The sequence below is a fragment of the Pleurodeles waltl genome, chromosome 11 (genome assembly GCF_031143425.1).
Source record: "Pleurodeles waltl isolate 20211129_DDA chromosome 11, aPleWal1.hap1.20221129, whole genome shotgun sequence".
In the NCBI taxonomy this organism is placed as follows: domain Eukaryota; kingdom Metazoa; phylum Chordata; class Amphibia; order Caudata; family Salamandridae; genus Pleurodeles; species Pleurodeles waltl.
This window is the reverse complement of record NC_090450.1, coordinates 7,049,325-7,337,682: the sequence shown is the minus strand read 5'-3', so window position 1 is coordinate 7,337,682 and position 288,358 is coordinate 7,049,325. Positions and strand designations below refer to the sequence as shown.

At 47.0% G+C, this 288,358-nt stretch overlaps 1 protein-coding gene across 1 annotated transcript; it reads left to right on the top strand.

Moving 5' to 3' along the window:
• Positions 1-65,429: 65,429 nt before the first annotated feature.
• On the top strand, positions 65,430-284,180 carry OSTN (osteocrin). Its single transcript, XM_069212778.1, has 5 exons — positions 65,430-65,470; positions 205,628-205,726; positions 208,616-208,833; positions 254,461-254,562; positions 278,308-284,180. The coding sequence occupies exons 2-4, from the start codon at positions 205,628-205,630 to the stop codon at positions 254,543-254,545; spliced, it is 402 nt and encodes a 133-aa protein (XP_069068879.1). The 5' UTR covers positions 65,430-65,470; the 3' UTR covers positions 254,546-254,562; positions 278,308-284,180.
• Positions 284,181-288,358: the final 4,178 nt, after the last annotated feature.

Sequence of the window (288,358 nt, the reverse complement as noted above, 5' to 3'; positions counted from 1 at the left end):
TCAATTGATGAGTTTGTTAGTGCACTTCGGAAATTGTGTGCACAATTCCAGTTTGGAACATTCCGGAATCAACTTATCAGGGATCAATTCATCGGACATTGTGTTGACAGACACATTCAAGCTACTTACGATGGGTGACCCGTCACTGGAAGAAGTAATCAAACTGGCTAAGAGTATTGAACTTGCTCAAGTGTCTCTTAAAGAATTAGCTGTCCAGCGTAAAGAAGAGGAGAAAGTCAGCGTCAGCGTTGTTTCCACACGTAAAGAACACAAGAATATGAACAATCAATTTTTTAAACAAAACAATATTTGTTTTAGATGTGGAAATCTTCCGCATGGAAAGGACTGTAAGGGTTGCCCGGCAAACAGTGTTGTATGTCACAAATGTGGTCTTACGGGCCACTTTGCAAAAGTATGTCAAAGTAGTGTGAACAAGAATGTCAAGATTAACAGCATTTCTGAAGCCAGAGAGGTTTCAGATCAGTATTTGGAGAGTGAGTTCTGTGATATGATTGTTGTGGTCACAGATAAACAAGCTATTTCAGGAAATCCTGAGGAATGTGTAGACCCCTATGTGGATATCGTTGTAGGGGGTAAGACACTACATTTGCTAGTGGATTCTGAGGCACGAATCACCATGGTTACTTCAGAGTTATTTAAGAAAACATGGGGTCTAGGAGCTTGTTTACACCTGATAGAGCTCCAGTTTCCTATGAAGGCAGGAGGATAGAACTTGAGGGTTTAATCGAAGACATTTTGGAATTCAAAGGGCGTAAGATCCAGGGAAAAGTGTATGTAGCGGTCATGGGGGCTGAATATTCTGGGTTGGTTCCATCAGGGCCTTTTTGGTATGGTACTGAAGCCTGGTACGAGCGAGCAGGTGATGGTAGTTAAAGACCAAGGTGGTTTGGATCTCCAGGGCCTACATAAAGATTTCCCCAAAGTTTTTGAGAAGAAACTGGGATGTATTAAGGGTTTTAAACATAGAATTAAAATCAAACAAGGTGCTTTTCCTGTTAAACAGAAACTAAGAGCAATTCCCTTCAGTTTGAGGGATGACCTTAAATTAGAGTTGGAAAAACTACAAGGATCAGGGGTTATCGAACCAGTGGAGTCCAGCCTGTGGTTGTCTCCCATTGTGGTGGCACGCAAACACAATGGCGAAATGCGTTTATGCGTTGACCTGAGGAGCTTGAACAAGGAGATCTGGATTGACTCATTTCCCCTGCCCAGAATTAATGATTTGTTGGAGAAACTCAATGGTGCTCAATGGTTTTCTAAGATTGACTTAGCTTCGGAATACCACCAGGTGGTGCTTGAAAATGGGTCTAGACATTACACTGCTTTCAACATGCCTTTTGGTAGCTTTCAATTTCGCAGGATGCCTTTCGGTCTTGCCTCAGCGGCTTCAGTTTTCCAGCGTATTATGTCACTGCTGTTGAGGGCTATTCTAGGGGTTCTGGTTTTCCAGGACTATGTCCTCATTTTTGCTAAACAGTTAGCAGAACATGACACTGTGCTCAAATTCGTTTTACAGATTTTTGAGGATAATGGCTTGGTTGTGAAAAGCAAAAAATGTGAATTTTGGAAGAGAGAGATTGAGTTTTTTGGACATGTCATTTCTTCGGAGGGCATCAAACCTAGACCTGGTTTAGTCAATGCAGTTCGGGATTGTCCTCCTCCAAAGAATAAAGATGAGTTGTGCTCTTTTGTTGGATTGTGCAAATTTTATTCCAGGTTTATTACTGATTACGCTTCCAAGATGAAGTGTTTGTCCAATATGTTGAAAAATAGTGTTGCATTTGTGTGGGACAAGGATTGTCAGGACACCTTTGAATTAGTACAATCTGAAATGACCAATGCCAAAGCATTACGTTCATATGATCCCCTTTTAATGTGTACGATCATGGTGGATGCCAGCAAGTATGGTTTGGGTGCTGTGTTAATCCAAGAAACTGCACAAGGAGAACCCACTATTAGTTATGCCTCTAGAGTATTGAGGGAAGCCGAGTTGAATTACTCCATAATAGAAAAGGAGCTCTTAGCATGTGTCTGGGCAAGTGAAAAGTTTAGAAGTTATGTTTGGGGTGGAAGATTTGTAATTGTGACGGATCACAAACCGCTAGTATATATTTTGAGGGGGGACAAAATCAATTACACTACCCCACGTATTGCTCGTCTTACCACAAAACTTTTGCAATACAACATAGAGGTTAAGCATTTACCTGGTATGCTTAACGTAAGGGCTGATTGCCCTTCAAGATTACCCATTGTTGAGTTGGATGAGTTTGATGCAGAAGAAGATAGGGAAGACTGTTTTGTTGCCAGTGTAGATCTTCCCGTGTGCAAAGCTTTCAGCATAACTGACTGGAAGGAAGCGGACTGCGATGATGCAATTTTAGCCAAGGTTAAGGAGTTCGTGTTTAGTGGTTGGCCGAAAGAAAGAAATGTTTCCTTGTCTTTATAACCATTTTGTAAAATTGAGGAAGAGATTTCCATTGAAGATCAGATACTCTTGAGAGGTGTATTCCGCCGTATGGTATTCGTTCTGGTTTGATAAATTCAGCACATGAGGGTCATTTTGGGGCAACAATGACCAAACGGAGACTAATAGAGAATACATTTTTTTCTAGCTATCGCGTCAAGAATTTTCCATTCTATTAAGGACACGGAGGCGCGGATTATGCTTTCTCTTTCTTTACTGAATCAAACAGCAGCCAATCAAATATAAGTAACAGAAAAAACTACACATCCCTGGATGCCTAACATCCTATCACATGATCCAATCCCTATCCATGTCCTCTGCTATAAGTCCTTTGACCTTTGATGTCACTTCCTCTTTCTTTTGTTAAACAGATAAGATCAAGTTGAAAACGAAACTTCTTACTCCATCTCGAACTCCGACGACCTTAACATCTTCTCTTCCAGGATAAATCTTCTCCTGGACAACTCGATACCGGGCATTAGCCGAGGCAGAACATGAAAACCAAACTATTCCTGCTGATAAGAGCTTTTGGAATTTTTCTGATCAGAACCTGTAAAAATAAAACAGGCAGGTAATATCCCAATAAAATGAAATGTCTCAATAAACTGATGTTTCTATAATAGACAATCAAATGGGAGGGGAAAATGACAATAATCATAAATATTCACAATAATTGGCATTCAATATTCATTATATTTTAAAGGGAGGGATAATCCTCGCCTCCGTGTCCTTAATAGAATTGAAAATTCTTGACGCGATAGCTAGAATTTTTTTTATTCAATGTCAGGACCGGAGGCTCCGATTATGCTAATTTAAAGCTGTTCCATTACTAACGTAGCTACATCCAATACTGGTTTGTGATAAAACTTACGAAAAGTGTTTTCTGAAGACCAGTCTGCTGCCTTCATAATGTCTTCTAACCGGGAACCCAAGGCAAAAGATTTGGAAGCCATAGCTCCTCTAACAGAATGAGCCCCGAATATAGAAGTATCAATACCTGCTTCACTCATCAACCATCTCAACCATCTGGCCAGAGTGGCTGAGGTCACTGGTTTAAATGATTTTTGCAAAGAAATTAATAATTTACCTTTAGTATCTTGTCGAAATTCTTCTGTGACTACTTCATAATCCTTTAAACATTGGACTACGCACAATTTTGAATTTTCCATGTAAATAGGGTAGGATACTGACCTGTAATTTGTGTTAGTCCTCCTTGTCACTGAAAAGGTGACCCCTTCTAGGGAAAAAACTCTACCAGCTAAATCCAGAGCTCTGACGTCTGAAACTCTCTTGCAAGAGGTAAGGCATAAAAGCATGGTCAGTTTAGCCGAGAGCTGTTTGCGAGATAAATACCTGTTGGTAGGCCACGAATCCAAAAATTTCAACATAATGTTAACATTCCATAATACAGAATATTTAGCTTGAGGAGGTTTGGAAAGATGTATACCTCTCAAAAGCTTGCAAATTAATGGATGTTCTCCAGTGGGTTTACCCTCAAGATGAGAATGTCCTGCTGATATGGCTGATCTAAAGTTATTAATTGTCCGATACGCCAGACCAGAACTTGCCAGTTCTGCTAAAAAGTTAATAATCATACCAAGGTGTGCTTCCACTGGATTGGCACCCCTTCCATCACACCAACTAGACCATCTGTGCCAAGCTGAGTCATATCTTTTATGGGTACTATAGGCCCAGGCCTGCTTAATGTATTCCGCAGCTTGTTTCGAAACGTCTGGGGTACTCCATCTCGACCTGAAATTAACCAGGCTAGTAGAGTCAACTTCCCTGACAAGACCAGTGGATGTTGAAGGTCCTCCGGACTCAACAGAAGATTCAGACGAGGCGGAATCAGAAGAGGAGAGGCACAAGCTGAATGAAGAGCTATAGGGAAACAAGGCTGTGCTCTCCAAAATGGGGTCACTAGAACAATTTCTGTCTTCTGTCTCCTCACCTGAGACAAGACCCTGGCAATCATCAGGAATGGAGGAAAGGCATAACCTCGAAACTGGGACCAATCCTGAAGAAAAGCATCTGTCTTTAGCGCACAAGCGTCTGGACGCCAACTGTAGAATTTTGGAATTTGGCAATTGATCCGCGAGGCAAAGAGATCTACTTCGCAACTACCCCACTCCCTGATTATCTGTGAAAAAATCAGAGAGTCCAATTTTCAATCGCTGGAATCCGACAGGTATCTGGAATTCCAGTCTGCTATGATATTCTGATGCCCGGGAAGGTATTTCGCTATGACCACTAGACGTTGAGTTAGGCAATAATGCAAGAAATCTTTGGCAATCTCCGCCAGAATTCTGGATTTCGTACCTCCTAACTTGTTGACATACCTTACTGCTGAGACATTGTCCATCCGTAAGAGTATGCAACAATCTGTTTTCTGAGAGGAGAGGCTCTTTATGGCAAAAGATCCCGCTAGAAGTTCCAGGCAATTGATATGTAGAGTTTTCTCCCATACTGACCATCTGCCCCCCGTCACTAGGGAGTTGCAGCGTGCTCCCCAACCCCATCTGCTGGTATCGGATTCTATCACCACTTCTGGATGGGACCCGAAAATTGCCCTGCCATTCCAAGCCTCCATATGATGGAGCCACCACTGAATCTCTGATCGTACTTCGGCAGTCAAGGGGATTTGTTCCGAGTAACTCAGACCCTGTTGCAGATGTCTGATCTTGAGTCTTTGAAGTGCCCGGTAATGTAAGGGTGCAGGGAGGATCACCTGAATAGACGAAGCTAGTAAGCCCACTATTCTGGCAATATTCATCAATGAGACGGTCTGGCTGGAAAGAACCAATCTAAATTCCCTCTTGATGTTGCGGATCTTCTGAGAGGGAAGAATGAGTTGACAAGATATGGAGTTTATCTGGAACCCCAGGAACTCCATCACCTGAGAGGGTATCAATAATGACTTCTGCACATTGATAAGGAAACCTAAATCCTGCAGAAGATTGATGGTCCAATCCAAGTGAGTTAGGAGGACTTGAGGGGATTGAGCCATCAGCAGAATGTCATCCAGATATATAATCAATCTGACTCCTTTGGCTCTGAGCCATTCCATCACAGGTCTCAGAAGCTTCGTGAAGCACCACGGGGCTGACGACAGACCGAATGGGAGGGCCAGAAACTCCAAGTACTGTCCCTTCCATTGGAGCTGCAGAAATCTCCTGTGAGGAGGAAAAATTGGGATCAACAGGTATGCATCCTTTAGATCTAGACGAACCATCCAATCCCCTTCTAGAAGGATATCTCTTAACATGTGGATGCCTTCCTTCTTGAAGTGTCTGTATAGGATCCAATGGTTGAAATCCTTCAGATTCAAGACTAACCGGTGACCTTCTCCTTTCTTGTCTACTATGAAAATAGACTCATGAAACCGTAAGGGTGAGGGGAGACAAACTGGACGGCTCCTTTGTCTGAAAGGGCTTGTACTTCTTTTTCTATAAAATGTTGATTTGCTAGGGAAAAACACATTTGTACAGGAGGGTAGAGCTGTTGGGGAGTACTGATAAACTCCAGGCGAAATCCCTCTACTGTTTGGAGAATCCAAGGATCCCCAAATATCAGTTTCCAATTTGTCAAACATAATGTTACTCTGCCCCCAAGTTTGACCTGAGAAAAGTGAATAATGCTCACCCGTGAAACTTGAGTCCTGTATGGCTCCTTGCTGCCCTCTGCGTTGACCTCTATGGAAACGGGGGTGTCCTCCCCCAGGGCGCGTTGGGTAGGAGGTGGGGTCTTGATCTCCGTACCAGCCACTTCTGCCTCTCTGGTAGTAGTTCTGGGGACTATTGTATGTTCCTCGGCCGGGCATACGTCCCCCGTAACGACCGGCCCTGAGAAAAAGGCCTTGTTTAAAGACCTTCTTGAGGGACATTTGAGCCTTGTCAAGCGTAGAAAAAGTGGAGCAAAACTTGGACAAGTCTTTGATAAAAGAAGATCCAAAGAGCAGTCCTTCAGACGAAGGTCCTGCTTCCGAAGACGCAAGGTCAGACAACTTAGGGTCAATGCGCATTAACACGGATTTTCTGCGCTCTGCAGAAATTGCACAATTAGAGTTTCCAAGTAGGCAAATGTATCTTTGTGCCCATTCTATAAGGACATCAGTGTCCACCGGGGATCCAGATTCCTTGGCAACATACGCCATCTTAAGAATCTTGGTCAAGGGTCCTGAAAGGTCCAACAACTTGTCTTGGCAATTACGCCAGGAGCGATCCAAACCTTTTTTGGGGTCCTTAGAAAATTTTCACATAAAAGTGACCATTGTGGGATCTATTTCTGGGGTCTCAGAAACCTTGCCCTCTAGGTCAGGTCTAGGGCATCCCGCTTATAAGCGTGATCTGACTTCCTTATCAAAGCTTTTTCGTAAATTAGATTGGACATATTGAGCCACTTCGGGTGGAGGAACCCAATTAGATTCTCTGTGGTGAATGATTTCTGTGGGGTCAAAGTCTAGAACCTGACAGGGAGGAGGCGCTTTCCTAGCTTTTTTACTAGGTCTAAGAGCGTCGGAATCATCTGAATCATCAGAGGAGGAATTTTTATCAGAAGAAGAGGAAGGGAGGAGGACTTCCTTTTTTGAGCTGTAATTATGCTCCCCACTACGTTTCTTACGTAGTTTTTCAAAGGCGTCTGCGTGCAGACTACTAACCTCTGCCCAAGGGTCCAAGTTTTTTGCTTTGTCCTTCACTTTTTTGGACTCGAGGAAATGTTGTTCTTGCATCCAGCCCTGTGAACGAGCATAGTCAAATAATTGTCCTGAAAAGGGACCCAAAGCTCTCACCAGGGCACCATTTACCGATTGTTGAACCCTGGAATCAAGGGCTTCCACTATATCAACTTCTAGTTGATTGCTCAAATCATCTGTATAATATTCTGCTCCTTGATCATCCCACTGAGCCATGGTCAGATTGATAATGTAAAATATTTTTAAATGTAACAGATTTGGGATTAAGGAATGGGGGAGTGCAAACCCCCAGTTCAGGCAAAAGACAAATATTATCCCTTAATAGAAAGTGGAGGGAGCTGCCTGAAAGGCACTCTCGGCTGCAGCCTAATTTTGATTTTACAACCCAAGCAGTCACTCTGCTGGGCGTCAGGGAGCAAAGAAATTGACACAAAAGGGCACTTGAACGCCCTCACCGCACCTCTCATGAGCCGATCAATTCAGAATCAGAAAGGAATCGGCTCATCGAGACGTGCGCATGCACGCGAGTAAAAATTAAAAGGAGACTGCAAAAGCAGCTCCGCTCCCGCTCCACTCGTTACAGGCCAGAGATAATTTGGCAAAAGGCCAATAATACAGAGCGTACGAGCGCTCAAAGCAATATAAATGAAGCGTGCTGAATCGCAACGCTAAGCAACAATAATATAACAGTCTAAATCAATAAATAATCATGCAAATGCACAAGAGAATCAAATCATGTACTTATCTGCTGCGAAGCAGCAAAGAAAGAGGAAGTGACATCAAAGGTCAAAGGACTTATAGCAGAGGACATGGATAGGGATTGGATCATGTGATAGGATGTTAGGCATCCTGGGATGTGTAGTTTTTTCTGTTACTTGTATTTGATTGGCTGCTGTTTGATTCAGTAAAGAAAGAGAAAGCATAATCGGAGCCTCCGGTCCTGACATAGAATTACTGGTGGCCATCTATGGCTAAAGATGTGGATGTTGTGGTCAAGGGGTGTGTGATCTGCAATACTGCTGAGAAGGGGCTGAAGGTGTGTACGCCACCCTTACATCCTATTAGTATTCCAGAAAGACCTTGGTCGAAGCTAGGCATATAAATGGTCGGGCCATTTAATTTTCTTCCTCATGATTTGCGGTATGCTTTCGTTCTCATGGTCTATCACAGTAGGTGGCCAGAGGTTCGTTTTTTTGCCACATCATCTGCGACCAATGCAGTCAATTTCCTTAAAGATATTTTCATGCGAGAAGGTTTTCCTGAAGCCATTATTTCAGACAATGGAGTGCAATTTGTTAATTCTGAAATGGAGAGTTTTGTACAACAGTCTGGCATTAAGCACTTGAAAAGTTCACTTTATCATCCTCAAACCAATGGTTTGGTTGAGAGAATGAATGGAGTGGTTGGGGATTGCATAAAATGGGCTAGACATAATAACACCCAAGAGGCAGTTAAGACCATTGTATGGTTTTATCGTTCTACACCTCATTCTTTGACTAAGGTGTCTCCTTTTGAAGCCTTAAGAGGTCGCAAACCAACTTCCATTTTGTTTCCATCTTGGTTAGCAAGTTCAATGAAAGGTAAGGGGATGAGTGAGAGGAATGGTGTATACAAGTTGGAAAATGTGGATTTGGGACAGGAACGTATGAAGAAGAGATACGACTTCATCAAGGCCACAAACTGCGTATGATTTGCCTGGGGGATTTAGTGCGTATTAAAAAAAGTATGTTTGTTAAAAAAGGTGATGCTTGTTTCAGTGAACCTGTTAGGTTAAAAAAAAAATGTGTGGCAATGCAGTAATGGTTGATGGAAGCTGGTGGTGGAATCTGTCCAAGGTTGTAAAGATATCCGAAGACTCTTCCCAAGGTTTTGAATGTGAGAGTGGTTGTAGTAACGAATGTGAGAGTGGTTGTAGTAACGGTCCTATTGTACAGATCAAAGATTTGTTTAGTTCAAGTACCCAAAGCGGACCCTGGATTCTGGGGAGGTGTGTGTACGCATGTCTACCGTGAACATTTTTTACCTTGGAAGCTTAGATCAGATGTGTAAGATGTCATTATTAGGGACTTTTTTTTATTAGTTTGTTTATTTTTTTTCAGTTTTCAAACAATTTGCTATGTTCCTTATAGATTATCAAGTAGGGTCAGGTTATGTTAAAAAAAAAAAAATGTATTGTGTACTTTATTAATTAGCAAAAATGTATTTGTTATGTAAAAAAAAAAAGGGGGGAAGAGATGGTATGATATGTTGACGTTCTAATTGGAATGCAGGCATGTAATGGGCTCGTGCTGGGGTTGTCTTGGAGACCAGGGACCTGCATTTGGGGGAAGGTGACAGGACATGTTTACGGTGGCTCCAGTATCTTGACACTGAATAAACGCGCATAGCCACTTACCGAGTGTGTCTTGATCTCATTGATCGCAACATAGTGGCTGCACATTCCGCTTTTGATGAAGTATTCACTGTGTTAATATATAATGTCGACACAAGTTTGTGTTTATTGTTGTGTGGTTGTTGCCTGGTCCGTGTATAGGTAGATGAGGTTGAGTTTTAGCTGTTTAATGGTTGAATAATGACTCATAGCAGTATAGCCAGGCAATAATCTACTTAAAACTGTACTTCATGGAAGGTGAGTTTACCTGTGATGGCATCAATGATGCCATTTAAGATGTAATCAGTAATGTCATTAATGATGTCATTTGGCATGGCATTGGTGAACACGAGCAATGCATGGTGGGAGCAAGTTATGGTTAATGTAATTAGATGTGACCGGTGAGTTTCAATACTTTTTAAACTTTGTTTGGAAACCATTAAACCTCTTTAACTGTCCCTTTTCCATAAATTGTTAGGATCGCAGCAGGGGTGCACACCTCGACCCATCACCCTTCACCTGTTTCCTGCTGAGTTTACTTACAGACAATTAATACTGTGGTTTTTGCTGTAGTTGTTCTTTTTTTACAAATGCATCAGCGTAACTCATGATAGATTAAAAATAGGCCCCATCCATGTGCAATCAAAACATTACTAGGGTGGAACACTCCAGAGTGCATCTTTGGATTAAAACGCACCTACATAGCATCCATATAGTCATAGGGAGAGACATTATCCGTTCCATCAGGGCTAATAAACCACGCTAAATCCATCCTCAGCCAATGAGTAGATGTTTATTTTGTTGTTAACAAATGATTACAAACAGCACTCAGCCCAGCCAATCAAACTCATTCCCAAACGGAACGTCATCAGGGCTCTGAAAGAAGTGCGCATGACTTACAATGGCGTAAACTGTAACAGTCACATGGTACAGAAAGAATGTTCAGCACTTTGACTACAACAAAACCTGTACACATGGGAAATAACCTATACATGTATCTCCCTCCACACTGTATTTTGTTAATTTATTTTGTAAAATATAATTAGGACATATGGATTGTACAATGCTACATAAATGAAATAGTTTTTCAATAATACATGCAAATATAATTTATTACATTTGAAAACCACATTTCAGACATTTTCTTTAGTTTTAATCACCTCAGATACGTTGTAGAGCTGCTAAGGACATCGTTTTGCAAGTGAGCTCATAGGTTTTATTGAATCGTTTTAGTCCTGGATCTGCAGCCGCACTGTGTATTAGAAGATCTCAAGAGAAATGCATTACTTCCAGTTTTTTCAGCGTTTGCAAAAATCTCATTTAAAAAAAATACAATTTAGAACCTATCTGCAAATTCACGTATCTGCTGACCTGGTCATGAATTATTAAATCTCAAGAGAATACCTTCTTTTATTTTTCTTTCGGGGGGACAGCATCCCCCCTCTGTACCTACTCACATCCTCCCTTGGCCCAGGAATGCTCCCACAATTGCCACTGTTTTTGCAATACTGGGTTTAGTGCAAGGTAGATTTTAACGGATGATGCTGTGAAAAATCACTTGCTGCCAGCCAATCAGATTAACCCGATCCTCGAACCCTCAAAGGGTCCATGATTTGGGTGAAAATTAAATAAAATGCTTAAAGTTACAATGGGATTTATATATTTTTCAAACATTTTATTCTCTGAGGTCAAGGGACCAAATCTGTGAACAAGCCAAAGAAAAAAAAAAAAAAAAGTCCATGTGACTAACACTTCAGACCTGCTCCACACCCTATGCAAGAAAATTAGCTTTGTAACCCCCTTACTGGACTTTTCTTTCCACATAAACTGAAAAGTAAGACAGTTTCACATAAGCGAGCCAACACCCACCATGAGCAAAAAGCAAACACACAAAAGGAAACAGAAGTTTGCTTGCAGTGAAACGTATCGGCAAAAGTGCAATTATCCATGTAATCAGCAAAAGTGCAATTATGCATGTTACCGGCAAAAGTGCAATTATCCATGCAACAGGGTAGATGTCATGCAAAGCACTCGACTCCTGCCCAGCGAGGTTGCACTGCCTATGAAATAAAGAGAAAAAATAGTGCAGAAACCATATGGAACACATGGAGCCTCGTATGTTTTCAGTAATTGGCCGGTCCACTCGAGGAGTGCTAAACACTGAAAAAGGCATGACGTATGCATGCCTTTCAATAATAAAAGCAAGCAGCTTTTAAAAGCAAGCCCACGAACCAATGAAAGTGATGGGCGTGACATGGGCGTGGTTAAAAGCCCACAGAGAGATTACACCAGGAACAGAGAGCTTTGTTCTCGACCCTAAAAAGGAAATAGTCTGAGTTAATATCTAGTTTCATGCCAAATTTGGTGTAATTGCTATCTGTGTGTTTTGTACAAACATACATAAATACATTTAAACACACACATACTATCTCTCTGTAGGTACTAAGAAGATACTAGGACATACAACATTTTCCTATAATGGGTGATTTACAAAGAATTAAGCGCAATAAACTGTAAATAAAAAAATAAAAAAGTTTCTTCACGTAATTTTGGAGGTAGGTGTGAAGGGAAGAAGTAAGATTCAATAACATAGATATCAGGGGTGGTCTGAGCAGCATCTTTCCGTTGGCCTGGGTGTGGAGTTTGAAACGGTTGGTAGCAGGAGACCACTTCCAGGTGGGCAGGTGTCCCCATCATTTAAGCTGGCATCACAGCTGGCAGTAACTGAGCTTGTTAGGCTCCGCAGAGACCTCCTGGGGGAGCTGGCATGGAACCCCGTCTTGTCTCCAGGGGATCGGAGCAGTGTTGGCGCAGTGAGTGGGTGGTAGTTTGAGGAGGACGCCCCTGTTACAATCTACTTCTTCCAAGTACTTCACTGTAGAAATATCTCTTCTTTCGTGCTGTCTAGAGTGCCACCTTGCGTCTACTGTGGGTGTCCGTATGTCCCTTCCTGTATCCGTAGCTCAGCATCCCTACACTTCATTTCACCCCCTCCACTACTTGTGGTCCCTCCTGTTCCCCCTCCTTCCATGCCAACATACCTACATCCGGGAACCACTCTCCTACCGATCTACAGCTCAATTCACACAGTACTTTCTACGAATAATTGTGTTTTAATCCCAGCTCGCGGGTCACTTCTGGATTTCAGGATTAAGGCACACGGGTGCTGTGGAGATGGGTCAATGAGTTAATTGCTTACAGCTGCAGTTTTTACCCATGGGGAAGAATGGGGTTGGGGGACATTTTTGATTTTTCCTTCAGGTGTTTGGTGGCACACCTTCCTGCCACCCGTGCCCCTGGCAGAAGATCCTCAATGAGAGTCTTCCCTTCACTGGGGCCAGTGGAGGCTTTCCAGTGGGGCACTACTGGTTGGCATTTTTATAGCCTAAACACGAGATGGCCAGCCCAGTCTGTGTTTTTTGCAGTCTTCTTTTGTGAAGAAGGTAATGCATCAACTAATACCACAGTGAAGAAGGTACTCCATCAAGTACTGCCACTGTGGGCGGGGCTGGATCAGATCCCCAACGATGGCTGCAATGCTCCCCGCAGCCAATCCAGATGTTGTGCGAGGTCTGTGCTTGTGAAGGGTCCTGGTTTCTGTATTTCACTGTCTGGTCACCTTGCCGTAAGGGCAGCTGCAGATGGCCCATGAGCCGGTCCTTTCCTCCGTGAAAGGGCTGCAGGAGAAAGGCGGCTCCTTATTCTGCCCCATGCTGGTGCTGTAAAGTTTCTGAAAAATGCTTCTTATCCTGCAGTTTTCACTGTATGACGGTGCTTAGCAGACAGTGTAAAGACTAAGGCCCTCATTCCGACATTGGCCGGCGGCGGTCGCCGGCGGCCTGTCGGGGGCCGCCAGAATACCGTTCTGCGGTCGAAAGACCGCGGCGGTGATTCTGACTTTCCCGCTGGGCTGGCGCCGCCCGCCAGCCCAGCGGGAAAGAGGCTTCCACGATGAAGCCGGCTCGGAATCGAGCCGGCGGAGTGGAAGCTGTGCGACGGGTGCAGTTGCACCCGTCGCGTATTTCACTGTCTGCGAAGAAGACAGTGAAATACATTTAGGGGCCCTCTTACGGGGGCCCCTGCAGTGCCCATGCCAGTGGCATGGGCACTGCAGGGGCCCCCAGGGGCCCCGCGACCCCCCCTACCGCCATCCGGTTCCCGGCGGGAGAACCGCCGGGAACTGGATGGCGTTAGGGGGGGTCGGAATCCCCTCGGCGGCGCAGCTAGCTGCGCCGCCTTGGAGGATTCCTATGGGCGGCGGTACACTGGCGGGAGACCGCCAGTGTTGCCGGTCCGACCTCGGCTTTACCGCCGCGGTCGGAATGCCCATTGGAGCACCGCCGGCCTGTCGGCGGTGCTCCCGCGGTCCTCCCGCCAGGGTCGGAATGAGGGCCTAAGGGTCTGATCTCGATTTCCGCAGACGGGTAACTCCATCCCAATGGTGATGGAACCTCCGTCCCCGAACTCTAAATCACATAGGATATAATGGAATTTAAATTTCGGTGCACAGGCTCTCCGTCACTGTTGCAAAAGAGTGACCCATCCGCTGAAATCTAAACCAGGCCCACAGTTTGTCAAACAAAAACGAAAATCTTGTGCAGGCATTTGCAGGAAATGCATTTTTAGTCTGCTGCTATTAGTAAATCGAACACTCATTGGTGATATCCGAGTTTGACCTGCGGCTTGCAAAATCCAAACCAAATCAGGGTTCCCTCGGCCATGCTTCCCTCTGTGGTTTTTAGTTGTTGCCTACCAGACAGTGCAAGCTGTTTTGTGGTGAATGTGTTTTTGTGGGCATACTAAAAACTTATAGTGGATTTACAGCCTCACCCATTGTTACCATTGGTTGGATTTATATTTACTCTAATTTGGTTGCTTCTTATTTCATGGCTTGACTTCCTCGTTTTGTGTTTTTCCCTCTGGAGCTAATCCTGTTTACCATACTTTTGATTCGCTGACTTGAATTTTCCCACTGATGCCTCTTAGGGAACTACTTGTTTCCTTTTTAGTTACACATTCCATGAAAGTGCATGTATTTTCCAGCTTCTCTTCCCCGTTTCAGATACGCACCCCCATTCTCTGTATTGATCTCTCTGACTTATGCTGCTTACTCTCTCTCTCTTGAGTGGTTCTCCCGTGTCAAATTCCACTACCCTCATTCTGCGTTGCTCTCTCCCCGTGTGCTTTCCCCTGCTCTGCTCTCTCCCTGGTGAGCTGCTCTCTCTCTTGTGTGCTTCTCCCCTGCTTGGCTCTCTCCCTGGTGAGCTGCTCTCTCTCGTGTGTACTTCTCCCCTGCTCTGATCTCTCCCTGGTGAGCTGCTCTCTCTCTTGTGTGCTTCTCCCCTGCTCAGCTCTCTCCCTCGTGAGATGCTCTCTCTCTTGTGTCCTTCTCCCCTGCTTTGCTCTCTCCTTGGTGAGCTGCTCTCTCTCGTGTGTACTTCTCCCCTGCTCTGCTCTCTCCCTGGTTAGATGCTCTATCTCTCGTGTGTTCTTCTCCCCTGCTCTGCTCTCTCCCTGGTGAGCTGCTCTCTCTCGTGCGTACTTCGCCCCTGCTCTGCTCTCTCCCTGGTGAGCTGCTCTCTCTGTTGTGTACTTCTCCCCTGCCAAGCTCCCACCCCACTTGGCTCTGTGTTAAAATCTTCCTCATGTGTTTCTCACTCTGCCACCCCAGCCCCAACTCCACACCGCATCTTGCTTTCTCCCTCATTTGCTGCTCTTCCCCTCCTTTCCCCACACCCCCATGGCTCCCTGCTGTCCCCTCCACCTTTTAAATAGTGTTTTTGCCCTTCTAAAATGTCATTTATTAAATTTACAGATCGAGGTTTTTTTCTTTTGGTCGATGCTATTGCGTTTCAACAGTGGTGTTTTTTGCCGATGGCGAACATTATTGACCCACAGCGCTGGAAAAGCCAAAAGGACAAAAGGGTGAGACTTATTGGCTTTGCCAGTGTTCGTTATAATGGTTGTAGTTATATTTAGTGGTAAAGTTATGTTTTAATTTAGTTAAGAATTGGCAATAGCAGGGAAAACGTGCAAAACCCACCCATTTTTGATTAAAACAATTTTGCAACAATGTTTTAGAAGAAAACATCTCCCACAAAAACATTTTCGAAGAACATATCATCCTCATATCACGATAGAGTTCACGACTTTGTATACTTGCAAAGTTTTACGCCGTGGAAAATCGAACTGTTAGTAGGGTGTCATAAGTGGTAGAAAGTATTTTCTATTGATACCAAGATTAGCAACACGAAGCCTTTTCTTGGTAATTCTATCATTCGTCTTCTAATCTCTTTCTTGGCTTCTTGTAAACCCGGGTCCGATCCGTGGACTCTACGTGGCCTCTGCTGAAACGCTGACAGCAGCGCGCCTAGAAGCCAGCTCTGCTGTAACTATGAGCACCGGGCGGCGGAACAAACACGCGGAGGGAAGATGGGGCGCGCGCTACGAAAACTGCCCTGTCCTAGCAGAAGCATCAGCGTAACTCATGATAGCTTAAAAATAGGCATCGATATTTGAGGGGACGTCTCTGCAGACGGAGGCCAAGAGCTCCCTCCGTGTTGAATCTTATTCCTGGAAATCGTTTTATGCGATTCTGGGTGGTTTGGGAATAGGCCGCGCCAGCTCACACATCATCAACTGCTGCGCGCACAATAATTGTAGCCAGCGTTTAAAAATAAGCCCGGACAGCTCCAAGAAGCGGCCAAGTGACAAACTGCAGAGGTGCGAGGTTACCAGCTCGCCCGGCCTCCAGATTGTGTTTTTATTACATACTGACTATCCCCTGGCCTGACAGACGCTCCTGTCCACCCACGTGGGTGTGTAACACAAAGGCACAGGCCACCACACTGCAGCCCACGAGGACAGTGGACACACGGAGGAGCAGGCGTTGTGCGCTTCTGTCCACCACGTAGGCTAACACCAAGGCACAGACCTCCACACTGCATCCCACGAGCACAGTGGACACACAGAGAAGGAAGCATTGAGCGCTACTGTCCACCATGTAGAAGCAAGCATTGAGCGCTTCTGTCCACTATGTATGGTAAGACCAAGGCACAGGCCACCACACTGCATCCCACACTGCATCCCACGAGCACCGTGGACACACGGAGGAGCAGGCGTTGTGTGCTTCTGTCCACCGTTAGGGTGACAACAAGGCACAGGCCACCACACTGCATCCCACGAGCACAGTGGACACACAGAGGAGCAGGCATTGAGCGCTACTGTCCACCATGTACGGTTACACCAAAAACACAGACCTGTACACTGCATCCCACGAGCACAGTGGACACACGGAGGAGCAAACATTGAGCTCTTCTGTCCACCATGTATGGTAACACCAAGGCACAGACCTCCACACTGCATCCCACGAGCGCAGTGGACACACGGAGGTGCAAACATTGAGCTCTTCTGTCCACCATGTACGGTAACACCAAGGCACAGACCTCCACACTGCATCCCACGAGCACAGTGGACACACGGAGGAGCAAACATTGAGCTCTTCTGTCCACCATGTACGGTAACACCAAGGCACAGACCTCCACACTGCATCCCACGAGCGCAGTAGACACACAGAGGAGCAAGCATTGTGCGCTTCTGTCCACCATGTACGGTAACACCAAGGCACAGACTTTCACACTGCATCCCACGAGCACAGTGGGCACACAGAGGAGCAAGCATTGGGCGCTTCTGTCCACCACGTAGGGTAAGACCACGGCACAGACCTCCACACTGCATCCCACGAGCACCATGGACACACGGAGGAGCTGGCGTTGTGCGCTTCTGTCCACCGTTAGGGTGACAACAAGGCACAGGCCACCACACTGCATCCCACGAGCACAGTGGACACACGGAGGAGCAAGCATTGTGTGCTTCTGTCCACCATGTACGGTAACACCAAGGCACACACCTCCACATTGCATCCCACGAGCACAGTGGACACACAGAGGAGCAAGCATTGTGTGCTTCTGTCCATGTATGGTAACACCAAGGCACAGACTTTCACACTGCATCCCATGAGCACAGTGGGCACACAGAGGAGCAAGAATTGTGCGCTTCTGTCCACCATGTACGGTAAGAACAAGGCACAGACCTCCACACTGCACCCCACACTGCATCTCACGTGCACAGTGGTCACACAGAGGAGCAAGCATTGAGCTCTTCTGTCCAGCATGTACAGTAACACCAAGGCACAGACCTCCACACTGCATCCCACGAGCGCAGTAGACACACAGAGGAGCAAGCATTGTGTGCTTCTGTCCACCATGTACGGTAACACCAAGGCACAGACTTTCACACTGCATCCCACGAGCACAGTGGGCACACAGAGGAGCAAGCATTGAGCGCTTCTGTCCACCATGTACGGTAAGACCAAGGCACAGACCTCCATACTGCACCCCACGAGGACAGTGGACAGACAGAGGAGCAAGCATTGAGCTCTTCTGTCCACCATGTACGGTAACACCAAGGCACAGACCTCCACACTGCATCCCACGAGCACAGTGGACACACAGAGGAGCAAACATTGAGAGCTACTGTCCACCATGTACGGTAACACCAAAGCACAGACCTCCACACTGCATCTCACAAGCACTGTGGACACACGGAGGAGCAAGCATTGAGCGCTTCTGTCCACCATGTACAGTAAGACCAAGGCACAGGCCTCCACACTGCATCTCATGCGCACAGTGGACACACAGAGGAGCAAGCATTATGCGCTTCTGTCCACCATGTAGGGTAACACCAAGGTACAGACCTTCAGAATAGCAAGCGATGCAGGCTGCTGTCCACCCTGTAGAGTAACACCAAGAAAGACCACACACTGCATTCCACGAGCACAACGAACAGAAATACTAGCATGCATTGTGGGCTTCTGTCCATCCTTTTGGGTAACATCAAGACAGAGACCTCTATGGTGCGTCACACGAGCACAGTACACATACAGAGTAGCAAGCATTGTACGCTTCTGTCCACCCTGTAGGGTACCACCAAGGGACAGACCACTGCACTGTGTCCCACAAACATAGTGCATAAATGGAGTAGCAAAGGTTGTGTGCTTCTGTTCACCATGTAGGGTAACACCAAGGCATAGACCTTCAGAGTAGCAAGTGCTTCAGGCTTCTGTCCACCCTGAAGGGTAACACCAAGACAAAAACCACCACACTGCAACTCACAAGCAAGCATTCTGCATTTCTGTTCACCATGTAGAGCAACACCAAGGCACAGACCACCATGGTGCATCCCATGAGCACAGTGGACACACACGTAGCAAATGCTGGCTGTTGTCCTCCCTGTATGGTAACACCAAGTCACAGACCTCCACACTGTGTCACATAAGCAAAGTGGACACATGGAGGAGCAGGCGTTGTGCGCTTCTGTCCACCGTTAGGGTGACAACAAGTCACAGGCCACCACACTGCATCCCACGAGCACCATGGACACACGGAGGAGCAGGCGTTGTGCGCTTCTGTCCACCGTTAGGGTGACAACAAGTCACAGGCCACCACACTGCATCCCACGAGCACAGTGGACACACGGAGGAGCAAGCATTGTGTGCTTCTATCCACCATGTACGGTAACACCAAGGCACACACCTCCACATTGCATCCCACGAGCACAGTGGACACACAGAGGAGCAAGCATTGTGCGCTTCTGTCCACCGTTAGGGTGACAACAAGTCACAGACCTCCACACTGTGTCACATAAGCAAAGTGGACACATGGAGGAGCAGGCGTTGTGTGCTTCTCTCCTCCCTGTAGGGTAACTCCAAGGCACAGGCCACCACACTGCATCCCACGAGCACAGTGGACACACGGAGGAGCAAGCATTGTGTGCTTCTGTCCACCATGTACGGTAACACCAAGGCACACACCTCCACATTGCATCCCACGAGCACAGTGGACACACAGAGGAGCAAGCATTGTGCGCTTCTGTCCACCGTTAGGGTGACAACAAGGCACAGGCCACCACACTGCATCCCACGAGCACAGTGGACACACGGAGGAGCAAGCATTGTGTGCTTCTATCCACCATGTACGGTAACACCAAGGCACACACCTCCACATTGCATCCCACGAGCACAGTGGACACACAGAGGAGCAAGCATTGTGCGCTTCTGTCCACCGTTAGGGTGACAACAAGGCACAGGCCACCACACTGTGTCACATAAGCAAAGTGGACACATGGAGGAGCAGGCGTTGTGTGCTTCTCTCCTCCCTGTAGGGTAACTCCAAGGCACAGACCTCCACACTATGTCATAACAAGTGCCCTGGGTAAGACTGTGGCACAGACCATCATGCCTGCTTCCCAGTGCCCACAGAGACTAGCGAGTGCCGTGAGCTTCTGTCCACCATGTACAGTAAGACCAAGGCACAGGCCTCCACACTGCATCTCATGCGCACAGTGGACACACAGAGGAGCAGGCGTTGTGCGCTTCTGTCCACCGTTAGGGTGACAACAAGTCACAGGCCACCACACTGCATCCCACGAGCACCATGGACACACGGAGGAGCAGGCGTTGTGCGCTTCTGTCCACCGTTAGGGTGACACCAAGTCACAGACCTCCACACTGTGTCACATAAGCAAAGTGGACACATGGAGGAGCAGGCGTTGTGTGCTTCTCTCCTCCCTGTAGGGTAACTCCAAGGCACAGACCTCCACACTATGTCATAACAAGTGCCCTGCGTAACACTGTGGCACAGACCATCATGCCTGCTTCCCAGTGCCCACAGAGACTAGCGAGTGCCGTGGGCTTCTGTCCACGCTGTTGGGAACACACATCTTTGTAGACCTCTGAGCTTCTTTAACAACAGGAAAGTGTAGAAAGAATGCAACAACTGCTCTAGGAGGGTTGTTTCTTCTAGGAATGGGCCATGTAAGGTTGTAGAGTTCTACTTTTAAAACTTTTGCATATTTTCTGCAAACCTCAACAACTGTGTGAAGGTCGTGCAGTTCCAAGCAATTGGACTTTTTCCAGAAAAAACAGTATTTATGTGAGGATTTTAATATCAATACTGCTAATTTTCAACTAAAATCTTTCTCATAGTTCAGGGGCTATATTTTTTTTTTACACAATTGCAATTTGGTGTATCATTTTGTTGGGTGTGTAAGAGAGTGCGTCCAGCTTCACAGTAAGCTCACACGAGAATTACACTCACATTTAAAGCTCCGACCAGCACTTTACAGGAACATAACAGTAGGTGTGGGAAACAACTTAAGCAGGAAATTCTACAACCTGCAGGAAGGCCAAATAACTGGAAACTGCACAAACGTTGCTGAATTAATTAAATGCCTCAGGTAGTTCTTGTCTCTTCCATCTGCAGGACCTTCCTATGTTTGAATAACACTCTATGTATCCAGTTGGTGCTGTTTCTTGGGCTGTCTCTGGTGATGCTGGCACCTTACTTGGTGCGTACTGCTCAAGGCGTGAACAAAACACGGTGAATGAGCAAGTGTAGACGGAGCATCTTTGATGTACCACTGCTCAAACCATTTGTCATTTCTGTTCATGGCTGGCTTGGAGATGACACTGCAGCAGTAGTCCATGAGATAATCCCACCAGGATATCCAAACCGTACATAAACCTGACAAAGAAAGGTGGAATCAGCGTAGCCCTGATATCCAAAGGATTGATTGTAGACCCATGACTGTTAGACTGAGAAGCTCAATCTGAACCCAGAGCAAAAGCATCACTTAAAAGAAAAATTGTTTCACACGTTTGACAATGCTATGCCTAGGTGAAGGACTGTGGACCAGCTGGCTCGCCATCAGTCCATACCCACCACAGATCTTCAGGGTTCTCCTTCAATCAGCACCAACTGCACTTTCTTATTGACCACTGGCATGCTTCCAGATGAACTCAAGATATGTTACATGCAACCATTTATTAAGAAAAGCAGCCTTCACTGAGGAGACCGACACAACTGCAGACCAATCTCAGATGGATCGTTCCTTGGAAAACTGATAGAAAGAGCAGCCTTCACCCACATCCGCAGCTTCCCTGAAGAGAATGTGATACCATCTTACCAAAAAACAGGGTTTGGACAAGCCAAGGAAGAGTAATCGAATATGTGGTGATTTCCATCAGGGGCGTTTAAAGTAGTGAATAGAAGCGGGGTTGAAGCATTACTCCTACTGCACCTATCCAGAGTGTTAGACAGAGCGCATCACCGTTTCTTTATAATCTGACTAGAGGAATCTGGCATCAAGGGAATCATCCTTCATGGGACCACTTCCTACTTTAAGGGCAGATTAGACATTATCCCAGTGTCTCTGTTGAATTCCACACCGTACGTCACCAAAGCAGGTGTACCACAAGGCTCTATCGTGTCCCCACTCCTCTTCAGCATGTTCCTCAGCCCACTCTTACAAACATACCATTATTTAACTTCATGTTGTATAAATCTACAGATGAGAAACAGATGGTCCCTCATTTGGAAGATCTGAGCAATGTTGATAGGTTCTGTATAGGTGGCCAGCTCTGAGCCTGAGAACATTGAATGTTAGCAAACCACCTGGAAATGAGTGCGACAAAGCAAGCTTTGCTCACATGGGCACTGGAAAAACTATGATCCTTTGAAAGCCTGGATACTAGAACTTGTGGAAACGTCAACAACATCAACAGAAGTGAAAACTATGGGCGTTATCTTGGACTCCACACAGCTGATGTATCTTTAGGTGATCCAGATGCACATCTCTTACAATGCAAACCTTTGACAGATTGTCCCCTTTTTGGGTTTGCCGCGGAGTATCCATGATACTGCTCACCTTCTTATACGATGTTAGGATTATTCAAATGGACCATACCATAGGATCTGACTCTCAATTACCCAAAACCCACAAAGAATTCACAATGTAGCGCTGAGACAACGTCAACGCGTAAACCTACTGGACCATAACTTCCTACCTTTAAGCCTTTTACTATCTGTCCTTTAAATATAATTAAATGGCATTCCGAATGAGCATTGCAAACTAGAAAGGCACCACAGTTAATCATTCAGTCTTAAATAAGGAAGGCCATAGGAAGTAACTATTTCTTGTGAAAGCTGCAATACCATGGAACTCTCTTCCAGCAAGGATAAGAGCCATTGTTGACCACCTGGATTTCAGGAGGATTGTGAACACCTGGCATTATCCAGTTGGAGGTCCCTAGAAATGAAAAATTCAGACCTAGTCAATTACCAGTCAGTAACAATGGGCACAATACAGCCCTACTAATGTCATTGACCTCAACTGGGGACAGAAGAGGAGGCAAAGAATTATCAAACTCAATTGCCCATAAAGAGTCACTCAGATTCTCATGGGGATTTTTTGGAACTGCAGAATTCTGCACGGTCAATTTCTGCAAGTTCAAAATAACAACAATTTTACTGCACATCTTTAAAATAAGTGTATCCAGCTAGTCGAAAAAGAGCTACAAAGGTCGAGAGAGCCATATGTGATTTAAAAAAAATCCTTTACTTTAATTCACAATATGATGATAAACAGTGCTGACACGTTTCGTCCCGGAAGACAATAGGACTTCTTCAGGGCTACGTTAACTTCCTCAAACTTAATTATTTTCCATCATTCCAAAGACAGAGAAATCATGCCACAGCTGAAGCAGTCACCTGTTTCAATTTTGGGCAGCAAATATCATTGTTTCCGCAGAATGCAGCGTATAAGCACCATTTTATAACCATCAAATTTCTGTAAGTGCCTGTAACAAGAACTAAAACCATGTGTCACCGCAACAACGTGGCGTGTTGATTCAAAGAACGTTTGAGATGCAAAATAGCTCCTCGGTCATTGCAATGCAAGCAATCAATAGGTGGTGGAATGATACAGCACTAGATCAATAAGACGTAGTGAATAAAAACATATTATTCTGGCGTAGAAGGACAGACCGTGGGGCAGGACAGGCAAACGACCCCAGGCCCCCCCCCCCCCCCCCCCCGCCTGCCTGTGGCCACGCGAATGGGGTCTGGCAACACAATATAAAAACATACCATACGTTTTTAGTCCTGCGCATAGTGCACGTCCGCAACCCTAGTCCTTCCCTTCGACTGAGCCCAGCAACCCAGTGCTGGATATGCGCACTCTAATGATCGATTGATTGATTGATTCCCTGGAGTGCGCATTGTTGCTGTATACAAGTTCTTCCAGTCTTGCAGTTTCACTCCATATCCTCAGTGAGTTATACATGGGGGCTAGTTATGCACCCCTTTTGTCACGAGTTGTAAGGAGCTGTGGCTTTAGAGTGTCCCTTCGCAGCTGCTTGTGCTGTCTGGCGCAGAGAAGCGCCACATTCCCTTCTGGGAGCTTTACTGCGTGTCTGCTCTTCAAGGCCATGATTTCATTAACCACGGCTCACATCTCTGCTCTCCCGCTGAACGGGACCGTCCTCCTCGGTTTCTAGCCGCTCCATGTGTTGAACCACCGCTCATGAAAGTAATGTGCTTCACGGTCTGGCGGCTGAACTTGTGGCTTAGAGGATATTTTTATCCTTGAACCCACAGCGAGGTCATGCCAGGTGACCAGAGCCTCAACAAAACACGACATTACAGAAAGGCAGACCGTGTTCAGCCGTGCGCGGCTGTGAAGCTGAGAGAGATGACGTGTGATGGCCGGTCCCTGGCTTTATCCAGTATCGGAAGTGAAACTCTCGGGCTTTACTCAGGTGTTGTAACCAAGGTGTGGTCAATGTGCCACGGTCATGTGCACCAGTACACCCAGTACTATCTGGCGTGGTAGATCAGAGGACAACTGCATCCTTTGCAGCTTTCTCAGCACATAAGCTGAAAGACACAGGCCCATCTTTTGTCCTAATCAGGACCTTGAAACCGATTAACAAATGTGGGTGTGCCACATTACATGAAGTGCACCATGTGTGGCTAGGCCATGTCCGCCATTGCTAAGTCAGGCTAGTTGCTGCCAGGAGGCAGTATAATGCAGATGTCTCCTGCAAGACATTTTCCCCTTTAAACAGTATCTCATTGACAAAAATTAAGAGACGAATGTGTATTTTGCAACAGTTGGAAAATACATGTTGTCATTTAATATCACTAAAAATCTTGGCCCCAATTCACAAAGGTATTTACACAGATTGATGCCACTCAGTGTGTGAATATCACTATTCACAGAGCAAGGTGTGTCATTGATTAACACAATGTCAACTTGTGCTTCAACATTGCAGACTCATAGTGAAAACTCTGGTGCACATTTCCTCCAAAGTAATTCTGCGCACACGGGTTGGCTGTCGACAACAAAGGATGGGTGAACTTGTCAAAATAAGTGAACAACGACCAAACTGTGAGTTTTGGCAGCCAAATGTCCATTGCTTGGAAGGTTCAAGGCATGTACCAACAAGTGCCAGGATCCGTGGGGATGAGGATGGAACACCCCGAAAAAATTGATGTTGGTAGATTGGAAGGGGGTTCTTTATGGAGAAAAATTGTTTTCCCTCTGGGCAACAGATAAAAATAATCACAGCACGGTGGCACTTTTGTGTTACGTTTCTCTATTCTACAATGTCAGCTTTATGCATCATTGGTAGAAAGGTGGATATTCCAGGAAATCGGTTAGAAGAGGCTTAGGATTGCTTAATTTGTAAACAAAACCCCCAAAAATCCCAAAACATCCATAACCCCAAAGTGTTTCTAAAGCATCAAGGAACTTAGCAGCATATTTCCAAAATAGCGTTGCTTCGGTCCCGATGCACCACTTTTCTTGCATCGTCCCACTCCCCCCCCTAACGACACCATGGGTGCACTGTATTTACTATTGTTTGGGCAAAAATTGCTCGAGCACACAGGGACCTGTATATTTTGCAGCTCCCTGCGTGCAGGAGTAATGCCGGCTCTCGCAGGAGGCGAGGAGCTGTCTGGGGGGACGGGGCCTTTGAGTCTCCCCTCGCGGTCCCTATTGGTGTAAGTGCATTCCCCGTAGATTTTGGAGAGGTGTTCATGATGTACAGGAATATGACCACATCTCCACCAAACAAAGGAACATTTACTTCTGTAAAGTAAAAATCATCCTACATCTTGCACATGTCCAAGTCAAAGCAAGTGTGTCTTTTTCTGCAGTTCCACCTTGAAAATGTATCTGTAATCCTCGATGCAGGTGTTTGCATCCTTGTTGTTTCAAGCTCAATATCATATTTTGTGTTAGTACAAACATCAAAAATGGCCTAGAAGCCCCACCCATTTGGACCCGCTCCATATACATTAGAGGTATGCAACATCGTCCTGCCCTTTTCCTAGGGTGATGGACAGCTTACTAAAATGCCCCTGAGTGAGTTTCCCGCCGATTATGCAAGACAGGTTGTTGAGGCACAGAAATATGATCACCTCTCCACCAAAGACGCATTTACTTCTGTAAATTCCAAATCATCCTGATGTCTGGAAAAGGCAAAGCTAATGTGTGTTCTCTGCAGTTCCACTTTGAAAAGTTATCTGTACTTCACGATAGAGGTGTTTGCATCCTTGCTGTTTCGAGCACAATATCTTGTGTAGTGATACTGCGGGCGTGTAAAATGGCCTGGAAGCCCCGCCCGTTTGGCCCGCCCCATATACATTAGTGATATGCAACATCGTCCTGCCCTTTTCTCAGGGTGATGGATAGCTTACTCAAAGGCCCCTTCCCCTCCCCATTATGCGTTCTTAATGCAGAGAATGTGATCACATCCCCACCAATCCCCTAAGGCTGGGTGCAGCTGAGGTTAGATTAACAGAAAATAATTAAAATTACTTAACGTTAAAAAAAATATATATATATAGAAATTCACTGGAAAAAACAAAGGTTACAGGGAGGATAAAGTTAGGAAATAGATTTTAATAAAATGCAAGTAACAGGTATTTGAGAAGCTCTTCCCCAGCAACCAAGGCTGAAAATAGTAAAAGGAAATCCCTTTGGGGCCCGCACCTGAGGGATTTCTTGCCTTGTGTGTCAGATGGCTTAGAGCCGTCCTCTGCACTGAGCACCAGTGCGGAGGACGACTTTGAGCCGACATCTGCACTGAAGGAGTTAAGCGCATGGGAACCTGGGTATAAATATCAGGCAACAGTGGTTCACGTTGGTATCATATACAGAACAAGCATTTGCAATGCAACCGGTCTCGTGTTTGCTTGAGCTAGAGCAATTAGCATTGTAAACTCCTAGCCAGACTTTTTTTGCCACATAAATTGAAAATGAAAATAAAACAGTTTCACATAACTATCTGGACTTTTCTTGCAATATAAACTGAAAAGTAAAAGTTTCACATAAGCGAGCTGACGGCCGCCATCAGAGCAAAGCAGACACACAAAGGGAAATAAAACTTAAATCGTAGTGAAACCTAGCAGCAAAAGTGCAATTATCCATGAAACCCGCAAAAGTGCAATTATCTATGTAACTGGCAAAAGTGCAATAAACTACGTAACAGGGTCGATGTCATGCAACTCGATCGACTTCTGCTCAGTGAGATCGGGCGGCGAAAAAAAAAAAAAAAGTAGTCCAGAAAGCGGGCGGAAAACGTAGAGCCTCGTATGTTTTCAGAACTTGGTCGTGCGCTCGAGGAGGGCTAAACTCCAGAAAAGGCATGACTTATGCATGCCTGTCACTAATGAAAGCAAGCAGATTTTAAAAGGCATGCCCAAAAAATCAATGAAATAAACTGACGTGACATAGGCATGGTTTGAAGCCCAAAGAGATATTACAACACGGGAAGGCGCGCTTTGCGCTCGCCCATAAAAAATAAGTGAGATAATTAAAGGACCGAATAGTAATGTGTATGGAGAGCAGCAGAAATAATGATTTAAAAACACGGACACAACAAAACCCACTTGTAGGAGAAAATAGATTGTTTTGCCTACATTTGTTAAAAAATAAAACGAACATCGAAGAACAAACAAAAAACAAAAGAGCAAAACAATCACAATAATTAACAAAGTGCAATGTGTCTTCAGTGTCAAAGCCACAATACTTTGTGTCACTACAAACAGGAGATGCGCAAAGCTTTTGTCATAGTAACAGACAACTGCAAAGGTTATTACAAATACATTTCTTAAATAGGTGAGAGCAGACCTATACCGTGTTTGTCTGTTAAACTAACATGTTGACAATGTTTCGACCCCTAGTTAGGATTAGGGGTCTCACCGGGGCTCTCAGGATGCAGTCAGGGCCGGCTTTAGCGCTGGTGACGCCCTGTGCAACAGTCTTTTTCTGGCATCCCTCAACCCCATGACCAACTCCTCGGAATCCCTTACTAACACTTGGCAAATGAGCCCCTCATCTCTCCGTAGCCCCCCTTTCACATGCATTCATTTGTTTTAAAGCGCTTGTAAAATCTGGCTTTACTAATGCACTCGGTTATCCATATAAAATTCAGTTTTGTTCTTTGCAGCAGGCACGTTAACCCTCTACGCTACCCTATGGCGAGTCATAGCTGCCTATGTACACAGCTCCCATCTCTTTCCCTAGCAGGACCTTTCATCACAAGAGATCTCTTGCCATTTTAATTGTTTCCGGAAGGCTGGACGCACGAGGAACTTTTCAGCAGGTGCTTTTAATTCCGGAGCTTTGTAAGTTATTGCTAAACACAGAGCCCCCCTGGCGCCGGCGCCCCCAAATCCAGGTCACCGCCCGGTGCGGCCGCACCGCTCGCACTATCCTAAAGCCGGTCATGGATGCAGCCCATCGGTTATCTAAATTATTTTTTCTGTATACGACACCAATGTGCGCCACTGTTGCCTCATACTTAGAAGAAAAAACAGCCCAGAACTAATGGAATTATTTACTGTGCAAAATCAGAGCAGCTCTCAGCAATTGGGGGAACCTACAGACTGGAGACACCCCGTGTGTGGTGACTGCACACCCCGAGAATGACGCAGGGTCATTTTGTCCTGCAGTCCTCCCATCCCTGCAATTGAAACACAAATACACCGTTTACCTGGCAGCACTTGTACAAACCAGCAGTAAACTAATCTCTGGAGGCATTGTCTTACCTTCTAAATGAATGGAACTGTGTACACTGCCTTTAGTCACCCTGGAAATATTTACCCCCAGTGGAAATTCCATACCACTGAAAGCAATACATAACTGCAAAACTGCTGAGCGGTAATTCCATACCACTGAGAGCGATACATAACTGCAAAACTGCTGAGCAGTAATTCCATACCACTGAGAGCGATACATAACTGCAAAACTGCTGAGCGGTAATTCCATACCACTGAGAGCGATACATAACTGCAAAACTGCTGAGCGGTAATTCCATACCACTGAGAGCGATACATAACTGCAAAACTGCTGAGCGGTAATTCCATACCACTGAGAGCGATACATAACTGCAAAACTGCTGAGCGGTAATTCCATACCACTGAGAGCAATACATAACTGCAAAACTGCTGAGCGGTAATTCCATACCACTGAGAGCGATACATAACTGCAAAACTGCTGAGCGGTAATTCCATACCACTGAGAGCGATACATAACTGCAAAACTGCTGAGCGGTAATTCCATACCACTGAGAGCGATACATAACTGCAAAACTGCTGAGCGGTAATTCCATACCACTGAGAGCGATACATAACTGCAAAACTGCTGAGCGGTATTTCCATACCACTGAGAGCGATACATAACTGCAAAACTGCTGAGCGGTAATTCCATATCACTGACAGTAATACATAAACGCAACAAGTGCAATACTGTTGGGGAGTAATTCACCATTGAGGGTAATGAATTACTGTAATACTGCTGGGTGGTAATTCCATATCACTGACAGTAATACACAACTCCAATACTGCCGAGCGGTAATTCCATAGAACTGATAGTCGCATATTACGGGAATACTACTAAGCAGTAATTCCATCCACTGACAGAAATACGAAGCTGCAGTACTGCTGGGTGGTAATTCCATGCTAGTGACGGTAATATATAATTGCAGTACTGTTGGGTGGTAATATAAAAAAAATATTGCTGGGTGGTACTTTCAGTGGCATGGTAATTTTGCCACAAGTGTAATTTACCTACGGAGTTATTTTTATATAACGACGACCTTTTGTTTTTTAAGTGTCAAATTCAGTTAAAGTGTTATTCGCCAGAACTTTCCCGAATTCAATTCACATCCATTTTAAAAATCACATCCCCCATTTCTGCAGTGAAATGACCCGTGGTGATTTATACTGAAAACACACGAGAGTGGCCCTTATTGTGACATCTCTTTCTATATTTAGTCCTTAAGGGAGATGAAATGCTTTCTGGCAACCTCCTGGAAACTGTCCATCTCTCTGTTACTGACAGTAAAACCCCAGCCACAGATGTGTAACTTTACAGCTGGGCCCTGAGGAGGGCCGGGGGGGCACTAGAAGGGGGCTGATGGTGTGGATACATGGGACTTCCGGGATGGGTCTCTGTTTCCCCATTCCCCATACAATTCACGTAAATTCCAGAGTTTTACCAACACTTGACCACCTGGCAGCCGTCCTGGTGCGCAGTACCGGAGCCAGGTGGGTCCCTCTAACCACCTGGGAGCTATGAAGCGCTTCTCTGTGCCCAGCTCACAGCCCCACATTTCCAGCACTGAACTTGTGTTTATTTATTTACCTCTGTATACCGTGCTGTGACAATTAGTGTCATAGCGCTACTCATAAGAAAAAACAAATTAGAACAAAATAAAACCATTCTCGTCGTCACATCGGAAAGACAGAAAGGTTGCAATGTACTCGGGGAAATTCTTAATTTTTTGGGAGCACAAGATGCCCCACATGCGTTGCGTGAGAGGGAGAGGGCAGAACTGCACATTGTGTTCAGAGAACCGTCTCAGTTTTGGCCATTCCTTCCTCTGACGTCCTGTGTGCTGCCATGAACCAACACAGGCACACATTCACTGACACAGGCACCCCTATGTTATCCAACACAGGCACCCCCGAACTACCCGACACAGGCGTCCCCGCGCTATCCGACACAGGCACCCACGCGCTATCCGACACAGGCACCCCTGCGCTGTCCGACACAGGCATTCCACGCTAGCCGAGACACGGCACCCCCGCGCTACTCGACACAGGCACCCCTGCACTATCTGGCACAGGCATCCCACACTATCCCACACAGGCACCCCCGCGCTACCCGACACAGGCATCCCGCGCTACCCGACACAGGCATCCCGCGCCACCCGACACAGGCATCCCGCGCCACCCGACACAGGCATCCCTGCGCTACCCGACACAGGCACCCCTGCGCTACCCGACACAGGCACCCCTGCGCTACCTGACACAGGCACCCACGCGCTACCCGACACAGGCACCTCCGAGCTACCGGACACAGGCGTCCCTGCGCTATCCGACACAGGCACCCCCGGACTATCCGACACAGGCATCCCGAGCTATCCGACAAAGGCACCCCTGCGCTACCCGACACAGGCACCCCTACACTACCCGACACAGGCACCCATGCGCTATCCGACATAGGCACCCCTGCGCTATCCGACACAGGCACCCATGCGCTAGCCGGCACAGGCACCCCCGAACTACCCGACACAGGCATCCCGAGCTATCCGACACAGGCACCCACGCGCTATCCGACACAGGCACCCACGTGCTATCCGACACAGGCATTCCACGCTAGCCGAGACACGGCACCCCCGCGCTACTCGACACAGGCACCCCTGCACTATCTGACACAGGCATCCCACACTATCCCACACAGGCACCCCCGCGCTACCCGACACAGGCATCCACGCGCTACCTGACACAGGCGTCCCTGCGCTATCCGACACAGGCACCCCCGGACTATCCGACACAGGCATCCTGAGCTATCCGACACAGGCACCCCTGCGCTACCCGACACAGGCACCCCTGCACTACCCGACACAGGCACCCCTGCGCTATCCGACACAGGCACCCCTGCGCTATCCGACACAGGCACCCCTGTGCTATCTGACACAGGCACCCATGCGCTAGCCGGCACAGGCACCCCCGAACTACCCGACACAGGCGTCCCCGTGGTATCCGACACAGGCACCCACGCGCTATCCAACACAGGCACCCCTGCGCTATCCGACACAGGCATTCCACGCTAGCCGAGACACAGCACCCCCGCGCTACTCGACACAGGCACCCCTGCACTATCTGACACAGGCATCCCACACTATCCCACACAGGCACCCCCGCGCTACCCGACACAGGCATCCCGCGCTACCCGACACAGGCACCCCTGCGCTACCTGACACAGGCACCCCTGCGCTACCAGACACAGGCACCCCTGCGCTACCTGACACTGGCACCCACGCGCTACCCGACACAGGCACCCACGCGCTACCCGACACAGGCACCTCCGAGCTACCCGACACAGGCGTCCCTGCGCTATCCGACACAGGCACCCCCGGACTATCCGACACAGGCATCCCGAGCTATCCGACACAGGCACCCCTGCGCTACCCGACACAGCCACCCCTGCACTACCCGACACTGGCGTCCCTGCGCTATCCGACATAGGCACCCCTGCGCTATCCGACACAGGCACCCCTGCGCTATCCGACACAGGCACCCATGCGCTAGCCGGCACAGGCACCCCCGACCTACCCGACACAGGTATCCCGAGCTATCCGACACAGGCACCCCTGCGCTATCCGACACAGGCACCCCTGCGCTACCTGACATAGGCACCCACGCGCTACCCGACACAGGCATGCCACGCTAGCCGACACAGGCACCCCTGCGCTATCCGACACAGGCATCCCTGCGCTATCTGACACAGGCATCCCTGCGCTATCTGACAAAGGCTCCCATGCGCTATCTGACACAGGCAACCATGCGCTATCCAACACAGGCACCCCTACGTTATCCGACACATGCACCCCTGTGCTATCCGACACAGGCAGCCTTGTGCTATGGTACAAGGCTGCCTGCATTCTAATCAGGACAGTTTTTGTCAGGCAAGGTTACCTCCCCTCACAGAAACTACCCTCTGAGGCTTGTCCCTGTTTGTGTGTGTGCTGTGAAATGCAACACACATGCACAGAGGAGCCGACAGAAGAAATAGAGATATTTTCCTAGTTACGACAACCTCTGCCAGGTGCCCCATTTTGGAGCGAACCCTGTCTGCAAATCTTTGTAAATATAGGTTAGCGTGGGTGAATGCAAATGAACCAGGATAAGGGTACCTTGCCCCTCTAGCCTCCTGGTGAAGGACGGGGTGGGCTCTCAGGACCAAAAAAAACTGTTTTTAAATTTTACCACAAATTTGCCTGTCCTTTTAAACAAAATCCCCCGGAGTGTTCCAAGACCCGGAGTGGATAGTGTCAAATTTTTTCAATGGCCCCCGGCCCTCAGGAGCCACTTTCATTTTTTACGGGAGAAGAGCGCGCGCGTAGCTCACCTCTCTGAGCCTGTCTGGGCCCTGGGGACCCCATGCCTCTGGGCAATATTGATTTTTGATGAAAGAGAGACACATGGTCCTCCCTCCCCGAGAACTTTACAGAACTCATTTCTGCATTGACTTTTGAGAGGATGGGGGCACATGCAAGACCGGCTCTAGGGCAGAGTGACAGATATCACCGCACTGGGTGCTGACTTTGGGTGGGGGCGCTGTGTTTGCAAGTCTAATTCTAAAAGCACATGCAGAGCCTTCCTAGCCTACAGCAATGTAGCAGGTGGTAGTGAGGCAATCCATGATAGCGGTGGTCATTGGGGGGTGCCAACAAACATTGTCGCAGAGGGTCACAGCAGCGCTAAGTCCAGCCCTGGGCGCATATGCCCCCGATCTGAGCCTTTTAATGGTCCCAGGGATCCCATGACCTGGTGCTGCATTGGTTTCAGTAGGGAGGTGGGGGCGGGGGGTGTTGTGCAGCCCTGGAGAGCTCTCAAGCCCAAGTGCCTACATTGTTTTTTTTGGGCGGAACGGGCATGCAAATCCCATCTCCTGGGGCAATTGCATATTAAAAACATTGTTGTGGATCCAACAGTGCCCACCCGGGACATTCACAGAAATTCTTGACCATGGGCAGCAGAGAAAGCCTCAGTTTTTCTCTGCTCCCACAGGATGAAAGTCAACTTGTATTCCCTGCCTCCAACATCGCTGGTAAATAATTTAAGTTCTCTCTGCCCATGTGCTGGCCTGCTGGCGTTTGGGTCCCCAGGACACTGCTGTCATTGGTCCTGGAGTATGGGTTGCTGGGGCTAGTGAATGGAAGGAGAGTGAGGCCTCACAACCCCTTCCTCCAAAAACTGGTTCACCCCAGGGTGTGGATTCTCTGGAAACCCAAATGAGGCTGGGGATGTGGGCTGCGCACTCCCTCCTCAAAATAAAATGCAGCCCTCAGGGAAGGGGTCTCTTGGGCCCTTGATAGGCTTGAGTAGGGGGTACATGACCCCTCCCCTAAAAAGGAAATTCTGTCCCAGGGGATGAGGTCCCTGGGGCCTTTAAGTGTCACACCCTCCTCCCTCCAAAAATAAACCCAGGCCAGGAGGATGGGGTCACTGCGGCCCATAGAACGCGAGGGGAAGGGGGCTGCACAGTGATCACCATCTTTCTTTATCTTTAAAAACACATAGCAAGTCACGGGAAAAAACAAAGGTCAAAACGGCTTTATAGTTAGGAATTGTAATAAAATGTCACTTTGCATTTTTTTTTTAAACTGAGAAATTCACTGAAATAAAAGGTTAAAGTGACATTATGGTTAGGTGAAAATGTCAATTTAAATACACCATTTTGAATTAACAAAACAACTGAAATTTAACATTTATAGATATCTCATAAAACTCTAACTCATACCCTAAAGTAACTATAACTCGTGCCTTTGCCATGCACTGCTAATTACCTCACATATGACATCACCTATGACATGTTCTATGACATAAATGATAACATCACTGCAAAATCTGACATTACATCATCGATGACAAGAGGATGCAGGCCGACCCGGCCCTGTGCCCCACCAACATGGACACACATACCACTGCTGCACATGGGTTTGGGTGCAGGGCTTGTGCCCAAATGTCGCAGACCCCAACCTGCCCCCCCCAGCCGTCGCTGCATATGGCCTACTGTCATGGAACACTATTTTAAGTAAAGCAGACCTATTGACTTGGTCAAAGGGTCAGAACACCAAGAGCTAAAAAGCGGGCGTATTGGCTTTATCAAGGGGACAGCACACCAAGCTATATAATGAAGATCTATTGTCTTTCTCAAAAGGTCACGATAACTATAACCAAATGTATATTTTATAAATTCACACATTGCAATGTTTAATAATATTGATTGACACAAAATATTTTCAATGATACATTTAAAAAAAAAAAAAACATGACTTTGAGCACTTTTTACCATGTTCATGCTACAAAATTCAGCCATAGAAGTAAGCACAAGGGGTCCCGCTCTCCAGCTGAAGAGCATACAGCTCCAGCTCGGAGTGCTTTGAAAATAATGGTGAGCTCTCTTGGGTTCATTGATTCAAAGACATAGGAGACTTACTATAATTTTTTAAGCATTGATGTACAGACTCTTGTGCTTCCCAGAGTCCCACACAAAATTCTAGGGGCACCACGAGCATCGAAAATATTTAAAAAATCCCTTACATGATACTCTTTTTAAATTTGGGGAGGGGCACATACAGCCCTATCCCAAAACATTTTGTGGCCTCAGGGACCCCATCTGCGGGGCCTGATAACTTTTTAAAGGGGAGGGTGGCCAGCGGATCCTCTCCCCTTTCAAGGCCCCAGCGTCCCCATCATCTGGGGCAGATCACATTTCGGATAGGAAGTGGGCAAGTGCACCTCCTCCATGTGCCTTTTCAAGGCAGAGATGACCTTATTCCCTGGGGTTGATATCATTTTAATGAGGTGAGGGCATGCAGCCCCCCTCCCAGAGCCAGAGGACTACATCGCTGGGGCCAAAGATTATTTTTTGCGCAGCGGGGTGCAGTCTGATTCCTGGGGCACGAAAGGGCCCAGGGGACCACATCTTTTGGGACAGAATGTTATTTTTTAGGGAGGTGGCATAGGGTCCCACTCCTTGAGGCTTGGAAGGGCCCCGGAGACCCCATCATCCAGCCCCAAACTACATCATGAAATGTCAACAGGTGCCAAAACCTGGTTGCCATGCCTGGCAGAAGTGATCGAAACCCAGCAATACCACAACCCGGAAACTAGCCAAAGTCAATAGGGAGCTTAACAGTCCGTTGAGAAACCTGCACTCTAGTAAGAATGTTATATAACATCTACTACCACCACCAGTTGCCAATCACTATGCCCGTGTGGAATTTCAATTACTCCAAAGTAATGTGAGTAATTTCTGTAATTCTGCATTACTCTTTGATACAAAATTACTAATTACTCCTACCCGCATAATTAAGAGTAATTTTGGAGGGGGCTGGGTTTTTGGCCTGGAACTAATTTTGATCATGCTGGAATAATCAGACTAATTTTGATAATTCTGTGATACTCTGATGCAGGATTACTCACAATTACACCATTACTCCTTGTGTAATTGAGAGTAATTTGAGGAGAAAAAATCTTATTACAAGAGCACAATTAGTGAGCACGAGGGTTCACTCTTGCTTGCTATTCCTGATCTGCTGCATTTAGCCCTGTTAGTGCAAAATTCACCCTCTCACACATTTGGGACACAGGGGTTATTTTGTGCTAAGAGCATTGAGCACAATGGCACGAATAGTTTGGGGTAACATCTTATTCCTGGGGCACATTTAGTGAGTGTAGGAGACTGCTTTTGCTCGTTGTTCATGTTCTTTTGCATTTAGAGCTATTCTTAGTGCAAAATGTATCCTCACATCCACTTTGTTGAGAGGGGGCATTCAGCAGTCACAAGTAGAATTACTCTTCTCATGCAATGTAAGTGGAATCTCACGGAATAATTAGATAAGACCGCGTGATTATGCCCACCCCTAAAAAAATCCTACCACAAGAGCACATTTAGTGAGCATGTTTTGTTGCATTTAGTGCTGTTTTCTTAGTTCAAAATTCCTCTTCTCATCCATTTTAGATGTGAGGGTGCACTACACACTAACCCACTGTTGTTATAGGTCAAGAGTAAGTTCTGTGAACATCCTAACCTCAAGTACAACTTTAGCGAGCGTGAGCGTGTGCAATTAGCTCTATTTCTTAGTGCAAAATGGATCTACGCATCTGTAATGCAGAATTACTCTTCTCGTGTAATCCTGTGTATATTACATCATTTTTTTGGTAATTCTGCCTGATTGCCCTAGACAGAGTTACACTCACCCCCTACCTGACACTCAATTCTGAAACTAGTGCGTGAAGATACGAATGAAGAGTTCTTATGGCTGACACACCCAGTACAGAGAGGTGTTAGAAAGAGGGAACACATTGCAACCTTTTGCATAGTATTTTAAAAAAGCTTTTAATGTATTAATTATTCAGAGTTACAATAATAATATTCCCTATGACAGGGGCGGTTCACGGGGTGCAAAAGGGGTGGGGCAGTGTGTGGAGGGGGAATAAACATTACATTTATTAAATAAAAAATAAAAAAACACTTTACTTCTCCGCCGCCGGACAGCTCCTCTGCTGCAGACAGGCACAGGTTCCCAGCCTGCCCTGCTGCCAATCCTGATGCTGCTGCTAATCCTGACGCTGCTCAGAGCAGCATCAGGATTGGCTGGGAGCGCCCAGCCAGTGCGCTCCCAGGCAGACTTGGAGCTTGTACAGGCTCCCGCCAGCGCGGTAACTGTGTTGCTGGGCTGGAGAGAGCCTACTGCGCCTGTGTGTTTGGCCAGCCCGAGATGGCCGGGCAAGCACACATGCACTCTGAGGGGAATGCTGTGCTCATCACCCCCAAGTTTTGACAAAATGTCTAGAAATTTGGGGGAAATTATGCACAGTTATGCAAATCATGTCAAAACGACTGTGATGGATACCTCACATGCTTTTATAAGCAATATCATAGCTACCTTAGGAAATTTACTTAAGGTCTGAGCAAAAAATATCTCTCAGCTTAATATTTTTCCCCAAACCAGTCTCCCGTGGGCAAAGGTCATGCACAATTTAGTGTGATGTGGACGGTGAAAATCGTGCAGATTTTGAGTTACACTACATCAGCCACACCTGATAAAAAATTACTCTTCAACCTTACCTCTGGCCATCAGGATCTCTCCCATGTTTGGTGTAACTTGCTCTCTGAGGGTATATTTACTGATAGGGAAAGTTGATTTCTTAACACAGCTTGACCTCAGATCCACTAGTGAAAAAACTACTGCATTTTAGCTTGTGGCCAATTAAAGAACCTAAACAGATGCAAAGGAATCAGAAATGCAACTCTTTCACCGTGGATTCAAACTCTGACATGAAGCCACATGGAACGCACATGTTACTGGCGCAAAGGTGCGTATAGGGGGCTCCACGTGCATACGTGACTATGACTGTGTCTAATGTCAGCATCTGTCACTGTGCTATGTGCTGAGCTCCGCTGCCAAGATTTCAAGCAGGCCCCCGCATTGCTCAAAAACACCGAACCTCTGGGGTGCAGCGGTGTCCTTGGGGTCACATACCAAGGTCCTCTTAAATTCCGCAGCCATGAGTCTTCGATGCGGCCTTCAGGAGTGTTTCACATGTTGCTAACATGCCCTGGCTCTCCTGGAAGATTCTTGTCTCATGAACATCTCCGTGTAGTTTAAAGGGACCCAATCCACTGGTGGAAGGCGCCCTGCGACCCCGCGATCACTGGAGCAGAAGCCGGGAGTTGTGCTCCTAGCAGAGGCTGCTGGAGGAGCAAAACATCTATTTCACCCCCACCAGCGAGTATGTAAAATATGTGACAAATCGTAAATATTTGCAGTTCTTCAAGACATCAAAGAGTATTGGTACATGGTAGCAATTCCCGAGTCACTGACACACGCAGTTGATGCTTCATCTGTTGAAGGCCGTGTATCGGAGGGTCATCTCCAGGACAGGACATGCTCGTTCTGTGTGTGTCAGCAGCATCGATGGAAAGCCACGTGCGCTGCAGGACCCTGCTTTGTGCTGGCTCCGGGACTCCAGCCCGAGAAGCGCCTCTCTTTCTAGTGATGCAACCTGTGACACTGCTTAGACGTGAGGCACAGAAGGATCTGGGACAGCTTTGTTCGAATACACAGCCTCGTGCACCTGGTGCCATCCCTTAAATCCTGAAGCCAGCTTGAGTCACCTGCATGTAGCGGTGGGTTTCAGTGCATGACTAGCCCAGGTTCAATGAAGGACATGGGGAGACTTGGGCATTAAAGGGCCACTAGGAAACTGAATGCTTGGCTGGTAAAAAAAAGTTTTGACTTTCTTTTGACGAAGCACATTGTATGAGAGCTGTGTCAGCAGTTGCAGACATCTGGGCTGCAGACCTGAAGTGCGTGGCTTTATCAGCACACTAATGGGCAGTAAACAGGGCAATCATGAGCTACAGAGGAGATGGCACTCTCACAAACAGAGAAGTACCCCCCACCAGCAAGCAGCATGCCCGGGACTCCTGCATCAGGCAGAGAAACCACATCCCACAAGGAGGTTGGCTCAGAGCCCTTGTTACTGCCCCTTGCTGTGGCTCTAACCATGCAGCCAAAGGTCAGGGGCATTTTAGGAGCTATATTTCCATAAAACAAATTCAGCTTATTTATTTCAGCTCTTCAGTTATGAAAAGTTAAAAGCTGCTCTTTTATGGAGATGCTTAGGAAAATGTTGACCCCTGTCAGCTGTAGAACCTGGGGGCATGTTCATGAGAGGCATGCACCATCATTGCGTCACGTTTAGTGACACACTGGTGGAGCAAACCACACAACCATATTTTACGAGCCTCTTGCTCTGCCCTTGCATTGCTTTTTGTGACGCGATAGTGGTGCAAACCATCAAATCTTATCTATGAGGGCCGTGGAGATATGGAGTAAAGCAGCGCAAATCACTGTGTTGACTTACTCTGCGTTAGGGAGGCATTCGATGGGCGTTGCGGTGGGAGTTCCCATGCAACACTTTTGGATTTTGATGCATCCCATATTTACAGTGCTACCTGGGGATACATCAAAACCTTATCCCGCCCCAGAGGAGGTGCAACAAGGAAAAATAACGTAATTTCTCCTTGTTTTATTAGGTCGAGCGCATAAGCGCTCTGACGTGTTGTAATCTATCTGTGGGCTTTTAACACGCCCACCACTATCACTCATTCACGGGCTTGCCTTTCAAAAATCCTTTGTTATCATTGGTAATTGTTTCACGTTTGTCTCTCCTTGAGGCAGTTTTGTTACCACCTGGCCATTGACCCTGTTACATGGATAATTGCATGTTTCCCAATACGTTTGACTGCAAGCAAACTTCTTTTTCCTATTGCTTCTCTCCTTTGCGCTCACACTCATGGCAGCTGTGGTGCTTTGAATTGACTTGCTTATGTCAACTGTTTTACTTTTTGTTTTCAATTTATGTGGCAAGAAAAGTCCACTCAGGAATTTACAACGCTAACAGCTCTACCTTGAGCGAACGCGAGGCCTGCATTGCAAATTCTTGTTTCTCTTCCCATGTGTTCTGCAGAATGCAGCACACATAGAAAGAGGGAAAAGCCTTCATGGATTGTTTTTGTGCAGAAAGGTGTCCCTTCCTGCACAAAGACATGCAACACGGCACCATGGCGCAAGGGTGCATGCGTTTCACGCTAGGCCGTCAACATGGCAGCAACGCTGTTGGAAAGGACAGGAATGAGCATTGAACCATAGATACGGCACAGTTTTGCCTTCCACTTTGACGTAAGATCACTTGCTGCTCTGCCTTGCATCAAATCCCCATAATTCTGGGCCTTCGTTTTGTGGATGTGCCAGGCTTCCCAATGTACCTCCAGCAGTTTGCCCTCTTTGTTCTGCTGCTTACGCTGAAGATGTCTCTTGGCTGCTCGCTTGCATCTCTCATGAGTGTGCTGAGTTCTACCATCGCCTGCATCCCATGCAGTGCTGAACAAAGATACCTGTTGCATTAAGATGTCAAGGGCTAATGTGGAGCCATCTGCTTTCTTTTCAGCCCCTCAAATGTGATATTGGCCTCGCTTCACCGTAAGTGCCAAGAGGTGTCTGCAGAGTGGGTCACTGTGGGAATAATTTCCAAATATAAGCTGCTTAGGATAATCATACCTTTACCTGTGTGTTGAGATACAAGTATAATTGGAGTATTTTCACATAAGTTCGCTCCTTTGGTTCTGGGGTGGTCCTCAGATGATAGATTTAATGTAAACTCTGAAGTTGGATTCTGTTATCAATAACTGCTCAATGCTGTGTTCTTTGTGAGAAGATTAAAACTACCATGGTGTGTTATTGACTAGATCTTTAAAAACATATTATATAAACTAATGGCTTACATAAGCGCGGTGAGGGTACACCACTCCAACATGTCTGCCATGTGTGTGCTCAGTGCTGCATCCATGTCCACTCAGAGAAGTTCTCTTCAGCAAAACAAGCCCCACTAACATTCTCTCTCACTGAAAATATTGAAATAACTTTTATGGTTTCCCTCTGCCCCTCAAGTGTAAATCCCTCTGTCGGACTAGCACTGCGCATGTACGCTTCCAGGGTCCTAGAGTCTCTCCACTCAAATGTAAGGTACCCAGCTCATAGGTGCCAAGTTTCCCAGGTCCAGGTTATGTGCTGCTCCAGGCCAGGTTTTTTTCCTTTGAATTCTGGGACTTGTAGTCCTGTTTTATAATGGAATATGCAGTACTAAAAGTCCCATAATTCAAAGAAAGAAATCTGGAATGGAGCAGTACATCACGCATCCACTTGGTAAATTTGGCAGGGCTGGCCACTCGGCTATGCTGGCTCTCCTGGATGCATATTCATGTTCTGCTGGGGCATCGTAGACTCAAGGGTCTGCTGCACCCACCATTATAAGATGGCACGATGGAGACCCTGGATCAGGTAATGCTAGAAAGTCAGTATTCACATGCAAAAATATTTTCCTAAACGGAACCTATTTTTCCAACACTGAGAACCTATTCTAGATATTAGACAGTTATTTTCAAGTACATATGTATCTTTTGATTAGCATTTATTCAGTTAGTGAGAAATGTTAGTCCTTGAGATATAAGCAGGTTAGCACCTATATTTCGTTCAAGAGATTAGTAGATAGGGATACATTTCAGTTCTTGCTGTACCGCCGGTACGTGTTTCGCTGTGTGCCTAAGTCTTTCTCAAGGCTCTTCAGATTGATGCCGCTTATGTCACAGGTGTGAATGGAAATAGGAGAAATTGGGGACAAACGTCCTGAAAATAAGATTTAAGATTTGTTTGTCAATCGATTTTCAAATATTCACCTTAAATCACTGTACATACAAGGTACAGCAGTCTTAGTCTAACAAGTTGGTGTAAACTGCGTAGTAAAAAGGTCAGGATGGTTCCCAAATGAAAAGCCTGCTTCTGAGATTGATAATTCAAAGTGGGGAGGCTTTACAGATGGGTAGGCATGGTGAAGGACTCCAGTGGTCTCTTCAGAAAGACATACTGCATTCTCAACTACGGGAACTCATTCATTGTAGGAACACACGCCCCTGAAGAAAGTACAAATAATTCAAAATGTAGCTGAGAGAATTAATTTAGTGAAGATAAGAGAGTGAAGCAGAAAATCAGCTGGAGAAGAAGTGGCAGATTAACAGGAAAGAGAGAATGGATTTCAGAGTGACGAGCAGTGCTTAATTTGTAAATAAAAAGGGGCCAGTGCCCAAAGCTCTCCTCTTAAACTTGCGGCTGCTGCAATTAAATGTGCGAGCACAGAATACTGAGGCAGCGTAAACCTGAAGCCATCTCGGGCCCCTTTAGTTCATTTACAGCCACTCCCTGCCACTCCAGCTCACTCTTGCATCATTCTGCTTTCTCCCTTTGTGACACATTTTCGTGTTTCCCTTCCTCTGTCTTTCCCATATGGGTCTTTTGCTTGTAGCAAATGCTTGAGGATGAAGAATAAGCCCCAGCCCTCAAAAATAAGTGCCGGTGCTCAGCATCAGAAACAACAAGCACAAATTAAGCACTGGTGACAAGAGAGAGAGAGAGAGAGGGAACAATAGATCAAAGAAAAAGAAAAAATGAGAGAAAGACAGAGATAGTGTGAGAGAGATAGACAGAAAGTCGTAAAGAGAAATGCAAACTTGATTTTGTTTTGAAAAGGCTTTTGACTTTTATCAAACAAGACACTTCTTGCAGCTCATCGAAGGAATTTTAATAGGGGGGAATATGATGTAATCAAATGAAGATGCTCCCAAATGAAAAGCAGCTTTCAAATAAACAGAACTAAGTCAAACACATTTAGTCAGAAACAAAATGTGAGACAGGGGTCCTGTCCCAGTTATGCCTCTTTCATCTGTACATGAATAACCTGGTAGTCCCTGGAATGGTGCCACCATGAGTCCTCGCAGCAGCCATACAGTGACTGCCCCATACTCAATCTGCTTATGGAGATCACAGAAAGCATATGATTCAGATGAGGTTCTTATGGCCCTCAAAGCTAAAATGAAGAGCTTCATGTCAGATCAGACTCTGCGATGAATGTAACAACACCTCAGAAATCCTTTCTACCCTCGTCTTCCTAAATATACATGCAAAACATACATGCAAAGACCACAGATACTGATTCCTGATGACCCAACTGTGAGCCATCATCAGTGGCATATCTTGTGGTCATAGACTGGACTCCACTAAAACTGATCCCTTGTCCTGAATGTCCCACTGCATGTGGAACTGTTGACTTTTTTTGTTCATCAATCAATCGCTCGAACATTTATAAAGTGCTGCAAATCACCAATGAGGGTCTCAAGGCGCTGGAGTTGCTAACAGCTAGGTGTTGATCTGTTCATTTGAACAGCCAGGTGTTGAGTCCTTTCCTAAATTCTCGGAGCGACAGGGCAGTCCTGGGGTGCATGAGGAGGTTGTTCCCAGCTTTGGCCGCCAGGTGTGAGAAGGAACATCCTCCTCTATTGCCTCAACAGATCCGAGGGATGTCTTCAAAGAATAGGGAGGCGGAACGTAGGTGTCTGGTTGGTTGACAGATGGTCATGCATTTGTTGATGTATGCTGGTCCTTTGTTCTCCAGGACTTTGTAAGTGTGGGTCAGCATCTTGAAATGGCATCTCTTCTGGTTCGGGAGCCAGTGGAGCTTCTTGGGGTGCAGTGTGATGTGGGTTCGCCTGGGGAGGTCGAGCATGAGTCTTGTAGCTACACTGTTTGTTTATAAACGTTCCACCTGAGCAATGCCGGGGGTTCAGGAGCAGCAGTTGGAGACATCAGGACGAGCTGTGAGGTGGCCCTTTATTTGTGTTGAATAAATGTTTTTCATGATCCTACCTGGTGAAGATTTCCTAATTTTTCACCACATAAATTTGGCAATGAGGGACCTGAGACACCTGAGAGGCCCATGCGACATCATACCAGCGGGTGATGGTGGCTTATGCTGGATCGCAATTAGCAAGGTGGCAGTGCTGATGCTGTTTGCTGCTATGGAGGATGCCTCTACAACTGAGCTAATCCTTGCTCAATAACTGGTTGAAAATGTCTCCGGAAGTGCAGGGAGTACTTTATTTTAATCATCAACTCGTGCACCTTCTCACGCTCGGCTCAAGCCGATCATCGGGCTTACAACAGACGCATGACGCACGGGAGGGTATCAGACGTAACCACATATTCAACAGCTGTCGGTAAGCAATGGGCGACGCCAGCATATATACGGCCCGGTATCAGGAATGGTTCCATAAATGTGGAAATTACTCATATTTTTTCTAACCTGACACGCACGGGCTGCTTACGGTTTCAGCATGTCAGTGCTATGCAGTCTGGAAAAGTAATTATCGTATTCTATACGCTGACATGAACAGTAGATAGCTTATTGTTTCAACGTGTCAGTGCTACACAGTCAGGAAAAATAATTATAGTATTCTATACACTGACACTCGCAGCAGTTAGTTAATTCCGCATGCGGAGAGTGCACATCACAGAGATGATTTAAAATAAAAGAAGAAAACACAATTATGACACACATTGTGTTTTACAACGGGTCACAAGCATAACACTGACACGTACAGCTTTGAACGATGAAAGTGAGCTACGGAGTGTCCCACATGTATTTTCCCTATTAAGAGGTGCTTGTTCATGCTGATGAGCACAGATATTTTATTTATTTATTGTTTAAAGTTTGTAACAGGTGCTGCTATTTTGTAGGTCCATTTAGTTAGTATCCTCTATCATAGCAGATTTAGAGGCGGTGTCAGTATTTAATATGCAGCCAGTGAGTGCTTCACCACCTTTTTTAGAATCTTCTGGAACCTTCCAGTATCCTGGAAACAATGGTTGAATGCATTTGATAGTTACTCGGTGCAAGGTGATTCATGTTTCAGGCCTGAGAGAAAAAATAAATCTTATTGTTACACTCTCTAGGTGTCAAAGGCAGAGAGATCTTTAAGCTTCTACTGGGTGTTGTGCTGGGAGCTGATAAATATGTGAATGAATATCAGGAAGTGGTAAAGAAGCTGACTATAACGTTTGACCTATCCTAGCTGTGTTACGTCACAAGTTCTTCAAAAGAGCACAATTACACTATGAAAATGTGGATCCCATATAAGTGCCGTTTCATGATCAGTTGGTCAGAGATCATTGGTCATTGTATAGACAAACACATTCAACAGAAACTACTGACTATGGGAGATCCTTCTCTTGAATAAGTGATTAGAGTTGCGAAGAGTATTGAACTAGCACAAGTGTCACTCAATGAGCTGGCCATACAGCCTATAGTGGATGATAAGATTAATGCTATTCCAATGTTTCTAGACAAAAGGATGACAAAAGTATGGCTAAACTATTTTTTAACTGTACTAATAGATGCTTTAGATATGGCAATGCTCCCCATGTGTTGGGATTCCAAGGGGTGTCCAGCAAGGGCAATTGTGTGTCACAGATGTGGAAAAATGGGTCATTTTGAGAAGGTGTGTCAAAGCAGGTCTAGCAAAATCTTGAAAGTCAATAAGTCATTGAAGTTGACAATGTTACAGATCAACAATTAGTGATGGAATTTCAAGACATGATTGTTTTGGTGTCGGAGTAGGGTGTTGTCACAGGTGATCTGAGTGAGTGTGTTGATCCGTATCTGGATGTTGTGGTTGGTGGGAAGATATCACATTTACTGGTGGACTTGGTGGCATGCATTACTATGGTGACTTTAGAAGTATTTAAGAGGACATGGGATAGCAGGAAGATGTTCCCACCTGATAGAGCCCCTGTTTCACATGAGGGCAGGAAAAATCAGCTTGAGGGATATATTGAGGATGTCCTGGGATGTAAGGGGTGCAAGATAAAATTCAAGGTCTATGTGGTCTTCAATGGGCTTGATATATTAGGGTGGTTCCATCAGTGAATCTTTGGCATGGTGCTCAAACCTGGTACTAGTGAACAGGTGATAGTGGTAAAAGAATCATTAGTATCTGATGTTGACATTCTACACAAAGAAGTTCCTAAAGTTTTCAGAAGTAAGTTAGGATGTATTGTTGGATACCAACACAGAATCAAGGTTAAACAGGGGTCAGTTCCTATTAATCATAAACTCAGAACAATGTCAATCAGTTTGAGAGATGAACTTTAGCAAGAGTTATAAAAATTTGAAACAAGTGATGTGAATGAACCCATGAGTCCAGCTTATGGCTTTCACCTATCATTGTAGTGAGTAAGTGCAATGGTGATGAGTATGTGCATTGACCTAAGAAGCCTGACTAAGGAGATTTGGTTGGTCTAAGCAGTCAGAGAGTGTCATACCCCGAAGAATAAAGATGAGTTACGATTCTTTGTTGGTTTGTGTGAATTTCATGTTAGGATTATTCCTGAGTATGCTACCAAAATGAGAAATTTAACCAATCTGCTGAAAAGTAGAGCTGCTTTTGAGTAGGGCAAGGATTGCCAAGAAACTTTTTATTTGGTTAAATCAGAAATTACAAATGATAAGGCTTTGTGTTCTTTTGATCCCAGTTTGCTTGTAGTATTATGGTATATGTCAGCAAATATGGTCTGGGGCAGTTTTAACCCAGGAATCTTCACAGGGAGAAGTCTGAATTAGTTACACATCAAGGGTTCTGAACGAAGCTGAGCTGAACTACACAATGATTGAAAATGATCTTCCAGTATGCTGTTGGGCGTGTGAAAAATTTAGAAGGTATATATGGGGCATAAGATTTGTAATACAAACCAAACGTAAACCACTTGCATATATGTTGAATGGGGACAAAGTGAAATATACTACTCCACGTATAGCTCGATTAACCACACAATTGCTGCAGTGTGACCTAGAAATTAGGTATATCCCAGGCAGAGATAACGTAAGGACTGATTTCCTATCAAGACTACCTATTTGTGAACTGGACAAGATGGCAGTACTAGCTAAAGTGACGGAACATGTGGTAAATAGCTGGCCAAAAGAATCTTTGGAGATGGCATTACAACCATTTTGCAAAATTGCTTAGGAAATTTCTATTGAAGATGGGGTGCTAATGAGGTGTGAGACGTGTATTCCACTGTATGGTGTTCATGCAGGATTGATAAGCCCAGCCCATGAAGGTCATCTTGGGGCAATGATGACAAAACGGTGACTATGAGAGCGCAATTGGTGGCCTTCAATGGATAAAGATGTTAATGCAGTGGTAAAAGGGCGTGTGGTTTGCAGCAGTGCTGAGGAAGGTTTTAGAGTCAGCACACCGGCACTACAACCTATAGATTTTACAAAGAAACCTTGGATGAAACTCGGTATTGACATAGTTGGAAAATTTAATTTTCTTCCTTATAATTTATGCTATGCATTTGTATTGATGAATTATCACAGTAGATTGCCGGAAATACATTTTTTTGCCACACCTTCTGGGTCCAATACTGTGAGTTTCCTTAAAGACATTTTCATGAGGGAGGGTTTTCCAGAAGTAGTCGTTGTGTGTATAGTAGAGTGTAATTTGTTAGTTTTTAAATGGAATGTTTCTTGAAACAATCAGGGATTAGACACCTAAAGCGTTCTCGTTATCATCCTCAAACCAATGGTTTTGTTGAAAGGATGAATAGAGTAGTAGGAGAATGCATAAAATGGGCAAGGAGCTACACTTTTGATAGTGAAGAGGCGGTTAAAACCATGTTATGGTTTTACCATACAACACCGCATTCATTGATAAAGGTATCTCCGTTTTAAGCTCTAAGGGGTCGCAAACCTACTTCCATTCTCTTCCTTGCATGGTTAGCCAAATCTAATCTGAAAGGGAAGAGTACCCAAGAGAATTGGTGAGTGCAGACAGGTTGGAGAGAGTTGCGTTGGGTCAAAATAGAAAGAAGAAGATATGATATCATGGAAGCTACCAGACAACAAAATATACGCCTGGGGAACAGAGTACATATAAAAAAAGTACATTTGTAAGAAAAGGGGAAGCATGTTATTGTGATCCTGTGAGAGTGAAGGAAACAAGTGGCAATGCAGGAAGGGTGGATGGGGGTTGATGGTGGAACATGGCTAAGATTGTAAAGATACAGGAGAGGTTTCCCAAAAGTGTTAAGAGTAATGGGGGTCCTGAATGTCATGCAGCAGAGGGTCACCCAACAGAAGAGTTAGGGACCCCCAATGCACAAAGGGAAGTGAGTTGTTCACTAGAAGGTCCCAGGATAGATTCTAATGTAACAGAGATAATGGGCTTGTGCAGATCTACCCAGGAAAAATGTATACCTTGGAAGCTTAGTCAAGACATGTAAGTTCAGAGATTTGTATTTTTTGGGGTTATTGTTACTTTAACATATTTTTGTGTTGTTTGTTATCATTTTTCTTATTGTATTACATGTCCTTTTATGTTATTCTACTTATGGTATAGCAGCATTGTGTTCACATTATATTATTTTTTTATGTTTGGTTCTCACATCAACAATGTAGGCTTTAGTTTTCAATTGGTATGTCAATTGGAGTACTAAGAGTATAGGATTGTTTTATATTTAGTTTTCTTTTATTATTTCTTTGTTGAAATCATATATATATATTGAGGATAAAAAAGAGATAGGTGGTCAATCTAACCCTGGCGGTAAAAACCGCCAGGGCGAATGACCGCGGTAGCACCGCCAACAGGCTGGCGGTGCACCGCTGGGCATTCTGACCGCGGCGGTTCAGCCGCGGCCAGAAACGGAAAGTCGGCGGTGTACCGCCGACTTCCCGCTGCCCTTGAGAATCCTCCATGGCGGCGGAGATTCTGACACCCCCTACCGCCATCCTGTTCCTGGCGGGTCTCCCGCCAGGAACAGGATGGCGGTAGGGGGTGCCGCGGGGCCCCTGGGGGCCCCTGCAGTGCCCATGCCAATGGCATGGGCACTGCAGGGGCCCCCGTAAGAGGGCCCCAAAAAGAATTTCAGTGTCTGCCTAGCAGACACTGAAATTCGCGACTGGTGCTACTGCACCCGTCGCACTCCAGCAACTCCGCCGGCTCCATTCGGAGCCGGCTTCATCGTTGCTGGGTCTTTCCCGCTGTGCTGGCGGGCGGCCTTTTGGCGGTCGCCCGCCAGCACAGCGGGAAAGCCAGAATGGCCGCCGCGGTCTTGTGACCGCGGTGCGGTCATTTGGCAGTAACCGCATGGCAGGCGGCGACCGCCGCCCGCCGCGGTTAGAATCACCGCCATAATGTTGTAGTTCGGATGGGAAGAATTTAGAACACTGTTTGTTTATAAATGTTTCACCTGAACGCCGCTGGTGGTCCTGAAGCGGCATTTGGAGACATCAGGACAAGCTGTGAGGTGGCTCTTTATTCGTAGTAAATAAATGTTCTTCATGATCCTACCTCATAATTTTTCACCACACACAGCCAATATTCTTAAGATCTTTTTCAATTTTACCTCCTTGCAGGACTGTTAACACTTACATCCTGGTTTCAACTAAATACCCTTAAAAAAACACCATAGTTTAAGAAAATATGTGGATGAGTTGGTATGAGTATGCAAGTTATGGTCTGCATGGCTGTTGTGCAAGGCATGGAATGTATTCCTAGTCATAGTTTTGAATTTCAGTGACTTTTCGGTACTAAGCTTAGCTTCATTTTAACTTATATTATTAGTTCCCTCTGCCTCAATCCTTCACAGGTGGGCACCCCCTTGTACAGCCTTGAGCCGTGTTCAGCTGCAGTTTCGCTGCAGGGTCTGGCCTTCGTCAAGGATCCGCACAAATCCCTCCCTGGGGGCTTTCAAACATACGCATCCGTTGTTGCCCACAGGGCATGGTCAGGCTTCCTTCCAGGCCCAGCATCTAATCCACAGACAGTCAACCCCCACTGCACATGGGTGAAGAAGTTGTCAGCAGGGCTTGACTGTGGCCAAGCCTGACTCACACCATGCTATGTTATGTCAACCTGCAAGTATGATCATTTGCCAAGCTCTGCAGTACATACTTTCTTATATAGAAAATATTTTATGAGATTCTTAGATCCTATGCTAGATTCACACATTCAGAGGCCCAGTAGAGTCTCTAAAACTACTGAGGGCCCAAAATTGGCAAATGCAGCATATGATTCACACATTCCAAAATAAAGTTATGCATTTGCAGTCCCTTTAAGGCCCTGCAAATGGGCCCAGGCATCAAGGTAGGTTCAGAGAGCCCTATGTGCCTTTTCTTTTTATTTTTACCAAATCGGTACTCAATGCATCATGTTGGATAATGGTGGTCAACAGATAAATTGTTCTGTGACAGCTAGCCAATCAAAGCAAGTTAGTTTCACAAAAATGGGGCCAGATTCAAGACCCTGAATTCGCAAATCCAGCATAAGATATGCAAATCCCAAAAGAAAAATCATATTTCTAATAGTTATTTTATTCATTCGGCGGACCCTTTCGGACCCTGAAGATGCGCTTGGGCATCTGGGTAAGTTCACCCTGCCACTTAAGTGCTTTTTCTTTTTCTTCTTTCCAACGCATTATGCAATGCACCATGATGGGTAATGGCAGCCACAACACAAATTATTCTGTGACAGCCAGCCAATCAGAGCCTGGGGGGTTGATAAGTCGGCAGCCAGATTCAAGGATCCACAAGAGATGAAAGAAGAGGCTCCCTTGTTCAATTATCTGCCTTTAGGATATAGAATTGAATTTATGAATCTTCTCTGGATTCTTCTATTCAGGGAGAATCCTTGAATTAACGGTTGAGATATTTCTTTTTACATTGGCCTCTTTCCTCTATTTACATTGCAAGATTGCTGTAATTTCATTCACCGATTCATCTGTATTGAGGAGGAATCACGACTTGTGGTGAGCAAAAGGGTTGGGGCGGCGCGAGCAGAGGGGAAAATATTGAATTTTTTTTTTTTTTAAATACCGCCATCACCGCTGCAGCACCGCTCCATTCGCTCCTCTGCTGCAGGCACAGGCTTCCGCCTGCCCTGCGGATAGACTGGGAGCCTTTGCATGCTTTCTCCAGCCCAGCAACTGTGTGGCCGACCTGGAGAGAGCCTACTGTGCATTTGTGTTTGTCCGACCCGAGACGACCAGCCAAACATACATGCACACTGAAGTGCTCATCACAGCCTGTCGACCCATCCCTTTTACCAAAAAACTATAATAAACACAGTTTATTATCATTTTTTGGTAAAAGGTTTGCAGCTGCCGCTGCAATACAATTGTATTTTGTAAGTTTGCGCCACTTTTGCGTCAAAAAATGACGCAAATGCAGCACTAAAAAAGTATAAATATGGGCCTTAGAACAATGTGTGCGGTTATTGGAAAAGTGCAAAGTGCAGGCCAAATAAATTAAAAAATTTACCACAGGGAAAAAAATCATAATAAAAAATTCATTGCAAGGAAGAAATTCATGAGAGCAGATTCAGATTACACAGGAGCTGACCTTCTATAGACACAAGGACTCATAGGAGTATGCAGAGGTGGAAGCATGAAGCCGCCTTTAGTCACCGCAAGCAGTAGTAGCAGCCAGTTTTTGCCCATCAGCCTTACGGAGTTGACAGCAATTTAAGGTTGGATCAGTGCCATTAGATTTGCCATTAGTGCCTTCCTACAGGTCTGAATACTTCCATGGTTACAAAGGAATTTCCACAGTGGTCTCCTTTTGTGGCGTAAGCCTGGGCAGATACAGGTAATATGACTTATGGTTTCTCGCCCAGTGGACCATAACCTACATCAAACCTCAGAGTCAGAGTTTTTCCATGATGATCCACCAAGACTTGTAGCCATTTATAATCGTTCAAGGTTAGGATTGTTTTTGCGGGATCGTTTTTTCACCACGCCGTTCATAATTTTTTTAAAACCCTCATGTGATGGGCAGGTTCCCACGTATCACGACGCCTAGGGCCTTTATTGCTGAATCCAGGTAAAGGCGGGCTGCAGCTGTTTCCGTGGTTTGAATTTCCGTCCAAAGAGCTCAAGTGCACTTTTTGCAGCGTCCCGGACTCTCCTCCATGTTTTCTCATTGGCTGCCTTCCTTGCAACTGATTGGTTGGATGAACCAAATTCACGCCTAATCTGTTCCTGAGAGGCATTTGGAGGAGATAAAAAAGTGATCCAATTGTTTTACTCAAGATTAATTTTAAAACGAGACCGTCTCGCCCTCGAAGAGGATCACTCCCATACGAGATGGTGGGCATGAGTTTAGCCCCTATCACTTTTAGGAGGGGTAAAAAGCTTGGACCTTCCAGGGCACGTGGTAGGGTGCGAAAAGCGAGTCTTTGAGTATTGCCTCTTCTGATCAGTTCATTGCTATGCTGTTGGAACACCTTGCATCAAACAGTACCACAAAATAGCGATAGCTTTTCACCTGTTCCGGATGGACGCCATGTAGAAACCATTTGTATTTTTTCCCATTCCTGCTACTAACTTAATTACCTTTGTTTTTTCAGGTTTATAGTCATCCCAGCGGCTGAGGAAAGTGAGACCAGTTTATCAATCAGGCGTTGGTGGCTGATTTTAGTTTGGCTGAGAAGGATCAAGTCATCTGCATAAAGTACATTTGAAATGGTCATAGACCCAGTTTTGGAGAGTGAGTTTACTGCATGAAGGGCAGACAATAAATTATTCAGCTATAGACCCTCAGGTGTGTATATTTTCCCTGACAGAGTAGACCCATCCCCGCCTTTCACCCTTGTCCAAATGTCCTCAAACAGTAGCTGTATTGCTTTTAGGAGGTATGCTGGAATACCCAGAGATGCCAGCTTCTTCGTGTGTTTACCCTGCAACACATCTCCTAGTTTGCTGAATTGAATATGTTCCCATTGCCTGAAGCCTGAGAATTGTGCACAATATTTACACCAGGTTCCATGCCATAGGGGCATCTCCAAAGCCGGCTTCCCATACCGCCAAATCCAATAGAGCACACTATTCCAGCATTGTGAGGCCACTCTGGTTACCCTCCGGCACAGGACTTTAATATAGTACATTCAAGAGTTTAGCACCACACAGGAGTCCCGGCTGTGTAGTAAGTGCAGGGTTGTCATATCTCCCCAAGAGCCAATAGTTGATAACAAAGACGTTTGACACCCAGTAGTAGAGTCACATGTCGGTTACAATTATCCACGCATCATAGGTAGATTGGGCACACTTATTAAAGTCAATGCATGGAAGTTGGACACCCCAGAGCACGCGCAGCACCCTTGACAGGATGTCCATCAACCAGGCCTAGGGGATCTCCAGCAGAGATTTTGTAGACTGATTTTGGAAACACTATTCTTTGAAAGAGGGCAACTCTCTATAGAACTTTTAAGAGGAGTTTCACCCAGCCATCTATATGTTTTGTTCTTTAGCTTTCAATGGATTTAAATTTAAACTGCGAGTGATGAAGCCAGGATTCCAGGTGATGGAAAGAGCAAGACATCATCTGCATAAAGGATGATCTAATCGCCAGCACCTTCCTCCACCAGGGCTCCCACGCCTGCTCAACACGCGTGACCCAGGTAGCCAGTGGTTTGATTGCAAGGTCAAAAGAAGGGGACAATGGCACCCTGCCTGGTGCCACATTCAGTTGGGAATGATTGTGACAATGTTCTATTGTTCATAACCTGCACTTGCGAGCTGATGTATAGTCAGGCCCACTAGAATTATGCAGTAGGTTTGACTAAATTATGTGACACGAAAAGGCAGATTATGCAGTGTAATGCAGCATATTTTGATATAGGATTACTTAATTTTTTCTGATTTTTACACTTGTTAAAACTGCCTGGGAATAGATTTCACCTCATTAGTACTGGTTTAGCACCCAACTATTGCAGCTGGCAAGAGAAAACTGACCAGTCCCTTTTGAAAAGGGAGTTCCGCTGCAACATATGTCGCTGTGTTTTTAGTAACTTTTGAACTGTTTGAGCAACAAAGAACATTGTTTTTTGTTTAAAATCTGAAGATTATGCAGGAGATGATGGATTGTGAGGCAAATATGCCAAATCCATAATTATTTCAAAATTCGACACAGAATTGCATAATTCCGGTGCCGCTGCATATAGTATGTGTTGGCAGACATGCAACTAAAATCCCTTGTGTGTCAGCACCCAAAACAGGAAAGACCACTCCAAAATGTTGAAAACATTTTCAGAATCGAACAGCATACAAACACTGGGATATTTGACGATGTGTAACTGTGCCAGGCCACGTGGACCCTGAAAATGCTAAAGTAATGGATAAACCCACAGTGGTTCTGATGGACTATGGAAGACACTGTCCTCCCAAGTCTCCTGGTGAAGACTTTGGCAGTAATTGTACTTTTGGTGTTAGCAGATGTATCAGACAGAATAAAGAACAGTGCTCCTGCTCCCCATCTGTTTTAAGCATGACTAACATTGCCTCAAGGTCCAGCCCAAGAGGAAGGACGGCCGTGTTCACCACCTCCTCAAAAGCGCAGGGAGAGAAGCAATTCAAATTTCATATAGTATTCAAGAGGGAAGCCATCAGGACCCAGAGTCTTACCAGCTTGCATTTCTGCAGTGTGGTCTGCAGTCTCCTCTTCTGAAATGGGCAGCCAAATGAGGCTTAAGTGGCAGGTCACTGATGGAAGGCAAGGCATATTCACACTCTGAAAGCTCGTGTTTTGCACACACTACTCAGTGGTAGGAGGCAAAGGTGGCTGCTGTGTCTATGGCAGAGTTGAGCTCCCATCCCTCAGGAAGGAGAACACTTGGATCCAATCTAGACCCAGTGTCTCTCCAGTATAGCAGTGTTCCACACTTATATCCGGCTTATAGATGCGCATATCCTATGCCATCCATGCCTGTTGGACCCACCACAGAATATTGCTGCAAGGACTCTTTAGCTGTGTCAGGCTGGTGATGTTGTTTTTCATCCTTTGAGTAACGCACCAGCACGCCAGAAGGATCACCTGGGCCTAAAGATATGTAATGACCTGGTCATTCTCTCTCCCTTGGAATACAGTTGTGGCACAAAATACAAGAGCACAGCATACCACCACATTACACCAACAGAGTTCCACAATAATAAAACAGTGGAATAAGAGCAGACCAGAACAACATCCCAAAACACAGTAACACAGGAATGTCACACATTGTTGCAGCACATCACTAGCAACATCAACACAGCAAGACAACTACATAGCACCAAAAATAAGCAATGCAGTACATGAAGGCAACACAATGACACCAAAAACATCATAGTATACTAAAACACAATGGCAAAAGAAATCTCAACACAATGCAGCAATAAGTAATGCAATGGGTCTCGCTTTTGCTCGAGTTAGATCTATTAGCATTGTAAACTCCTAACCAGACTTTTCTTGCCACATAAATTGAAAATGAAAAGTAAAAGGTTTCACATAACTAACCAGACTTTTCTTGCCATGTAAACTGAAAAGTAAAAGTTTCACATAAGCGAGCCGACGGCTGACACCAGCGCAAAGGAGACACACAAAGGGAAATAAAAGTTTGATTGCAGTGAAATCTATTGTCAAAAGTACAATTATCCATGTAACCGGCAAAAGTGCATTTATCTATGTAACCTACAAAAGTGCAATTACCTATGTTACAGGATCGATGTCATGCAAAACGCTCGACTACTGCCCAGTGAGATCGCGCTGCGCAATGAAGGAGAAAAAGTAGTCCAAAAACCAAACGGAAAACATGGAGCCTCGTATGTTTTCAGTAGTTAATCGGTGCGCACGAGCAGGGCATAAGACCGGAAAAGGCATGACATATGCATGCCTTTCACTAATGAACCCAAGCAGATTTTAAAAGGCAAGTCCACGAACCAATGAAAGTGACTGACGTGGCATAGGCATGGGTAGAAGCCCAAAGAGATTACAACACGGGACCGAGAACTTTGCGCTCAACCCTAAAAAGCAAACTACAACAAAACAACACATATAATAAAAAACACAACATAAAACATCAATATCCAAGCATAACATACCAACACAACTCTACAATAAAACAACAAAACAAAGCATGCCAACATAGACTAACCCAACACAATAGAGGAAAACACAGCACAGCTCAGGAACACAACATGCGATAACACAACAACACAACACTTCAACAAACAACACAGTGCAACATTCTATCACAACACATCAAAACAACAAAATAACAACACAACAAAACCAGAAAAACTGCATATGAACTAGTCAAAACAATGACACAAAAATGAAGCACACAACACAAAAATAAAACACAAAATTAACACAAGAACCCTGCACAATAACTCAAAATCACAATACACCAGCACTTAGCACATTAAATTCACATAATAATCCCAATAAAATTCAAGAAAACAATGACGCAATAAAAGAGCTTAGGTTGTGTTGGTGCTCTATGTTACTTTGGTGGGTTGATTTAAACGGTAAGTTGTGTTAATATGCTGTTCTTGGTGCATTATATTATTGAACTGATGTGTTTTGGGGATTGTCTTGCTACAATGCAGCTTTGTGTTTAGTGTTATTGTGATGTGCAGTGGTTCTGTTTTGTAGTTTGTGAACATAAAGGATTGCACCACAGCACAGCCCTGTTAAAAGTATTGCCAACTGCAAAAGTGAGAGAATGAAGGTAGGTGCTGTGGTGAGAGAGGAAATGGGAAGAGATGGTGTGGTGGAGGGATGGGGGAGTGTGTAGGAGGCTGGCCTGGCTTATATTGGGTACCTGATGGTACTTACACCTTGTGCCAGGTCCAGTTATCCATTATTAGTAAATTAGTAGTGTCCTAGCAGCTTACGCTGATAGAGGTAGCTATAGCAGAGCAGCTTAGGCTGAACTAGGAGACATGCAAAGCTCCTACTATACCACTTGTATCATATAGCACAATATCATAAGAAAACACAATACTCAGAGTTACTAAATATAGGTATTTTATTTTAGTGACAATATGCCAAAAGTATCTCAGAGGATATACTCCTTTAGGAGGTAAGTAAAATACAGAAAATATATACACAAACCTAAATCAGGTAAGTAAAACACTTAGAAAAGTAGTGCAAAACACTGTAGAACACAATAGTATGCAATAGGAGACATTAGGCCTGGGGCAACACAAACCATATACTCCAAAAGTGGAATACGAACCACAAATGGACCCCGGGCCTAGTGTAGTGTGTAGAGGGTCGCTGGGAGTGTAAGAAAACACTAAGGGTGTCTAAGATACCCCACCCCAAGACCCTGAAAAGTAGGAGTAAAGTTACCCTTCTGCCCGAGAAAGAAGTAAAGTCGAGATAGGGGATTTTGCAAAGACAACAACTGATTGCAAAGCATTGAAGACAGATTCCTGGACCTGAGGACCTGCAAAGGAAGGGGACCAAGTCCAAGAGTCACGCAAGTGTCCAGAGCGGCAGGAGCCCACTAAACCCCGGATGAAGGTGCAAAAGTGCCGCCTCTGGGTGGAAGAAGCCAAAGATTCTGCGTCAACAGAAGGTGCCAGGAACTTCCCTTTTGGTCAGAAGATGTATTACGGCGTGGTGGAGGATGCAGAGTTGTTTCCACACAGAAATACCACAAACAACCCTTGCTAGCTGCTAGAGTCGCAGTTGAGGATATTGGGTGCTGCCTGGGCCCAGGAAGGACCAGGATGTCGCCCCTTGGAGGAGGAGACAGAGGGGGCACTCAGCAACAGAGAGAGCCCATGCAAATGAAGTCAGCACACACAGAAGCACCTGAACAGGCATTCAGAAACTCTGAGCATGGCGGTTGTCTTAGCACAACAAAACAGAGTCCCACTAAGTCGGAGTCCAACTCAGGACGGAGTGCTGGGGACCTGGGTTGTGCTGTGCATGAAGGAAGTCTTGCAAAAGTGCACAGAAGCCCTAGCAGCTGCAGTTCATGCAGTACACAGGATTACTGTCTGGCGTGGGAAGGCTAAGACTTACCTCCACCAAATGTGGACAGAAGGACCACTGGACTGTCGGGGTCACTTGCATCCAGCTCCTGTGTTCCAGGGACCACGCTCATCAAGATGAGAGGGGACCCAGAGGACCAGTGATGCAGAAGTTTGTTGCCTGCATTTGCAGGTGGAAGATTCCGTTGACTCACGGGAGATTTCTTCTTGGCTTCCAGTGCAGGGTGAAGGCAGACAGCCCTCAGAGCATGCACCACCAGGAAACAGTCGAGAAAGCCGACAAGCTTAGGCACTACAATGTTGCTGGTAGTCTTCTTGCTACTTTGTTGCGGTTTTGCAGACTTCCTGGAGCAGTCAGCGGTCGATCCTTGACAGAAGTCGAAGAGAGAAGAACACTGGTGAGCTCTTGTATTCGTTATCTGAAGAGGAACCCAGGAGACATCCTAAATAGCCCTCAGAGGAGGATTGGCTACCTAACCAGGTAAGAACCTATCAGGAGGGGTCTCTGATGTCACCTGCTGGCACTGGCCACTCAGAGGTCTCCATTGTGTCCTCAAACCTCTGTATTCAAGATGGCAGAGGTCTGGGACACACTGGAGGAGCTCTGGGCACCACCACTGGGATAATGATGGACAGGGGAGTGGTCACTCCCCTTTCCTTTGTCCATTTTCTCACCAGAGCAGGGGTGAGGGCTCCTGAACCTGTATAGACTGGCTTATGCAAGGAGGGCACCATCTGTGCCCTTCAAAGCATTTCCAGAGGCTGGGGGAGGCTACTCCTCCCAGCCCTTAACATCTATTTCCAAAAGGAGAGGGTGTAACACTCTCTCTCAGAGGAAATCCTTTGTTCTGTATTCCTGGGACTGGGCTGCCCAGGCCCCAGGGGGGCAGGAACCTGTCTGAGGGTTGGGACCAGAGGTAGCTGCAGAGAAAACCCCAGAGAACTAGTTTGGCAGCACCTGGGGTCCATGCTGGAGCCACGGGGATGCATGGGATTGGCATTCTGGTGTTGGGGGGCCAATCCCATGATCTTAGACATGTTACATGGCCATGTTCAGAGTTACCATTGTGAAGCTACACATAGGTATTGACCTATATGTAGTTCACACGTGTAATGGTGTCCCCGCACTCACAAAGTCTGGGGAAATTGCCCTGAACAATGTGGGGGCACCTTGGCTAGTGCCAGGGTCCCCTCACACTTAGTAACTTTGCACCTAACCTTCACTATGTGAGGGTTAGACATATAGGTGACCTACAAGTTAATTAAGTGCAGTGTAAAATGTCTGTGAAATAAAGTGAACTTTATTTCACTCAGGCTGCAGTGGCCGTCCTGTGTAAGAATTGTCTGAGCTCCCTGTGGGTGGCAAAAGAAATGCTGAAGCCCATAGCGATCTCCTGGAGCCCCAATACCCTGGGTACCTAGGTACCATATAATAGGGAAATATAAGGGTGTTCCAGTGTGCCAATCAGAATTGGTGAAATTAGTCACTAGCCCGCAGTGACAATTTTAAAAGCAGAGAGAGCATACACACTGAGGTTATGGTTAGCAGAGCCTTAGTGATACAGTTAGGCACCACACAGGGAACGAATATAGGCCACAAACTTGTGAGCACTGGGGTCCTGGCTAGAAGGATACCAGTGACACATATCAAACACACTGACAACATAGGGTTTCCACTATGAGCACTGGGGCCCTGGCTAGCAGGATCCCAGTGAGACAGTAAAAACAACCTGACACATACTCACAAACAGGCCAAAAGTGGGGGTAACAAGGCTAGAAAGAGGCTACCTTTCTACAGAGTGAGTGGCTGAGGAGAGAGAAGTGAAGAGAATGTGTGGTGGGGAATGGAGGAGTGAGAGGATGAGAGAGAGAAGTGAAGAAATGGTGTGGTGGAGGATGGAGGAGTGAGAGGCTGAGGAGAGAGAGGTGAAGAGATGGTGTGGTGGAGGATGGAGGAGTGAGAGGATGAGGAGAGAGAAAAGTAAAGAGATGGTGTGGTGGGGGACAGAGGAGTGAGAGGCTGAGGAGAGAGAGAAGTAAAGAGATGGTGTGGGGGATGATGGAGGAGTGAGAGGTTGAGGTGAGAGAGGTGAAGAGATGGTGTGTGGGGGATGGAGGAGTGAGAGGATGAGAGAGAGAGATGTGAAGAGATGGTGTGGTGGAGGATGGAGGAGTGAGAGGCTGAGGGGAGAAAGGTGAAGAGATGGTGTGGTGGAAGATGGAGGAGTGAGAGACTGAGGAGAGAGAGAAGTAAAGAGATGGTGTGGTGGAAGATGGAGAGAAGTAAAGAGATGGTGTGGTGGAGAATGGAGGAGTGAGAGGCTGAGGAGAGAGAGGTGAAGAGATGGTGTGGTGGAGGATGGAGGAGTGAGAGGCTGAGGAGAAAGACAAGTGAAGAGATGCATCGTGGGAGGATGGGAGAGTGAGAGGCTGAGGAGAGAGAAGTGAAGAGTTGGGGTGGTGGGAGATGGAAGAGTGAGAGGATGACGAGAGATAGGTGAAGGGATTGTGTGTGAGGCATGGAGGAGTGAGAGGCTGAGGAGAGAGAGAAGCAAAGAGATGGTGTGGTGGGGGATGGAGGAGTGAGAGGCTGAGAAGAGAGAGAAGTAAAGAGATGGTGTGGGAGAGGATGGAGGAGTGAGAGGCTGAGGTGAAGAGATGGTGTGTGGGGGATGGAGGAGTGAGAGGATGAGAGAGAGAGAAGTGAAGAGATGGTGTGGTAGAGGATGGAGGAGTGAGAGGCTGAGGAGAGAGAGGTGAAGAGATGGTGTTGTGGAAGATGGAGGAATGAGAGGCTGAGGAGAGAGAGGTGAAGAGATGGTGTGGTGGAAGATGGAGGAGTGAGAGACTGAGAAGAGAGAGAAGTAAAGAAAAGATTGTGTGGTGGAAAGGTGCAGCCTTGAGAGGCTGAGGAGAGAGAGAAGTGAAGAGAAGGCATGGTAGAAGGGTGGCGGAGTGAGAGACGTAGACAGATAGAAATGAAGGCTAAATGAGGAGGGAGTGAAAAAGTGAAGGGATGGTGTGATGGAGGGATGAGGTAGCAAGAGTCTGAGGAGAGAAAGAAGTAAAGGGGTGGTATGATAGAGGGATAGGGAATTGGAAGATTGAGCAAAGAGTGAAGAAGTGAAAGGATGGTGCGATGGGGGAATGAGAGGCTGAGGAGAGAGTGAAGAAGTGAAGGGATAGTCTAATGTAGTGATGGAGTAGAAAGAGTTTGAGGAGAAAGAGAAGTGAAGGGATGGGGTGGTGTGGTGGAGGGATGGGGAAGTGGATGGCTGAGGAGAGAGAAGTGAAGGGATGTGTGGTGGAAGATGGAGGAGTGAGAGGCTGAGGTGAGACAGGTGAAGCGATGGTGTGGTGGAGGGATGGAGGAGTGAGAGGCTGAGGAGACATTAAAGTTAAGAGATGGTGTGGTGGAGGAGTGAGGGGCTGAGGAAAGAGTGAAGAAGAAATGGTTTGTGTGGTAGAGGGACGGAGGTCTGAGAGGCTGAGGAGAGACAGGTGAAGAGATGGTGTGATGGGAGATGGAGGAGTGAGAGGCTGAGGAGAGACAGGTGAAAAGATGGTGTGGTGGATGATGGAGGAGTGTGAGACTGAGGAGAGGGACAAGGGAAGAGATGGTGTGTGAGTGATGGAGGAGTGAGAGGCTGAAGAGAGAGAAGTGAAGCGGTGGTGTGGTGGAGGATGGAGGAGTGAGAGATGGAGGAGAGATAGGTGAAGAGATGGGGCGTGAGGGATGGAGGAGTGAGAGGCTGAGGAGAGAGAGAAGTGAAGAGATGGTGTGGTGGAGGATGGAGGAGTGAGAGGCTGACGAGAGATAGGTGAAGAGATTGTGTGTGAGGGATGGAGGAGTGAGGGGTGAATAGATGGTGTGTGAGGGATGGAGGAGTGAGAGGCTGAGGTGAGAGAAGTGAATTGATGCTGTGATGGAGGAAAGGAGGACTGAGAGGCTGAGGAGACATTAAAGTTAAGATATGGTGTTGTGGAGGAGTGAGGGGCTGAGGAAAGAGTGAAGAAGAAAGAAATTGTGTGGTTGAGGGACAGAGGTCTGAGAGGCTGAGGAGAGATAGGTGAAGAGATGGTGTGGTGGAGGGTGGAGGAGTGAGAGACTGAGGAGAGACAGGTGAAGAGATGGTGTGGTAGAGTGATGGAGGAGTGAGAGGCTGGGGAGACAGGAAAGTTAAGAGATGGTGTGGTGGAGGAGTGAAGGGCTGAGGGAAGAGTGAAGAATAAATGGATTGCGTGGTGGAGGGATAGAGGTCTGAGAGGCTGAGGAGAGACAGGTGAAAAGATGGTGTGGTGGAGGATGGAGGAGTGAGGCTGAGGAGAGACAGGTGAAGAGGTGGTGTGTGAGGGATGGAGGAGTGAGAGGCTGAGGAGAGATAGGTGAGGAGATGGTGTGTGAAGGATGGAATAGTGAGAGGCTGAGGAGAAAGAGGTGAAGATATGGTGTGGTGGAGGATGGAGTGTGAGAGGCTGAGGAGAGATAGGTGAAGAGATGGTGTTGTGGAGGACGGAGGTCTTAGAGGCTAAGGAGAGACAGGTGAAGAGATGGTGTGGTGGTGGATGGAGGATGAGAGGCTGAGGAGAGAGAGGTGAAGATATGGTGTGGTGGAGGATGGAGGAGTGAGAGGCTGAGGAGAGAGAGGTGAAGAGATGGTGTGTGAGGGATGGAGGAGTGAGAGGCTGAGGAGAGATAAGTGAGGAGATGGTGTGGTGGAGGATGGAGGAGTGAGAGGCTGAGGAGACAGAGGTGAAGAGCTGGTGTGTGAGGGATGGAGGAGTGAGAGGCTGGGGAGAGACAGGTGAAGAGATGGTGTGGTGGAGGATATAGGAGTGAGAGGCTGAGGAGAGACAGGTGAAGAGATGGTGTGCTGGAGGATGGAGGAGTGAGAGGCTGAGGACACAGTAAAGTTAATAGATTGTGTGGTGGTGGGGTGAGAGGCTGAGGAAAGATTGAAGAAGAAAGGGATTGTGTGGTGGAGGGACGGAGGTCTGACAGGCTGAGGAGAGAGAAGTGAAGTGATGCTGTGGTGGAGGGATGCAGGTCTGAGAGGCTGAGGAGAGAGAGAGGTGAAGAGATGGTGTAGTGGGGGCGGAGGTCTGAGAGGCTGAGGATAGACAGGTGAAGAGATGGTGTGATGGAGGATGGAGGAGTGAAAGGCTGAGGAGAGAGTGGTGAAGAGATGGTGTAGTGGAGGATAGAGGAGTGAGAGGCTGAGGAGAGATCGGTGAAGAGATGCTGTGATGGAGGATGGAGGAGTGAAAGGCTGAGGAGAGAGAGAGGTGAAGAGATGGTGTAGGGGAGGATAGAGGTCTGAGAGGCTGAGGAGAGATAGTTGAAGAGGTGGTATGGTGGAGGATGGAGGAGTGAGAGGCTGAGGAGAGAGAGGCGAAGAGATGGTGTGATGGAGGAAGGAGGAGTGAGAGGCTGAGAGGAAAGAGGTGAAGAGATGGTCTGTGGAGGATAGAGGAGTGAGGGGCTGAGGTGAGACAGGTGAGGAGATGGTGTGGTGGAGGATGGAGGAGTGAGAGGCCCAGGAGAGACAGGTGAAGAGATGGTCTGAGGAGGATAGAGGTCTGAGCGGCTGAGGAGAGAGAAGTGAAGTGATGCTGTGGTGGAGGATAGAGGAGTGAGAGGCTGAGAAAAGAGTTAAGAAGAAATGGATTATGTGGTGGAGGGACGGAGGATTGAGTGACTGAGGAGAGACAGGTGAAGTGATGATGTGGTGGAGGATGGAGGAAAGAGAAAAGTGAAGAGGTGGTGTGTGAGAGATGGAGGAGTGAGAGACTGAGGAGAGAGAGAAGTGAAGTGATGCTGCAATGGAGGGACGGAGGTCTGAGAGGCTGATGAAAGAGAAGTGAAGAGATGCAATGATGGAGGGACGGAGGAGTGAGAGGCCGAGGAGAGAGAAGTGAAGTGATGCTGTGGTGGAGGGACGGAGGTCTGAGGAAGTGAAGAGATGCTGCGATGGAGAGACGGAGGTCTGAGAGGCTGAGGAGAGAGAAGTTAAGAGATGCTGCGATGGAGGGACGGAGGTCTGAGAGGCTGAGGAGAGAGAAGTGAAGAGATGCTGTGGTGGAGGGACGGAGGTCTGAGAAAGTGAAGAGATGCTGTAATGGAGGGACGGAGGAGTGAGAGGCCCAGGAGAGACAGGTGAAGAGATGGAGGAGTGAGAGGCTGAGGAGAGAGAGGTGAAGTGATGCTGTGGTGGAGGATGGAGGAGTGAACGGAGGGACGGAGGTCAGAGAGGCTGGGGAGAGAGAGAAGTGATGCTGCGATGGAGGGACGGAGGTCTGAGAGGCTGAGGAGAGAGAAGTGAAGAGATGCTGTGGTGCAGGGACGGAGGTCTGAGGAAGTGAAGAGATGCTGTGATGGAGGGACGGAGGAGTGAGAGGCGGAGGAGAGAGAAGTGAAGTGATGCTGTGGTGGAGGGACGGAGGAGTGAGAGGCCCAAGAGAGGCAGGTGAAGTGATGCTGTGATGGAGAGACGGAGCAGTGAGAGGCTGGGGAGAGAGAGAAGTGATGCTGTGGTGGAGGGACGGAGGTCTGAGAGGCCCAGGAGAGACAGGTGAAGAGATGGTGTGGTGGCGGATGGAGGAGTGAGAGGCTGAGGAGAGAGAGGTGAAGTGATGCTTTGGTGGAGGATGGAGGAGTGAAAGGCTGAGGAGAGAGAAGTGAAGTGATGCTGTGGTGGAGGGACGGAGGTCAGAGAGGCTGGGGAGAGAGAAGTGAAGAGATGCTGTGGTGGAGGGACGGAGCTCTGAGGAAGAGAAGAGATGCTGTGATGGAGGGACGGAGGAGTGAGAGGCGGAGGAGAGAGAAGTGAAGTGATGCTGTGGTGGAGGGACGGAGGAGTGAGAGGCCCAGGAGAGAGAGGTGAAGTGATGCTGTGGTGGAGGATGGAGGAGTGAAAGGCTGAGGAGAGAGAAGTGAAGTGATGCTGTGGTGGAGGGACGGAGGTCAGAGAGGCTGGGGAGAGAGAAGTGAAGTGATGCTGTGGTGGAGGGACGGAGGAGTGAGAGGCCCAGGAGAGACAGGTGAAGTGATGCTGTGATGGAGAGACGGAGCAGTGAGAGGCTGGGGAGAGAGAGAAGTGATGCTGCGATGGAGGGACGGAGGTCTGAGAGGCTGAGGAGAGAGAAGTGAAGAGATGCAGTGATGGAGGGACGGAGGTCTGAGGAAGTGAAGTGATGCTGTGATGGAGGGACGGAGCAGTGAGAGGCTGGGGAGAGAGAGAAGTGATGCTGTGGTGGAGGGACGGAGGTCTGAGAGGCCCAGGAGAGACAGGTGAAGAGATGGTGTGGTGGCGGATGGAGGAGTGAGAGGCTGAGGAGAGAGAGGTGAAGTGATGCTGTGGTGGAGGATGGAGGAGTGAAAGGCTGAGGAGAGAGAAGTGAAGTGATGCTGTGGTGGAGGATGGAGGAGTGAAAGGCTGAGGAGAGAGAAGTGAAGTGATGCTGTGGTGGAGGGGCGGAGGTCAGAGAGGCTGGGGAGAGAGAGAAGTGATGCTGCGATGGAGGAGCGCGGATGCCGCGAGGAGGGACGGGCCAGGCTGAGAGCACGAGCAGTGGAAAGTCTTCCGAAGTGATGTAAGGGGGCGGGGCTTGCAGCGCGGAGCCCCGGCTGGAGCCTATAAAAGGCCGGGAGGCGCTGGGGACCAGGGCTGAACTCTGAGCACAGCATCCCGGGACAGGTCGGACCAGCGGCTCATCAAGGTAAGGAGGGCTGGGGCATGCACTGGAAGACGCACCACTGCATTGTAAAGGTGCGGGGTGTGAGGCAGCACCTCTAGATGGAAAGGAAACAGGCACTGCAGACAGCACCTCTAGATGATAAGGAAACACGCACTGCAGGCAGCACCTCTCCAGTGTAAGGAGTCATGCACTGCAGGCAGCACCTCTAGATGATAAGGAAACACGCACTGCAGGCAGCACCTCTCCAGTGTAAGGAGACATGCACTGCAGGCAGCACCTCTAGATGGTAAGGAAACATGCACTGCAGGCAGCACCTCTAGATGGTAAGGAAACACGCACTGCAGGCAGCACCTCTAGATGGTAAGGAAACACGCACTGCAGGCAGCACCTCTAGATGGTAAGGAAACATGCACTGCAGGCAGCACCTCTCTAGTGTAAGGAGGCATGCACTGCAGGCAGCACCTCTAGATGGTAAGGAAACACGCACTGCAGGCAGCACCTCTAGATGGTAAGGAAACACGCACTGCAGGCAGCACCTCTCTAGTGTAAGGAGGCATGCACTGCAGGCAGCACCTCTAGATGGTAAGGAAACATGCACTGCAGGCAGCACCTCCAGATGGTAAGGAAACATGCATTGCAGGCAGCACCTCTAGATGGTAAGGAAACATGCACTGCAGGCAGCACCTCTCTAGTGTAAGGAGGCATACACTGCAGGCAGCACCTCTAGATGGTAAGGAAACATGCACTGCAGGCAGCACCTCTAGATGGTAAGGAAACACGCACTGCAGGCAGCACCTCTAGATGGTAAGGAAACACGCACTGCAGGCAGCACCTCTAGATGGTAAGGAAACATGCACTGCAGGCAGCACCTCTCTAGTGTAAGGAGAGATGCACTGCAGGCAGCACCTCTAGATGGTAAGGAAACATGCACTGCAGGCAGCACCTCTAGATGGTAAGGAAACACGCACTGAAGGCAGCACCTCTAGATGGTAAGGAAACACGCACTGCAGGCAGCACCTCTAGATGGTAAGGAAACATGCACTGCAGGCAGCACCTCTCTAGTGTAAGGAGAGATGCACTGCAGGCAGCACCTCTAGATGGTAAGGAAACAGGCACTGCAGGCAGCACCTCTAGATGGTAAGGAAACACGCACTGCAGGCAGCACCTCTAGATGGTAAGGAAACATGCACTGCAGGCAGCACCTCTCTAGTGTAAGGAGAGATGCACTGCAGGCAGCACCTCTAGATGGTAAGGAAACAGGCACTGCAGGCGGTACCTCTAGATGGTAAGGAAACACGCACTGCAGGCAGCACCTCTAGATGGTAAGGAAACATGCACTGCAGGCAGCACCTCTCTAGTGTAAGGAGAGATGCACTGCAGGCAGCACCTCTAGATGGTAAGGAAACAGGCACTGCAGGCGGTACCTCTAGATGATAAGGAGACATGCACTGCAGGCAGCACCTCTCCAGTGTAAGGAGAGATGCACTGCAGGCAGCACCTCTAGATAGTAAGGAGACGTGCACTGCAGGCAGCACCTCTCCAGTGTAAGGAAACATGCACTGCAGGCATCACCTCTCCAGTGTAAGGAAACATGCACTGCAGGCAGCACCTCTCCGGTGTAAGGAGAGATGCACTGCAGGCAGCACCTCTCCAGTGTGAGGAAACATGCACTGCAGGCAGCACCTCTCCGGTGTAAGGAGAGATGCACTGCAGGCAGCACCTCTAGATGGTAAGGAAACAGGCACTGCAGACAGCACCTCTAGATGGTCAGGAAACACGCACTGCAGGCAGCACCTCTCCAGTGTAAGGAGGGATACACTGCAGGCAGCACCTCTAGATGGTAAGGAAACATGCACTGCAGGCAGCACCTCTCCAGTGTAAGGAGACATACAATGCAGACAGCACCTCTCCAGGGTAAGGAGACATGCACTGCAGGCAGCACCTCTAGATGGTAAGGAAACAGGCACTGCAGGCGGTACATCTCCAAGGTAAGGAGACATGCACTGCAGGCAGCACCTCTCCAGGGTAAGGAGACATGCACTGCAGGCAGCACCTCTAGATGGTAAGGAAACAGGCACTGCAGGCGGTACATCTCCAAGGTAAGGAGACATGCACTGCAGGCAGCACCTCTAGATGGTAAGGAAACATGCACTGCAGGCAGCACCTCTCCAGTGTAAGGAGAGATGCACTGCAGGCAGCACCTCTAGATGGTAAGGAAACATGCACTGCAGGCAGCACCTCTCCAGTGTTAGGAAACATGCACTGCAGGCAGCACCTCTAGATGGTAAGGAAACATGCACTGCAGGCAGCACCTCTCCAAGGTAAGGAGACATGCAGTGCAGGCAGCACTTCTCCAGTGTAAAGAAACATGCACTGCAGGCAGCACCTCTAGATGGTAAGGAAACAGGCACTGCAGGCAGCACCTCTAGATGGTAAGGAAACAGGCACTGCAGGCGGCACCTCCCCAGGGTAAAGAAACATGCACTGCAGGCAGCACCTCTAGATGGTAAGGAAACAGGCACTGCAGACAACAGCTCTAGATGGTAAGGAAACATGCACTGCAGGCATCACCTCTCCAGTGTAAGGAGTCATGCACTGCAGACAGCACCTCTAGATGGTAAGGAGACATGCACTGCAGGCAGCACCTCTAGATGGTAAGGAGACATGCACTGTGGGCAGCAACCCTAGATGGTAAGGAAACAGGCACTGCAGGCAGCACTCTACGTGGTAAGGAGAGATGCACTGCAGGCAGCATCTCTAGATCGTAAGGCCAGATGCACTGCAGGCAGCCCCTCCTCATAGTAAAGCGACATGCACTGCAGGCAGCACCTCTCCATAGTAAGGGGACAAGCACTGCAGGCAGCATCCCTCCAGGGCAGGGAGACATGCACTGCAGGCAACAGCTCTCCAAGGTAAGGAGTCATGCACTGCAAGCAGCACCTCTCCATAGTAAGGAAACATGCACTGCAGGCAGCATCCCTCCAGGCAAAGGAGACATGCACTGCGGGCAGCACCTCTTGACGGTAAGAAGACATGCACTGCAGACAGCATGTCTCCATTATAGGGAGACGCTCAGTGAAGGGAGCACCTCTACGGCATAAGGAGACGTGCTTTGCAAGCAGCGTATCTCCATGGTAAGGAAACATGCAGTGCAGGCAGCACCTCTCCATGTTAAGGAGACATGCACTGCAGGCAGCACCTCTCCATGTTAAGGAGACATGCACTGCAGGCAGCGCCTCTCCAGTATGAGGAGGCATGCACTGCAGACAGCACCTCTCCAGGGTAAGGAGGCCTGGGGCAGGGCATGCAGTGCAGACAGCACCTCTCCAGGGTAAGGAGGCCTGGGGCAGGGCATGCAGTGCAGACAGCACCTCTCCAGTGTAAGGAGGCTGGGGGCGGGGCATGCACTGCAGACTGCACCTCTCCAGGGTAAGGAGGCATGCACTGCAGGCAGCATCTCTCCAGGGTAAGGAGGCATGCACTGCAGACATCACCTCTCCAGGGTAAGGAGGCATGCACTGCATGCAGCATCTCTCCAGGGTAAGGCGACATGCACTGCAGGCAGTAACTCTCCAATGTAAAGAGACATGCACCGCAGGTAGTGCCTCTTATTGGTAAGGAGACATGCACTGCAGGCAGCTCCTCTCCTTAGTAAGGAGACATGCACTAAAAGTAGCACCTCTCCACGGAACGGAGACATGCACTGCAGGCAGAAGTTCTCCATAGTAAGGAGACAGGCACTGCAGGCGGCAACTCCCCAGGGTAAGGAGACAGGCACTGCAGACAGCACCTCTCCAGGGTAAGGAGGCTGGTGGCGGGGCATGCAGTGCAGACAGCACCTCTCCAGTGTAAGGAGGCTTGGGGCGGGGCATGCACTGCAGGCAGCACCTCTCCAGGGTAAGGAGACATGCACTGCAGACAGCACCTCTCCAGGGTAAGGAGGCCGGGGGCGGGGCATGCACTGCAGACAGCTCCTCTCCAGTGTAAGGAGGCCGGGGGGGGGGCATGCACTGCAGACATCACCTCTCCAGGGTAAGGAGGCCGGGGGCGGGGCATGCACTGCAGACAGCACCTCTCCAGTGTAAGGAGGCTGGGGGCGGGGCATGCACTGCAGACTGCACCTCTCCAGGGTAAGGAGGCCGGGGGCAGGGCATGCAGTGCAGACAGCACCTCTCCAGTGTAAGGAGGCTGGGGGCGGGGCATGCACTGCAGACAGCACCTCTCCAGGGTAAGGAGGCCGGGGGCGGGGCATGCAGTGCAGACAGCACCTCTCCAGTGTAAGGAGGCCGGGGGCGGGGCATGCACTGCAGACAGCTCCTCTCCAGTGTAAAGATGCGGTGGGCATGCGTCCACTCTGCACTCTGACCCACCAATGGCAGGCAGCCCCGTAAACCCCATTTCAAGAGTGAGATTACCTAACATCGTTCATCTAGATAGCGCCACGAAAATGACTGCAGCGCCTGGTCACTTCCAGCATATACAGGATAGCACCGTTGTATGTAGCGCTTACTATTTGAAAATGTGCTGTTTGCAAGCGCTCCCAGTGTTCTCACAAACTACCTTGCCTCTAGGCGCTGTGACAAACACATGCAACACCTTCTCAAATCGTTGTAAAATAACATTTGTATAACGCGCCCCGCTGTCCCTGTGGGAGACAACTGCCGCCGGACTGGACGATTTCCAGCTCCTAAACCTGAGTCAGTAATTGGAGACTTCCTTTCTTAATGAGCAGGTCCCGGCTGCAGGAGAGCAGCGGAGCGCCTGAGGCGCACAGTGCCTCGAGACAGCCCACGCACGCACAGGAGCGCTACACCAGAGGAATGCGGCATCTTAATGCAGGGAACTTGTGCAGGGTGTTTGCTACCCGTCCTTGTCTGCGCTTTCGTCTTCGTTGAGATTAGTTTTTTTTTTTTTTTTTTTTGCTAAGTAAATGCTGAGCTCGCAGTTGCAACAATGACATGGAGGGGAGAGGGGGGGACAGTGCGTTTTTCTTCTTAATCCCTGCATCCAGTAATACATTAGTAGAGCGGGAGAGAGACAGATAAACTATCATTGACGGTCTGTAATATATGGTGATTTCTGTAGCGCTGCGCATGCACAACCGGTGTCCAAGCGCTAGAAATGACTATTCGTAAAACCTCATCCCATGAGACGCGAGGAATGCTAGCGAGAGCAGGCAGTGGGTCAGGTCAGACACCCGAGACAACAAACCTCCTGCAGGTAAAACCAGCCGAAAGTCTCGTTAAATAAACGAGTTTCCAAAAGTTTAGGGTTGACTTTTTCTGTCTTTCCTACGGCGCCTCTGGACCCCCAGCACGTGCGTGTGTTTTGTTATATTGATTTGTATAGAGTAGTAATCACCCGAGGGGTTTCCAGGCGCTTGGGCAGCGGGTAGATGTGTAAATGTTTGTGTGTGGGGATGTTTACAGGGTACCCGCGCGTCCGGGCACCGGACTCCCCGCCAGTCACCCCAGAACTGCCTCAGCGGGCCTCCTTCTCCTAATGAACCGCGTTCACCTTGTGAAGTGGTTGTGCGGTAGAGCGGCTGTGCCTGGAGTCAGGATATGCACCAGGAGGAGCTATAAGCACCCTGGCACCAGACCAAACACTCGAGGCTACATCCCCGACGGGTGCAGGTGAGCGCGTGATGTGGGCCATGGGGCACCAGTGGCCCCGAGGTGGCTCCCGGGGGGAGGGGGGACGGGCAGCAGGGGCGTCAAACTGGGCCCCAAACATTGCGCCTCCTTCTGGAGGTGACGGGTTCATGCAGGTGCCTTGAGCACTGAAGTGCACGTGTTATACGAACCATACGTGTTCCTATTGGTTATTTGTGGTCGTCCTGCGTGCAGCGCTCCACTGCTTTAAGGAGCTAGAAAATCCCTGCAGCATTCATTGTGTCCAGTGAAGCAGTGGGGGGACCCTACAGGTCTGAACGCTGCGTTCGTCAGGTCTCCCGAAGTCTACGCGGGTACTGATGTGCGATGCTGCGGAGTATCTGTCTCCACAACTTGACAAAGGCCTTTGGAAAAGTTTATAAACATCGTCAATTTGAAAGTGTCACGGCCTCCCACCTTTCATTAAAGATCGTGTAACTTTACAAACTTTCCGAACATGCAGAGAAAAAAAGTGCACATACATTGCATTTGGCAAAGAAAACACTGGCATGGTAACATTGCAGAGCATTAAAAAAAATATGTTTTTTTTTTTTTATTTTAACTAGATTTTCTTAGGCTGAAACATATGTTGCAATTTTGTTTAAATGGTGTCACACTTAAGGCAACAACTTCCAACAGGTGGACCCAAACTAAGGATATAATGGGATTTAGGTTTTGGCAGGTGGGATATCATCAACGTTGTGACTGAGTAACTCGTCCATAAATATATAAATCATGCCCTTAGTGCAGAAATGTTGCGGTCTTCGGGAAGTTCAAGAATCAGGACCTCCTTTGCAAAAGTTTCTGTGTTTAAAAAATGCTCATTCCTAGTCAAGTTCGAGGCACTCTTGGGCTTTCTGAGGTAGGCTCAGTTCCAGGAGATTATGGGCCTGATTACAACCTTGTCGGATGGGCTACTGTGCCAGAAACATGACGGATATCACACCTGCCGTATTACAGGTTAGATATATATCCTGTGGAACTTGTAAAACGGAGGGTGGATATCCATCACGATTGTGACAGGGTAGCCCATCTGCCAAGGTCGTAATCAGGCCTATATCTGGATGGTCCAAGGGTGTGTTCGGTTGGGCCAATGTGTACCCGATTTTTGGCAATTCTAGGAGTAGCCTACAAATGCTAGATTAACATTACATTTTCATCCAAAGAGTCACACATAATAGGTGGACCGTTATTTGAGAGTAAAATCTGAGTTCTATACTCATTAGGACAAATCCTCATACCTTCCAGCAGGCCGGGCTTCCATAAAAGCACCTCGATTCTTAGCAGATTGTAAAACTAGTTCAAATTTAAGGAGGCCCATGTAACCACAACCAACTCTTTGCATCTTTGCGCTATAATTCCTGCCTATTGCCCTGAGGACAGCGCATAAATCGTAACAGTTCCTGTTTGCGCCCAGTGCACCTGTTTAGAGGTGAGAAGTGATGCACACACGGACACTGCTCCCTTTCTGTAATACAAGTCCTGTCCTTTGAAAACTCTCTTACAAACTCATCCATAAATAAGTTTGCTTATGAGCTCCATCTCACGCGCTTAACTAGTTAAATTCTGTTCCCGCACATTTTGTCACAGACAGGTGTGAGGTCAGGAGATGGTGTTGAAAAGGTGCGTTCACAGGCAGCAATGGCAGTCCCTATAACAACTGCCATACATACATTTCACCAAGTGCTGGGAAGGCGTAATCATGTACCATTGTAGAAATGGTGCCAACATCCGCACGAGTGTAGCTCCTTGAGCAGAGGGGAGATGTGTGTCTTCAGGGTGTGGAAGAGGAGGTGGTGACAGCACTGACTTAGGCTGTCATCTCGAGTTTTCAGTCGGAGACGATCCCGAGGTTTTGGCAGGGGTGATTATGGGGGTGATTATGGGGGTCCTAGCTCTGTTGGCCACCAGTGAAGTTGCACAGAGACGAGCTCTCCCTAAAGATCACAGCTTCAGTCTTCTCAGTGTTTAATTTCAGTCAGTTGGATTTCATTCAGTATTCACTGGTCATTTAATATATATGTTCTAGGCAGATTCAGGAAAGTAGAGAGAAGCAATGAGAGCTTTTGTGGCGTGCAGTTTTTGAAGCAGTTTGAGTGCGTATTGTATGTGTGCGCGTACCAGGTGTGCTTTTCTGTAAGTGTGACAGTCATTCAGGTGTAGGTGCTTTTTGTGTCCAGCTTTCATTTGAGCCTCATATTAGTGTGCTTATGTGTTCTGTGTATTGTTGTAAACATGGTGTTTATGCAGGTGGTGGGTGCTTGCGGGGGGTGTGTTGTGCGCTCATTAAACAATGGATGGGTGTGCAAAATGATACTGATAAAATTAACAAAATAATGTATTTGAGGCAGGCAGATAGCAGGTATTTTCTGAATGTGAATATGAAGCAGCTTTGAGTCCTCAAGGTTGAGGGACCAGGCGCCTGCAGGTTCTGTGCATGAACCTTCTCAAGCCCAGGGCTATGCGGCAAAATGTAAAAAGCAAACAAACACTATTTAGGAAATGTGACCAAGCAGAACAGATGAAACTTTGTCTTAAAAACTGCACATAGTTGGTTTTAACAAAAGCTGTATAAATAATGTGTTGCAATGTGCGCAGACACTATCGATTCACCTGACAATCACACTTTGTTTCTGGCAAAGCTTTAGCAATATCCGCTTAAAATGTTCCTGTGGAATGAGTTATTTCGTTTGGAAGTATGTTTGAATAATTTGCCACCGATCGTGCCCCGTGCCACACCGCATAGCTCTTAGAAGCTTTCTATTGAACTGAATTCTGATCCGCACCACTACTAGGACATGTGAAGGGTAAGATCACTATAAACAGGATCCCTAAAATGATGTGGCCGAGAGGAAATTGTGCAGAAAGGAAAGACAAATAATGCAGAGGAATGAGGCCCATTTTGGGAGAGTGTTGCCTCTTTACTTTGTTATCAGTCTCGGGCATAGGTTGCACCCTCAGTAGGGCAGGTTTACCACCCAGGTGTAGCGATAACCAACAGAACGGTGACCCGTCAGCCTCCGCAAGGGCTTCCACCTGTGCTGCATGTAGCAGTATTTTCAGAAATTTAGATCCATTTGAGCTAGAAACATTTTTAAAAAATCTGCAAATTTTACAAGAGAGAGTGGATTATATGGCTAACGAGGAAAATCTAGGGTTATGCGGAAAAAAACATAGCCACAAAATTGCATACTTCCAGTGCCCCCGACTAGAACCTGGCAATCTAGAGTGTTCTGTAAGAAGATATCAGAATATGAAATGCACAGGTTTGTGGCCCTGCCACACTGGTGAGAATACATTCAGCCAGCAGGATTTCTTACTTGAATTAACAAGGTTATTTACTTTCGCACAACATCTGGCAGAGAACAGACAGACGCACATATCCCAGTTGGCATTGTAATTCCACATCATGGCTGCTCATCCACTGATGCATGAACTGCCACGGTCTCTAGAGTGTAATAATGCCCTGTTCTACAGTATACTAGTGTGTGCATCCCATGCACACTAAACTACATCACACTCCCAGACCCCCCCACACAGAAACAGCCATGAGTGAGGTCAGGAAGGCCAGTCATAGCCCTGAGCCCTGGTGCCACTGCACCTGCTTCATCACTGACAGGTAAACCCCTGTCCCTTGTTCCCCAACACATCCCGCCCCAGTGAAGCTTGCCTCAGACATGAGTTAGGGCTGCCACAGGGCTGTTTTCTTTTTTTACCAGCCTGACCAGTACCATCTACAGATGGTATTTTTTCTCTATCTGAATGCATGGGTAAAACAGCTATTATTTACACAATGACCTATAAAATGTATTCTCGAGGTTCCTTGGTGAGGCCTGACTGATAACTAAGGTAAGCAAAGTGAAAAAAATCACAGCATTTAGGCGTGGACATTGTCGAAGCACTCAAAGGGGGCTTTCTCCATGACTTCTTCTGTGGTGACTGGGAGGGCCAAAAGTCATGCTTGGGTGGCCCGCCTCACCGCTAGAACCAGGCCTGGGTGGGCAGCTAGGGCCCGCCTCACCCGCTAGACCCAGGCCTGGGTGGGCAGCTAGGGCCCGCCTCACCCGCTAGAACCAGGCCTGGGTGGGCAGCTAGGGCCCGCCTCACCCGCTAGAACCAGGCCTGGGTGGGCAGCTAGGGCCCGCCCCACCCGCTAGACCCAGGCCTGCTCTGAAGTCACAGTGACTGTCATCTTTCATGACGTCACAGAGAGAGGTGTGACATGAAAAGAACACGAAGCATGGACTTGCGCTGTAATGGGCCATCACTGCCATGTTTTGTCATTTATATTCAAGCAGGGAGTGTGTGTCACCAGGGAAGGGACTCCAAACACTCTTCAAAACCCACACTTCTAATACTCACACGTGGGTACTTTTTCAAGGTAGTAACGCCTGCCTGACCAAAATAGTATGGCATCATGTATTTAATTGCATTTTTAAAACAGTAACAGAACTTCGTTTCAATGTTTAAACAAGTGTACACATATTTAAATATTGCCCATTTAATAAAACAATTGTGAAAAATTTGTAGAGGGGCCCCGTATTTTTTCCCCCTGGAGGGGCACAACAAAAAATACTTTGAAGACCACTTCCCTAAGCCCATTGTAAAGTAACAAAACGTCTGTCAACAGAAGGTGCATGTGCTGTTTTAGGCACCACCAAAAACTAAGAGAACATGTGAAACTGATATGATTGTTGCACAAGCCTCCATTAACGTCAGATTTCATTTAACAAAATTCCTTTTTACAAAGTTTAACCAGGCATGGGCAACATTTCTGTTACACCAGCGTAGTTTTGTGTAATTTTTTAAATAACGTATTACGCTTGTTACTCGAAATTCCTGATATTATTCCATTAAAGCATGTGGCTTAATGATTCTGCTGTTGTGGCAACATTGTAACCCTGGGGCAGTGTGGAGGGCCTGTTAGTGAGCGGGAGCTGTTCCCAGCTCTTGTTTTTTTGTTGTTTTTTTGCGGGAAGAGAGATGTCACATCTTAAGTGGACACGAGGCCGTATTTAGCCTTCATATGTATCGCTAAGGTTGAGATTTGCCTTCTGGGCATTCCAGTTGCTTCCATGCTAATTCATGGAATGATGGAATCATTTTGGGAATTTCACATAAGAAGTGTAATGTATAATTAGCTATTTATATCAGTGTGATAGAAATGTGCCTGGTTTGGAGAAAAGATGGCGTGCGGGGGTCACTCCCTCTACAAATAAACACAAAAACACCCTCCTTTATTCAACATGATCCATATGAGGAGGGGGGGAGTAAACCGCACCCCCACACAGGCAACAGCATCGACGTTCCAAAACTTTATTTTAGTATTCAGATATTTGTGATATCTCTATAATACATGGAAATAATGTCAACCCTACCGTTTTTTAAAACATGTTTTTACCACTGGTTTTGTTATCTTCATTTTTGAAGGGGACATGGGTCCATACACCCATCTTTTTTTTATTGTTTATAAACAACAGATAATGTAACCTGTGCCCTCACTCACCACAGTCAGCAGTACTCACTGCAGAGAATAAAGGCAGGTTTCTAATTCTAAAGGATGTAGTTGAACTTGAGGACACTTCCCGGATGGCCAGCGCTCGAGCAGTTTATGAATGAGGTGCCCTGGAGTGAAAGCGCTTCCAGGTCATTACAGCAGCCTCTGTGCAGAGTGGCAGACCCTCCAGCCGGGGGCTCTCCGGCTGCGAGTCATCAGCGCCGACCCCCGACCCCTCAGGGGGTCACAGCACGCCTTGCACACTTATGGGAAAACGCATCACGTACACCGCTTTTGGAGGGAAATCCCACTGGATTGGAAGCAATTTAAAAATTGTGGTTTTCCATCGCTGGGAGCAGAATCTTTCTGAACTTTTTGAACTGCTTAAGAAAAGCAGAGCGACGCGATTGTGTGCAAGTGTTGGGCTCACCCAAGGCATGTGGGAGGAAAGATGTATTTTATTTTGTGGAAAATGTACAAATCTTTGTTGTAAAACTGCAAAAAAAAGGTTCGCCAAATTTAGAGATAGACATCTTTGAAGAAAATGTACTTTCTTGTGCTGAAAATATACATTCTTGCTTGTGAGTCTGTTGTGTTGCTGTAAATTTAAAAGATAGGAATAATAGTAATATTATGTATAGCAGATGAACATTGCTAGTTGAAAGTAAATTCAGAGTTTTCTAAAGTTGAGAGAGACTTTAACCACTATTTTTTTTAGTTCCAACACACCATATAGTGTATTGACGTAATTAGCGAAATCAACCACAGACTTTGTACATTTTCCTTGGCATTACACAGTCGTAATTGAAGGCGTCTTTGGCCACTAAAGAGGGCCCTCGTTGCGGAAGGATTTTGCCCTTACAAGAGAATGTTCTTATAGACCTAAAAAAACTAAAATACCTTATTTTCTGCCTTTGAACGGTCTTAAGAGCCTGTCGCACTAGTGAACAGTAGTAAATCAGAGCTACATGTCCTGTCTTAAGACCATCTTTACCTCTAAAGCATAGGAAAGCTTGGATAGCTACCCTTTCAATAATTCAGACCAGTGATTCCCAACCTGTGGTCGGGGGACCCCTGGGGGTCCGGAAAGCCTCCTCAGGGGGTCCGCGACTGCTTAGAAAATTACACAGTATTAACAGATTAGGGCCCCAGCTTTTTGGAATAACTTAGCGGGGGGTCCCTGGACTCCAATAATGATTCAGTGGTGGTCCCTGGGTTCCAGTAATCATAAAGTGGGGGTCCACAGAAGTCAAAAGGTTGGGAACCACTGATTCAGACGATTAAATCACGAGGTTCTGGACTTATTCTGAACTCTGAGCCTGATATTGATCAAAATGAGAAAACCAAAATATTTCCTTTCTGTAGAACACAGATGGGTAAATCATATGCTTGCATTTTCCAGCATAATGACATTTGCAGAAACAGGTTTCATAAAGCACTATCTGTGCTCATTTTTCTCATACTTGCAGAAGGATTTTTAGTACATGAAATTGAAAATGTTGGCATCTTCAACAAGTGTTAGGTCATGCGGAAAAATTGTTTTTTTTTACATAACTGTTAAAAACACAACTGGGATATTACAGGTCAGTGGTTCACTACGATTTACATCACCCCCTTGTTTCTTGAAGCTTCTTCCAGTTGGTGTTTGGGTAAATGAGTTATTCAATTCTTTAATTGGTTAATTCAACTCAGGTTTCTTCTCCTTGAAAAGATAGTACTGAATGCAGTTTCGACTTTGTCAGGTTTCAAGTGTCAGAGCCTTCATCTTCCTTATAGAAGGTACCCACATACCATGGTAACTGTGTGCGTTGTAGGCTTAAACCTGTCATTTTTATAAAGATACAACTTTTTTGTAATCCAAAATATCCTCACAGCTATCAATATTGTAGATTTCAAGATGTACACCTAATAACAAAGTGGTGTGAAGTAAGATATGATTTTATAGGTGCTATCCATCATCTCAATAGCCCACAAATCTGCATTGGAAACACCATGTTCACTCCACAAGTTCTTATATCACAAAAGAGGTAAATATGTCATACAAACAGATATCTGTGTCTGAAGGCCCTATCTCCTGGTGTAAACATTGTAGAATTTGAGAAACCCCATCTGTGTCTATCATTGACACGTCTGTTGATACTTTTTGTGCATCTAAGATGTCCATATGTTTGTGCATTGTGGTTTCTGCTATTTTCTAGGAATAGGGCTCCCATTACACTGTAAGAGGAACTCTAGTAGGAGATTCCTTCAGTGGGAATTTCTCATATTGGACAGTATTTCCACGTAGAACTCCTGCAAACCTTCAGGAAGGAGTTAACCGGGCACAACAAGACTTCCAAGATGGAATTCCCTATTTACATTGATTGATGCTTGGTGGCAGAGTGGAGAGAGTGGGGGAATGACTGGGAAGAATGTTGCCTTTTGGGGGAGCATCACATGCTCCTCCTGTGACTTGGCTCAGCATCAGATGAGGGACAGGAAACAGATTCAGTCTTCTATGCAGTCTTTTCACAAAGTGATTAGATCAGCCACATTTTCCGGCTGGTAAAATTGGATCTGTCATTGCTGTACCCAGTAAACCTGGCTGTTGGAACACTGGGCCACTAATACTAGTGTACTGTTTGCATGTGTGCTGCATATGCAATGCTTCAGGAGTGCTTTACCATATTTGAATGGTTGTTCTGCTGTGGTGGCACTTGAAAGAGCCTGCATTTGTGTACTTTGTGGCTATTGGAATGCTTTACCCTTCCACGGTGAACAAGGAGGTCTGGCTGAGACGTTCAACTATTTAAAAATAGCGGTGCATTTCAAGCCACAATGTCTGTGAAAGGATTAACCTGCATCCTAATGAATGGGGTCAGTGATCAAAAATAGTCATTAAACATCGTTATCTTAGTCCAGGAAGGGGCAGCAGCAGATGTGCATTTGTGAGCAGTGCCTCCAGACCCTCACGGGTGATTTGCTGTACTCTATAAATGTTTGATTGATTGACTGATTGAGTCCACACACTGATAATAAAGGCAGGATTTTTTTAAAACAAACAATATACAAATAGTTATATAAATGTCAGTAGAGCTTTACCTTTTTATGCATGAAAAATCTTGTGAAATGTGCACATTTTGTATTGGAAGAATTTTGCGAAATTTCAAAAGATTTCACAGTGAGAAATTTGATGTGATATTCACCTGTAGGTGACACAGGTTGAAGTAAAAAGGTGTCAGGGGAACAGTGGATGTGCGGCTGACAGACATTTTCTTATTGAACCCATCTCTTGCCAGTGCCTCACAAGACATTTGAATGTCTTCACTTTCACTTAATAAGCAAGCTACCAGCTGTAGCGTCCTCTCCAGCCTGGGTACCCGCTAGTGCCTATGCCACACACGGAGCTGGGTATTACACGTCTTTATTCATCTGTGTGTAACCGTGATCTCAAAATTCTAAACCTACACTCACTTCACTATGCTCTAACACGTACGTCACAGTTCTACAGAGTCCATCAGGAGCCAAAAGGGTTCAGTCATTGCTAAGTCACACAACACTACACCAGCAAGTAAATTTCACACAATTTTCTAAAGGCTGGATATGACAGAGTGAGAGGGGAAAGATACACCTAGTGTGAGAGCATGAGCAGTCTGTGTGGGAGTAGGGGCAACTACACCATATTTTTTATGTTATTATTTATAAATTACACAATATTTGCCAAGAAGTCCAGCTTCTAAGTATGTGAAACAATAACTAAAATGCCAAAATGAAAATGAAAACACACATAAAGGGAAAAAAAAAGCATAATTGATAACACAACAAATCCAAAATATGCTGACAGGTATATAACCATAAAATGTAAAAAGACTTCCTAAAAAAGATTCTGTAAAGTTGACACTGTAGTAAGGCGATGACGTCTGAGCATTGAATGGTGTGTAGGAGCACATGAGGTGTAAAATAGAGTAAATAAATTACCCCTGAGGGGGTTGGATGCAGCTGTCAGTCTTGGGAAGTGCCTTTGGTGGAGTTTTTCAGATGGTCTATGTGTCTGTTAGTTTGGGTCCATGTGTATTGTAAGTGTGCTACTCTGTGTGTGCAGGGATGTGTGTGGATGCGTCCACTCCTCTGTCTATGCATACCTGCACGCTCTCTGAGAACAGAACAGTGGCTCCAAGGAAACCATACGCAATAGTCACATAAGCAGATGTATTACAGGTATACAGAGTGCAGGCGGTGCAGTGTGCCGGGAATACAGTACAATACAATACAATGCATTTATAGGGCGCACAACTACTGCACTGTTGTCCTGGCTCTAGCAGGAAAACCACCCACAGAGACCCTAGCAGAAGAGATTCTGAATGGCGTCTAGGCAGGAGTAAAACAGTAATGTTTTAAACTCTTTTTAAATATGGTTTTGAACAGGCTATTTCGCAGGTCGAGAGAAAACCGTTCCTGGCGGGTGAATGAAGGTATACAAGGTACAATGAAAGGTGTACAGGCAGACGTAAAGTAAAATAGCAGGGGTCGTGGGTCAGCTTGCGGAGATGATTGGCAGCATATGGTCATGGAGTGCAAATGGGGCACTTACTGAATGAAAACAAGTGCTGTGCACAGCAGAGGAGGTGGGGCTGTACTCACACAAGACCTGGAACCCCAGGCTTTACAATTAAACAAGCACATTATAGCGCTCCGAGTAGCCAGTCATGGCCAGGTGATGCCACCAGCACAGTGTTACACCAGAAGCCCCTGTCTACTGCCTGAACAATTGTTCCAGAGGTGAAGGGACTGAACTACTTTGCATAAAGTCACATGTATAGAATAGGCATCAAATGAAGCAGAAAATATCTTGTGTGTGTGTCAGTGTGTATAATTGCCTGTATATGTCTTTTCCTTGATGGATAAATGCCTGACTGCCTGATGGTGTCTGTGCATGGCTGTTGGTGTCTGTGCATGGCTGATGGTGTCTGTGCATGGCTGATGGTGTGCTTGCTGATTTGACTTCTTCTAGAGGACTAGTATTAAATGGGGGAGACAAACTATCCCTTCAGACCACTTCTTTACACAGGTTCTAAACATTAAGGCCCATATTTATACTTTTTTGGCACCACATTTGCATATTTTTTTGTATTTTGTACGTTTGTGTCGCTTCTGCATCAATAAATGACGCTAATGCGGTGCTAAAAAAGTATAAATATGGGCTTAAGCCTTTTCTGCTCAAAGCGTGCAAGTATCCGTCCAGCATCCACCTTTCTGAACCTCAGATGGTCTGTCCTTAATTCTATCATTCTCTTCTTTCTAAGATCGATTTGTCTTGTATTTGTGCTGTTTGCACTAATGTAAAAGTTTTTGCTGGGCCTGGGTCAATAATTGCATGCAGCCTCACACGCTAAAAGCACCTATTCATAAATTAAAACAAGCATTGGCAAAGTCAATTGGTCAGCTGTTGACTGACCACCTTTTGGCTTTGCCAATAAACCTTTTCTTTCTGAATGTTTTTTCTTCTTTTTTTTAATTTGAAGGAATGAGTGGCCCAGTAGCAGTGTTGGCGGAGCCTATGTATACCAAGCATTTTCTAAATAGCAAAATGTGTTTTTAATGTAAAAGCACACCTTGTACTATGGCTGCTAATGGCACTGAAGCGGACCACTTATTGTCAGTATGTTCACATTGTGCAAGAGCAGATGTCACCACCCATAAACAGGTAAGCAAATGGCTAAAGTGGGCTGACCCTGCATCAGATGCTATGGTAGGCAGAAGCAAACTGTGAAAGACACTTCAGTAGACCAATGGATGATGAGAGCTGCTGGGCGGCACTGTATATGAGTATCCACGGTATGTTATGCTTCTTAAAAATAAAAGGTCTTGGCGACACCAAACCTAAAAGGACATCATCCAAGGACACAAAAGCTGTGCTGCCCTACGCCAAATCCCCATAAATATGCCCCGTGTTCACACGTTGCCGATGCCTCTTGCCCCCCTCTGGACCCTGGGGGTTGCGTCACAGGCGCAGGACACACATGGTGCGTGCGGCTGAACATGCACAGAGGTTGCACGAGGTCCCGACCAGAGAAGAAAGACTTCCCGCAGGCTTTTGTGCTCTTTGAAATATGGGGTTTGCGAGTGGTTGGCTCTCTGTGATGGGATGTAGGAGCCGAAGCCCATCTGCTTCACCTTAGCGAAACCACAGCTAGAGGTCCGGGCCAAGAGCTCGGGAGCTACCGCGCAGCGGTGGAGGGGCGGACTGAAGAAGAGAAGGAGAAGGAACGCACGAGCGAAGCACTGGAGGAAGGAGGAGTGGAGGGAAGGAAGGAGGGAGGAGATGAGGAGAGGAAAAGATACACGAACAAAGCACGGGAAGCAAGAAGAGTTTAGGGGAGGAAGGGGAAGAGAGAAGAAGAGGAAAACAAAACAATACAGGAACAAAGCACAGGAGGAAAGAAGAGTAGAGGGGAAGAAGAGAGAAGACGGGTAGAAAGAGAGGAAAACAAAAAATAAAGGAACAAAGCACAGGAGGAAAGAAGAGTAGAGGGGAAGAAGGAGGGAAGACGGGTAACAAAGCACAGGAGGAAAGAAGAGTAGAGGGGAAGAAGGAGGGAAGACAGGTAGAAAGAGAGGACAAAGCACAGGAGGAAAGATGAGCAGAGGAAAAGGAAGAGGGAAGATGGGTAGAAAGAGAGGAGAACAAAACAATACAGGAACAAAGCAGTAAAGGGAAGGAGGAGAGGGAAACAGAAAATATACAGGCAAGGAAGGAGTGTTGGGAGGAAAGAAGTGGAGGGGAGGAAGGAGGGACGAGAGGAAGAAAGAGAGGAAAAGAAAAGATACACGGACAAAGCACAGAAGGAAAGAAAAGTAGAGGGGAAAGAGGAGGAAGAGGGAAGAGAGGAAAACAAAAAATACACGGACAAAGCACAGGAGGAAGAAGGAGTGGAGAGAAGGACGATGGGAAGAGAGGAAACCAAAACCTACACAGGCAAATAACAGGAGGAAGAAGGAGTGTAGGAAAGGAAGGAGGGAAGAGAAGTAGAAAGAGAGGAACACAAAAAATACACGGACAAAGCACATGAGGAAGAATGATGCAGAGAGGAAAAGAGGGAAGAGAGAAAGGAAGAGAGGAAAAGACAAATACACAGATAAAGCACAAAAGGAGAAAGAGTAGAGGGAAGTGGGAGAGAAAAACATGAAAAAATCAAATAATAGATGGACAAAGCACAGGAGGTAGAAAGAGAGAACAAGGGAAATGAAATAACACATGGACAAAGCAGAGGAAGAAGGAAGAGTAGAGGAAAGAGGGAGAGAAGAAAGTAAGAATGAGAGAAAAACAAATAACGCACGGACAAAGCACAGGAGCCAGAAAGAATGGAGGGAGGAAAGGAGGGATGAGAGAAGAGAGGAAAATAAATAACAATGGGCAAGACACGGGAAGGAGGGAGAGTAGAAGGGAGGGAGTGGACAGTGGAAGAGAAGAGCGAAGAAAGGGAAAGTAAAGGGAGGAGAGATGGGAGAAATAGAGGGGGGAAGGAGGATGGAAGATAGTGAGGGTGGAAGGAATGAAGAAAGGGAGAGGGAAGAAGGAAGGGAGAAAGGAAGACTGGCGAGATGGAGGGATGGGAAGAAAGAAGGGAGAAGGGAAGAGAAGGAGGAGAGAATGAAGAAAGGGAGAGAGGAAATAAGGAAGGAGGGAAGAATAGAGGGAGAGAACGAGGGTGGGGAGGAAAAACAACAAAATAACAAATGGACAAAGCGCAGTAGGAGGAAGAGTAAAGGGTGAGAGAGTGAGAAAGAAATATGGGCGTAGGGATGAGAAAAGGAAAACAAAATGAAGAAAGAAGGGCGGAAGGGTGAAAGGAGGAGAGGAATTAGAAACTGAAGAAAGGAGGGAATGACGGGGACGAGGAATCGATGAAGGCTACAATACCTAGATGTGTCCTGGAGAAGGGACGAGCAATGCTCCCGGTGTGCACAGGTGTCCAGAGTGGGCAGGGCTCCAGAGCTCTGCAGGGCTCTCCAGACATGGCCTCTCACTTCCGGAGTGCACAGGTGTCCAGAGTGGCCGGGGCTCCAGAGCTCTGCAGGGCTCTCCAGACATGGCCTCTCAAACTGGACACAGTACTTCCGGTGTGCACAGGTGTCCAGAGTGGCCGGGGCTCCAGAGCTCAGCAGGGCTCTCCAGACATGGCCTCTCAAACTGGACACAGTACTTCCGGTGTGCACAGGTGTCCAGAGTGGCCGGGGCTCCAGAGCTCTGCAGGGCTCTCCAGACATGGCCTCTCAAACCGAACAGAGTACTTCCGGTGTGTACAGGTGTCCAGAGTGGCCGGGGCTCCAGAGCTCTGCAGGGCTCTCCAGACATGGCCTCTCAAACTGGACATGGTACTTCTGGTGTGCACAGGTGTCCAGAGTGGCCGGGGCTCCAGAGCTCTGCAGGGCTCTCCAGACATGGCCTCTCACTTCCGGAGTGCACAGGTGTCCAGAGTGGGCGGGGCTCCAGAGCTCTGCAGGGCTCTCCAGACATGGCCTCTCAAACTGGACACGGTACTTCCGGTGTGCACAGGTGTCCAGAGTGGCCGGGGCTCCAGAGCTCAGCAGGGCTCTCCAGACATGGCCTCTCAAACTGGACACAGTACTTCCGGTGTGCACAGGTGTCCAGAGTGGCCGGGGCTCCAGAGCTCTGCAGGGCTCTCCAGACATGGCCTCTCAAACCGAACAGAGTACTTCCTGTGTGCACAGGTGTCCAGAGTGGCCGGGGCTCCAGAGCTCTGCAGGGCTCTCCAGACATGGCCTCTCAAACCGAACAGAGTACTTCCGGTGTGCACAGGTGTCCAGAGTGGCCGGGGCTCCAGAGCTCTGCAGGGCTCTCCAGACATGGCCTCTCACTTCCGGTGTGCACAGGTGTCCAGAGTGGCCGGGGCTCCAGAGCTCTGCAGGGCTCTCCAGACATGGCCTCTCAAACTGGACACAGTACTTCAGGTGTGCACAGGTGTCCAGAGTGGCCGGGGCTCCAGAGCTCTGCAGGGCTCTCCAGACATGGCCTCTCAAACCGAACAGAGTACTTCCGGTGTGCACAGGTGTCCAGAGTGGCCGGGGCTCCAGAGCTCTGCAGGGCTCTCCAGACATGGCCTCTCAAACTGGACATGGTACTTCTGGTGTGCACAGGTGTCCAGAGTGGCCGGGGCTCCAGAGCTCTGCAGGGCTCTCCAGACATGGCCTCTCACTTCCGGAGTGCACAGGTGTCCAGAGTGGGCGGGGCTCCAGAGCTCTGCAGGGCTCTCCAGACATGGCCTCTCAAACTGGACACGGTACTTCCGGTGTGCACAGGTGTCCAGAGTGGCCGGGGCTCCAGAGCTCAGCAGGGCTCTCCAGACATGGCCTCTCAAACTGGACACAGTACTTCCGGTGTGCACAGGTGTCCAGAGTGGCCGGGGCTCCAGAGCTCTGCAGGGCTCTCCAGACATGGCCTCTCAAACCGAACAGAGTACTTCCTGTGTGCACAGGTGTCCAGAGTGGCCGGGGCTCCAGAGCTCTGCAGGGCTCTCCAGACATGGCCTCTCAAACCGAACAGAGTACTTCCGGTGTGCACAGGTGTCCAGAGTGGCCGGGGCTCCAGAGCTCTGCAGGGCTCTCCAGACATGGCCTCTCAAACTGGACACGGTACTTCCGGTGTGCACAGGTGTCCAGAGTGGCCGGGGCTCCAGAGCTCTGCAGGGCTCTCCAGACATGGCCTCTCAAACTGGACATGGTACTTCCGGTGTGCACAGGTGTCCAGAGTGGCCGGGGCTCCAGAGCTCTGCAGGGCTCTCCAGACATGGCCTCTCAAACCGAACAGAGTACTTCCGGTGTGCACAGGTGTCCAGAGTGGCCGGGGCTCCAGAGCTCTGCAGGGCTCTCCAGACATGGCCTCTCAAACTGGACATGGTACTTCTGGTGTGCACAGGTGTCCAGAGTGGCCGGGGCTCCAGAGCTCTGCAGGGCTCTCCAGACATGGCCTCTCACTTCCGGAGTGCACAGGTGTCCAGAGTGGGCGGGGCTCCAGAGCTCTGCAGGGCTCTCCAGACATGGCCTCTCAAACTGGACACGGTACTTCCGGTGTGCACAGGTGTCCAGAGTGGCCGGGGCTCCAGAGCTCAGCAGGGCTCTCCAGACATGGCCTCTCAAACTGGACACAGTACTTCCGGTGTGCACAGGTGTCCAGAGTGGCCGGGGCTCCAGAGCTCTGCAGGGCTCTCCAGACATGGCCTCTCAAACCGAACAGAGTACTTCCGGTGTGCACAGGTGTCCAGAGTGGCCGGGGCTCCAGAGCTCTGCAGGGCTCTCCAGACATGGCCTCTCACTTCCGGTGTGCACAGGTGTCCAGAGTGGCCGGGGCACCAGAGCTCTGCAGGGCTCTCCAGACATGGCCTCTCAAACTGGACACAGTACTTCCGGTGTGCACAGGTGTCCAGAGTGGCCGGGGCTCCAGAGCTCAGCAGGGCTCTCCAGACATGGCCTCTCAAACTGGACACAGTACTTCCGGTGTGCACAGGTGTCCAGAGTGGCCGGGGCTCCAGAGCTCTGCAGGGCTCTCCAGACATGGCCTCTCAAACCGAACAGAGTACTTCCGGTGTGTACAGGTGTCCAGAGTGGCCGGGGCTCCAGAGCTCTGCAGGGCTCTCCAGACATGGCCTCTCAAACTGGACATGGTACTTCTGGTGTGCACAGGTGTCCAGAGTGGCCGGGGCTCCAGAGCTCTGCAGGGCTCTCCAGACATGGCCTCTCACTTCCGGAGTGCACAGGTGTCCAGAGTGGGCGGGGCTCCAGAGCTCTGCAGGGCTCTCCAGACATGGCCTCTCAAACTGGACACGGTACTTCCGGTGTGCACAGGTGTCCAGAGTGGCCGGGGCTCCAGAGCTCAGCAGGGCTCTCCAGACATGGCCTCTCAAACTGGACACAGTACTTCCGGTGTGCACAGGTGTCCAGAGTGGCCGGGGCTCCAGACCTCTGCAGGGCTCTCCAGACATGGCCTCTCAAACCGAACAGAGTACTTCCTGTGTGCACAGGTGTCCAGAGTGGCCGGGGCTCCAGAGCTCTGCAGGGCTCTCCAGACATGGCCTCTCAAACCGAACAGAGTACTTCCGGTGTGCACAGGTGTCCAGAGTGGCCGGGGCTCCAGAGCTCTGCAGGGCTCTCCAGACATGGCCTCTCACTTCCGGTGTGCACAGGTGTCCAGAGTGGCCGGGGCTCCAGAGCTCTGCAGGGCTCTCCAGACATGGCCTCTCAAACTGGACACAGTACTTCAGGTGTGCACAGGTGTCCAGAGTGGCCGGGGCTCCAGAGCTCTGCAGGGCTCTCCAGACATGGCCTCTCAAACCGAACAGAGTACTTCCGGTGTGCACAGGTGTCCAGAGTGGCCGGGGCTCCAGAGCTCTGCAGGGCTCTCCAGACATGGCCTCTCAAACTGGACATGGTACTTCTGGTGTGCACAGGTGTCCAGAGTGGCCGGGGCTCCAGAGCTCTGCAGGGCTCTCCAGACATGGCCTCTCACTTCCGGAGTGCACAGGTGTCCAGAGTGGGCGGGGCTCCAGAGCTCTGCAGGGCTCTCCAGACATGGCCTCTCAAACTGGACACGGTACTTCCGGTGTGCACAGGTGTCCAGAGTGGCCGGGGCTCCAGAGCTCAGCAGGGCTCTCCAGACATGGCCTCTCAAACTGGACACAGTACTTCCGGTGTGCACAGGTGTCCAGAGTGGCCGGGGCTCCAGAGCTCTGCAGGGCTCTCCAGACATGGCCTCTCAAACCGAACAGAGTACTTCCTGTGTGCACAGGTGTCCAGAGTGGCCGGGGCTCCAGAGCTCTGCAGGGCTCTCCAGACATGGCCTCTCAAACCGAACAGAGTACTTCCGGTGTGCACAGGTGTCCAGAGTGGCCGGGGCTCCAGAGCTCTGCAGGGCTCTCCAGACATGGCCTCTCAAACTGGACACGGTACTTCCGGTGTGCACAGGTGTCCAGAGTGGCCGGGGCTCCAGAGCTCTGCAGGGCTCTCCAGACATGGCCTCTCAAACTGGACATGGTACTTCTGGTGTGCACAGGTGTCCAGAGTGGCCGGGGCTCCAGAGCTCTGCAGGGCTCTCCAGACATGGCCTCTCAAACCGAACAGAGTACTTCCGGTGTGCACAGGTGTCCAGAGTGGCCGGGGCTCCAGAGCTCTGCAGGGCTCTCCAGACATGGCCTCTCAAACTGGACATGGTACTTCTGGTGTGCACAGGTGTCCAGAGTGGCCGGGGCTCCAGAGCTCTGCAGGGCTCTCCAGACATGGCCTCTCACTTCCGGAGTGCACAGGTGTCCAGAGTGGGCGGGGCTCCAGAGCTCTGCAGGGCTCTCCAGACATGGCCTCTCAAACTGGACACGGTACTTCCGGTGTGCACAGGTGTCCAGAGTGGCCGGGGCTCCAGAGCTCAGCAGGGCTCTCCAGACATGGCCTCTCAAACTGGACACAGTACTTCCGGTGTGCACAGGTGTCCAGAGTGGCCGGGGCTCCAGAGCTCTGCAGGGCTCTCCAGACATGGCCTCTCAAACCGAACAGAGTACTTCCGGTGTGCACAGGTGTCCAGAGTGGCCGGGGCTCCAGAGCTCTGCAGGGCTCTCCAGACATGGCCTCTCACTTCCGGTGTGCACAGGTGTCCAGAGTGGCCGGGGCACCAGAGCTCTGCAGGGCTCTCCAGACATGGCCTCTCAAACTGGACACAGTACTTCCGGTGTGCACAGGTGTCCAGAGTGGCCGGGGCTCCAGAGCTCTGCAGGGCTCTCCAGACATGGCCTCTCAAACCGAACAGAGTACTTCCGGTGTGCACAGGTGTCCAGAGTGGCCGGGGCTCCAGAGCTCTGCAGGGCTCTCCAGACATGGCCTCTCAAACTGGACATGGTACTTCTGGTGTGCACAGGTGTCCAGAGTGGCCGGGGCTCCAGAGCTCTGCAGGGCTCTCCAGACATGGCCTCTCACTTCCGGAGTGCACAGGTGTCCAGAGTGGGCGGGGCTCCAGAGCTCTGCAGGGCTCTCCAGACATGGCCTCTCAAACTGGACACGGTACTTCCGGTGTGCACAGGTGTCCAGAGTGGCCGGGGCTCCAGAGCTCAGCAGGGCTCTCCAGACATGGCCTCTCAAACTGGACACAGTACTTCCGGTGTGCACAGGTGTCCAGAGTGGCCGGGGCTCCAGAGCTCTGCAGGGCTCTCCAGACATGGCCTCTCAAACCGAACAGAGTACTTCCTGTGTGCACAGGTGTCCAGAGTGGCCGGGGCTCCAGAGCTCTGCAGGGCTCTCCAGACATGGCCTCTCAAACCGAACAGAGTACTTCCGGTCTGCACAGGTGTCCAGAGTGGCCGGGGCTCCAGAGCTCTGCAGGGCTCTCCAGACATGGCCTCTCACTTCCGGTGTGCACAGGTGTCCAGAGTGGCCGGGGCTCCAGAGCTCTGCAGGGCTCTCCAGACATGGCCTCTCAAACTGGACACAGTACTTCCGGTGTGCACAGGTGTCCAGAGTGGCCGGGGCTCCAGAGCTCTGCAGGGCTCTCCAGACATGGCCTCTCAAACCGAACAGAGTACTTCCGGTGTGCACAGGTGTCCAGAGTGGCCGGGGCTCCAGAGCTCTGCAGGGCTCTCCAGACATGGCCTCTCAAACTGGACATGGTACTTCTGGTGTGCACAGGTGTCCAGAGTGGCCGGGGCTCCAGAGCTCTGCAGGGCTCTCCAGACATGGCCTCTCACTTCCGGAGTGCACAGGTGTCCAGAGTGGGCGGGGCTCCAGAGCTCTGCAGGGCTCTCCAGACATGGCCTCTCAAACTGGACACGGTACTTCCGGTGTGCACAGGTGTCCAGAGTGGCCGGGGCTCCAGAGCTCTGCAGGGCTCTCCAGACATGGCCTCTCACTTCCGGAGTGCACAGGTGTCCAGACATGGCCTCTCAAACCGAACAGAGTACTTCGGGTGTGCACAGGTGTCCAGAGTGGCCGGGGCTCCAGAGCTCAGCAGGGCTCTCCAGACATGGCCTCTCAAACTGGACACAGTACTTCCGGTGTGCACAGGTGTCCAGAGTGGCCGGGGCTCCAGAGCTCTGCAGGGCTCTCCAGACATGGCCTCTCAAACCGAACAGAGTACTTCCTGTGTGCACAGGTGTCCAGAGTGGCCGGGGCTCCAGAGCTCTGCAGGGCTCTCCAGACATGGCCTCTCAAACTGGACATGGTACTTCTGGTGTGCACAGGTGTCCAGAGTGGCCGGGGCTCCAGAGCTCTGCAGGGCTCTCCAGACATGGCCTCTCACTTCCGGAGTGCACAGGTGTCCAGAGTGGGCGGGGCACCAGAGCTCTGCAGGGCTCTCCAGACATGGCCTCTCAAACTGGACACGGTACTTCCGGTGTGCACAGGTGTCCAGAGTGGCCGGGGCTCCAGAGCTCTGCAGGGCTCTCCAGACATGGCCTCTCACTTCCGGAGTGCACAGGTGTCCAGACATGGCCTCTCAAACCGAACAGAGTACTTCGGGTGTGCACAGGTGTCCAGAGTGGCCGGGGCTCCAGAGCTCAGCAGGGCTCTCCAGACATGGCCTCTCAAACTGGACACAGTACTTCCGGTGTGCACAGGTGTCCAGAGTGGCCGGGGCGCCAGAGCTCTGCAGGGCTCTCCAGACATGGCCTCTCAAACCGAACAGAGTACTTCCTGTGTGCACAGGTGTCCAGAGTGGCCGGGGCTCCAGAGCTCTGCAGGCCTCTCCAGACATGGCCTCTCAAACCGAACAGAGTACTTCTGGTGTGCACAGGTGTCCAGAGTGGCCGGGGATCCAGAGCTCTGCAGGGCTCTCCAGACATGGCCTCTCAAACTGGACACGGTACTTCCGGTGTGCACAGGTGTCCAGAGTGGCCGGGGCTCCAGAGCTCTGCAGGGCTCTCCAGACATGGCCTCTCAAACTGGACATGGTACTTCTGGTGTGCACAGGTGTCCAGAGTGGCCGGGGCTCCAGAGCTCTGCAGGGCTCTCCAGACATGGCCTCTCAAACCGAACAGAGTACTTCCGGTGTGCACAGGTGTCCAGAGTGGGCGGGGCTCCAGAGCTCTGCAGGGCTCTCCAGACATGGCCTCTCACTTCCGGAGTGCACAGGTGTCCAGAGTGGCCGGGGCTCCAGAGCTCTGCAGGGCTCTCCAGACATGGCCTCTCAAACTGGACACAGTACTTCCGGTGTGCACAGGTGTCCAGAGTGGGCGGGGCTCCAGAGTTCTGCAGGACTCTCCAGACATGGCCTCTTAAACTGGACATGGTACTTCTGGTGTGCACAGGTGTCCAGAGTGGCCGGGGCTCCAGAGCTCTGCAGGGCTCTCCAGACATGGCCTCTCACTTCCGGAGTGCACAGGTGTCCAGAGTGGGCGGGGCTCCAGAGCTCTGCAGGGCTCTCCAGACATGGCCTCTCAAACTGGACACGGTACTTCCGGTGTGCACAGGTGTCCAGAGTGGCCGGGGCTCCAGAGCTCAGCAGGGCTCTCCAGACATGGCCTCTCAAACTGGACACAGTACTTCCGGTGTGCACAGGTGTCCAGAGTGGCCGGGGCTCCAGAGCTCTGCAGGGCTCTCCAGACATGGCCTCTCAAACCGAACAGAGTACTTCCTGTGTGCACAGGTGTCCAGAGTGGCCGGGGCTCCAGAGCTCTGCAGGGCTCTCCAGACATGGCCTCTCACTTCCGGAGTGCACAGGTGTCCAGAGTGGCCGGGGCTCCAGAGCTCTGCAGGGCTCTCCAGACATGGCCTCTCAAACTGGACACAGTACTTCCGGTGTGCACAGGTGTCCAGAGTGGGCGGGGCTCCAGAGTTCTGCAGGACTCTCCAGACATGGCCTCTTAAACTGGACATGGTACTTCTGGTGTGCACAGGTGCCCAGAGTGGCCAGGGCTCCAGAGCTCTGCAGGGCTCTCCAGACATGGCCTCTCACTTCCGGTGTGCACAGGTGTCCAGAGTGGCCGGGGCTCCAGAGTTCTGCAGGGCTCTCCAGACATGGCCTCTTAAACTGGACATGGTACTTCTGGTGTGCACAGGTGTCCAGAGTGGCCGGGGCTCCAGAGCTCAGCAGGGCTCTCCAGACACGGCCTCTCAAACCGGACAGAGTACTTCTGATGCGTCCTCCTGAGGCGCACGAGGGAGACTCTGTCTCACTCCCTGGGAGAGCTGTATTCCTCAAACACCTCATCAAAGATCTCCCCACACACCACTGCATCCCTCTGCCCTCCCCGCGCCGGGACTCACTGTCCACCCCGTGGAGGAGAGACCTGAGTGAGAGAGGGGTCACTGCGAGGGCCTGGCGTGTGGTAGCCTGTAAGGAACAGTCACTTCTGAGAAGCCCCGCTCAGCGCCAGGCAGGATAGAGGGTTCGCACTTGTGGGGGGGGGGCGACAGGGAGACATTTATTAAGAATGCCTTGGAACCGGAAGCGCAGCAGGAAGTGGGCTAGCAGGGCAGTGAAGGATTCTGCACAGTCCACCTCTTGCCCAGCTTGCTCTGGGGATGCTCGTTGCTGTCTCTTGCACGCAGGCCTCTCTCCTCCTTTCTGAGGTGGGTGGGCGCATGAGAAGGGGGACCTGTGGCGAGCAAAATAGGCCCTCCTGCCCCATGTTTGGTAGAAAAAAGGTACCATATTTTGGATGAAGAGGCCCACTCATACCCCAGGACCGCAGTCCAGTGTACCCGATGCTCCATTAATAGATATGCCCCTGTTCAGGGTCCATGGTACAGTCGTGCAATGTCACAGGGTGAACCGCTGAGCCCAGAAATTTACCCAAATGGCCTCTGGTGTCCCCCAAAATCCAAAACATTTATTTAGACCAAATCAAAGACAGTCAGTGACACCAAATGTGGGGTCAAAAGAATGCAGCTCACTGTAGGAACATACTAAGTAAAAGCGAAGGCATAAAACATTGTTACATCACAAGAAAAGTTAACACGCATTGGCAAAGCCAATAGATTTTGCCAATGTCTTTTAGTCATGTTGTAAAGCAGCGTGGAGTGAAGTAGCACAGAACGGAGTGACATGACAAGGAGTGGAGTGGCACATAGTGGAGTGAAGCAGTGTGGCATAGTGTGGCTTGGAGTGACAAAGAATGGAGTAACGTAGAGTGGTGTATGGTGGAGTTGAGTGGCGTAGAGTGAAGTAATAATGTGGAGTGGTGTAGAGTAGAGTGGCTTAGAGTAGAGCAGAGTGCCATAGGGTGGATTTGCATAAAGTAGAGCACGACAGTGTAGAGTGCAGTGGCATAGAGTAGAGTGGTGCAGAGTAGCGTGCAGTAGCATAGAGTGCAGTGGAGTAGAGTACAGTAGCATAGAGTGATGCAGAGTACAGTGAGGTACAATGCAATGGTGAAGAGGAAAGTGGTGTACAGTCAAGTGGCGTAGAGTGGAGTGGCATGGTGTACAGTGCTTTGGAGTGGCATCGAGTGGAGGAGAGTGGCACTCAGTGGAATATAGTGGCGTGGAGTGACAAAGTAGAGTGGCATAGGGTAGAGTGAATTGGGGCAGCGTAGAGTGCAGTAGAGTAGAGTGGGGAAGAGTAGAGTGGCGTAGAGTAGAGCAGAGGGGTAGAGTGGAGTGGGATACAGTGGCCTGGAGTGGCATAGAATGGAGAGGAATAGCATGCAGGAGAGTGGACTGGCGTAGAGTGCAGTGACATCGAGCACAATGGTGCAAAGCAGAGTGCTGCCGAGTAGAGTGGTGTAGAGTGCAGTTACATAGAGCAGAGTGGTGCATAGCAGTTTATAGTGGCCTAGAGTGTAGTGGCATAGAGTGCAGTGGCATAGATTGCAGTGGTGCAAAGTAGAGTAGAGTGGTGTAGAATGCAGTGGTGTAGAGTGCAGTGGTGCGGAGTAGAGTACAGTGGTGTAGAGTGCAGTGGTGCAGAGTAGAGTTGAGTGGCTTAGAGTACATTGGCATGGAGTAGAGTGGTGCAGAGTAGAGGGCAGTGGCATAAAGTGTGGTCATAAAGAGAACAGTGGGCTAGAGTCATGCAGAGTAGAGTGCAGTGATAGAGTGTAGTGGGATAGAGTACAGTGGCATTGAGTGCAGTATCGCAGAGAGGTGCAGAGTAGAGTGACGTAGAGTACAGTGGCATAGAGTAGAGTGGTGCAGAGTAGAGCGGCACAGAGTACAATGGCATAGAGTTGCGTGGTGTAAAGTTGTTTAGAACAGCATAGAGTGCAGTGGCATACAGTGCACTAGTGCTAAGTAGAGTGGAATAGAGTGCAGTGGTATATAGTTCAATGGTGCAAAGTAGACTAGAGTGGCGTAGAGTACATTAGAGTAGAGTGCAGTGGCACAGAGTAGAGGGCAGTTGTATAGAGTGCAGGAGAGTAGTGCTGAGTGCAGTGGCAAAAATAGACTGGTGTAGAGTATAGTGATGTAGAGTGCAGTGGCATAGAGTAGAGTGCAGCAGTGCATATTAGTGGTACAAAGTCGAGTACATTCATATACAATGCAGTGGGGTGCAGTTGAATGGTGTAGAGTGGTGCAGATTAGAATGCAGTGGCAAAGAGTAGAGTGCAGTGTCAGAGTATAGTGGCAGAGTATAGTGGCATAAAGTGCAGTGGTTCATATTAGTGGTGCAGAGTGGAGCACAGTGACTCACAGTGCAGTGGGGTACAGTAGAGAGTGGTGTGGTGAAGATTAGAGTGCAGTGGTGTAGAATGTAGTGGTGTCTAGTGCAGTGGTATACAGAAGAGTGGTGTAGAGTAGGGGAGCATAGAATGCAGTTGCATAGATCAGGGTGGTGCAGAGTGGGTTAGAGTGGTATAGTGTGCAGTGGCTTAGATTGCAGTGGTTCAAAGTAGGGTAGGTTGCTGTAGAGTGCAGTAGTGCAGAGTAGAGTGCAGTGGTGTAGAATGCAGTGGCATAGAGAAGAGTGGTGCAGAGTAGAGTGTCATTGAGTGCAGTGGTCTAGGGAAGAAAGGTGTGGTGTTGAGTGCAGTGTCCTAGAGTAGAGTGGTGTGGCAATAAAGTGACGTGGGGTACAGTACAGTGGCGTGGAGCAGATTGTAGTAAAGTGCAGTGCAGGGGTGTAGAGTGCAGTGGTATAGAGTACAGAACAGGGGTGGGGGCAAGAAGCAACATGTAGGGGAGCAGGGAGGGGTGGGAATAGAAACTACACAGACAGGGATATGGGAGATGAACTGAAAACACAAGCACTCAGGTGGAGTAGCTCCAAAACCGGAAGCAGTGGATGGACGTGGCCCATGCTCCAGGGGAGGGACAACAGAGGAAGAGGACATGACACCTGGGTCAAGGAAACAAGAGCTGATGCTGAAGCTTAGAAGTGGTGAGCCACGTCTGGGATGAGAGCCCACGGTATGTAAACAACATGTCTCACAGAGACAGCACATCTGCTGTCTAGGAGAAACCTAAACATGAGCAGACAAGGGTAATTCTCAGAAATAAGCAGACGGCAGTAGGACACAAGATACAATGGGCATAACGAGACTTCACATCCACACTTTGCTGAAATATAACCCCCGGTGAACTGTATAACACACCGTCCATGCTGGCGACGATTGTGACCAGAGTAACCAGCTACAACCCCCTGAATTTCCAAAACTACTGATGACCTAGAAGTAAAGTCAGAAGAAGACCCAGGAACACCAGCGAGTCACTCCTTACTGTAATCCACCCATTACTGGTTGTTCCAATCATAGAGGGATCAAGGGTGTTTTAGGTTATCTGGTGATCTTTTAGTCATATTCTGCCCACATTGCAGGTGTGGGTGGTATTACGAAGGCCTTGCTGAAGCTGTTACGCCGCAGCCAAGCGGAATCTGACCTGGCCACCGAAGGAACAAAAAGGGTCTGTGCTAGTCCACAGAGGGTTAATAAACCCCCCCAGCTCACCTCCCAACCCCAAAACAGGAAGGCACTGGGGTGGCATGGCTGTGGAAGCAAAGCGACTGAAAATGGTCCTTACCATCGCCTTTCACTGCATGAATAGAGCTGGTCACTTGCTGGCTCTGTGATTGGGCATGAAACAACATTATACAATATAAAATATATAGAAACACTGGCATTTTGGCAGAACAACAAAAGCAAGTGGGCTGTCCGCCTTCCTGTAAACCTATCTCATGGCTCAAGCTCAGCCTCTCTCTGTTTGACCCGAGAGAAGCCTCATGGGTAGACCCTCAAGGAGAGTACCTGTCCTGCTTAACATTTACTTCCAGTCTCACCTGAAGAGCCTAGCCAACTACAGCATCCCTTACCCAGGTAAAGCTGCCAGCAAACAGTTCGACATATGTATTGTCAACAAGCAAAGACAATCCCAGGTGCCACGGTCCTGCCTTTGTTTCCACGAGACATGGATGACCACGCGCGTCCTGCAACTGAATCCCTCCAGGCCTGAAGTATTTGTCCGGAGTGTTGATGGTTCTGCTGACCCCACCATCAGCCATCCTTGGACCCATCTTGGGTCAACTGATCAGCGCTAGCACCTAAGTCATAAGTTTAGGATTCGACCATGATTGAAAAATGGTACACGACCCGCAGATCAGCAAAGATCCCATCCCTCTACATCATAACAACTGAGGATGAAGCAAAATCCCTCATAATGCTTCTACACCACCATCTACCTATAGACGACTGAGGGTGCTTCTTCAATGTTACAAGCACAAGCAGAGAGGGGCCTAGGAAGGCAATCTTCTGTTAGCCTTTGCAGGCTGGAGATGCGGCCTTGTTGCTTTTAAGTGGCAGAAAGGGTGTTTTTTTCAGATATTTATTGATTAAACTCATCAAGTTGTGATTGTGGTGGGTGGACGGCTGTTGTGCCACATTGTGGACCTGCATCTTGCAATGACTGGTCTTCTGATCTTTCCTAGCACGTGCTTCTTGATTTCCAGATTGGTGCTGTTGTAACTTTCGTGTCTGATTGCACCTCAGAGGTTGGTGCAGACTTCAAGCCAAAATCAGCACATGTACAAAAGTTCAAACAAGGTCCATATACCAGGAGCTGTGGTTAGAAGAGTGCAACGAGGGCACTGCTGGGTCAAAGCAGCCCTCTAGCTTGCTGCCTAGCAGGGGACTGTCAGAGTGGAAGAATTTCCAGTCCAGTTTGCTGAGAGGATTAGCTCCTGAAGTGGACATGGCTGTGTGTCTTCACCATGTGAAGAGATGATGAAACTGCTGTGTTTCTGCTGCTTGGGTTTGGTTCGAATGGGCAGGGAGCAGCTAGGTTGTCTACGCTTTTGATGGTGATGCGCGCTTTCCTACATAGGTCCAATTTGATGCCTTGTGAAGCCTGCTGTGGGGATGATGCTGTATCCTGCTGGAGGGGGTGGTTGTGTGAGGCCTTCCCTCACATTGTATGCTTTATTATTGTTGTGCACAGTATTGTGGTGCCTGCACTGTTGCTTTGTTGTAGGATACTGCTGGGCTTCTGTTGTGGTGAAGGATATGAAGGGCCAGGCACATTGAGTGTTTTCTAATTGTGTTGTCTGCTGGAATCCTGCTTTCCCCTGGTGATTCCACAGCAGGCAATAGTGCTTTCAATGTGTCAGGTGTCACTTTCCGTGAGCCTGCCTGCGGTTCTGTGGGCACTGGAAGGAAAGTTAGGGTGGGTGGTGCATGCTGGGAAGTGCATGGATATGTGTCAGGGATGGATGAATGTGAAAGAGGGCATAACTGCAAAGTGTGTGCATGTGTGGGGCACTCCCATGGACCTTGGTCTAAAGATGGTCCTAATATAACGTAAAACCTTCTGGAACTTGATGTAGCAATAAGTATATTTTTGACCTGTATTTGTGGCTGTATGTGGTTTGTCTGTATATTTCAAACGTAGAGGAAAGCCAAGCATAAAGTTAACAATTCATTGGGGGGGAAGCTGGGGTGTGAATTGCTAATGCATTGTGGTGTGATGTAGGGTTCCTTAAGGAGGTGAACCTCAAACTCTTTCCTATATTGGAGCAGTCTGGGGAGCCTGTTGGGGTTTGGAAACAGTGGTGGGCGGCGTGGGCAGGGTGTGTGGGTGAAAGTTTGTCCTGTTGTTCCTGATCTTGGGTGCATAGACGGAAAAGGACTTCTGTCTTGTTTTTTTCTTTTGACATAATATTATCTGTGTGATAATGGTGTTCAGGGTTCACATATTATGGGCAATCGTGACCCAGTTCTCTTTATATAACATATTGTTGATCATGGCGTATTAGCCGCCATCCTTGACATTTTGTCGGTGTTCGTGAAGTAATTCTCTATGTCACTGGTATAGTGGTAGCCCTGGGATCATTGTGATTTCCTCAACATTTTGTGAACATGTGTGGCTGTCCCCATGTACTCGTTTGCCATCTGAACATATCGTCGATTCTCAAACTACTTCTAGTTAACCATGGACAATGGTGGCCTTGGGACTTTGGTGCCCAAACTTGACACATAGAGAACATTCTTGCGGTAGTTGTGTACTCCATGGCGTAGAGGCAGCCCCGGTGAGCTCATGTACACCTTTCTATTAATGTCTTTATCTTTCATTTAAGTCTGGTTATAAGGGGGGTGATGGTGGAAATCCATAACATAGGACACACCTTCCTGGCACTTGAAGATAACGATTACAAATGAGAGGAGGAGGCAGGCCATGGCCATTTCTGCCTAAAGTACATCTTAGTACGAGATGGAAAAACAAGTTGATTATTGAGGAACAAATATGTTAGTACCAATGAAAATGCAAAGCTTTTACTTGGTGGGGTTAAGCGTATTTATCCAACACGAAAAATGTGTGCTTCCTAGGAAAATGTGTCTATTTTCAGACACTTGCAAATGATGTCTGCAGAAATATGAATACATTAAAACCTGTTATTTGAGAATGCACCTGGAAGGCTTAGCTCTGGTTCCTTGGTACATGAGGGTGCTTACTGCTGTGGCTATCATTTCATGACTTTGTTGTGGAATTTCTTTATCTGTGTTGATAACTCATTCTTTGGTATTATCATTACTGTGGGATGAAGCCGCAGCATATAATATTGGTGTAACCTGTCTGATCTCATAAGGTTTCTGTAATTATGCAGTTGAAAGGCCTCATTAGAATGATCTAGCTCTATTGTCTAAGTCAGTGACTGTGAAATTTCAGTAAATATTACACTTCCGCCCTCTCCTTCCAAGTAGATTTGATTATAGAACACTGAGAGTCAACTTGGAAGAGTCAGAATGGACAAATCAAACTAAATGAAATGTAGAAATGAAGGAGCATATGTTGGTGCCTTGCATGGGGAATCTTTGAAGAAAAGTTGCTGTGGTTGTCTCGCTGCATATTTCTCTGAAGCAACTAGCTGTGTACCATGTGTTGTCCTTGACACTTCATTTATTTGTGCAAATTTACCTTCAATTAGTAAACAAGAAAAATAAAAATACATATACCGCAGACTAACTTTTTTTATGCACAATGTCAAATATGTCAACTATAAGCAGACGTTTTCAAGTCATCCTAATTTCTAAGTCCATGAGAGATCAAAGTAGCTTCTTGATATTCCTAGTTACCCATGATCCTTTCAAAAGAATCTTTCTTTTTCCAACAAAGAATGTTTATTTACGGCTTCCTTGCTCTGATTCGGTGTCACACAAAGCAAAGGCCACTTGGCATATTGAGTAGACAACTGTTTTATTTTCTTGTCTGGGCAGGCATTGCTTAATATAATTTCTTTGCACTTTATGAATTCCTTTAAGGAGTCATTTATAGAGATGAGCAAAATGTGTTGGCCCTTTTGTATTACTTCTTTAGACAATAGTTTATGGATATTGTTATAAAGTGGGTTATTGGTAAGGGCCGGTAGGTACCCTGACTTAGCAACCACCCACTAACCCCCACTAGGTCCAGTCAAGGTCTCATATAATTAATTATTGCTCAACCTTTGGTAGCAAGGCCCATGAGCAGTTAGACTTAACTTAGGAGACAGATGTGTAACACAATTAATATCCACAAAACAGTAACTAAGTAAAACACAACACACACAATAAAAATCCAACACCAATTTCTAAAAATAGAAAATATTTTTACCTTTAAAATGGCACCAAAACAACTAAAATCCAAACAGAGTATATTGCAGACATAGTGCAGTACAGACAGAATGCAGCACAGACAGAGAATATTACAGACACATAGCCATGCAGACACAGTGCAGCGTAGACAGAGTATATTGCAGACACAGTGCAGCATAGACAGAGTATATTGCAGACAGTGCAATGCATACACAGCGCAGCATTGACAGAGTATATTGCAGACACAGTGCAGCATGGACAGAGTATATTGCAGACGCAGTGCAGTGCAGACACAGTGCAGCATAGACAGAGTATATTGCAGACGCAGTGCAGTGCAGACACAGTGCAGCATAGACAGAGTATATTGCAGACACAGTGCAGCATAGACAGAGTATATTGCAGACACAGTGCAGCATGGACAGAGTATATTGCAGACGCAGTGCAGTGCAGACACAGTGCAGCATAGACAGAGTATATTGCAGACGCAGTGCAGTGCAGACACAGTGCAGCATAGACAGAGTATATTGCAAACACAGTGCAGCATAGACAGAGTATATTGCAGACACAGTGCAGCATAGACAGAGTATATTGCAGACACAGTGCAATGCAAGAACAGTGCAGCATAGACAGAGTATATTGCAGACACAGTGCAGCATAGACAGAGTATATTGCAGACACAGTGCAATGCAGACACAGTGCAGCATAGACAGAGTATATTGCAAACACAGTGCAGCATAGACAGAGTATATTGCAGACGCAGTGCAATGCAGACACAGTGCAGCATAGACAGAGTATATTTCAGACGCAGTGCAATGCAGACACAGTGCAGCATAGACAGAGTATATTGCAAACACAGTGCAGCATAGAGAGAGTATATTGCAGACGCAGTGCAATGCAGACACAGTGCAGCATAGACAGAGTATATTGCAGACGCAGTGCAGTGCAGACACAGTGCAGCATAGACAGAGTATATTGCAGACGCAGTGCAGTGCAGACTCAGTGCAGCATAGACAGAGTGTATTGCAATCAGTGCAATGCAAACATAGTGCAGCGTAGACAAATTATAGTGCAGATACAGCTCTTACAATGCTGTCATAGTGCAGCGTAGGTAGAGTATAGTGCAGACAGAGACCGTACAATGTAGATACAGTGCAGTGTAGACGAAGTACAGTGTAGATACGAACAGTACAATGCAGACATGGTGCAGCGGAGACATAATACAGTGTAGACATAGTGTAGAGCAGACTGAGACAGCACAATGCAGACAGAGTTACTCTAGTGCAGACAGAGAGAGAATGGCACAAGTGATATGCATAAAATACTGTGTAGAGCAGAGAGAAGCAATGCAGACTGAAAGAGTGCAGCACAGGCAGAGATAGTTCAGTGCAGGCAGAAAGTGCAAAGCAGACAGGGACATTTTAGAGCAGGAATAATACACTTCAGACAGAGATAGTGGTGTGAGAGACAGTGCAATGCAGAGAGACGACAGAAAGAGTGCAGTGAAGAGACAGTGCACTGCAAACCGACGAGAAGGCTGGAAGTTTCTTGTTTAGGGATCTTCCAGAAAAGGAGACTGTCCTTGTCAAAATTAGACCACAAAGGCCCATATTTATATTTTTTTAGCGCTGCGTTTGCGTCATTTTTTTACACAAAAGCGGCGCAAACGTACAAAATACAATTGTATTTTTGTACGTTTATGCCACTTTTGCGTTAAAAAGCAGAGTAAACACGGCGCTAAAAAAGTATAAATATGGGCCAAAGTTTGAAAGAATATTTCCGTCAGTAAAGCTGTTTCTGCAGTGCTGAGCCCCTCAGAGGCATTGTTGTATCTTTATAGCACTGCCAGTGTAATATCATCTGTGGCCAATATATTTACAAAAGATATATTCCCCATTGGTGACAGGAGGACAGCGCGGTGGAAATTGTGATGGCTCAAGGAGAGTGCGCGTGGCTGAATGTGTCACACTTGACGTGGGGCCACTTGGAGCCGCTCACATATGAAGTGTTTCATCAGTTTATTCTGCAGTTAGGTCCAGTGAAATGTGCTGCCCTTGGAAGTGCAAAGCCTCCCATCTGCTTCCCCTGTCACAGACCTGTACACAACTACAGGTGGCAAAGCCATCTACCAGCCGTCGTTAGAGAGGATAGCTTGGATCATCAAAGTTCAAATATTCACCCCAGGGTACTGGCGGGATGGGGGCTGACCAACACCACCACACCAGAAGGCTTGCCTGCTATGGTACTCTGTGAGATTCCCCAGGCCAGACTACCTGTCTGAAGGTTGTAACACACTCTAGTAGCAGTCCACCCTCAAAGGCCTTTCGGCTTTAGTATTTACCACTCACAAGTAATAATCAGGCCTTCTGCCTTTGTTCATTATAAAGAGATCAGAGCTACCACGTGACACAGCTGTTCCACTAAACCAATATGGCCTATAGATAGGATAAGTGTCCTACCACCCTGACCAACCCAGGTCTATCGTATTGTACATAAACCTTCCCTCAAGGCACCGTCAGACATACAGTGCTTAAAGTCTAAATATATGTGTATATATATATATATATATACATACAGTTAGAGTTGGTAAAGAAATGACAACCCTCGTAAGAGCACCTAACAAGGATTCCCACAGTGCAACTCTAGTCCTACCGTTTGTCAGAAGGGATCATCAACATCAAATCCCTTCCCTACTACAGTAATCTGTGAGATTCCATGTAACAAAGTACCTCTCAGTCGGCTTCAACAGAGTGTAATAATAATCTACCCACAAATGCATGTTCATTATATCAGAGTTTTTTCACAATGAGTATGCCAGTCCTAGAGTCTTTTATTGTAACTTCATAATAAACGGATCACGCCGCTGGCCTCTGTCGAGCTTGCAACCATTACTCAATAAAAAGCACTTTGACACCTCATCAGGAGTAGTAAGCGCTATATAAATACTATTACAATACAATAGAATACCCAAATCCTGCTCCAAGTAAATGTGTTTTCTGATAAATAGTTGGGTACAAGTGGTTTCCGTCAGGTATGGTGAGGTGTCTGTCGGATTTCCCCAGAGGTTTTACGCACACACAGCCACAAACGTACACACACTCGCCCTCTTTCTCTGTTGAAAGTCTTTAAAAATGTTTATTTTTACAAAATCTTGTGTTTTCTCTAAATGGGTAACTGTACCAATCTGTCTTCTTGTCCCTTCCCACTGCCCCTTAAGCCCCTCACGTGCCCCCTGGTCCCTGTGGAGTGAATGTTACCATTCAGTGCCAGGGTGATTGCTGGCTGGAGCTCACTCTATCCCAGTCTCGTTACCAAGCTGCGCCCCTGCAAACAGTTCACTGCAGTGTCTTTGTCCATTACAAGCCCGTGCTTTATACCAAACCACATGATGTACTGGAGGTACTGTATATAGTACGGATCACAGGGAGCTGTCACAGCAACATCAGTGGTACAAATAATTGTGCAATTCTCATGGATTATATTTCATTGTAATTCATCTCCAGATTATGTTCACACTCATATTACAAAAAAATGTAACTTTCTTTAATTAAAGCCTCCACATTGCAGTCACAAAAATTCAAAATGACCACATTGCCGCCCTTGTCTGATTGCCTTATATTAATATTCTAGTCATTCTTCGACGGATACAGAGCTTGTTTCTCTTCTATTGTTAAATTATTAACATTAGCATATTTTTTCATACAATTGATGTCCTTATATATTAAATCAAAACATATATCAATGGCTTTCTCTGTGGGCTTCGCGTGGGCGTAGCAGGATTTGCGATTCAGGCCGCTTTCTTGGAAGACACCTTCCCTCATCCCCAGATCCTGAATGAGATCTCCAGTGTTGGGAACATTACCTTCACTCAGGCTGATCAGCATTGGCGCATCTCCTAGTCTTTGATGGCATTGAAGAAATATCCGCTGTCTGGGAGACTTGCATTACAGGCCTCGGTTTCTGCCCCAAAACAAGCGTTGGAGTTTAAGTTTCCGTGCGAATTTCTAACGATCAGTTTTAACCTCAGACACATCACCGGGTCTTGCAGGAGCAAATGGCAACCCTGTCTTCTGGACACGGAGTTGTCGCTTGTTAGAGGTCTCTCTGAGTTTAATGACTTCTTTCCCTTCTCCTGGGATCTTGTTTGGACCCCTGACTGCTCTCTCCGGACCTTGAGTTAGGTACACTGATTGCATCACGAGATGTGCTAATGGTAATCATTTAATAATAAAATAGAGAACGGACTCTGTATTCTTGAAGACTCACTTGAATATTATTATAGGCAAGCAGAGAAGGGCGTAATTTGGAATTTCTGTGACTACAAAGTGGAGGTTTTAATTAAAGAAAAATTCTACAATCATCTGCAATATGAATGTGAAGCTAATAGACTACAATGAAATATACTCCACGAGAATTGCAGAATTACTTGTAACACGAGTTATTGTGATGGCTCTCTATCATCAATACTGAATGGAGTTTCTATCATCGACCCGGCTGGGCACCGCTCTAGTAGGTGGCTCTACGCTCAGGGCCATCATTACCTTTCCCGAAGTTTGTGCTGCTATGAAAGAGGCATGTGGGTGGAGTTGAAGCTCATTACACTGTAGTACGCCTGAACGCGCTTTTTCTGTGTATTACATGTGGTCAAATGACAGCTGCTCCACCAGCCAGACCTAAAATGATTTGCATTCAGCAGAAAAAGTTCTTCACGGGATGAGCGGAGGTCATCCGGCTCTGTGGAAATTGTGGAACTTTCACAATATCAGGTGCTCCGAAAAGCTGGTTGGGCTGGGGTAGAGGCAGTCAACTTTTCAAGCCCATTGCTCTTCGAGTGGATAGGGCCGGGGCAGAATCAGCGACATTTGAGACGGTGCCTATGAAGTACCTGAAGCGCAGAGGGTGTCAGGCACTTTAGTGGTAGGCTGTAGAGTTGGAGAGTCAGTCACCTGTCAGGCTGCTGCCTCGCAAAGGACTGACTCTCCTCCAGCCCTACCGATCACTCCGAAGCCCACCCTCCACCACCACCTTGGGGAGTTTCATAAACCGCAGTAACTCCAACACTGCAAGCCCCCGGGTAAGCGCCTCCTCCCAGTGCAGCAGGCTTCGAGCAGCTACCTTCGAGGTTCCAAGCTCCTTGTCTGAGCGTCTCAATGAAACCGAAGGGATGCTCGGCCTGGCACACACTGGAGAAGACGTCAGGCCGCCAGTGGTCCCAGTGTACAGTGTGAGGGAACAGCCGGTGCCCTACGCCCTGGCGATGCCATCTCCAAACACCTGTCCCAGTAAAGCGTGTGAGTTCGCCCAGTACCTGCCTGTGACAGCGCGGACAGCTTCACATTGGCACTGGGCGAGGGTGTGTTATAAACAGAACTCAGGGATGAATATATACAATTCCTCTCTGTTCTGGCGCCTTATCCGGAGCAGGGCGGAGAGGCGCTGGAAGGAATGAACCTGCTGCCGGTCTGTGCGACTTCCAAATGCCCCACATTTCAGCAGACATTTGCCACGGCGTGCCGCCATGCCCACTCAAGTTACACATTACCAAAGGTGACACCATCCCCCACGTTATGTACATCACACCCTCCACATATCCAAAGGTGACACCATTCCCCACGTTATGTACATCACACCCTCCACATATCCAAAGGTGACACCATTCCCCACGTTATGTACATCACACCCTCCACAGTTCCAAACGTGACACCATTCCCCACGTTATGTACATCACACCCTCCACATATCCAAAGGTGACACCATCTCCCACTTTATGTACATCACACCGTCAACATTTCCAAAGGTGACACCATGTCCCACATTAGGTACATTACACCATCCACATTTCCAAAGGTGACACCATCTCTCATGTTATGTACATCACACCCTCCACATTTCCAAAGGTGACACCATCTCCCACGCTGTATACATCACACCCTCCACATATCCAAAGGTGACACCATTCCCCACGTTATCTACATCGCACCCTCCACATATCCAAAGGTGATACAATTCCACACGTTATGTACATCGCACCCTCCACATATCCAAAGGTGACACAATTCCCCACGTTATGTACATCGCACCCTCCACATATCCAAAGGTGACACCATCCCCCACCTTATGTACATCGCACCCTCCACAGTTCCAAAGGTGACACCATCCCCCACGTTATCTACCACGCACCTTCCACATATCCAAAGGTGACACAATTCCCCAGGTTATGTACATCGCACCTTCCACATATCCAAAGGTGACACCATTCCCCACGTTATCTACATCCCACCCTCCACATATCCAAAGGTGATACAATTCCACACGTTATGTACATCGCACCCTCCACATATCCAAAGGTGACACCATCCCCCATCTTATGTACATCGCACTCTCCACATTTCCAAAGATGACACCATCCCCACCTATGTACATCACACCCTCCACATTTCCAAAGGTGACACAATTCCCCAGGTTATGTACATCGCACCCTCCACGTATCCAAAGGTGACACCATCCCCCATGTTATGTACATCACACCCTCCACATATCCAAAGGTGACACCATCTCCAAGGTTATGTACACAACACCCTCCACAGTTCCAAAGGTGACACCATGTCCCACATTATGTACATCGCACCCTCCACATTTCCAAAGGTGACACCATCTTGCATGTTATGTACATCACACCCTCCACATTTCCAAAGGTGACACCATCTCCCACGCTGTGTACATCACACCCTCCACATATCCAAAGGTGACACCATCCCCTACGTTATGTACATCACACCCTCCACATATCCAAAGGTGACACCATCTCCCAGGTTATGTACATCACACCCCCCACAGTTCCAAAGGTGACACCATGTCCCACATTAGGTACATTACACCATCCACATTTCCAAAGGTGACACCATCTCTCATGTTATGTACATCACACCCTCCACATTTCCAAAGGTGACACCATCTCCCACGCTGTATACATCACACCCTCCACATATCCAAAGGTGACACCATTCCCCACGTTATCTACATCGCACCCTCCACATATCCAAAGGTGAGACAATTCCACACGTTATGTACATCGCACCCTCCACATATCCAAAGGTGACACCATCCCCCATCTTATGTACATCGCACTCTCCACATTTCCAAAGATGACACCATCCCCACCTATGTACATCACACCCTCCACATTTCCAAAGGTGACACAATTCCCCAGGTTATGTACATCGCACCCTCCACATATCCAAAGGTGACACCATCCCCCATGTTATGTACATCGCACCCTCCACATATCCAAAGGTGACACCATCTCCAAGGTTATGTACACAACACCCTCCACAGTTCCAAAGGTGACACCATGTCCCACATTATGTACATCGCACCCTCCACATTTCCAAAGGTGACACCATCTTGCATGTTATGTACATCACACCCACCACATTTCCAAAGGTGACACCATCTCCCACGCTGTGTACATCACACCCTCCACATATCCAAAGGTGACACCATCCCCCACGTTATCTACATCACACCTTCCACATATCCAAAGGTGACACAATTCCCCACGTTATGTACATCGCACCCTCCACATATCCAAAGGTGACACCATCCCCCACCTTATGTACATCGCACCCTCCACAGTTCCAAAGGTGACACCATCCCCCACGTTATCTACCACGCACCTTCCACATATCCAAAGATGACACAATTCCCCATGTTATGTACATCGCACCCTCCACATATCAAAAGGTGACACCATCCCCCACCTTATGTACATCGCACCCTCCACAGTTCCAAAGGTGACACAATTCCCCACGTTATGTACATTGCACCCTCCACATTTCCAAAGGTGACACCATCCCCCACGTTATGTACATCGCACCCTCCACATTTCCAAAGGTGACACCATCTTGCATGTTATGTACATCACACCCTCCACATTTCCAAAGGTGACACCATCTCCCACGCTGTGTATATCACACCCTCCACATATCCAAAGGTGACACCATCCCCCACGTTATGTACATCGCAACCTCCACATATCCAAAGGTGACACCATCTCCCAGGTTATGTACATCACACCCCCCACACCTCCAAAGGTGACACCATGTCCCACATTAGGTACATCACACCCTCCACAGTTCCAAAAGTGACACCATCTCCCATGTTATGTACATCACACCCTCCACATTTCCAAAGGTGACACCATCCCCCACGTTATCTACATCGCACCCTCCACATATCCAAAGGTGACACAATTCCCCACCTTATGTACCTCACACCTACCACAGTTCCAAAGGTGACACCATCCCCCACCTTATGTACATCACACCCTCCGCATTTCCAAAGGTGCCACCATCCCCCACGTTATGTACATCACACCCTCCACATATCCAAAGGTGACACCATCCCCTACGTTATGTACATCACACCCTCCACATATCCAAAGGTGACACCATCTCCCAGGTTATGTACATCACACCCCCCACAGTTCCAAAGGTGACACCATGTCCCACATTAGGTACATTACACCATCCACATTTCCAAAGGTGACACCATCTCTCATGTTATGTACATCACACCCTCCACATTTCCAAAGATGACACCATCTCCCACGCTGTATACATCACACCCTCCACATATCCAAAGGTGACACCATTCCCCACGTTATCTACATCGCACCCTCCACATATCCAAAGGTGATACAATTCCACACGTTATGTACATTGCACCCTCCACATATCCAAAGGTGACACAATTCCCCACGTTATGTACATCGCACCCTCCACATATCCAAAGGTGACACCATCCCCCACCTTATGTACATCGCACCCTCCACAGTTCCAAAGGTGACACCATCCCCCACGTTATCTACCACGCACCTTCCACATATCCAAAGGTGACACAATTCCCCAGGTTATGTACATCGCACCTTCCACATATCCAAAGGTGACACCATTCCCCACGTTATCTACATCCCACCCTCCACATATCCAAAGGTGATACAATTCCACACGTTATGTACATCGCACCCTCCACATATCCAAAGGTGACACCATCCCCCATCTTATGTACATCGCACTCTCCACATTTCCAAAGATGACACCATCCCCACCTATGTACATCACACCCTCCACATTTCCAAAGGTGACACAATTCCCCAGGTTATGTACATCGCACCCTCCACATATCCAAAGGTGACACCATCCCCCATGTTATGTACATCACACCCTCCACATATCCAAAGGTGACACCATCTCCAAGGTTATGTACACAACACCCTCCACAGTTCCAAAGGTGACACCATGTCCCACATTATGTACATCGCACCCTTCACATTTCCAAAGGTGACACCATCTTGCATGTTATGTACATCACACCCTCCACATTTCCAAAGGTGACACCATCTCCCACGCTGTGTACATCACACCCTCCACATATCCAAAGGTGACACCATCCCCTACGTTATGTACATCACACCCTCCACATATCCAAAGGTGACACCATCTCCCAGGTTATGTACATCACACCCCCCACAGTTCCAAAGGTGACACCATGTCCCACATTAGGTACATTACACCATCCACATTTCCAAAGGTGACACCATCTCTCATGTTATGTACATCACACCCTCCACATTTCCAAAGGTGACACCATCTCCCACGCTGTATACATCACACCCTCCACATATCCAAAGGTGACACCATTCCCCACGTTATCTACATCGCACCCTCCACATATCCAAAGGTGATACAATTCCACACGTTATGTACATCGCACCCTCCACATATCCAAAGGTGACACCATCCCCCATCTTATGTACATCGCACTCTCCACATTTCCAAAGATGACACCATCCCCACCTATGTACATCACACCCTCCACATTTCCAAAGGTGACACAATTCCCCAGGTTATGTACATCGCACCCTCCACATATCCAAAGGTGACACCATCCCCCATGTTATGTACATCGCACCCTCCACATATCCAAAGGTGACACCATCTCCAAGGTTATGTACACAACACCCTCCACAGTTCCAAAGGTGACACCATGTCCCACATTATGTACATCGCACCCTCCACATTTCCAAAGGTGACACCATCTTGCATGTTATGTACATCACACCCTCCACATTTCCAAAGGTGACACCATCTCCCACGCTGTGTACATCACACCCTCCACATATCCAAAGGTGACACCATCCCCCACGTTATCTACATCACACCTTCCACATATCCAAAGGTGACACAATTCCCCACGTTATGTACATCGCACCCTCCACATATCCAAAGGTGACACCATCCCCCACCTTATGTACATCGCACCCTCCACAGTTCCAAAGGTGACACCATCCCCCACGTTATCTACCACGCACCTTCCACATATCCAAAGGTGACACAATTCCCCATGTTATGTACATCGCACCCTCCACATATCAAAAGGTGACACCATCCCCCACCTTATGTACATCGCACCCTCCACAGTTCCAAAGGTGACACAATTCCCCACGTTATGTACATTGCACCCTCCACATTTCCAAAGGTGACACCATCCCCCACGTTATGTACATCGCACCCTCCACATTTCCAAAGGTGACACCATCTTGCATGTTATGTACATCACACCCTCCACATTTCCAAAGGTGACACCATCTCCCACGCTGTGTACATCACACCCTCCACATATCCAAAGGTGACACCATCCCCCACGTTATGTGCATCGCAACCTCCACATATCCAAAGGTGACACCATCTCCCAGGTTATGTACATCACACCCCCCACACCTCCAAAGGTGACACCATGTCCCACATTAGGTACATCACACCTTCCACAGTTCCAAAAGTGACACCATCTCCCATGTTATGTACATCACACCCTCCACATTTCCAAAGGTGACACCATCCCACACGTTATCTACATCGCACCCTCCACATATCCAAAGGTGACACAATTCCCCACCTTATGTACCTCACACCTACCACAGTTCCAAAGGTGACACCATCCCCCACCTTATGTACATCACACCCTCCGCATTTCCAAAGGTGACACCATCCCCCACGTTATGTACATCACACCCTCCACATATCCAAAGGTGACACCATCCCCTACGTTATGTACATAACACCCTCCACATATCCAAAGGTGACACCATCTCCCAGGTTATGTACATCACACCCCCTACAGTTCCAAAGGTGACACCATGTCCCACATTAGGTACATTACACCATCCACATTTCCAAAGGTGACACCATCTCTCATGTTATGTACATCACACCCTCCACATTTCCAAAGGTGACACCATCTCCCACGCTGTATACATCACACCCTCCACATATCCAAAGGTGACACCATTCCCCACGTTATCTACATCGCACCCTCCACATATCCAAAGGTGATACAATTCCACACTTTATGTACATCGCACCCTCCACATATCCAAAGGTGACACCATCCCCCATCTTATGTACATCGCACTCTCCACATTTCCAAAGATGACACCATCCCCATCTATGTACATCACACCCTCCACATTTCCAAAGGTGACACAATTCCCCAGGTTATGTACATCGAACCCTCCACATATCCAAAGGTGACACCATCCCCCATGTTATGTACATCGCACCCTCCACATATCCAAAGGTGACACCTTCTCCAAGGTTATGTACACAACACCCTCCACAGTTCCAAAGGTGACACCATGTCCCACATTATGTACATCGCACCCTCCACATTTCCAAAGGTGACACCATCTTGCATGTTATGTACATCACACCCTCCACATTTCCAAAGGTGACACCATCTCCCACGCTGTGTACATCACACCCTCCACATAGCCAAAGGTGACACCATCCCCTACGTTATGTACATCACACCCTCCACATATCCAAAGGTGACACCATCTCCCAGGTTATGTACATCACACCCCCCACAGTTCCAAAGGTGACACCATGTCCCACATTAGGTACATTACACCATCCACATTTCCAAAGGTGACACCATCTCTCATGTTATGTACATCACACCCTCCACATTTCCAAAGGTGACACCATCTCCCACGCTGTATACATCACACCCTCCACATATCCAAAGGTGACACCATTCCCCACGTTATCTACATCGCACCCTCCACATATCCAAAGGTGATACAATTCCACACGTTATGTACATCGCACCCTCCACATATCCAAAGGTGACACAATTCCCCACGTTATGTACATCGCACCCTCCACATATCCAAAGGTGACACCATCCCCCACCTTATGTAAATCGCACCCTCCACAGTTCCAAAGGTGACACCATCCCCCACGTTATCTACCACGCACCTTCCACATATCCAAAGGTGACACAATTCCCCACGTTATGTACATCGCACCCTCCACATATCAAAAGGTGACACCATCCCCCACCTTATGTACATCGCACCCTCCACAGTTCCAAAGGTGACACAATTCCCCACGTTATGTACATTGCACCCTCCACATATCCAAAGGTGACACCATCTCCCAGGTTATGTACATCACACCCCCCACACCTCCAAAGGTGACACCATGTCCCACATTAGGTACATCACACCCTCCACAGTTCCAAAGGTGACACCATCTCCCATGTTATGTACATCACACCCTCCACAGTTCCAAACGTGACACCATCCCCCACGTTATGTACATCACACCCTCCACTGTTCCAAAGGTGACGCCATCTCCCACGTTATGGACATCGCACCCTCCACATATCCAAAGGTGACACCATTCCCCACGTTATGTACATCACACCCTCCACATATCCAAAGTTGACACCATCTCCCACTTTATGTACATCACACCGTCAACATTTCCAAAGGTGACACCATGTCCCACATTAGGTACATTACTCCATCCACATTTCCAAAGGTGACACCATCTCTCATGTTATGTACATCACACCCTCCACATTTCCAAAGGTGACACCATCTCCCACGCTGTATACATCACACCCTCCACATATCCAAAGGTGACACCATTCCCCACGTTATCTACATCACACCCTCCACATATCCAAAGGTGATACAATTCCACACGTTATGTACATCGCACCCTCCACATATCCAAAGGTGACACCATCCCCCATCTTATGTACATCGCACTCTCCACATTTCCAAAGATGACACCATCCCCACCTATGTACATCACACCCTCCACATTTCCAAAGGTGACACAATTCCCCAGGTTATGTACATCGCACCCTCCACATACCCAAAGGTGACACCATCCCCCATGTTATGTACATCACACCCTCCACATATCCAAAGGTGACACCATCTCCAAGGTTATGTACACAACACCCTCCACAGTTCCAAAGGTGACACCATGTCCCACATTATGTACATCGCACCCTCCACATTTCCAAAGGTGACACCATCTTGCATGTTATGTACATCACACCCTCCACATTTCCAAAGGTGACACCATCTCCCACGCTGTGTACATCACACCCTCCACATATCCAAAGGTGACACCATCCCCTACGTTATGTACATCACACCCTCCACATATCCAAAGGTGACACCATCTCCCAGGTTATGTACATCACACCCCCCACAGTTCCAAAGGTGACACCATGTCCCACATTAGGTACATTACACCATCCACATTTCCAAAGGTGACACCATCTCTCATGTTATGTACATCACACCCTCCACATTTCCAAAGGTGACACCATCTCCCACGCTGTATACATCACACCCTCCACATATCCAAAGGTGACACCATTCCCCACGTTATCTACATCGCACCCTCCACATATCCAAAGGTGATACAATTCCACACGTTATGTACATCGCACCCTCCACATATCCAAAGGTGACACCATCCCCCATCTTATGTACATCGCACTCTCCACATTTCCAAAGATGACACCATCCCCACCTATGTACATCACACCCTCCACATTTCCAAAGGTGACACAATTCCCCAGGTTATGTACATCGCACCCTCCACATATCCAAAGGTGACACCATCCCCCATGTTATGTACATCGCACCCTCCACATATCCAAATGTGACACCATCTCCAAGGTTATGTACACAACACCCTCCACAGTTCCAAAGGTGACACCATGTCCCACATTATGTACATCGCACCCTCCACATTTCCAAAGGTGACACCATCTTGCATGTTATGTACATCACACCCTCCACATTTCCAAAGGTGACACCATCTCCCACGCTGTGTACATCACACCCTCCACATATCCAAAGGTGACACCATCCCCCACGTTATCTACATCACACCTTCCAAATATCCAAAGGTGACACAATTCCCCACGTTATGTACATCGCACCCTCCACATATCCAAAGGTGACACCATCCCCCACCTTATGTACATCGCACCTTCCACAGTTCCAAAGGTGACACCATCCCCCACGTTATCTACCACGCACCTTCCACATATCCAAAGGTGACACAATTCCCCATGTTATGTACATCGCACCCTCCACATATCAAAAGGTGACACCTTCCCCCACCTTATGTACATCGCACCCTCCACAGTTCCAAAGGTGACACAATTCCCCACGTTATGTACATTGCACCCTCCACATTTCCAAAGGTGACACCATCCCCCACGTTATGTACATCGCACCCTCCACATTTCCAAAGGTGACACCATCTCGCATGTTATGTACATCACACCCTCCACATTTCCAAAGGTGACACCATCTCCCACGCTGTGTACATCACACCCTCCACATATCCAAAGGTGACACCATCCCCCACGTTATGTACATCGAAACCTCCACATATCCAAAGGTGACACCATCTCCCAGGTTATGTACATCACACCCCCCACACCTCCAAAGGTGACACCATGTCCCACATTAGGTACATCACACCCTCCACAGTTCCAAAGGTGACACCATCTCCCATGTTATGTACATCACACCCTCCACATTTCCAAAGGTGACACCATCCCCCACGTTATCTACATCGCACCCTCCACATATCCAAAGGTGACACAATTCCCCACCTTATGTACCTCACACCTACCACAGTTCCAAAGGTGACACCATCCCCCACCTTATGTACATCACACCCTCCGCATTTCCAAAGGTGACACCATCCCCCACGTTATGTACATCACACCCTCCACATATCCAAAGGTGACACCATCCCCTACGTTATGTACATCACACCCTCCACATATCCAAAGGTGACACCATCTCCCAGGTTATGTACATCACACCCCCCACAGTTCCAAAGGTGACACCATGTCCCACATTAGGTACATTACACCATCCACATTTCCAAAGGTGACACCATCTCTCATGTTATGTACATCACACCCTCCACATTTCCAAAGGTGACACCATCTCCCACGCTGTATACATCACACCCTCCACATATCCAAAGGTGACACCATTCCCCACGTTATCTACATCGCACCCTCCACATATCCAAAGGTGATACAATTCCACACGTTATGTACATCGCACCCTCCACATATCCAAAGGTGACACCATCCCCCATCTTATGTACATCGCACTCTCCACATTTCCAAAGATTACACCATCCCCACCTATGTACATCACACCCTCCACATTTCCAAAGGTGACACAATTCCCCAGGTTATGTACATCGAACCCTCCACATATCCAAAGGTGACACCATCCCCCATGTTATGTACATCGCACCCTCCACATATCCAAAGGTGACACCATCTCCAAGGTTATGTACACAACACCCTCCACAGTTCCAAAGGTGACACCATGTCCCACATTATGTACATCGCACCCTCCACATTTCCAAAGGTGACACCATCTTGCATGTTATGTACATCACACCCTCCACATTTCCAAAGGTGACACCATCTCCCACGCTGTGTACATCACACCCTCCACATATCCAAAGGTGACACCATCCCCTACGTTATGTACATCACACCCTCCACATATCCAAAGGTGACACCATCTCCCAGGTTATGTACATCACACCCCCCACAGTTCCAAAGGTGACACCATGTCCCACATTAGGTACATTACACCATCCACATTTCCAAAGGTGACACCATCTCTCATGTTATGTACATCACACCCTCCACATTTCCAAAGGTGACACCATCTCCCACGCTGTATACATCACACCCTCCACATATCCAAAGGTGACACCATTCCCCACGTTATCTACATCGCACCCTCCACATATCCAAAGGTGATACAATTCCACACGTTATGTACATCGCACCCTCCACATATCCAAAGGTGACACAATTCCCCACGTTATGTACATCGCACCCTCCACATATCCAAAGGTGACACCATCCCCCACCTTATGTACATCGCACCCTCCACAGTTCCAAAGGTGACACCATCCCCCACGTTATCTACCACGCACCTTCCACATATCCAAAGGTGACACAATTCCCCACGTTATGTACATCGCACCCTCCACATATCAAAAGGTGACACCATCCCCCACCTTATGTACATCGCACCCTCCACAGTTCCAAAGGTGACACAATTCCCCACGTTTTGTACATTGCACCCTCCAAATTTCCAAAGGTGACACCATCCCCCACGTTATGTACATCGCACCCTCCACAGTTCCAAAGGTGACACCATCCCCCACGTTATCTACATCACACCCTCCACATATCCAAAGGTGACACAATTCCCCACGTTATGTACATCGCACCCTCCACATATCAAAAGGTGACACCATCCCCCACCTTATGTACATCGCACCCTCCACAGTTCCAAAGGTGACTCAATTCCCCATGTTATGTACATTGCACCCTCCACATATCCAAAGGTGACACCATCCCCCACGTTATGTACATCGCACCCTCCACATATCCAAAGCTGACACCATCTCCCAGGTTATGTACATCACACCCTCCACAGTTCCAAAGGTGACACCATCTCCCACGTTATCTACATCGCACCCTCCACATTTCCAAAGGTGACACCATCTCCTATGTTATGTACATCACACCCTCCACATTTCCAAAGGTGACACCTTCTCCCACGTTATGTACATCGCACCCTCCACAGTTCCAAAGGGTGTATATATCCACTCACACATTTCCAAAGAGTAGCACACTTTCCAGCTTGGATATGTACCACCCCCTCACATTTCCAGAGAGTAGCACATTTTGCAAGTTCTAACTGCCGCCCCCCCACATTTCCAAAGAGTAGCACACTTCCCCAGGTTGTATACGTTTACCCTTCATGTTTCCAAAGTGGAGCACACATCTCCAGGTTGTATCTGCCCACCCTCTACATGACCAAGGATAGCATATTTCCCAAGTTTGGATACATCCTGCCCTCACTTTTCCAAAGCATACCACATATGCCCAGGTTGTATCCGTTTGCTCCCACATTTCCAAAGGGTAGCACTTTTCCTCAAGGTTATCTGTCTACCCTTTACATTTCCAGAGAGTAGCACAATTCCCCAGGTTGTGTCTGTCCACTCCCACATTTCCAAGGGTAGCACATTTCCCCAGGTTGGATCCGTCCACCCCATCAAATTTCCAAGGGTAGAACATATCCCCAGGTTTATAAGTCCACACCCAGCACATTTCCAAGGGCAGCACACTCCCCCAGTTTGTATAAGTGCACACTCAGCACATTTCCAAGGGGAGCACACTCCCCCAGTTTGGGTAAGTGCACACCCAGCACATTTCCAAGGGCAGCACGCTCCCCCAGTTTGTGTAAGTGCACACTCAGCACATTTCCAAGGGGAGCACACTCCCCCAGTTTGTATAAGTGCACACCCAGCACATTTCCAAGGGCAGCACACTCCCCCAGTTTGTGTAAGTGCACACTCAGCACATTTCCAAGGGGGGCACACTCCCCCAGTTTGGGTAAGTGCACACTCAGCACATTTCCAAGAGCAGCACACTTCCCCCGTTTGTGTAAGTGCACACCCAGCAAATTCCCAAGAGCAGCACACACCCCCAGTTTGTATAAGTGCACACCCAGCACATTTCCAAGAGCAGCACACTTCCCCAGTTTTTGTGAGTGCACACCCAGCACATTTCCAAGGGCAGCACATATCCCCAGTTTGTATAAGTACACACCTAGCACATTTCCAAGGGCAGCACACTCCCCCAGTTTGTATAAGTGCACACTCAGCACATTTCCAAGGGGAGCACGCTCCCCCAGTTTGTATAAGTGCACACCCAGCACATTTCCAAGGGCAGCACGCTCCCCCAGTTTGTGTAAGTGCACACTCAGCACATTTCCAAGGGGGGCACACTCCCCCAGTTTGTGTAAGTGCACACTCAGCACATTTCCAAGAGCAGCACACTTCCCCCGTTTGTGTAAGTGCACACCCAGCACATTCCCAAGAGCAGCACACACCCCCAGTTTGTATAAGTGCACACCCAGCACATTTCCAAATGGTAGTACGCTTCCCTAAGTTGGATACGTCCCACCCCTCACATTTCCAGGGGTAGAACATATCCCCAGGTTTATAAGTCCATACCCAGCACATTTCCAAGGGCAGCACACTCCCCCAGTTTCTGTAAGTGAACACCCAGCACATTTCCAAGAGCAGCACACTTCCCCAGTTTGTGTAAGTGCCCACCCAGCACATTTCCAAGGGCAGCACACTCCCCCAGTTTGTGTAAGTGCACACCCAGCACATTTCCAACGGTAGCACACTCCCCCAGTTTGTGTAAGAGCACACTCAGCACATTTCCAAGAGCAGCACACTTACCCCGTTTGTGTAAGTGCACACCCAGCACATGTCCAAGGGCAGCACACTCCCCTAGTTTGTGTCAGTGCACACCCAGCACATTTCCAAGAGCAGCACACTTCCCCCGTTTGTGTAAGTGCGCACACAGCACATTTCCAAGGGCAGCACACTCCCCAGTTTGTGTAAGTGCACACCCAGCACATGTCCAAGGGCAGCACACTTCCCCAGTTTGTGTAAGTGCACACTCAGCACATTTGGAAGGGCAGCACACTCCCCCAGTTTGTGTAAGTGAACACCCAGCACATTTCCAAGAGCAGCACACTTCCCCAGTTTCTGTAAGTGCACACCCGCCGCATCTCCACAAGCAGCACACTTCCCCAGTTTGTGTAAGTGCACTCCCAGCACATTTCCAAGGGGAGCACACTCCCCCAGTTTGTGTAAGTGCACACCCAGCATATTTCCAAGGGCAGCACACTCCCCCAGTTTGTGTAAGTGCACACTCAGCACATTTCCAAGGGGAGCACACTCCCCCAGTTTGTGTAAGTGCACACTCAGCACATTTCCAAGGGCAGCACACATCCACAGTTTGTGTAAGTGCACACCCAGCACATTTCCAAGGGCAGCACATATCCCCAGTTTGTGTAAGTGGACACCCAGCACATTTCCAGGGGCAGCACACTCCCCCAGTTTGTATCAGTGCACACCCAGCACATTTCCAAGGGAAGCACACATCCCCAGTTTGTGTAAGTGCACACCCAGCACATTTCCAAGGGGAGCACACTCCCCCAGTTTGTGTAAGTGCACACCCAGTATATTTCCAAGGCAGCACACTCCCCCCCAGTTTGTGTAAGTGCACACCCAGCAGATTTCCAAGAGCAGCACACTTCCCCCGTTTGTATAAGTGCACACCCAGCAAATGTCCAAGGGCAGCACACCCCCCCCAGTTTGTATAAGTGCACACCCAGCACATTTCCAAGGGCAGCACACTCCCCCAGTTTGTGTAAGTGCACACCCAGCACATTTCCAAGGGTAGCACACTCCCCCAGTTTGTGTAAGAGCACACTCAGCACATTTCCAAGAGCAGCACACTTACCCCGTTTGTGTAAGTGCACACCCAGCACATGTCCAAGGGCAGCACACTCCCCTAGTTTGTGTCAGTGCACACCCAGCACATTTCCAAGAGCAGCACACTTCCCCCGTTTGTGTAAGTGCGCACACAGCACATTTCCAAGGGCAGCACACTCCCCAGTTTGTGTAAGTGCACACCCAGCACATGTCCAAGGGCAGCACACTTCCCCAGTTTGTGTAAGTGCACACTCAGCACATTTGGAAGGGCAGCACACTCCCCCAGTTTGTGTAAGTGAACACCCAGCACATTTCCAAGAGCAGCACACTTCCCCAGTTTCTGTAAGTGCACACCCGCCGCATCTCCACAAGCAGCACACTTCCCCAGTTTGTGTAAGTGCACACCCAGCACATTTCCAAGAGGAGCACACTCCCCCAGTTTGTGTAAGTGCACACCCAGCATATTTCCAAGGGCAGCACACTCCCCCAGTTTGTGTAAGTGCACACTCAGCACATTTCCAAGGGGAGCACACTCCCCCAGTTTGTGTAAGTGCACACTCAGCACATTTCCAAGGGCAGCACACATCCACAGTTTGTGTAAGTGGACACCCAGCACATTTCCAGGGGCAGCACACTTCCCCAGTTTGTGTAAGTGCACACCCAGCACATTTCCAAGGGCAGTACACTCCCCCAGTTTGTATCAGTGCACACCCAGCACATTTCCAAGGGCAGCACCCTCCCCCAGTTTGTGTAAGTGCACACCCAGCACATTTCCAAGAGCATCACACTCCCTCCAGTTTGTGTAAGTGCACACCCAGCAGATTTCCAAGGGCAGCACACTTCCCCAGTTTGTGTAAGTGCACACCCAGCACATTTCCAAGGGCAGCACACTCCCCCATTTTGTATCAGTGCACACCCAGCACATTTCCAAGGGCAGCAAACTCCCCCAGTTTGTGTAAGTGCACACCCAGCAGATTTCCAAGAGCAGCACACTTCCCCCGTTTGTGTAAGTGCACACCCAGCACATGTCCAAGGGCAGCACACTTCCCCAGTGTGTGTAAGTGCACACCCAGCACATTTCCAAGGGCAGCACATATCCCCAGTTTGTGTAAGTGCACACCCAGCACATTTCCAAGGGCAGCACACTTCCCCAGTTTGTGTAAGTGCACACCCAGCACATTTCCAAGGGCAGCACACTCCCCCAGTTTGTATCAGTGCACACCCAGCACATTTCCAAGTGCAGCACACTCCCCCAGTTTGTGTAAGTGCACACCCAGCAGATTTCCAAGAGCAGCACACTTCCCCAGTTTGTGTAAGTGCACACCCAGCAGATTTCCAAGAGCAGCACACTTCCCCCGTTTGTGTAAGTGCACACCCAGCACATGTCCAAGGGCAGCACACTTCCCCAGTTTGTGTAAGTGCACACCCAGCAGATTTCCAAGAGCAGCAAATTCCCCCCAGTTTGTGTAAGTGTACACCCAGCACATTTCCAAGAGCAGCACACTTCCCCAGTTTGTGTAAGTGCACATCCAGCACATGTCCAAGGGCAGCACACTCCCCCAGTTTGTATCAGTGCACACCCAGCACATTTCCAAGGGGGGCACACTCCCCCAGTTTGGGTAAGTGCACACCCAGCACATTTCCAAGGGCAGCACACATGCCCAGTTTGTGTAAGTGCACACCCAGCACATTTCCAAGGGCAGCACATATGCCCAGTTTGTGTCAGTGCACACCCAGCACACTTCCACAGGTACAAATAGCCACCGTTTGCATAGCCCCATCAGATGGTAAAAGTAGTTAAACTCTGGGAAGCACACCTTGAGCCTTAGTGACTGTACCAAGACGCGCTTCCCTCTGCCGCCCCCCTGCTGCCCCCACCCTGCACCCTCCCATCATGGTATGATGTCGCTTATTTTTAGTTTTCCCTGCAAAGATGGTAAAACCATTGACGTTAGAAGCCCTCTGGTGGCGACTTTTCTGGTCATGGCATCAGTGGGGGAGCGGTGGGAATGAGGGGTCCGTATTCTTCTTTCTGAAAACATTTGGTTCGAGTCTAGACGTTTTTGTCTAACGTTTCAGAAGACGAGGAGATACGGTTTCCACTTCAGGGGGTCCAGACTGAGGGTATCGGCCTCCAGCATCCTCACAGAATCGAGTCATTTCTGTGACATCCCGCGCGATCAGTTTACACTGAATGTGCACCTGCACACGATCACACATGCACCCAGCGAAAATCACCCACCACGCACACACGTATCTAACGGAATCCCATGTGCACTTTATGAACACTGACATCGGGACACGCTTACACGTCTGTGACAAGTTGCACATGCATCCTTCATGTGGACTTCTACCCGGGCACATGTACATGCCGCTAAGTACACATACGTATCCCATGTGCACGTACCTGCAGGCACACACGTTCCGTAAACAGAATGCGCAGGAACACCGCAGGGGACCTTTGTACTCTGGCAGGACTCTAGTAGCATGATCACAACCGATGGGTCTGCGCTAGGAGCCCGCCATTTGGCTTTGCCAATTTTGTTTTTGTTATGACATGGTTTTAGTTTAACTTTAGTTTTGGAGGAGGTGCCGCGTCCTCTCTAATATATAAAAAAAAAGATTAAAAGAAGCGAAAAAAAAAGGTGTCTCTAACACGCACATACATAGTAGTCCCTGGCACTTAAAGGGGCTGTTCTGTGAAAGGGCAGACAGCTGTCACTCACAGTGGAGTTACCCAATGGACGGTGGACTGTCGCGTGACCCAGGCTGTGTGCTGAAGTGGGTGAAAGAGACAGTAACAGACCAATGGATGAGGAGATCTGGCTGATATTAGTACATCTATTAAATACACAATTCTTACAATAAAAGCTGTGGCTAACAACAGACCTAAAGCAAGCATTTGCAATGCAATGGGATGCGCGCTTGCTTGAGTTAGAGCTATTGGCATTGTAAATTCCTAACCGGAGTTTTCTTGCCGCATACACTGAAAATGAAGAGTAAAACAGTTGACTTAGGCGGGCCGATTCAAAGCTTCATGGCCGCCATGAGCGTGAGCTCGAAGGAAAGACACAAAGAGAAAAAGAAGTTCGCTCTTAGTCAAACATATCAGCAATCGTGCAATTATCCATTGCACAGGGTGGGTGTCCAAGGTAGTAACAAAAATGCCCCAAAGAGGGACAAACGTAAAGCATTTACCAATGATAACAATTGATTTTTGAAAGGCAAGCCCGCGAGTGATAGTGGAGGGCGTGAGGTGGGCGTGGTTAAAAGCCCACATAGATACCAACACGTCAGAAAAGCAAAGCTTACGCGCTGCTATGCTCGACCTAACAAGTCAAATCCAGTGGGTCTCGCCTTTCAACGGCATCATGAAACCTTTTGACTTTGCCAGTCCTTCTTATTAAAACGATTCTGCATGAGCAAAAGTAAAAAAAAAGTTTGATTGCTGATGCAGAACAGCATTGGCAAAATATTAAAAAAAACAGATACCACTGGGAGTTGATCCGTACGTGCACCTCTCATCATGGAAGTGAACAGATATGTCATAGTACAACCATTTTTTCCTTTTTTGGCTTTTAATTTACTGTTTCCAAATAGGGAACACCAATCTTTGAGCAGTAAATCGAAATTAAAAAATGTTCATGAAAGCACATTAAAGACAGAGGAGGTTCCTCGAAGCTAAGTGCATTTGCTGGGCGGCCCAAAAAAACAAAAATATATTTAAACTAACATAATGTGGAGCGTTTGGAGAACAACAGAAGTGTGAGTACAGAAGTCACCGGAGAGGGGGGCACAACAGGTAGTCGGGATGTATAGCAGAGGTATGGAGGGGTGAAAAGTATATTTAAAAAATGTTAGTGGTGGAAAGCTGTGCATTAGCCGGGTGGTGATAATTAAGCAACACAGAGAACAAAAGGGGTGGGGCTTTAAGGGAGGAAGCAGCATATGAAAGGAAGCAGTGCATCAAGGTGAGAGCAAGAAAACACATGCACTTCCAGAGAGTGCTGCACGAAAAAGAAAAGAATAGTTTCAGAATATAAGCAGCAGAAGGATATAAGGCAGACAACCCAAAGGATGGTAAATAAGCTATGCTCCAGGGGAGGGACAAGCAGAGGAAGAGGAAGCGTGCCACCAAATATAATGGCATTGGTTCTGCCCAATGATAAGCCACAGGCTGACACAAAGCCCATTGTAAATATTAGTACTATCCACAATAAGTCTTTGACAACAAAGGGCTAAAAGCTTTGTGTAGGCCATGCTTAGAATCAAGTGTCAAGCATGCAGATTTTTCATTCTATATAATCTTTTGTTGAGAATATCTGGAAAATCTGGCCTGGATCCATTCTGGTTGTACACTGGACATCCTGATCCAGGACTTTAAAATTTGGTAAGCTACATCCATGCTGACAGTATCATTCCTCTCTTCATCGCATCATCAGAATACCTTATTACGCTGCACAAACGACTGACCATGGAAATGAAGGGGTTCAGTGCTAACTTGGCCACCATCGACACAAGCCTGTGAGTTTGTCCCGGAGTATTTGTCATTACAAATAAATGTGACCAACAACGTTATAGATGTGTGGTGGGTAAAAATAAAGATTGTTTAGATTGCTTTCTTTATGATGTCTGTCCCTCACACCTGCGTGAAAAATGTTTCCTCCGGTAGACACCAGGACATTGGATACAAGTCAAGTACAAGATCTGCTTTGTGAGCACTGTGTTGGATGTAGAGTGGACCATGACGTATAGACGTCCATACTGTGATTTGCAAATGTTTGTTCTATTTGTTTTGCAACAGTATATTTATACTGGCTCAGCACCTTTTTAGGTCGAGCATGGCAGTATGCAAGCGCTGATTTTCTGGCGTGTTTATATGTACCGGGGCTTTTAACCACACCCACTGCTCACCCATCACTATCACTTGTTCATGGACTTGCTCTTCAAAAATCCTTTATTTTCATTGGTAAATGCTTTACATTTCTACCTCCTTGGGGCAGTTTAGTTACCGCCTTGGACATCGCCCATGTTACACGGCTAATTACAGTTTTCCGATATGTTTGTCTGCGAGCGAACTTCTTTTTCCTTTTCTGTGCTGCTTCACGCTGATGCCGGGGCGGTTTGAATCAGCTCACTCATGTGAAACTATATTACTTTTCATTTGCAATTTACGTGTCAAGAAAAGTCCTGTTAGGAGTTTACAACGCTAACAGCTCTAACTCGAGCAAATGAGAGACCCATTGCATTGCAAATACATGTTACCGAGAATGTACAATTTGCTAGCGGTCTTAGACTGGCCTCCTATAGTTTCTGGCATACTCATATCATGTAGGAAGGGAGCCACCGATGAAACCAACAGCTCGGGTGTGTCCTCACTATTTCACTTCTAGGCCGGATGGAATGTCAATACACCGTAGTAATCAGAGTAATTTTGGTAATTTCATGTTATTGCTTGATGCAAAATCACAGATATTAGTGCGATTATGTCTGCTCATGTAATTAGGTGTAATATGTAGGGACAAATTCTACCACTTGAGCACATTTAGTGAGTCTAAGCTGGCACGTGCACTCGCCATTCCTGTTGCATTTGCAGTTTTTTCTTAGTTTCGCCCATTTTGGATGCAAGGGTGCATTCAGCATGATGAAAACAGCACTAAATGCCGGGAGTAAATTCAGGGGAAAATCCCACCCCAAGTGCACATTTAGCACATGGGGCTTTTCCCAAATTGAAGCCCCTTTATTTTTTGCTTCCATAAAATACAGGAATGTTCCCTTCCCTTTCACATCAGTGAAAGACACTCACTCTTCACGTTAAATGTAGCAGAATTTCATCCCTTTCTGGTTGTCAAACTACTGGTAAAATATTTGTAAATTCCCAGAAAAATACAAATATGTGGGCACTCTCTGCACTTCCATGGCAGCCCCTGTTGTTGACATTTTACACCCGCTTTCAGCATCCCAGCTGTCAGGTTTGTTAACAACATCTTGGGACATGCAGATAGCTTCCGTGAGAATGCATTCTGCCCATTGCTTACCATTAGCTTTGTTTTTTGTAACTCACATTTGCTTTCTGTTTGCTGGCTCTATTTGTTTTAGGCTGGTATTCATTATGTTCTTCCAGCCCTGTTTCATTTTTGTCAACAGGCATTTAATTCTTGTTCTTATCATGTAATTTGCTGTGCATTAAAAAACAGAGGTCAAATGTCAGACCCAGTCTTCCGATGAGCTCAGTGTTTACTTTTCTTTCTCTGCCTTCCAAATGATAGGAATTATATGATAATCATGCTGGCTTCTATGGGTGTGCTGGAGGAAGGATGTACAATGTTATTGTCTTTTTTTAGAACACAACAGAATTTAAATATCTGTAAATTAACTGTGCTGATATGTCAGAATATACCAGAATTAGGAAAGTACAAATAAATCAAGTATTTAGTAATTCTGAAGTGTGGTGGAAATAAATATTTGAATACAGTCAAAATAAATCAATAGAATAGGTGATGATATTTTGTGCACAGTATACTTTTAAAAGTAAAAGTGAATGTCTGTTCAAATATAACAGTCATTTTAATTGGAGATCTGTTGCCTGTAATGGCCGTGCACTAACACACCATGCATACTCTAATTTACAACACTCCACTCTGCACCACTCAACTCTAGACCACTGCACTCTTTGCCACTCTACTCTGCAACACTGCACTCTACGCCAATGCACTCTACACTGCACCACTCCATCCTACTCCATTGCACTCTGTGCCACTTCTCTGTGCCACTGAACTCTACCGTGCACCACATAACACTACCCTGCCCCACGCTACTCTATGCTACTTCACACTTCACTCTTCTCTGAAACAATCTCCTCTACTCCACTGCGCTCTTGCCACTGCAAGCTATGCGCGTCACCCTATGCCACTCTATTTTACTCTGCACCACTTTATGCCACCTTGGTCTGTGCCACTCTATTCTAATCCACTGTTCTCTAGGCCAGTGCACTCTACACCACTGACCTCTATGCCAATTATTCTGCACCACTGCACTTTATACCACTATACTCTACTCTGCAACATTCTAGTCTCCACTACTGCACACTATGTCATTCTATACCAAGAAGCTCTATGTCACTGCACTCTATGCCCCTCAATTCTACTCTACACCCCTGTACTCTAGGCTACTGACCTCTACACCACTCTACTCTGCACCACTGTACTCTACGCTACTGCACTCTATGCAATCCACTCTTTGCCAGTGCACTCTACACCACTCTACATCAATGCATTCTATGAAACTCTACTCTGCAATACTGCCACTCTATGCCACTGCAGTCTACTTTGCACCACTCAACTCTACATCACTCAACTGCACTCTACACCAGTACATTGTATGCCACTCTACTCAGCATCAATGCACTCTATGCCACTGCACTCTATGCCGCTCTACGCTGCTCTTCTCTATGCCATCTGCTATACACCTCTGCACTCTACCCGTGCACCACTTCACTCTATCCTGCACCACTCTACTCTATGCCACTCCACTCTTCTCTGAAACAATCTACTCTATGCCACTGCACTCTACACCACTGCACTCTGTGTCATTCTACCCTGTGCCACTCCACTCTACATCATTGCACTTCAAGCCACTTCATTCTACACTGTTCCACTCCACTCTACTCTTCGCTAGTCTGCACCTTGCTCCCACTCTACTCTACTCTGCACAGCTCCACTCTATACCACTGTACTCTACGCCACTCCACTGTATGACATTCTATGTCACTCTTTAGCACTCCACTCCTCGGCACTCTACTCAACTCTACTCCACTGTATGATACCTATGACACTCTATGACACTCACCTCTACGCCACTCAAGTTAACAAAACTGTACTTTACTCTACATCCTTCTACTCTAGGACACTCTACTCCCTCCAAAACTCTCCACAATACTGTATGCCACTCCTCACCACTCCATACCACTCCAATTCACTCCAGTCTACTCAACTCCTCACCATTCTATGCCTTTCTACTTTACGACACTCCACTCTCCTTTTACGCCGCTAACATGGCTAAAACATATTGGCAAAGCCGGTTGCTCTTGCATAGGTGAGACCTATTGGTTTTGCTAATGCTTGTTAAACAAGAAATGTGAGAAAATACACCCCCATTGACATATTTTCCACCATCATAATTATAACCCATGCTTTAAAATTACACTAATTTAAGGATATGCATTTAGAAAGTATACATTTTTCTTTTGAGCACCCAAAGCTGAATGTGTAAGCATCTTTCTGAATCAAATTACCAACCCTGTTTCTCTCACAATTCCAGGGCCCAATTCATGAAGGTACCTATATTTAGTAAAGTTACATGTGCAAAGTCTTCAGACTCAGTGCAAATTCTTCGCTCTCGGGGCAAGATCTCCACAGTTGGGCAGAATCTCTGCACTGAGCAGTGTGGAGATTCCACCCCAAGTTTGGAGATTCCACACTCGTAACTTCACTATATGTAATTTACCTTTGTGAATCGGGCCCCTAATGTGTTCTTGGAGTAGTCAGAGTCATGATGCACAACAGACAGAGGCGGAAAGTCTTTGATGCAAGGGAAAAAAAAAGGAACTTTAATATATTTTGTGTGAATTATGTATGTGCACAATCTTAAAATGCAAAATATTCATCAATATTTGATTTAGGTAAATTTTTCAAGTAAGTATTTTGCTGGTGGAGTAGGTGTTTTGTGGGTCCATAAATCTCATACAAAGTGGGTGCGCCCCAGAATATCCGGGTAGAAATCTCAAAGGCACCAAATATTGAGGACACAATATGGAAAGTTCAATAAGTACAGATTTTTTGTACCTAACTCCAAAACTATGTACCTTGACAATATATATATATATCTTCAAGGGGCATATGTAGAGTTAGTAAATCTATGCTTCCTCTACATGCACTCGCCTTTCGATATTTTGCTTCTCAGTCCACAATAACAGTGTATCCTGAAATTTCTATGCTCGATATTCCGTAGTGCAATCTACAAAGCTTCAATATCAGTTAATAATAATTATTTTTCATGTTTACCATCAATTTGCTCAAGACTGTGTTTCAAGAGACAGTTAAAGCAAGTTCTCTGCCAATGTGGAATACAGGATTGATTGGTGTTCTTTCTAAAAAAGTACCACAATTATCCCTTGCACCACAAAGCAAGACATTACTGTGAGCTCACAACACTGCCGAGGACCTCCATTGTAGCCTTTGTCCTTTGGGCATAGCATAGTACACAGTCAAGGTTGGCCCCCGAAGGTTTGTGTGGGATGGGATGTCTGGTTCAGCTACCACAAGAACAACTCACAATAAATTATGAGGTACAACTGGTGTTATATCTCTTTACTAAAATAAGGCTTTTATTTTTATTGAATCTAAAGTTTTAATAAATATATCATTGATAGTACCCACTGTAAGGAAATGCCTCCTTGGCATGGTTACCCCCTGACTTTTTACCTTTGCTGATGCTATGTTTTGAATTGAAAGTGTGCTGAGGCCTGCTAACCAGGCCCCAGCACCAGTGTTCTTTCCCTAACCTGTACTTTTGATTCCACAATTGGCACACCCTGGCATCCAGATAAGTCCCTTGTAAGTGGTACCCCTGGTACCAAGGGCCCTGATGCCAAGGAAGGTCTCTAAGGGCTGCAGCATGTCTTATGCCACCCTGGAGACCCCTCACTCAGCACAGACACACTGCTTGCCAGCTTGTGTGTGCTGGTGAGAATAAAACGAGTAAGTCGACATGGCACTCCCCTCAGGGTGCCATGCCAGCCTCTCACTGCCTATGCAGGTATAGATAAGTCACCCCTCTAGTAGGCCTTACAGCCCTAAGGCAGGGTGCACTATACCATATATGAGGGCACCAGTGCATGAGCACTGTGCCCCTACAGTGTCTAAGCAATACCTTAGACATTGTAAGTGCAGGGTAGCCATAAGAGTATATGTTCTGGGAGTCTGTTTTACACGAACTCCACAGCACCATAATGGCTACACTGAAAACTGGGAAGTTTGGTATCAAACTTCTCAGCACAATAAATGCACACTGATGGCAGTGTACATTTTATTGTAAAATACACCACAGAGGGCACCTTAGAGGTGCCCCCTGAAACCTTAACCGACTATCTGTGTAGGCTGACCGGTTCCAGCAGCCTGCCACATCCGAGACATGTTGCTGGCCCCATGGGGAGAGTGCCTTTGTCACTCTGAGGCCAGTAACAAAGCCTGTACTGGGTGGAGATGCTAACACCTCCCCCAGGCAGGAGCTGTCACACCTGGCGGTGAGCCTCAAAGGCTCACCCCTTTGTGCCAGCACAGCAGGACACTCCAGCTAGTGGAGTTGCCCGCCCCCTCCGGCCACGGCCCCCACTTTTGGCGGCAAGGCTGGAGAAAATAATGAGAATAACAAGAGGAGTCACTGGCCAGTCAGGACAGCCCCTAAGGTGTCCTGAGCTAAAGTGACTCTAACTTTTAGAAATCCTCCATCTTGCAGATGGAGGATTCCCCCAATAGGATTAGGGATGTGACCCCCTCCCCTTGGGAGGAGGCACAAAGAGGGTGTACTCACCCTCAGGGCTAGTAGCCATTGGCTACTAACCCCCCAGACCTAAACACGCCCTTAAATTTAGTATTTAAGGGCTTCCCTGAACCTAGGAAAACAGATTCCTGAAACTACAAGAAGAAGAGGACTGCTGAGCTGAAAAACCCCTGCAGAGGAAGAACAGAAGACACCAACTGCTTTGGCTCCAGACTTATTGGCCTGTCTCCTGCCTTCCAAAGAAACCTGCTCCAGCAACGCTTTCCAAGGGACCAGCGACCTCTGAATCCTCTGAGGACTGCCCTGCTTCGAGAAAGACAAGAAACTCCCGAGGACAGCGGCCCTGCTCCAAAAGAACTGCAACTTTGTTTCAAGTAGCAGATTTAAAGACCCCTGCAACTCCCCGCAAGAAGCGTGAGACTTGCAACACTGCACCCGGCAACCCCGACTCGACTGGTGGAGAACCAACACCTCAGGGAGGACCCTCCGGCGACTCCAAGACTGTGAGTAACCAAAGTTGTCCCCCCTGAACCCCCACAGCGATGCCTGCAGAGGGAATCCCGAGGCTCCCCCTGACCGCAACTGCCTGAACTCCATTTCCCGACGGCTGGAAAAGACCCTGCACCCGCAGCCCCCAGCACCTAAAGAAACGGAACTCCTGTGCAGGAGTGACCCCCAGGAGGCCCTCTCCCTTGCCCAGGTGGTGGCTACCCCGAGGAGCCCCCCCCTTGCCTGCCTGCAACGCTGAAGAGATCCCTTGATCTCTCATAGGAAACCATTGAAAACCCGACGCGTGTTTGCACACTGCACCCGGCCGCCCCCGCGCTGCTGAGGGTGTACTTTTTGTGCTGACTTGTGTCCCCCCGGGTGCCCTACAAAACCCCCCTGCTCTGCCCTCCGAAGACGCGGGTACTTACCTGCTGGCAGACTGGAACCGGGGCACCCCCTTCTCTCCATTATAGCCTATGTGTTTTGGGCACCTCTTTGACCTTTGCACCTGACCGGCCCTGAGCTGCTGGTGTGATAACTTTGGGGTTGCTCTGAACCCCCAACGGTGGGCTACCTTGGACCAAAAACTGAAACCTGTAAGTGACTTACTTACCTGTTAAAACTAACATTATTTTACCTCCCCCAGGAACTGTGAAAATTGCACTCTGTCCACTTTTAAAACAGCTTATTGTGTTTTATGTAAAAAGTATACATGCTAATGTAATGATTCAAAGTTCCTAAAGTACTTACCTGCAATACCTTTCAAATGAGATATTACATGTAGAATTTGAACCTGTGGTTCTTAAAATAAAGTAAGAAAAGATATTTTTCTATAACAAAACCTATTGGCCTGGATTTGTCTCTGAGTGTGTGTTCCTCATTTATTGCCTGTGTGTATGTACAACAAATGCTTAACACCACTCCTTTGATAAGCCTACTGCTCGACCACACTACCACAAAATAGAGCATTAGTATTATCTCTTTTTGCCACTATCTTCCCTCTAAGGGGAACCCTTGGACTCTGTACATACTATTCCTTACTTTGAAATAGTGCATACAGAGCCAACTTCCTACATTGGTGGATCAGCAGTGGGGTACACGACATTGCATTTGCTGGACTACTCAGCCAATACCTGATCACACGACAAATTCCAAAAATTGTCATTAGAAATTGATTTTTGCAATTTGAAATTTTTCTAAATTCTTTAAAGTCCTGCTAGGGCCTTGTGTTAGTCCCTGTTAGCATTTCTTTTAGAGTTTAAAGTTTGGTAAAAGTTTGAATTAGATTCTAGAACTAGTTTTAGTTTCTTAAAAGGTATTCCAACTTTTAGAAGCATAATGTCTAATACAGATGTGAATGTGGTGGAACTCGACACCACACCTTACCTCCATCTACAGATGAGAGAGCTAAGGTCACTCTGTAAACTAAAGAAAATAGCAATGGGCTCCAGACCTTCCAAACTACAGCTCCAGGAGCTGTTGGCAGAGTTTGAAAGAGCCAACCCCTCTGAGGATGGCAACAAAGAGGATGAGTATAGTGACTTGGAGGGTGATTCCCCCCCACCAGTCCTATCTAGGGAGAACAGGGCCTCTCATGCCCTGACTCCACAAATAATAGTCAGAGATGCTGGTTCCCTCACAGGAGGGACCAACCTCTCTGAAATCACTGAAGAGGACATCCAGTTAGCCAGGATGGCCAAAAGATTGGCTTTGGAAAGACAGATCCTAGCCATAGAAAGGGAAAGACAAGAGATGGGCCTAGGACCCATCAATGGTGGCAGCAACATAAATAGGGTCAGAGATTCTCCTGACATGTTGAAAATCCCTAAAGGGATTGTAACTAAATATGAAGATGGTGATGACATCACCAAATGGTTCACAGCTTTTGAGAGGGCTTGTGTAACCAGAAAAGTGAACAAATCTCACTGGGGTGCTCTCCTTTGGGAAATGTTCACAGGAAAGTGTAGGGATAGACTCCTCACACTCTCTGGAAAAGATGCAGAATCTTATGACCTCATGAAGGGTACCCTGATTGAGGGCTTTTGATTCTCCACTGAGGAGTATAGGATTAGATTCAGGGGGGCTCAAAAATCCTCGAGCCAGACCTGGGTTGACTTTGTAGACTACTCAGTAAAAACACTAGATGGTTGGATTCAAGGCAGTGGTGTAAGTAATTATGATGGGCTGTACAATTTATTTGTGAAAGAACACCTATTAAGTAATTGTTTCAATGATAAACTGCATCAGCATCTGGTAGACCTAGGACCAATTTCTCCCCAAGAATTGGGAAAGAAGGCGGACCATTGGGTCAAGACTAGGGTGTCCAAAACTTCCACAGGGGATGACCAAAAGAAAGGGGTCACAAAACCTCCCCAGGGGAAGGGTGGTGAGACAGCCAAAAACAAAAATAGTAAAGAGTCTTCTACAGGCCCCCAAAAACCTGCACAGGAGGGTGGGCCCAGAGCCTCTTCACAAAACAATTCTGGGTACAAGGGTAAAAACTTTGATCCCAAAAAGGCCTGGTGTCGTAGCTGTAGTCAGTCTGGACACCAAACTGGAGACAAGGCCTGTCCCAAGAAAGATACCACTTCTAACTCCAATCCAGCTAAAACTGGAATGGCCAGTCTCCAAGTGGGATCAACAGTGTGCCCAGAGCAAATCAGGTGTCACACTGAAGCTACATTAGTCTCTGAGGGTGGGGTGGATTTAGCCACACTGGCTGCCTGGCCCCCTAACATGCAAAAATACAGGAAGCAGCTCTTAATCAATGGGACAAGTGTAGAGGGCCTGAGGGATACAGGTGCCAGTGTCACTATGGTGACAGAGAAACTGGTTTCCCCTGGCCAATACCTGGCTGGACAAACTTATCCAGTCACCAATGCTGACAATCAGACTAAAGTACATCCCATGGCTATGGTAACTTTAGAGTGGGGAGGGGTCAATGGCCTGAAACAGGTGGTGGTCTCCTCAAATATCCCAGTAGACTGTTTGCTTGGAAATGACCTGGAGTCCTCAGCATGGGCTGAGGTAGAACTGAAAACCCATGCAGCCATGCTGGGTATCCCTGAACTGGTGTGTGTCAAGACTAGGGTACAGTGCAAGGCACAGGGTGAAAAAGTAGAGCTGGAGTTTGGAAGAAAGGCCCAGCCTACCAAGAGAAAAGGAAAGTCAGCTATGAAACCAGCTGCAACACAACAAGAGAAAGAGAACCTCTCTTCTCAGGAAGAAGTTCTGCCCTCTGAGGGAACTGAGCCTATGGAGCTGGAACCTATTCAGGTTGAGCTCTTAGGCGCAGGGGGACCCTCAAGGGAAGAGTTGTGTAAGGGACAAGAAACCTGTCCCTCTCTTGAAGGCCTTAGGCAGCAAGCTGCTGAAGAGTCCAAAGGCAAGAAAAATGGAACACATAGGGTCTATTGGGAAGATGGACTCCTGTACACTGAGGCAAGAGATCCCAAACCTAGTGCCACTAGGAGAGTGGTAGTGCCTCAGGGTTTCAGAGAGTTTATTCTGACCTTAGCCCATGATATTCCCCTTGCTGGGCATTTGGGACAAACCAAGATATGGGAGAGGTTAGTCAACCACTCCTACTGGCCCAATATGTCCCAGAAGGTTAAGGAGTTTTGCCTCTCCTGCCCCACCTGTCAAGCCAGTGGTAAGACAGGTGGGCATCCAAAGGCCCCCCTCATTCCACTTCCAGTGGTGGGGGTCCCCTTTGAAAGAGTGGGTGTGGACATAGTTGGTCCACTGGAACCTCCCTAAGCCTCAGGAAATATGTACATCCTAGTAGTAGTGGATCATGCTACTAGGTATCCTGAAGCTATTCCCCTGAGGTCGACTACTGCCCCTGCAGTAGCCAAGGCCCTCATTGGTATCTTTACCAGAGTGGGTTTCCCTAAGGAGGTGGTGTCTGACAGAGGTACCAACTTCATGTCAGCATACCTAAAACACATGTGGAACGAGTGTGGAGTGACTTATAAGTTCACTACACCATATCATCCACAAACTAATGGCCTTGTTGAGAGATTCAACAAGACATTAAAGGGCATGATCATGGGGCTCCTAGAAAAACTCAAAAGGAGATGGGATGTCCTCCTGCCATGTCTGCTTTTCGCTTACAGAGAGGTGCCTCAGAAGGGAGTAGGGTTCTCACCCTTTGAACTTCTGTTTGGCCACCCTGTAAGGGGACCACTTGCTCTTGTTAAAGAAGGCTGGGAGAGACCTATTCATGAGCCTAAACAAGACATAGTGGACTATGTACTTGGCCTTCGCTCAAGGATGGCAGAGTACATGGGAAAGGCAAGCAAAAAGCTTGAGTCCAGCCAACAACTCCAGACGTTGTGGTATGACCAAAAGGCTGCACTGGTTGAATTTCAACCAGGGCAGAAAGTCTGTGTTCTGGAGCCTGTGGCTCCCAGGGCACTTCAGGACAAATGGAGTGGCCCTTACCCAGTACTAGAGAGGAAGAGTCAGGTCACCTACCTGGTGGACCAGGGCACAAGCAGGAGCCCCAAGAGGGTGATCCATGTGAACCGCCTTAAGCTCTTCCATGACAGAGCTGATGTAAATCTGTTGATGGTAACAGATGAGGACCAGGAATCTGAGAGTGAGCCTCTCCCTGATCTCCTCTCATCAGACCCTAAAGATGGCTCAGTGGATGGAGTGATCTATTCAGACACCCTCTCTAGCCAACAGCAGTCTGACTGTAGGAAGGTCCTGCAGCAGTTTGCTGAACTCTTTTCCCTAACCCCTGGTCAGACACACCTGTGTACCCATGATGTGGACACAGGGGACAGCATGCCTGTCAAAAACAAAATATTCAGACAGTCTGACCAAGTTAAGGAAAGCATCAAGGTGGAAGTCCACAAGATGCTGGAATTGGGAGTAATTGAGTACTCTGACAGCCCCTGGGCTAGCCCAGTGGTCTTAGTCCCCAAACCTCACACCAAAGAAGGAAAGAGAGAGATGAGGTTTTGTGTGGACTACAGAGGTCTTAATTCTGTCACCAAGACAGATGCCCACCCCATTCCTAGAGCTGATGAGCTGATAGACAAATTAGGGGCTGCCAAATTCTTAAGTACCTTTGACTTAACAGCAGGGTACTGGCAAATCAAAATGGCCCCTGGAGCAAAAGAAAAGACAGCATTCTCCACACCTGATGGGCATTATCAGTTCACTGTTATGCCCTTTGGTTTAAAGAATGCCCCTGCCACCTTCCAAAGGTAGGTGAATCAAGTCCTTGCTGGGTTGGAATCCTTTAGTGCAGCTTATCTTGATGATATTGCTGTCTTTAGCTCCAACTGGCTGGATCACCTGGTCCACCTGAAGAAGGGTTTGAAGGCCCTGCAATCAGCAGGCCTCTCTATCAAGGCATCCAAATGCCAGATAGGGCAGGGAACTGTGGTTTACTTGGGACACCTTGTAGGTGGAGGCCAAGTTCAGCCACTCCAGCCTAAGATCCAGACTATTCTGGACTGGGCAGCTCCAAAAACTCAGACTCAAGTTAGGGCATTCCTTGGCCTGACTGGGTACTATAGGAGGTTTGTGAAGGGATATGGATCCATTGTGACAGCCCTCACAGAACTCACCTCCAAGAAAATGCCCAAGAAAGTAAACTGGACTGTAGAATGCCAACAGGCCTTTGACACCCTGAAGCAAGCTATGTGCACAGCACCAGTTCTGATACTCCAGATTACTCCAAGCAGTTCATTGTGCAAACAGATGCCTCTGAACATGGGATAGGGGCAGTTTTGTCCCAAACAAATGATGATGGCCTTGACCAGCCTGTTGCTTTCATTAGCAGGAGGTTACTCCCCAGGGAGCAGCGTTGGAGTGCCATTGAGAGGGAGGCCTTTGCTGTGGTTTGGTCCCTGAAGAAGTTGAGACCATACCTCTTTGGTACTCACTTCCTAGTTCAAACTGACCACAGACATCTCAGATGGCTGATGCAAATGAAAGGTGAAAATCCAAAACTGTTGAGGTGGTCCATCTCCCTACAGGGAATGGACTTTATAGTGGAACACAGACCTGGGACTGCCCATGCCAATGCAGATGGCCTTTCCAGGTTCTTCCAATTAGAAAATGAAGACTCTCTTGGGAAAGGTTAGTCTCAACCTCTTTCGTTTGGGGGGGGGGTTGTGTAAGGAAATGCCTCCTTGGCATGGTTACCCCCTGACTTTTTGCCTTTGCTGATGCTATGTTTTGAATTGAAAGTGTGCTGAGGCCTGCTAACCAGGCCCCAGCACCAGTGTTCTTTCCCTAACCTGTACTTTTGATTCCACAATTGGCACACCCTGGCATCCAGATAAGTCCCTTGTAAGTGGTACCCCTGGTACCAAGGGCCCTGATGCCAAGGAAGGTCTCTAAGGGCTGCAGCATGTCTTATGCCACCCTGGAGACCCCTCACTCAGCACAGACACACTGCTTGCCAGCTTGTGTGTGCTGGTGAGAACAAAACGAGTACGTCGACATGGCACTCCCCTCAGGGTGCCATGCCAGCCTCTCACTGCCTATGCAGGTATAGATAAGTCACCCCTCTAGTAGGCCTTACAGCCCTAAGGCAGGGTGCACTATACCATAGGTGAGGGCACCAGTGCATGAGCACTGTGCCCCTACAGTGTCTAAGCAATACCTTAGACATTGTAAGTGCAGGGTAGCCATAAGAGTATATGGTCTGGGAGTCTGTTTTACACGAACTCCACAGCACCATAATGGCTACACTGAAAACTGGGAAGTTTGGTATCAAACTTCTCAGCACAATAAATGCACACTGATGGCAGTGTACATTTTATTGTAAAATACACCACAGAGGGCACCTTAGAGGTGCCCCCTGAAACCTTAACCGACTATCTGTGTAGGCTGACCGGTTTCAGCAGCCTGCCACATACGAGACATGTTGCTGGCCCCATGGGGAGAGTGCCTTTGTCACTCTGAGGCCAGTAACAAAGCCTGCACTGGGTGGAGATGCTAACACCTCCCCCAGGCAGGAGCTGTCACACCTGGCGGTGAGCCTCAAAGGCTCACCCCTTTGTGCCAGCACAGCAGGACACTCCAGCTAGTGGAGTTGCCCGCCCCCTCCGGCCACGGCGCCCACTTTTGGCAGCAAGGCCGGAGAAAATAATGAGAATAACAAGGAGGAGTCACTGGCCAGTCAGGACAGCCCCTAAGGTGTCCTGAGCTAAAGTGACTCTAACTTTTAGAAATCCTCCATCTTGCAGATTCCCCCAATAGGATTAGGGATGTGACCCCCTCCCCTTGGGAGGAGGCACAAAGAGGGTGTACTCACCCTCAGGGCTAGTAGCCATTGGCTACTAACCCCCAGACCTAAACACACCCTTAAATTTAGTATTTAAGGGCTTCCCTGAACCTAGGAAAACAGATTCCTGAAACTACAAGAAGAAGAGGACTGCTGAGCTGAAAACCCCCTGCAGAGGAAAAACAGAAGACACCAACTGCTTTGGCTCCAGACTTACCGGCCTGTCTCCTGCCTTCCAAAGAAACCTGCTCCAGCGACGCTTTCCAAGGGACCAGCGACCTCTGAATCCTCTGAGGACTGCCCTGCTTCGAGAAAGACAAGAAACTCACGAGGACAGCGGCCCTGCTCCAATAGAACTGCAACTTTGTTTCAAGTAGCAGATTTAAAGACCCCTGCAACTCCCCGCAAGAAGCGTGAGACTTGCAACACTGCACCCGGCGACCCCGACTCGACTGGTGGAGAACCAACACCTCAGGGAGGACCCTCCGGCGACTCCAAGACTGTGAGTAACCAAAGTTGTCCCCCCTGACCCCCCACAGCGACGCCTTCAGAGGGAATCCCAAGGCTCCCCCTGACCGCGACTGCCTGAACTCCATTTCCCGACGGCTGGAAAAGACCCTGCACCCGCAGCCCCCAGCACCTAAAGAAACGGAACTCCTGTGCAGGAGTGACCCCCAGGAGGCCCTCTCCCTTGCCCAGGTGGTGGCTACCCCGAGGAGCTCCCCCCCTTGCCTGCCTGCAACGCTGAAGAGATCCCTTGATTTCTCATTGGAAACCATTGAAAACCCAACGCGTGTTTGCACACTGCACCCGGCCGCCCCCGCGCTGCTGAGGGTGTACTTTTTGTGCTGACTTGTGTGTCCCCCGGTGCCCTACAAAACCCCCCTGGTCTGCCCTCCGAAGACGCGGGTACTTACCTGCTGGCAGACTTGAACCGGGGCACCCCCTTCTCTCCATTATAGCCTATGTGTTTTGGGCACCTCTTTGACCTTTGCACCTGACCGGCCCTGAGCTGCTGGTGTGATAACTTTGGGGTTGCTCTGAACCCCCAACGGTGGGCTACGTTGGACCAAAAACTGAAACCTGTAAGTGACTTACTTACCTGTTAAAACTAACATTACTTTACCTCCCCCAGGAACTGTGAAAATTGCACTGTGTCCACTTTTAAAACAGCTTATTGTGTTTTATGTAAAAAGTATACATGCTAATGTAATGATTCAAAGTTCCTAAAGTACTTACCTGCAATACCTTTCAAATGAGATATTACATGTAGAATTTGAACCTGTGGTTCTTAAAATAAACTAAGAAAAGATATTTTTCTATAACAAAACCTATTGGCCTGGATTTGTCTCTGAGTGTGTGTTCCTCATTTATTGCCTGTGTGTATGTACAACAAACGCTTAACACCACTCCTTTGATAAGCCTACTGCTCGACCACACTACCACAAAATAGAGCATTAGTATTATCTCTTTTTGCCACTATCTTACCTCTAAGGGGAACCCTTGGACTCTGTGCATACTATTCCTTACTTTGAAATAGTGCATACAGAGCCAACTTCCTACACCCACTTTTTGCTTATTTGGCTTTGAAGGACCATGAATATTGTACAGCATATTTTTGGGGATATTCTGTCTCTGTGTGTATTAAAAAGAATGCATATTAGTGGATCTATCATATGTAGAAGACAAAACACAGCATCTGGCATGGCAATAGGATGGGTGGTGGTTGGGGAGATCCTTCTCAGTTCCCAGGTATTGCCTGTGCTCGGTTTGAAAAGGAGTGAGTGCTGGTGCCCAAAGCTCAGACCTTGGCCGGAAATATTGGAGGTCAGATTGCCGAATACCAAGGCCGGTTAGCCTGGAATCCACCTCAAGACTCTTTAATCGACCACCACGCACTGCCTGTCCCTTCACCTCACTCTCACCAGTTCCTGCTTTCTCCCATTTTGACAAATTTTTGTTTTTATCTTTCTTTTTCTTTCCTTTTTGTGTATTTTCCATCTCACGCTCTTGGCAAATGTCCATTGAGGAAAAATAAGTGCCGATCCCCATCAGCAACCACCTGCTCAAATTAAGCACTGGGTATTGCCCACGGTGGAGGTGGTCTGAAGTGTGGATCACTCAGATTCGGTACACTCACTCCACACAGGGACTGGTAATCTCAGGCACAGCAGGTGAAGTGAGAGTTCTGACAGTCATCATAGTCTTACAGTGTAGGTGGCACCAGTCAGGGAAGGTCTGTTGTCACACTGCGGGCAGGCCACGCGTTTGGATCAGCACACGTAGGAGGACAATCATGCAGGCATGTGGGAAAAGAGCCTTAGCCAGTTCACATGTTTGCAGCCAACAAGTTAGTAAAATTCGAGCCTCTCAACACTCTGACCTGGTTGGGAAATTCGCATAGGTCACTATTTGTGTAAGGGAAACATGGATAGCTCTACTCTCTGGTTTTAGGAAGGGAGCAGAGCTATTGATGTGATTGAATGTGCTGAGGCAAGAGGTCTCTGGTCTGAGAAGAGCTTTATATTTCAACGTTCCTCATTGCAGCACTCAACAGGGTCCTCGAAACCTAAAATGGTGACCACAAAATGTCTCGTCATGTTATGCCGGCTGTAAAGAAATGGCTCCCTGTTGCAGTTACCCCCCACTTTTTGCCTGATACTGATGCTGACTTGACTGAGAAGTGTGCTGGGACCCTGCTAACCAGGCCCCAGCACCAGTGTTCCTTCACCTAAAATGTACTTTTGTATCCACAATTGGCAGACCCTGGCATCCAGGTAAGTCCCTTGTAACTGGTACTTCTAGTACCAAGGGCCCTGATGCCAAGGAAGGTCTCTAAGGGCTGCAGCATGTCTTATGCCACCCTGGAGACCTCTCACTCAGCACAGACACACTGCTTACCAGCTTGTGTGTGCTAGTGAGGACAAAACGAGTAAGTCGACATGGCACTCCCCTCAGGGTGCCATGCCAGCCTCTCACTGCCTATGCAGTATAGGTAAGACACCCCTCTAGCAGGCCTTACAGCCCTAAGGCAGGTTGCACTATACCATAGGTGAGGGTACCAGTGCATGAGCCTGGTACCCCTACAGTGTCTAAACAAAACCTTAGACATTGTAAGTACAGGGTAGCCATAAGAGTATATGGTCTGGGAGTCTGTCAAACACGAACTCCACAGCACCATAATGGCTACACTGAAAACTGGGAAGTTTGGTATCAAACTTCTCAGCACAATAAATGCACACTGATGCCAGTGTACATTTTATTGTAAAATACACCACAGAGGGCACCTTAGAGGTGCCCCCTGAAACTTAACCGACTGTCTGTGTAGGCTGACTAGTTCCAGCAGCCTGCCACACTAGAGACATGTTGCTGGCCCCATGGGGAGAGTGCCTTTGTCACTCTGAGGCCAGTAACAAAGCCTGCACTGGGTGGAGATGCTAACACCTCCCCCAGGCAGGAGCTGTAACACCTGGCGGTGAGCCTCAAAGGCTCACCCCTTTGTCACAGCCCAGCAGGGCACTCCAGCTTAGTGGAGTTGCCCGCCCCCTCCGGCCACGGCCCCCACTTTTGGCGGCAAGGCTGGAGGGAACAAAGAAAGCAACAAGGAGGAGTCACTGGCCAGTCAGGACAGCCCCTAAGGTGTCCTGAGCTGAGGTGACTCTAACTTTTAGAAATCCTCCATCTTGCAGATGGAGGATTCCCCCAATAGGGTTAGGATTGTGACCCCCTCCCCTTGGGAGGAGGCACAAAGAGGGTGTACCCACCCTCAGGGCTAGTAGCCATTGGCTACTAACCCCCCAGACCTAAACACGCCCTTAAATTTAGTATTTAAGGGCTACCCTGAACCCTAGAAAATTAGATTCCTGCAACTACAAGAAGAAGGACTGCCTAGCTGAAAACCCCTGCAGAGGAAGACCAGAAGACGACAACTGCCTTGGCTCCAGAAACTCACCGGCCTGTCTCCTGCCTTCCAAAGATCCTGCTCCAGCGACGCCTTCCAAAGGGACCAGCGACCTCGACATCCTCTGAGGACTGCCCCTGCTTCGAAAAGACAAGAAACTCCCGAGGACAGCGGACCTGCTCCAAGAAAGGCTGCAACTTTGTTTCCAGCAGCCTTGAAAGAACCCTGCAAGCTCCCCGCAAGAAGCGTGAGACTTGCAACACTGCACCCGGCCACCCCGACTCGGCTGGTGGAGATCCAACACCTCAGGAGGGACCCCAGGACTACTCTGATACTGTGAGTACCAAAACCTGTCCCCCCTGAGTTCCCACAGCGCCGCCTGCAGAGGGAATCCCGAGGCTTCCCCTGACCGCGACTCTTTGAATCCAAAGTCCCGACGCCTGGGAGAGACCCTGCACCCGCAGCCCCCAGGACCTGAAGGACCGGACTTTCACTGGAGAAGTGACCCCCAGGAGTCCCTCTCCCTTGCCCAAGTGGAGGTTTCCCCGAGGAACCCCCCCCTTGCCTGCCTGCAGCGCTGAAGAGATCCCGAGATCTCTCATAGACTAACATTGCGAACCCGACGCCTGTTTCTACACTGCACCCGGCCGCCCCCGCGCTGCTGAGGGTGAAATTTCTGTGTGGACTTGTGTCCCCCCCGGTGCCCTACAAAACCCCCCTGGTCTGCCCTCCGAAGACGCGGGTACTTACCTGCAAGCAGACCGGAACCGGGGCACCCCCTTCTCTCCATTCTAGCCTATGTGTTTTGGGCACCACTTTGAACTCTGCACCTGACCGGCCCTGAGCTGCTGGTGTGGTGACTTTGGGGTTGCTCTGAACCCCCAACGGTGGGCTACCTTGGACCAAGAACTGAACCCTGTAAGTGTCTTACTTACCTGGTAAAACTAACCAAAACTTACCTCCCCTAGGAACTGTGAAAATTGCACTGTGTCCACTTTTAAAACAGCTATTTGTCAATAACTTGAAAAGTAGACATGCAATTTTTTGATTTAAAGTTCCTAAAGTACTTACCTGCAATACCTTTCAAATGAGATATTACATGTAGAATTTGAACCTGTGGTTCTTAAAATAAACTAAGAAAAGATATTTTTCTATACAAAAACCTATTGGCTGGATTTGTCTCTGAGTGTGTGTACCTCATTTATTGTCTATGTGTATGTACAACAAATGCTTAACACTACTCCTTGGATAAGCCTACTGCTCGACCACACTACCACAAAATAGAGCATTAGTATTATCTATTTTTACCACTATTTTACCTCTAAGGGGAACCCTTGGACTCTGTGCATGCTATTCCTTACTTTGAAATAGCACATACAGAGCCAACTTCCTACATTGGTGGATCAGCCGTGGGGTACAAGACTTTGCATTTGCTGGACTACTCAGCCAATACCTGATCACACGACAAATTCCAAAATTGTCATTAGAAATTCATTTTCGCAATTTGAAATTTTTCTAAATTCTTAAAAGTCCTGCTAGGGCCTTGTGTGTTAAGTCCCTGTTTAGCATTGTCTTTTAGAGTTTAAAAGTTTGTTAAAGGTTTGAAATTAGATTCTAGAAACAGTTTTAGATTCTTTAAAAAGTCTTCCAACTTTTAGCAAAATAATGTCTGATACAGAGATGAATGTGGTGGAACTCGACACCACACCTTACCTCCATCTTAAGATGAGGGAGCTAAGGTCTCTCTGTAATATAAAGAAAATAACCATTGGCTCCAGACCTACCAAAATTCAGCTCCAGGAGCTGTTGGCAGAGTTTGAAAAAGCCAACCCCTCTGAGGATGACTTCACAGAGGAAGAAATTAGTGACTTGGAGGGCAATTCCCCCCTTCCAGTCCTAAATAGGGAGACCAGGGCCTCTCAAGCCCTGTCTCCAAAAATGATAGTCAGAAATGTTGCTTCCCTCACAGGAGGGTCCAGCATTTCTGAAATCACTGAGGATGCTCTCAGTGAGGATGACCCCCTGTTAGTCAGGATGGTCAAAAGATTGGCTTTGGAAAAGCAGCTCCTAGCCATAGAAAGGGAAAGAAAAGAGATGGGCCTAGGTCCCATCAATGGTGGCAGCAACTTAAATAGGGTCAGAGATTCTCCTGACATCCTAAAAATCCCCAAAGGGATTGTAACAAAATATGAAGATGGTGATGACATCACCAAATGGTTCACAGCTTTTGAGAGGGCTTGTGTAACCAGAAAAGTGAACAGATCTCACTGGGGTGCTCTCCTTTGGGAAATGTTCACTGGAAAGTGTAGGGATAGACTCCTCACACTCTCTGGAAAAGATGCAGAATCTTATGACCTCATGAAGGGTACCCTGATTGAGGGCTTTGGATTCTCCACTGAGGAGTATAGAATTAGGTTCAGGGGGGCTCAAAAATCCTCGAGCCAGACCTGGGTTGATTTTGTAGACTACTCAGTAAAAACACTAGATGGTTGGTTAACTGGAAATGAAGTGTGTGACTATGTTGGGCTTTATAATTTGGTTATGAAAGAACACATCTTAAGTAACTGCTTCAATGAAAAGTTGCATCAGTATCTGGTAGACCTAGGTCCAATTTCTCCCCAAGAATTGGGAAAGAAGGCAGACCACTGGGTCAAGACTAGGGTAACCAAAACTTCCACTGGGGGTGACCAAAAGAAAGGGGTTACAAAAACTCCCCAGGAGAAAATGGGTGACACTAGAAACAAAGAAAAAGAGTCCTCTGTAGGCCCCCAAAAACCAGAACAGGTGGGTGGGCCCCAAGACACCACCCAAAACAAAGGTGGGTACCAGGGTAAGAACTGGGATGCCACTAAGGCATGGTGCCACAACTGTAAACAGTCTGGGCACCACACCAAGGACACTTCTTGTCCCAAAAACAAACCCCAGAACAAAATTCCAGGGGTAACCAGTGTAGCCATGGGAGATGACTCCTCAGATGAGGAGGTCTTCATAGCCTTCAACTGGAAACAGGGCCCAACAGGTGAGTTGGAGATTCCAGAGGGAAGTAGACACTTCCACCACCTACTGGTGAATGGAATCCCAACCACTGCCCTGAGAGACACTTGTGCCAGTCACACTATTGTGCATGACAGGCTGGTGCTCTCAAACCAGTACATCCCAGGTGAGACTGCCAGGGTAAGAGTTAGCCTAGACAGGGTCACTAAGAGGCCTGTGGCTTTAGTGCCCATAGAAGTGGGTGGCACTCTTAGCTGGAGAAGGGTAGTAGTCAGTACAGACCTCCCCCTTGATTGTCTCCTTGGAAATGACTACCCAGAGGTTAGTCAGAGCTCAAGAGAGGAACTGGTCCAGTGCCAGTCCTCTCCCAAGGATTCTGGAAGTCCTGCCTCTGCAGTAAATGCAAGCAGGCCCCAGAAGAAGAAGAAAAGAAAACAGAGTAGGAGGGGTGGACAACCTTTAGCCAAGGTTACAGCAAGCCAAGGAGATTCTGCTCCAGTAGGGGAGAACTCCAAAAATGGCCCTGATAAAGTCCAACCTGACCCACAAGAAGCCCTGGCTAGTCAGGCAACTGTTAAACCTGAGTGGGTGGCTCCTCAGCTAACAGAAGAAAGAGTGGAAGAAGGGTGTTTACTACAAGATGTGGTAACCCCCCACTCCAATACAGCAGACAGGCAACCTGAACCCAAAGAAGCCTGTAACTTAGCCCCTTCCCTTTTAGGTGAAGAGCTAAAGGTGTGGTTCTGGGCACTGACAGCTGTCAGTGGCCTCTGCTGGGTGTTAGCCTTTATGGCTGCACTATCCTTAGCATGGTGGTCTGACCCCATGCCAAATAGCAAGTTAGGCCCCCTGACCCTATTGGTCATGGTGGGGTTACTCCAGCTCTGGGTAACCTCTATGGGTAAGCTAGGGGTAACCCTGGCCAAGATAAGATTAGCAGAGGTGGATACCTCTAAACCCAAAATAAAAAGAATGGGTGGAGACATTGAAGAGGCAGACAAGAGGCAATTCAGACTAGGTCCTATCACTGTGGAAGTGGGTCAGTTCCCCAAAGGGAATGACCTGAACAGAAGGATGTAAGGCAGAGTAGGCCCTGCAACTAACCAGCCTATTTCTCCTACTCTTCCTCGCCTGACAGACTAGGAAGACTCTCCCAGCTTGGGCTGAGTCTCCTGGCCTGTGGGCTGGGGGGGGGCTTGTGTAAAGAAATGGCTCCCTGTTGCAGTTACCCCCCACTTTTTGCCTGATACTGATGCTGACTTGACTGAGAAGTGTGCTGGGACCCTGCTAACCAGGCCCCAGCACCAGTGTTCCTTCACCTAAAATGTACTTTTGTATCCACAATTGGCAGACCCTGGCATCCAGGTAAGTCCCTTGTAACTGGTACTTCTAGTACCAAGGGCCCTGATGCCAAGGAAGGTCTCTAAGGGCTGCAGCATGTCTTATGCCACCCTGGAGACCTCTCACTCAGCACAGACACACTGCTTACCAGCTTGTGTGTGCTAGTGAGGACAAAACGAGTAAGTCGACATGGCACTCCCCTCAGGGTGCCATGCCAGCCTCTCACTGCCTATGCAGTATAGGTAAGACACCCCTCTAGCAGGCCTTACAGCCCTAAGGCAGGGTGCACTATACCATAGGTGAGGGTACCAGTGCATGAGCCTGGTACCCCTACAGTGTCTAAACAAAACCTTAGACATTGTAAGTACAGGGTAGCCATAAGAGTATATGGTCTGGGAGTCTGTCAAACACGAACTCCACAGCACCATAATGGCTACACTGAAAACTGGGAAGTTTGGTATCAAACTTCTCAGCACAATAAATGCACACTGATGCCAGTGTACATTTTATTGTAAAATACACCACAGAGGGCACCTTAGAGGTGCCCCCTGAAACTTAACCGACTGTCTGTGTAGGCTGACTAGTTCCAGCAGCCTGCCACACTAGAGACATGTTGCTGGCCCCATGGGGAGAGTGCCTTTGTCACTCTGAGGCCAGTAACAAAGCCTGCACTGGGTGGAGATGCTAACACCTCCCCCAGGCAGGAGCTGTAACACCTGGCGGTGAGCCTCAAAGGCTCACCCCTTTGTCACAGCCCAGCAGGGCACTCCAGCTTAGTGGAGTTGCCCGCCCCCTCCGGCCACGGCCCCCACTTTTGGCGGCAAGGCTGGAGGGAACAAAGAAAGCAACAAGGAGGAGTCACTGGCCAGTCAGGACAGCCCCTAAGGTGTCCTGAGCTGAGGTGACTCTGACTTTTAGAAATCCTCCATCTTGCAGATGGAGGATTCCCCCAATAGGGTTAGGATTGTGACCCCCTCCCCTTGGGAGGAGGCACAAAGAGGGTGTACCCACCCTCAGGGCTAGTAGCCATTGGCTACTAACCCCCCAGACCTAAACACGCCCTTAAATTTAGTATTTAAGGGCTACCCTGAACCCTAGAAAATTAGATTCCTGCAACTACAAGAAGAAGGACTGCCTAGCTGAAAACCCCTGCAGAGGAAGACCAGAAGACGACAACTGCCTTGGCTCCAGAAACTCACCGGCCTGTCTCCTGCCTTCCAAAGATCCTGCTCCAGCGACGCCTTCCAAAGGGACCAGCGACCTCGACATCCTCTGAGGACTGCCCCTGCTTCGAAAAGACAAGAAACTCCCGAGGACAGCGGACCTGCTCCAAGAAAGGCTGCAACTTTGTTTCCAGCAGCCTTGAAAGAACCCTGCAAGCTCCCCGCAAGAAGCGTGAGACTTGCAACACTGCACCCGGCCACCCCGACTCGGCTGGTGGAGATCCAACACCTCAGGAGGGACCCCAGGACTACTCTGATACTGTGAGTACCAAAACCTGTCCCCCCTGAGTTCCCACAGCGCCGCCTGCAGAGGGAATCCCGAGGCTTCCCCTGACCGCGACTCTTTGAATCCAAAGTCCCGACGCCTGGGAGAGACGCTGCACCCGCAGCCCCCAGGACCTGAAGGACCGGACTTTCACTGGAGAAGTGACCCCCAGGAGTCCCTCTCCCTTGCCCAAGTGGAGGTTTCCCCGAGGAACCCCCCCCTTGCCTGCCTGCAGCGCTGAAGAGATCCCGAGATCTCTCATAGACTAACATTGCGAACCCGACGCCTGTTTCTACACTGCACCCGGCCGCCCCCGCGCTGCTGAGGGTGAAATTTCTGTGTGGACTTGTGTCCCCCCCGGTGCCCTACAAAACCCCCCTGGTCTGCCCTCCGAAGACGCGGGTACTTACCTGCAAGCAGACCGGGACCGGGGCACCCCCTTCTCTCCATTCTAGCCTATGTGTTTTGGGCACCACTTTGAACTCTGCACCTGACCGGCCCTGAGCTGCTGGTGTGGTGACTTTGGGGTTGCTCTGAACCCCCAACGGTGGGCTACCTTGGACCAAGAACTGAACCCTGTAAGTGTCTTACTTACCTGGTAAAACTAACCAAAACTTACCTCCCCTAGGAACTGTGAAAATTGCACTGTGTCCACTTTTAAAACAGCTATTTGTCAATAACTTGAAAAGTAGACATGCAATTTTTATGATTTAAAGTTCCTAAAGTACTTACCTGCAATACCTTTCAAATGAGATATTACATGTAGAATTTGAACCTGTGGTTCTTAAAATAAACTAAGAAAAGATATTTTTCTATACAAAAACCTATTGGCTGGATTTGTCTCTGAGTGTGTGTACCTCATTTATTGTCTATGTGTATGTACAACAAATGCTTAACACTACTCCTTGGATAAGCCTACTGCTCGACCACACTACCACAAAATAGAGCATTAGTATTATCTATTTTTACCACTATTTTACCTCTAAGGGGAACCCTTGGACTCTGTGCATGCTATTCCTTACTTTGAAATAGCACATACAGAGCCAACTTCCTACATTGGTGGATCAGCGGTGGGGTACAAGACTTTGCATTTGCTGGACTACTCAGCCAATACCTGATCACACGACAAATTCCAAAATTGTCATTAGAAATTCATTTTCGCAATTTGAAATTTTTCTAAATTCTTAAAAGTCCTGCTAGGGCCTTGTGTGTTAAGTCCCTGTTTAGCATTGTCTTTTAGAGTTTAAAAGTTTGTTAAAGGTTTGAAATTAGATTCTAGAAACAGTTTTAGATTCTTTAAAAAGTCTTCCAACTTTTAGCAAAATAATGTCTGATACAGAGATGAATGTGGTGGAACTCGACACCACACCTTACCTCCATCTTAAGATGAGGGAGCTAAGGTCTCTCTGTAATATAAAGAAAATAACCATTGGCTCCAGACCTACCAAAATTCAGCTCCAGGAGCTGTTGGCAGAGTTTGAAAAAGCCAACCCCTCTGAGGATGACTTCACAGAGGAAGAAATTAGTGACTTGGAGGGCAATTCCCCCCTTCCAGTCCTAAATAGGGAGACCAGGGCCTCTCAAGCCCTGTCTCCAAAAATGATAGTCAGAAATGTTGCTTCCCTCACAGGAGGGTCCAGCATTTCTGAAATCACTGAGGATGCTCTCAGTGAGGATGACCCCCTGTTAGCCAGGATGGTCAAAAGATTGGCTTTGGAAAAGCAGCTCCTAGCCATAGAAAGGGAAAGAAAAGAGATGGGCCTAGGTCCCATCAATGGTGGCAGCAACTTAAATAGGGTCAGAGATTCTCCTGACATCCTAAAAATCCCCAAAGGGATTGTAACAAAATATGAAGATGGTGATGACATCACCAAATGGTTCACAGCTTTTGAGAGGGCTTGTGTAACCAGAAAAGTGAACAGATCTCACTGGGGTGCTCTCCTTTGGGAAATGTTCACTGGAAAGTGTAGGGATAGACTCCTCACACTCTCTGGAAAAGATGCAGAATCTTATGACCTCATGAAGGGTACCCTGATTGAGGGCTTTGGATTCTCCACTGAGGAGTATAGAATTAGGTTCAGGGGGGCTCAAAAATCCTCGAGCCAGACCTGGGTTGATTTTGTAGACTACTCAGTAAAAACACTAGATGGTTGGTTAACTGGAAATGAAGTGTGTGACTATGTTGGGCTTTATAATTTGGTTATGAAAGAACACATCTTAAGTAACTGCTTCAATGAAAAGTTGCATCAGTATCTGGTAGACCTAGGTCCAATTTCTCCCCAAGAATTGGGAAAGAAGGCAGACCACTGGGTCAAGACTAGGGTAACCAAAACTTCCACTGGGGGTGACCAAAAGAAAGGGGTTACAAAAACTCCCCAGGAGAAAATGGGTGACACTAGAAACAAAGAAAAAGAGTCCTCTGTAGGCCCCCAAAAACCAGAACAGGTGGGTGGGCCCCAAGACACCACCCAAAACAAAGGTGGGTACCAGGGTAAGAACTGGGATGCCACTAAGGCATGGTGCCACAACTGTAAACAGTCTGGGCACCACACCAAGGACACTTCTTGTCCCAAAAACAAACCCCAGAACAAAATTCCAGGGGTAACCAGTGTAGCCATGGGAGATGACTCCTCAGATGAGGAGGTCTTCATAGCCTTCAACTGGAAACAGGGCCCAACAGGTGAGTTGGAGATTCCAGAGGGAAGTAGACACTTCCACCACCTACTGGTGAATGGAATCCCAACCACTGCCCTGAGAGACACTTGTGCCAGTCACACTATTGTGCATGACAGGCTGGTGCTCTCAAACCAGTACATCCCAGGTGAGACTGCCAGGGTAAGAGTTAGCCTAGACAGGGTCACTAAGAGGCCTGTGGCTTTAGTGCCCATAGAAGTGGGTGGCACTCTTAGCTGGAGAAGGGTAGTAGTCAGTACAGACCTCCCCCTTGATTGTCTCCTTGGAAATGACTACCCAGAGGTTAGTCAGAGCTCAAGAGAGGAACTGGTCCAGTGCCAGTCCTCTCCCAAGGATTCTGGAAGTCCTGCCTCTGCAGTAAATGCAAGCAGGCCCCAGAAGAAGAAGAAAAGAAAACAGAGTAGGAGGGGTGGACAACCTTTAGCCAAGGTTACAGCAAGCCAAGGAGATTCTGCTCCAGTAGGGGAGAACTCCAAAAATGGCCCTGATAAAGTCCAACCTGACCCACAAGAAGCCCTGGCTAGTCAGGCAACTGTTAAACCTGAGTGGGTGGCTCCTCAGCTAACAGAAGAAAGAGTGGAAGAAGGGTGTTTACTACAAGATGTGGTAACCCCCCACTCCAATACAGCAGACAGGCAACCTGAACCCAAAGAAGCCTGTAACTTAGCCCCTTCCCTTTTAGGTGAAGAGCTAAAGGTGTGGTTCTGGGCACTGACAGCTGTCAGTGGCCTCTGCTGGGTGTTAGCCTTTATGGCTGCACTATCCTTAGCATGGTGGTCTGACCCCATGCCAAATAGCAAGTTAGGCCCCCTGACCCTATTGGTCATGGTGGGGTTACTCCAGCTCTGGGTAACCTCTATGGGTAAGCTAGGGGTAACCCTGGCCAAGATAAGATTAGCAGAGGTGGATACCTCTAAACCCAAAATAAAAAGAATGGGTGGAGACATTGAAGAGGCAGACAAGAGGCAATTCAGACTAGGTCCTATCACTGTGGAAGTGGGTCAGTTCCCCAAAGGGAATGACCTGAACAGAAGGATGTAAGGCAGAGTAGGCCCTGCAACTAACCAGCCTATTTCTCCTACTCTTCCTCGCCTGACAGACTAGGAAGACTCTCCCAGCTTGGGCTGAGTCTCCTGGCCTGTGGGCTGGGGGGGGCTTGTGTAAAGAAATGGCTCCCTGTTGCAGTTACCCCCCACTTTTTGCCTGATACTGATGCTGACTTGACTGAGAAGTGTGCTGGGACCCTGCTAACCAGGCCCCAGCACCAGTGTTCCTTCACCTAAAATGTACTTTTGTATCCACAATTGGCAGACCCTGGCATCCAGGTAAGTCCCTTGTAACTGGTACTTCTAGTACCAAGGGCCCTGATGCCAAGGAAGGTCTCTAAGGGCTGCAGCATGTCTTATGCCACCCTGGAGACCTCTCACTCAGCACAGACACACTGCTTACCAGCTTGTGTGTGCTAGTGAGGACAAAACGAGTAAGTCGACATGGCACTCCCCTCAGGGTGCCATGCCAGCCTCTCACTGCCTATGCAGTATAGGTAAGACACCCCTCTAGCAGGCCTTACAGCCCTAAGGCAGGGTGCACTATACCATAGGTGAGGGTACCAGTGCATGAGCCTGGTACCCCTACAGTGTCTAAACAAAACCTTAGACATTGTAAGTACAGGGTAGCCATAAGAGTATATGGTCTGGGAGTCTGTCAAACACGAACTCCACAGCACCATAATGGCTACACTGAAAACTGGGAAGTTTGGTATCAAACTTCTCAGCACAATAAATGCACACTGATGCCAGTGTACATTTTATTGTAAAATACACCACAGAGGGCACCTTAGAGGTGCCCCCTGAAACTTAACCGACTGTCTGTGTAGGCTGACTAGTTCCAGCAGCCTGCCACACTAGAGACATGTTGCTGGCCCCATGGGGAGAGTGCCTTTGTCACTCTGAGGCCAGTAACAAAGCCTGCACTGGGTGGAGATGCTAACACCTCCCCCAGGCAGGAGCTGTAACACCTGGCGGTGAGCCTCAAAGGCTCACCCCTTTGTCACAGCCCAGCAGGGCACTCCAGCTTAGTGGAGTTGCCCGCCCCCTCCGGCCACGGCCCCCACTTTTGGCGGCAAGGCTGGAGGGAACAAAGAAAGCAACAAGGAGGAGTCACTGGCCAGTCAGGACAGCCCCTAAGGTGTCCTGAGCTGAGGTGACTCTGACTTTTAGAAATCCTCCATCTTGCAGATGGAGGATTCCCCCAATAGGGTTAGGATTGTGACCCCCTCCCCTTGGGAGGAGGCACAAAGAGGGTGTACCCACCCTCAGGGCTAGTAGCCATTGGCTACTAACCCCCCAGACCTAAACACGCCCTTAAATTTAGTATTTAAGGGCTACCCTGAACCCTAGAAAATTAGATTCCTGCAACTACAAGAAGAAGGACTGCCTAGCTGAAAACCCCTGCAGAGGAAGACCAGAAGACGACAACTGCCTTGGCTCCAGAAACTCACCGGCCTGTCTCCTGCCTTCCAAAGATCCTGCTCCAGCGACGCCTTCCAAAGGGACCAGCGACCTCGACATCCTCTGAGGACTGCCCCTGCTTCGAAAAGACAAGAAACTCCCGAGGACAGCGGACCTGCTCCAAGAAAGGCTGCAACTTTGTTTCCAGCAGCCTTGAAAGAACCCTGCAAGCTCCCCGCAAGAAGCGTGAGACTTGCAACACTGCACCCGGCCACCCCGACTCGGCTGGTGGAGATCCAACACCTCAGGAGGGACCCCAGGACTACTCTGATACTGTGAGTACCAAAACCTGTCCCCCCTGAGTTCCCACAGCGCCGCCTGCAGAGGGAATCCCGAGGCTTCCCCTGACCGCGACTCTTTGAATCCAAAGTCCCGACGCCTGGGAGAGACCCTGCACCCGCAGCCCCCAGGACCTGAAGGACCGGACTTTCACTGGAGAAGTGACCCCCAGGAGTCCCTCTCCCTTGCCCAAGTGGAGGTTTCCCCGAGGAACCCCCCCCTTGCCTGCCTGCAGCGCTGAAGAGATCCCGAGATCTCTCATAGACTAACATTGCGAACCCGACGCCTGTTTCTACACTGCACCCGGCCGCCCCCGCGCTGCTGAGGGTGAAATTTCTGTGTGGACTTGTGTCCCCCCCGGTGCCCTACAAAACCCCCTGGTCTGCCCTCCGAAGACGCGGGTACTTACCTGCAAGCAGACCGGAACCGGGGCACCCCCTTCTCTCCATTCTAGCCTATGTGTTTTGGGCACCACTTTGAACTCTGCACCTGACCGGCCCTGAGCTGCTGGTGTGGTGACTTTGGGGTTGCTCTGAACCCCCAACGGTGGGCTACCTTGGACCAAGAACTGAACCCTGTAAGTGTCTTACTTACCTGGTAAAACTAACCAAAACTTACCTCCCCTAGGAACTGTGAAAATTGCACTGTGTCCACTTTTAAAACAGCTATTTGTCAATAACTTGAAAAGTAGACATGCAATTTTTATGATTTAAAGTTCCTAAAGTACTTACCTGCAATACCTTTCAAATGAGATATTACATGTAGAATTTGAACCTGTGGTTCTTAAAATAAACTAAGAAAAGATATTTTTCTATACAAAAACCTATTGGCTGGATTTGTCTCTGAGTGTGTGTACCTCATTTATTGTCTATGTGTATGTACAACAAATGCTTAACACTACTCCTTGGATAAGCCTACTGCTCGACCACACTACCACAAAATAGAGCATTAGTATTATCTATTTTTCCCACTATTTTACCTCTAAGGGGAACCCTTGGACTCTGTGCATGCCATTCCTTACTTTGAAATAGCACATACAGAGCCAACTTCCTACACCCGCCAATCACATTGCTCAATCCAATAGGAGTCCTGTGGGACCAGTCAATCAGAATTCTTTTTTGATGTCTGTTTCCTGAAGAACTCCTTCAGGAGTCACACAGGGCTAGCTATATGTACATTTTTAACTTTAATTGTCTTGAAATGGCTAACCAGATTTACAAAAAGTACACTTTCTGAAGAAAGATCTAGCTTTCTGCCAAGTGGAGTGTAGTTCCATTCAGCCAGTTTAGCAGCAGCATTGACTAAAGTTCTTATAAGAAAATGCATGGAAAAAACTCATTTTGGGATCCAAGACATTTTTCAAATGTACGCCTGGAAGTCAGAGTTGTTTGGCTAAAAAGGGAAAGTTGTGAATGGTTCTTCCATTTTTCTTCATAAAAAATCCCATTTTCACGTGTATATATATAACACTTAACAAAAACAACATGGAAAAAACATCTCATCAGTTGCTGGTCCGTCAATCAGTGTCACCTAGCACCTAAGGCCAAGTAAAGCAGTATATCTCTACAGGTACAAGAGTTTGCAAACTTGTACATTGTGGAATAATGCATTAGCAACGGCAGGGAAGTCCCTGAATGTGGATACTTGTTGAAGACAGAAAGAGAAGGGGAGGAAACATGCACTCCTGCAATCGCAGTACAGAACACAACAGTATCGCTGATAGGCAACCTCCATAGATGGACTACTCAACAGACCAAATGGTTCCGGCACAGTGCAGACCTCAGCACGATCTACGTCCGAGGCGGTACAGCAGGTGCTGGAGGAAATACCGGGACTGGGGCCCAGAAGCCACAGGTCTTGAAATTGCTGCCAATGGGTTCCAGTAGAGGTTTAGTTGTTCCTGACAATACGCTGCATCTTTCAGCCAGTCCGCCTGGACGGGCCGCGGTCACGACCTCAATACTTCGCAATTCTGTAATTTGCTAAAATGAGTAGCAGACCTATTAGCTTTCTACAATCAGGCGACATGTCCTTACCATACCCTAGGAGTGGAAGCAGCGGGGTGCACAGGAGTGTCCGGCCAGATATCTCTTGAATTATAACAAACACCTTCTGCCAAAATGTCTGTTACCACAAGCAGAGTGTATCAACATCTGGGCATCTGGGGTACCTTCAATCAAGGAGCAATCCCATGTGATAAAGGCACTGGGGTGTATAGTCTAATCGATTTATAAACTTTAGGTGGATCAGGCACAGCCGATAATTGGGGGAGAGGGCACGCACATGCGCACAGCAGTATTTCCAAACGTCATCAGACAAGGTGTATCTAAATCCTGCTCCAATTGTACCCGGGCGCGTGGCCTAGGGATGGGCAGCATCCTCCATAATTGCTTACGCCAGTCGCGTAGGCTCTGGCGCAGAGTGTAGCCGCTCCAAAGCCTGAAACACCAGTGGTGAGGAGGGCAAGTTGTGTCGCACGCAAACCGCGCCCAGATTTGAAAATAGGTAAAAGGACCGGAAGCAGTATTGTAGGGGTTGCCTGCGCACCACCATTTCCTAGTTTGGGGGTAAAATAATGAGCTAAGTAGGTTTTAATTATCCGACTTCCTAATAGCATCTTTCTATTAGAGGCGACGCATAAATACCGCTCCATTGGCGAAGTTGGCAGAGCTTTGGCCACTCCACGTTATGATTGTAGCGCAGAGTTCTTGCTAAATTCCATCAACCGCCATGTGACAAAGTTTTTTCTCGCACGCTGCTTGCCAACAGTACGTTTAAAAGCAGAAGCAAGGAATTCACCCCTAGCATGATTTTGTGGCGCTAGGCTGGCACCCAACAAAGGCGGGCGCGGGTGGTTGTGACCATTCGCGGTGAGAAAGCTGATGCCCAAGTAGGACACGTACTATAAGAGCAGCCTAGTCAACCCGAGCAGGAGTGCCCTCTGGCATTCGGTGTGGTATCATTTGTGCCTATGTTTGCACATGGAACAAGCTCCCAGCACAAAAAATCTGTCTGTGTTGCTTGATGCGTCGATTTCAGCCCATCCATAGAGCTTCCCAAAGTCTTGTGGAGTTTTCATGGAACTTCATGGAATTCCACAGAGGAGAACTCCATGAATTCCAGCCACCCCTGCTTTCTGTCAAGCAACTTTCCTTCACTTTCGGGTGTTGTTTGTAGTTTAAAACACATGGTGCATGAAGAATTCTGTTCTTTGTACCTCACCTAAAGTTTCAGATTGCCAAACTGACATAAAAACGTGCTTCCTATAGTGCTCTGCAGCTTTTCTGAGATGAGTTCACACTATTTTAAATACTGCCTATAAAATAGCTGAATCTTTGAGGTCAGACCTATTTAAACACTTAGACACAGAAGTGAATTAGTTGCAAAGCTTTCTCATTGCCACTGGGATCATCATCCTCCATGTGCCAGGCAGATCGTCTAGGCACTTTACCTCCTGAACCATCTGATTAGAACAGGTGATTGTAGGCTCATTTTCTGCACTATGTGTTCAACTTGAAAATATGTTCAAGGTGTATGTGCAATTCATACTGATGTCCCAATGGATTCACAATAAAAGCATATAGTTACCCGTTGCACTGGTTCAAAGTGAACTAGAAGTGCGTTGAGCTGAGCGGCTGTGGGACAGGCCTGTCATCCAGCGCTAAGGCTCTTCTTCAGCACAGATGGTCTATGAGGCTCTGATTCGGTCTTCAAACTCTCTAAGCAGACCGGAAGCCCACCCTGCACTGCTGAATAACTGTTTAACATCATGACAGGCCTACAAGGACTCAAGGCCACTCCACAAGTCCGTATACCATTTGAAGAATTCTACAAGGAGCTATCACATTTTTTCTTATCCAAAGTACCAACATTGTGATGGCAGGATATTGCTCTAGAGTCTCGCAGGCAACCTCATGACATCGGCCTTAGTGAAGACAGATCTGTCGTGGAAACTCTTTACGCGTTTGAGTTACTCATGGAGGCATTTGGCTTTGGCACATGTGAGCTACTCATCAGTCTGGGTCTACGTGGATGTTTGACTCGCTAAGGTTTTAAAACTCTTAGCTCCAGCACTCTTGAAGGATCTTAAGACCTTATCGAACTGCTCGCTGATTGGGGAGTGATAGGTCACAGCAGTAAAAGGTCTCTTCAACAACACATCTCTAGCTGCCTCTGAGTTAAGCCCCAGAGCTATGTGCTTACTATTACTACCTCGTTCCGGGGCAGGTCTAAAGCTTTCCAAGTCTAACAGTCTCTTGCCCATTTCAGTGTAGGATTTCACCATGTAAATACTACTGAACCTGGGGTCAAACTGCTTTAGCTGACCAGAGAAGGACATTTACCCCACTGGTATGACACTACTTTTCCTACTGGATTCATGAGAGGCCTCTGACATCAGTCATCAGGCTTCAGACTCACGGGGCGATGGTGCGCTAGTTTTAGATTGGGGTTGAGTGAAGTATTCTGTTCTTCTGCAGGAAGTGGCAGAATTTTGGAGAATCTGCGTTAATCTTGTAATATGGCATTCCAGCCAAGTTCTGCTAGTCGTCGCGTGGTGCAATTTTTTCTTGCGCGACTTCAGATCAATAAGTTGCCAAGCATGGCTGAGATTTGACGTCCCCTGGCACGAATTCCAGTTGCTAAGAGGACATCTGGTGAGATTTTTCCAACGCGGAGGTCATGGGCTGTTGTCGTTCGTGGGACAGAAAAGGCTGCCACCCAAAGACCAAAATCTACCAGAGCATCAGCAAAACCAACTCAAGAAGCTGCGCCATATGGTGAGCGGCATGGCACTGTTCACACTGATGTTTCAGCATGGAACGTGATCCTGGCAGCTGAATCACAGCGCAGAATCTCGCAGATATCACTCCACAGAGTTGTGCAGAGTAGAATCCTGCGATCCCACCGACCCACCCCTATTTCAGATGAATAGCACTAGAATGTTAGAAATCACACTTTAAGGCTCCTTTCGAACAGCAGCCTTATCGATGTGCTGCTGCAACAGTTCGACAGACTCCCAGTATAATACATTTTGCAATTTTTTAAAAAAAATGCAAAATTGGCACTTTTTGTAAAGGACCTGTGTTTTTTACAAAAGTGCCTACAAAAAAAAAACAGATAGGCATTACAATTACAAAACAATGTAGCTGATCCTCCTTTTATTGGCTATGTGCTGCCCCTAACCTAATAAAAGGAGATTGGGCACCAAGCCAGCTGGCTGTAGAGGTGTTAAGGCTCTTTGTCGCCTGCTGTTAACAAACCTCCTCTTGTCAAAATTACAAAGAAAGGGAGCACACTGCCTACACTGCAGCACCAAAGTCCAACCCCAAAGCATCAGAGTAAATGCAGTCAAACCTCCTCTTGTCAAAATTACAAAGAAAGGGAGCACACTGCCTACACTCCAGCACCACAGTCCAACCCCAAAGCATCATAGTAAATGCAGTCAAACCTCCTCTTGTCAAAATTACAAAGAAAGGGAGCACACTGCCTACACTCCAGCACCAAAGTCCAACCCCAACACCAAAGCATCAGAGTAAATGCAGTCAAACCTCCTCTTGTCAAAATTACAAAGAAAGGGAGCACACTGCCTACACTCCAGCACCACAGTCCAACCAGAAAGCATCAGAGTAAATGCAGTCAAACCTCCTCTTGTGAAAATTACAAAGAAAGGGAGCACACTGCCTACACTGCAGCACCAAAGTCCAACCCCAAAGCATCAGAGTAAAAGCAGTCAAACCTCCTCTTGTGAAAATTACAAAGAAAGGGAGCACACTGCCTACACTCCAGCACCAAAGTCCAACCCCAATGCATCAGAGTAAATGCAGTCAAACCTCCTCTTGTCAAAATTACAAAGAAAGGGAGCACACTGCCTACACTCCAGCACCACAGTCCAACCCCAAAGCATCATAGTAAATGCAGTCAAACCTCCTCTTGTCAAAATTACAAAGAAAGGGAGCACACTGCCTACACTCCAGCACCACAGTCCAACCCCAATGCATCAGGGTAAATGCAGTCAAACCTCCTCTTGTCAAAATTACAAAGAAAGGGAGCACACTGCCTACACTCCAGCACCACAGTCCAACCCCAAAGCATCATAGTAAATGCAGTCAAACCTCCTCTTGTCAAAATTACAAAGAAAGGGAGCACACTGCCTACACTCCAGCACCAAAGTCCAACCCTAATGCATCATAGTAAATGCAGTCAAACCTCCTCTTGTCAAAATTACAAAGAAAGGGAGCACACTGCCTACACTCCAGCACCAAAGTCCAACCCCAATGCATCATGGTAAATGCAGTCAAACCTCCTCTTGTCAAAATTACAAAGAAAGGGAGCACACTGCCTACACTCCAGCACCACAGTCCAACCCCAATGCATCATGGTAAATGCAGTCAAACCTCCTCTTGTCAAAATTACAAAGAAAGGGAGCACACTGCCTACACTCCAGCACCACAGTCCAACCCCAATGCATCATGGTAAATGCAGTCAAACCTCCTCTTGTCAAAATTACAAAGAAAGGGAGCACACTGCCTACACTCCAGCACCACAGTCCAACCCCAAAGCATCATAGTAAATGCAGTCAAACCTCCTCTTGTCAAAATTACAAAGAAAGGGAGCACACTGCCTACACTCCAGCACCACAGTCCAACCCCAATGCATCATGGTAAATGCAGTCCAACCTCCTCTTGTGCAAGCGAGCTGGGTTTGGCTCCCTGAATATCTTCAAACCCCACCTGACTCTCCACTTCTCTTCGTCTCCCCCCCACCCTGCCCCCGCTGCCTCTCAACTCTTCTACCCGGCCCAATGCCTCCTGTGCCCCTCTCCCCTGGCCAAAGCCTCCTACCTTGCCACTGTCACCACCTCCATCCCAAGGACACTCAGTTTTCTCATCCCCAGCCCAGGAGTCTCATGTGCCCTACCCACACACCCCTGCTGGCCTGGGCAGCTTTTGGAATGAGGGGTGCCAGATGCCAGGGACAGCAGTTCATTAAAAGTGCTCCCCCTGGCACCAGGCATCCTCCTGTTCCAAGGAGCTGTGCTCTCGGACACTCCGCCAGGTCACAGACTGTGCCTTGGCAGTCCCCAGTAGCGACATACCAAAGACCAGGTGGTATTGTTACGACAAGCATATTTCTACCTGATAGAAACATACTGAAAATGTTTGGGATTGAGATGCAAACTTTTTCATTCTTTAGTCACAGAATTTGCCATCCCAGGCCAGAAAGTCCTGGTGGGTGGGGGTCTGCTTAGAGGTTAAAGTGGAGTGTCCCTGCATGCATCTATTTTGTCTCCATTTTGATGTCTACGTTTAACTTCTTGCCTCCCTGTTACACAAGGTATTGGCCAAATTGTACAAGTATCCCGATGTCACACCACTTGCCTTTAAACTGAGTAGCAGGCGTTCAGGTGTGTTGTGTAGCTATTTTAGGCATATGTTAGACATTTTAGCGATTTTATATATTTAGTTATTTTAGCAAACTGGGCCTGCCATTGTGCAATTTGGCCACCTTACATTTTATTCAGCATCTCTTTACTTTTCTAGCAATAGCCACATTTGCGGTGTTGTTTTATTTCTCTCTATCAAATTGTTCTTTCGCCTAGGAAAGTATTACGTTCTCTTTAGGACATTCACTTCACTTGGTGCTTTCTTCAACGCTGCAGTCAGATAAGGTTTCCGGCAAAGGTGGTACGCTATGTCTCCAACATTCACAGAAACATACACACACGTACATGACGACCATTTCTTGCAATGTCAACTCTTTTATTATAAAAAACACTTCTTTGTCCCATACACGTTAGAGGGAGATTCCAGCCAGATAACCATGGCTGCCTGCTGATTGCTAATTGCCTCGCTACAGCTGCTTGGTTAGATGGCCAAACCCCCGACCTACAAGGGGACGGTGTCGTCCTAGACTACAGGCTTCCTTGCTCAGGCATGAGGGATGATGTGTTCCAAGGAGGAACCTGAAGGGCAGATTAGGCATATTATTCTGCGCTTTAACATAGCATAGGTAGGAGGACTATATAACACGCCTAGTGACAGTATGGCGGGACTTTGTGTTTCATTATTCTTGTCACACTCTTGCTTTTATTCAGTTTTATCATCATAGTTATTGCAGTACATGCCATTTTATCTAAGATGCAGTTGCTTCAATAAGCCCTTATTGAACTATATTCCGCCTCTGTTGTCTATGCCGGTGTGATACTAGTGCAACAGAGAGAAAGGGACGGGATCCGATCGACCACGATTCCCCTGAGGAGTCTTTCTTGCCATGTGCCCGGTTGCCACAATCATCCCTTCTCTTGGGTGGAGATGAGGCGCTGATAGTTAGCCGGAAACCCCCGATTAGGCCGACAGGCGTCACATGGTGTGGAATTGTACTAAGTACCTCACAATCTATGCGATTTTGCCCCAAAATCCAGTACCTCATTAGGAAAATGAGAACCTATGCAACACGACACTGCCAATGTTCAGGCAGGCACTCATTTTCGGATCCTCCTAAGTATCTCTGACTCACTAAAGGCTAAAGACTCCTCAACGCTATATACTGAGACGTCCGTAGAATTGACGATTTCCTTCTCAGCTAAATAGGTAACTATCTAAAGCTGCAGGTTGTTCAAGCTTGAACCTTAAAAGGATCAATCCCCAGTCCTTATCTCTGAACATACATTTTACCATTAACATGGAAAACCTGCAACCGGTAGTAGTTGCAGTAAATATGAGACCGCCCCTTACTGCACACTTATTGGCAAATGGCCTAACGTCCCAGGGTGGGCCAGTCACATTTGTTGTTGAGGCTCATCCAGTCCACAGAACAGAAATGTTTTATTCTTGGGTCACCTTTCCATCAGTAGCTGGGAACACAACCACATTCCATCATTATACACCTGCAAACATACCTGCACAATATAGAGCATACGCATATCTAGAAATACCTTTATCTTATCAAGAACATAATAACTGGCCTTATGGCGCTCTACCACATACAATATTGCATGTTAGGTTAGGTCCTCTGAGCAATGATGGTCCGACCTGGCCTCTATTGGCCACACATACACCACTCCCTGATGCAGCAACTTTACCGGTAGCTGAGGTCCGCAGCTTATAAATATAGCTCACTGGAATATACAGACTGTTATGTAATGCAAACACTAAATAATAACCCCCAGCTCAACCACACGCAGTTACGCCAGGTCTTAACCCAGCAACAGTACATTCGATCCTGGGTAAAGCACCAGCCAAGCGGGAAGAAATTCAGTATTGGTTAGCTCAAAAAATAAATGTGCTGGCAGCAGTCTTTCCCCATTTGGGTCCTCAGGACAAACATAGAATTCTCACTAGGTGCTTGACATTTGGGATGGTCCATACATTAGATAATTCCAATACATGGGGCATGGTATTTGCCCAACCTAGATACGTAGGAGCAGAGGACAGAGTTATTTCTGGGCCTCCATCTAAGCTCTAGAATGCCTTGCACCCCCAAATTGTACACAGCAGAACATCTCCTACCATTGTAGAAAAAAGAACTGGAAAACACACTTTTTTACGCAATAGGTGGTGCACAGAATCAAGACTGTGATATTACCTTGGTTTATTGGCTAGAAATTAAGTGTTAAGTGTTATTGAATCCTTATGAATGTATGTAGCATGGCATGCCTCAACGTTTGAATAGATTTGAAGGTCTTCAAGAAAGTTGTTTACTTTTCACAATACCGGTCCACTTACTTTCTCCGGCCCTCCAGAGTTTTCACACATATTTATCACCTACACCTCCAACACTGGTCATTGCACAATCTTTTTGAGTTGATAACACCATATGATGGCTGAGAAATCTCTAACTCCTGAATCTAAATGACTAAAGGACTGATTTAGACTTTGATGAAGGGGCTACTCATCACAAATGTGACAGATATCCCATCCACCACATTACGATCCCATTATATCCCATGGAACTTGTAATGTGGTGGACAGGATATCCGTCATACCTGTGACAGAATAACCTGTCTCCAAAACTCTAAATCACACCCTCAGATAGGTCCCTGCTCACCAAATGTGTGCATGAGGTTAAGGAGGAGGTGCAGTGATTTGAAAATGTCCTCTGGGTGCTGAGAGAGAAAGTTACATGTTCTTAAAGTGAAACTTACATCTGGTAAAATTTGAAATATATGGATGACAAATTTCAGAAGGGAAACTGCGTAAAACTGTGATGCATGCACGAATCATACAGGTGCGACTCAGTGAGTTAAGTGTTGCCTGCTATAAACTGCATGTGAACCAAAAGTTAATGTCTGGATAGAACCATCTCTGGCCTTTTATCCTTTTGTGCTATTAAAGTGTGTATTAGTAATGCACATAATTTACACCATGGGAAAGCAGTGGGAAAACTGTGGTGAAAAGGGCTTTATAAAAACAAGTTATTTTTATAACTGGCATAATTCAGAGAATGGCAGAATGTGATCCCATTTTTATCCAGTGGACCTCCGGCTCTGCCTGTTTGTGGCTCTTTGCCTCACTTCCAGATGGGGGAAGCACCAGGTTTAAACCTGCAAAGCTTCGGCCAGTTGAACAGCTATAAATCTCTGATCGGAGTCCAGCGACCACTAGACCGCCAGGTCACTGTGACGCTCTCCTCACCCTATTGGGGTTCGGAAACAATCACTAGATTTCTCTGCCCTGGTCTACCAGACGAGACAGAAAGAATATTTAAGGCGAGATTGAGAATTTGGCAGATGAGGTTACTCCATCATAAACGCAACAGATCTCCTCTCAGCCATATTTCGATGTCCATATGATATAATGGATACGTTACATCAGCCTCTTACTGTGTGTCAGGGCCATTTTTTTGGGGGGCAGAAACAATTTCCAGCTTTGGGAGTTTATTGTTAAAAAACAGAAAAAAAATGTTTTAAACTAGTGCAAGAAGCATGGCACCTCCTCAGCAAAGTATTCAACCTTCGGAGCACCTGTGAAATAACGCTCAATCGAAAGGGTGGTTTGAGATCCCAGCAACGCAGGCGGAACCTCTAATTTGGGGGGGGTCAGACTACAAACAATAGCCCCACACCAGGGTCTACATCAGTGCTTGAAATGGAAAAACAGAAGTGCAGGTACTCCGTACCAGAGTACCTGTTTATTTCTGAGCAATGACAGTACTCTCCTATTGAAAGCATTATGTTTTCCTTGAGAAGTGCTGGTACTTGTTACGCCGAAGATACCACACAGTGAGAGTTTCCTTTTATGAAGCAAGAATAGCTTTATTGTACACACGACCCAGGCCCGGCTGTCATCCACTCCAACGGCTTATCTTCAATGCCCCACATTCCAGAATCCCCACTGTTGCTGGGAGACAACCGGAATCCAGATGACACATCACCTTAAGAATATAACACATCCCCAATCCTATAATTAATATGCTAGCTCTTACTAATAAGCCTAATGCTAATATATATATATATATATATATATATATATATTTTTTAATGCAAATTATTCTGACTATATCACATACTAACCGCACACAAAATCCCTAAGTAACTTTGACGGCTCCTTCACTCTAGCACTGAATCTTTTGTACACACCTTTTTCCCTCTCCGAACGTACCTCATTATCCATGTCACCCAACCGTGCCCCATTCCTTTCCTTTCCCTTGAATCCATCCCTTTCATTCACATTCTTCTTCTTTAACCACTCATTTATTTCCACCTCCGAACACTTCACTATCCTCCTTGCATTCCACCAATTACCATCTGATAACTTGACGCAATTTCCTTGTAAGTCTAACACACTCTTCGACTCCAACAACTTGGATTCCCCTTTCCTTGCCGCGTTACCTACCATCACTCTCTCCCACACGCCCTTCTCATACACCTTCTGTTTTCTTATAACCTTACTGTTGCGTCTTGATACATATTGCTGCTGATACGTCTTTACCCTTTCCCTGACCTGCTCATGATTAACCACTATTACTTTATGTCTTCCCATCCATGCTGGCACGGCCATAGTGCATGGCCTCCTCCCCTTCAATAATAAAAATGGAGACTCGCCTGTCACACTATGTGGTGTTATTCTGTAATTCCACAGCATGTCCCTAATTTGAGACTTCCAAGAGAAGTTGTTGTATAGGGCGAATTGAACATTCTCTCCCAACACTCGATTAAACCTTTCGACCATGCCATTTCCTCTTGGATGGTAAACTGGTATCCTATAATGTTTGATTCCCCAATTCTTGAGGAAGCTCATAAATTCACCCAAAGTGAATTGTGGTCCATTATCACTGACCCTTTCTCCTGGACACCCTTCCCTTCTAAATATTTCTTCAGAAAATGCAACAACATTACTTGTCTTCACCTCCCTCACAAATGCCACCTCAGGCCACTTTGAATAATATTCCATCATGACTATCGCAAACCTCTCCTGGCAACCCAAATACTCAAATGGCCCACATATATCAATAGCTACCCACTCCCATGCTTTCGCCGGTATTCCTTGCGAATCAATCTTCGTTTCCGACAACACATGCGACTTGTCACTACACGAGCACGCAATGCAATTCCTTACATATCTTTCCACATATTTGTCCATACCCGGCCACCAGTAATCTGCACAAACTTTTTTTTTCATTGCAGACATGCCCCTGTGTCCTTCATGCATTAACTTTAGCACTCTCTCTTTCAACCTTTCCGGTACCACTAATCTGTCTCCTCTCCTCAGCACTCCAACCATAACTGACAATTCTTCCCATACCTGCTTAAATTCACTCATATCAGCATCTATATGTTTTTTCTCCACTTCTCCCATCTTCGGTAATGCTTTTACAATCTTATTCAGCAACACATCCTCCCGAACAGCAGTTACCCATTCTTCTTGATTTATGGCCCTCCAAGTTTCTGAGATGTCTGCCACCACCCATTCATCCTCAACAAATTTATCCTCATCATCCACAGGTAGGCTTGACATGCAATATGCGTTAATATTTTTTATGCCCGGTACATATTTCATCTTAAATGTGTACTCCTGTAATCTATACATCCACTTTGCCACTCTTGAAATTGCTTTTCTGGCCCCCTTGGTAGTGAACATGTCTATTAAGGGTTTGTGATCTGTCCTCAATTCAAATTCCGTGCCCCACACATATGTTTGAAAATGCTGTACACTCCACCAGCATGCCAATGCTTCCTTTTCCACAGTCGTATATGTTGGCTCCGCTCCTTTCAATGTTCGTGACGCAAATGCCACCACTCTTTCTTTTCCTCAATGTTTTTGCAACACTGCCGCTCCCAATCCATAATTGCTAGCATCCGCTACAATTATCGTCTCATCCTCTGGATCATATGGTTTAAGTGTGATGGCTTGAACTATGGCTTCCTAAATTACATCAAATGCCTCCTGACACTCCTTGGACCATTGAAAATGTCATCCCTTCTTTATCAAGTTTCTTAACACGTGTACTTTTTCTGCAAAATGTTCTACAAACTTTGTGTAATATTCGGCTAATCCCAAGAATGATCTCAGCTGGTCTTTGTTCTGTGGTGCCGGAACTTTTGCTATAGCATTTATTAACTTCTGCTTAGGTTTTACGCCTTGATGATTTAATGTATGTCCAAGATATTCCACCTCTTCCACGCCAAATTTGCACTTAATCCTGCTTACACTAAGTCCAGCTTTATGCAACTTGCTTAATACCTCTGCCAGTATTTAATCATGCGCCTGCTCGCTCTCTCCCCATACCAGCACATCATCCTGGAATACCAATGTGTTCTGCACGTTTTCAGTATTCCTTGCATAACTCTTTGGAATACTGCTGAGGCAGATGCCAGGCCAAAAGGCATCCTCACAAACTGGAATGCTCCCTCGGTTGTGATGAAGGATGTCAAGTGTCATGATTCTTCTGTCAGACACACCTGGTGATACGCACTCGATAAATTCAGCGTCGTGAAATACTTCCCTCCTCTCACACTGGCCAACATCTCATGTATTCTTGGCAATGGGAACCGATTAATTAAAATACTGTTGTTCAGATCCCTCAAGTCCAAGCACATGCGGATCCTGCCATCAGGTGTCCTTGCTATTACTATTGATCAGCCATTCGGACACTTCTATTGGCTCGATTATGCCTTCATCACACAACCTACGACGTTCTTCCTTCAATTTATTCCTCAGTGATATTGGTACCACCCGTGCCTTATGTACCTTTGGTACTACATCCTTTTTCAAAGGGATCTGGTGTTCAAAATCCTTGAGACAACCCAGTTCGTCTTTAAACACCTAAGGAAACTTCATCACCCACTTTCCTTCTGTAGGTCCTTTTGTTAACAATACTTGTTCCGGATGATTTGGATTTTAACACCATGTTCAACGCGCGTTGCTCCCTCCATCCGAGCAATGATCGTCCCTGCCTTACTACGTATACTTCCGCTCACGCTTTCTGGTCTTTGAATCTCAAATCTGCCACGAAATAGCCTAAAACGGGAATTTTACCTCCATCATACCCTTCCGGTGACACGTCAGTGGGTTTAAGTTTGTTGTTTCCCAAATTTCCCCATTCTTGTTCATCAATTAGGGTAAATGGTGAACACGAATCCGCCCACGTGTGTTTGCTTTCCGTTCACATCAATAACACACTCTGGTGGATTATATTCTTTGGTCCAATGCCCATGCTGAGTACACACCAGTGTGGTTCCATCATCCACAGATAACACTTCTACTTCTTCTTCACTATTACTATTTTCCGTCCTTCCATTATTCTTTACTATATTCACTGCCTTTTTGAATTTGTGTTCACCAATCATCCTGCACACTCTTGCCAAAATGCCCAATTTTTCTGCACTTAAAACACTTAGGCGGTCATTCTGACTGCGGCGGGCGGCAGTAGCCGCCCGCCATGCGGTCACCGCCATTTGGCCGCTCCGCGGTCAAAAGACCGCGGTGGCCATTCTGGCTTTCCCGCTGGGCCGGCGGGCGCCCGCCAAAGGAGCGCCCGCCGGCCCAGTGGGAAAGACCCTGCAACACAGAGGCTGGCTCCGAATGGAGCCGGCGGTGTTGCAGGGGTGCGACGGGTGCAGTTGCACCCGTCGCGATTTTCACTGTCTGCTATGCAGACAGTGAAAATCATGCTGGGGCCCTGTGAGGGGGCCCCTGTACTGCCCATGCCAGTGTCATGGGCAGTGCAGGGACCCCCAGGGGCCCCACGACACCCGTTCCCACCATCCTGTTCCTGGCGGTCAGCCCTGCCAGGGGTATTCCGGCGGGTAACCGACGGATCCCCTTTTCTGACCGCGGCTTTACCGCCGCGGTCAGAATGGGCAATGAAGCACCGCCAGCCTGTTGGCGGTGCTTCCGTTGCCCGCGGCCCTGGCGGTCTAGGACCGCCAGGGTCGGAATGAGGGGCTTAGTATTTATGGGCGGGCAATTTTTTGCTTCTGCTAGATGTTCATTACTTCCGCATCTAAAGCATTCTTTTCTCTTCCCATGGCTTTCATCAAACTTATTTGTGTTCTTTTTCTTAGGGTATCCTACCTCTCCCACTACACTCTGTTCTTTATTGTCATTCTGTGTATTGAGTTCTTTAACATATTGAGTTGTGCTTTACATATGTCTTGCGACTTCTACTGTTTTATCCAAGGTGGGATTCCTTAAACTTAATAACTTCTCCTGTATTTTCGTGTCCTTCAATCTATTTATAAACTGATCTTGTATGATCTCATCATTTAAATCTCTGAATTTACAAGAAATGGCCAATCTACGTAGACTATTTACATACTGATCTATTGTCTCACTTGGGTTCTGAGTGTACGATAAAAACCTGTGTCGCTCCACTACTATATTTTTTTTTTCCATAGTTTTCTTCCAATGCCGTCATGGCACTCTCATAAACATCCTCCTCCTGATCCGAGTCTCCTCCTTGTGTACTTTGTGCTGGTAACATTTGTAATACTTTTCTACCTTCTACTCCTAGACAATGCTTTAAAATCGCTAGCTTCCTCTTTTCCACGTACATTTCCCCACCAGTAGTCTCCAAATATGTAACAAAAGCCTCTTTCCAGTCCTCCCATGTCACACAAGGTTCTCCTGGTAGTTCCAAAAATGCTGGTGGTGGAAATATAGATTGTGTCGCCATTGTTCGCCTTTAAAATACTAATATTTCTATATTATGTATCCCTTTGTGTTGTTTAACTTGTATCCACCTATGACACTAATATAATATTGGAGTCCACTGTACTTCTTTTCATGTTTGACACCTTCTCAATAGCCGACATAAATTCAGTTTAGACCACTGCTTCAGATCGTATCCAATTGCTTGGCTAGGTTTATTTATCTTTCTCTTCTTTTTTTTTTTTCCGTTGCCGCCACGTGTTGCCAAGCAATCACGTGCGTCGGCTATTTTCTCCTCGTTGTACGCGCGTTGCTAAGCAACCGCGCACGTCGGTTGTGTCTTTCTTGTTGCACGCACGTCTATCTCGCGTATGCCATGCTCGTGCATACGCGCCTTTAGTTTAGTAATGCGGACGAAGTTAATATTCCTTTAAAATGTGCCGCTCTCCGATCCCGTGGCCCCCGCCCCGGGCTTCATACCATTGTGCCTCCGCTTCTGTTTCTCCGTCTCCGTCTCTGTTCCGTCCTGCTTTTTCACTGTGCCGCACCACAGCCGATGCCGCTTCTACCGGTCCAGGGCCGCTTCCACCGGTCCACTTGCCCTCATCGCCACTGTTACGCCGAAGATACCACATGGTGAGACTTTCCTTTTATGAAGCAAGTATAGCTTTATTGTACACACGACCTTGGCCCGGCTGTCACCCACTCCAACCGCTTCTCTTCAATGCCCCACATTCCAGAATCCCCACTGTTGCTGGGAGACAACCGGAATCCAGATGACACATCACCTTAAGAATATAACAGTACTCAGTACCGGACAGTACCGGCCCATTTCAAGCTCTGGCCTACACGACCACTGGGAGGTGCATGATTGCAGTATCACGTTTCTAAAGGCTTTGAAAGAATTCCGGAAAACTTCACTAAGTCCATGAACTTTTTTTTTAAAATAGAGATAATAATCACAGCAAATTATCATTTCCGATAAAAAAAATTCAGTTCGTTTTTGCAAAAAAATAAAACTTGCAAAATGATTTTTTGTAGAAGTTTCCGGCAAGTTATTGTTTTATGGTACTACTTAATTCGAATTAATGGACAAGAGTTTGCTAGCTGTGCATGTTTCAGGGATTCGAGCTTCGCCCAGTTCCAAGTGTGGGACAAACATAACTATTGGTCCCTAAATGTAGGTAATAGTGCACAGGGGAGATGAAACTACCGTCTGGACCATGAGGGCACGAGGCGTCCTCCAGGCGCAGTGAGCCAGTGATGAGCCTGTGATGAGGGCCTGAGGTCGGCCCTGACCTCCGCGGGATTTTACGAGACCTGAGGAGGAAGTGCGCCTGCTGGGAGCCCAGCGGGCAGTGCCATCCTCCCTCTCAGCAGTGCCAGGGCATGTTGGCAACTCAGCCAAGGTCCGTGGATGGGAGGGGCGGGGCCCCCGAGCCGCTCCCGCCAAGATAAAATGCTGCCAACTAAAAAAACATGTCGAAAACAGTGCTCTGTCCTGGCTGCAGGGCGACTTGTATCACTTTATCAAACCCCAAAATAGATAATAATATGAACATCACGAGGTAAAAAAATATGTCCTTAAAATAAATGGCAGGGTCAGAAATTCAGCTGCTGGAATGTGCAATTCAAGGCGGAGAGTCAAAGAGGAACTAAACACTGAGCAACCTCAAGACGCTGTGGAGCTGAACATGTCACTCGAGAATAAAAGTCGAGGCTGGCCCTGCACGACCTACGTTCTTTATGGAAAACGGATAGGGGAATATTTTCAAGCCCCTTGGACCACGGATTATCACTTTTTGTGGATGCCTTGGTGGCGCTAGGAGGCCACACAGCACCACTTTGTGTGGCCTTATATGGAGTAAGGCAATGCAGGGCGAGTCGCTGAGCTGCCCACACTGAAACCGCTCCAATGCTTTGTCAGGGGTGGTAAGCGTTCTCTAAATATAATTACAATACACACTCACACTGAAATATACAATTCTGCACATTCACCTCAGGGATGAAATGGCCGATAGATATGGTAGGACTGGGCAGAAAAATAGGCACCAGCACACTCAGGGCTGTCTGTGGTCATCACCTCAATGCTTCACCAACACACACAGGGCTGTCTATAGCCCAGCATCTCAATGCCTCACCAGCGCACACAGGGCTGTCTATAGCACAGCATCTCAATGCCTCACCAGCGCACACAGGGCTGTCTATAGCCCAGCATCTCAATGCCTCACCAGCGCACAGGGCTGTCTATAGCCCAGCATCTCAATGCCTCACCAGCGCACACAGGGCTGTCTATAGCCCAGCATCTCAATGCCTCACCAGCGCACAGGGATGTCTATAGCCCAGCATCTCAATGCCTCACCAGCACACAGGGATGTCTATAGCCCAGCATCTCAATGCATCACCAGCACACAGGGATGTCTATAGCCCAGCATCTCAATGCCTCACCAGCGCACACAGGACTGTCTATAGCCCAGCATCTCAATGCCTCACCAGCGCACACAGGGCTGTCTATAGCCCAGCATCTCAATGCCTCACCAGCGCACAGGGATGGCTATAGCCCAGCATCTCAATGCATCTCCAGCGCACAGGGATGTCTATAGCCCAGCATCTCAATGCATCACCAGCGCACAGGGATGTCTATAGCCCAGCATCTCAATGCCTCACCAGCGCACACAGGGCTGTCTATAGCCCAACATCTCAATGCCTCACCAGCACACAGGGATGTCTATGGCCCAGCATCTCAATGCCCCACCAGCGCACACAGGGCTGTCTATAGCCCAGCATCTCAATGCCTCACCAGCGCACAGGGATGTCTATGGCCCAGCATCTCAATGCATCACCAGCGCACAGGGATGTCTATAGCCCAGCATCTCAATGCCTCACCAGCGCACACAGGGCTATCTATAGCCCAGCATCTCAATGCCTCACCAGCACACAGGGCTGTCTATAGCCGAGCATCTCAATGCCTCACCAGCGCACACAGGGCTGTCTATAGCCGAGCATCTCAATGCCTCACCAGCGCACACAGGGCTGTCTATAGCCCAGCATCTCAATGCATCACCAGCACACAGGGCTGTCTATAGCCCAGCATCTCAATGCCTCACCAGCGCACACAGGGCTGTCTATAGCCCAGCATCTCAATGCATCACCAGCACACAGGGCTGTCTATAGCCCAGCATCTCAATGCCTCACCAGCGCACACAGGGCTGTCTATAGCCCAGCATCTCAATGCCTCACCAGCGCACACAGGGCTGTCTATAGCCCAGCATCTCAATGCCTCACCAGCGCACACAGGGCTGTCTATAGCCCAGCATCTCAATGCCTCACCAGCGCACACAGGGCTGTCTATAGCCCAGCATCTCAATGCCTCACCAGCATGCACAGGGCTGTCTATAGACCAGCATCTCAATGCCTCACCAGCGCACACAGGGCTGTCTGTGGTCATCACCTCAATGATTCACCAACACACACAGGGCTGTCTATAGCCCAGCATCTCAATGCCTCACCATCACAAGAGCTGTCTATAGCCCAGCATCTCAATGCCTCACCAGCACAAAGGCTGTCTATAGCCCAGCATCTCAATGCCTCACCAGCACAAAGGCTGTCTATAGCCCAGCATCTCAATGCCTCACCAGCGCACACAGGGCTGTCTATAGCCCAGCATCTCAATTCCTCAACAGCACAAGGGCTGTCTATAGCCCAGCATCTCAATGCCTCACCAGCGCACACAGGGCTGTCTATAGCCCAGCATCTCAATGCCTCACCAGCGCACACAGGGCTGTCTATAGCCCAGCATCTCAAAGCCTCACCAGCGCACACAGGGCTGTCTATAGCCCAGCATCACCATGTCTCACCAACACACAGGGCTGTCTATAGCCCAGCATCACCATGTCTCACCAACACACAGGGCTGTCTATAGCCCAGCATCTCAATGCCTCACCGGCGCGCACAGGGCTGTCTATAGCCCAGCATCTCAATGCCTCACCGGCGCGCACAGGGCTGTCTACAGCCCAGCATCTCAATGCCTCACCGGCGCGCACAGGGCTGTCTACAGCCCAGCATCTCAATGCCTCACCGGCACGCACAGGGCTGTCTACAGCCCAGCATCTCAATGCCTCACCGGCGCACACAGGGCTGTCTACAGACCAGCATCTCAATGCCTCTTCGGCGCACACAGGGCTGTCTACAGCCCAGCATCTCAATGCCTCACCGGCGCACACAGGGCTGTCTATAGCCCAGCATCTCAATGCATCACCGGCACACACAGGGCTGTCTATAGCCCAGCATCTAAATGCCTCACCAGCACCCACAGGGCTGTCTGTGGTCCATAACCCTCAATGCCTCACCAGCACACACAGGGCTGTCTATAGCACAGCATCTCAATGCCTCACCAGCGCACACAGGGCTGTCTATAGCCCAGCATCTCAATGCCTCACCAGCGCACACAGGACTGTCTATAGCCCAGCATCTCAATGCCTCACCAGCACACAGGGATGTCTATAGCCCAGCATCTCAATGCCTCACCAACACACACAGGGCTGTCTATAGCCCAGCATCTCCATGACACACCAGCACACAGGGCTGGCTATAGCCCAGCATCTCAATGCCTCACCAGCACACAGGGCTGTCTATAGCCCAGCATCTCAATGCCTCACCAGCACACAGGGCTGTCTATAGCCCAGCATCTCAATGCCTCACCAGCACACACAGGGCTGTCTATAGCCCAGCATCTCAAAGCCTCACCAGCGCACACGGGGCTGTCTATAGCCCAGCATCTCAATGCCTCACCAGCGCACACAGGGCTGTCTATAGCCCAGCATCTCAAAGCCTCACTAGCGCACACAGGGCTGTCTATAGCCCAGCATCTCAAAGATTCACCAGCACACAGGGCTGTCTATAGCCCAGCATCTCAATGCCTCACCAGCACACACAGGGCTGTCTATAGCCCAGCATCTCAATGCCTCACCAACACACAGGGCTGTCTATAGCCCAGCATCTCAATGCCTCACCAGCACAAAGGGATGTCTATAGCCCAGCATCTCTAAGCCTCACCAGCCCACACAGGGCTGTCTGTAGCCCAGCATCTCAATGCCTCACCAGCGCACACAGGGCTGTCTATAGCCCAGCATCTCAATGCCTCACCGGCGCACACAGGGCTGTCTATAGCCCAGCATCTCAATGCCTCACCGGCGCACACAGGGCTGTCTATAGCCCAGCATCTCAATGCCTCACCAGCACACACAGGGCTGTCTATAGCCCAGCATCTCAATGCCTCACCAGCACCCACAGGGCTGTCTGTGGTCCATAACCCTCAATGCCTCACCAGCACACACAGGGCTGTCTATAGCCCAGCATCTCAATGCCTCACCAGCGCACACAGGGCTGTCTATAGCCCAGCATCTCAATGCCTCACCAGCGCACACAGGGCTGTCTATAGCCCAGCATCTCAATGCCTCACCAGCGCACACAGGGCTGTCTATAGCCCAGCATCTCAATGCCTCACCAGCACACAGGGATGTCTATAGCCCAGCATCTCAATGCCTCACCAGCACATAGGGATGTCTATAGCCCAGCATCTCAATGCCTCACCAACACACACAGGGCTGTCTATAGCCCAGCATCTCCATGTCTCACCAGCACACAGGGCTGGCTATAGCCCAGCATCTCAATGCCTCACCAGCACACAGGGCTGTCTATAGCCCAGCATCTCAATGCCTCACCAGCGTGGAGAAGTGTGGCTCAATGGTTAGAGCGGCAGACCCTGAAGCAGAGCTCTGGCTCAAGACCAGGGTTCAAGTCCCGCTTCGGCAGGTCTTGGGCTCAATTCCCCTTGACCAGATAATTCTCGCCTCGGTGCCTAATCTAATTCATGGGTCCCACTCTGCAACTCTGGGCAATAGCTTGCTTAATCTCCACAACGGCCCCAACAGCGCTTGGATGCCTGGCTTCACCCTGGGGGTGCTCAGGAGTGGGCGCCTCACAGGGAAAAGCCAGGAGGGGTTCCATAGCGGTATGAGTACAGCGCCTTGAGACCCTAACGGGTGAGTAGTGCGCTATACAAGTGCTAATTTTTTACATTTACACAGGGCCTCACCAGCACACAGGGCTGTCTATAGCCCAGCATCTCAATGCCTCACCAGCGCACACAGGGCTGTCTATAGCCCAGCATCTCAATGCCTCACCAGCACACAGGGCTGTCTATAGCCCAGCATCTCAATGCCTCACCAGCGCACACAGGGCTGTCTATAGCCCAGCATCTCAATGCCTCACCAGCACACAGGGCTGTCTATGGCCCAGCATCTCAATGCCTCACCAGCACACAGGGCTGTCTGTGGTCCATCACCCTCAATGCCTCACCAGCGCACACAGGGATGTCTATAGCCCAGCATCTCAATGCCTCACCAGCACACAGGGCTGTCTATGGCCCAGCATCTCCATGTCTCACCAGCACACAGGGCTGGCTATAGCCCAGCATCTCAATGCCTCACCAGCGCACACAGGGCTGTCTATAGCCCAGCATCTCAATGCCTCACCAGCGCACACAGGGCTGTCTATAGCCCAGTATCTCAAAGCCTCACCAGCACACACAGGGCTGTCTATGGCCCAGCATCTCCATGTCTCACCAGCGCGCACAGGGCTGTCTATAGCCCAGCATCTCAATGCCTCACCGGCACACACAGGGCTGTCTATAGCCCAGCATCTCAATGCCTCACCGGCGCACACAGGGCTGTCAATAGCCCAGCATCTCAATGCCTCTTCGGCGCACACAGGGCTGTCTATAGCCCAGCATCTCAATGCCTCACCGGCGCACACAGGGCTGTCTATAGCCCAGCATCTCAATGCATCACCGGCACACACAGGGCTGTCTATAGCCCAGCATCTAAATGCCTCACCAGCACCCACAGGGCTGTCTGTGGTCCATAACCCTCAATGCCTCACCAGCACACACAGGGCTGTCTATAGCACAGCATCTCAATGCCTCACCAGCGCACACAGGGCTGTCTATAGCCCAGCATCTCAATGCCTCACCAGCACACACAGGGCTGTCTATATTCCAGCATCTCAATGCCTCACCAGCGCACACAGGACTGTCTATAGCCCAGCATCTCAATGCCTCACCAGCACACAGGGATGTCTATAGCCCAGCATCTCAATGCCTCACCAACACACACAGGGCTGTCTATAGCCCAGCATCTCCATGTCTCACCAGCACACAGGGGTGGCTATAGCCCAGCATCTCAATGCTTCACCAGCACACAGGGCTGTCTATAGCCCAGCATCTCAATGCCTCACCAGCACACAGGGCTGTCTATAGCCCAGCATCTCAATGCCTCACCAGCACACACAGGGCTGTCTATAGCCCAGCATCTCAAAGCCTCACCAGCACACACAGGGCTGTCTATAGCCCAGCATCTCAATGCCTCACCTGCGCACACAGGGCTGTCTATAGCCCAGCATCTCAAAGCCTCACTTGCGCACACAGGGCTGTCTATAGCCCAGCATCTCAAAGCCTCACCAGCACACAGGGCTGTCTATAGCCCAGCATCTCAATGCCTCACCAGCACACACAGGGCTGTCTATAGCCCAGCATCTCAATGCCTCACCAACACACAGGGCTGTCTATAGCCCAGCATCTCAATGCCTCACCAGCACAAAGGGATGTCTATAGCCCAGCATCACCATGTCTCACCAACACACAGGGCTGTCTATAGCCCAGCATCTCAATGCCTCACCAGCGCACACAGGGCTGTCTATAGCCCAGCATCTCAATGCCTCACCGGCGCACACAGGGCTGTCTATAGCCCAGCATCTCAATGCATCACCAGCACACAGGGATGTCTATAGCCCAGCATCTCAATGCCTCACCAGCGCACACAGGGCTGTCTATAGCCCAGCATGTCAATGCCTCACCGGCGCACACAGGGCTGTCTATAGCCCAGCATCTCAATGCCTCACCAGCGCACACAGGGCTGTCTATAGCCCAGCATCTCAATGCATCACCAGCACACAGGGATGTCTATAGCCCAGCATCTCAATGCCTCACCAGCACACACAGGGCTGTCTATAGCCCAGCATCTCAATGCCTCACCAACACACAGGGCTGTCTATAGCCCAGCATCTCAATGCCTCACCAGCACAAAGGGATGTCTATAGCCCAGCATCTCTAAGCCTCACCAGCCCACACAGGGCTGTCTATAGCCCAGCATCTCAATGCCTCACCAGCACACAAAGGGCTGTCTATAGCCCAGCATCTCAATGCCTCACCGGAGCACACAGGGCTGTCTATAGCCCAGCATCTCAATGCCTCACCAGCACCCACAGGGCTGTCTGTGGTCCATAACCCTCAATGCCTCACCAGCACACACAGGGCTGTCTATAGCCCAGCATCTCAATGCCTCACCAGCGCACACAGGGCTGTCTATAGCCCAGCATCTCATTGACTCACCAGCGCACACAGGGCTGTCTATAGCCCAGCATCTCAATGCCTCACCAGCGCACACAGGGCTGTCTATAGCCCAGCATCTCAATGCCTCACCAGCACACAGGGATGTCTATAGCCCAGCATCTCAATGCCTCACCAGCACATAGGGATGTCTATAGCCCAGCATCTCAATGCCTCATCAACACACACAGGGCTGTCTATAGCCCAGCATCTCCATGTCTCACCAGCACACAGGGCTGGCTATAGCCCAGCATCTCAATGCCTCACCAGCACACAGGGCTGTCTATAGCCCAGCATCTCAATGCCTCACCAGCACACAGGGCCTCACCAGCACACAGGGCTGTCTATAGCCCAGCATCTCAATGCCTCACCAGCGCACACAGGGCTGTCTATAGCCCAGCATCTCAATGCCTCACCAGCACACAGGGCTGTCTATAGCCCAGCATCTCAATGCCTCACCAGCGCACACAGGGCTGTCTATAGCCCAGCATCTCAATGCCTCACCAGCACACAGGGCTGTCTATGGCCCAGCATCTCAATGCCTCACCAGCACACAGGGCTGTCTGTGGTCCATCACCCTCAATGCTCACCAGCGCACACAGGGATGTCTATAGCCCAGCATCTCAATGCCTCACCAGCACACAGGGCTGTCTATGGCCCAGCATCTCCATGTCTCACCAGCACACAGGGCTGATAGCCCAGCATCTCAATGCCTCACCAGCGCACACAGGGCTGTCTATAGCCCAGCATCTCAATGCCTCACCCGCGCACCCAGGGCTGTCTATAGCCCAGTATCTCAAAGCCTCACCAGCACACACAGGGCTGTCTATAGCCCAGTATCTCAAAGCCTCACCAGCACACACAGGGCTGTCTATGGCCCAGCATCTCCATGTCTCACCAGCGCACACAGGGCTGTCTATAGCCCTGCATCTCAATGCCTCACCAGCACACAGGGCTGTCTATAGCCCAGCATCTCAATGCCTCACCAGCGCACACAGGGCTGTCTATAGCCCAGCATCTCAATGCCTCACCAGCACACAGGGCTGTCTATAGCCCAGCATCTCAATGCCCCACCAGCGCACACAGGGCTGTCTATAGCCCAGCATCTCAATGCCTCACCAGCACACAGGGATGTCTATAGCCCAGCATCTCTAAGCCTCACCAGCCCACACAGGGCTGTCTGTAGCCCAGCATCTCAATGCCTCAGCAGCGCACACAGGGCTGTCTATAGCCCAGCATCTCAATGCCTCACCGGCGCACACAAGGCTGTCTATAGCCCAGCATCTCAATGCCTCACCGGCGCACACAGGGCTGTCTATAGCCCAGCATCTCAATGCCTCACCAGCACACACAGGGCTGTCTATAGCCCAGCATCTCAATGCCTCACCAGCACCCACAGGGCTGTCTGTGGTCCATAACCCTCAATGCCTCACCAGCACACACAGGGCTGTCTATAGCACAGCATCTCAATGCCTCACCAGCGCACACAGGGCTGTCTATAGCCCAGCATCTCAATGCCTCAACAGCGCACACAGGGCTGTCTATAGCCCAGCATCTCAATGCCTCACCAGCACACAGGGATGTCTATAGCCCAGCATCTCAATGCCTCACCAGCACATAGGGATGTCTATAGCCCAGCATCTCAATGCCTCACCAACACACACAGGGCTGTCTATAGCCCAGCATCTCCATGTCTCACCAGCACACAGGGCTGGCTATAGCCCAGTATCTCAATGCCTCACCAGCACACAGGGCTGTCTATAGCCCAGCATCTCAATGCCTCACCAGCACACAGGGCCTCACCAGCACACAGGGCTGTCTATAGCCCAGCATCTCAATGCCTCACCAGCGCACACAGGGCTGTCTATAGCCCAGCATCTCAATGCCTCACCAGCACACAGGGCTGTCTATAGCCCAGCATCTCAATGCCTCACCAGCGCACACAGGGCTGTCTATAGCCCAGCATCTCAATGCCTCACCAGCACACAGGGCTGTCTATGGCCCAGCATCTCAATGCCTCACCAGCACACAGGGCTGTCTGTGGTCCATCACCCTCAATGCCTCACCAGCGCACACAGGGATGTCTATAGCCCAGCATCTCAATGCCTCACCAGCACACAGGGCTGTCTATGGCCCAGCATCTCCATGTCTCACCAGCACACAGGGCTGGCTATAGCCCAGCATCTCAATGCCTCACCAGCGCACACAGGGCTGTCTATAGCCCAGCATCTCAATGCCTCACCAGCGCACACAGGGCTGTCTATAGCCCAGTATCTCAAAGCCTCACCAGCACACACAGGGCTGTCTATGGCCCAGCATCTCCATGTCTCACCAGCGCGCACAGGGCTGTCTATAGCCCAGCATCTCAATGCCTCACCGGCACACACAGGGCTGTCTATAGCCCAGCATCTCAATGCCTCACCGGCGCACACAGGGCTGTCTATAGCCCAGCATCTCAATGCCTCTTCGGCGCACACAGGGCTGTCTATAGCCCAGCATCTCAATGCCTCACCGGCGCACACAGGGCTGTCTATAGCCCAGCATCTCAATGCATCACCGGCACACACAGGGCTGTCTATAGCCCAGCATCTAAATGCCTCACCAGCACCCACAGGGCTGTCTGTGGTCCATAACCCTCAATGCCTCACCAGCACACGCAGGGCTGTCTATAGCACAGCATCTCAATGCCTCACCAGCGCACACAGGGCTGTCTATAGCCCAGCATCTCAATGCCTCACCAGCACACACAGGGCTGTCTATAGCCCAGCATCTCAATGCCTCACCAGCGCACACAGGACTGTCTATAGCCCAGCATCTCAATGCCTCACCAGCACACAGGGATGTCTATAGCCCAGCATCTCAATGCCTCACCAACACACACAGGGCTGTCTATAGCCCAGCATCTCCATGTCTCACCAGCACACAGGGCTGGCTATAGCCCAGCATCTCAATGCTTCACCAGCACACAGGGCTGTCTATAGCCCAGCATCTCAATGCCTCACCAGCACACAGGGCTGTCTATAGCCCAGCATCTCAAAGCCTCACCAGCACACATAGGGCTGTCTATAGCCCAGCATCTCAATGCCTCACCAGCGCACACAGGGCTGTCTATAGCCCAGCATCTCAAAGCCTCACTTGCGCACACAGGGCTGTCTATAGCCCAGCATCTCAAAGCCTCACCAGCACACAGGGCTGTCTATAGCCCAGCATCTCAATGCCTCACCAGCACACACAGGGCTGTCTATAGCCCAGCATCTCAATGCCTCACCAACACACAGGGCTGTCTATAGCCCAGCATCTCAATGCCTCACCAGCACAAAGGGATGTCTATAGCCCAGCATCACCATGTCTCACCAACACACAGGGCTGTCTATAGCCCAGCATCTCAATGCCTCACCAGCACAAAGGGATGTCTATAGCCCAGCATCTCTAAGCCTCACCAGCCCACACAGGGCTGTCTATAGCCCAGCATCTCAATGCCTCACCAGCGCACAAAGGGCTGTCTATAGCCCAGCATCTCAATGCCTCACCGGCGCACACAGGGCTCTCTATAGCCCAGCATCTCAATGCCTCACCAGCACCCACAGGGCTGTCTGTGGTCCATAACCCTCAATGCCTCACCAGCACACACAGGGCTGTCTATAGCCCAGCATCTCAATGCCTCACCAGCGCACACAGGGCTGTCTATAGCCCAGCATCTCATTGCCTCACCAGCGCACACAGGGCTGTCTATAGCCCAGCATCTCAATGCCTCACCAGCGCACACAGGGCTGTCTATAGCCCAGCATCTCAATGCCTCACCAGCACACAGGGATGTCTATAGCCCAGCATCTCAATGCCTCACCAGCACATAGGGATGTCTATAGCCCAGCATCTCAATGCCTCACCAACACACACAGGGCTGTCTATAGCCCAGCATCTCCATATCTCACCAGCACACAGGGCTGGCTATAGCCCAGCATCTCAATGCCTCACCAGCACACAGGGCTGTCTATAGCCCAGCATCTCAATGCCTCACCAGCACACAGGGCCTCACCAGCACACAGGGCTGTCTATAGCCCAGCATCTCAATGCCTCACCAGCGCACACAGGGCTGTCTATAGCCCAGCATCTCAATGCCTCACCAGCACACAGGGCTGTCTCTAGCCCAGCATCTCAATGCCTTACCAGCGCACACAGGGCTGTCTATAGCCCAGCATCTCAATGCCTCACCAGCACACAGGGCTGTCTATGGCCCAGCATCTCAATGCCTCACCAGCACACAGGGCTGTCTGTGGTCCATCACCCTCAATGCTCACCAGCGCACACAGGGATGTCTATAGCCCAGCATCTCAATGCCTCACCAGCACACAGGGCTGTCTATGGCCCAGCATCTCCATGTCTCACCAGCACACAGGGCTGGCTATAGCCCAGCATCTCAATGCCTCACCAGCGCACACAGGGCTGTCTATAGCCCAGCATCTCAATGCCTCACCCGCGCACCCAGGGCTGTCTATAGCCCAGTATCTCAAAGCCTCACCAGCACACACAGGGCTGTCTATGGCCCAGCATCTCCATGTCTCACCAGCGCACACAGGGCTGTCTATAGCCCAGCATCTCAATGCCTCACCAGCACACAGGGCTGTCTATAGCCCAGCATCTCAATGCCTCACCAGCGCACACAGGGCTGTCTATAGCCCAGCATCTCAATGCCTCACCAGCACACAGGGCTGTCTATAGCCCAGCATCTCAATGCCCCACCAGCGCATACAGGGCTGTCTATAGCCCAGCATCTCAATGCCTCACCAGCACACAGGGCTGTCTATAGTCCAGCATCTCAATGCCTCACCAGCACACAGGGCTGTCTATAGCCCAGCATCTCAATGCCTCACCAGCGCACACAGGGCTGTCTATAGCCCAGCATCTCAATGCCTCACCAGCGCACACAGGGCTGTCTATAGCCCAGTATCTCAAAGCCTCACTAGCGCACACAGGGCTGTCTATAGCCCAGCATCTCAAAGCCTCACCAGCACACAGGGATGTCTGTAGCCCAGCATCTCAATGCCTCACCAGCACATAGGGATGTCTATAGCCCAGCATCTCAATGCCTCACCAACACACACAGGGCTGTCTATAGCCCAGCATCTCCATGTCTCACCAGCACACAGGGCTGGCTATAGCCCTGCATCTCAATGCCTCACCAGCACACAAGGCTGTCTATAGCCCAGCATCTCAATGCCTCACCAGCACACAGGGCCTCACCAGCACACAGGGCTGTCTATAGCCCAGCATCTCAATGCCTCACCAGCACACAGGGATGTCTATGGCCCAGCATCTCAATGCCCCACCAGCGCACACAGGGCTGTCTATAGCCCAGCATCTCAATACCTCACCAGCGCACACAGGGCTGTCTATAGCCCAGTATCTCAATGCCTCACCAGCGCACACAGATCTGTCTATAGCCCAGCATCGCCATATCTCACCAACACACAGGGCTGTCTATAGCCCAGCATCTCAATGCCTCACCAGCACACACAGGGCTGTCTATAGCCCAGCATCTCAATGCATCACCAGCACGCACAGGGCTGTCTATAGCCCAGCATCTCAATGCCTCACCGGCACGCACAGGGCTGTCTATAGCCCAGCATCTCAATGCCTCACCAGCCCACACAGGGCTGTCTATAGCCCAGCATCTCAATGCCTCACCAGCGCACACAGGGCTGTCTATAGCCCAGCATCTCAATGCCTCACCGGCGCGCACAGGGCTGTCTATAGCCCAGCATCTCAATGCCTCACCAGCACACACAGGGCTGTCTGTGGTCCATCACCCTCAATACCTCACCAGCACACACGGGGCTGCCTGTGGTCATCACCTCAATTTGACTCAAGTTGAAAATCAAAAATACACTTGCTAGTTCCATGTACACAGAAGCACAAAGTAAACAGTAGGTGGAAATGGTTCACCAAATTTTTTGCGACCTGGTGGTAAATTTGCAAAGTGACGTATTAATAGGTCCCATCACAAAATTACCATTGCAAGGAAAACCTATCTGATGGATATTAATTAGGCAGATGACTATTTGCCACCCCATGTGAATGGCTACAAACTTGTGGTGGTGGCGTGCAGGAAACAGATGACCCGTTTGGGGGTCACATCAAGGAGGATAGGAAGTGGTCCCAAAGATCACTTCCCCCTCCACCCGAGGCACCCTACACATTTTCCAGGGGCAGGACTACTGGAATTATGAGTCAGGAGAGGACGAAATTATGCAGCAGGGTTGAGTAAATTATGCGTCAAAAAAAGGCTAATTATGCGGCATAATGCTGCACATTTTGTAATAGTATTACTTCATTTTTGAGCATTTTTATAATTGGTACCACTGTGTGGGCATTGCTTACACATCATTAGTACCAGTTTAATACCCAAATATAGCAATAAGGGACAGAAGGGTGACTATTCCGGGATTGCAAAGGGCCTTCAACTATGCCGCAATACTTGTCTCTGAACTTTTGGTAACTTTTGAACCGTTTGAGCTAGAAACGACATTTTTTTGGTTAAGATCTGCAGGTTATGCAGCAGCTGATGGATTATGTGGCAAATGTTGCAAATCTACCACTATGCAGATATTGCCGCAGCAGCACAATGGCATAATTCCAGTGGCCGCGCCCATAGGAGACGCCCTCCCACGGAGGCCAAACGAGTTACCACCTCCATTGAGGTGCCAGAAATGTGAACAACTACACTGAGCTTTTCACTGTAAATCACAAATAGGATGACCCGCTCCTAATAATTGCATTTCAGAATAAGCCACAAACCCCTTTAAGATTCGGAAAGGAATTCCTGAAATGCAAATTAGGTAAAGTACATAGTAAAAAAATGCTGGCGCAATTTATGTGATGTTGAGAATTCGAGGGTTCTCAAACGCAAAATGTTTTTGCACAAGAGGCTTATTGGTTGAATATTAATACATCTAAATTTGCGAAATGCATTTTCTTTTTTTTTTTTTTTTTGGATTCATCTGGATTGAACTTTGCTTTTTGTGTGTTTAGATTTAAGATTTTATTTACTATTAAGAAGACAACGTCAAAAAATAGTTATGAATTGAGATTCAGTTAGGATATGTAACGCATTTTTGGAAGGTTTTGCAAAGGTCCAGATTTTTACGGCGTGTGATTGATGCATCTAGCGGAGTAGCATCACGGTTCCATGATGTAATTATGCATGTAGGAATTGTCTGCAATTTTACATTTCGTTGAGTTTTATGGCCACATTTTGTACTTGCAAGGAGAATACAAACTGTTTTTTTTTCCTTAAGATTTGCTTCTTCAAAACTAATGTTTGCTTTAAATATAAATAGATGTGACATAATTTATTGCACAAGTTACGATTTCCACATACATATTCCTAATTGATAAATTCGTAATGCTATGTGAAGTTGCATTTTTTTCTATAGCTTTTTGTGAACGTTGCTAGAAAAAAATACGACATGGACAGCCTTAGCTGTTACCCACCGCCTGGCATCTGGTTGAAATGTTGGATCAGCCAGGACTGGAGAGAGGCTGGACGCTCCGCCGCTGGTGACCGACCCACCGAGCTATCTTACGGGAAGGGCACTTCAGGAGCCAGGTTTCTGGTGCCAGGCCAAATTTAACCTCGGCATGTGTTTGTGGGGTACCAGGAGGGAGGAGAGACGAAAAGCTCGCGTTTCATCAAAACATACCGAAACTCTGCACATGTCTAATTTCAATGGGTTAATCAAGTGTCTTTTGTGCAGAAGGTCGGCGGTGTTTGTTTGTATTGGGGCACATGTCCTATTTTTAGGAACCAGGACTTTGGGATAAATGCACGCGCACCTCCCATTAAACTATCTTAGAGGTGTGGACTCAAGCTGCGAGTTTATTTTTATAAACAGCCGTCCGAGTCACAAGGAAGTGGTCACGCATGAGGTGAGGGCTGCAGGAATTTTCTTAAAATGTTTCTACTATATATGCATTCCAGACCCCAAAGTACACACGGGGTAGAAGGCAGGGGAGCCTGCGCCCCTGACTGGCGTCTAACCGGAGCCACTCGTGGAGGATGAAAGGCCGAGCACAACGACCGGAGGAAGAGATGAAAATAGCACCAATTTGAGGAACGATTGTACAAAAAAAAAATTTGTGTGAGGATTGGGTAACCTGGCCCAAAAATAGAACCCCAGACCCGTGCACTTCCCATTAACGCCTGGAATTAAAATAAATAGATTTTTGAGGTTTATCTGAGTGCAGCCCACACCCCGGACAGCACAGGGCTTCAGGAACGGACATTGAAAAGGGTGTTCACTTAACACCAAAACTGCCCAATTATTGCCAGTTCTACCCCAGTGGAGGCTCCATTAATGGGACCATTCACGTGCCTCAAGGGAGCGAAGCCGCCCGGGCTCCGGGCAGGTTTAAACCACTTCTCGGCTCTCAGGCACCGAGAAGAAAGTTCAGATACAGTTTACTCCTCGGCGACAACAGAAGGCAGGCGGGGGCAAGGCTGGGCGGGCTGGGGGATATCAATGCTCTCTGAGAGGGGTGGTGAGACCCTACCAAGGCTGAAAGGGGCAGTAGCCTCATCGTGCAATGCCCAGAAGCTGGTGGGTCCCTGTCAAGGCTGGACGGGCTGGGGTGATATCAGTGCTCTGAGGTTGGTGGGCTGCTATCAGGACTGGCAGGGGCAGGCAGGGTACTGAACAATGCACATGGGGTGGTTGGAAGGGGCAGGATGTACACAAGGAAATGTCCTTGGGCTGGTGGGCACCATCAGGACTGAAAGATCCAGAAGGGACACCGACCAGTGCCAGGGATCAGGGTGGCTGCTGTAAAGGCTAGAAGTAGCAGGAGGGGTCCTGGGCAATGCCAGGGATCTCAGTAACAGCTGTGAAGCCACGAGTACCAGGAGGTATGCTGGGCAATGCCAGGGACCTGCTGTAAAGGGTAGAAGCACCCGGAGGGATGCTGGGCAATGCCAGGGACCTGCTGTCAAGGGTAGAAGCACCCGGAGATATGCTGGGCAATGCCAGGGACCTGCTGTAAAGGGTAGAAGAACCCAGAAGGATACTGGGCAATGCCAGGGACCTGCTCTAAAGGGTAGAAGAACCCAGAAGGATACTGGGCAATGCACAACAGGCCAGTGGGCTGCTGCCTGGGCTGTATGGGGCAAGCAGAACAAAGAGGAGGGGCTGCTGGGCTGAGGTCGGGCCAGAAGGGCCAGGAGGGACTCGATGCAATGACTGGACCTGGTTGGCTGCTGTCAAGGCCAGAAGACCCTAGAGCCACGCCGAGCCACTCCCTGCGTCTGGTGGGCTGATGCTGTTCTAAAAGGGGTAGGCAGGGCATTGGGAATGGCTGCAGAGCTTTGGGCTGCTGCCACGACTGGAATGTCGAGATGAGACACTGGAAAGTGTCTCAGGGGCAGCAGGGATGTTGTTAGGGCAGGAAGTGGCATAAGGGGCCACCGGGTAATGTCCGAGGCTGGTGGGCTGCGGTGAAGGTGGGAAGGGCCAGGTGACGTCTAGGACAGTACCCTGGGGTGAAGGGTTGATTCAGGTCTAGAAGGAGCATGCAGGTCACAGGGTAAAACCGAGCGGCTGGTGCTTGACCAAAGGGATAGCGGGGACAGAGGTCAGTGTCCCATTGGCTGATCCCCTGCTGCTGTGTTGAAAGGGGGAAGCAGCACAGTAGACAATCCACGTAGACTGCTGGGGTGCAGTCAGGGCTGGATGTCATGAGGGACCTGCAGCCTATTGACTCTTGTATGGGTCATTCACAGCTTGCGCCCTTTACGTGAATTGGCTTACCTTACCTTACCCTACCTTACCTTATCTTGCTTTACCTTACATTACTTTCCCTTGGCTTTTTTTTTTTGTTGCTTACCTTACCTTACCTTGGCTTTCTTTTGCTTACCTTACCTTAGCTTTCCTTTGGTTACCTTACCTTACCTTAATTTTCATTGGCTTTCCTTTGCTTACCTTACCTTACTTATCTTACCTTTTCTGACCTTACCTTAACTTACCTTATCCTGGCTTTCCTTTGCTTACCTTACCTTACCTTGGCTTTCCTTTGCTTAACATTCCTTACCTTACCTTGGCATTCCTTTGCTTACCTTACCTTACCTGGGCTTTCCTTTGTTTGTGAGTGATATAATATATAGAGTAATTAACTGTACATGGCAAGGGTGTTAGTTATTGTTACCTTAGCGCACTGGTTATAGTTACTTGAGATGACTATAACTGCTGAATTTCAGTGTTTTTTTATTATTTTAAAATGGTATGTTTTAACTGATATTTTCACCTAACTATAAAGTCACTTTAAACTTTGTTTTTTCCTGTGAATTTCTAAGGTCTCTTTTAAATGCAAAGTAAGATATAATTCCCATACCTAACTATAACATCACTTTAATCTTCATTTTTTTAATTGAATTTCTATTTTTTTAAGGCAAAGTAATATTTTATTACCATACGTAATGCCAAACCCCACCTCGTGCACAGCCTTTGGCTATGAACGCTGTGGGTTACACTATTGGGCCTGAAACCAACCCCTGACAAATTTCCAACCCAGCGGACAGCCAGCATCGCACCGTGCATGGCCTTTGGCCATGCATTGTGTGCCGTTGGCCACAGGCCAGGCCTTGCTCCCAACCCCTACTAATGTGAAGGCCCACCTCCCTGCACAAAAGTCATGCGCAGTGGATTGTTGGCCACTACACTAGCTTGTCTTTTGTAACATTTTTCCAGATACAGAGTGCAGTCATAGAACTGACCACAAGGGGGCTCTGAGCTCCAGGTGAAGAGTGTAGAGCTACAGCGAGAGGTCCTTTAAAAAATATGGTGAGCTCTCCTGGGGTCATGGACTCAATGGCCGAGGAGACTTTGGGACAAATTTATAAGGAGCTCGTGCCGCCACTGCATAATTTTTATTTGACGCAGTATTGCAAATTCAGTTCTCCATATTTACAAAATGTTGCATTAGGCAAAGTGCATCACTTTTCTTTCCGTGCATCAGTTTTTACCTGCGCTACAAATTGCTGCGTCAGGTTAAGTTAATCATATGCAAAGCTAGGTATTCCCTCTTAAATTTCCACGCAGAACTGACACATCCATATTTACAAGTCTTCAGGGAAGTGACTCATCATTGACAAATGACGCACAGTCTAAAATCTGTCAAAATTCCTACGCCTCCTTAACCCAGGTGTAAAAATGATGCATTGGCTTTGCAATAGGAATCTGACCAGCTGAAGTCACTTTGCACTCTGGAATATGTATTTCACATGCTTTCTACTAGTAGTGGGTCTACACGTGTGACAATCATGTTGTAGAATCTCTTGACCAAACTGGGACCAGGGCACATATGACTCCGTCATCCTCTGTAGTAAGGCAATGTGACATAGTGACATTGTGCACATTTTGTAAGGGAAAGGCCAGGATTGTGAATTCTTCATGGAGGAAGAAGCCACCAAGTCTCCGGCCTGCATACATCAAAGGGGAACATGTAGGTAAAACATGCATTGCCACATAACATTCCAATGTATACTTGTATTCACTTACATTACACTATTACTCACAATGTCATACATACTCAGGTCGGTACAAACACAGAAGTACACTATGCCGACTGTATTGTGACACATAGATGTTCTTCCATCCAGGAGGAATGTAAATGTGGAGAATCTGATATTCCACAATTTTACATTCTTCTATATTGGCTATAAAGCATTAGGCTACTAGCATAATTTAAAACTGAAGGAGCACCTCTTAATTTTAGTGCATCACTGAAGTTGCATCAGTTCTGAGGCCAGTGTCAGTGATGTGCCACTTTTGAGGCTAATCCGTTACAGCAAAGCTCTCACAAATGCATCAGAATTTCTGACGTACCTTGGGTCCTTACGCTTGTAAATATGGTGCATCCAATGCATCGTAATGGATTTCTGCGCATCATAAGTATTTTCGACAGATTGTTGCTGCAACACAATGATGCGTAATTTCTTGTAAATATGCTCCTTACTGTTTTTCTTTAATGGTCCTGGGAGGTTGCTGCACGCCCTACAGCCAACCCCACACAGCACTGAAAACGGTTTGATGCTGCCCCTGAGTATTCTAGAGGTATCTCAAGTATGAAACTATATTTTATTAAAATGCATTATGGGGTGCTGCGTGGTAAAATAATAAATGATTGATTCCTCCACTTATTACATTAGTGGCCCTGGGGGTTGGGGTCCCCGGGGTCTCAAAGAGGCTTAGGGAGGGGGCAGCACATCCTGCTCCTCTTATTTAAAAATTGTCACCAGGGGATGGAGCTCGAGAAGGGATCACTCATTTGTTGTTGCCTTTAATATCCCTGCGTGTATTGCACTAAAATTGCACTAATGTTGCCTGTTGCAGCTATTGTACACTGTATTGCCCACTTCTAGATGCCTGCTTGGCTAATTCTACCCTAAAGATGCACGTGTAGAAGGTAGATCAATGGAACACCCTTAGGAGATGATTTCTATCTTGGCACACCCTGGCTGTGCAGGGCCACAAACTCACAGAAAATCCTGAGACACACAGAGCTCTGTCAATCTTGTGCAAACAATTAACCACTGGTAGATAAGTAAACACACAATGGCTATCTGCCCTAGCTCTCGCTGAGCCATGCCTTCTTGCAGCTGTACACCATTGCTGCTCACTCCCAAAGCCGTCTAGAGCAGGATGGTGATACTGTAGGTTTACCCTTCTGCCAGGTTGTGTGGACCAGAGATTGTACTTTTAGTCTGTAAGTACGACAGGAATGGAACCTAGTGGCTTCGGAAGCATGACAAGTATATCAGGTCCTTCTGCAAACTCCTCTGCTTCACATGCTTTTTATGGGCTAGCGCAAAGCGCTGCGTCCATTCTGAAATCTCTCTTTGGGCTTCAAACCACGCCCATGCCACGTCAGTCACTTACGTTGGTTCGTGGGCTTGCCTTTTAAAATCCGCTTGCTTTCGTTTGTGAAAGGCATGCATACACGTCATGCCTTTTCCGGTGTTTAGCCCACCTACACAGCACCGGTAAACTACTGAAAACATACGAGGCTTGATGTTTTCAGCCTGGGGTCCGTATTATTTTATTTCTTTATTTTCCATGCAGCACAATTTTTCTTTACAACGCTAATAGCTCTAACTCAAGCAAATGCAAGACCCGTTTAATTGAAAATGCTTGTCATAGCTGATGCCTGCACCACAGGTCTTGCTGAGACAGGGGGTCAGTGAGTCAGAGGCCCGAACAATGATTGATCTTAGAGAGCCATTCACTGTGGAGAAAACAAGCGTTCTCTGTTTCCAGTCTGAGCAATCACCAAAATAGCCATAACAGGTTGTTCTAGAATGTTCCTTTGCTTGATGAAGACTGCTTGTGTTTTTTTAGAACTGTCAGTGAATAATCGACGAGACGTTACCTTTAAGCAACGCTATACTACACAGACAACGTAATCATTCGCAGTGCAGGGGATAAGCAGCAGCCCACTTTTCTTTCTTTCTTTTTTTTTTTTTCTTTTTCAGATCTGAGAATACATCACTTTCTATGCGTAGCACAATCCATTTTACAAAGAAAGATTAAGATCAGAAAACACATTTTGTAATTTTGACAATTACTATAAAGTATTCTTTTTGGAAGTTGGGGCCGTTTTTTGCATCACTGGGGTACTTCTGTCAGACTCCTCACCCTTCTGTGGCAGAAAAGAAAAGGGTCTGTACTCCAGCTATACATTCAGACAAGTCCTGGGAGCGGTGAATGATGAACCAATGGTTTAAAGCTCCCAGATGTCCACTGCCAGCAATGAACGATGAACCAATGGTTTAAAGCTCCCAGAAGTCCACTGCCGGCAATGAAACATGAACCAATGGTTTAAAGCTGCCAGAAGTTCACTGCCGTCAATGAAAGATGAACCAATTGTATAAAGCTGCCAGAAATCCACTGCCGACAATGAACGATGAACCAATGGTTTAAAACTCCCAGAAAACCACTGCCGCCAATGAACGATGAAACAATAGTTTAAAGCTGCCAGAAGTCCACTGCCGGCAATGAACGATGAACCAATGGTTTAAAGCTCCCAGATGTCCACTGCCAGCAATGAACGATGAACCAATGGTTTAAAGCTCCCAGAAGTCCACTGCCGGCAATGAAACATGAACCAATGGTTTAAAGCTGCCAGAAGTTCACTGCCGTCAATGAAAGATGAACCAATTGTATAAAGCTGCCAGAAATCCACTGCCGGCAATGAACGATGAACCAATGGTTTAAAACTCCCAGAAAACCACTGCCGCCAATGAACGATGAAACAATAGTTTAAAGCTGCCAGAAGTTCACTGCCGGCAATGAAACATGAACCAATGGTATAAAGCTGCCAGAAGCACACTGCCGCTAATGAACGATGAACCAATGGTATAAAGCTGCCAGAAATCCACTGCCGGCAATGAACGATGAACCAATGGTAGAAAGCTGCCAGAAGTCCACTGCCACCAATGAACGATGAACCAATGGTAGAAAGCTGCCAGAAGTCCACTGCCACCAATGAACGATGAACCAATGGTATAAAGCTGCCAGAAGTCCACTGCCACCAATGAACGATGAACCAATGGTAGAAAGCTGCCAGAAGTCCACTGCCACCAATGAACGATGAACCAATGGTATAAAGCTGCCAGAAGTCCACTGCCACCAATGAACGATGAACCAATGGTATAAAGCTGCCAGAAGTCCACTGCCACCAATGAACGATGAACCAATGGTAGAAAGCTGCCAGAAGTCCACTTTCACCAATGAACGATGAACCAATGGTATAAAGCTGCCAGAAGTCCACTGCCACCAATGAACGATGAACCAATGGTAGAAAGCTGCCAGAAGTCCACTGCCACCAATGAACGATGAACCAATGGTATAAAGCTTGCAGAAATCCACTGCCACCAATGAACGATGAACCAATGGTATAAAGCTGCCAGAAGTCCATTGCCACCAATGAACGATGAACCAATGGTATAAAGCTGCCAGAAGTCCACTGCCACCAATGAACGATGAACCAATGGTATAAAGCTGCCAGAAGTCCACTGCCACCAATGAACGATGAACCAATGGTATAAAGCTTGCAGAAATCCACTGCCACCAATGAACGATGAACCAATGGTATAAAGCTTGCAGAAGTCCACTGCCACCAATGAACGATGAACCAATGGTATAAAGCTTGCAGAAATCCACTGCCACCAATGAACGATGAACCAATGGTAGAAAGCTGCCAGAAGTCCACTGCCACCAATGAACGATGAACCAATGGTATAAAGCTTGCAGAAGTCCACTGCCACCAATGAACGATGAACCAATGGTATAAAGCTGCCAGAAATCCACTGCCGGCAATGAACGATGAACCAATGGTATAAAGCTGCCAGAAGTCCACTGCCACCAATGAACGATGAACCAATGGTATAAAGCTGCCAGAAGTCCACTGCCACCAATGAACGATGAACCAATGGTATAAAGCTGCCAGAAGTCCACTGCCACCAATGAACGATGAACCAATGGTATAAAGCTGCCAGAAGTCCACTGCCACCAATGAACGATGAACCAATGGTAGAAAGCTGCCAGAAGTCCACTTTCACCAATGAACGATGAACCAATGGTATAAAGCTGCCAGAAGTCCACTGCCACCAATGAACGATGAACCAATGGTATAAAGCTGCCAGAAGTCCACTGCCACCAATGAACGATGAACCAATGGTAGAAAGCTGCCAGAAGTCCACTTTCACCAATGAACGATGAACCAATGGTATAAAGCTGCCAGAAGTCCACTGCCACCAATGAACGATGAACCAATGGTATAAAGCTGCCAGAAGTCCACTGCCACCAATGAACGATGAACCAATGGTAGAAAGCTGCCAGAAGTCCACTTTCACCAATGAACGATGAACCAATGGTAGAAAGCTGCCAGAAGTCCACTGCCACCAATGAACGATGAACCAATGGTAGAAAGCTGCCAGAAGTCCACTGCCACCAATGAACGATGAACCAATGGTAGAAAGCTGCCAGAAGTCCACTGCCACCAATGAACGATGAACCAATGGTATAAAGCTGCCAGAAGTCCACTGCCACCAATGAACGATGAACCAATGGTAGAAAGCTGCCAGAAGTCCATTGCCACCAATGAACGATGAACCAATGGTATAAAGCTGCCAGAAGTCCACTGCCACCAATGAACGATGAACCAATGGTATAAAGCTGCCAGAAGTCCACTGCCACCAATGAACGATGAACCAATGGTAGAAAGCTGCCAGAAGTCCACTTTCACCAATGAACGATGAACCAATGGTATAAAGCTGCCAGAAGTCCACTGCCACCAATGAACGATGAACCAATGGTATAAAGCTGCCAGAAGTCCACTGCCACCAATGAACGATGAACCAATGGTATAAAGCTGCCAGAAGTCCACTGCCACCAATGAAAGATGAACCAATGGTAGAAAGCTGCCAGAAGTCCATTGCCACCAATGAACGATGAACCAATGGTATAAAGCTGCCAGAAGTCCACTGCCACCAATGAACGATGAACCAATGGTAGAAAGCTGCCAGAAGTCCACTGCCACCAATGAACGATGAACCAATGGTATAAAGCTGCCAGAAGTCCACTGCCACCAATGAATGATGAACCAATGGTAGAAAGCTGCCAGAAGTCCACTGCCACCAATGAACGATGAACCAATGGTATAAAGCTGCCAGAAGTCCACTGCCACCAATGAACGATGAACCAATGGTATAAAGCTGCCAGAAGTCCACTGCCACCAATGAATGATGAACCAATGGTAGAAAGCTGCCAGAAGTCCACTGCCACCAATGAACGATGAACCAATGGTATAAAGCTGCCAGAAGTCCATTGCCACCAATGAACGATGAACCAATGGTATAAAGCTTCCAGAAGCACACTGCCACCAATGAACGATGAACCAATGGTATAAAGCTGCCAGAAGTCCACTGCCACCAATGAACGATGAACCAATGGTATAAAGCTTGCAGAAGTCCACTGCCACCAATGAACGATGAACCAATGGTATAAAGCTGCCAGAAGTCCACTGCCACCAATGAACGATGAACCAATGGTATAAAGCTGCCAGAAGTCCACTGCCACCAATGAACGATGAACCAATGGTATAAAGCTTGCAGAAGTCCACTGCCGGCAATGAAACATGAACCAATGGTTTAAACGTGCCAGAAGCTCACTGCTGCCAATGAACAATGAACCAATGGTTTAGAGCTGCCAGAAGTCCACTGCCAGTAATGAACGATGAACCAATGATTTGAAGTTACCCGAAATCCACTGCCGGCAATGAATGACGAACCAATGGATGAAGCTGCCAGTCTCTCTAACACTGCAACACTATCCCCTGCACAGGCAAGTTGGTGCATACACTGGGTACAACGCTTCTCATTGTCATTGCTTACGCCAATTAATAGCACCCGATCCAGACTGGGTTAAGGAGCCAAGTAATGTGATCCGGTCTCTTGTGGCAAAGCTGTGGTTCATTGGCGAGACCTGGAGGGCTGATGGTTGAAAGATCACAGAGCTCAGTGGGGGTTCGTCCTTCTTGGGCGGGCTTCCGGACAGGGCAACTCTGAGTTGAACAACCTCACCATAAGGAGGTGACGAAAGGGCCGTATTTGACTTTGAACTGTTCCCTGTCAAACACCACTCACACAAAAGGAATTATGTTGTCCATACATTGAGGCATATACTTCTGGTGTCCCGCTGTGGACGCACTGCACAGGGACACAGACAGGACCATATGTAGGGGCGGCCCAGAACCCACTTCTGGCTCAAGAATCCTGCAGATCAACACTCTGTCCCGGCACGTTTCATTGCATTGGTCTTTGTAGAGCACCTTGCTGACAGTGGTGTGGCTCTGTACAGCTTTGTCGTCTTTATCCGAGTTCCACTCTGAGATGCCTGTCAGGTAGCCGTCTTTGAGCTTTTAGCAGTTCTTTACTATACCTCCTACCTCTCCGTTCCCTCCCTTCACCCGCTGTACTTTTTCTCCCTCCCTCTTTCCTTGATGACTCTTGCCCCCGCTCTTCTGAACTGCCCCTAAGGAGCTGAACGGTCTGAAACTGAATACTCATCATGACTGACAGAGGCATAGCTTCCATTGGTGCAGCACGGGCAGTGACACCAGGGCCCGAGTCCTAAGGAGCTCTCTGAACCCTGATTATTGCTCAATTTCACAGTTCAAATAGCTGCCAGGGGGCCAGACCCATCCTTGCACTGGGGCCCATGACACACTGGCTACGCTTCATTCCATACAGAACTTATGTGGGCACAGATCAGTGTTGACAATTAAAAACAGAATTCAAAGAAATAGTAAATCTCCAGGAAGGCTCAACTGTGATGCGTGGAGAGAGCCGAGGACCAGGTATACACAGATACAAAGGGCTACACCAGCGGTTCCTAGCCTTTATAAATCTATGGACACTAACTGAATTATTACAGAAAGACAGGGACCCCCTGCCTAAGCAGATTCTACAATTTCAACCTCAAAACGATACACAAAATACAGAAAAATATATACATACAACTAATACACAAATTATGAAATATTTGATTTAATTTACACAATACAAATATATAATTTTAATGGGAAGGTTGAAGCCATTTAAATTTGTGTTTTATTTCTAAAAGATAACAAAATATGCTAGACCAGAGGTACTTAGCCTGTGGTCCAGGGTCCCCTGGGGATCCACAAAACCTACTGAGGGGGTCTGTAACTGCTTACAAAATGAAATAATATTAACAGACTAGTGAAGCATATATAACTATAGAAGCCAAACGTAAAACTGAAAATTTTAAAACATTCTGTAACTGTGAGGGAATTTAAAATTAGAACCTAGAAGTGATGTTGGCATCCTCAGACTGATTTGTGGGAAAAGTACAATTGCATCAAACAGAATATGTGTGGACAATGAAAGACCACAATTTAATTTAGACAACCACCAACCTTCTCATTAAAATGAAGATTTTTTTTTATAATAGTTTGTGAATTAAATAGAATATTTAATCATTGCAAATTTGTTTGATGGATGAGTGTTTCAATATTTCTGTGTATTATTTTGTGGTTCAAATCATTGAAATTGTAAGTCTGGGGTCCAATAATGATTCAGTGGGGGTCCCCACATTCCAGTAATGATTAAATGGTGGTCCACAGAAGTCAAAAGATTTACAACCACTGCGCTAGACTCTAACATAACACTTTGTCTTTTTTTTAAGTCAAGCTTCAAAGACCTGTTGTATAAACTTTATCAAATACTTCTCAGTGGGCTTAGTGCCCGCCCACTGCTTTTCATTTTTTGGTTTCAGTGCCCCTTAAAAATCATTGCTAGTTAATGGTCAGTCCTTCGTCTTTGTGCCTTCTTTTTGTCTTGTATTTCCTCCCACGGAGCAGGGACCAGGCACTGTATCTTTACTCTTGGTTATTTATCTGTTCCTCTGGGGGACTATTTTTTTCCTGCTTGTATTACACTGTGGGTGAGAGTTCAGCTTCAGGTCTGCAGCTGCTTCCATTTATTTTAGAAGTTAGTGCTGCAACTTTGAAGTTAATACTATTTGCATGGAATAGGAACGCTTATCAGATATATATGGAGAGACAGGAAGAAGACGATAGATGTTGTTACATTAGTCTTTTGTTTGCCTTCATGTCAGATGCAATCATTGTGCATTTTCTATTGCAAACAAACTGTACTAATTTACTGCTTTGATGCAAAGAACAGAACTTCAAGCCTTGTTTTAAAGATACCAGGGACTTTACAGATTTGACAGAAACCTGGTATTTCTAAGCCTATATATCTTCACATCTACAACTCTTCCCTTGTTTACTTACTCCTCTCCAAAGATGGCGATGTGAGTGATAAATAATCATATCAGTGCCATGTTTAAAAAGGAAAACACAAAGTAAATTGTGTGTGTGGCCCCAAGTTGGCTCCTAGTACAGTGCAGGGAATTCTTATCATGAGCATCTTCCACACTGAAGTTGGACAACATGGCATATGCCTTTCAGGATGTTTATGGGTGCAGTTCCTCCTCCAAGGACCTCTCCCCATACATTGGTAACTTGTGTTAATATGCCTGATTCTAGCATGGCAGCAGCTGTGACAAAGCCCATCCCCTGCGTAGTGTGCAGTGCGCAGTGATAGGGTCCTCAGATGTTGTAAGCAAGTTTGTTTAGGCCAAGCGTTGGTCCTGGGTGACCCGAGAACACTTACTCCTGCAGTGCGACTATCTTTGGGGCCCAAATGCAGAAATGGTCTTGTTGCCACAGTGCTTTGCCTCTGCCCGTGCTCAGCCCCCAGCACTGCAGCAACACCCCTGGCAGTCACAGTGAATCGCTGCCCGAAGTTGTGAAGTTTTGGCTGCTCTCAGGCTGGGATGAGCAGGAGAAGGTGGTGCTGAACCCAGAGCTTCACAGGAGTCCCTCAGAGAGGGACCCACAGCTCTCCTGCCACCAAAGGTTTGTCGAGGCTGGTCCCCCGACATGAATCACATTTAGGAGCAGGTGCAGGAGAAGGATGTTGGCCATCAGTTGCAGGTGGGGCCAGAGCTCTTGGAGTATGTGTGCGAACCCCATCATTCTCCAGCTTTCGAACAGCACAACCAGAGCAGTGGACGAGCTCACCGGCTAGGTTAACTCCAGCAACTATAAGGTGAGGAAAGACGTGAGGCTGGCAACTTATAACCCTGGTCTTGGGCATGGACCAGTACCTCTATGATGGTGATCTGGGATCATGATGGAGCCCTGCACTGTTGCGATGGAAATCCAGCACATAGTATAGGGGATGTGTCATTTGGAGACTGGAAAATGTGGCCTGGGGGCTAAATTGCTTTCTTTTTAACAATGATAGTTTGATTAAATTGCGGCCTCATGACTTGACCAAAATGAAGTGACTGAACAAAACTATTCCCTCTTGAAGATACGCGTGGGACTGTGTAAGACTATATGTGTGCATGAAAAAACCCTGAACCTTACTGTATGCGATTCAGTAACGTCCTAGTGGCTTTTCACTCCTCCTTCATGCTATGATTTCTTGAGTCTTAACAGGTCCCCACACATTCTTTTTTCTGTCAAGACAACACAGTTTTCTCTGTAAAGTGCTTTGTTGTCCTTTGGAGCTGGATCCATGCTACACCCTGCTGCTTCTACTAAAACAATCTTACAAAGAAGTCCCTGTAACTAGGGTTCCAGTGCATATTCCATTTGAGCCTTATAATTTTTGGGGCGTAATGAATTACTATGAATATAGTTGTGTGATTTCAGTCGTATCCTGAAACTGGTAATCAACATCTTTTGGTGTTATTTGGTATTGTTCAACCTGAGAAATTTCCATTGTTTTGCTTTTTCTGAGTGCAGGAGAGAAATGTCAAAAAACCCATAAACCACACCTGAATTTAGGATAACCTGTTGACATCTGAGAATCTTGAATTCTGACCAGGGTTGCCGGATACTAAGGTTTAAAGACCAGTGTTGTTGCAGTAGAGGTATTGGATATTGATCCAGCTCTCTCAGGATTAGCTGCAAAGGACAGATCTCCAATTCATGAATACATGTTGATATGGACAGATCTTTGGATCCCAGGTGTCAGAATATTAGATACACCAATAGAGCACTAATTTCAATATTTGTTTGTAATCACCACAACTTTTGAGAATGCTTTTCACTTTGAAAACATACAGATGTCCAAGACTAGTCTTGATAAAGATTTTGTACAGTTCATATTTTTCTTCATTATTAAAAATGTCCACAAGGTGGATTTAGACTCACTTTTACATATACACACACACACTCATGTGATACTACTGCACATGAAACAAATTTTCTATGAACTATAGACATTTGTTTTTCTCACACTTTGTAACTAAGCCTCAGTTTAGGCGTAGACATCTTGTTCAAAATGGATATCTCCTTCTGCATGTACACTGCTCATTAATTCTGAGGCACACAGTCAAGCAGTCAGTTTTGTTTATTTCCTTTGATGTTGTTCTTACTGTTCTTGATGAAAACGTTCCATCAGTACACAGAAATGTTTTTTTTCCCAAGGATCTTATGCTAACTCACGGTACCCCATTTATTCATAATAGTTCTCTGATGTTTTTGCAACTAGTTTGTCCTGCTGTCTCTGGATAACATTAGGCATAGCGTGGACAGAATCTCTATTCATGTAGGGGGATACTGCTTGGATGTTAAGCCAATATGGTGTTTTATAAAGCTGTGCTCTGATTGGTGGAGAATGACATTCTTTTGCTCGCACAATGATGATTCGGCAAAGCTAATCATTTTCTATGTAAGGGAATTATATATAAACCTCTGATTCTGGGGCTGAGCAAGAATATTTTTTGATGGTAATTGGGATGCTGTCTTCTTCTATAGTGATTTTCCTGCTTATTAGGAACTTAAATGTTTTCCTCTGTTGCACATTATTATGGAATGCCATATTGTGAGAACCTTCATGGCATTCATTTCATGCATTTGCATTTCTGATGTCAGTACTGTACTCTTGAAGTTTTGTAACAAATCCTTAGACTTTCTATTACTGAGTTATAACTCAAATATTCAATCTGTCTTTGTCTGTATTTTAATATGTTGATGGGGGCCTTATCTTGGGGACACTGTCCTGATAAAATTGAGGTTTAAAACCATCTGTGATTCATCAATCTGTGGGAGGTTTGTTGAGGTATTTTTTGGGGTGTACAATTTTAGGCATTTCCTCCATGTCCACTGTCTTGTTGTGTGATCATTCTTTTAGGAAAAAAGAACACGTGTATTTCTAAAATCCCCCATCTTAGACATCTCAACAGAATGCAACTGCAATTGTAGTGCAACGTCATTGTTTGTTTTTATCCCTGTGAAGCTTCGTATACTCAATGATGACTCGGTGACATGATCAATCACCTTTTGAATACGAGAAGAACTGATATGTGTCCAATACTAGTAAGAGGAAATGAGCCTTTCCACTGCACAGTACAGAATATTCCATGTTTAGCTCTTGTCCTGCTGATGTTTTGTCAAGCATATTTACCACCAGCCCATTTGTAGACTAGTGTACTAGTGCTTTTATGCACGCATGATGGACCCTCAAGTATACAACACTAATGTTGTTAGTCATTGACAAACAACAGGTCCTCAAAAACATGTTTTCTACAGAGTATCTATTTTATACTTTCATCTTAGCTGTCAACTTCACTTCATTTGCTTCCAGTAGGAGCTCCACGTGACTAAAGATTGATGCTTAAACACATTTTGTTAGCTCACAATATCTTGGAGAAGGGGCAGCCCTCAAGGTTGTGCCCTGGACGTACCACACCCTCTCCAACCAATGCTTTACAAAAAATCCAAGTCGATTGGTGGCTAATAAAATCTCCTCTTCTACCCTTGCTATTAATTAGGAATACCCCAATTACTTTTGTGAATCCCTTGTTTCAACATGGCAGTGGAATTTGTAAACAGTCCTTGGAATTGTGCATATTTTTGAAACGTTGCTGCTCTTTTTCCAAGACTTTTTACTTTCCCATGGCCCCCATTCTCTGACATTGCCTATGAGCCAATGTACCCCAATATTTTAATGTTTGCTTTCTTTGCTTCTATTGTTTACACTTTTTTTCCATTAGATAATATTTTTTTTATATCCATCTCTGGTTACTGCAGATAGCATTTCTTTTTAAGTCACAGCTTCCCAGACAGCACAGCTGTCTGCTTTGCTAAAGACATCTTGGGCACTTTTGGAAAGTTGACCTAGGAATGCATTCCACTTGATGACTGCCATTGTCTTTATGGTTTGAAATTCACAATTTCTGGCTTTCCATTTGCTAGCTTTATTTGCTTTAGGCTCGCCAGGTTCAGTCGATCCTTCCCGTTGACTAAACTGTGTTTTCTCTATTCTTCCATGAACTCACTTTCTTTTAACAGGCATTTAAGTCTTACTCTTATTAAGTCACATTTTCTGTGCACTAAAAGACTAAGGTCAAATGTCAGGAGCTGTCTTCCAAGGGCGCTTGTTTACTTTTATTTCACTGATTTCAACGTGAGAGAATTTATGTGACAATGGTGCTTTATACTGGGGGTAGGAAAGAGTTTTTTTTCCCTAGCACAATACAATATTTAAAAGAAATGTGAAAGTATTTCAGAATATATCAGAATTATGAACGTACAAATGAAGCACATATTTGTTATTTCTGAAATTTGTGGGAAACAAATACTTTAATATGATCAAAACAAATCATTACACTTGGTGATGCAATTTCCACTCATTTTCGTCTGAGCACTGTATAGTTGTATTAATAAATTTGTATGTCAGTGCAAATGTAATGGTCATTTCAAATGAGAATGTGTTGTCTGTAATGACAGTGTGCTACCACACCATAAATACTCCACTCTCCTCTGCTCTGCACCACTCCATACCACTGCACTCAACACTGCACCACTCCACTTTACACCACTCCATGATCTGCACTCTGCACCACTCCACTCTACGGCACCACACTCTACGCCACTTCAAGGTACGCTCTACTCTATCCTGTACCACTCTACTCTACACCAATGCACTCTTTGCCACTCTACTCTACACCACTGCATTGATCATCACTGCACTGTACACCACTCCAGTTTAGGTCACACCAATCTACTCTGCACAACTCAACTCTATGCCACTGTACTTTAGGCCACTCTGCAACACTGCAATCTACTCCAATGCACTTTAGTCTGTAACACTCAACTCTACGCCAATCCACTGTACTCCACTCTAATCTGCTCTCCACAACTGCACTCTATACCACAGCACTCTACACCACTTTACTCTATGCCATTACACTCTATGCCACTCTATGCAACATCATCCTGTCCTGTACCAAGACACTCTGCGCCACTTCACTGCACGCTGAATCAATCTACTCTATGCCACCCTACTCTGTGCCACTGCACTCTATGCCACTCTGCTCCTAACCACTGCACTCTACATAACTGCACTGTCACGACACTCTATGCTACAGTAGTCTACTCTGCATCACTGTAAATTATGCCAGTGCCCTCTACACCATTCTACTCCACTCTACACCATGACACTCTAAAACTCTAAGCTGGAAAACTGCACACTCCGCCACTGAACTCTATGTCACTCTCCTCTACACTACTCCACTGTACGCCATTGCACTCTATGCAACTGCACTCGATGGCACTATATTCTACTCTGCACCACTCTGTGCTATTCTACTCTGCACTACTCTGTGCCACTAGACTCTACTCTGCACTCTTCGCCACTGAACTCTATGACACTCTCCTCTACACTACTCCACTGTACGCCATTGCACTCTATGCCACTGTACTCTGTGGCACTATATTCTACTCTGCACCACTCTGTGCTATTCGACTCTGCACTGCTCCATGCCACTGCACTCTGTGCCACTAGACTCTACTCTGCACTCTTCGCCACTGAACTCTTTGTCACTCTCCTCTACACTACTCCACTGTACGCCATTGCACTCTATGCCACTGCACCCTGTGGCACTATATTCTACTCTGCACCACTCTGTGCTATTCTACTCTGCACTGCTCCATGCCACTGCACTCTCTGCCACTAGACTCTACTCTGCACTTTTCGCCACTGCACTCTATGCCAGTCTACTCCACTCTGCACCACTGCACCACTCTGCTCTGTGCCATTCTGTGGCACTCTACTTTGCACCGATTTACTCTGCACAACTCTACTCTGCTATGCATCATTCTAATCTACACCACCTCATTCTATGATGCTGCATTGCACACCGCTGAATTTAATACCGCTGCAATCAATGCCACTTGACTCTGCTCTGCACTCTTTGCCTTTTCACTCTATGCCAGTCTACTCTACTCTTCACCATTGCACTCTGCACTACTCTGATCTGTGCCAATTCGCACCAATCTACGCTGCACCAGTCTACTCTGCACAACTCTACTCTGCACCACTGTAATCTACCTCACTGCATTCTACGATGTTGCATTGCACACGGCTGAATTTAATGCCACTGCACTCTATGCCACTAAACTCTGCAATACTCTACACCAATGCACTATACACCAGCCCACTCTACTCTATGCCATGCCAGTGTATGCCACTCTGTGCGACTCCACACTTTGCCAGTCCAATACACAACACTCTCTGACACTCCACTCTATTCCACTCTTAACCATTCCACTCTATGACACTCCACATCTTTCTCCTCTATGTCACTCAGTTTTAGTCATGCCAAACAGCTGCCACTCTGGTGAACAAAATGGATAATACACATTGGCAAGGCCAATAGCTCTTGCGTAGGCAAGACCTATTGGCTTTGCCAATGCTTGTGCTCCTATTGCATAAAATTCATGCTCTCTTTTGGTCAGCGCATATCAGTGCTCAGGTTGTTTGCTGAACTTACACTGATTGAGCAGATTAAGATAAGGATGCCAACTTCATTTTCAGCCTCCAATTTCAAATTCCTTCACATTTACGGGGGTTTTATAACTTTCAATGGAGTTTTTTTTTGTTTTTATATATACATATATATAATTTACTTATCAGCTACTATTCAGTTTTTTAAAGGTTGTGGACCCCTGAGTAAGAATTGTGGAGCCCACCTTAAGATTAAGAACTACTGGTCTAGACAGTGCTTCTGTAGTGACACCTGCACCTCTTTTTCTTGATGCCTTGCGTGTTTCATCCTTCATTCATTCATTCATCCTTGAAGCCGGCCCACACCTTCTGAGCAGCGCAAAGAATGAGAAACCTGTGAGCTGCCTTTAGCCAGCTCCACCGGAAGTGGGCGTCACAGCTCCTGCTGGTCCAACGACCTGCCCACAGAACACTCGAGTTTTACAGTGTGAGTAGTTTACCCAGTACAGGTTTTTGCTTTGAATTCTGGGACATGTAGTCCTGTTGATATCATTAGAAAATCAGCAGATTAAAGGCAATTTAAAAACTTGAACTGGATGAGCTACTCAGGCATGGAGATAGTAAACCTTGAGAGCTTCGCACCTGGGGTAGGAAGAGGTTAATGGGCTAGGGCCCAAAATGGAGGAAAGAGCTGCCCGGATGTCGATGGAATAGGTATGCCACGAGAGTAACAGGCCATGCCTTTGCCACCCTTCTGAAAATCTTTGCACGTGTGTGCTTCCAATTACACAACACTGAAAGCTGTAATTTCTTCTGAGAGCACAGCACGTGCGCTTTCCTCCCCCCCCCCACGTGTGTGTTGCACACTCTCACGCTTGTAACCTCTGTGTTTGTTTGCAGATGCTGGTGACGCGGTTTCTGTGCGTTCACTTCCTCCTGGCTGTGGCCTTGATCCAATGGAATGCCGGCAGGCTTCTCCTGGCAGGTGCAGCACCTGAGGTGAGTCCACACTTAGGATCATTGAACTCAACCTACTCACTGATAAATATGCCCACTGGAAATATGTAGCACTGACGGACCAAATTACGTGGCATGGCTAGCAAAATTATGACTCAACGCTGGAAAGTTATGTGGCAAATAATATTAAACTATGTGGCACACAATGGAAAACTGAAGGCACAGTTTGAAGAGCTTTTGTGACATTACCTATTTTGATATTTTAACACACTTTGATATGAAATGGGTCCCAGTGCTGTCTGACATACACAAGATTGTTATGAAACATCTTATGCCTTCCGCAGATCCTATTCAAATAGCAACTGTTTTTTTTTTACACGGAAGCACAGAAACACTATATTTTATTAACACTACTGTTCTATTTGTGCAGTAAAAGGCTCATCTGTAAATGATATTTTTCAGAGGCCCTGTTTGTAGACAGATCAGAAGAGCTTCGGATAGGCTGGTGCCTCATAGAGGCCTGTACAGCTCGGACAATGCCTGAACTGTGCTAAGTGTATCTCAAGAAAACCCTTGTGCTTTCAACTGTCACATGTAAGGGTCAGAAACTGGATTAGCAGTTGAAGGTGGAAAGTACCTTTCAAGTTATAATCACACTCCTTGTCAAGGTGACCCACTAAAGCCACTAAAAAAATCCGAGCTTAAACCCCGGATAGCTATGGCACAGAGCAGGCTTAGAGGCAATGTGTAAAGAATTTATGAAGTATCCAAACAGGAATAAAGCCAAAATGCAACACAATAAAAAAAAAAATCAAATTTGAACAAAGAGATTGAAATTTAATACGCAAAATTACACCAAAATGGAAAACATCCAATAAGAAGAACTAGAGATATGAATTTTTAAGGTTTTAAGTAAAAATAGCATTAAGAAGCACAACATGCCAATGAAAGTCAATAATCATGGTGGAAGGGGAGCTAGGCACAATCTGCCACTGACCATGATACACAAACCAGGTTCACCCTGGTCAAAGACTTTACCTCTGACTTTAGTCCTTGAAGTCCCACTTCTGCAGAGGAGTACTCTACTAAACCCCCCAGGACTTCAGGGGCAGGTACTTAAAGACTCACACAGTGGCAGGCAGAGGCCAACAGGAGGGACCAGTCCAGGCCAAGTTGCCACTGGTCAGCTGGGCAGTTGAAGGAAGTGGTCTCTTGTAGATGTTGTGTCCCTGTAGCTATAACATGAGGTCAGCCTTCTGACCTCTGGCGTCCACTTCTTTGTCCTGGGTACAAGAGAAAGAGGAAAGGTGAGATCCGTCAGGGCTCCTCTCATGGTGCAGACAGCAGGTTCAGTCCTCTTCTGATCCTCCTTAGATCTAGGAGTGTTCTGAAGTGCTTCCCTAAAGATGCGCATTTATGCTTTGCACAAGCTAGTGGGTGAGATTATCCCTGGGGCGATACTCTAACCAATGGAGTGAAGCTTCCTGGAGTTAATCCCACTCAATTTGGGCATCTTTAACATGTGTGTGAGGGGAATGTACTATGGTAATCCCATTGTGTTCCCACATCGAACACTAAATTCCAGTGTTAGGCAATCCCTGTACCCAAACAAATTCAGACACAGGAGTTGGTTAGGACAAAGCTGAGCTTTGAGCAGTCGATAGGCATCTGCGGACTGACAATGACCCTCATTTGGGCCACTTTCCCCGACCCCATTCAAGGGATACCAGAGTCACAGGGCTAAAAAAGCCTTGGCCACGGTGGGCGTGGATTACCCTAAATACCTGTCCTGGGAGATAGGGCTCTAGGGAAACCAGAGCTTGGTACCTGTGGTGATTTGGGACTATCCACATATGCCTTTATCAAAGACACACACATATTGTGGAAATGATTAAATGTTCTACTGATTTCAGAGAATAAAAAGTTTTAAGAAACGAAAATCATACACAACAGCAGAAGCTCTCTTCCATCATCTGAGAAGAGTGCTTCCAGCATGTATGATACCTGGTTTGCCAGGGTGCACTGTTACACAGAGGTCAAAGTGTAACGAAAATTGTATGTGGAGGAAGGATGAAGGGTGGGGAGTGGCAATCCTTGATTCCTCACAGACTAGAGAGGAAGGCAAGCAGTGCAGGGATCTGAGGTTGTGGAGAGAGGCAGTGTGAAGACAAGTGTCTCCACTTGCTGCAGAGGAGGCGGGAGGGAGGTTGTCAGATATTGACGGGGATCTTGTTTGAGATTTGGTGGGCACACCAGGTTAATGCTTACTATATGGTTTAGTCCTTCGTACATCTCTTGTAGAATTCCAATTTAAAAAGTGGCATCCTTGAATTGCAAAAGAGATGAACAGAGCTGAGAAAATAGTAATCAAACAGTACAACATCTAACAGTAAGAATAAAAGTAGTTAGTTCTCGCTCAGTAGTCCCTTTGGGTAGCCCCAAAGTCTCGGCCTGGAGCAAGATGACGTGGGAGTAGAGAACCATGAGGATTATCTGACAAAAGACGGCACCTTAGCACCACCATCATAGTGTCCTTCTTACTCTCTCCCCAGTGCATAGATTTTTAAATGACTCAACATTTAGCCCAGAGGACTTGTTCTTATTTGATCAAGGGCCAGATTCAGATATTAGCCGAGGAGTTAATCCGTCGATATCCCGTCCGCCAAAATGTAAATCCCGTTGGATGTGATGGGATTTAGATTTCGGCGTACAGGAGTTCCATGATCGTTGAGACGGAGTAACACCTCCACCAATGTCGAAGTCAGACCCAAAATGTCTGTTCATATGCTCAACAGCTCAATATTACTCAAACGACTGCTTTGCATTGAATTAAGTTAATTGCAAAGAATGCATCAAAGGTCAATTTGGAAGCACAATGTGTTGTCCACTCATGCTGCTCCCTAACACAGTGTCCACCATCTTTTTCTGCAGTCCTCGGACCGCTCCCTTCTCTTAGGCACAGATTCACACTCTGCGTCCAGTGAGGAGAAGGCTGCTACTGACCTGGTAGCCAAGCTGTTGCTTCTCGATGAGCTTGTGTCACTTGAAAATGATGTCATAGAAACCAAGAAGAAAAGGAGCTTTCCCGGCTTCGCTACCCCACTGGACCGGCTGTCAGCATCCTCCACGGAGGTGAAGTCCAAGCAAAGGTGAGTTCACCGAAACGTAGGAGTGATAGTCAGCAGCAGAATTGCCTCGATTGGGATCCGTGTAGTAGGTACCACTGTGTCAGTACTGAAATATCAGTTTTTTATAAATGTAGACATATTTCTTTCAAAGCTAAATTTGTTTCAAGTCCAGAGTTCATTTTTATTTTGTATTCATTATTGTGATTGTGTGAGATAGGAAAACACCGACCTTCACCTGGTTCTCTACCGCTGTGGATAAAAGTCATCAGTTTCTTCTCTATGCAAAAACAGCCCTAAAATATAATATGTGATAAATGTTAAATCCATTAGAAAAGAAAACTATGTAGTTATCATCCCAAGGGGTATCCAGGCTCACAGGGGGGGGGGGGCAGATTTACTAACATTTTGTACTGGGTGTGCATCACAAAAATGACACAAACTGGAGCAAAATGATTATTTCAAATTCACTTTCCAGCACAATCTTGTATTGCTCGTTGGCTGAGAGTAACACAGCACTGCTTTGTGCTGATTTGCTTTAGTTTTCCTCTGGGGCCTTCCATGGGTAGTACATGCGCGTTACGATGCGACAGCCCCGTGGACTTTGACACAAAGCCCTAACTACTAACAATAGCCTGAAGGGGTTTGTCCAAAAAATAACACCTTTTTGAACGTGACAATAACTTGGGGAAATTCTTTTCTCCAAATTTGTATAACTGTTCATGCATGCTGCACTGTACAGAACACATCCAAAGTGGAAAAACTTTTAAAGTTTGACCAGGCCTGGTATCTTAGCCAAAGGTTGACATTTGCAGAGCTTTCCTGGTAAAAAGTATAGTGTGATTCATACAAATAAACCCCCAAGGACTCCCCACAAATGTCTAGTTTTCAGATGTGTATGGGTTTGGTAGGTGTCCCAGATTGTCAGCTAAACCTTACCTGAGTTACTTCAGCTACCCACGTAGCAAGAATGGGTACATTTGAAAGTCAAAATCTTGATATTTTCTTGTTGTGTTTTTGTGGCTTTTCCTTTTCTGAGGGATAGCACCAGCCACACAAGTGGGGTTCTGCATTTATTGGGAGATGTGTGGTAACACAGGATAAAAGAAAGTTTGTGATTATGAATTGAATTTATCTCAGTTTACTGCTTCCAAACGTCAGTCAGGGTGAAGGAAAGAACTCATTTTGTAAATTGCTATCAGAATCACATGATATTATGGGTAACCCCAAATTCAGAATTGTGCAAATAATAAGTCTTCCTAAGTTCATTATGGGAGGCAAATTTTTGAAAAAACTCATTATGTCTTCTTCATATCCATCCATTACTAGATTTCAAAACATGAATGGATGCATGAGCTGTACACAATGAAAAATCAGGCTATCAGGCATGTTTCAAAAACCAACATACGCTATATTCTTCTAACGAAAAACGTTTGACGGGCAGAACACTATATTACGTTTGACTTTAGGGGCAAAAAATACAGATAAAACATTTTTCAAAGTTATTTTGATTAGCTTCTGATCTCAGTGCTTAAGTTTCTTTGGGCAAACCATGTGTGAGCTGCACAAATGATCCCTTGCTGAATTCAAATATTTACTTTGCAGAAATGCAGAGCTTTCCAGGTTGACCCGTGGCATTCACACCTGTTTCCATCACAAACGTCAGTTAGGTAGAAGTCACAAAAAAATGGAAAATTCAACAATTACTTAGAAAATTCCAAACTTAAAAAAAAAAAAAAATGATAGTACTGTCTTGTCGCAAAAGCTAGAAAGAGAGTGATATTTGCACAGAAAACATTTGCTGAAGTCAATATATATATATATATATATATATATATATATATATATATATATATGTATATGTGTGTGTATATATATATATATGTATGTGTGTATATGTGTGTGTATATATATATATATATATGTATGTGTGTATATGTGTGTATATATATATATATATATGTATGTGTGTATATGTGTATATATATATATATACATATATATATATATATACATATATCCTTTTTTGCACAGCATTTTTTCACATTTTATAAAACAAAAAGGTTCTAAATTTTTGCTTTTTCTTGGTTCCTTCCAGGGAAATCCACAGGCCCTCTGTATCTTTAGAATCACTAACATGTGGGAGAAAAGGACACAAATTTGGCCTAGATATATTTTGTGGGAAAAAAGGTTATGCAGTTTTAAGCGCGACTCTGGGGAGTGGGAGAAACCTCAGCACTTGATGTGTTTACCAGGGCTGGGGTGAACTGGGTAAGAAACTATTAAAATTCGGTGAGCCAAGTTTTCAAGCAATTGCAGAAGAGAGAGAAGGGGATTGTTGGTAGATGACTTACAACATGTCTTCCTGGAAAACTCTGGGACCAGAAACATCAAAAGTGTGAGACACGAGACAGAGGGTCTTAAATGCTACCCTGTTTGAGATAAAACACGTTCAGTGGTTGAACAATCCTTACCACAGCATTCTGTCCAAACAGTAGGCACCTCATCAGGTGCCCAGATGCTCAGGTGAAATTTCATTTCTCGCGCCCCTACATTAGAATGGGATAACTAAGTGATGAAGGTTTGCTTTTAGATACAGAGGAAATATTTGGGTCAAGTGAAAGGGGTGCAGCTCGTGGGGGTGTTACACCCCCTAATAAATGTATTTTGTGATAAAATGTCGGGTACAGGGGCTTTTAGTTCAGTATTGTGAGGTATCATGTCGGATTTCACCAGGAGTTTTACACCCACACAAAGAAAAGCGCACTCATACTGTCTCCCTCAATGTGTTTGGGAATACTTGAAAAGTGTTGGCTATTTCACAAAGTAATGTGCTTTCTCTCACTTAGTGCGCCTACCAAGGTGCATTCCTCTACCTTTACGCCGCCCTAAAGCCGCTCGCCTGCGTTCTGCTTGTCCTATAATGGATTTCAGCATCATATGCCGGTGTGATTATTGGGAAATCTAAAACCCGCCCCCTAATCTTACAGACCAGGCCACGCCCCTGAGATATTTGCATCTCTTGAGCGGCCCCTACAGCTGCGGCCAGGGCCTGGTCCTGGATACAGTCCCACAGAGGGCATCCACAGGCTGGGGTGCCTTGGGAGAGAGCGTTCATGTGTAAATGTAAAACACAATTATCTGACAAGACCCCAGTAACTATTGGGAGTAATGGATTAATGTAATCTTAACTGGTCCACACTGCGTTGTTGTGCCTGAGATCACATCCCGTCATGGATCCACGTTTCTCGTCACCCAGTGTGAGTGATGTCATAGACACAGCGTCTTCAGTGATGTCATGAATGAAGCCATTGGCCACCTCAGACATTCTACTAGTACTGTCATGGATAGTACCAATGCCGGTGCCCTGTGTGATGTCATGAGTGACGTCATTTGTAGGCCCAGAGGACAGTTACATTATGCTGGCATAATCTCCCATAAATTCGGTCATGTGTTATATGTGTTACACGAAATTCCCTAAATTACGCCAGTACGCAACGCCACGTAATTACATACATTCGCACCAAAAACTTAGCGTGAGCTCATGGGAACAGCACGATCTACCAGAAGGCGAGTGGATGTAGTTTGTGATGCTTTTGGTTTTTGTGCTATTTTCTAGTGCAAAACGTGTCCTCATGTCTAACATGGACACAAGGAGGCGGTGTGCGCTCAACTACAGCTTGAAACGGCGTTTTTCCATTTCACATCATCGTACTTTTGCATATTTTTTCACAAATTTCATAAAATTATGCAAAAGAAAATTATGCAAGTAATCCATACGCCTAAAATACAGATCGTCTCTGCACTAAAAGTATATCACTACCCAAACCTTTCACAGTAAAAAGATACACAGAGGAATTCAACACTCTAAAAAGAAAGAATGTCCTTAACTGGAAACGTTGAACCCCTCTGGTTGTACTGCAAATAAATCAGTCTCTTGTGGATCCAACATTGGCAGTGGCCCAAAAACTATTTCATACTGGAAAATGTTTTGATTTTTCAAAAAACAAAAACTCTCATATATTTGTGAACGAATGAATGCACAGATCTGGGATTTCTGTCTCGTTCCGTCTCTGGGGTTATTGCCTCGCATGTTTGACTCCATAACCCATCGTTTTGCTCTTGTGTTCCCACCAACCAGCGCTGGTTTGGAAGTAGACGGAGCTAAGCGGCTCCTTAAATATTAAGGCCCGTATTTATACTTTTTGACGCAAAACTGCGCTAATGCAGTTTTGCGTCAAAAAAATTAGCGCCGGCTAACGCCATTCTGAAGCACCATGCGGCGCCGTATTTAATCAATGACGTTAGCCGGCGTTAGCCGGCGTTAGCCGGCAGCGCTGCCTGGTATGCGTGGAAAAAAACGACGTACACCAGGCAGCGCCGGCGTAGGGGGATATGGAGCTTGGGCGCCAAAAAATGGGGCAAGTCAGGCTGAGGGAAATTTTTCGCCTCAACCCGATTTGCGCCATTTTTTTCTACTACCAACCCCCATAGAAATGACTCCTGTCTTAGCAAAGACAGGAGTCATGCCCCCTTGCCCAATGGCCAGGCCCAGGGGACTTCTGTCCCCTGGGCCTGGTCATTGGGCATAGTGGCATGTAGGGGGGCACAAATCATGCCCCCCTATGCCACAATTTTTTTTTTTTTAAATACTTACCGGAACTTACCTTAATGTCCCTGGGATGGGTCCCTCCAGCCTTGGGTGTCCTCCTGGGGTGGGCAAGGGTGACAGGGGGTGTCCCTGGGGGCATGGGAGGGCACCTCTGGGCTCCTTCCGAGCCCACAGGTCCCTTAACGCCTGCCTTGTCCAGGCGCTAAAAAACGGCGCAAAAGCGGCCGCATGTCATTTTTTTTGACCCGCCCACTCCCGGGCGTGAATTTTGCCCGGGAGTGTAAATACGGCGCACATGCCTCGGAGTCAATTTTTTAGACGGGAACGCCTACCTTGCATATCATTAACGCAAAGTAGGTGTCCACGCTAAAAAATGACGCAAACTCAATGGACTTTGGCGCTAGACGCGTCTAACGCCAAAGTATAAATATGGAGTTAGTTTTGCGTCGGAATTGCGTAAAAAAAAACAACGCAATTCCGGCGCAAACAGAGTATAAATATGCCCCTAAATGCTCCTTGAAGACTTGCCGCTTTTATGAACTACAGGAAGGATGTGAGGTCTTTCTTCTTCAGTCTCGGGGACCCTCATCAGTCTCTTACCCAAGAATCTGGAAGTCAGTCATGGTGAAGAAATCCTCAGATCCTGGTTCACTGCCCATCACTGTCACTAACAAGCCTTTCACTCTTTACATGAGAGACTGGAGCTCAGAGCTCCCCCTGGTGGCCGTCACGTTCAATGCATGTAAAACCGAAGTGTAACAAAACACAGCGCAACACAGCTCAAGTTACTGCATTTATTGTTGTGTTTAGTAAATGTTACCCTGTGCTTTAACCCTTTCTGTGTGACCTTTGACATATACAGGTAAGTGTTCCCTTAGAAACTAAGGGCCTGATGTAGAGTCCAGTGCTTGGCTTACTCTGTCGCAAATGTGAGGGATATCTGTCCGCCGTATTACGATTCCGTTATATCCTAATGCCCTTGTGATACGGCATCTGTGACAGAGTAACCCACCTGCCAAACTCTAAAACGTGCCCTAAGTTTGAAGTAATATTATAGTTTTAGCATAAAACTTAATAAACAGACATTTGTAGTTAGGGAGAGCAGTACAACCATAAGTCATTCCCCAGTACACTGCTCATGACCTCACACATGATGCCACAGATGCATCTCACATGACATCACTGATGACCTCATATACTACCTCCACATCAAAGTCATCAGTGAAATCACTGTTGCCAGGCCTTGGTTGGTTTGTGTGCGTGTTGGTGTTTCCTGGTAGGGGTAGGTATTGTGGACACAATCCATAGGTGTCATTGATTATCTGAAATCATGTGCCAGTAAGAGGCCATTAAATGACATTCAATAACTCTCCATTGAGAATGTATGGCGCTTTTACCCTCTTTAGCCTCATGAAGTGAGATTCCATCCATCCTCCCTTCAGTTAGCTCCGCCTCCATGTGGACATAATCTATTGTACAGGGTCTTCAATCCTCCAGTCCTTCCTGGATCCTGGTCCAGCATAAACCATCAAAACATCTATAATTTCAATGCTTCCAGTCCACCAACATGTTTTTCGTAACATAAACATTTCACAAACTACTCAATAAATCCCACCAAACAAAAAAAAAAAAATTTATGAGTGTGGGTCTCTTTTCATTCTAATTTTGATTATATAATTCTGTTTAGCAGTTTTTGTTGCAGCGAAAAAAATAGCATTGTCCTAGCCAACGTGTCCTGCCTTTTGGCTTTGTCGATTCCTTTTTTGGTAATGTTGTTCCACGTCAGCAAACAAAGTCTCAACCTGATGATATAGAGGTTTGCATGTGTCACATATCATAAAGAAGTGTTTTTTTTTTCCTTTTAAATTTACTATTCCAAATAGAGGACGCCCATCATGGACAGTATATTAAAAAAAAACAAAAAAACAATAGTAGTACAAAAGCGCATTTAGGGAACGGCCGAGCCTGGTAGCAAATTTCAGCTTGCTGACACTCTTAAAAAGTAATACAAAATAAATACAAAATAAAAGATATGCAGTGCCGGGGTAGGAAAGCAACGGGTGAGCCCGGGGCTTGGGGGTTAATTAAAAAAACAAGATTTGCATGACTCAAAACCCACTGCAGGTACTGGGCTTGCATGGTATCATTGTCTTGAGCACAGCCACCTGCAGGTGAGTCCTAATAATTCATATGAGAGCTTAAATAGACACAAATTGACAAAGCCAGTCGGTCTCACATACCTTTACACACAAGAAATAGCGATTGGTGTTGTCAAAGCTTGTTTTCAGTAGTCTGATACGATCAATGTTGTATGTATCACATTTACACAGCAGTTTTACTGATGAACATTAGTTCACTGAAAGGTAGCAAACTGGCTTTGTTGAAACAAGTAGCTCTGTTTACAATGCTGCAATTGGGGCAGAAAGAAGGAGGAAGAACCACAGAAGCTCATGTGGATGGGGCAAACACAGAAAGAGAGGGAATCAACAAATAGGAGATAGACAACTGAGATTGACATGAAAGTTGCTCAATCTTGAGCAAGGATTGGCTCTGTGAAGTACGGTATAGGATGCTATTTCCAAATAGGTAGCTTGATATATATGTACCGAGACTACAAAACACTTCTATTTTTACCTCCTCTTTAATATTACCCCAAAGAAGGATAATATCTGCATGAAACTTAACATAACAAAAATTAGCTGAACGCACTAATTGTGAGACAACATTGTATGCAGAATTGCCAAACTGTGGCAAAGTCATTAGCAAAGCAAAAGGAAGCCATTGCGTTGGTAAGTGAAACTCATCCAGGTCATTATTGCAGGATGTTCTACATTCCATGAAATGCATTTGAATGGACTGGCAATCTCACCCTGATATAATTAATAGCCATTAAATTACTTTAGGTATATAAATGCACAAAAAAGCATAAGGGATTAAATGGGTACAGATAGATCATGCAGGATAAATCAAGCAATTTAAAGTCTGGCATACAGTAGTAGTCAATCCCTAGATATTGTAGCCAGCGTGTGCATATTTGACTAGCAGAGGTCTGACATCAGGATTTCTGCTTAGAAAATGGAAGATCTTTCTGTGGCATGTGTGAGGTAGATACAGGGTACTTCTAGCAGCTACCTTATAAGTTTAGTGGCTTTGGTGAAGACCTGCAGGTATAATATACTTAATAGGCTAATTCAGGGATGCCCAACCCACACCACAGACATGGAGAATGTTTGCCCCTATATCCATTTCACCCAACATTAACTTATTTCCCTGCTGCAGGCTATATTATGGTGGCTCTCATTTTTGCATGTTTACTGATTTTTATAGATAAATATAGACTGAAAAAAACATCTATTTTCCAGTATGTATCTATATGTAAATAAATATGGAAAAAAATGGAAACTAGACTGTTTTTTGAGGGATTTAAGAAGCTGTCAGTCATGACCGCCAAAGCTTTCGGGGTATATGTTCACAATGTTGACACTACAACGATCAAGTTTTAATTTTATATTGATTTATCATGCACGAGTATCAATGCCATTCAAATCAATTGGGCCCTCAAGGATCAGCGAATATCTGTTAAGAAATTGTGAACATTTCCAGCTTCATTTTTTCACAATACTCAAAATAAATCTGGATAAACATAGATACATATAGTAAAAAAAAATGTGGATAAATGCAGGAGGAAATGTCAAAAATATAAAAACCCTAACCCGGGAGCCCTATTTATGAAACAGCAATCTAGCTCGCTCAGACCCTGCCCACGGGCTGCCGTAAAAGATATGCCTTGTATCCACAGAGGGCGGACCCTTGCTTCCGATAATGTGGTCGGATGCTCTTTCAACCAAACGTGAGTGCCTTGGGTCCCGTTTTAGAGTTTGGATGAAGGGGTTGCTTACTTTGAAACAATATTATATGGCTAGCCCCTCCACCGTAGTACGATCTCATAATAGCCTAAGAAGGTTGTAGCGTGGCGGGCGGGATATCAGTCACGTTCGTGATGGAGTAACCCTTTTGCCAAACTCTAAATCAGGACCTTAGAGTTTGGTGGATGGGGATATCCCGTCTGCTGTATCACGATGTCCATAGGATATAAGGGACTCGTGATATGGGGACGGGATATCCGTCATGTTTGTGACTCAGTAAATCCCTCCGCCAACCTCTAAATCAGGCCCTTAGACTACAAAAAACACGAAAGCAGGATGAAGGGGTAGCTATTAGGAGAGATGGCCGCTGCCCCTTTGTATTTCACGCTTCACACTCTAAAATTATATGTAGCACCTCCCTGATGCTGATAGAAATCTTTTAAAAAAGAGCGCAAAGGGTTGGATGACATCGGATTGACCTTTGACAGCATGGCGTGATACCATCTGTGATAAAGCCTGTGATTGGCCGTGGCCTGAGCTCCAAAACCTACCTTGAAACCCATTTTTGACTATTGTTTTGAGTTCATCAATAGACATTATTGCATGATTTATTGAAATTTATCATATAATCTCCAGTTTTTCTTATTTTTTTTACATTGCTATTAAAAGTATTGTAATAAATGTCACGAATTATTTAACATTATATACAGAATGTAAGAGCTTTATAACATTGTTCCATTGATGTACTTTATTTCAGTTAATGTCATTTTTTTTGTTTTTATTTCTATACCATACTATGTCTATGTCATTCATTCAGCGCACAAAGCCTTTTTGATATTTTAACTCACATTTTGTTCATGAATTTAAGGGCATTTATTTTGGTTTATTTTGTTTGATTTTACTTATAAAACCGTTCTCAACACATTATGTTATTTTTTTTAATTTATTTTCTATGGTCACTTTGTTTATTTCATTTACTTATTTATTTTTTGCGGCTTTATAGAGCGAGAACCAGGCCCCAGAGGGCGTCTGAGCGCTGTACAAGGATGTCAGGTGGACCTCCAAGGGCGGGAGTAAGGTTAGAGTAATTTACAAACATTTGTTCATACTAGCATTTGTTGTCATTGAAAGTTTACCATTCAGGTTATGTACTCTCAGAAAGGAAAGTTAACATGGCAGGACCTTGAAACATCTGGTCTCAAAATTCATATGGCATCGGATTCTGCAATACCACACAGCTGTGGCTCGTAAATTGGAAAAATACAGAATTTTACAGTAGCCTGTGCCTGTCTGACGGTTGCCCTTCAGTGCTGCAAAGAAAGAGTGCTCTCCCCGCCCCAGTAGCTTTATCATCCCACTCAACGCCCTTATAGGCATAGTTTCCAGTCCTGGGCATTTGTGTATCCGCATAATGCATTCTGGGCGTTGTAGTCTTGATATACTTTCATCTAGACTAACACACATGGGCACATGGCTTTGTAGGTGAAAGCTCAGGCCTGGGAAGAGTGTCCATGATGACCTGGAGTGAGTTGGTCACTGCTCAGGGCTTACAAGGTATAAAGTGCAGTCTTTCAGGGGCTCAGAATGTCACTGTCAGAGAGAGCTCTTTCAGACTCACACCTTGGTCTTCAGCGTTTAGATTAACTGAAGTGGTTGCAAAGCTTCTGTCCTGTGCGGTACATCTCAAAAGGAAGGTTAGAGAAAGGAAGACGACTAACTGAGCAAGACTTTTCTCAAGATGGAGGGTGTTCCTGATTGTCAAAGCTCAGCTCAGAAAGCTCGGACTTTGCTGTATTTTGCCACCATGGCCACAATACGGCGGATGTGTTTCTGCATCACAAACATGAAGGATATCCTGTCCACTGTATTACAAGTGCATTATATCCATTGGCACTTGTTAAAAGGAAAAAAATATATCTGTCTCGTATCTGACATGCTCTAAACAGGCCTTAAAATTCTAGAGAGGGACTTTGCATTATGATTATGTCAGTGATTTCAGGGGCTGGAACAGTGAAATGCTCTCAGTCTTGAAAATTGAACTGGGTCCCATTTAGGACTGACTGGGATAAAATCGGAATGTGGGATGCAGTTAAGGCAACAGTGCGTGTGGTCAAAACAGTGGGGGATGTGGTCAAAGCAGCGTGTTGTGTGACTGAGCAGCAAGGCATGTGGTTGAAGCAGCAGGGTGTGTGGTGGCAGCAGGGTGTGTGGTGGAATCACCAAGGCGTGTGGTGGAAGCAGCAGGGTATGTGGGTGAATCAGCAGGGTTTGTGGTTGAAGCAGCTGTGTGTGTCATGTAAGCAGCAGGATGTGTGTTTAAGGCAACAGAGTGCGTGGAGGAAGTAGCAGGGTGTGTGTTTATAGAAGCAGGGTGTGTGGTGGCAGCAAGGTATGTGGTGGAAGCAGCAGAGTGTGTGGCAAAAGTAGCCAGGTGTGTGTTTGAAGCAGTAGGGTGTGTGGTGGCAGCAGGGTGTGTGGTGGAATCACCAAGGCATGTGGTGGAAGCAGCAGAGCGTGTGGTTGAAGCAGCGGAGTGTGTGGTTTGAGCAGCTGAGTGTGTCGTGTAAGCAGCAGGATGTGTGTTTGAGGCAACAGATTGCGTGGAGGAAGTAGCAGGGTGTGTGTTTATAGAAGCAGGGTGTGTGGTGGCAGCAGGGTATGTGGTGGAAGCAGCAGAGTGTGTGGCAAAAGTAGCCAGGTGTGTGTTTGAAGCAGTAGGGTGTGTGGTGGCAGCAGGGTGTGTGGTGGAATCACCAAGGCATGTGGTGGAAGCAGCGGAGTGTGTGGTTGAAGCAGCGGAGTGTGTGGTTTGAGCAGCTGAGTGCGTCGTGTAAGCAGCAGGATGTGTGTTTGAAGCAACAGAGTGTGTGGAGGAAGTAGCAGGGTGTGTGTTTATAGAAGCAGGGTGTGTGGTGGCAGCAGAGTGTGTGGTGGAATCACCAAGGTGTCTGGTTTAATCAGCAGGGTGTGTGGTTGAATCGGCAAGGTGTGGTGGAATCACCGAGGTGTGTGGTGGAATCAGCAGGGTGTATTGGTTGAATCAGCAGGGCGTGTGGTTGAATCAGCAAGGTGAGTGGTGGAATCACCAAGGTGTGTGGTTGAATCAGCATGGTGTGTGGTGGAATCAGCAGGGCGTATGGTTGAATTTGCAAGGTGTGTGGTGGAATCACCAAGGTGTGTGGTTGAATCAGCCAGGTGTGTGGTGGAATCGGGAAACATCCTTTATTACGAGTTTTTTTTTACGAGAGTCGTTGTTAACGGAAGCGCAACAACGCTTTTTTTTAACCACGACTCCGTTATTTTGTGCCTTAACTACGTATGTTCTGAACAACGAACATGCGTGGTTAAGGTACAAAGAAGGGATTTGGCGAAGGAGGACGACGCAGCTGACAAGGGGTTGACTAAGGTAAGTGGTGGGTTTAGGTTTTGGGGAGGGGGTGGGGGGTTAGGGGGTTTTAGGTTTTGGGGTGGGGTTGGGGGGGTGGGGGGTTTTTGGTTTTGGGGAGGGGGTGGGGAGTTAGGGGGTTTTAGGTTTTGGGGTGGGGCGTTTTTGGTTTTGGGGAGGAGGTGGGGGGTCAGGGGGTTTTAGGTTTTGGGGCGGGTTTGGGGGGTGGGGCGTTTTTGGTTTTGGGAAGGGGGTGGGGGGTCAGGGGGTTTTAGGTTTTGGGGTGGGGTTGGGTGGTGGGGCGTTTTTGGTTTTGGGAGGGGGTGGGGGGTCAGGGGGGTTTAGGTTTTGGGGTGGGGTTGGGGGGGTGGGGCGTTTTTGGTTTTGGGGAGGGGGTGGGGGATAGGGGGTTTTAGGTTTTGGGGTGGGGTTGGGGGGTGGGACGTTTTTGGTTTTGGGGAGGGGGTGGGGGGTCAGGGGGTTTTAGGTTTTGGGGTGGGCTTGGGGGGGTGGGGTGAGGGATGTAGGGTGAATGGTGCCTATTAGTAATGATTTTATCAGGAATGCCTTTACAACGAAATATCGTTGTTAAGGCATTCGTGGTAAAATCATTAGTAGTAAGAACGAGGTCGGTGTTCCGACCTCGTTGTTAAGGCACTAGTTGTTTTCAAAGTCGGTGTTCCGTCATACAACCGGTGGAATCACCAAGGTGTGTGGTTGAATCAGCATGGTGTGTGGTGGAATCAGCAGGGTGTGTGATGGAATCACCAAGGTGTGTGGTGGGATCACCAGGGTGTGTGGTAGAATCACCAAGGTGTGTGGTTGAATCAGCATGGTGTGTGGTTGAATCACCAAGGTGTGTGGTGGAAGCAGCAGGATGTGTGTTTGAATCAGCAGGGCGTGTGGTTGAATCAGCAAGGTGTGTGGTGGGATCACCATGGTGTGTGGTGGAATCAACAAGGTGTGTGGTTGAATCAGCAGGGTGTGTGGTTGAATCACCAAGGCGTGTGGTGGAATCAGTAGGGTGTGTGTTGGTATCACCAAGGTGTGTGTTTGAATCAGCAGGGCGTGCGGTGGAATCACCAAGGTGTGTGGTTGAATCAGCAGGGCATGTGGTGGAATCACCAAGGTGTGTGGTTGAATCAGGAGGGTGTGTGGTTGAATCACCAAGGCGTGTGGTGGAATCACCAAGGTGTGTGGTGGAATCAGCAGGGCGTGTGGTGGAATCACCAAGGTGTGTGGTGGAATCACCAAGGTGTGTGGTGGGATCAGCAGGGCGTGTGGTGGAATCGCCAAGGTGTGTGGTGGAATCAGCAGGGTGTGTGGTGGAATCACCAAGGTGTGTGGTGGAATCACCAAGGTGGGGTTGAATCAGCAGGGCGTGTGGTGGAATCACCAAGGTGTGTGGTGGAATCACCAAGGTGTGTGGTGGAATCAGCAGGACGTGTGGTGGAATCACCAAGGTGTGTGGTGGAATCACCAAGGTGTGGTTGAATCAGCAGGGCGTGTGGTGGAATCACCAAGGTGTGTGGTGGAATCAGTAGGGTGTGTGTTGGTATCACCAAGGTGTGTGGTTGAATCAGCAGGGTGTGTGGTTGAATCACCAAGGTGTGTGGTGGAATCACCAAGGTGTGGTTGAATCAGCAGGGCGTGTGGTGGGATCACCAGGGCGTGTGGTTGAATCACCAAGGTGTGTGGTTGAATCAGCAGGGCATGTGTTGGAAGCTGTGGTCAAGCTACATCGAGCACCAGGGGCAGCAATGCATTAGAGCTGGTCCTTCCAGGGGTTGTCTGAGTCTAACAAGTAAAGCCATCAGTACCTGGCGGGCTGGCCGGAAGCCAGATTCGTGAAGAAAGGTCCCATGTCAGGGTTAGAACTAGCCCCCTCCCCATGTTTGACACGTGTGTTGCCTTCAGAAGGAAAGCTTGTGAGCTGCGTGGGATGTAAGTGGATTGCGCCTGCAGCAGCTGTCCTCCAGCTTTGGGTGAAGAGTGGGAGGAGGCGAGGAAAGACGTAAAAAGTGAGTTACATTTTTGGAGGTTTGAGTTTGGGTGACATTGAGATTTGTATTATATTTAGTACCAATTACTCATCAGGTTTGTGGTTTCAAAGGTGCAGATGTGGAACCTTGCATCTATTGGTTCATGCTACCCTCATAATTTGTTTGGTGTGACAAACCTTGATAACTTTGTGACTACAGAACTTTCGACAATCTTTTTAAAAAGTGCAGCCCATGGATTGGGAGGTAGCCACAGTGTAGTGTTTTTGAGGCGTGGGGGTCACTGGGCCTGTGATGAATAAACAGAAAGAGGGCTTGGAATTAATCTGTGCCATAAACAGGGCCACAGGAATTATGTGGCAGTAGAGGGCCAAATTATGCCGCAGAGTTGAGTAAATTATGCAGCAAGAAAATGCAAATTATGTGGCGTAATGCAAAACATTTTTTTTATAGTAATGCTTAATTTTTTTTATTTTTTTTTACACTGCCTGTGCATTGGTTGCGTACTGCGCAGTAACGCATCTCACTGCATTTTAGTAACTTTTGAATGGTTTGCACTAGAAACATTTTTTTGGGCTAAAATCTGCAGATTATGTAGCAGGTGATGTATTATGTGGCTAATGTGGCAAATCTATAACGATGCAAAAAAGGCTACATCTGCACAATTGCGTAATTCCAGGGCCCGTGCCATAAATCAGTTTTAAGCTGCATTGTGGATGGTCATGAACTGATGGACGAGAGGGGAAGTTAGCGGTTAAGTTCGCGATTTTAATAGGCAATGGTCATTAACTGATGGAAATGATATGATTGGTGGGTATTACCTCTATGGCAAGGAGTTAATGGTAGTAGTCATTAAATGATGGAAGTAAGATGATGGTCATTAACTGATGCAAATAACGTGACTTTAGAGGTCATTAACTGATGGAAATAAGGTAACGTTAGTGGTCACTAAATGATGGAAACGGGGTGAAGTTAGTATTTAAATTACCAGTTTTTAACTGATGGAAATGAGACAAAGTTAGCAGCCATTAACTAATGTCAATGTGATGAAGTTAGCAGTCATCAATTGATGGAAATGAAGTGATGTTAGCAGTCATTAACCAATGGAAATCAGATAAAGTTAGAAGTCATTAACTGATGGAAATGAGGTGATTTGGGTAGTCATTAACTGATGGAAATGAGATGAAGTTAGCACTCATTAACTGATGAAAATGAGATAAAGCAAGCAGTATTTAACTGAGGGAAATGAGACAAAGTTAGCAGACATTTATTGATGGAAATGTGACGAAGTTATAACTCATTAACCAATGGAAATTAGGTCATGTTAGCAGTCATTAACCGGTGGAAATGAGATGAAGTTAGCAGTCATTAACTGATGGAAATGCAATGAAGTTAAACGTCATTAACTGATGGAAATGAAGTGATGGTAGCAGTCATTAACTGATGGAAATGAGGTGAAGTTAGCAGTCATTAACTTATAGAGATGAAATAAAGCTATAAGCTCACTGATTCCTTTATTTTAGAGGGAATGATTACCTCTTCTGCGAAGCATTCATTAACAACAGAGCTAGACACAGGTGAGTTTGTGGAAGGGGTGAAAGGGCTCAGGACAGCTTTGTCTGGAACAGATCTGACAGCAGCTGAGGGCCAAGGAGCCAGGAGGTCTCTGAGTGGTTGAGGATGGGCGGTCATGCTAGACGCGTCTGTATCATCAGTTTTCACGAAAGAGGTGGGAAACAGAAGAGCACCAAGAACGCCGCCGCCATTTTGAATATCCCTCAATTTTCTCGTGTGATGCGCATGACTGACGTGGATGGCAGGAGGGCGACCTAAACCTCAGCTTATATGTGCGAGGTCATGCGTGCCACATCCAGCATTGGCATTAGCCTTTCAGTTCTACTAGAATGATTATGTGGATTATTTACTTATTTACTTTTTCGTGTGATTATTTTAGATTTTTTTTTAAAGCAGTAAGACAAATTGAGAGCGCTAATGCACGAAGATCATTTACTTAGAAACAAGGATGTGCCGGAAATATTTCAAATTATTTACCATTTTACTACTCTATAAATCGGTGTGGAAAATTCAAATAAGATGGCCAAAAATTAAAAATGGATAAATACAGATGGAAATGTTAAAAAAATAAATACCATAACACCGGGAGCTCTATCTATAATGCCTCCCTGTTTTCATGAAAGTCTGAAAGGGTGTGCATGTTTTTTCAAATGTAGATGGTGCATCATGCAGTAATGCTGTCTGTTTTTCATTTGCGTAAGTGCACCATACGTTCATCCACCAGACATGCGGAGGGTGGAGTTACAGCTTGTTTCCAGGAATTGGGCCACTGCTAAGCGAACCGTCAACACTAGATGAGTTGTGAGTGAGGCTATTGGGGTTGTTAGCGGGTATACAGAGTTCTGCCCTGGGCCCCCTGCAAAATAGTAAGAGGTTTCATCAGAAGTTTAACTCCTGTTGTCAACTCCACCATCTGAGTAGCTTTTTCCCAGTAGTTGCGGATCTTTGGACAGGTTCAACACATTTACAACATGCCACCTCTCTCTCCCAATGTCCCCTCAAACAAAAGTTGAAACCCCCATTTATTGCTTTCAGTCGGGTGGGGTGAGGTACCATCTGGTGGGAAGTTTATGTGAATTTTTCTTTTGTTGTTCCTTTGTTGTTCCTTCCCCCGAAGAGTCATCCAAAATCTCTTGACCCAGATCTCTACTCCAGGCTGACAAATCACCAGTGGGTTTTATCATTGAGTACAAGAGAAAAGTTCCTTTTCTTTGGTTCTATTTTGAAATAGGTGTTCGATCAGTGTGATTTGTATCTTAGCTTTTTATTGGACATCTCTATTCCTCATCTACTATGGAAGTTGGGTGGGTCTATATTCATGGAGTGATTGGAGGTGGAATTGGTCAATGTAGGCCCTTCTCTCGATTAACTTCCCTTCTTTGTAGGAATCCTCTAAGCGTAGCTGGATCCCTTCATTTCGGCGTGAGAATCTGGGGTCTAATTGGCCAGTTAGGAAATTTGGATTGTAGGTAATTGGGTCATGGATTATAGGAAAGAGGTCATGATACAAGTCTGAGATATTATCTCATATGTGATATCATCTGAGATATAATTGGGGTCATGGGTGATAGGAAAGAGGTCATGATACAAGTCTGAGATATAATCTCCCAGCAATCATAAAGTATTGAGGTGGAGTGAAGTAGAGTGTTTTCATTCATTCTGTGGTTATGTGGCAGCCATAGTATATGAGCTAGGGGATCTTGGAATAATGGTGTTTGACTTTGGTGGTGAGTGTAGTGTGGGGACTTTGGTACCTATCCAGTGTTGCTCACAGTTGAGCAGCCAGTGTCTAGCCGGTAATGTTAGAAAGCCCCACACGCCCATTCATTGACTTCCTGAACCCCGGGCCACTCTTAGGGACCTATTACCCCAAACAAAGGTGAGAAGTTTGTTTTCAATCTGTTCCAGTGGAGGTGGTGTGCACCTCGGTGTGAGTGCATGGAGGACGTATAATGGTCTGGGGAGGAGGTTCATCTTGATGCTGGTAACAGGCCCATGTCAAGATATCTTTAGATTTCCACAATCTATGTAGGTCTTTTTACAGGATGTCTACCAGAGGAGAGATATTACCCTCATATGTGTATTTGGTTTTTTCGTTTGGGTGATTTGTAGCTCTTGATTTGAGCAGGTATCCCAGTGCAATCCAAGGTTGATTTAAAGAGTCCATGGTGATCTAAGATGCCCAGTTGTGTAATTCTGGCATAATTTAGCTTAAATCCAGGAACCTTTTCAAACTGTTCAAGTTATTGAACCAGAGCGGAGTTGATGTATCTGGTTCAGTGGTGAGCAAACAATGCCAGTTTGTGTTCCATTGACCCTAACCACTGGCCCCGTATTTAAGAACTGGTCTTTATTTTTTGCTCTAAGCGTTCCATTGTGAGGGCCAAGATTAAGGGGGGTGTGGGGCACCCTGTCTTCTTTCTCTCATCACAGTCAATTTATCAGCTAATGTGCCACTGATTTCACTCACGATGAGGGGTGGACAAAGTTTGTCATGATGTATTTGAGCAGATTAGGGCCCATGCCCATCTTAGCTCATAATTTTTAAAAACTTCCAATCCACTCTATCAAAGGCCTTCTCCAAGTCCAGTGAGAGAAGGACCATCCATGTGTTGTGTTTCTCTGCACTGTCGATCTGGTTCACGTTGAACTCCAACAAGGTGATTGTCCAATAAGACCCACAAGAAGTGGGGGTCCTTCTCCGGCTTTAGAAGTAAGGATTTCATGGATTCGGTCATCTCGGGTGGATGCTCTCTTGTTTCCAGAAAATAATTGTAAAGTGTGGCCAGTGTTGGGGCCAGTATATTACCACAAGCTTTGTGAAAGGGTGACGGTAGCCTGTCCGACCTGAGGCCGTATTAGGTTTTAAGTGTTTAGTCATGGACATAACTTCATTAGGTATCATAGAGCTGTCCATGAGTGAGAATCTGAGACCACCTATGTTAGGGAAGACCAAGGACTCTAAATAGGTGTCTTCAGCTTCCTCGTCTAATGGCCAGATGGATTATTACACAGAATAACAGTGATGAGATGCCTTCAGGATGTCAGGTGCCGTGGTATAGGTGAGACCTGCCTCATCTGTGATTGCTGAGGTAATATTTCTGGTTTGGAGTTGGCATACTTTGTAGGCTAGTAGTCTATCCGCATTATTGCCTTTCTTGTCATATTTCTGGTTTATATGTATCATTTTCTTGGCTTTTTCCTTCATCAGGAGTTGTTCGACCTCATCCCACAAAACCCTAGCTCCTCATATGGTCTGTGGGAGCTACTTTGTTTATGCCAAAGGTCGATTTCTTGTTTTCTGCCTTCTAAATCTTATTTATTCTGGACATTTATTCCGGTGAAATGGGATGTATGGGAGATTAGGTCTCCCCGAATGATTGCCTTAGTCACATCCCAAATCAATTTCCACTCCACCTCCCTATTATCATTTTCTTTAAAATAGTTTTCTGTGCTCTCTCAGGCAGATTCTGGTAGGGCTATGTCTCGCAATGCAATTTCATTGACCGCCCATTGCTCTTGTGTCGGTCGTGGGGGAAGCATAGGTCCTGGGCCATTATAAGTCTGATGAGACGTTAGTGCCTATGCTAGTGTCAAGGGTTTGTGAACCCCATCCCCATCATGTGAGAAAGTAATCATTCCTCGAGAAAGTCCTGCATACATTAGAGAAACACGTATAATCTTAACCTTTTTCGCGTTGCGTTCACCAAATATCGATTATGGCCCGGTCCTCTATCCCGTTTCTAAGGGAACCGGGGGCTTGGGGTTCTAGGACACCTGTCATCCCATGGGTGTAAGGCTGCATTAGCATCACGCCTAGTGCTAGAGGTCTCTTTCAGAACACTGGGCCGATGGACTGATAGTTGAGTCTGTTGTCTATTTCAGTTGAGCTCCCTAGCCCTAGATATGTACCTCCTGTATATTTCCATTTGCTATGTAGGGTAAAGGGTTGGCCCCTTTTCTGCAGAATAGCCACTCCCCTATTTTTCTTGGGGGTCATTGCATGAAAGTGTGTGGAGGAATCAATAGGATCACAGTCTGATGGTGTCCTTGCACAGTCAGTGTGTTTCTTGTAAAAGTAATATGCAATCTCTCTGTGAAGTACCCACCTGAGTATTGCCCCTTGATTCATAGGGGAGCTCAGGCCCCGTCTGTAAATTGTGGCGATTAGCAATGTGGTGACCCCTGGTGATGCTCGAGATGGTTGGTTTACACCACTTGGGCTCAGTGAGTGTGACCATGTATTATAAGGAATAAAATACCCTCAGCTGTACATGAAAAGTAAAGCGCAAGTTGGCTTGGAGTTCTGTGTTCTCATACCGGAACTTGGCCCTCAAGCTTGTCCCTACAGGGTACAGGAATACTCTGATACCCTGCAATTTACAATATCTGTACATTGTATAACAGGGGGTACTTTATGCTGTATATATATATTTTTTTAAAGAGGCTCATTGACCCTCAGGGAGTGACAGCTCACACACCAATATACAAACTGTATAAAATAGAGATGTTTAAGGATGGGCATAGAGGGAGGCTGCTGTGTAGTGTCCGATGAAAGAGGCAGCTAATATACCATAATTTACAAAATATCGGTCAAAGACTCCAGAAACTTAGACGTATTAGTGTCATCAAACATGGTCAGCATTATCATTTTATTGTTTTTTTTAATGTTCATTTCGTTCAGAAAGGATACATGTTCACGCCATCTGCGCCGAGGATCACAGGATGAATGCACGTTGGCGCTGTAATTTGGAGCTGACCATGCAGATTAAAGTTTCCGTCCCCAGTACACATCAGTCCCACCGTGGCGCATGCGCTACTCATCGGTGTCCACCAGAAGGCCACCCAGGACAGGAAAGGGCCCCACCTGCCTCACAGCATCCACCAGGGCACAATTTACCCCTCAGGCTGTCAGCGCTGCGCCAGGAAGGGTCTGAGGCAAAGCCAAGTGTACTTCACATGCAGCAAGGAACGCAGGTTAGAATCTGTCCAAGGAAACACTCCCTGCGCTTCAGAGCCTGGCATCGCTGCTTCCCACAGAGAAAACGGCTGTGGGGGGAGGGGCGTTGTGTGCATGGAGAGAATATTCTGTGGGGGGAGGGTTGTGTGCAGTGGGGAGAACATTGTAGTAAGACGTTATAGAACAAAAGTGGAACTCAAGCAGTCATTGGCATTGCTTTCCTATACCCCTCTGTAGGCACTAGTGTGGCCTCGAAGCACTCTTACATGTTTCGTGTTGGGGGCCTACGCCTCATTCTACTAATTACGTGACACAGACACAGTAGTTGGGTTGTTATAACTGGCCTAGGGCATGTGCGACCGGCCCTTTTAAGGGTCGAGCGCACAAGCGCTCCGTCCCTGCTGTGATCTCTCTTTGGGCTTTTAACCACACCCATGTCACGCCTGTCACTTTCATTGACTCGCGAGCTTGCCTTTTATAATCCACTTGATTTCATTAGTGAAACGCATGCATAAGTCAAGCCTTTTTGGTGTTTAGCCCTCCTCGAGTGCACTGGCCAACTTCTGAAAACATACGAGGCTTCATGTTTTCAGCATGATTTCTGCACTACTTTATCTTTTTATTTTCCACACAGCGCAATCACGCTGGGTTTTACATAGCGCGAACACACTGCGTTTTACATAGCACGATCGCGCTTATTTTTTTTCTTTCAATTTGTGTGGCAAGAAAAGTCCAGTTAAGAGTTTACAACGCTAATAGCTCTAACTCGAGCAAATTCGAGACCCATTGCATTGCAAATGCTTGTTTTATTAGAAGGGTCACCTGAATGGTAACGCAATGTATGGATGTGGTATGAGTGCAGAAGCCAGTCCTCAGCAGTGGCTGGTGGAAACACTAGAATGTGTCCAACAGGACACTACAACATGGTCCTCGGAGACGTAAGGTGTGCAAATGTAAGTGTGTGGGACTGTGGAGAACAGAGGCAGAAATGGGAAAGCTGAAGAATTTTTTAATGGCTAAAACAAATCAATGGCACATGCTCAGCACTTGTGAAGATGGCCCAAGGTGCGCCTCAAGGCGCTTTTTAGCCAGAGGCGCTCAAGGCCTGTGCAAGCCCTGCATGAAGGTGGTGACTTCAGTGAGGTGCAATACCCGGTCCCTGCTGCAACGCCAGCATTCACCCAGCAGAGGGCAGGCTGGGACAAGGATCTTGTCTTAAGCCTCCCTGCCAGGACTTGTTGGCACATGCTGCCAAGGAGAAGAGCTGAGTGCCAACAAACCGTCAGCCCGCCAGCCACTTAAGCAATTTGAACTCTCAGCCCGCAGAACATTTCTATTAAAATTACTGTCAACATTAAGTTAGGACTGAACTGTGACGTCAAGAGCGACTTAGTCAAACTGTTTATGGGAGTCAAAAGCTATTAAACAAAATCCGCAAGAACTGAATTATTGGTATTAAAATTCAACATTATATTCTGGTTATTTAGTTGTTATAAAAACAGCCTTCATATATTAAAAGTCTAAATTCATTACATTACAGATGGGTTACAGTTTAATTTTTCATATTTTTATTATATTTCTCGCCTCCCAGAAACACAATTGGAAGCCATGTAGAGGCCTGGTCAGGGGTACAGAGGAGGGTTGGGGTACTGCCTCATGAGCCCCACATCCCCTTTCACTCACTCTCTTGAAAAATGGCCTCAGTTTCTGGCTTCTTATCGGAAGGGCAGTCACAGAACAAGTGCGGGGGGCGAGGATGGAGGGTCAAAGCCAAAGTTGTGATTCAGATGAGGGGGGCACCACTAAGTCACACTGCAGTTGCCCATTCTCTATGGGCGGGTCACAAAACACCCTCCTAATCAATATTTGGCAGAATGCAATTTTCAGCCCACCTTTGATTGCTTGTGAATGCAGGGATGGTGACCTGCAGGGCACACCTGACCTCCATTCTTCTGCATTCCCGAACAGTACACTTTTTTGTTTTTAAAGCAGGCTGTAGCTTTTAAAGGGACAGGTGGTGCTTTAAACAAAAATGTACCTGTTTCAGTGACTTCTGCATCTGCTGCCTCAAGGAATTCTTATGCCCCCTGTCTACCCTCACCCAACCACCAGCCAGTGCCAGCAAATCACTTACTTTCTTAGCAGTAGCCATAAAGCCACTGATGGCATCCACGTGCCACTGAGCCATGGAGCACAGAGATTAAGGCCCTCAGTATGAACACGGCAGTCGAAACCGGCGTGTTCATGCTGGCGGTCATACTACTGACCGCCAGAGGCCCCGAATCCCCGCAGGCCGTATAATGAACATTCCTGTGGGCCGGCAGGCGGAAACATTGTTTTTGCCCACCGGCCCACAGGAATACCTGGCCGGGACATTGACTGGAGTCACCGCCAATGCCTCTGTGCGGCGGGGCCCCTGCACTGCCCATGCCAAGTGTATAGGCCGTGCAGTAGCCCAGGGGTGCCCCGGTGCACCCCTTCTGCCAGACTTTCCATGGTGGGGAAACCCGTCAGGGAAAGGCTGGAGGCTTGGGGATCATTATCCAAGGGGCAGCACTGCTGCCCTGTCGGATGATGATTCCGATCCCCACCAGGCTGCCTGACGGAGGCAGCCTGACGGTGAGTGAAGGCTGCTTATTTCCCACCACCGCCAACATGGTGGCCCACACCGCCATGATCATAATGACCAGCTAAGTCCCTAAGTCATCCACTTTCGTGGACACCCAAGAGCTCTCCGAAGACACATACACCATGTACCAACAACAGGAAAGATTTGAAACACTCAATCCCAAGGTGACCTAAAGAAACAAAAAGGCATCATGTAACTATTTAGAAATGTAGGGCTTCGTGTACAAAGGAGGTTCGTGTCATAAAGCCTCTGATCGACAGAAACACTGACTTCTGATCGACAGAAACACTGAGTCTGTGACAGCAAAGCACAGATTTAAAATATAGCAAAGCCTTTTAAAACTTGAAAAATTAGAACTGAGTCCTAAAAGAGGTTTTGTGAACCATTATGAATTGTGAACTGGAGGGGGTGAAGGAGGTGCCCCCTTTCTATTTGGGATTCACGGTGGAAACAATCAGTGGTTTGTGACTGTAGTTCTGATCATGGCCCATTGACCGGCTACTAAAAGCAAAGTTGGGGTGGAAACTCATGCGCAAACAGGAAGTTTTTGTTCTACAAAAAATACCAAGTGCAGGGTATCAACCCGCTATAATATCTGCTTTAATGACCTGCTGCTTAACGCTGACCTGGTTCTGAAGTCAGTGGGTCCATATTGCTTTTACGGGGCGGTGTAGTCCCACGTGAGTCCGCGATCACTGCAGTGACGTAAGATAAGCCCCCACAGCCGGTGTGGTGTGGCCTGAACTCCAGGGGGTCCCCTCAGCAAAAGTTGTAAGTTGTGGGCCAGGCAGGGGGCCCTCCGTGTACTTTGCAGGGGGAGCCTCAAGTTTTGTTACACCACTTGATGATAAGGGACATTATTTGTGGTGAAACCAGTCTTTAATTTGTGCTTGTTGTACCCAGTGCTGAGCCCCGGCACTTATTTTTGAGGGCCGGTGCCCAGTCTTCTGCCTCAAGCATTTGCAGCGAGCAAAAGACACGTTTAGGATAGACGGAGGAAGAGAACATCGAAAAAGAGTCACAATGAGAGAAAACAGAAAGCTGCAAGTGGGAGCTGAAGGGGCAGGGAGTGGTTTTAAATGGACTAAAGAGGCCCGAGATTGCTTTGGGATTAAGCTGTCTCCGTATTCCGTGTTATAACATCTTATTGCAGCAGCCGCGTGTTTAAGAGAAGGGCTTTGAGCACCGGCACCTTTTTATTTACAAATTAAGCACTGGATGAAACCAGTGGTTTGTTGGGAAAGGCAGTTGCTCTTTCACTGTGGCTCGTTGCCCAGGTTGAATGTGGTGGCTTGAGTGACAGGTGTGGGAATGTGGCAGGTGAGGAGTTTTATAAAGGTCAACTTTCAGGGCTCCTTGAATTCCACATATCAAGCACGGGAGGGACAAGCCTGGCAATCTTATTGTCCATTTACTCATCGTGCTGCATCATTTTTCGTCCAGGAAGGATTGTTTAGAAAGTGGAAGCGAGTCATCGATCCTCAGGTCCATGCAGGTCCCAGGTCCATGCAGGTCTCAGGTCCATGCAGGTCTCAGGTCCATGCAGGTCTCAGGTCCATGCAGGTCCCTGGTCCATGCAGGTCTCAGGTCCATGCAGGTCTCAGGTCCATGCAGGTCCCAGGTCCATGCAGGTCTCAGGTCCATGCAGGTCTCAGGTCCATGCAGGTCTCAGGTCCATGCAGGTCCCTGGTCCATGCAGGTCTCAGGTCCATGCAGGTCTCAGGTCCATGCAGGTCCCTGGTCCATGCAGGTCTCAGGTCCATGCAGGTCCCAGGTCCATGCAGGTCCCTGGTCCATGTGCACCAATGCCCACCGAGAGAGGTCATAAACAGTGACCCCTCCATCTAGTCTCTGTTTACACGCTTTCAAGGATTTTTTAAAATATAGAGACAGCAGATGCCACAGAGGCAAATCAATCAAGATATCTACCCCAGTCACCACAGGCACAGTTGTGCAATCCACAAATGTTGCGCGCAGTAAACCATCAGTGTGTAAGTCAACATCCACAAATGAAACCAGGAGTTTGAGAACACTGATGATGGTGAATGAAAAGAGTGAACAAAAAATCCTACTGTAATATGGGGTCTATAGAATAACAAAGGAAGATTTAGCAAGGTTTTGCTTCGCCCTTGCCCCATGCAAGGGGCCGCATGGGCGACATAGAACCAAAATGAGGTTTATCAAGCCACGCAAGGCCACCTTGCGTGGCCCTGCATGACTGGATTAATACGGAGTAACGCAAAGCAGTGGAGATCATTGTGTTACGTTACTCTGCCCCAGGAGGCGTTCCGTGGGTGAATCATGGATGTTCCCACACTCCACCCATGTATTTTGGTGCATTGCCAGATTTACTATTACTGGTAGTGCTAGGAATGGATACAAATGCTACGCCTTCCTAGGGGAGGTGTAGTATGGACAAATATCTTAATGTGCCCTTAGTGTTTCCTCTTTCTATGTGCGCCACATTCTGCAGCCCTCATAGAAAGAGGAAAATGCCTCTGACAATTGTGTTTCTGAAGGAAGGTGTCACAAAAACAGTCCTGCTGCAATGCAGGCACCTTAACGCCACGTGCAAGGGTGCGTGTATTGGTGCTGGGCAGCCAGAAGGGCATCGGCACAAGGAAAGGACAGGATGCACTGCATTGTGGTAAACATAGGGATTCCTGCCCTTTCCCTTTCACGCAGTGCACCGTAGAAAGGCCGTTACTGCGCTGCATGAAATTATGATAACTCCGCCCCATAGTGCATACTCTACGGTATATACTTGGCGGCCAGATTTGCAGGGACAGGAGTCCGGCTGGTGAGCTCGTGGGAAGGGGTCGTGAGGATCAGAGAATCTTAAGATATGTATATTAGAGTTGGTGTGACTCGCTGCCGAGATGAGCTGGGAGAGCATTTGTAACTCTGAAGATAAAGCTCCAAGCTCCTGCAGGAGTGAGTAAAGAAGGCGGAAGGGAGGTAACCAGATTCTGTTCAAGGTGCTGCGATTGGTAAGGAGGTGCAACCTCGCAGAGCACACAGACCAACAAGTGTCAGTAGAAGGTTTCACACAAGTATGAGGACTAGAATCGAAATCAGCCTCGATGTGGTGGCCTACGCACATTATGCAGTACGTAAAGTAGCAACCAGTAGAACTCTTTTACCTACTCTTAAGCGCCTTTGTGACTTGGCTCCAAAACATCTAAAATGGAAATTTCAGAAACAATTAGCATAAACTGAGATAGCTTCACACTTTTACTAATATCCGGATTCACAGATGCATTCAAGAGTGCGTAAAAGAGTACTCCTGTGGTACTACTTCCCGTACTCGTAAAAGCTTTTGTAAATTGGCCACAAGATGAGCTTGTCCTGGACACTGCTGCCGGCAGTGAGTCAACAAGCCCTCCATCCAAAGGGGAATGAACTGGTGTCATGGTAGAAGAGCAAACATGCAGGTTGTAAAGGTGGTTACTGGTCATTTTTAAGACATCTTCGAAATACTATATTGTTTTTTTTATGTCTTTAAATATTGTTCAAATATTTTAGAATTTTACAAATTATTTAATTCATCTGAAGAATCCGAATAACTTTATAATAGCGCATTGGGACCCTCACAGATGAATTGCTGCACTTTATAAATCCTGATTGATCAAAAATGATCAAATTTTCAAAAAAAAAAAGCAATATGCTTTATAATTGATAAATGTATTTTAGACAACAGGCGTTGTCCTTTCGTGAATCCATCTTATTTTACAATTTGGTGAGCCCTTCTGCTATGTTTTCAGCCTGGTATAGGTACAAGCCCCACAGCAAACCAAGGGTTTAGTGCATGGGTGTCTGCTTACCCTCAAGCCAAAGGGCCCTCTCTTCTGTCACCTCCATATTGCCCATTACAGAAAGGCACAAGCTCATCTATGAATCTGTGTCTTCAATAGTCGTACATCACGGCTGGGGTCCAACGAGGGCTTGTCTGACCCTACATCACAGGTGGGGTCCGAGCAGTGTCTGACACTACATCACAGGTGGGGTCCGAGCAGTGTCTGACACTACATCACAGGTGGGGTCCGAGCAGTGTCTGACTGACCCTACATCACAGGTGGGGTCCGAGCAGTGTCTGACTGACACTACATCACAGGTGGGGTCTGAGCAGTGTCTGACTGACACTACATCACAGGTGGGGTCTGAGCAGTGTCTGACTCTACATCACAGGTGGGGTCCGAGCAGTGTCTGACTGACACTACATCACAGGTGGGGTCCGAGCAGTGTCTGTCTGACCCTACATCACAGGTGGGGTCCGAGCAGTGTCTGACTGACACTACATCACAGGTGGGGTCTGAGCAGTGTCTGTCTGACCCTACATCACAGGTGAGGTCCAAGCAGTGTCTGACTGACACTACATCACAGGTGGGGTCTGAGCAGTGTCTGACTCTACATCACAGGTGGGGTCCGAGCAGTGTCTGACTGACACTACATCACAGGTGGGGTCTGAGCAGTGTCTGACTGACACTACATCACAGGTGGGGTCCGAGCAGTGTCTGACTGACCCTACATCACAGGTGGGGTCCGAGCAGTGTCTGACTGACACTACATCACAGGTGGGGTCTGAGCAGTGTGTGACTGACACTACATCACAGGTGGGGTCCGAGCAGTGTCTGACTCTACATCACAGGTGGGGTCTGAGCAGTGTCTGTCTGACTCTACATCACAGGTGGGGTCCGAGCAGTGTCTGTCTGACTCTACATCACAGGTGGGGTCTGAGCAGTGTCTGACACTACATCACAGGTGGGGTCTGAGCAGTGTCTGACACTACATCACAGGTGGGGTCCGAGCAGTGTCTGTCTGACTCTACATCACAGGTGGGGTCCGAGCAGTGTCTGACTGACACTACATCACAGGTGGGGTCCGAGCAGTGTCTGACTGACACTACATCACAGGTGGGGTCCGAGCAGTGTCTGACTGACACTACATCACAGGTGGGGTCTGAGCAGTGTCTGACTGACCCTACATCACAGGTGGGGTCTGAGCAGTGTCTGACTCTACATCACAGGTGGGGTCTGAGCAGTGTCTGACTGACACTACATCACAGGTGGGGTCTGAGCAGTGTCTGACACTACATCACAGGTGGGATCCGAGCAGTGTCTGACACTACATCACAGGTGGGGACCGAGCAGTGTCTGACACTACATCACAGGTGGGGTCTGAGCAGTGTCTGACTGACCCTACATCACAGGTGGGGTCTGAGCAGTGTCTGACTGACACTACATCACAGGTGGGGTCCGAGCAGTGTCTGACTGACACTACATCACAGGTGGGGTCTGAGCAGTGTCTGACTGACACTACATCACAGGTGGGGTCTGAGCAGTGTCTGACACTACATCACAGGTGGGGTCCGAGCAGTGTCTGACTGACACTACATCACAGGTGGGGTCCGAGCAGTGTCTGACTGACCCTACATCACAGGTGGGGTCTAAGCAGTGTCTGACTGACACTACATCGCAGGTGGGGTCCGAGCAGGGTCTGACACTACATCACAGGTGGGGTCTGAGCAGTGTCTGACTGACTCTACATCACAGGTGGGGTCCGAGCAGTGTCTGACTCTACATCACAGGTGGGGTCTGAGCAGTGTCTGACTGACACTACATCACAGGTGGGGTCCGAGCAGTGTCTGACTGACACTACATCACAGGTGGGGTCCGAGCAGTGTCTGACTGACACTACATCACAGGTGGGGTCCGAGCAGTGTCTGACTGACACTACATCACAGGTGGGGTCCGAGCAGTGTCTGACTGACACTACATCACAGGTGGGGTCTGAGCAGTGTCTGACTGACCCTACATCACAGGTGGGGTCTGAGCAGTGTCTGACTCTACATCACAGGTGGGGTCCGAGCAGTGTCTGACTGACACTACATCACAGGTGGGGTCTGAGCAGTGTCTGACTGACACTACATCACAGGTGGGGTCCGAGCAGTGTCTGACTGACCCTACATCACAGGTGGGGTCCGAGCAGTGTCTGACTGACCCTACATCACAGGTGGGGTCTGAGCAGTGTCTGACTGACACTACATCACAGGTGGGGTCTGAGCAGTGTCTGACTCTACATCACAGGTGGGGTCCGAGCAGTGTCTGACTGACACTACATCACAGGTGGGGTCCGAGCAGTGTCTGACTGACACTACATCACAGGTGGGGTCTGAGCAGTGTCTGACTGACCCTACATCACAGGTGGGGTCCGAGCAGGGTCTGACTGACACTACATCACAGGTGGGGTCTGAGCAGTGTCTGACACTACATCACAGGTGGGGTCCGAGCAGTGTCTGTCTGACACTACATCACAGGTGGGGTCCGACCAGGGTCTGTCTGACTCTACATCACAGGTGGGGTCCGAGCAGTGTCTGACTGACACTACATCACAGGTGGGGTCCGAGCAGTGTCTGTCTGACACTACATCACAGGTGGGGTCCGAGCAGTGTCTGTCTGACACTACATCACAGGTGGGGTCTGAGCAGTGTCTGACTGACACTACATCACAGGTGGGGTCCGAGCAGTGTCTGTCTGACACTACATCACAGGTGGGGTCCGAGCAGTGTCTGACTGACACTACATCACAGGTGGGGTCTGAGCAGTGACTGACACTACATCACAGGTGGGGTCTGAGCAGTGTCTGACTGACACTACATCACAGGTGGGGTCCGAGCAGTGTCTGACTGACACTACATCACAGGTGGGGTCCGAGCAGTGTCTCACTCTACATCACAGGTGGGGTCCGAGCAGGGTCTGACTGACACTACATCACAGGTGGGGTCTGAGCAGGGTCTGACCCTACATCACAGGTGGGGTCTGAGCAGGGTCTGACCCTACATCACAGGTGGGGTCCGAGCAGGGTCTGACACTACATCACAGGTGGGGTCCGAGCAGTGTCTGACTGACACTACATCACAGGTGGGGTCTGAGCAGGGTCTGACCCTACATCACAGGTGGGGTCTGAGCAAGGTCTGACACTACATCACAGGTGGGGTCCGAGCAGTGTCTGACTGACACTACATCACAGGTGGGGTCTGAGCAGTGTCTGACTGACTCTACATCACAAGTGGGGTCCGACCACGGTCTGTCTGACTGACCCTACATCACAGGTGGGGTCCGAGCAGTGTCTGACTGACTCTACATCACAGGTGGGGTCTGCGCAGTGTCTGACTCTACATCACAGGTGGGGTCCGACCAGGGTCTGACTGACCCTACATCACAGGTGGGGTCCGAGCAGTGTCTGAATTACTCTACATCACAAGTACGGTCGGAGCAGTGCCTGACTGACACTACATCACAGGTGGGGTCTGAGCAGTGTCTGACTGACACTACATCACAGGTGGGGTCCGACCAGGGTCTGACTGACCCTACATCACAGGTGGGGTCCGAGCAGTGTCTGACACTACATCACAGGTGGGGTCTGAGCAGTGTCTGACTCTACATCACAGGTCGGGTCCGAGCAGTGCCTGAATTGCTCTACATCACTAGTAGGGTCCGAGCAGTGCCTGAATTACTCTACATCACTAGTAGGGTCTGAGCAGTGCCTGAATTGCTCTACATCACTAGTAGGGTCCGAGCAGTGACTGAATTACTCTACATCACAAGTAGGGTCTGAGCAGTGCCTGAATTACTCTACATCACAAGTAGGGTCCGAGCAGTGCCTGAATTAATCTACATCACAAGTAGGGTCCGAGCAGTGCCTGAATTACTCTACATCACTAGTACGGTCCGAGCAGTGCCTGAATTGCTCTACATCACAAGTACGGTCGGAGCAGTGCCTGAATTACTCTACATCAAAAGTAGGGTCCGAGCAGTGACTGAATTACTCTACATCACAAGTAGGGTCCGAGCAGAGCCTGAATTACTCTACATCACAAGTAGGGTCCGAGCAGTGCCTGAATTACTGTACATCACTAGTAGGGTCCGAGCAGTGACTGAATTACTCACAAGTAGGGTCCGAGCAGTGCCTGAATTACTCACAAGTAGGGTCCGAGCAGTGCCTGAATTACTCTACATCACTAGTAGGGTCCGAGCAGTGCCTGAATTGCTCTACATCACTAGTAGGGTCCGAGCAGTGCCTGCATTACTCTACATCACAAGTAGGGTCCGAGCAGTGCCTGAATTACTCTACATCACTAGTAGGGTCCGAGCAGTGCCTGAATTACTCTACATCACTAGTAGGGTCCGAGCAGTGCCTGAATTACTCTACATCACAAGTACGGTCCGAGCAGTGCCTGAATTACTCTACATCACAAGTAGGGTCCGAGCAGTGCCTGAATTACTCTACATCACAAGTAGGGTCCGAGCAGTGCCTGAATTACTCTACATCACAAGTAGGGTCCGAGCAGTGCCTGAATTACTCTACATCACTAGTACGGTCCGAGCAGTGCCTGAATTGCTCTACATCACTAGTAGGGTCCGAGCAGTGCCTGAATTACTCTACATCACTAGTAGGGTCCGAGCAGTGCCTGCATTACTCTACATCACAAGTAGGGTCCGAGCAGTGCCTGAATTACTCTACATCACTAGTAGGGTCCGAGCAGTGCCTGAATTACTCTACATCACTAGTAGGGTCTGAGCAGTGCCTGAATTGCTCTACATCACTAGTAGGGTCCGAGCAGTGCCTGAATTGCTCTACATCACTAGTAGGGTCCGAGCAGTGCCTGAATTACTCTACATCACTAGTAGGGTCCGAGCAGTGCCTGCATTACTCTACATCACAAGTAGGGTCCGAGCAGTGCCTGAATTAATCTACATCACTAGTACGGTCCGAGCAGTGCCTGAATTACTCTACTTCACTAGTAGGGTCCGAGCAGTGCCTGAATTAATCTACATCACTAGTACGGTCCGAGCAGTGCCTGAATTACTCTACATCACAAGTAGGGTCCGAGCAGTGCCTGAATTAATCTACATGACAAGTAGGGTCCGAGCAGTGCCTGAATTACTCTACATCACTAGTAGGGTCCGAGCAGTGCCTGAATTACTCTACATCACAAGTAGGGTCCGAGCAGTGCCTGCATTGCTCTACATCACTAGTAGGGTCCGAGCAGTGCCTGAATTACTCTACATCACTAGTAGGGTCCGAGCAGTGCCTGAATTGCTCTACATCACTAGTAGGGTCCGAGCAGTGCCTGCATTACTCTACATCACAAGTAGGGTCCGAGCAGTGCCTGAATTACTCTACATCACTAGTAGGGTCCGAGCAGTGCCTTAATTACTCTACATCACTAGTAGGGTCCGAGCAGTGCCTGAATTACTCTACATCACAAGTACGGTCCGAGCAGTGCCTGAATTACTCTACATCACAAGTAGGGTCCGAGCAGTGCCTGAATTACTCTACATCACAAGTAGGGTCCGAGCAGTGACTGAATTACTCTACATCACTAGTAGGGTCCGAGCAGTGCCTGAATTACTCTACATCACAAGTACGGTCCGAGCAGTGCCTGAATTACTCTACATCACAAGTAGGGTCCGAGCAGTGCCTGAATTACTCTACATCACAAGTACGGTCGGAGCAGTGCCTGAATTACTCTACATCACAAGTAGGGTCCGAGCAGTGACTGAATTACTCTACATCACAAGTAGGGTCCGAGCAGTGCCTGCATTACTCTACATCACAAGTACGGTCGGAGCAGTGCCTGAATTACTCTACATCACTAGTAGGGTCCGAGCAGTGACTGAATTACTCTACATCACAAGTAGGGTCCGAGCAGTGCCTGAATTACTCTACATCACTAGTAGGGTCCGAGCAGTGCCTGAATTACTCTACATCACAAGTAGGGTCCGAGCAGTGCCTGCATTACTCTACATCACAAGTAGGGTCCGAGCAGTGCCTGCATTACTCTACATCACAAGTACGGTCGGAGCAGTGCCTGTCTGACTCTACATCACAGGTGGGGTCCGAGCAGTGTCTGTCTGACTCTACATCACAGGTGGGGTCTGAGCAGTGTCTGACACTACATCACAGGTGGGGTCTGAGCAGTGTCTGACACTACATCACAGGTGGGGTCCGAGCAGTGTCTGTCTGACTCTACATCACAGGTGGGGTCCGAGCAGTGTCTGACTGACCCTACATCACAGGTGGGGTCCGAGCAGTGTCTGACTGACACTACATCACAGGTGGGGTCCGAGCAGTGTCTGACTGACACTACATCACAGGTGGGGTCCGAGCAGTGTCTGACTGACACTACATCACAGGTGGGGTCTGAGCAGTGTCTGACTGACCCTACATCACAGGTGGGGTCTGAGCAGTGTCTGACTCTACATCACAGGTGGGGTCTGAGCAGTGTCTGACTGACACTACATCACAGGTGGGGTCTGAGCAGTGTCTGACACTACATCACAGGTGGGATCCGAGCAGTGTCTGACACTACATCACAGGTGGGGACCGAGCAGTGTCTGACACTACATCACAGGTGGGGTCTGAGCAGTGTCTGACTGACCCTACATCACAGGTGGGGTCTGAGCAGTGTCTGACTGACACTACATCACAGGTGGGGTCCGAGCAGTGTCTGACTGACACTACATCACAGGTGGGGTCTGAGCAGTGTCTGACTGACACTACATCACAGGTGGGGTCTGAGCAGTGTCTGACACTACATCACAGGTGGGGTCCGAGCAGTGTCTGACTGACACTACATCACAGGTGGGGTCCGAGCAGTGTCTGACTGACCCTACATCACAGGTGGGGTCCGAGCAGTGTCTGACTGACCCTACATCACAGGTGGGGTCTAAGCAGTGTCTGACTGACACTACATCACAGGTGGGGTCCGAGCAGGGTCTGACACTACATCACAGGTGGGGTCTGAGCAGTGTCTGACTGACTCTACATCACAGGTGGGGTCCGAGCAGTGTCTGACTCTACATCACAGGTGGGGTCTGAGCAGTGTCTGACTGACACTACATCACAGGTGGGGTCCGAGCAGTGTCTGACTGACACTACATCACAGGTGGGGTCCGAGCAGTGTCTGACTGACACTACATCACAGGTGGGGTCCGAGCAGTGTCTGACTGACACTACATCACAGGTGGGGTCCGAGCAGTGTCTGACTGACACTACATCACAGGTGGGGTCTGAGCAGTGTCTGACTGACCCTACATCACAGGTGGGGTCTGAGCAGTGTCTGACTCTACATCACAGGTGGGGTCCGAGCAGTGTCTGACTGACACTACATCACAGGTGGGGTCTGAGCAGTGTCTGACTGACACTACATCACAGGTGGGGTCCGAGCAGTGTCTGACTGACCCTACATCACAGGTGGGGTCCGAGCAGTGTCTGACTGACCCTACATCACAGGTGGGGTCTGAGCAGTGTCTGACTGACACTACATCACAGGTGGGGTCTGAGCAGTGTCTGACTCTACATCACAGGTGGGGTCCGAGCAGTGTCTGACTGACACTACATCACAGGTGGGGTCCGAGCAGTGTCTGACTGACACTACATCACAGGTGGGGTCTGAGCAGTGTCTGACTGACCCTACATCACAGGTGGGGTCCGAGCAGGGTCTGACTGACACTACATCACAGGTGGGGTCTGAGCAGTGTCTGACACTACATCACAGGTGGGGTCCGAGCAGTGTCTGTCTGACACTACATCACAGGTGGGGTCCGACCAGGGTCTGTCTGACTCTACATCACAGGTGGGGTCCGAGCAGTGTCTGACTGACACTACATCACAGGTGGGGTCCGAGCAGTGTCTGTCTGACACTACATCACAGGTGGGGTCCGAGCAGTGTCTGTCTGACACTACATCACAGGTGGGGTCTGAGCAGTGTCTGACTGACACTACATCACAGGTGGGGTCCGAGCAGTGTCTGTCTGACACTACATCACAGGTGGGGTCTGAGCAGTGACTGACACTACATCACAGGTGGGGTCTGAGCAGTGTCTGACTGACACTACATCACAGGTGGGGTCCGAGCAGTGTCTGACTGACACTACATCACAGGTGGGGTCCGAGCAGTGTCTCACTCTACATCACAGGTGGGGTCCGAGCAGGGTCTGACTGACACTACATCACAGGTGGGGTCTGAGCAGGGTCTGACCCTACATCACAGGTGGGGTCTGAGCAGGGTCTGACCCTACATCACAGGTGGGGTCCGAGCAGGGTCTGACACTACATCACAGGTGGGGTCCGAGCAGTGTCTGACTGACACTACATCACAGGTGGGGTCTGAGCAGGGTCTGACCCTACATCACAGGTGGGGTCTGAGCAAGGTCTGACACTACATCACAGGTGGGGTCCGAGCAGTGTCTGACTGACACTACATCACAGGTGGGGTCTGAGCAGTGTCTGACTGACTCTACATCACAAGTGGGGTCCGACCACGGTCTGTCTGACTTACCCTACATCACAGGTGGGGTCCGAGCAGTGTCTGACTGACTCTACATCACAGGTGGGGTCTGCGCAGTGTCTGACTCTACATCACAGGTGGGGTCCGACCAGGGTCTGACTGACCCTACATCACAGGTGGGGTCCGAGCAGTGTCTGAATTACTCTACATCACAAGTACGGTCGGAGCAGTGCCTGACTGACACTACATCACAGGTGGGGTATGAGCAGTGTCTGACTGACACTACATCACAGGTGGGGTCCGACCAGGGTCTGACTGACCCTACATCACAGGTGGGGTCCGAGCAGTGTCTGACACTACATCACAGGTGGGGTCTGAGCAGTGTCTGACTCTACATCACAGGTCGGGTCCGAGCAGTGCCTGAATTGCTCTACATCACTAGTAGGGTCCGAGCAGTGCCTGAATTACTCTACATCACTAGTAGGGTCTGAGCAGTGCCTGAATTGCTCTACATCACTAGTAGGGTCCGAGCAGTGACTGAATTACTCTACATCACAAGTAGGGTCTGAGCAGTGCCTGAATTACTCTACATCACAAGTAGGGTCCGAGCAGTGCCTGAATTAATCTACATCACAAGTAGGGTCCGAGCAGTGCCTGAATTACTCTACATCACTAGTACGGTCCGAGCAGTGCCTGAATTGCTCTACATCACAAGTACGGTCGGAGCAGTGCCTGAATTACTCTACATCAAAAGTAGGGTCCGAGCAGTGACTGAATTACTCTACATCACAAGTAGGGTCTGAGCAGTGCCTGAATTACTCTACATCACAAGTAGGGTCCGAGCAGTGCCTGAATTAATCTACATCACAAGTAGGGTCCGAGCAGTGCCTGAATTACTCTACATCACTAGTACGGTCCGAGCAGTGCCTGAATTGCTCTACATCACAAGTACGGTCGGAGCAGTGCCTGAATTACTCTACATCACAAGTACGGTCGGAGCAGTGCCTGAATTACTCTACATCAAAAGTAGGGTCCGAGCAGTGCCTGAATTACTCTACATCACAAGTAGGGTCCGAGCAGTGCCTGAATTACTCTACATCACAAGTAGGGTCCGAGCAGTGCCTGAATTACTGTACATCACTAGTAGGGTCCGAGCAGTGACTGAATTACTCACAAGTAGGGTCCGAGCAGTGCCTGAATTACTCACAAGTAGGGTCCGAGCAATGCCTGAATTACTCTACATCACTAGTAGGGTCCGAGCAGTGCCTGAATTGCTCTACATCACTAGTAGGGTCCGAGCAGTGCCTGCATTACTCTACATCACAAGTAGGGTCCGAGCAGTGCCTGAATTACTCTACATCACTAGTAGGGTCCGAGCAGTGCCTGAATTACTCTACATCACTAGTAGGGTCCGAGCAGTGCCTGAATTACTCTACATCACAAGTACGGTCCGAGCAGTGCCTGAATTACTCTACATCACAAGTAGGGTCCGAGCAGTGCCTGAATTACTCTACATCACAAGTAGGGTCCGAGCAGTGCCTGAATTACTCTACATCACAAGTAGGGTCCGAGCAGTGCCTGAATTACTCTACATCACTAGTACGGTCCGAGCAGTGCCTGAATTGCTCTACATCACTAGTACGGTCCGAGCAGTGCCTGAATTACTCTACATCACTAGTAGGGTCCGAGCAGTGCCTGCATTACTCTACATCACAAGTAGGGTCCGAGCAGTGCCTGCATTACTCTACATCACAAGTACGGTCGGAGCAGTGCCTGTCTGACTCTACATCACAGGTGGGGTCCGAGCAGTGTCTGTCTGACTCTACATCACTAGTAGGGTCCGAGCAGTGCCTGAATTGCTCTACATCACTAGTAGGGTCCGAGCAGTGCCTGAATTACTCTACATCACTAGTAGGGTCTGAGCAGTGCCTGAATTGCTCTACATCACTAGTAGGGTCCGAGCAGTGCCTGAATTGCTCTACATCACTAGTAGGGTCCGAGCAGTGCCTGAATTACTCTACATCACTAGTAGGGTCTGAGCAGTGCCTGAATTACTCTACATCACAAGTAGGGTCCGAGCAGTGCCTGAATTACTCTACATCACTAGTAGGGTCCGAGCAGTGCCTGCATTACTCTACATCACAAGTAGGGTCCGAGCAGTGCCTGAATTACTCTACATCACTAGTAGGGTCCGAGCAGTGCCTGAATTACTCTACATCACAAGTACGGTCCGAGCAGTGCCTGAATTACTCTACATCACAAGTAGGGTCCGAGCAGTGCCTGAATTACTCTACATCACTAGTAGGGTCCGAGCAGTGCCTGAATTAATCTACATCACTAGTAGGGTCAGTACCTGAATTACTCTACATCACTAGTAGGGTCCGAGCAGTGCCTGAATTACTCTACATCACTAGTAGGGTCTGAGCAGTGCCTGAATTACTCTACATCACAAGTAGGGTCCGAGCAGTGCCTGAATTACTCTACATCACTAGTAGGGTCCGAGCAGTGCCTGCATTACTCTACATCACAAGTAGGGTCCGAGCAGTGCCTGAATTAATCTACATCACTAGTACGGTCCGAGCAGTGCCTGAATTACTCTACATCACAAGTACGGTCCGAGCAGTGCCTAAATTACTCTACATCACAAGTAGGGTCCGAGCAGTGCCTGAATTACTCTACATCACTAGTAGGGTCCGAGCAGTGCCTGAATTAATCTACATCACTAGTAGGGTCAGTGCTTGAATTACTCTACATCACTAGTAGGGTCCGAGCAGTGACTGAATTACTCTACATCACAAGTAGGGTCCGAGCAGTGCCTGAATTAATCTACATCACAAGTTGGGTCCGAGCAGTGCCTGAATTACTCTACATCACAAGTACGGTCGGAGCAGTGCCTGAATTACTCTACATCACTAGTAGGGTCCGAGCAGTGACTGAATTACTCTACATCACAAGTAGGGTCCGAGCAGTGCCTGAATTACTCTACATCACTAGTAGGGTCCGAGCAGTGCCTGAATTACTCTACATCACAAGAAGGGCCTGAGCAGTGCCTGAATTAATCTACATCACAAGTACGGTCGGAGCAGTGCCTGAATTACTCTACATCACAAGTAGGGTCCGAGCAGTGCCTGAATTACTCTACATCACTAGTAGGGTCCGAGCAGTGCCTGAATTACTCTACATCACTAGTAGGGTCCGAGCAGTGCCTGAATTAATCTACATCACAAGTAGGGTCCGAGCAGTGCCTGAATTACTCTACATCACAAGTAGGGCCTGAGCAGTGCCTGAATTACTCTACATCACTAGTAGGGTCCGAGCAGTGCCTGAATTACTCTACATCACAAGTAGGGTCCGAGCAGTGACTGAATTACTCACAAGTAGGGTCCGAGCAGTGCCTGAATTACTCTACATCACTAGTAGGGTCCGAGCAGTGCCTGAATTACTCTACATCACTAGTAGGGTCCGAGCAGTGACTGAATTACTCTACATCAAAAGTAGGGTCCGAGCAGTGCCTGAATTACTCTACATCACAAGTACGGTCCGAGCAGTGCCTGAATTACTCTACATCACAAGTAGGGTCCGAGCAGTGCCTGAATTACTCTACATCACTAGTAGGGTCCGAGCAGTGCCTGAATTACTCTACATCACAAGTAGGGTCCGAGCAGTGCCTGCATTACTCTACATCACAAGTAGGGTCCGAGCAGTGCCTGAATTACTCTACATCACTAGTAGGGTCCGAGCAGTGCCTGAATTACTCTACATCACAAGTAGGGTCCGAGCAGTGCCTGAATTACTCTACATCACTAGTAGGGTCCGAGCAGTGCCTGAATTACTCTACATCACTAGTAGGGTCCGAGCAGTGCCTGAATTACTCTACATCACAAGTACGGTCCGAGCAGTGCCTGAATTACTCTACATCACAAGTAGGGTCCGAGCAGTGCCTGAATTACTCTACATCACTAGTAGGGTCGGAGCAGTGCCTGAATTACTCTACATCACTAGTAGGGTCCGAGCAGTGCCTGCATTACTCTACATCACAAGTAGGGTCCGAGCAGTGCCTGAATTACTCTACATCACAAGTACGGTCGGAGCAGTGCCTGAATTACTCTACATCACAAGTAGGGTCCGAGCAGTGACTGAATTACTCTACATCACAAGTAGGGTCCGAGCAGTGCCTGCATTACTCTACATCACAAGTACGGTCGGAGCAGTGCCTGAATTACTCTACATCACTAGTAGGGTCCGAGCAGTGACTGAATTACTCTACATCACAAGTAGGGTCCGAGCAGTGCCTGAATTACTCTACATCACTAGTAGGGTCCGAGCAGTGCCTGAATTACTCTACATCACAAGTAGGGTCCGAGCAGTGCCTGCATTACTCTACATCACAAGTAGGGTCCGAGCAGTGCCTGCATTACTCTACATCACAAGTACGGTCGGAGCAGTGCCTGAATTACTCTACATCACTAGTAGGGTCCGAGCAGTGCCTGAATTACTCTACATCACAAGTACGGTCGGAGCAGTGACTGAATTACTCACAAGTAGGGTCCGAGCAGTGACTGAATTACTCTACATCACAAGTACGGTCGGAGCAGTGCCTGCATTACTCTACATCACTAGTAGGGTCCGAGCAGTGACTGAATTACTCTACATCACAAGTAGGGTCCGAGCAGTGCCTGAATTACTCTACATCACTAGTAGGGTCCGAGCAGTGCCTGAATTACTCTACATCACAAGTAGGGTCCGAGCAGTGACTGAATTACTCTACATCACTAGTAGGGTCCGAGCAGTGACTGAATTACTCTACATCACAAGTAGGGTCCGAGCAGTGACTGAATTACTCTACATCACAAGTAGGGTCCGAGCAGTGACTGAATTACTCTACATCACTAGTAGGGTCCGAGCAGTGCCTGAATTACTCTACATCACTAGTAGGGTCCGAGCAGTGACTGAATTACTCTACATCACTAGTAGGGTCCGAGCAGTGCCTGAATTACTCTACATCACTAGTAGGGTCCGAGCAGTGCCTGAATTACTCTACATCACAAGTAGGGTCCGAGCAGTGCCTGAATTACTCTACATCACAAGTAGGGTCCGAGCAGTGACTGAATTACTCTACATCACAAGTAGGGTCCGAGCAGTGCCTGAATTACTCTACATCACAAGTAGGGTCCGAGCAGTGCCTGAATTACTCTACATCACTAGTAGGGTCCGAGCAGTGCCTGAATTACTCTACATCACAAGTACGGTCGGAGCAGTGCCTGAATTACTCTACATCACTAGTAGGGTCCGAGCAGTGCCTGAATTACTCTACATCAAAGTACGGTCGGAGCAGTGACTGAATTACTCACAAGTAGGGTCCGAGCAGTGCCTGAATTACTCACAAGTACGGTCGGAGCAGTGCCTGAATTACTCTACATCACTAGTAGGGTCCAAGCAGTGCCTGAATTACTCTACATCACAAGTACGGTCGGAGCAGTGCCTGAATTACTCTACATCACTAGTAGGGTCCGAGCAGTGCCTGAATTACTCTACATCACAAGTAGGGTCTGAGCAGTGCCTGAATTACTCTACATCACAAGTAGGGTCCGAGCAGTGACTGAATTACTCTACATCACAAGTAGGGTCCGAGCAGTGCCTGAATTACTCTACATCACTAGTAGGGTCCGAGCAGTGACTGAATTACTCTACATCACAAGTAGGGTCCGAGCAGTGACTGAATTACTCTACATCACAAGTAGGGTCCGAGCAGTGCCTGAATTACTCTACATCACTAGTAGGGTCCGAGCAGTGCCTGAATTACTCTACATCACTAGTAGGGTCCGAGCAGTGACTGAATTACTCTACATCACTAGCAGGGTCCGAGCAGTGCCTGAATTACTCTACATCACTAGTAGGGTCCGAGCAGTGCCTGAATTACTCTACATCACAAGTAGGGTCCGAGCAGTGCCTGAATTACTCTACATCACTAGTAGGGTCCGAGCAGTGCCTGAATTACTCTACATCACAAGTAGGGTCCGAGCAGTGCCAGAATTACTCTACATCACAAGTAGGGTCCGAGCAGTGACTGAATTACTCTACATCACAAGTAGGGTCCGAGCAGTGCCTGAATACTCTACATCACAAGTAGGGTCCGAGCAGTGCCTGAATTACTCTACATCACAAGTAGGGTCCGAGCAGTGCCTGAATTACTCTACATCACTAGTAGGGTCCGAGCAGTGCCTGAATTACTCTACATCACAAGTACGGTCGGAGCAGTGCCTGAATTACTCTACATCACAAGTAGGGTCCGAGCAGTGCCTGAATTACTCTACATCACAAGTAGGGTCCGAGCAGTGCCTGAATTACTCTACATCACTAGTAGGGTCCGAGCAGTGCCTGAATTACTCTACATCACAAGTACGGTCGGAGCAGTGACTGAATTACTCACAAGTAGGGTCCGAGCAGTGCCTGAATTACTCACAAGTACGGTCGGAGCAGTGCCTGAATTACTCTACATCACTAGTAGGGTCCAAGCAGTGCCTGAATTACTCTACATCACAAGTACGGTCGGAGCAGTGCCTGAATTACTCTACATCACTAGTAGGGTCCGAGCAGTGCCTGAATTACTCTACATCACAAGTAGCGTCTGAGCAGTGCCTGAATTACTCTACATCACAAGTAGGGTCCGAGCAGTGACTGAATTACTCTACATCACAAGTACGGTCGGAGCAGTGCCTGAATTACTCTACATCACTAGTAGGGTCCGAGCAGTGCCTGAATTACTCACAAGTACGGTCGGAGCAGTGCCTGCATTGCTCTACATCACTAGTAGGGTCCGAGCAGTGCCTGAATTACTCTACATCACTAGTAGGGTCCGAGCAGTGCCTGAATTACTCTACATCACAAGTAGGGTCCGAGCAGTGCCTGAATTACTCTACATAACAAGTAGGGTCCGAGCAGTGCCTGAATTACTCTACATCACAAGTACGGTCGGAGCAGTGCCTGAATTACTCTACATCACAAGAAGGGTCCGAGCAGTGCCTGAATTACTCTACATCACAAGTACGGTCGGAGCAGTGCCTGAATTACTCTACATCACTAGTAGGGTCCGAGCAGTGCCTGCATTACTCTACATCACAAGTAGGGTCCGAGCAGTGCCTGAATTACTCTACATCACAAGTACGGTCGGAGCAGTGCCTGAATTACTCTACATCACTAGTAGGGTCCGAGCAGTGCCTGAATTACTCTACATCACAAGTAGGGTCCGAGCAGTGACTGAATTACTCACAAGTAGGGTCCGAGCAGTGCCTGAATTACTCTACATCACTAGTAGGGTCCGAGCAGTGCCTGAATTACTCTACATCACTAGTAGGGTCCGAGCAGTGCCTGAATTACTCTACATCACAAGTACGGTCGGAGCAGTGCCTGAATTACTCACAAGTAGGGTCCGAGCAGTGCCTGAATTACTGTACATCACTAGTAGGGTCCGAGCAGTGCCTGAATTACTCTACATCACAAGTACGGTCGGAGCAGTGCCTGAATTACTCACAAGTAGGGTCCGAGCAGTGCCTGAATTACTCACAAGTAGGGTCCGAGCAGTGCCTGCATAGAATAATACTTACCAAAAGATTTATATCAATGTTAACAATATCTCTGCATCACAATATTTCTGTGTCACAATATAAAAAACTCGATATTTGTGTTGATATGTTTCATCCAATATTTTGTCCAAACACCAGTAAGGCACATAACCGCGCCGAGCACTTCTCTGCAAGATATCCTTCCTTGGTACCCCTGATGAATGTGACAGGTGGACATTCTATTTCAGCAGAAAGTGTTTGCTGTCTCTCAACAATCAGGGCAGATCCCACCTTCAGGGGGGCATGAGGGGAGGAGGAGGTTGATCAGGAATGACCAGGAATCTCGTGGCTCCTTCACCCCCAGCAGAACCTTAAGATCCTCCAAGGCTCCGTTACTAAAGGTGCCCTGAATTTAAAGGGCCAGATGCGGGGTGCGAGGGCAGATCTTTCTCTCCTCTGACCCCAACGCTGGTGAACTCAATGCCGCAGGAGCTGAGAAATTAAAAGAATGAAATAAGGTTTATAAAACCTGCTAAATACCGGGCTATTCCCCCATGAACTCTAAGCAGGGCCTGTCCTGACTCGAGCATGCTCGCCTGTACCCACTCAGCGCTGCGAAGCCCTGGGGTGGCTTTGCACCTCATAAATCTGCATTGCATTGCATGCCACTTTCTGTCAAAGTCAACTTTCATGGTTAGGTAGAGGGCAGGGTGTACAATATCTCATCCATGAAATATTCAACCAGAGGCAGGTTCGCAGCAGAAAGCAACGGGAAACAGTTTGTCTACACATCAGTCCCTCACTTAATAGGGCCTGCCAGGCTCCGAAAAGGAAACATATTAATCAATAAATACATATGTACCATCAAACACAGAAGAGCTTTGGGTTAGCCATTTTCATTCATTGGTGTATCCATTTGTCAATCACGTGTTGGTTCCTCCCACCACAGCATATTGCTTGGGACAAGTAGAAAAGCCACTGAGGCACTGGCTCTCAATGTGCTGTAAGTGGCAACATTTTACTGATCACATGTGCACATCCAAATAAAAACTGCGCTTCTGTTGAGGACTGATGGGCCAATACTTCACACTGTCAGTAACCTTTACCCAATCCCTTTTCATTTTTTTTTTAAATAATGTGTTTCCATTTAATCTATATCTCTGAGTTAAAGTAATTCAAGGTCTATCTTACTTTCACTTTGTGCCAATTTAAATCTGACTTTACTATGTCACACAATGAAAGGTTTTCTGTACCTTTTCCAAAGTCACCAGCCTGCTAAGAAGCAATCATATTGTTCTATTGAAATGTATCAGATAATTATTTGTTTTATTATTTTTTTGATTATTTTCAAGCATTTACCCACCATGTTTTAGCGAAATATTATCTTTTTCCTTAATTTTAGTGGCGCGGCGCGTGCTTCCTCTTTTTCCACAGATTTATTGTGGTGGCCTGTGCTTGAAAAAGTAAAACAAAATTTAACTACCTCTTTTGCTTTGCCGCCAAAGATTGTTGCCATCGCATGACCACCAAGTGTGAGGACTTTGGGCCTGATTTAGAACTTGGCGGATTGAACACCCCATCACAAACGTCACATAACAAACCCCATAGGATAACATGGGATCATATTAAGGCTGATTGAATATCCGTCCCCTTTGTGACGGACAATTCTCCTCCGCCATGTTCTATAAGAATAAGAATAAGAATGCACTGAATGAATTATTTAGTATTCTGTCAACTGCATGCCATCAATTCTCCACGAGTGGCATCTGCAGAGTCTATCCATCACACGTGCCTCCATATCACGGATACTCAAAGTAGGGCCCTCCTGATGTTTCATCGAGGCCCCCTGGTAAACAGTAGCACTGGGCTGCTGTTCACTTGACATACAGAAAACTGCAACACAAACCGGTCTACTTTATTTACATGCTAATTAAAGTAACAGTATAGAAGCAAAGGTGTCCTAGACAACCTCTCATTAGAAACACCTTTAATTTTAAAGACATTTTGCACTTAACATGCAGAAACATGATCAACTCTGCAAACTTTAATAAAGGGTATTTTATCAACATGCATGAGCATCTTACCTTAGAAGATAAGATTATATCACTGCATTAGAGGAATTAGCAGTGACAGTTTTCAAACATGATCTTGGAAACATTCATGCTGCCACATTTGGAAAACAATGCTATTATTGAACCAAGAGGCAACTCACTTGTAAGGTGCACTTTGTGCATAGTCTTGTCATATAATTGGAACAACATTGTAGTTTTGTACAGCACACATCCTGAACTCGTAAGTGTCACGGGGCTCTGATGTGTGATAGTGAAGAAAAGGAAGGCAAAGTGAAATGAACCACTTGCCTAGGATCACACAATTTGGTTAAGTGGGGATGCCAGGACTGATAACCAGGTTTCCTGGGTTCACATTTTGCAATTCACTGAGCAGATGAGTGTCTCTTTCCCGCTCATGTCTAACATTAAATGTTAATGGTTTGACTTTAGTTCTAGGGGCATGAGAATAGAGCATTGATGGCAGACAGAAACCATGGGAAGGCTCGTTTTGTTGTCCACACCATGCAGCTGCTTTGGGTCCCCCCACGCCAACCTTTCATCACCCCAGCCCTCGCTGTACTGGCATCTGTGCAGCCCTCGGTCATGCCACAGACAGATCTTTGTGCCTCTGGGGAAATGTTTGCGAGTACCTGTGCCCTACATGGACCCTTTGGAAAGTTCTGTTACTAACTCCTACTGTGTCCTATCTTTTGCAGGAAAGTTGTCGAACTTCCAAAGAGACGGTTTGGGATCCCCTTAGACAGGATCGGTGTGAATCGCCTCAGTACCGCCCGGGGCTAGTGGGTCAGGACTACAAGGTAAGAGGGGGGCAGTGGAGATGAGAGGTGTCTGTGGTCTCTGTGTATGTGGTGACTTTCATTAACTGTTCCATGTCTCACAGACTGCCAGTGGCCTATGGTACATGAAGCATCTTTAGGACTTCTGTGGGTCTGTCCCTTCTGCTCAGGTGTTGCGTTGTTTCTACAATGTGTGTGGACACACTCACATGCCTGCAGCTGTGCCTCATGGGGTTACGGCTCTTCTACTCTGCTCTCTCGCACCGTTGTGTTCTGTGTTCCTGAGTCCGCCTTCAAACTCCAGTCCTGCAGAAGTAGTACAGATGTTACCTTGCAAGCTCTAGTACAGATGTTCTTACCTTACAAACTTCAGTTCTGCGGCTGTAGTACAGATGTTACCTTGCAAGCTCTAGTACAGATGTTCTTACCTTACAAACTCCAGTTCTGCGTCTGTAGCACAGATGTTACTATCTTACAACCTCCGCTTCTGTGCCTTTAGTACAGATGTTCTTATCTTACAAACTCAGGTTCTGCAGGTCTAGCACAGGTGTTCCTATCTTACATACTTCCAGTTCTGTGGCTCTAGTACAGATGTTCCTATCTTACAAACTCCAGTTCTGTGGCTCTAGTACAGGTGTTCCTATCTTACAGACTCTGGTTCTGTGGCTCTAGTACAGGTGTTCCTATCTTACAGACTCTGGTTCTGTGGCTCTAGTACAGGTGTTCCGATCTTACAGACTCCGGTTCTGTGGCTCTAGTAGAGGTGTTCCTATCTTACAGAGTCCGGTTCTGTGGCTCTAGTACAGGTGTTCCTATCTTACAGACTTCCAGTTCTGTGGCTCTAGTACAGATGTTCCTATCTTACAAACTCCTGTTCTGTGGCTCTAGTACAGGTGATCCTATCTTACAGACTCTGGTTCTGTGGCTCTAGTACAGGTGTTCCGATCTTACAGACTCCGGTTCTGCAGCTCTAGCACTGTTGCTCCAATCTTTCAAAGTCTGGTTGTGAGTTCTAGTACAGATGTTCTTACCTTACCTACTCTGGTTCTGAGCGCTAGAACAGTGTTCTTATTTTACTAACTCCCGTTTTGCAGCTCTCGAAAAAACAGCAGTGCTTTACTGTTCTAATACGTATTCCAATCTTTCAAACTCCAGTTCTCTCAGACCACTAAACTCTAGTCCTGTACATTTCTCTCCCACTCGCACACTATCCTTTTGCAATCTTCAAACCAGTGAACCCACTTGGAGGTCTCCAGACGTTTTGATCAGGAACTAGTCGTACAGTCAGAACTTAGAATTCAGCACTTTTGCATGTCCTGGACTTTTTCTCGAGGCCTCGGCCCTGGGAGGCCCTAGAGGGTAGCCATGTGCTATACAGGTACTTTTGAGCTGAACTGAATTATTTTGGTGTTCGCTAGCAGAACTTTCCAGAGTTTGCCCTACTGCGCAACGTGTGGCTACCAAGACAGACAAAGTAGTTGCTCAAAACTAGGGGTGGGCAGAACTTGCAGAATTCCCTAAAAGCTCCACAAGGTTCCGTAGAGTTCCGAGAGTGGCAGAATTCTGGTCTGTTGCACGGCTCGCACTGATTTTTAACCCTGGCAGCTTGTCCTGCGCTGTAAAATCAGTGCGAACGGCACCATGCAGCGCACCAGAGGGTGCTGCTTTTTTGTGCAGCTCAAGTAAATTTTCTATTTGAGTGTCAGTTTACGTAGCACAAGCAGCATCTTTCTCAGTGCAAGTGGTAGAGACCTGCTGGGACCGCCCATGTTGAGAAATCTTGCCGGCAGGTGGTCTAGCGCTCGTTTTTTCGTGCTCATCAACTTCACGTTGATGAGCCGCGCACTAGTAAAACTATCCCACAAAGTGGTTGGTGGATTTTTTCACCAACCTCTGCACTCAGGTGACCAAAACTCTGCATACTCTGCTGGCAGAGAGGAGTGTACCACCCACCCCCGCTTGAAACTGTCACTGTTATTGCACAATATCTAAGAAAGGAGTAGCTAGTGTCCTTGGCAGCAACCATGATGGCCCTCCAAATTTTAAACAGCACTTTTATTGTACATTATAATTAATTTGATTTAAGTTAAATAGACAATATTCTATTAAACAATTAGTCCCATCATTACACATCGTCTATATTTGGACAATTAGATATTTCAATTTACTATTAACACACTCATAATGTTTGACTATTGAGTGCCCTCATAAATGCCTTTGAGGCATTTTTCTTTTTTATGTTTCCTGTTTTATTACTTTTCTGCATGCACTTCCGAGATTTATCATAAAAATGGGCTTATCGCTGTACTTTGAGAACTGGCTTTGGAAGACATCTTTGAAACTGACCGCTCATACACCTTGAAAGCTCCTGACGTCCAGGCCTTCATGTGAGGACTCTGTGGGCGTGTCTGTCCTTAATTCCCTCTCTCAGTATATGTATAAACTCCTCTTGCTCAAGAAAGTCATATTAGAGATTCTGCAAAAGCTCAACAAATAATCAGAGTGGCACGTTCAAGAGTTAAAACGAAGTAGGAAAACTGAACATCATTGGGTTAATGTTATTTGCTATCAGAGTTGGTCTTGGAACTAAAGAAACAGTTTTTTATTACTCTTGCTTTTTTATTTAAAAGTTTAAAAAGGATGCACACTTGTTACATTATATACTATTTGCCACTCTGATTTTGTTTCCTTAACAAATCAGCTGTATCATGCTGCACATCGCACTGTTGGACTCTTTATGAATTTGGTGGTCCGTGGACTGCCAAGGTGGCGGGCTGCCCACTGCAACCTTGGCGGTCGGACCGCCAGAATAAGAGTTTTGTGGTAGGACCGCCAGAAGACCGCCAGCACCGCTATCATCAGTGCGATGGTGACCACGGCGGTGATGACAGAGGTTGCAGATGCTGGCATTGAGACCACCATGCACATTACGACCTGCTTGACTGCCAAGCTTTACATGGTGGTCCCACCGCCATGAAAAGCTTGGTGATCAGTCAGGTAAGAGCACTAAAACATAGGGCCTCAGGTGGAATGGCTTTTCAAATGTCTTTATTGCATGTAAAATAACTGTGTGATCATATATTATATTTCTCATGCATAACTGACATATACAGACATTTAAACAAATCCAGCGGTCTGCCCTCGCGTCCCCCAAGTGATGTTGCGCCCACATTCGGATACTGTTGCATTGGCGCACCCCCAAGGATGGGCTCGCCTTGAGTGGGGATCCGTCCTCTTAGGGCAGGAGCTTCTGTTGCAGAAACTCTGTAGAGAATTTTCACATAAGCTTCAAATTTCTACAAATCCCGGTACCTGAGGAGCAGATGAAGATTAAATTAACATCATCAAAGAAGTCACCCAGAACTATCTAATCCTGTTAAAGCCTCATAGAACATATAAATCAAAGCTCCACGTTCCCTCCCCACACACAACAAAAAATCATTATTCATGAGAGACAAAGCAGCCATTCTGTTCAGAGCTTTTGAAAAACACGATTCTATCTAAATTAATTGAAGACTCTCAAAAAGTTGCAAAAGTTCATACTATCCAGAGTCACTTTATCCCGTTTATTTTTTGTAAAACAATGTCACGAGCCAAAGTACAAACCAATTTAAATTTTTGGAAGATCGCCAAAAAGTTTACCTTCAAACATGACAGAGATTCCGGTGATAGATTTCCAGGATCCTGAACACCCTGAAGTAGTTGAAAGACAGATGATGTATGAAGTTTGTTGCTTGGATTTTCTTAATATCGAAGCCTATATACAAACCTGTTATGCTCTGACACAGTAATTTAGTGAAAAGAGCTTTATTCAGAAACCACCAACCCAACAGCAGCGTAAGCTCCCATTCCTTCAACCGTCCAGTATCTCTCTCTGTTAGACTCTGCTCGAGACCACTCCATCAGAATCTGAATGACAGAGATTCTAGACTGTGCCCAACATTCTTAAGCAGCCACAACACATCCCCCTTATTACACTAGAGAAGGAATACATAAGGAAAAAAAAACAAAAGAGAAAATATATACATATGTGTGTTGATAAAAACAAATAAGCAACAATATGACAATATAATGCCAGAAATTAACATGGTAATACATAAATTTAAATTGCACAGAAGTATACAGAAAAGGAAGCGTCAGAATTCAAGAAACATAGTCCTTCCACCACAATGGTTTAGAACGGAGTCTGAAAGGAGTTGTCTTGCATGGTGTTACCTTGGACTCATCCCTTGCGGTGTGGTTTGCTCCTCGGTTACTCAGATTATCGGAATCAATCCTGGGGCTGTTCCATTTTGCAATTCTGGACATACTCCACACATCACCATTATCCAGCACAACCACATTTTTCCGCACCTCCTTTATACGGAAAGGACCTTTGAAACTTGACCTCCCTTTTGTTTTGTAATTAGGGTCTTTCAGCCATACCAAGTCATCAACCTTCCATGTAACATCGGACACACAAGATTTGGAATCATACCGCAATTTGTACTTTTGTTGATGACTGCTCCTATGCATGCACGCTTTACCAAGTTTCTCCTGGTCAAGTTTCTCCGAAACACATGATCCCAACTTATCTCTGAACCACGCTGGGAACATCTTGTTACAGCCCAACCTTCCCCTCATGTACTCAAAAGGGGCGATTCCAGTAACGCTATTGGGAGTACTACGATATGCCCACCATTGGTCTCTCAGGAGACTCCCAAGAGGAACCCGAGTCTCAACTGCTTCCTGGACACAGTACTTCACCATCCTGTTCATACGTTCTGCAAGACCATTGGCCTGGGGTAAGTACAAGGCAGTTCTCAAATGCACAATAGCTAAAGAGTCCAAGAAGGACTTCATCTCCACGGATGTCAACAGTACCCCGTTATCTGTAACCAAATGGCTGGGTACACCCTCTCGTGAGAATTCCTCCATTAAAAACTCAATCACCGTCCTGGTATCTATGGAGTTAACACACTTAGTCACTACCCATCTTGAAGTATAGTCCACCATGAGTATGACGTACCGTTCACTAGCAGGGAGAAGATGGAAAGGATCCATAAAATCTAGACCTAGCTTCACCCAGGGCCTCTCAGGCACAGCAACTGGGGAAAGTGGGGGTTTCGATACCACTTTACTCTTGTCATTTCGTGCACATGACACACAATCTTAAACTGCCGCTTCGACCTCATGATCCAACCCTGGCCACCAATATATCAATATCAACCTTGATTTGGTGAGATTCCTGCCCAAATGACCCTCATGAGCCAAATTGATGATCTTACTTCTTAAACCAATGGGAGGTATACATTTAGTACCCCTTAATACCTCACAACCACTTAAAGACAGTTCATCCCTAATGTTCCAGTAACTCTTCAAAGGTTCAGGAATGTCCTTATAGTCCAGCCACCCTCTTACAATGAAACCTGCAAGTTCATGTCTAATGGAATCTTGATCCACAGCAGTCTTCCACTCATATTCATTTATAGCTAACTCATTCACCCAGCTAATGACACTCTCATCCTCGCTTTCGTCATAACTATCAATCGAACTTCTAGACAAGAAATCTGCTACCGTATTCTTCGGCCCGGGCACATACTCAACAGAAAAATTATACTCCATTAATCCTTCAACCCACCTCTTTATTCTAGGTGTCAATCCCTCACTTTTCTTTGAAGAGAAAATTTGTACGAGGGGTCTGTGATCAGTTCTCACAAAAAAGGGTAATCCCCACAGATAGAACCTGAAATGCTTGACTGCCCATGAGCACGCAAGAGCCTCCCTCTCAATAACGGAATACTGTTGTTCTGACCCCTTCAGAGAACGGGAAGCAAAGGCAATGACTTTCTCCTCTTGACTTACTCTTTGGATTAACACCGCACCCAGTCCAGTTACACTGGCATCAGTGTACAAGAAGGTTTTAGCGTGTGTGTCGAAATGGCCTAAGGTGGGCATTTTCCCAATGCAGTCTTTCACGAAGGTGAAGGCAGCTGCACAGTCACTAGTCCATGCAAAATCGTTTCCCTTTTTCAACAGGGATCTCAAGGGTTGGGTCACGCTCGAAAAGTTGGCAACAAATTTAGAATAATACTCTGCCAGCCCTAAAAAGGATCTCACACCCTCCTTGTCTTTGGGTTCAGGGGCGCTGACAATAGAATCAACCAACTCAAACTTGGGTTTAATCCCTTCACTGGAAATAGTATGACCAAGGTAAGTTACAGAAGAAACTCTAAACTTGCACTTTTCCTTCTCTACCGTGAGGCCAGAACCGACCAGTCTACAAAGCACTTCTCTAAGGATTTTGTCATGTTCCTCTAACATTTTGCCATGAACCAAAATGTCGTCTTGAAAGAATAGGACTCCCAAAACCCCCTCCAAAACTTTCCTCTTAATGCGTTGGAAGCAGGCAGCAGCGGAGGCCAGCCCGAAAGGCATTCTTCGAAATTGATAGGCTCCTAGCGGTGTTACAAATGACGTGAGGTGTCTAGAATCTGGGTGTAAAAATGCTGACGACAAATCTAGTACACTAAATACTTTTGAACCACCCAGCCCTGACAATTCTTCAGAAATATTGGGTAGGGGTTGGCGATCAACCCAAATATGCTTATTAAGGTCTCTGAGGTCCACACACATGCAAATTTGTCTCCCATTGTCCTTCGGCGCTAGAACAATGGGAGCCAACCATTCAGAGGACTCTATCTCCTCAATCACACCAGAATCCAAAAGCTTGTTAAGCTCTACTTTGAGAGGTTCTAACATTAATTTTGGAACTCTCCTCACTTTATGCACAGAAGGAGTGACATTCTTCTTCAGAATAATTCTGTGTTCAAAATTGGACAGACAACCTAGTTCTTCTCTGAACACAGTAGGGAAATCCTTCAGAATATTAAGATCCAATTTGCAATCATTCACTACCCTAACCTGACTCTTGGCATTGGGGTCCAATTTAATCCCCATATCACGTTGGTAACACCAACCTAGTAGATTGTTCCCACATTTTGCTACATAAACCTTTCCTACAGTGGCCTTACTTTGGAATTGAATACGCATGATCTTATAGCCAATCACTTCTATTTTAGACCCCCATAACTGACAGGGTTGATATCAGGTGTTGTTAACGAATTAAAATCCTCCCCAAAAACTGCCCGGTAATTCTTGTCACCCACCATAGTATAAGGAGAACCTGAGTCAGCCAATACTGTCACAATTTTTCCATCAAGCTTAATAGCACACTCAGGCATGGTTACAGGTCCTACATCTACCATTCCAGAATCATCCACAATGTTGCTGGAATCTGAATCAATGCATCGGATCATCTTGTTAACATTCTCAGTGACAGCATCTATATTGTTCTTGTCACTATTGCAGACTCTAGCATAGTGCCCCTTTTTCCCACACTTCCTGCACTGAGAGTTCTGCGTAAAACAATTAGGACTGTTCGCAATGTGTCCAGTATTGCCACAACGGAAACAACGTTGAAGTCTAGGCTGTCTCTTCCTCTCTTGGGTAAATCCTGGGGTTTTACTGTCACTGTCACTGCTAACCCTCAAGACTTCCTCCCGAAGATGCGTTGCTTGAACCATGCACAAATCGTTCTCTCCATTCATCTCCTTAATCCAACTATTGGTGCTCTCCATCCTTTCAACAATTGCAATGGCCTCTCTTAAGTCTGGGTTTTTCGTCAGTAGCTTTTCTTGAACTCTCTTGTTGTTAGTACATCGGACGAGTTGGTCACGGATCAAGGAATCCGTGATGTCACCAAAATCACAAGTGCTTGCTAACGTGCGCAAAACAGCAATGTAATTACCCACACTTTCAGACTTCCCTTGTGAGCGTGCAAAAAACTTGTGTCTCTCAAGAACAACATTGAGTTTGGATTAAAAGTGTGCTGCTAAAATGGCCACAGACATCTCATAGCAGTCTCTGGGTTCGCCTTCTGCCCCTCCAAAAGACAAGGTCTCAAGACTATCATAGATATTCCTGCATTCAATTCCTACATTGTGCAACAAGACTGCTTGTTTCCTTGCAGGAGAGAACTTTTCCCCTCCTATCGCTATTAAATAGGAATCCAAAAGATTCTTCCAACGCTTCCACGGAAGAATCGGGTCGCCTTTATCCGTTAGAAAAGGAGGAGGCTGAGACATTGTAGAAGTAGCCATAACGTGTATACAATAAGGTAACTTGCAGTTGTAAGTCTTAAGTCCAATGTAGAAGAAAGTCTCTTTAAACAATGTAACACTGCACAAAAAAAATAATAATAATATCTGGCTTGAACGATTGAGACGCGAGCGCGTTGCTAGGCAGCATTGCTATGGCTGTGCACGCAATGCAGGCTTGCGTTATTAGGCCTTTCGTATGCTTCCCGTTGCCAAGAGCTGCGTTGCTAGGCTCCTGGAGCAACAAATGCGCGTGCACCCTTGAGCGCGCCAGGTCCGTTAGAGGCCCGCGCCGGTCTTAAAATTGTAGCCGGCTAGAAATTGGGAAAGAAAAAAAAAAGGGGACGAAAACAAATCCACTGTTCAGAACAGATAGGAAATGTTCCTGGACCGTGTGTTCACACCCACCAAGTGGAGACCGCCGAAAACGCTTACACTGCCGCTGACACAGAGAAGACTTGATGGATGCCGCCGGAGACGCTCACACTGCCGTCAACACAGAGAAGACCATCCTTACAACCAGGAAAACAGGCACCTTCATCCGAGCAGGTAGGAACAGCGCAGCAAGCCCATGGGAGATGGCGTAACGATAGGAGAGCAGAGTAGAAAAGTCCGTGGGTTCTGGGTTGGTGGTCACCTCGTCGCCAGTGTTATGCTCTGTCACAGTAATTTAGTGAAAAGAGCTTTATTCAGAAACCAGCAACCCAACAGCAGCGTAAGCTCCCATTCCTTCAACCGTCCAGTATCCCTCTCTGTTAGACTCTGCTCGAGACCACTCCATTTGAATCTGAATGACAGAGATTCTAGACTGTGCCCAACATTCTTAAGCAGCCACAACAAAACCTCACAAAATCTAACCGGCAACCATCTCTTTCAGGGCACTGATTCCGGTGTTAACGCGTCCTTCTATGTTAATTTATACACATCAGGACTCGTTTTAGGCCGATGAATCTTTGGACCCAGTGGTGAGACACCGTAAGACGAGATAACTGATCAATATATCAATCAATATATCAATAATATTGTCAACATATATCACCACAATATATTTCACTTTAGACATTAGTTAAACCTTCGGCGCAACCATGACCTTTCAGTCATGAATAACCACACCTTATTGAAGTTTTGTGAATTTTATTCCCTATTGATTACAATCTAATAGCAAATGTATTAATCTCAGTACCAAGAAGCAAAGAGCATAGTCACAATGTGGTAATAATGCAAAGATCACATACATAAGATGGCAATATGAAGATAAACAAATCTAGACGCATAAACCTCATATATGTTTAGTTCAGCATAGCACCACGTCAGTCACGTCAGTCAAGAAGAAATGCCTCATCTAACCACAATTAGCATCAGCATGTTGGACTTCATGCAAAACAATTTAGAACATCAATTTGTAAAACATCTAACTACGGTCTCTAATCAAAAATACACAGCAGTTGGTACCTAGAAAGAAAAGGCAAATAAGTGAATTTCAATAGCAACAACATAATTTACCCTCCTCGGATTAGGTCAGCATACAGGATCAGTCTCCGTCTTCAGGACATCAGTTAGATCGCCGTCAGTCTATCTAGTCTATGGGCAGGGGACACTTCCCTCATAAGGAAGAAAGTGTAATGGGGCAGTCTATGGGTGAGGATGGTTTTGTCTAAGTCTCAAGTCACTAGATTGAGTGACAGAGTTTCTGGATGCAATCAATATCATTCCCTACCTAATGCTCTCGAGTCTCTTGTGTCATGGGTTTTTATCCCTTTTTCGTAATACATTCCCCCAAAATCCTATTGGATAGTCACTACACCCCACTATCTGTAACCTATCAAATTATACATTAAGTAATGCATTTGTCATTCTACGATAATTTACTTCCTTCTGATTGGTCTTCATAATTGACGTCTTTCGTAGGTGGCATATCCGGGGTTACTTCATTTTCTGGCACGTTCTTCGGGTCAAGAGTTCTCTTTTCCGTGGTTTAGTGTCCTTGAAAGTGTCCATATTTGTTGCAAAGCGTACATCTTTATCCTAAAGCAACTAGCATGCGGATGAGAATATAACGGTCAATGATACAATAAGTGGAGAAAAAGAACAAATGCTGGGTCATGGCCTTTTGCAAGTCAGCACACTGGAGAAACAGAAAAATATGCTTTAATATGAGAGCTACACAGCTAGTTTTCGAGTCACGCTAACTTAAGGCTTATGGATTCTAATAAAATGCAATTATCGTACGTATTAATATATTCAATTAGTCATAATTCAAGCAATTATTTCTTACAGTCGACATTAGTTTATGCATGTGAAAAATTCTCCACGTTTAAAATACGTTTCAATGAATAATATTAGCATTGTTAATATAAGCATTTCACATCTAAAATAGGTAATGTTTAAACTACGCTCTCTCAGTCCCTCCTCTGATGACGCTCGTCATCACACAATCTTTCTCTTTGATCTTAATTTTTCACCTTGCGCATAATACGCATTTCAACATCTTGCCCTTTATGTGACCTTTCCCATACAGTATTTCATTGAACATTTTCTCTCTTTCACTTTCTTCATTTCTTCTGGTTCTTTTAGTCCAATTTCTTTTCACTTTGTCATTGATTTTACATGCCCCCCATAATCCTAATAGACAAATTAAAACTATTAATAGACCCATCATAATTTTTGCAAGTACCCCATTCCAAATGTTGGTAAACCAGTTTCCCACTCTGGCAATTCCTTTTCCAAATTTCTCCCAAACACCAGGTTATTTCAAATCCTTCAAATCTGTACTATCCCTGGTAAGGTTAGTAAGCATGCTTCTAATTTTCTTACTAGTATCTGGTATAAATGAGCAACAATGACGCTCATTAAGCATTTTGCAAACACCTCCACTCTTTGCTAAAAGAATGTCTAAAGCGAGACGATTTTGAAGAGTAATAGCTCTTTCTGCAGCAAGTTCAGTATCCATCAGGAGTATGGCTCCTGTAAAATTTGTCAGCATGTTATCCACTATAGTAGACAACTTTTGAATTCTCATAGAATTTAAGATAACCCCCACTGATGGGATTATGGCTCCAAATATATCACCAATGACAGCCACCACTGATTCTCGTTTTTGTCTAGGATGTTGTAATTCAGACGTTTTAGGTATTTGTTTCAAGTCATCAATCTGGTATATCTTTGGAAATACTATTCCCAGATAACATGTCCCATACCATCCCTTAGGGAGACGGTAATATGCATTTAGTCCACAAATATAATAGATTCCAGGGATTGCTGGATCTTGTCCATTTAACATAAAGGTCTATCATCTGTGTGATCTAAAAAGCTTTTCTCTACAGGAGATAATAAGCAAGTCAAATTATTGCGATGTGCATAAGCAGTTCCAAATGTAAGTGTTGGCTCAAAGAATCCTCTAACTATTTTTATATCATGCTCTTTAGCTAATTTATTTAGGAATTCGATCACAGGCACAAAAGGAAACACAACATCTAAGTTTGAATAAAAGTACCGCACATGCTCTTGATTATAGAATCTTGTTAATAGCAAGCTGCAACTAATTCCATAAGTAAGAGTGAGGCTATGATAAGTAACTCCCTCCTGCACTGATGAAGGGATTTTAGTACATACATAACAATCTTTCGCATCCATAGTTTCCACATACTCATTTAATAAGCGATAGAAGACTTTAGTAGAAAGTTCCCCTTTTGCATTAGTTCCCTCATGCATATGTCTTGCGTCTTGCTCAAATCTCTCCCATGGTGATAGTTTAGTAGTGGTAGTTTCAGGTTTCAAAGTTGCATTAATAGTTTCTTTCTCTCTCCATGGCATTCCCACAATCATTCCTGCACATACAACACCTATTATAAGACCTAACCAACCACACACCTTACTTCCTTTGCTACTGTAAGCCATGTTTGTATAGAATCAGAATAGCAGTTCAACAATCAACTTAAGGAAAAAAAGAAAAAAAAGAAAAAATTATTTGCGTATATTACAGCGTCTTCACTCACTCCAGGACCCTTTTTCGTCAATTCCGGTTAGCCGCTTGTCGTAATCAGGTTTCTTTAAAGTCAAATCCGGTTTTAGTGTCACTTCCAGTAGTTTCTAAAGTCTTTTTTTTTCTCTTTTAAATTCAATTTCAGTCGAGTTTTCCCTTTGAATATCTTCCGATACCGTAATACTGGCCTGGTACTTCTCGATCAAAACAGAATGCTAAGAACTCTTGTTGCCATTCAGAGGTTGTAGCATATGCCCATTCAGGACCTGTATATCTTCTGTTGGCTATTCTTTTTCTTTTTAATCTTCGTTCACCTTGTTGCTCTCCTTCACTCAGATCATCTGCTTGTGAAGTATCACTTTCTTCTATTATGGTGTCATTCGATACTTCTCTTATTTTAGGATGTGACTTGTCTGGCCAATTATCGCCTCTATGTGTCTTTGTTCGATGTTTTCCTTCAGGACGTTGGACAGCACCCTCCTCTTGTGATATGGTGTTTTCTCTTGACGGACCTGCAACTGGTTCAGGAGACGCTGAAATGTTTTGATTTGTATCTACAGTTTCTCCTTCTCTTTCGTCTTCTGGTTCTATGCTGAGTTCGGACTCTAACCCGAACTCGTCTACTTCTGGGAGAACCTCTCCTTGGCTTAGTTCTCCTGCTGCCTCGACTGAGATAGGCACTCTGTCACCTCTCTCGAACTCATTGACAGTTTCAGGGACAAGGCTGTTTTCAGTGGGCTCTCCAGTAGTCTCAGTTCCTTCTTGACTGATCTCTGACTCTGAGATTTCTCTTCCTGAAGTTGCTGTACAGGAAACTTCAAGTTCCTCTTCAACAGGACACGTTACCCTTTTTGTGTGACTGGCATGTATCCAGTTAGGAACCCCGGCACATTTCACAGCAGTGGTGGTCGTCAATACTACTTGATACGGCCCCTTCCAACGCGGCTAAAGACACGATTATCTTACGTGCTTCTTGACAACCACCCAATCTCCAGCTTGCAGAGAATGACCAGGTTCGCCAATTGGTGGCAACGCGTTAGCTTCCACCTGGTGAGAGAAAGAGCGAATCACGTCAGCCATGCCTTTGCAGTAATCCAACACCATATCATCTGTAATATTCACTAGTGCATTTGCAGGTATCGCTGGTAATCTCATTGCACTGACCATGAGGATTTCATGGGGGGATAGTCCCGTTTTCTTATCTGGGGTGTTTCTCATAGACATCAGTACTAGAGGTAAAGCATCTGGCCATTTCATGTTTGTTGCAGCACACATTTTTGCTATTCTTGATTTTAAGGTACCATTCATCTGTTCAACTAGTCCTGATGCTTCAGGGCGATAGCTACAATGCAACTTTTGTTCAATGTTGAGTGCGGCACACAAAAGTTTAATCACCTCATTGTCGAAGTGTCTCCCCCTATCTGATTCTATAGAAACCGGAAACCTGAATCTTGGTATCAGTTCTCTGAGTAGTAGTTTTGCAACTGTAAGACTGTCATTCCTACGTGTGGGATATGCCTCAATCCAATGACTGAAAACACACACAATCACCAACACGTACTTCAATCCTCCACAAACAGGCATTTCGATAAAATCCATTTGCATTTTTTTGAATGGACCTCCAGCTCTCCCAATGTGACTCAAAGTCACCACAGTTCCTTTTCCAGCATTCATCTGTTGACAGATGACGCACCTGTGGCAAGTGATTTCTGCGGCACGTCTGAATTTTGGATTGAACCAATCAATCTTAAAGGATCTGATCATGGCATCTCTTCCCAGATGGGCCTGCCCGTGGTATAACCGGGCAAACTGTGACAAAAGACTATTTGGCAGAACCAGTTTTCCCTCTTCTGAAACCCATAGATCATCTGCCCTTTGTACACACTGCATTCTCTGCCAGGAACGTTTTTCTTCCTTGCTAGCACGACCTTGTAATGTTTTCAGTTCATCTAAGGTATCAACCACTCGTAATACTAGACTTAAACTCGTGTCATTTTCAGGTTGTGGTAACAATTCCCACTGCTCTTTAAACGATATACAATTTAATGCACAAAATCTTGCGACCTGATCTGCATAACTGTTTCCCATAGACACAAAATCTTGTGATCTGGTATGAGCACTGCACTTCACCACGGCAATTTCAAGAGGTAACTGAATCGCATGTAACAAATCTCTTATTTGTTCACCATTTTTCACAGGAGAACCAGAGGAGGTCATGAAACCCCTCTGTGACCAAAGTGGGCCAAAATCATGCACAATTCCAAATCCATATCTGCTGTCAGTATAGATAGTGACTTTCAAATTTACAGCTGCGTAGCATGCCTTTGTAAGAGCTATTAATTCTGCCACCTGTGCAGAAAACACTTTCTCGAGCCAGGAGGCTTCGACAATGCCAGTTATGGTACATACTGTGTAACCGGCTCTCAATGTTCCTGCTGAATCTCTTAGACAGGACCCATCAACAAACATAATGCAATCGTTTTCTTTTAACTGGGTATCCTGTATGTCTGGGCGAGGTTTGGTACAGAGCTCAGTCACCTCAAGACAATCATGCTCAAATTCTTCCCCATCTTTGATTTCTGTATTTTCATTGGGAAGTAAGGTTGCCGGGTTCAGCACAGTGCATCTCTTTAGTGTGACATTTGGTGACCCCAGTATAATCGTCTCATATCTAGTGAGTCGTGCATTTGTCATGTGTTGTGTCTTAGTTCGTGGCAACAGAATTTCAACTGAATGTGGAACCATTACTGTCAGAGGGTATCCCATGACTATGCCTCACATTGTGAAAGGCTTTGACCAACTGCTGCGACTGCTCGCAAACAACCCGGTAAGGCTGCTGCGACAGGGTCCAAGGTAGCTGAAAAATATGCTACAGGGCGATTTGCATCTCCGTGGACCTGTGTTAAAACAGACAAAGAACAAGCATCACGTTCATGACAGAACAACAGAAAAGGTTTTTCATAGTCAGGCATCCCTAATGCTGGTGCCCTGCACATGCATTCTTTCAATTCTAGAAATGATTCAAGCTCCTCTTTTGTCAAGGTTATTGTGTATGGCTCGTCCTTGACTTCCTTTCCTGTCAATTTTATTAAAGGCTTTGAGATGATCGAGAAGCTGGGTATCCACTGGCGACAGTAGCCCACCATTCCCAAAAACATCCTGACGTCTCTTTTTGTTATTGGGGGATTCATCTGCAAAACAGCTGTTATTCTTTCCTTTGATATTCTTCGGGACCCTTTCTCAATCAAATGTCCCAAGTATTTCACTTCTTTTTGACAGTATTGCAACTTTCTGGGTGACACCTTGTGTCCATTCTTTCCCAGATGATTCAACAATGCAATGGTATCATATTTACAACTGTCTCTGGTTTTGAATGCAATCAGCAAATCATCAATGTATTGCACAAGAGTCGAATTAAAAGGCAGCATAAGAGGTTCCAAGTCCTTCTTCAATATCAGATTGAAGATGGATGGTGACTCAGAAAACCCCTGAGGAATTCTGCACCAACTGTAAACCTTATCCAGGAATTTGAAACCAAACAAAAATTGGCTGTCTTCATGAAGAGGTATCGAGAAGAATGCTTGTGATAGGTCTACTACAGTAAACCATTCAGCATCACATGGAACCTGGAACATTATTACTGCTGGGTTAGGTACCACAGGGCAGCATTTTATCACAATTTCATTTATTTTTCTCAAATCCTGCACAATTCGAACTTTCCCACAGGGCTTCTTCAAACTCATAATGGGAGAGTTGCACGGACTGCTCAAAACTTCTTTCAGGACTCCCTGTCTGAGAAAATCTGCAATTATTTGTGACACCTCAATGAGGACATCCTGGGTCATGTGGTATTGCGGTACTTGTGGGAACCCTACATTCGGCTTTATCTGAACCTTGACTGGTTCTACTCCTTTTATTAACCCTACTTCTTTCCCAGACAAATCCCACACTTTCTCTGTTACAGTCCCTTGTAGGTCAACAGGTAGGTCGATCAAAGTATGCATTGGGAATAAAGTAATCAAAGGGTAGTCTTCATTTGTCTCTCCTCCTTCCTCTATGAATTGACTCTCATCTCCCTCATTGTCACTGTTTGTTTGTACTTCTATTCCATCGTTGGAACAGGTAATCGAACATTTTGTCTTACATAGTAAGTCCCTTCCTAGTAAGGATACTGGGCTTGAATCGCATACAACAAATCTATGCAGGCCTTGGAAATTACCAATTTCAACCTGCACCGGATCAGTAATCAGATTAGTCAGGTACTGGTTTGCCACACCAACCACTCGTATAGTACGCCCTGAGAGAGGTAATCTCGGGACTTCTGCACTTCGAACTGTAGAGCGTGTAGCTCCTGTGTCGACCAAAAATGAAACCCTATAGCCCATTACTTTTCCCTCTACATATGGGCCTCTCTGATCCACCTCTAAAGATGCTGCAAGCCTGCATTCTTCACTGTCTGAACTGTCATCTGACCAATCCTCATTCATGCCACTTTCACCTCGTAATGGGAATTGTTGCACAGTGTTATTTTGATTGGTAACCTGGCCTGTGACCTGCTGAGGAAGCATCACCTGTTGCTGTCCCATCAGAGCCATTGGTAATTGCATTTGCTGTCTAGGCACCATAGGAATCTGCTGCTGCACTGTTTGCATTGGTACTGACTGAAAACGCGGCATTTGCATTTGCTGCATGGGCTGTACCCCTGGCATTTGTACCAAATTATTCTGAAAATTCGGGTTTTGATGTCTCACTTTTGGACCTCGTGGATTTTGTAATGTACCAACATTAATGCTTTGCTGAACTGCACCATCCTGCACCATATTCGGACAATCCCGTTTCCAGTGCCCCACGCCCCTGCACGCGTGACATGGTGACATCTTTTTCACTCCTTGACTGTCATTTTGAATAACAACATTATTCATGTCTGAACCACGGTTCACAAACCCTCGACCTCTGCCTCTCGGCTGTGCCTGAAACACACCATTCATTTGCGGTTGTTGCTGTATCATTTGCTGAACTCCATTTCCCTGTATTCCAGCTTGTGCAGCCCTTATCTGCATCACCATCACTTTTTCCTTCAACTTTTTCTGCTTCAACTCAATCTCATCACTACAGTATTTCGCATACTGCAACACTTCATCAATCGGTTTAGCTTGCCAACAAATCAAATGATTCTTAATCATCTGGCTGACCTCCGGTCTTAGCCCTTCGACGAATCTAAACACAAGGTGATTCATGTCCTTCGGTTCAATAGTCTCAGTACCACTGTAATGTTTGAACGCTTTCAATAATCTCTCGTAATAAGCATGTATTGACTCCTTAACCTCTTGAGAGGTCCGGTCGATTTTCTGCCAATCGGTCACCTTCGGCGACACCTTTTGTTTCAAGAACTCTATTACTTTATGATAATATTTCATCACCTCTTCTGAAGGTGCTCCAGTCACCTTATCTCTTGCCGGCTCCTTTGTGGGCCAATCTACCCCTCTCTTGCACTCGAGCCACAAATCCGGCGTAATAATGATCTCAAACAAAGTATTCAAGTCTTCCCAGAGACACTTTGCAAGCTTCACGAACCTGTCCGTCTGTTGATACCACTCGATCGGCTTCTCTCTTAGCCTAGGATAATCATTCGTAAAGGATAACATGTCTCCTCTAGTCCATGGCACATGCACTAAAACACCACCAGCTGTTTCTCTCATAGGTAAGATTTTTACTGAATCCAGATTAGGTGTGGTCCTAACTTCATTGGACCCTGGACTGTCTCCCTTTCCCTTATCTCTTTTCTTTGCCCATCGGCCTTCCCATTTCTCCAATGCACCCCAAATCTGTGCACTTTGCAACAGTTCTCTCAGGTGTGCCTTCATGCCTGCAGATCTCATGTGTTCAAAATCTTTGGAGTCAAAATCTAATCTGTAACTTCTTTTCAAATGTTTAGTATTTCCGATATCGATGTTGTATTTGTCTGCCAAATTCGCTAATCTCTGATGTACTTTGCCTACCTCTTTGGTAATCTTGGGACATAAATATCTCAATTCTGCCTCAGTGTATGATTCCAACCTATTTACTCCTATTGTTCCTTCCACTAACTCAGCAGCTTCAGTCCCTAATCGTACAATATTCAAGTATTCGTCTTTTTTTTCTTTTTCAGGTTCAAGTGTGGTTACTGTAGTCTTTTGTGAGGTACAAGTTTTCTCTAACCACTCATTTAACTGTTGTACTGTAAAACCCTGCAGTGAAATGTTCCCTGCATGTATCATTGGAGAGTGTGAAGTATTTGTACTCATGGTTTGGGGAGTTAAAACTCCCAACCCTGCTTGACGCATCGCTTCGAGAGGTGCCCCTACTGGACTAAGGTCCAAGCAGGGTCTCAGTGGCTCATTAACTTGCTCTCCCGGGGCCATTATCTGTGGAGTTCTCGTAGGCCCTCCTCTTATCGCTCCCTGAGTCATAACTTCCTGATCACACGTCCCTGTTTTGTCTTGCGCATATAATGGCACTGGGGGACCAACAGTAATAGGTAACGATATAGCGGCAGGTGTCTGACCTGAACTCAGACTTCTTGGAGCTGGAACACCATAGGTCTGCTCCAGTGTACCCGGTACAGGTACTAACGGTGGTCCCGCTACAGGGTTATACCCAGGTATCAGCTGTGGTGGTTGAGACACCAGCTTCGGAGTCTATTCAATCTGTACTAACTTTGGCTTTGTGTATATCGGGTCTGGCGGCACTATCAAGTTCGTAGTAGTCTCAAGCACTGGAACATCAGGGTAAATTCTTTTTATCTGCGGTGGAGGCTGCAACGGTATCGGCAAGTCTGGTGCAGTGGGTACACTGACACTATTCTGTATCAAAGCTGTATCACTAGTCTGTACCGTATCAGTAACTCCCTTCTCCTGCGTCTGGTTCCCAGGATCCAAGCTAGTGCTTGGAGCGCTGTCGCTCACCGCATACGGTGGCGGACGATCGTGTAACAATCTATCCATAAATTCCTCATCATCCGAATCATCTTCCTCTTCCCAGGACCTCTTATTTTCTTTAGTTTTGCCAGAATCTTTGTCGGTTTTACAGGAGGCTTTCTTTCCCTGTGTCTCTTCTCCCTGGGTTATTGCTGGGAATAACTTCAATCCATCTACGATTCCCCTTCTCCACATTTTGTTCTCATTGTCCCACCTAGCTTCTGCATATGATTTTTCTGCCCTTCTCAGCCTTCTCTGATACCTTTCTTGTCTGTGTCTAAGAGCCATTAAGTCCCAAATCGTTAAAGCCTCGTATTGTGCCGGTCTCGGTGGTGGCTTCTGTGTACTTAACATCCACCTCAGATTTTCTAGTACCTTTGGATTAAACGTCCCATGCTCTGGAAACGCTGAACACCCTTCTTTTTTGTTAATTTGCGCCACTGTTTCATCCATAAACAAGGTGCGACACCTTTCTCTTCCATCACTATGTAAGCCGGAGTACCCTCAGGTGGTGTAGGTTCCCCATCAGTTGCTACAATATATACATCTCCTTTTAGAGCGCTTTTGAATGCCTTGACAAAATTCATTTTTTGCGATTCTTTTATTTCGTATTTAATCAGAAATGGCTTAGTTCCCAGGACACTCTTCACCTGCCCTTTCTCAACCTATTGCCTCTCACGGACGGCAGCCAATCCGTGCGCAACCCCTCTCAGCATCTGACCTATCTCAGCGCGGCACCACTGACGTCACACTCACACACACTGCAGCTGACAAAGTCTTGCGGCTTGGGTCCACTCTTCACTGACTCCTACAACTCATACAAACTAATGCAAATTATTGCGAGCACCTTAAAATGACAACACAAATCTGTCGGTTTACTACAGGGAGGGTAATACATTCGCTTCAGAACTTTACAGAGATTTCACTTGAAGCTTCGGCCGCTACTCTCTCCTTCTCAGTTCCCGCATACGCAAGCAGAATTCGACCTGCAAATTCTACTCTCGACTTGTCAATGACTCCTTCTAGTGCACTTTAGAATTTGTCAAATCTCCATCGAAGGTTTCATACATGCATCATAACTCAAACTCGACTTGTCAACCACGCCCGATTGACCTATTAAACCACACAGATTACAACATAAACCACATTTATCATCATACTCCGGAGTCTTAGACCTCAACAGGTCCGTACACGACAGCCAACCACGTGGATAATTTTGAGCAACAAGCGCTACATTCACATGAAGTATGCCAACTTCCCTACTCTCATACTGTGGAGTACGCCTACTCCTGCTAAACAACACTTAGGGGGTCATTCCTACCCTGGCGGTCCGAGACCGCCAGGTAGGGGACGGAGGAAGCACCGCCAACAGGCTGGCGGTGCTTCAGGGGCTATTCTGACCGCGGCGGTAAAGCCGCGGTCAGAAAAGGGAAGCCGGCGGTTTCCAGGCGGCTTCCCACTGCCCCTGTGAATCCTCCACGGCGGCGCTGCAAGCAGCGCCGCCATGGGGATTCCGACCCCCTTCCCGCCAGCCTGGTTCTGGCGGTTTTCACCGCCAGAACCTGGCTGGCGGGAACGGGTGTCGTGGGGCCCCTTGGGCCTAACAGTGCCCCACATTGATTTTCAGTGTCTGCTTGGCAGACACTGAAAATCGTGACGGGTGCAATTGCACCCGTCGCACACCAGCAACTCCGCCGGCTCCATTCGGAGCCGGCTTCCTCGTTGCTGGTGCTTTCCCGCTGGGCGGGCGGGCGGCCTTTTGGCGGTCGCCCGCCAGCCCAGCGGGAAAGACAGAATGACCGCCGCGGTCTTTTGACCGCGGTACGGTCTTCTGGCGGTTCCCGCCAGGCGGGCGGCGACCGCCGCCCTCCAAGGTAGGAATGACCGCCTTAATTTGGCCTAAATACACACAAAATGTTCACAACCACCTACAAGATGCATAAGCTTAAGTAAGCGCAAAGACCCTAACCACACACACTATGGCGCCGAGAACATTCCCAACTCATTTAGGCAGGCTCCGAGATCCCGGGAAAGCCATGGCGAACTTAGCAACCCATCATCTCTCCAAATTGCATTATCACAGAAAAACAAATTAAACAATGAAATACCGTCCTAGGGCCCCCAAGGGCCAAACCGTCACTCTGCTACCAGAACTGTTAACGCGTCCTTCTATGTTAATTTATACACATCAGGACTCGTTTTAGGCCGATGAATCTTTGTACCCAGTGGTGAGACACCGTAAGACGAGATAACTGATCAATATATCAATCACTATATCAATAATATTGCCAACATATATCACCACAATATATTTCACTTTAGACATTAGTTAAACCTTCGGCGCAACCGTGACCTTTCAGTCATGAATAACCACACCTTATTGAAGTTTTGTGAATTTGATTTCCTATTGATTACAATCTAATAGCAAATGTATTAATCTCAGTACCAAGAAGCAAAGAGCATAGTCACAATGTGGTAATAATGCAAAGATCACAGACATAAGATGGCAATATGAAGATAAACAAATCTAGACGCATAAACCTCATATATGTTTAGTTCAGCATAGCACCAGGTCAGTCACGTCAGTCAAGATGAAATGCCTCATCTAACCACAATTAGCATCAGCATGTTGGACTTCATGCAAAACAATTTAGAACATCAATTTGGAAAACATCTAACTGCGGTCTCTAATCAAAAATACACAGCAGTTGGTACCTAGAAAGAAAAGGCAAATAAGTGAATTTCAATAGCAACAACATAATTTACCCTCCTCGGATTAGGTCAGCATACAGGATCAGTCTTCGTCTTCAGGACATCAGTTAGATCGCCGTCAGTCTATCTAGTCTATGGGCAGGGGACACTTCCCTCATAAGGAAGAAAGTGTAATGGGGCAGTCTATGGGTGAGGATGGTTTTCTCTAAGTCTCAAGTCACCAAATTGAGCAATCGATATCATTCCCTACCTAACGCTCTCGAGTCTCTTGTGTCATGGGTTTTTATAACTTTTTCGTAATACATTCCCCCAAAATTCTATTGGATAGTCACTACACCCCACTATCTGTAACCTATCAAATTATACATTAAGTAATGCATTTGTCATTCTACGATAATTTACATCCTTCTGATTGGTCTTCATAATTGACGTCTTTCATAGGTGGCATATCCGGGGTTACTTCATTTTCTGGCACGTTCTTCGGGTCAAGAGTTCTCTTTTCCGTGGTTTAGTGTCCTTGAAAGTGTCCATATTTGTTGCAAAGCGTACATCTTTATCCTAAAGCAACTGGCATGCGGATGAGAATATAACGGTCAATGATACAATAAGCGGAGAAAAAGAACAAATGCTGGGTCATGGCCTTTTGCAAGTCAGCACACTGGCGAAACAGAAAAATATGCTTTAATATGAGAGCTACACAGCTAGTTTTCGACTCACGCTAACTTAAGGCTTATGGATTCTAATAAAATGCAATTATCGTACGTATTAATAAATTCAATTAGTCATAATTCAAGCAATTATTTCTTACAGTCGACATTAGTTTATGCATGTGAAAAATTCTCCACGTTTAAAATACGTTTCAATGAATAATATTAGCATTGTGAATATAAGCATTTCACATCTAAAATAGGTAATGTTTAAACTACGCTCTCTCACCGGCATTTGCCCATCTCTTCCTATAAAATGTTTTGGCCACAGATTTACACGATGACGAGTATCAGAAAATACTCGGTATTCAGTCAAAGGTCATTAGACATCTGCAAAGACTGAGGAAAGTAATAACAGTTTCTATGTAATGTCTATAAGTGAGACATGGTAATTGTTGAAGGAAGCAATGACTCATTTTCATTTTCTGCCCAATCATTATGGATGGTTTTTATGTTAGCTAATTAGCATGAAACATACTGTAATATAACTTCCTCAATGTACAATACCAAGTCACTTTAGCCAAACACACCTTCATGTGGGTTGGTCACTTTCCAAGAATCCTTGGCTTCGTTACTTTTACTGCAGAGATTACTAACAGAGACACTGAAAAAAACATAAAGACTTGGTGGTGCATTTGGTAGAAGATTATTAAATATGTAAATTCATTTTACAAGGAACATAATTTTGAACGTGATTATTGTCACCCACATAGGTCAATGTAATAAAAGCATCATACATTGTTTCATTATACTCTTTCACTTGAATTGTCTTTTACTTTGATCCCCAGTTTTCTTATAGTTGTGGGGAATATGTACATTATCAGCCATGCTCATGTCATGCCTGCAAACTGTTCCAAGGCTTCCAGTAAAGGATGATGTTCAACGGACTATAATCAGGTCCAAGTACACTCATTGTTAATCCCTTTGACCAAAACATATATCACTAACCTTCCGGGAACCAACCTGTCAAAACACTAACCACCAAGCCCTACTCACTTCAGGAGTGACCAAACTCAGTGCACTCCAGACTCCACTCTACTCTACACTGAGCCCAGGACCCATGCAGGAGTGCATGCAATACTATGAAGCTAGGCTGATGGCATGTGTACAACGCATACACTGGCAGCATAACATCGTCAAGGACGCTGAATGTACATACCTTAAAAAGCCGGCCAACGCGTGAAGCTTGGCAGATCTGCTGTTATGAAACATTGTGAATGCAACTTACATTTTCAGAAGAATCTTATGGGAGCTCTTTTATTTATTTACAGGTGGCCCTGTTCTGGGTGATCTATGGAAATATCTTGAATATCAACCAAAGTACCGAAGAATACTTCTAGGAGTCAATGTCATTGATTAAGAGTTCTGTGTATAATGAATTGACCTGTATATACTTCTCACGCTGTCTTATCAAACATCACATGAAACCCATCAACTCCTGAGAGTGACTCCCACAGTCTTCTAGCCTGAATATAGGGCGTGGGAGTATTTCTTTTTAATTGCATGGAATTGTTTTCAATGTATAGGAGACAAGTTGTGATTTTCATCTGGGGTGAGACCAGGCCCTTTGGAGACATTGAAGGCATCTTCTGAAGCAACTTTGGACTGTCAGCTGGATTCAGCTCACCTGTGTTTTAAGGTGTTTAAAAGGGCAAGTGGGAGAAAGATGAAGGAGTTTGACAGGTGATAAACTTGTTAATCATTCACCCCCCTCATGTTTTTTCTACCTTCCAGATCTAAAGCATTGGGTGTCTTTTAGAAAAAGCTGAAATTATTCAGCTGCGGAGGAAAGACCGGTGTCAAATCTTATGACTTTATTTCATCTTTGTATGTCACTTGTATTATGTCTTTGTTACCGTACTATGTAAACATTTATTTGTATATTTTTTGTCCCATAGAATGGGGAAAAACAGTTTGCATGGCTTTACTATTTTGATACAATGATATATGTTAGACATATTGAAAGGATGTGGATTATTTGTGGCCAAAGATTAGGGCTTGTAAATTGATCATTTAAGGAATTTAATATTATTAATGTTGTTGCGATATTAGCCTGAGAGGTAGCTCTACTATGTATAGGTTTAATAATGTTGTAAAATATTATGCAACTGCAGTAGAAAGAGGAGAAGTATCACCCTAAAATATCAATGTGATTGATTGAGTCTGGTTGTACCAAGGGAGCCATCCATACAGATTACTTTAGTACCATTGTGTTATCCAGGATTAGCATCTTACTCATCAAGGTTGAAAACTATGGATTTGTTTAATCTTTTTGTTGCCTCTTCAAAGACCAGCCGAGGGCACATGATGAGACAAATCACAGGAAGACCAGGAGGAATGTGAGAAAGGTGTAAATGATCAAAGATACTTTATTGGACATAGACAAGATAACAACAAGGATATCTATACTATATAATAATATTATATCTATATTATTATTCAATCCTCCATATCCCTGCATTAGATGCTGAAGACAAAAGAATGAAGAACACACTATAACCTTGGCACGTGGAGGACATGTCCTGGTCATTTATCCACAACGGTTTAACCAGAAGATGCTGCACACTGCATACCATTGGATTGCAGCTCTGGTAGCAGACTCTAGATCCCACCCCACTGCCAAATGTATCAATCTAAACCCCACAGCACCCCCAGAAAAAAACATATGAGACACCTCTGCTCTTTCTAATACTAGACTCTAATCTTACAATGCTCTCTAATTTTTGATTCCATATTGTGTCCCTGTCTAAAAATACACAGCAAATCTAGCAGCACTGCCTAATGTCAGGTAAAACATTAGAACTCTGCCCAACAGGAGGGTGAAGCCCTCCTGATCTAGCTTACCCCAGGCTACAGACATCTATTATTGGCCAATATGGACATGTCATCTTCAATAGGTCTTTAGGACATGTTATTTTGTAGATGCCGTTTGAGTCATGCCTTAGGAAAAACACTCACTGCCAAGCACTTTCTTACATTATGGTTATGCCCTGATCACTTCCCTTGATGCTTATGAAAGCTTATGTGCATGGTGGGCCTTCTGGATTTCTTCTCTGCTTTTTTCAAATAAGGATCATTTTCCAAAGTTCCGACAGACTTCTGCCTCACTGCCAATGGGATGTCTCAAGTAACTAGTGAAGTAACAAATTAATTCACTCCAGAGACTACACATCTCTGCAAATTACATCTCACTCCAGATTGTACAGGAAACATGCCAGCTATGCAGAAAGTCAATGTCAGGCTACCAAAAAGTGCTGGAGGGCATATTAGAGGCCAATTGTGCACTACTCAAACACCAAATAACGTTATAATCAACTTATAAGCAGTCTCAGAAGAGTTCTGACTCTAGCCCCCATCATCGGGGACATAAACATTTTTATAAAGAAGGCATTAAGGCCTCTCCTGCAACCACCGTGGACTATGTCAGCCACTCACACCCCTACGGTTCCACTGAGTCTAGTGATCCAATCCTTCTCTGGTGGTCCCTGTCTGGCACACAAGTGGCTCTACTAGGGAATTAGTATCTTAGAGAGTCAAAACCTGGAGCAGTCAGTCTCTGCACAGTACCACTACTATTGCTCTTAATACTTCCACTGAACCTGAAAACATACGTGAGTGGGTTTCAAGCACTGCAAGTTGAGATGATTGTGCCTGGTCCTTCTACAGCCTGCATCACCAGTGACAAACAGGCATAATTAATAGCCTTAATAGCGATAGCAGCATGCACCTTCAAAACACCCAGGTGGGTTTGATAGTGGCCTGAAATGCCTACCTAGGAATACCTAGGTAGGCATTTCAGGCCACTATCAAACCCACCTGGCCCAGCCTTTGTGAATTAGCTCACGACCCACTCCACATTGTACCAGTCACTAGTGCTGCTACACACCTTGCCCAATGCAACTGAAAGCATGAAAGTCCCCCAATGTTTATCACTTCCATAAACCAAGCCCCATTACTCAACAAAGCAAGGCATTCCCTGACATCTGTGAAGGAGGCCACTCAACGAAGACAATGTATTTCACGAGTCATTAACACACTGCTTATGAAAGTCAAGAAGTCTGCTGTTTTATAACACTCCAATACATGTGGCCCAATGTCCAATCGTGGCAAGGCATTACGCCAGTCAATAATACTTTCATAAGCAAGCCCTCCAGCTGATGAAGGCTAGACACCCCATTCATTAATCTTTCCATACACCATTCTGTCTCACTTATGAAAACTAGACATCCTGCCTTTTAACACTCCATAACCTAACCCCCAGTTATGAAGACCAGACATCCCGCCGCACTCCTGTTATCAATAAATCCTATTTATGAAGACTAGACATCCCGCAGCACTCCCATTACCAATAAATCCTATTTATAACACCAGGCATCCCGCCTTTTAATACTCCATAACCGAACCCCCAGTTATGAAGCTATGAAGACCAGACATCCTGTAACACTCCCATTACCAATAAATCCTACTTATGAAGACCAGACATCCTGCTAGTCATCAATATTTGTATGCACCAAGCCTTCTTACTTATGAAGACTAGACACCAAGTCATTCATTCACGCTTCAATATACCACTCCCTCTCTCTTTTGAAGGCGAGGCATGCTGCCAGTCATTAACACAAACATACACCAATCAGTCCTACTTATAAAGACCAGGCATCCTGTCAGTCATTAATAATTCCATACACCTGTCCCTCCTACTTAGAAAGACTAAACATCCAGCCATTCATTAACACTTCCATAAAGAGATCTTTACTAATGAAGACCAGACACCCTGCCGGTCATTAACACTTCTATAAAGAGATTTTTACTTATGAAGACCAGACACCCTGCCGGTCATTTACACTTCCATAAAGAGATCTTAACTAATAAAGACCAGTCACCCTGCCATTCATTAACACTTCCATAAAGAGATCTTTACTAATGAAGACCAGACGATCTGCCGGTCATTAACACTTCCATAAAGAGATCTTTTACTTATGAAGACCAGACACCCGGCTGGTCTTTAACACTTCCATAAAGAGATCTTTACTAATGAAGACCGGTCATTAACACTTCCATAAAGAGATCTTTACTCCTGCAAGTCATTAACACTTCCCTTAAGAGATCTTTACTAATGAAGACCAGACTCCCTGATGGTCATTAACACTTCCATGAAGAGATCTTTACTAATGGAGACCAGCCATCCTGCCGGTCATTAACACTTCCATAAAGAGATCTTTACTAATGAAGACCAGACACCCTGCCAGTCATTAACACTTCCCTTAAGAGATCTTTTACTTATGAAGACCAGACACACGGCCGGTAATTAACACTTCCATAAAGAGATCTTTACTAATGGAGACCAGACATCCTGCCGGTCATTAACACTTCCATAAAGAGATCTTTACTAATGAAGACCAGACGATCTGCAGGTCATTAACACTTCCATAAAGAGATCTTTTACTTATGAAGACCAGACACCCGGCCGGTCATTAACACTTCCATAAAGAGATCTTTACTAATGAAAACCGGTCATTAACACTTCCATAAAGAGATCTTTACTCCTGCAAGTCATTAACACTTCCCTTAAGAGATCTTTACTAATGAAGACCAGACTCCCTGATGGTCATTAACACTTCCATAAAGAGATCTTTACTAATGGAGACCAGACATCCTGCCGGTCATTAAAACTTCCGTAAAGAGATCTTTACTAATGAAGACCAGGTGCCCTGATGGTCATTAACAATTCAATAAAGAGATCTTTACTAATGAAGACCAGACATCCTGCTGGTCATTAACACTTCCATAAAGAGATCTTTACTAATGAAGACCAGACATCCTGCTGGTCATTAACACTTCCATAAAGAGATCTTTACTGATGAAGACCAGACATCCTGCTGGTCATTAACACTTCCATAAAGAGATCTTTTAATTATGAAGACCAGACACCAGGCCGGTCATTAACACTTCCATAAAGAGATCTTTACTAATGAAGACCAGACACCCTGCCGGTCATTAACACTTCCATACTCTACTCTGTCCTGCTAATGGACACTAGATATCCTGCCAGTCATTAATACTACCACACAGGAAGCCCTGCTGCCAGTGAACACTGAGCATCCCGCCAGTCATTCACACTTAGGTACAGGATGCCCTACTGCCAGTGGACACTGATCATCCCGCCAGTCATTAATACTTAGGTACAGGAAGCCCTTCTGCCAGTGGACGCTGAGCGCCCCGCCAGTCATTAACACTTAGGTACCTGAGCGCCCCGCCAGTCATTAATACTTAGATACAGGAAGTCCTGCTGCCAGTGGACGCTGAGCGCCCCGCCAGTCATTAACACTTAGGTACAGGAAGCCCTGCTGCCAGTGGACGCTGAGCGCCCCGCCAGTCATTAACACTTAGGTACAGGAAGCCCTGCTGCCAGTGGACGCTGAGCGCCCCGCCAGTCATTAACACTTAGATACAGGAAGCCCTGCTGCCAGTGGACGCTGAACGCCCCGCCAGTCATTAACACTTAGGTACAGGAAGCCCTGCTGCCAGTGGACGCTGAGCGCCCCGCCAGTCATTAACACTTAGGTACAGGAAGCTCTGCTGCCAGTGGACGCTGAGCGCCCCGCCAGTCATTCACACTTAGGTACAGGAAGCCCTACTGCCAGTGGACGCTGAGCACCCCGCCAGTCATTAACACTTAGGTACAGGAAGCCCTGCTGCCAGTGGACGCTGAGCGCCCTGCCAGTCATTAACACTTAGGTACAGGAAGCTCTGCTGCCAGTGGACACTAAGAATCCTGCCATCCATCGATACAACATCGCATACGCTTCTTATTCCACAGGTTATAAGAAAACATCTTGTAGACACCAGTCGCTTGTTTTGTTGTGTTTATTTTTACATTTTGAACCACTTCTTCTGCTCTGTACGGTGACAGCAGACGCTGCAAACTTTCCTTCCATCGCTGTGGAGCAGCGGCCAGCCTGGCTAGCCGTGCGCCTGGACACTTGCCACAGAGCCTCTGACGGCTCTGGGCTCCACAGTCTGAGCCAGAACCACTGCTTCTGGGACCACGAGAAGTCAAGCAGAGTGAGGGGTGATGTACTGGATGAAACTGTATGTTGAGATGCAAAGCTCTAGGGCTGAATAAAGGTGTTACTGTTAGCAAAGCGCCTCGCTTCTCCTTCGTCTGTCTTTGAGTTGTGTCTGTCAAAACTGGAAATGAAAAACAGTGGACTGTAGAGTTGGCCACTTCATTTGATATTATTTCAAAGCTGAGATTTCACAGCAAAAAGCAACTGGGGCCCTATACGGAGACAAAGGGACCTCTCCCGACTTGATGTTGTTACCAAAAAGTTGTATTCTCAGCACTTTATTTTTATCCAATTCCTTCTTTCTTCTTCTTCCTACTATACCAACCATTCTTCACCTCCTCCCTACTTCCACTCATTTCTTTTAGGTCTTCCCTCCTTCTTTTGTCTTTCTGCCATCTTTCTTTCAATCAATGCTGTTTTCCTCTCTCTGCCCCATATTCCCTCCATCCCTCCCTCCTCACTTCCAGGACATCATGAACTCCTCAGTGAACCCTGTATCTATTTGAATTAGAACTTATTTATTATCAGTGCTGCTGACCATGAAGGGTGGGTGATGTGCTGTAGATATCAACTCATCATCCTGCCACCCAACCAGTCAAGCAGCCACCTTCATCCTCAGCTGAAGCTTCACACCGGGCCACACACGAGCTCTGATAAAGGCATTACCTCCCCATCCACTTCCTCGCTCCAGTCATTACTCTCAGAGGAGTATCCACATCTGTAGAATTCTACTTTACTTTCTACACATGCTAAGGAAAAGGGTTCTTCTACTAGGTAAGGAAAGGTTCTGAGAAAGGAAAGCACATAGAGGAGTTATTATCTGAAGATGAGATGGAGAGAGGGAACAGCAGGCCCAGGGGGTCTTGTGTTTCCTCCACAAGATTGGCATTGTGCGACAAGATGTACACAGAGCAGGAGATTTATCAGGCAGTGCAGGAAGCAGTACGAAAGAAGAGTTATGAGCGTGAGGCACAGACATCACGTAAGAGATGGCTCGTCTTCATCTTGCAGATCATCTTCCTACAAGCTGGTCCTTCTTCAAAAGGGAAATATGTTAGAAGAGAAGAGATGGAGCAGGTTATAACACATGTAAGAAATAAGTTGGGGTTTCCTGAGGGTGGAGGTGAAGGATGATGGATCCTCGGTGTAAAGGGCTGTCAGACCTCCCTTGCCTCTGCATGAGAAGATTCAGCCTTTGATTAATGGACTGTGGAAGGACTTGGATCATCTTGCTGTACATAAAGTTGTGCAGATAAAGTATTTGCTGGACAATGCTGATTAAGTGTTTCCAAATAAAGGTGGATTTTATGTTACCAAAACTCTCAGGCAAGACTTTAGTAGGCCCTCAAGATTCTACTGCGTCCAAAGCTGTGGACAAAAGTGTGAGTCTCTTTTAGAAAAGAGCTATGAGTCCATAGCTTTGTCTTAAATGGCTAGCTGTACCAAATCATGGGGGAAAAGTTACAAAAGTACCTTTCTACTAATGTAAATTTACTCTTACAGTTTTCAGTACATTTACTACTTTTTGGCTGATCATAATTTCTTACTGTAAATGTACTTCAGTTCGTAGACTTACATGTCTCCACCCCCTGAAATAGGAACTGGAGCCAAATTTACAAGTGTAAAGTTATCATAGCTAAACAGAACCATGGAGTAAGTCCAGCACAACTCATGGCCAACTACTGGTACTGCAACACCTTTCTATAGAAAATATTGAAGGCAGGGACTAAATTAGAACCCCATAAAAATAGTGTTATAGTTCATTTATTTTGATTTTGTGGAAAAAGTAATTTAATTAAAAAAAATACATGTCAGTAAAGCAATCTTAAGATAAAATATGTAATACCCTTTTTAATTTACAAATAAATGCAACTTTATATATTTAAAAATAACTAAAATAATTTCAATTAATAGCATTAAATATTTTAGTTAAAATTAAAATATTAATTTAATGTTACTTCTACTAATGTTTCACATGTAGGTAAAGTTCTCTGCCACCTGGGTTAAGATAGGCCTATTGCAAACTATAAGAAGAATGAACAAAGTTTATTAAGCTTTTTTTTAAAAAATAGCAAAACATGTTTTATGTTAACTGTTAATTTAAAATCATTTTATGTGTTTATTTTATTCATATATTTATTCTTACAGTAGAAGATATAGAAAATATAAAAGCAGCAGCATTGACTTAATTTAGAATTAATATTAAATATATCTATCTATATATATATATATATATATATATATATATATATATTTTTTTTTTTTTTTCACAAACTCGACATTGCTGTCAAAGACGTGGCACTGACAGGATCCTTCAATCTTCCTTTTAATGTGCAGTATGATACCCACAACAAACACCAACGCGTTTCAACCTTCACAGTCTTGATCACGGTAATTAATTATTCCATTTAGTGCTCTATTTATACTCTTCATCTCAATACGCCTTTATGTGGCATTCGGGGATATGTAGTTCAATTGAAAAACATATCTACACAAAATTAGTTATTATTTACGTCCTACAATCCACCTATACCATCTACTCAAAAAGAAAAAAAGAAAAAATATTTTTCTATGATATCTAAAGAGATAAAAGAAAAAGAACATACTCAATGAGAACATATTCTACATATTACTGAATCCCACTATAACTTTGTCATCCATATGTTCTATGGCCAACGGTTCATTTAATACTATGTTATCACATTTGTTATGTGTCTTATAATTATACATGCAAGGTCACAGTTGCATTTGTCTTTCCATATCATGGGTTTAGTACCCCGTTATTACCATATGTTTTCAACTGATGATCTACTGGATCATTAATCTTATGTGTCAACAATGGGAGTACCATTGCTGTTATTTCATATTTATAGATGACAATATAGTTCTTCATCGCCATTTATCCCACACGGAGTCTTGGTTTTTATTCTAATGATGTATCTAGATTCCAAACGTCTCAATTTCTGAATTCTATCACCTCCCGTTCATGTTTTTTAATTGTGGCAATGCCATAATACTTCATATGTAACCATTTCGATTCTGGGTGATTTTTCAAATGTTTTGTCATTGCATATGTGTTGTCATCATTCTGTACTGCTCTGATGTGTTCCGAGATACGCTTTTTTAAAGGGCAGATAGTGCTGCCCACATATCATAGACCACATCGGCATTCTATGACATATACCACAAAACTTGTGTCGCATGTAATCCTGTCTCTAATTGGGATCTCTGTTGTAATTTGAATCAGTAAGACCAGATGATTTAACGTGGGTTTATTAGTAAACTCCTTGCATTACACCTTCACAGCTCACTGCTTCTCACCGACTCCAATCCTCCAATTCTCTACTTCTCTTCATCAACATTCTAAGGTGCACTCCAGGTTGTACCATTAGTCAACTTTCTAAAGGAAGGATTGGAGTGCACCATTTACTAACAAGAATTACACTATGGGATTATACAGAATTAATAAAAGGAAAATAAGGTTAAGAGAATAATAATAGTGGTGTATATAATTAGGACACATACTATGTTACATATGTTTGAGTTATTCAAACAACAACATTACAACACTTCCCCTTCCCCACCAAGGTGGATAGGAGTTGTGGCTATGATGCACACATGTTAAAAATAGAATACTTTTCTTTATAATATATCAGAAAAGTCCTCCACATGGAAAAGCGAATTTGCTCTCTTCCAAGATCATTGTTGCTCCTCTCCGAACCCTTCTCCAGACTTCCTCGGGTCGCCTTGGATGGTAGACAAGCGGTCCATACTCCACACACGGCCATCTTCCATAGTTACAACGTTCTTATGTACTTTAGTAATTCTCAAAGGCCTGGAGAACCGGCTTCCTTCCCTTCGAGTAGATCCTGGAAGCTTTACCCTGACCCATTGTCCTACCATCCATTGTTTGCTCTTAGTACCAAATTTGTTATTATACCATTCCTGGTACTTCCTCTGATTCCTTCCCACTCTTGTCAATACTTCCTTGCGATGAACTATAACAGGCTCCCCTCCTCTCAACCAATTCGGGTTTAACTTCGTTCCTGGTTGCCTACCCTTGAGAGTTACAAAAGGGGATACTCCTGTGACCATGTTGCGTGTGGTATGGTAAGACCATAGCATACGCTCAATTGCGCCTTCTCCTGATTCACGAGATACATTGGCCAACTGCAAACACTCTTTGACCATCCTGTTGACCCTTTCTACAAGACCGTTTGCCCTTGGGTTATATAATGCTGTCCGGTAATGTTTA

Bases quoted from the DNA above. Each gene is read 5' to 3' on its own strand.
- OSTN (XM_069212778.1), top strand. From the start codon at position 205,628: ATGCTGGTGACGCGGTTTCTGTGCGTTCACTTCCTCCTGGCTGTGGCC. The intron at 205,727-208,615 runs GTGAGTCCACAC...CTTTTTCTGCAG, and splicing joins TGGCAGGTGCAGCACCTGAG to TCCTCGGACCGCTCCCTTCT. The intron at 208,834-254,460 runs GTGAGTTCACCG...TATCTTTTGCAG, and splicing joins GAGGTGAAGTCCAAGCAAAG to GAAAGTTGTCGAACTTCCAA.